We start from the raw sequence: 288,358 nt of genomic DNA, 5'->3' as shown, positions 1-288,358 counted from the left end.
AATGTAGGTCCCTTGCAGTTAGAATCAGGTGAATTTATAATGGGGAACCAATAAATGGCAGACCAATTGAACAAATACTTTGGTTCTGTCTTCACGAAAGAAGACACAAATAACCTTCCGGAAATAGTAGGGGATCGAGGGTATAGCAAGAAGTAGGAACTGAAGGAAATTATTATTAGTCAGGACATTGTGTTGGGGAAATTGATGGGATTGAAGGCCGATAAATCTCCAGGGCCTGATAGGCTGCATCCCAGAGTACTTAAGGAAATGACCCGAGAAATAGTGGCTGCATTGGTGATTATTTTCCAACAGTATATCGACTCTGGATCAGTTCCTATGGACTGGAGGGTAGCTAATGTAACACCACTTTTTAAAAAAGGAAGGAGAGAGAAAATGGGGAATTATGGACCGGTTAGCCTGACATCAGTAATGGGGAAAATGTTGGAATCAATTATTAAAGAAGAAATAGCAGCGCATTTGGAAAGCAGTGACAGGATCGGTCCATGTCAGCATGGATTTATGAAAGGGAAATCATGCTTGACAAATCTTCTAGAATTTTTTGAGGATGTAACTAGTAGAGTGGACAAGGGAGAACCAGTGGATGTGGTGTACTTGGACTTTCAAAAGGCTTTTGACAAGGTCCCACATAAGAGATTAGTGTGCAAAATTAAAGCACATGGTATTGGGGGTAATGTATAGACGTGGATAGAGAACTGGTTGGCAGACAGGAAGCAGAGAGTTGGGATGAACAGGTCCTTTTCAGAATAGCAGGCAGTGACTCGTGGCGTGTCGCAGGGCTCAGTGCTGGGACCCCAGCTCTTTACAATATACATTAATGATTTGGATGAAGGAACTGAGTGTAATATCTCCAAGTTTGCAGATGACACTAAACAGGGTGGCGGTGTGAGCTGTGAGGAGGCTGCAGAGTGACTTGGACAGGTTAGATGAATGGGCAAATGCATGGCAGATGCAGTATAATGTGGATAAATGTGAGGTTATTCACTTTGGTGGCAAAAACATGGAGGCAGAATATTATTTGAACGGTGGCAGATAGGAAAAGGGGAGGTGCAACGAGACCTGGGAGTCATGGTACATCAGTCATTGAAGGTTGGCATGCAGGTACAGCAGTCGGTGAAGAAATAATGGCACGTTGGCCTTCATAGCTAGGGGATTTGAGTATAGGAGCAGGGAGGTCTTGCTGCAGCTGTACAGGGCCTTGGTGAGGCCTCACCTGGAATATTGTGTTCAGTTTTGGTCTCCTAACCTGAGGAAGGACGTTCTTGCTATTGAGGGAGTGCAGCGAAAGGTTCATCAGACTGATTCCCGGGATGGCAGGACTAATATATGAGGAGAGACTGGATCGACTGGGTCTGTATTCACTGGAGTTTAGAAGGATGAGAGGAGATCTCATAGAAACATATAAAATTCTGACAGGACTGGACAGGTTAGATGTGGGAAGAATGTTCCCGATGTTGGGTGAGTCCACAACCAGGGGTCACAGCCTAAGGATAAGGGGTAAGCCATTTCGGACTGAGATGAGGAGAAACTTCTTCACTCAGAGTTGTTAACCTGTGAATTTCCCTGCCGCAGAGAGTTGTTGATGCCAGTTCGTTCGATATATTCAAGGTGGAGTTGGATATGGCCCTTTTGGCTAAAGGGATCAAGTGGTATGGAGAGAAAGCAGGAAGGGGGATACTGAGGTGAATGATCAGCTATGATCTTATTGAATGGTGGTGCAGGCTTGAAGGGCCAAATGGCCTACACCTGCACCTATTTTCTATGTTTCTGTTTCTATGTGTCTCGTCGCCAGTTGTTATATATGAATAAAGACTCTGACTGGATTCTGTGAGCTCAAAGTAAAGTGTGACCTTCATCTTTTATTTGCAGGTCTCCAGAGTGCCTCTCCAGCCTGTGAGGCCTCCTTAAGTACCTGTGCTCCCAAGGGATTGTGGGATCCCTTGGGACTCCAGGGGTTGAGCCCTCTTGTACAAGGTAACAAGTTCACATACATAACAATTAGTATGCAGGTACAGGAATCTTGCCTTTATTGCAAAGGGGATGGAGTATAAAAGCAGGGAAGTCTTGCTGCAGTTATACAGGGTATTGTTGAGGCCACACCTGGAATACTGTGCACAGTTTTGGTTTCCACATTTACGAAAGAATATACTTGCTTTGGAAGCAGTTCAGAGAAGGTTCACTTGGTTGATTCTGGAGATGAGGAGGTTGACTTATGAGGAAAGGTTGTGTAGGCTGGGCCTCTACTTATTGGAATTCAAAAGAATTATATTATTATTCTTATAAGATTATGAGGGGGCTTGACAAGATGGATGCAGAGATGATGTTTCCACTGATAGGGGAGACTAGAACTAGGGGGCATAGAATAAGGGGCTGCCCATTTAAAACTGAGATGAGGAGGAATTTCTTCTCTCAGAATCTGTGGAATTTGCTACCTCAGAGAGCTGTGGAAGCCGGGACATTGAATAAATTTAAGACAGTTTCTGAACTGATAAGGGATTAAGGGGTTTTGGGGAGCGGGCAGGGCAGTGGACCTGAGTCCATGATCGGATCAGCTATGATAATATTAAATTGCGGAGCAGGCTTGAGGGGTCGTAAGGTCTACTCCTGCTCCTATTTCTTATGTTTTTACATTCTTCAGTATTATATCCAGCCCGTCAGTTCAACCACTTTCGTAATGATTTGTTGTTTTTCCAAACGACCGAGTTCCTCTTTTAGCATTTGTTTAATCGATGTTGGCACCCGTCTGGGTGGCATTACAGCTGGTGTCGCTGATTCATTAAGTTCAAGGTGAACTGACCCTGGCATGTGTCCAAATCACTTAAACACATCCAGATACACATTGTTGACATCAATTTTTGATGCTAGCGAGACGTTTGCCTTGTTCGTAGTTTGCGATTCGTGTGGTTTATTTACCTTCGCCGTATTCTGATGATGCACTTTTATCAGTTGTAGCTGTTGAGCAGTATGTGAGCCAATCATTAGTGCACTTTGGCCCTCAATGATCATAAAGGGCACAACATACTTTTGCTTCTTCTTTGTATTTTCCAGTGGCACGTTACAAAACCCTAATACTGTAATGGTTGCATGGATCTCATGCAGTGACAATATTGTCTTTGGTTCTTTTATCTTTAGGTAAGTATCTAGGAGGTAGCACATTGCATGTGGCCCCACAATCTATTTGCATTTTTGCATTTGACCTTTACTGGAAAAGGTAGCCATAATCTTGTTCAGATACTTTGTATCAGCTTTGTCCTTGATTGTGCGATCAACTTTACCAAGCATCTTTACAATCATGACTTCAAAATCAGAATTATAACTCTCTTCATATAGTTTATGAACTTTTGATTTGCCCTTATATTTCGAGTCATGTGTAGACTTCTGCCTCGATCCACTCTGTCTGCACTTTTGAGAAAAGCGATTTAGTTTGCCGCAACTTGTGCAGGTCTTGCCATGTGCTGGGCATTTACTTTTTGACAGCTCATATCTTTTGCCACAATATCTGCAATTGTTCGTGAACTCTTATACAGCTCCCTATACCTCCGAGCTAGAGGTACTATACATTGTATCGATACCTCTTAGCTAGAGGGCGCTATACATGATCTCGTTACACCTTCAACCAACGTCCCTTCAACCATTGTCTGCCCCACCTGTAACAGAGATTGTAGGTCCCGCATCGGACTCATCAGTCACCTGAGAACTCATTTTTAGTGTGGAAGCAAGTCATCGTCGACTCTGAGGGACTGCCTAAGAAGAAGATATTTAGGTCTGCAACTATAGCTCCCAGCATCACCATGCCTGCCACTTTGCCGATTAAGGTAGGCTTGTGTCTCCTCGTCCATTCCTCCAGTAAGGAGAAATATACACAGGACTGGAGCTAAGTGAACGTGGTGGACACTGAACCATTTACATTCTCTTGCCCTTCAGTTTGCATTCCAAAAGGTAAGCCAAGACCGAGCAGTTGGAAAACTTTGAAATGCAGCTGATGAGTGTCGAAAGAGAGGAGGTCATTTTCAACTTAACGCTGCAGGGTGAAACTGCTATTGCAGCTCATGGACCCATTATATAAACTGACAGATTTTCCTCTCCATTTCAATGGAAAGTAAAATTAGGTGGTTTGTAAATGAACGTCCAATCTGCAAAGCAAGTTTTACGCTGCAGTTTAAGTTGAAAATTAACCCCAGCTGCTCTGAGCATTCCTCACCGTACAACGTCACCCTGCTGTAACTAGGATCTGCAGCTTCATCATCAACATATCAACTGCTCTAAATTGAAGTTCCTTAGGCTATGGCCGTATTGTGCTTGGTCAGTGACCAACTTTTGCAAAGCACTATTGGTCTTCTACCCATGGGTTTATTCCAGCGTTGGACTTGGTGCTACTGGGGTGCTAAGTATATTTATTTCCTGATTACATTGCCCAGAGTCCTGAATTCATCTACTCTTTCATCTCCTCAAATTATTAGTTTCCCTTTTGCTCGCGATTTTGCTTTTTCACCCGAGAGGTGAGTATCCATTTGCCTGCCTCAAAGCATCTTTCCTCTTGCTGCCCTGAAAATTATGCCTAAAACCTTCCCTGGGGAAAATGCTTACTGTTCTGATCATATCCACACCTTCCTTGCATTGTTGTTATTAACTTTATATTGTTAACTTTGAATTAATTTTTTTTGTTTTATTTATATTTTTGCTCATTCTTTTCTGACATCTTGCTGTTCTATCATTCAAAAATTGAAAAAAAAAATAAAAAGAATTGTCAGAAATGCCTTCAAGCCATCAAGCAATATTCCAACAATTTTCCAAGACAATGTGTCATTGTATTTGGATATGAAATAGTAAAAAGCAAGTATTTAAAATATAGTTGTTAGAGTGGAATCATTCTCAAATAAAAAATTGAATGTATTAGAATATAGGGAGAGGAGTCGACCACTTGGCTCATTGAACCTGCCTTGCTTTTTCATTGATAAATGCAGCTCTATCTCTTTAGTCCTAATTTGCTCTTTTTCCCCCATGTACCATTATAATTTTATTCTCCGACTATCTCTTTTATACACCTCAATTAATTCTGCCCTCTATGGATTTTATGAAGCAGTGCATTCCACATTCTCACAGCCCTTTGGGTGAATATGTTTTTACTTAACTGGCTTAGTTCTAATTTTAAAATTATGTCTCCTTTTCTGAATTCCACTGCAAGAGACAAGAACCTTCCCAATTTCCCACATTTACCCAGTCTCTCATCAGAGTTCAATCCCTTAATCCCAGATATCATCACTGAACTCCTTGCAAGACCACTATATCCTTTATAATAAGGGCAGAAGAGGATTGATTTTATATTTAAACCAATGGTGGACTTTTGTTTAAATTCAAATAAAAATATGATTCTAAGCAAGCTCTCGTTTCCCACATTACAACAGTGACGACATTTAAAAAGTACTTAATTGGCTGTAACATGCTTTGGGACGTCCTAAGTTCGTGAAAGGTGCTACATAACTGCAAGTCTTTCTTTTTTCTTTAATAATATGCTTTCTGGAGTAGTCTCCCCAGAGATTCTGTTCAACATATTCAAGTTTAAAATGCAAAACTGAGTGCAACAAAAAGGTATGCAAATGTGTTAAATGCGGTCAAAATAAGGTTACATTATTACACATCAATGGATACCATTTATTTCTCTCCACCACTGAAGTCCAATGCTGTGTTTAGAGTGTTGTGTAGTGCCGCAGATCATATGAATTTAAATATCTTCCAATGGTTCTATTACGCCATTATTATGCTGGATCACCAGGCATTAGTAGCTGCACATGACAATACCATTAAAGTAGTCATGCCCTAGTTAGGATCACTTTGCTTAAAAAATAAACAAATATTATATGAATAGTATAAGTGGCATTCAGGACTTCTCTCCAGCTTGAAATGCAGGAGGCCCGTGAAGCTGTTCCTATAAAGGCATTTTCTTAGCAGAAAATAGAGACAGCTGTAAAGACAGAAAGCCTCCAAAGTTCTCACTGACACCAGCGACATAAGAAGTAAGTACTTGCAAAAATAAAAAGAATAGTTATTTTGATGAACAAATCAAAGGGGGATTTGCTTTCTTTATACTGGTGTGTGATGGAGATCCCACACTAGGGGGATGGATTAAAATCAGTCACAGCATTTTCACAGAGCAGCTGAAATAAAAACCGACATGCCAGTCCTCATGCTCTTGCACTACAAAGAAACATAATGAGGTATTTTTCTGGCTTTACGCTACTAGCAAGGAGCATTACCCTCCAGAAGCTTCATAATGGAAATCTGAGTACAGACCATGTATGATTTTCCAATTATTAATTTAAATTGTCAGAAACTCATGCACAACATACATCTGAATTTCCAAGATGTGTTTGCAACAGGCAAGGTTCAAAAACTGCTCCTATAGGATACAAACGTTATCATAGATTCATAGAATCATCGAAGTTTACAGCACGGAAGGAGGCCATTTGGGCCCATCGTGTCTGTGCTGGCCAACAAGAGGCAATCTAGCCTAATCCCACTTTCTAGCTCTAGGTCCGTAACCCTGCAGGTTACGGCACTTCAGGTGCACATCTAACTACTTTTTAAATGTGGTAAGGGTTTCTGCCTCTACCACCCTATCAGGCAGTGAGTTCCAGACCCCCACCACCTTCTGTGTGAAGAAATTTCCCTTCAAATCCCATCTAAATCTTCTACCAATTACTTTAAATTTCTGCATCCTGGTTGTTGACCTAACTGCTAAGGAAAATAGGCTCTTTCTGTCCACTATGTCTAGGCCCCTCAACCTCCTCTAATCCAAGGAAAATTAACCCAATCTATCCAATCTGTCCTCATAGCTAAGATTCTCGACTCCCGACAACATCCTCATAAATCTCCTCTATACCCTCTCCAATTCAATCACGTCCTTCCTGTAATGCGGTGACCAGAACTGCACGCAGTACTCTAGCTGTGGCCTAACCAGTGTTTTATACAGTTCAAGTATAACCTCACCCCCCCAAGCTTGTATTCTCTGCCTCAGCTAATAAAGGCAAGCATTCCGTATGCCTTCTTAACCACCTTATCTACCTGGCCTGGCTCCTTCAGGGATTTGTGGACCTGCACTCCAAGGTCCCTTTGTTTCTCTACACTTCTCAGTGTCCTACAATTTAATGTGTATTCCCTGTCTTTGTTAACCATCACCAAATGCATTACCTCACACTTCTCCAGATGAAATTCCATTTGCCACTGTTCTGTCCACCTGACCAGTACATTGATATCTTCCTGCAGTCCACAGCTTTCTTCTTCATTATCAACCACACAGCCAATTTTAGTATAATCTGCAAACTTCTTAATCATACCCCTATATTCAAGTCTAGATTATTGATGTATACCACAAAAAGCAAGGGACTGAGTACTGAGCCCTACGGAACCCCACTGGAAACATCCTTCCAGTCACAAAAACACCCATCAACGATTATTCTTTGCTTCCTGTCTCTGAGCCAATTTTGGACCCAACTTGCCATGTCGCCCTGGATCCCCTGGGCTTTTACTTTCATGACCAGCCTATCATGTGGGACCTTATCAAAAGGTTTGCTAAATTCCATATGCACTACATCATATGCACTGTGCTCATCGACTCTCCTGGTTACCTCCTCAAAAAATTCAATCAAGTTAGTCAGACACGACCTTCCCTTAACAAATCCATGCTGACTGTCCTTGATTAATCCTTGTCTTTCCAAATCAAGAATTGTCCTGTCCCTCAGGATCTTTTCTAATAATTTTCCCAACACTGAGGTTAGACTAACTGGCTTGTAATTACTCGGTCTATCCCTTTCTCCCTTTAAACAAAGGTACCACATTAGCAGTCCACCAGTCCTCTGGCACCACACCTGCAGCCAGAGAGGATTGGAAAATCATGGTCAAGCTTCTGCTATTTCCTCTTTTGCTTCGCTTAACAGCCTGGGATACATTTCATCCGGGACTAGGGACTTAACTACTTTCAAAGCTGCTAAACCCCTTAATACCTCCTCTCTCACTATGTTTATTTCATTTAATATTTCACACACCTCCTCCTCGATAACAGTGTCTGCATCGTCCCTCTGTTTTGTGAAAACAAATGCAATGTATTCATTAAGAATCATACCCACATCTTCTGCCTCCACACACATAGTCTCTAATAGGTCCTACCCTTTCTTTAGTTATCCTCTTGCTCCTAATATATTGATAAAACATCTTTGGGATTTAGTTGATTTTACTTGCCAAGAATTTTCCATGCTCTCTCTTTGTTTTCCTAATAACCTTTTCAATTTAACCCTGGACTTTCTATACTCCGCTAGATATTCTGCAGTATTTAGCCCTCGGTATCTGACATAAGCCTCCCTTTTTTTCTTTATCCTACTCTGAATTTATAATATTAAGGCTGTGGTTTTGTGAGTGGAGGGAGGGGAAATGGGATGGGGATAGGAGAAGTTTTGGTCCACCCAGCATGCTCTAGAGTTTTCTCCCACTGCTAGCATGATTGACAGGCTTGTCTCCCTGTTGGGTGGGGAACACTCTGGAGGAGGCTACAGGCCAGGAACAGATAGGGAGCCTGCAGCTGGGTTAGTGATCATGTGGACAGGGTGTCCAGATCTTCGGGGGGGAGGGGGGGGGAGTGGTCAGCAATCCCGGGAGGGTCCGACCAAGAGGGGGCAGAGTTATCGCTAATACCAGGATGGGCGGATTTTGGGGGGTGGGTGTGGTTGTTGATCCTCGGGAAGTACGATCCTGATTGTGGGAGTGGTCGCCGATTTGGGTGGGGAGGGTCTGATTGCGGAGGGTGTGGGATGGGTTCTGATGGCAGGCAGGGAAGCAGGTTACCGTGGTGGGCCTGGAGGAAGCACACCTGCTCACTGCTGGTAGGGGAGGGCGGATCTCTCCATGGCAGCTGCATATTTTTCTGTGGCTGCCAACAGAATGTGAGGTGTTTGCCAATTCGTGTAATTTAATTTCTCTTCCTCCTTTTCACCAACTTGAGATGGTCATCCTTTGTAAAGTCCTCCATTATCTAACAGTACCAGTCAGAGACAGTGAAACCTGCGTGGTGAGTTTTTACAACCTTCCAAAATCAATTAGCTTTGTAAGATCATTTGCGCTTCTAAAACCTTGTTCAAAATTCCATGCATTTGTTTCTGTTAAAAATGTCACTGCACAAGAGCCAAATGAGTATAATAAAAGCTAAATTATATATACTGTCACAACATCAGAAAGGAGATTCCAAGTACAAAGAAAGCATACATAAGAACATGAGAACATAAGAAATAGGAGCAGGAGAGCTGCTATTTGAACCCTCGAGCCTGCTCCGCCATTTAATAAGATCATAGCTGATGATAAAGGCGTCGCTCTGTCAAGCCCGTGTGGTGGCTGATGTACAACAGTCACCACACGTTAAAAAAATCCACACACAGGCAACTTCCACCCCTAGAGTTCAGGACTGGAATATCGGATCCTCCATTGAAACAGCTGTGAACTCATCCCTTTTGGTGTGGAAGCAAGTCATCCTCGCTCGAGGGACCGCATATGATGACGATGAGCTGATCTGATTATGGACTCAGCTCCACTTCCTTGCCTATTCCCCCTTAACCCTTTATCCCCTTATCACTCAAAAATTTGTCTCTCTCTGCCTTATAATATTCAATGACTCAGCATCCATTGCTCTCTTGTGGCAGAGAATTCCACAGATTTACAACCCTATGAGGGAAGAAATTCCTCCTCATTTCAGTTTTAAATGACGGCCCCTTATTCTGAGCATATGCCCCCTAGTTTTAGTTTCCCCTATGAGTAGAAATTTTCTCTCTGCATCCATCTTGTCGAGCCCCCTCATTTTCTTATATATTTCAATAAGATCACCTCTCATTCTTCTGAACTCCAATGAGTATAGACCCAACCTTCTAAACCTATCTTCATAAGTCAACCCCCTCATCTCCGGAATCAACCTAGTGCTCCTTCTTTGAACAGCTTCCAATGGAAGTATATCCTTTCTTAAATAGGGGGACCAAAACTGAACGCAGTATTCTAGGTGTGGTCTCACCAATACCCTGTACAGTTGCAGCAAGACTTCTCTGCTTTTATACTCTATCCCCCTTGCAATAAAGGCCACCATTCCATTTGCCTTCCTGATTACTTGCTGGACCTGCATGCAAACTTTTTGTGTTTCATACACAAGGATACCCAGGTCTCTCTGCACTGCAACACGTTGCAATTTTTCTCCATTTAAATTATAATTTGCTTTTCTATTTTTTCAGCCAAAGTGGATAACCTCACATTTTCCCACATTTTCTCCATCTGTCAAATTTTTGCCGACTCACAGCCTGTCTCTATCCCTTTGCAGATTTTTTGTATCCTCCGCACAATTTGCTTTCCCACCCATTTTTGTATCATCAGCAAACTTGGCTGCATTATATTCAAAAAGGAGTTAGATGAGGTCCTTACTACTAGGGGGATCAAGGGGTATGGCGAGAAAGCAGGAATGGGGTACTGAAGTTGAATGTTCAGCCATGAACTCATTGAATGGCGGTGCAGGCTAGAAGGGCCGAATGGCCTACTCCTGCACCTATTTTCTATGTTTCTATGTTTCTATTACACTTGGTCCCTTCATCCAAGTCATTAATATAGATTGTAAATAGTTGAGGCACCAGCACCAATTCCTGCAGCATCCCACAAGTTACTGTTTGCCAACCGGAATATGACGTGTTTATCCTGACTCTCTGTTTTCTGTTAGTTAGCCAATCCTCTATCCAGGCTAATATATTACCCCCAGCCCCGTAAACTTTTATCTTGTTCAGTAACCTTTTATGTGACACCTTATCGAATGCCTTCTGGAAATCTAAGTGTACCACATCCATTGGTTCCCCCTTACCCACCCGACTTGTTACATCCTCAAAGAACTCAAGTAAATTTGTCAAACACGATTTTCCTTTTATAAAACCATGCTGACTCTGCTTGACTGCATTATGCTTTTCTAAATGTCCTGCTACTACTTCCTTAAAAATGGACTCCAGCATTTTCCCAATGACAGAGGTTAGGCTAACTGGTCTATAATTTCCTGCTTTCTGTCTGCCTCCTTTTTTAAATTGGAGTGTTACATTTGCGGTTTGCCAATCCGCTGGGACCGCCCCAGAATCCAGGGAATTTTGGTAGATTGCAATGAGTGCATCCACTATCTCTGCAGCCACTTATTTTAAGACCCTAGGATGCAAGTGAAGGGTGCAAAATTCACAAGAACCGCCGCCCCCCCCCCCCCCACCCAACCAATCGCAGTGTTTGGGCTCATTCGAAAGGAAATTTAATTTGGAACTATCGACCAGAAAGTTTGAAATCCTAAAGTGCTTATGGAAGAAACTATGAACTTTAATCGAATTTTGAACTTTTACAAGACAAATTCAAGGCTGTGGGCGGACCTAAAAGGACTGACAGGAGACAACCTGATTAGTGAGACTACCTGGGTGTGAGGACTAAAGTAACCTGTCCTAAGAAATGAGTATTCGAGAATCCTTCTCCACAAGAGAGATTAACATTACAAATGACCCAGAGATAGCTAACCAACAACTTGAAGCTGAAAAACCATTTCAGCATATACATCACAAAGAAGCCCAATCTAGTTTGTATGCGAAAAACTAAGCACAAAAGGACATTGCAATTACCACACTAATATTTCCACCAGGAAACAGTTTTCAAACATCAACCGACCCAAAACATATCAACTTTTAACGAGCCCACCAAAATATTACAAAGAAGAGCCAAGCCCGCCAAATTTAAACAAAGAATTCTGAACTGATTTCACACCAAAATTCAAACCACTCAAACCGTATAACTGCCCCCCTCTTTTAACAGAGGGAATGCCATATTGCTCGTGCTATACTATGACTATGTCATCAAGACAAGGAGAGAAAACAATGCAACAGTTGGAAACTAACTTCTCCAGTCTCGAGGTCCTGAAGTCCTGAAGGAAGGAAGAACATCACCATCGTGGCAGCAACCGACCGCAACCAATGTGGTATCAACGGAAAACCACCGCGATCGACCAAACTCGAAACAAAACTCTAACGGGAAAAAAACCGAAGAGTCAAAAATTTTCCACTCTATAATCTGATCCTGACCTACCAGCAGGTAAAACATTCCCTAAAAGACTGTAGAGTTCTATTTCGAACCAAAACAAATGGGTACTTACCCCACAGATCCAAAACACGCCTTACCGCATCAGCGGACTCAACCCAACTGAAGATTGCGCAGCAGAAAGTCTTCGCCGACGTTCGGGATAAGGCAAGCAGACCCTACTGCATCCAGCAAACCCTGAAACTGTGATCTACTGTTAACTGTCAAAAGGATTGGTAAGCATAGTCCCTGTCTGCCCTAGAGTCTAACCTAGCTAGAATTAGGTATTGGGAGGTGGGAGGTGTAATTCTACTGTAATGTGTAATGTGCTGTTCTCTATTAGAGTCATTATAAGCCACTGTAACCCCTCTGAATTGGTAAGATATTGTTCTTTATTAAGTTTTGAATAAGTTTTGACATTGTACTTTCTTACTTGAGTAATTCTAAGTTTGTATTTTCTTGACTGCAATAAAAATCAAAGTTCTTTTGCATCAAACCAGTGTCCTTTGCACTTGTCACATGCCCAAAATAAATCCAGAGTTTAGAATCCAAGGTAGTGGGAGCGATTCGAACCACTCAAGTTGGTCAGAGATGAACCTGACCCCTCATAGAGATCTCCCCTTACAAAATGGCGATCGCGGCAGGACTCTGGTACAAGGGGTGTGATGTGGAGAGTGCTGGTTTGGGATAAAGAACCAAAATAGAAGAGAGGATTTCCTCCTATGTGTATAAGAAGGTCATAAGAACATAAGAAATTAAGAATTAGGAATAGGAGTAGGCCATCTAGCCCCTCGAGCCTGCTCCGCCATTCAAAAAGATCATGGCTGGTCTGACCATGGACTCAGCTCCACTTACCCGCCCGCTCCCCATAACCCTTAATTCCCTTATTGGTTAAAAATCTATCTATATGTGTTTTGAATACATTCAATGAGCTCGCCTCAACTGCTTCCTTGGGCAGAGAATTCCACAGATTCACAACCCTCTGGGAGAAGAAATTCCTTCTCAACTTGGTTTTAAATTGGCTCGCCCATATTTTGAAGCTGTGCCCCCTCGTTCTAGTCTCCCCGACCAGTGGAAACAACCTCTCTGCCTCTATCTTGTTTATCCCTTTCATTATTTTAAATGTTTCTATAAGATCACCCCTCATCCTTCTGAACTCCAACGAGTAAAGACCCAGTCTACTCAATCTATCATCATAAGGTAACCCCCTCATCTCCAGAATCAGCCGAGTGAATCATCTCTGTACCCCCTCCAAGGCTAGTATATCCTTCCTTAAGTAAGGTGACCAAAACTGCACGCAGTAATCCAGGTGCAGCCTCACCAATACCCTGTACAGTTGCAGCAGGACCTCCCTGCTTTTGTATTCCATCCCTCTTACAATGAAGGCCAACATTCCATTCGCCTTCCTGATTACCTGCTTCACTTGCAAACTATCCTTCTGTCATTCATGCACAAGGACCAATTGTGGAGCAGTGGAGGCGTGTCCTGCTCAGTTGGAGCTGTGAGCAGTGAGGAGAGCAGCTAGCAACCTGTGCTCCTGCCTGGAGAGCCCTGAGACCAGCCCAGGAAGAGAAGGAAGGAAGGGGCTTCACCACCAACTTTCACCCAGAGGGAGAGGAGGAGAACAGAAAAATTTCCAACATTTTTTACCATTCTGCAAAGAGTTGGAGAGAGGGGGAAAAGACCAAAACAACATCCAGTGTGGAAGGAAGGAGACTCTACAATTCTACAGGTGGGTGTGGGTGCATTTCCCAAACAGACTTTGTTGTATCGGTGGGGGGAGGAAAGAAGACCACTGAGGGCCGGAACATCACGGGGGGTGTGTGTGTGTGTGGAAGTGTGCGTGGGGGCCTTGCTTACAACTAGGCCCCCCCCACAATTGGAACCCCCCCCACCCCCCACATTTGCCTAGCCTGGGATAGCTGGAGCTACCAGGCTGAAGATTTTTTAATCACCCAATTAACATCGTTAGGAGTGTGTGCCTGGTGGCTCTAGCTGCCCCAGGTGAAGACGTCTTCTCCCCCCCCTGAAGACCAACCCAAAGACTTTGTGTTTTGCCATCTGGGGATTGCACCCACCCACAGCTGCGAGGGGAGACCTGCCCTCGCAGTTCCCCCCCCGCCTTCCCACCCCCCTCTCTCTTTCTCTGTTACTCTGTTTCTCCCCTCTCTCTCTGAGGCCCCTTTCTCCTAATTTAAAAAAAAAACAATTGAGACAACTGAGCAGAGGGAGCAAGGCCCCTCCCCAATTGCCAACTAGGGGAGTGGTGCCTCGTTAAGGGCTCCTCTGCTCAGTTAAATATACAAGGCCAATAAAGACCATTAAGGCCTGTGACTTTGGGGTGGGTGTAGCCCTTAAAGGGACCCCATGATGGCGACCCCATCCACGCCAGTGGCAGGGCCAGCAAAGACGTATGCGCAGGTGGCAACCGCTTTCACGGCACCTCCTGCGCCACCCGCTGCCCTGCCACCTTTTCAACTTATAACCAGGAAACACGGGGTCAAGAGCTACACTCACCCCACAATGAGCATTGAGGAGTGCGTGCGGGCGATGGCTGGGGTAGTCGGCCCCTCGGCCATTGTCGCGGCCTCCAAGATGTCTGGGAAGGCTGTTTTCTTCCTGGGGTCGGAGCGGGCGGTGTCCCTGGCCCTTGAAAAGGGGCTCACGGTGGGCGGGACGTTCCTGCCGGTGGACCCTCTCGAGGCCACCGCGCAGAGGGTCATCGTGTCAAACATCCCGCCCTTTGTTTCCGCTGAGCTCCTCCTCCCTCACCTACACCAACTGGGGGAGGTAAGGTCGGGGATCAACCCCATACCGCTCGGCCTCAGGGAGAACAGCCTGCGCCACGTGTTCTCCTTCCGCCGCCAGCTCTTTGTCCGGCTGGCGCGGGAGGACATGACAGAAGGGCACTTTAATGTGGTGCACGAGGGGACTGCCTACCGCGTCTTCTGGACGTCGGACGGCGTGCAGTGCCATGCCTGCAGGGAGGTGGGGCACATTCGCAAGAACTGCCCCGCCTCCAATGCCGCCAAACCACCGAAGGCGGCCAAGGCTGGTGCCGCCGCCACCCCTCCCCCTAGTTGCGTCCGCGTGCCGGGAGCCATAGGTGCGCGGGCATCGTCGGAGGCCTTTGTTTTCAGGGCCTCCGGCGGGGGGGAGGGAGAGCGTCCGAATGGAAAGAGGGCGCGGAACAAGGAGAAACATCTAGAGTCGGGTCCCCTCGGTGCGCCAGACAATTTGTTTACCGTGCTCGGCCCAACCCAGTCACCGGCGAGCGCGGGGTGCCCCGAGCCCGTGCCCGAGCCCTTGAACAACACCACAGAGGGGCCCGGGCGCGGGCAAGAAAAGGAAAAGGGGGGGGCGGAGCGGGAGGCCTCGGCAGACATGGGGGTCTCCCTGCCTCCGCGCGCCCCCAGGAACAAAAGGAGGCACGGCTCCGATGAGGCGGAGGGGGAACAACATCCCTCCGCGGAGGAGTCGGTGCCCGCCGCATGTCCCGCGTCCCCAACCAGCGCCCCCAAGCTGCGCTGTAGGCGAGAGGAGTCTGTCCCCGGGGAGAGTGAGACAGTCGAGGCTGCCCAGCCTCTGCCTCCTGGGGATGGAGTGGAAGATCTGCCTGTCGAGGGGGGCGTGGGAACCGCGGAGGAATGCATTGCCGCCGGGCCGGGCGTCCCGGGGACTGAGGCGGGCGGGGCCGAAAAGGCCGAACCTGAGCCCGCCCAGCTATTAATCAACTTCCCCCGGGAGTCGCTCGACCCGGCAGAAACACAAATTATTGATTTTAATGAAACTGTAGATGCTGGGCCGGGGGGTGGCAGCGGGGAGGGGGAGGAACACCCACCCTCGCCTCTTGCTGTGGAGCTGGAGCACTTGGAGAGCCTGGGGATTTCCTATGGCTGGGTCTCTCCTTGTTCCCCGGTTCCTGGGGCGGAGGGGGAACCCCTTCCGCTGTCATTTCCCGACCCAGCACCATTTTTAAAAGAGCCCAGTGGGGACTCCTCTGCCGACGATCCTGGGGGTGGGATCGGGGCAGTGCCAGGGCCGGTTGGAGCGGCCGGTTCATTTGCCGTACCTTGTGCGGTCGATGGGCCGGCTGCTGGCAGCCACCTCCCGGAGGAGGACGGGGACTCGGTGGGGGACGCGGGTGAAGACCTAGAGACCACCGCCAGCGAGGCGGTGGATCTGCTCGCGGCCGCCGCCGAGACCATCCTCATTCCTGCAAAGGAACTCCGGGACTTTTTGGCCCAGAGCCGGGGTCGCTGCAACCAAGCCCGACTGGCCCTGGAAAAATGGTCCGAGCCATAGCTGATCAAGGGGTCCGTCCGCGCCGCCGTCAAAACCTTGGCCGCGGGCGGGCCTTTGACAAAGGCGCAACACCTTGAGCTGCGTGAGCTCGAGGGACTCCTCGCTGGGCTGCGGAGGGAGCGGAGTTCAACAAAAGACTCCGCTCCCTCCCCCACAATAGGTTAAGGTAGAGGTTGCACTATGCTTTTGCCATGAAGATAACCATAGCCAGCCTCAACATCAACGGCGGCAGAGGGGCACGCCGTAGATTTGACAATTTTTCGCTCCTGCGGGAGGGGAAATATGCGGTGTGCTTCCTGCAAGAAACCCACACCGTTCCGGGAGACGAAGCCACGTGGCTCCTGGAATGGCAAGGAGAGGTCCGCATGAGCCACCTCACCGCCATTTCTAGTGGGGTGGCCATCTTGCTGGGCCCGCATTTTCAGCCGGAGATCTTGGGGGTCGAGGAGCCCGTGCCAGGCCGCTTGCTGCACGTAACGGTTCGCCTGGGGGACGTGCCGCTCCATCTCGTGAACGTGTACGCCCCTCAGCCCGGCCCGCAGCAGACGCGCTTCTTTGAAGAGGTGTCCGCTCTTCTTGGCTCCGTCGACGTCGGCGACTGCATTGTCCTCGGGGGGGATTTTAACTGCACCCTCGAGGCGAGGGACCGCTCCGGTGCCCCGCAGTGCATGACGGCGATGGAGAAGTTGAGGGACCTGGTCGGGTCCTTCGACTTGGTGGACATCTGGCGAAATCTCCACCCCGACTCCAGCGCCTTTACTTGGGTGAGGCCTGGAGTAGGATGGTCTAGAGTCGACCGCTTTTACGTGTCTCGGGCGTACGTTTCCTGCGTCCCGGCGGCCTCCATGCGGCCGGTGCCGTGTTCGGACCACCACCTGGTGTGGGCGGAGCTCGCTTCGCTCCGCGCGAGGACGGGGTCCGCGTACTGGCACTTTAACAACCGGCTGCTGGAGGACGTGCGGTTCCAGGACTCGTTCCGTCGATTCTGGTCCAACTGGAGAAGGAAGCAGGGGGGCTTCCCCTCCTTGAGGCTATGGTGGGACATGGGCAAGGCTCACGTCCGCGTCTTCTGTCAAGAGTACGCGAGGGGGTCGACCAAGAGGCGGGCGGCCAGAGTCGGGCGCCTAGAAAAAGAGGTGCTCGACCTGGAAGCCCGTCTCGGTCAAGTCGTCCAGGACCCGGCCCTGCGGACGGTTTACGAAGCGAAGAAGGCCGCGCTGAAGGACCTGCAGCTCGTCGGGTCCCGAGGCGCGTTCGTGAGGTCGCGGATCCGGTTCCTGCGGGATCTGGACCGCGGCTCCCCCTTCTTCTACTCGCTGGAAAAAAGGCAGAGTGTCCGTAAGCAGCTCTTGACACTGCTGGCCGATGACGGCTCTCTCGTCTCGGATCCGGAGGGCGTCAACAACAGGGCCCGTAAATATTACGGGGCTCTGTTCTCTCCGGATCCGTCCAGCGAGGAAGCGCGTAGAGTTTTGTGGGAGGACCTGCCGAAGGTCAGCCCGGAGGGCGCCGAAAATCTGGAAGCTCCGCTAAGCCTGGCGGAGCTGACCGGTGCCCTCGCCCGGCTCTCGAGGGGAAAATCCCCGGGGCTGGATGGGCTGACCGTGGAGTTCCACAGGGCGTTCTGGGACGTCCTGGGGAGCGACTACGCGCGGGTCCTGGGGGAAAGTCTGGCGACCGGGGAGATGCCCCTCTCTTGGCACAGGGCAGTCATCGTCCTGCTGCCTAAGAAGGGCGATCTCCGCCTCCTTAAGAACTGGCGTCCGGTCTCCCTCCTCAGCACGGACTACAAAATCTTCGCCAGGGCGATGTCTGCTCGCCTTGGTGCCGTGCTGGACCACATGATCCACCCCGACCAGTCCTACACGGTCCCGGGACGGACAATCCCCGATAACATCCATCTGGTCCGGGACCTCATCCATTGTTCCCAGGAGGCTGGTCTGTCGGTCGCCTTCCTATCCCTCGACCAAGAGAAGGCGTTCGACAGGGTGGATCACGACTATCTGCTCGGAACTCTGCGCGCTTTCGGGTTCGGGACGCATTTCGTCGCCCGGATCCGACTTTTGTACGCCGCCGCGGAGTGTCTGATTAAGGTTAACGGGTCCTTGACGGCGCCCCTTCGCTTTAGGAGAGGGGTGCGCCAGGGATGCCCCATGTCCGGCCAGTTATACGCCGTTTGCGTGGAGCCTTTCCTGCGCCTCCTGCGGACGAGGTTGACGGGACTGGCTCTGCAAGGGCCGGGCGTGGAGGTCGTCCTCTCGGCTTACGCCGATGACGTGCTCCTCACGATAGAGGATCCCGCTGATCTGCGGAGGATGCATGAGTGCCAGGAGATTTACTCGGCCGCGTCCTCCGCCAGGATCAACTGGGAGAAATGTTCCGGACTCCTGGTGGGTCAGTGGCGGGTGGACTCCCTGCCGGAGGAGCTCAGGCCTTTTGCCTGGAGCACGACCCATCTCCTCTATCTGGGAGTCTACCTTAGCCCCGACGAGGGAGCCTGGCCGGCGAACTGGCAGGAGCTGGAGGCCAAGGTCGGCGCTCGCCTAGGGCGCTGGACAGGACTGCTCCGAGTGCTGTCCTACAGGGGTCGAGCGCTAGTCATAAACCAGCTGGTGGCCGCAATGTTGTGGTACCGGCTGGTCACTTTGACCCCTCCCCCTGCGTTTGTCGCCAAGATACAGAAGAAGCTGGTGGACTTCTTCTGGAACAACAGGAAGCACTGGGTCTCTGCTGCGGTCTTGAGTCTCCCGCTTGAGGAGGGCGGTCAGTCGTTGGTGTGCGTCAGCGCCCAGCTCGCGACTTTCCGTCTTCAGACCCTGCAGAGATACCTTTACGTCGAGCCCCCTCCTAGGTGGTGTGCTCTGGCGAGGTATTTCTTTCGCCAGCAGCGCGACCTCAATTATGACACGCAGCTCCTGTTTGTGAACTTGGGGGGTGCCAGGACCGCCCTCCGGGAGCTGCCTGTCTTTTACAGGGAACTCATCAGGGTCTGGAACAAAGTCTCCACCAAGCGCAGCTCTCCGCCGGCTGGAGTGGCGGCCGTCCTGCAGGAACCGCTGCTCGGGAATCCGTACCTCCACGGCCGAGGTTTTATGTGGCGGTCGGAAGAGAGGGCTGTGGCTGGTGAGGTGACCAGGGTCAGGGACCTGCTCGATGGCGGAGGAGCGGGCTGGATGGCGCCAGACACGCTGGCGCGGCGCCTAAATTCTGCCAACGTCCGCCACGCGGCCGATGCCATCGAGTTGCTAAAAACAGCTCTGGGCCCTGACTCCGTTAGGTGCATCGAGGAGGCTCAAGCACGTGGGGAGATCCCGTCCGAACTGACCCCCGTCCGGACGGAATTCCTCATCGGCGCCAAACCCCGGAACCTCCCTCGGGGGCCGGCGCCTCACAACTTGAGCCGCCTCGGGGAAATCCCCTCCGTGCCTTTCAGTTCCGCGCGGAGGGGTTTCCTGTACGGGATGCTCCTGCACACCCTCAACTTTGCCATCCTCGCCGGCCGTCCGGACACGCCATGGCGTACCATCTTGCCGTCCGGAGGAGGCGGGTGACCCCGATGGAGGGCACTCTACGCAGGGGTCCTCCCACTATTCATCAGGGACTTGGCCTGGAGGGTGGTGCACGGAGCAGTGCCGTGCAACAAATTTTTAAGCCGGTTCACGGACTCCCAGGCCGCCTGCAATTTCTGCGGTCTGGAGGAGTCCGTGTTCCATGTTTTTATTGAGTGCACGAGGTTGCAGCCCCTGTTCCATTATTTGAAGGGGCTGCTCCTGAAATTCTGGCTGCACTTCAGTCCCACTCTCCTGTTCTTTGGGCACCCTGTGCGGAGGGGAGCGGGTAGGTCCGAAGGCCTCCTCGTAGGACTGCTCCTGGGCACGGCCAAGGCTGCCATCAGCCGGTCCAGGCAGCGGGCGGTCGAGGGGGTCGTTCAACCTGACTGCCTGCCTCTCTTCCGCTCTTACATCCGGTCCAGGGTGTCCTTGGAGATGGAGCACGCGGTGTCCACCGGTACGCTCGCGGCCTTCCGCGAGAGGTGGGCACCGGAGGGACTGGAGTGCATCATCACGCCCGGCAACCAAATTTTAATTTGATTTTACGTTTTTAAGTTTAATTTGTTTTAATTGCCGGTGCTTTTAGTGTCCCCCTTCCCTTTTATAGGGGGCACTGGGAAAAATTGTGATTTTAGTGCCCAAAAAAAAAAAAAAAGAAAAACACAAAAAAAAACAAAAAAAAGGGGGGGGAAAAAAAAAAGGGCCTTGTAAATGTCTGGAGTGTCACCCAGGTCGGGTGGCACCGTTTAGAAACATAGAAACATAGAAACATAGAAAATAGGTGCAGGAGCAGGCCATTCAGCCCTTCTAGCCTGCACCGCCATTCAATGAGTTCATGGCTGAACATGAAACTTCAGTACCCCCTTCCTGCTTTCTCGCCATAACCCTTGATCCCCCGAGTAGTAAGGACTTCATCTAACTCCCTTTTGAATATATTTAGTGAATTGGCCTCAACTACTTTCTGTGGTAGAGAATTCCACAGGTTCACCACTCTCTGGGTGAAGAAGTTTCTCCTCATCTCGGTCCTAAATGGCTTACCCCTTATCCTCAGACTGTGACCCCTGGTTCTGGACCTCCCCAACATTGGGAACATTCTTTCTGCATCTAACCTGTCTAAACCCGTCAGAATTTTAAACGTTTCTATGAGGTCCCCTCTCATTCTTCTGAACTCCAGTGAATACAAGCCCAATTGATCCAATCTTTCTTGATAGGTCAGTCCCGCCATCCCGGGAATCAGTCTGGTGAACCTTCGCTGCACTCCCTCAATAGCAAGAATGTCCTTCCTCAAGTTAGGAGACCAAAACTGTACACAATACTCCAGGTGTGGCCTCACCAAGGCCCTGTACAACTGTAGCAACACCTCCCTGCCCCTGTATTCAAATCCCCTCGCTATGAAGGCCAACATGCCATTTGCTTTCTTAACCGCCTGCTGTACCTGCATGCCAACCTTCAATGACTGATGTACCATGACACCCAGGTCTCGTTGCACCTTCCCTTTTCCTAATCTGTCACCATTCAGATAATAGTCTGTCTCTCTGTTTTTACCACCAAAGTGGATAACCTCACATTTATCCACATTATACTTCATCTGCCATGCATTTGCCCACTCACCTAACCTATCCAAGTCACTCTGCAGCCTAATAGCATCCTCCTCGCAGCTCACACTGCCACCCAACTTAGTATCATCCGCAAATTTGGAGATACTGCATTTAATCCCCTCGTCTAAATCATTAATGTACAATGTAAACAGCTGGGGCCCCAGCACAGAACCTTGCGGCACTCCACTAGTCACTGCCTGCCATTCTGAAAAGTACCCGTTTACTCCTACTCTTTGCTTCCTGTCTGACAACCAGTTCTCAATCCACGTCAGCACACTACCCCCAATCCCATGTGCTTTAACTTTGCACATTAATCTCTTGTGTGGGACCTTGTCGAAAGCCTTCTGAAAGTCCAAATATACCACATCAACTGGTTCTCCTTTGTCCACTTTACTGGAAACATCCTCAAAAAATGTTTTATGTTTTGCAGGTGAACTCCAAAAAGAGTTTCATGCACAAGGACCAATTGTGGAGCAGTGGAGGCGTGTCCTGCACAGTTGGAGCTGAGCTGCAGAGAGGAGAGCACCTACCAACTTGAGCTCCTGCCTGGAGAGCCCTGAGAACAGCCCAGGAAGAGGAGGAAGGAAGGGGCTTCACCACCAACTTTCACCCAGAGGGAGAGGAGGAGAAAAGAAAACTTTGAACATCTTTTTACCATTCTGCAAAGAGTTGGAGAGAGGGGGAAAAGACCAAAACAACATCCAGTGTGGAAGGAGGGAGACTCTACAATTCTACAGGTGGATGTGGGTGCATTTCCCAAACAGACTTTGTTATATCGGTGGGGGGAGGAAAGAAGACCACTGAGTGCCGGAACATCGCGGGGGGTGTGTGTGTGTGAAAAGTGTGTGTGGGGGCCTTGCTTGCAACTATGCCCCACACACATTTGACCCCCCCCCAATTGCCTAGCCTGGGATAGCTGGAGCTACCAGGCTCAAGAATTTCCTTAATCACCCTAATTAAACATCGTTGGGAGTGTGTGCCTGGTGGCTCTAGTTGCCCCAGGTGAAGACATCCTCTCCCCTCACCTGAAGACCACCCCAAAGACGTTGTGTTTTGCCATCTGGGGATTGCACCCACCCACAGCTGCGAGGGGAGACCTGCCCTCGCAGTTCCCCCCCCCTTCCCACCCCCCTCTCTCTTTCTCTGTTACTCTGTTTCTCCCCTCTCTCTCTGAGGCCCCTTTCTCCTAATTTAAAAAAAAACAATTGAGACAACTGAGCAGAGGGAGCAAGGCCCCTCCCCAATTGCCAACTAGGGGAGTGGTGCCTCGTTAAGGGCTCCTCTGCTCAGTTAAATATACAAGGCCAATAAAGACCATTGAGGCCTGTGACTTTGGGGTGGGTGTAGCCCTTAAAGGGACCCCGTGATGGCGACCCCATCCACGCCGGTGGCAGGGCCAGCGAAGACGTATTCGCAGGTGGCAACCGCTTCCACGGCACCTCCTGCGCCACCCGCTGCCCTGCCACCTTTTCAACTTATAACCAGGAAACACGGGGTCAAGAGCTACACTCACCCCACAATGAGCATTGAGGAGTGCGTGCGGGCGATGGCTGGGGTAGTCGGCCCCTCGGCCATTGTCGCGGCCTCCAAGATGTCTGGGAAGGCTGTTTTCTTCCTGGGGTCGGAGCGGGCGGTGTCCCTGGCCCTTGAAAAGGGGCTCACGGTGGGCGGGACGTTCCTGCCGGTGGACCCTCTCGAGGCCACCGCGCAGAGGGTCATCGTGTCAAACGTCCCGCCCTTTGTTTCCGCTGAGCTCCTCCTCCCTCACCTACACCAACTGGGGGAGGTAAGGTCGGGGATCAACCCCATACCGCTCGGCCTCAGGGAGAACAGCCTGCGCCACGTGTTCTCCTTCCGCCGCCAGCTCTTTGTCCGGCTGGCGCGGAAGGACATGACAGAAGGGCACTTTAATGTGGTGCACGAGGGGACTGCCTACCGCGTCTTCTGGACGTCGGACGGCGTGCGGTGCCATGCCTGCAGAGAGGTGGGGCACATTCGCAAGAACTGCCCCGCCTCCAAGGCCGCCAAACCACCGAAGGCGGCCAAGGCTGGCGCCGCCGCCACCCCTCCCCCTAGTTGCGTCCGCCTGCCGGGAGCCATAGGTGCGCGGGCATCGTCGGAGGCCTTTGTTTTCAGGGCCTCCGGCGGGGGGGAGGGAGAGCGTCCGAACGGAAAGAAGGCGCGGAACAAGGAGAAACATCTAGAGGCGGGTCCCCTCGGTGCGCCAGACAATTTGTTTACCGCGCTCGGCCCAACCCAGTCACCGGCGAGCGCGGGATGCCCTGAGCCCGTGCCCGAGCCCTTGAACAACACCGCAGAGGGGCCCGGGCGCGGGCAAGAAAAGAAAAAAGGGGGGGCGGAGCGGGAGGCCTCGGCAGACATGGAGGTCTCCCTGCCTCAGCGCACCTCCAGCAACAAAAGGAGGCGCCGCTCCGTTGAGGCGGAGGGGGAACAACATCCCTCCGCGGAGGAGTCGGTGCCCGCCGCGTGTCCCGCATCCACAACCAGTGCCCCCAAGCAGCGCCGTAGGCGGGAGGAGTCTGTCCCCGGGGAGGGTGAGACAGTCGAGGCTGCCCAGCCTCTGCCTCCCGGGAATGGCGTGGAAGATCTGCCTGTCGTGGGGGGCGTGGGGATCGTGGAGGAATGCATTGCCGCCGGGCCGGGCGCCCCGGGGACTGAGGCGGGCGGGGCCGAAAAGGCCGAACCTGAGCTCGCCCAGCCAATACCCAACTTCCCCCTGGAGTCGCTCGACCCGGCAGAAACCGAAACAAATGTTAATTATGACACTGTAGATGCTGGGCCGGGGGGTGGCAGCGGGGAGGGGGAGGAACACCCACCCTCGCCTCTTGCTGTGGAGCTGGAGCACTTGGAGAGCCTGGGGATTTCCTATGGCCGGGTCTCTCCTTGTTCCCCGGTTCCTGGGGCGGAGGGGGAACCCCTTCCGCTGTCATTTCCCGACCCAGCACCATTTTTAAAAGAGCCCGGTGGGGACTCCTCTGCCGACGATCCTGGGGGAGGGATCGGGGCAGAGCCAGGGCCGGTTGGAGCGGCCGGTTCATTTGCCGTACCTTGTGCGGTCGATGGGCCGGCTGCTGGCGGCCACCTCCCGGAGGAGGACGGGGACTCGGTGGGGGACGCGGGTGAAGACCTAGAGACCACCGCCAGCGAGGCGGTGGATCTGCTCGCGGCCGCCGCCGAGACCATCCTCATTCCTGCAAAGGAACTCCTGGACTTTTTGGCCCAGAGCCGGGGTCGCTGCGACCAAGCCCGACTGGCCCTGGAAAAATGGTCCGAGCCAGAGCTGATCAAGGGGTCCGTCCGCGCCGCCGTCAAAACCTTGGCCGCGGGCGGGCCCTTGACAAAGGCGCAACACCTTAAGCTGCGCGAGCTCGAGGGACTCCTCGCTGGGCTGCGGAGGGAGCGGAGTTCAACAAAAGACTCCGCTCCCCCCACCACAATAGGTTAAGGTAGAGGTTGCACTATGCTTTTGCCATGAAGATAACCATAGCCAGCCTCAACATCAACGGCGGCAGAGGGGCACGCCGTAGATTTGACAATTTTTCGCTCCTGCGGGAGGGGAAATATGCGGTGTGCTTCCTGCAAGAAACCCACACCGTTCCGGGAGACGAAGCCACGTGGCTCCTGGAATGGCAAGGAGAGGTCCGCATGAGCCACCTCACCGCCATTTCTAGTGGGGTGGCCATCTTGCTGGGCCCGCATTTTCAGCCGGAGATCTTGGGGGTCGAGGAGCCCGTGCCAGGCCGCTTGCTGCACGTAACGGTTCGCCTGGGGGACGTGCCGCTCCATCTCGTGAACGTGTACGCCCCTCAGCCCGGCCCGCAGCAAACGCGCTTCTTTGAAGAGGTGTCCGCTCTTCTTGGCTCCGTCAACGTCGGCGACTGCATTGTCCTCGGGGGGGATTTTAACTGCACCCTCGGGGCGAGGGACCGTTCCGGTGCCCCGCAGTGCATGGCGGCGATGGAGAAGTTGAGGGACCTGGTCGGGTCCTTCGACTTGGTGGACGTCTGGCGAAATCTCCACCCCGACTCCAGCGCCTTTACTTGGGTGAGGCCTGGAGTAGGATGGTCTAGAGTCGACCGCCTTTACGTGTCTCGGGCATACGTTTCCTACGTCCCGGCGGCCTCCATGCGGCCGGTGCCGTGTTCGGACCACCACCTGGTGTGGGCGGAGCTCGCTTCGCTCCGCGCGAGGACGGGGTCCGCGTACTGGCACTTTAACAACCGGCTGCTGGAGGACGTGCGGTTCCAGGACTCATTCCGTCGATTCTGGTCCGACTGGAGAAGGAAGCAGGGGGGCTTCCCCTCCTTGAGGCTATGGTGGGACGTGGGCAAGGCTCACGTCCGCGTCTTCTGTCAAGAGTACGCGAGGGGGTCGACCAAGAGGCGGGCGGCCAGAGTCGGGCGCCTAGAAAAAGAGGTGCTCGACCTGGAAGCCCGTCTCGGTCAAGTCGTCCAGGACCCGGCCCTGCGGACGGTGTACGAAGCGAAGAAGGCCGCGCTGAAGGACCTGCAGCTCGTCGGGTCCCGAGGCGCTTTCGTGAGGTCGCGGATCCGGTTCCTGCGGGATCTGGACCGCGGCACCCCCGTCTTCTACTCGCTGGAAAAAAGGCAGAGTGTCCGTCAGCAGCTCTTGACGCTCTTGGCCGACGACGGCTCTCTCGTCTCGGATCCGGAGGGCGTCAACAACAGGGCCCGTGAATATTACGGGGCTCTGTTCTCTCCGGATCCGTCCAGCGAGGAAGCGCGTAGAGTTTTGTGGGAGGACCTGCCGAAGGTCAGCCCGGAGGGCGCCGAAAATCTGGAAGCTCCGCTAAGCCTGGCGGAGCTGACCGGTGCCCTCGACCGGCTCTCGAGGGGAAAATCCCCGGGGCTGGACGGACTGACTGTGGAGTTCCACAGGGCGTTCTGGGACGTCCTAGGGAGCGACTACGCGCGGGTCCTGGGGGAAAGTCTGGCGACCGGGGAGATGCCCCTCTCTTGGCGCAGGGCAGTCATCGTCCTGCTGCCTAAGAAGGGCGATCTCCGCCTCCTTAAGAACTGGCGCCCGGTCTCCCTCCTCAGCACGGACTACAAAATCTTCGCCAGGGCGATGTCTGCTCGCCTTGGTGCCTTGCTGGACCACATGATCCACCCCGACCAGTCCTACACGGTCCCGGGCCGGACAATCCATGATAACATCCATCTGGTCCGGGACCTCATCCATTGTTCCCAGGAGGCTGGTCTGTCGGTCGCCTTCCTATCCCTCGACCAAGAGAAGGCGTTCGACAGGGTGGATCACGACTATCTGCTCGGAACTCTGCGCGCTTTCGGGTTCGGGACGCATTTCGTCGCCCGGATCCGACTTTTGTACGCCGCCGCAGAGTGTCTGATTAAGGTTAACGGGTCCTTGATGGCGCCCCTTCGCTTTAGGAGAGGGGTGCGCCAGGGATGCCCCATGTCCGGCCAGTTATACGCCGTTTGCGTGGAGCCTTTCCTGCGCCTCTTGCGGACGAGGTTGACGGGACTGGCTCTGCAAGGGCCGGGCGTGGAGGTCGTCCTCTCGGCTTACGCCGATGACGTGCTCCTCGTGGTAGAGGATCCCGCTGACCTGTGGAGGATGCGTGAGTGCCAGGAGATTTACTCGGCCGCGTCCTCCGCCAGGATCAACTGGGAGAAATGTTCCGGACTCCTGGTGGGTCAGTGGCGGGTGGACTCCCTGCCGGAGGAGCTCAGGCCTTTTGCCTGGAGCACGACCCATCTCCTCTATCTGGGAGTCTACCTTAGCCCCGACGAGGGAGCCTGGCCGGCGAACTGGCAGGAGCTGGAGGCCAAGGTCGCCGCTCGCCTAGGGCGCTGGACAGGACTGCTCCGAGTGCTGTCCTACAGGGGTCGAGCGCTAGTCATAAACCAGCTGTTGGCCGCAATGCTGTGGTACCGGCTGGTCACTTTGACCCCTCCCCCTGCGTTTGTCGCCAAGATACAAAAGAAGCTGGTGGACTTCTTCTGGAACAACAGGAAGCACTGGGTCTCTGCCGCGGTCTTGAGTCTCCCGCTTGAGGAGGGCGGTCAGTCGTTGGTGTGCGTCAGTGCCCAGCTCGCGACTTTCCGTCTTCAGACCCTGCAGAGATACCTTTACGTCGAGCCCCCTCCTAGGTGGTGCGCTCTGGCGAGGTATTTCTTCCGCCAGCAGCGCGACCTCAATTATGACACGCAGCTCCTGTTTGTGAACTTGGGGGGTGCCAGGACCGCCCTCCGGGAGCTGCCTGTCTTTTACAGGGAACTCATCAGGGTCTGGAACAAAGTCTCCACCAAGCGCAGCTCTCCGCCGGCTGGAGTGGCGGCCGTCCTGCAGGAACCGCTGCTCGGGAATCCGTACCTCCACGGCCGAGGTTTTATGTGGCGGTCGGAAGAGAGGGCTGTGGCTGGTGAGGTGACCAGGGTCAGGGACCTGCTCGATGGCGGAGGAGCGGGCTGGATGGCGCCAGACACGCTGGCGCGGCACCTAAATTCTGCCAACGTCCGCCACGCGGCCGATGCCATCGAGTCGCTAAAAACAGCTCTGGGCCCTGACTCCGTTAGGTACATCGAGGAGGCTCAAGCACGTGGGGAGATCCCGTCCGAACTGACCCCCGTCCGGACGGAATTCCTCATCGGCGCCAAACCCCGGAACCTCCCTCGGGGGCCGGCGCCTCACAACTTGAGCCGCCTCGGGGAAATCCCCTCCGTGCCTTTCAGTTCCGCGCGGAGGGGTTTCCTGTACGGGCTGCTCCTGCACACCCTCAACTTTGCCATCCTCGCCGGCCGTCCGGACACGCCATGGCGTACCATCTTGCCGTCCGGAGGAGGCGGGGGTCCCCGATGGAGGGCACTCTACGCAGGGGTCCTCCCACTATTCATCGGGGACTTGGCCTATAGGGTGGTGCACGGAGCAGTGCCGTGCAACAAATTTTTAAGCCGGTTCACGGACTCCCAGGCCGCCTGCAATTTCTGCGGTCTGGAGGAGTCCGTGTTCCATGTTTTTATTGAGTGCACGAGGTTGCAGCCCCTGTTCCATTATTTGAAGGGGCTGCTCCTGAAATTCTGGCTGCACTTCAGTCCCACTCTCCTGATCTTTGGGCACCCTGTGCGGAGGGGAGCGGGTAGGTCCGAAGGCCTCCTCGTAGGACTGCTCCTGGGCACGGCCAAGGGTGCCATCAGCCGGTCCAGGCAGCGGGCGGTCGAGGGGGTCGTTCAACCTGACTGCCTGCCTCTCTTCCGCTCTTACATCCGGTCCAGGGTGTCCTTGGAGATGGAGCACACGGTGTCCACCGGTACGCTCGCGGCCTTCCGCGAGAGGTCGGCACCGGAGGGACTGGAGTGCATCATCACGCCCGGCAACCAAATTTTAATTTGATTTTACGTTTTTAAGTTTAATTTGTTTTAATTGCCGGTGCTTTTAGTGTCCCCACTTCCCTTTTATAGGGGGCACTGGGGAAAATTGTGATTTTAGTGCCCAAAAAAAAACCAAAAAAAGAAAAACACAAAAAAAAAAGGGGGGAAAAAAAAGGGCCTTATAAATGTCTCGAGTGTCACCCAGGTCGGGTGGCACCATTTAATGTTTTATGTTTTGCAGGTGAACTCCAAAAGAGTTTCATGCACAAGGAACCAATCGTGGAGCAGTGGAGGCGTGTCCTGCTCAGTTGGAGCTGTGAGCAGTGAGGAGAGGAGCTACCAACCTTAGCTCCTGCCTGGAGAGCCCTGAGTGCAGCCCAGGAAGAGAAGGAAGGAAGGGGCTTCACCGCCAACTTTCACCCAGAGGGAGAGGAGGAAGCAGAAAACTTTGTACATCTTTTTACCATTCTGCAAAGAGTTGGAGAGAGGGGGAAAAACCAACAAACATCCAGTGTGGAAGGAGGGAGACTCTACCATTCAACAGGTGGGTGTTGGTGCAGTCCCAAAAGACTTTGTTGAATCGGTGGGGGGAGGAAAGAAGACCACTGAGGGCCGGAACATCGCGGGGGGTGTGTGTGTGTGGAAAGTGTGTGTGGGGGCCTTGCTTACAACTAGGCCCCACACACAACTGAACCCCACCCCCCCCCAATTGCCTAGCCTGGGATAGCTGGAGCTACCAGGCTGAAGATTTTCCTCAATCACCCTATTTAAACATCATTAGGAGTATGTGCCTGGTGGCTCGAGCTGCCCCAGGTGAAGACATCTTCTCCCCTCACCTGAAGACCACCCCAAAGACTTTGTGTTTTGCCATCTGGGGATTGCACCCACCCACAGCTGCGAGGGGAGACCTGCCCTCGCAGTTCCCCCCCCCTTCCCACCCCCCTCTCTCTTTCTCTGTTACTCTGTTTCTCCCCTCTCTCTCTGAAGCCCCTTTCTCCTAATTTAAAAAAAAAAACAATTGAGACAACTGAGCAGAGGGAGCAAGGCCCCTCCCCAATTGCCAACTAGGGGAGAGGTGCCTCGTTAAGGGCTCCTCTGCTCAGTTAATATACGAGGCCAATAAAGACCATTAAGGCCTGTGACTTTGGGGTGGGTGTCGCCCTTAAAGGGACCCTGTGATGGCGACCCCATCCACGCCGGTGGCAGGGCCAGCAAGGACATATGCGTAGGTGGCAACCGCTTCCACGGCACCTCCTGCGCCACCCGCTGCCCTGCCACCATTCAGATTAATCACCAAAAAACACGGGGTCAAGAGCTACACTCACCCCACAATGTCCATCGAGGAGTGCGTGCGGGCGATGGCTGGGGTAGTCGGCCCCTCGGCCATTGTCGCAGCCTCCAAGATGTCTGGGAAGGCCGTGTTCTTCCTGGGGTCGGAGCGGGCGGTGTCCCTGGCCCTTGAAAAGGGGCTCACGGTGGGCGGGACGTTCCTGCCGGTGGACCCTCTCGAGGCCACCGCGCAGAGGGTCATCGTGTCAAACGTCCGCTGAGCTCCTCCTCCCTCACCTACACCAACTGGGGGAGGTAAGGTCAGGGATCAACCCCATACCGCTCGGCCTCAGGGAGAACAGGCTGCGCCACGTGTTCTCCTTCCGCCGCCAGCTCTTTGTCCGGCTGGCGCGGGAGGACATGACGGAAGGGCACTTTAATGTGGTGCACGAGGGGACTGCCTACCGCGTCTTCTGGACGTCGGACGGCGTGCGTGCCATGCCTGCAGAGAGGTGGGGCACATTCGCAAGAACTGCCCCGCCTCCAAGGCCGCCAAACCACCGAAGGCGGCCAAGGCTGGCGCCGCCGCCACCCCTCACCCTAGTTGCGTCCGCGTGCCGGGAGCCAGAGGTGCGCGGGCATCGTCGGAGGCCTTTGTTGTTGGGGCCTCCGGCGGGGGGGAGGGAGAGCGTCCAAACGGAAGGAAGGCGCGGGACAAGGCAAAGCATCCAGAGGCGGGTCCCCTCGGTGCGCCAGACAATTTGTTTACCGCGCTCGGCCCAACCCAGTCACCGGCGAGCGCGGGGTGCCCCGAGCCCGTGCCCGAGCCCTTGAAAAACACCACAGAGGGGCCCGGGCGCGGGCAAGAAAAGGAAAAGGGGGGGGCGGAGCGGGAGGCCTCGGCAGACATGGAGGTCTCCCTGCCTCCGCGCGCCCCCAGGAAGAAAAGGAGGCGCGGCTCCGATGAGGCGGAGGGGGAACAACATCCCTCCGCGGAGGAGTCGGTGTCCGCCGCGTGTCCCGCGTCCCCAACCAGTGCCCCCAAGCTGCGCTGTAGGCGAGAGGAGTCTGTCCCCGGGGAGGGTGAGACAGTCGAGGCTGCCCAGCCTCTGCCTCCCGGGGATGGCGTGGAAGATCTGCCTGTCGTGGGGGGCGTGGGGATCGCGGAGGAATGCATTGCCGCCGGGCCGGGCGTCCCGGGGACTGAGGCGGGCGGGGCCGAAAAGGCCGAACCTGAGCCCGCCCAGCCAATACCCAACTTCCCCCGGGAGTCGCTCGACCCGGCAGAAAATGAAACATATGTCTATTATGACACTGTAGATGCTGGGCTGGGGGGTGGCAGCGGGGAGGGGGAGGAACACCCACCCTTGCCTCTTGCTGTGGAGCTGGAGCACTTGGAGAGCCTGGGGATTTCCTATGGCCGGGTCTCTCCTTGTTCCCCGGTTCCTGGGGTGGAGGGGGAACCCCTTCCGCTGTCATTTCCCGACCCAGCACCATTTTTAAAAGAGCCCAGTGGGGACTCCTCTGCCGACGATCCTGGGGGTGGGATCGGGGCAGTGCCAGGGCCGGTTGGAGCGGCCGGGTCATTTGCCGTACCTTGTGCGGTCGATGGGCCGGCTGCTGGCGGCCACCTCCCGGAGGAGGACGGGGACTCGGTGGGGGACGCGGGTGAAGACCTAGAGACCACCGCCAGCGAGGCGGTGGATCTGCTCGCGGCCGCCGCCGAGACCATCCTCATTCCTGAAAAGGAACTCCGGGACTTTTTGGCCCAGAGCCGGGGTCACTGCAACCAAGCCCGACTGGCCCTGGAAAAATGGTCCGAGCCAGAGCTGATCAAGGGGTCCGTACGCGCCGCCGTTAAAACCTTGGCCGCGGGCGGGCCCTTGACAAAGGCGCAACACCTTGAGCTGCGCGAGCTCGAGGGACTCCTCGCTGGGCTGCTGGGCGCGTTCGTGAGGTCGCAGATCCGGTTCCTGCGGGATCTGGACCGCGGCTCCCCCTTCTTCTACTCGCTGAAAAAAAGGCAGAGTGTCCGTAAGCAGCTCTTGACGCTGCTGGCCGACGACGGCTCTCTCGTCTCGGATCCGGAGGGCGTCAAAAACAGGGCCCGTGAATATTACGGGGCTCTGTTCTCTCCGGATCCGTCCAGCGAGGAAGTGCGTAGAGTTTTGTGGGAGGACCTGCCGAAAATCTGGAAGCTCCGCTAAGCCTGGCGGAGCTGACCGGTGCCCTCGACCGGCTCTCGAGGGGAAAATCCCCGGGGCTGGACGGGCTGACCGTGGAGTTCCGCAGGGCGTTCTGGGACGTCCTGGGGAGCGACTACGCGCGGGTCCTGGGGGAAAGTCTGGCGACCGGGGAGATGCCCCTCTCTTGGCGCAGGGCAGTCATTGTCCTGCTGCCTAAGAGGGGCGATCTCCGCCTCCTTAAGAACTGGCGCCCGGTCTCCCTCCTCAGCACGGACTACAAAATCTTCGCCAGGGCGATGTCTGCTCGCCTTGGTGCCGTGCTGGACCACATGATCCACCCCGACCAGTCCTACACGGTCCCGGGCCGGACAATCCACGATAGCATCCATCTGGTCCGGGACCTCATCCATTGTTCCCAGGAGGCTGGTCTGTCGGTCGCCTTCCTATCCCTCGACCAAGAGAAGGCGTTCGACAGGGTGGATCACGACTATCTGCTCGGAACTCTGCGCGCTTTCGGGTTCGGGACGCATTTCGTCGCCCGGATCCGACTTTTGTACGCCGCCGCGGAGTGTCTGATTAAGGTTAACGGGTCCTTGACGGCGCCCCTTCGCTTTAGGAGAGGGGTGCGCCAGGGATGCCCCATGTCCGGCCAGTTATACGCCGTTTGCGTGGAGCCTTTCCTGCGCCTCTTGCGGACGAGGTTGACGGGACTGGCTCAGCAAGGGCCGGGCGTGGAGGTCGTCCTCTCGGCTTATGCCGATGACGTGCTCCTCGCGGTAGAGGTTCCCGCTGACCTGCGGAGGATGCGTGAGTGCCAGGAGATTTACTCGGCCGCGTCCTCCGCCAGGATCAACTGGGAGAAATGTTCCGGACTCCTAGTGGTCAGTGGCGGGTGGACTCCCTGCCGGAGGAGCTCAGGCCTTTTGCCTGGAGCACAACCCATCTCCTCTATCTGGGAGTCTACCTTAGCCCCGACGAGGGAGCCTGGCCGGCGAACTGGCAGGAGCTGGAGGCCAAGGTCGCCGCTCGCCTAGGGCGCTGGACAGGACTGCTCCGAGTGCTGTCCTACAGAGGTCGAGCGCTAGTCATAAACCAGCTGGTGGCCGCAATGTTGTGGTACCGGCTGGTCACTTTGACCCCTCCCCCTGCGTTTGTCGCCAAGATACAGAAGAAGCTGGTGGACTTCTTCTGGAACAACAGGAAGCACTGGGTCTCTGCCGCGGTCTTGAGTCTCCCGCTTGAGGAGGGCGGTCAGTCGTTGGTGTGCGTCAGCGCCCAGCTCGCGACTTTCCGTCTTCAGACCCTGCAGAGATACCTTTACGTCGAGCCCCCTCCTAGGTGGTGCGCTCTGGCGAGGTATTTCTTCCGCCAGCAGCGCGACCTCAATTATGACACGCAGCTCCTGTTTGTGAACTTGGGGGGTGCCAGGACCGCCCTCCGGGAGCTGCCTGTCTTTTACAGGGAACTCATCAGGGTCTGGAACAAAGTCTGCACCAAGCGCAGCTCTCCGCCGGCTGGAGTGGCGGCCGTCCTGCAGGAACCGCTGCTCGGGAATCCGTACCTCCACGACCGAGGTTTTATGTGGCGGTCGGAAGAGAGGGCTGTGGCTGGTGAAGTGACCAGGGTCAGGGACCTGCTCGATGGCGGAGGAGCGGGCTGGATGGCGCCAGACACGCTGGCGCGGCGCCTAAACTCTGCCAACGTCCGCCACGCGGCCGATGCCATCGAGTCGCTAAAAACAGCTCTGGGCCCTGACTCCGTTAGGTGCATCGAGGAGGCTCAAGCACGTGGGGAGATCCCGTCCGAACTGACCCCCGTCCGGACGGAAATCCTCATCGGCGCCAAACCCCGGAACCTCCCTCGGGGGCCGCCGCCTCACAACTTGAGCTGCCTCGGGGAAATCCCCTCCGTGCCTTTCAGTTCCGCGCGGAGGGGTTTCCTGTACGGGCTGCTCCTGCACACCCTCAACTTTGCCATCCTCGCCGGCCGTCCGGACACGCCATGGCGTACCATCTTGCCGTCCGGAGGAGGCGGGGGTCCCCGATGGAGGGCACTCTACGCAGGGGTCCTCCCACTTTTCATCGGGGACTTGGCCTGGAGGGTGGTGCACGGAGCAGTGCCGTGCAACAAATTTTTAAGCCGGTTCATGGACTCCCAGGCCGCCTGCAATTTCTGCGGTCTGGAAGAGTCCGTGTTCCATGTTTTTATGGAATGCATAAGGTTGCAGCCCCTGTTTTATTATTTGAAGGGGCTGCTCCTGAAATTCTGGCTGCACTTCAGTCCCACTCTCCTGATCTTTGGGCACCCTGTGCAGAGGGGAGCGGGTAGGTCCGAAGGCCTCCTCGTAGGACTGCTCCTGGGCACGGCCAAGGGTGCCATCAGCCGGTCCAGGCAGCGGGCGGTCGAGGGGGTCGTTCAACCTGACTGCCTGCCTCTCTTCCGCTCTTACATCCGGTCCAGGGTGTCCTTGGAGATGGAGCACGCGGTGTCCACCGGTACGCTCGCGGCCTTCCGCGAGAGGTGGGCACCGGAGGGACTGGAGTGCATCATCACGCCCGGCAACCAAATTTTAATTTGATTTTACGTTTTAAAGTTTAACTTGTTTTAAATGCCGGTGCTTTTAGTGTCCCCTTCCCTTTTATAGGGGGCACTGGAAAATTGTGATTTTAGTGCCCAAAAAAAAAGAAGAAAAAAAAGAAAAACTCAAAAAAAAAAGGAAAAAAAGGGCCTTGTAAATGTCTGGTGTGTCACCCAGGTCGGGTGGCACGATTTAATGTTTTATGTTTTTGCAGGTGAACTCCAAAAAGAGTTTCATGCACAAGGACCCCCAGGTCCCTCTGTACCGCAGCATGTTGTAATTTCTCCCCATTCAAATAATATTCCCTTTCACTGTTTGTTTTTCCAAGGTGGATGACCTCACATTTTCCAACATTGTATTCCATCTGCCAAACCTTAGCCCATTCGCTTAACCTATCTAAATCTCTTTGCAGCCTCTCTGTGTCCCAGCAACCACCTATGGCAACAGTGACTACACCTGTGGCACTGGTGACTACACCGGTTCAGCAGCAGGAGGGGCAAATCAGTTGTGGGGCGGACAGGGATAGTGCACCACCACCACCTGTGGCACCGAGTTTCAGCTCGGCTTGGCCGCAGGGAGGAGAGGGAGACAAGCCAGAACAGGGAGAGCCAGAACCAGGGCCAATGTGCCCAGTCCGGTAGCAGAAGTTTGGCCCGCCCACCCTTGTCGGGGGTCCAGCGCCCTGGAAAGTCAATTTGTGGTCCCCCACACTCCCCTCCAGCTTAGGGCTATAATAAGCCACCAGGAAAAGCTAATTCCAAAGGGAAATCCCTCGGTTCACTTTAGGTGGAACAGACAGGGGATATTAATGGGTATGATGATGCAGAAATGGCAAAGATGCTTTTTCTATCCCTAGAGAGCAAACTGTACCAGTCCCTCTCTACTGAGAGCAAAAGAGGACGGAAAACACTTGCTGCCATCCAGAAGGATATTTTAGAAGCTATGGGCTGCAATGACGTGAGTCCCTTCTCCAGAGTAGAGAAAATGGTGCAGTTCACAGGGGAAACCCCACAGGCTTTCGCAGACCGACTGTGGCCTGTGTACCACAGCGCCTGTAGTGGGGACATGGACAGGGATAACTTAAGCTCGGACGAATTAGCACACTGGCTCTGAAGCCTAGTAGCTAACAATTTACCCTGAATAAGAACCAAGGCTGAGGCCTGATTCAACCCAAGAGATCCCCAAGCCACCAAACAGGGAGTGCTTAGGCAACTGACCTTAGCTTACAGAAATGGCAGAGCGACGGAAGATTTCCCACAAAAGGGAAGGGTTCACGAAATCCGACCTAGCCAGGATAAGAGGGAATGGCGCCACAAGAGTGGGCAACCCCTGCGATACAAAACGTACCTGCTTCGGGTGCGGAAAGAGTGGGCACTGGAGAAAGGATTGTAGAAATCCTTGGAAGAGTAGCGCAGGAAAGAGTTCTTCAGCCCCTGCCCAAAAGACCGAGACAGATAAGCCAGTCCCTCCTCACTGATTCGATACTTTTCTAACCGCACTCCGGACCATGTTAGATGGCCCTGGGAAGGTAGCCATCGCCACTGGTACTGAGATCCCATCTGCCCGCTCCCAACTAAAACCGTGACGAGGACAGGCGCATCCTGTCCACTTGTATGCCCTCTAGTTTGATGCGTGGGTGAGACCGACCGTACAGATGGATGTGGAAAAGGTGAAAGGGACTTACCTGCTGGCCACCGGTGGCTCAAGCACCCTTGTCTATGCAGCTAACCCCGCCACCTCACCTCTGTCTAACGGGGTCCCCTACAGCTTGATGGGTTTTACAGGCACTGAACAGACTGGCTCATTCTCCGTTCCGCTCTCCCTTCATTTAGGTACACTCCACACTAAGTGGACTTGTGTCCTGATGAAGTGGGAGCAGGAAAGGAGAGGGATCCTGGGGGCTGACTTCATCCTAGGCCACGGGATCCTAGTGGATTTAAGAAACCATTGTCTTTGGGGGTCAGTCTGTACGAGGCAGGAGAGTGAGGTGATGGTTATCCTGGGAAAACAGGGAAAAGGGACGGTGTTCACCATGAAATCAAAGGAGTGATACGACCTTGAATTGCTGGTCAGTAGCACCCCGATACAATATCAAGAATATGTGAGGAAAAACCTTGCAGCTTTTGCCACTCACAAACACGACTGTGGGAGAATAAATGAGGTCGAGGTTAGCAGAGATGGGGACCCCATGACCCGACCACAGAAACAGTACAACTTCCCCAGGGAGGTGGAGGCAAATGTGGAAACAGCCTTGGGTTCTTTGGTTAAGCAGGGGGTATTGAGACCAATATGAACACTCCATTGTGGCTGGTTAAGAAACCGGACAACTCCTGGAGAGCCACGGTGGACTATCGAGTACTCAACCGTAACATCCCCGCCTGTGCACCCACCGTTGCTGCTGTCGCCGACCTCATTGGAAGTATCCCAGCCTCCGCGACTACCTTCACGGTGCTGGATATTTCCAACGGGTTGTGGTCCATACCTTTAAGAAGGGAAGATCAGTACAAGTTTGCTTTTACCTTTAAAGGGCAGCAATATACTTGGAACTATCTCCCTCAGGGTTTACACAACAGCCCCAATATTTTCCACCAGTGTATGGCCAACTGTTTAAAGAGTTTCAGCAGACCCCAGCAGCTTGTACAGTATGTGGATGACCTGCTCCTGATCAGCGATGAGTGGGAGGAGCATGACCCACTGCTGGCTGAACTGCTGGAGCTGCTGAAAGAAGAGGGATTTAAAGTCAACCCCAAGAAGGCACAGATCGGCCTGAAGGAAGTAAAATTCTTGGGACTGGCTGTGCGCGCTGGGGAAAAAGCCATTGGCAAAGCTAGAAGGGAAGCAGTGCAGAAGTTACCCGCCCCCAACACAGTGACAGGAATAAGATCTTTTCTAGGGCTAACCGTGTACTGCAGAGATTTCATTGAAAATGATGCTGCCACCGCAGCCCCTCTGCTCCGACTCCTACACAAGGGAGTGGAGTGGGAATGGGACAAAGGTTGCGAGGCAGCATTTATCCAACCCAAGAAAGACCTGCAGACCGCGCCAGCTCTAGGGGCCATCGATGGGAGTAAAGAGTTTTTCCTGGAGGTAGCAGCCAGTGGGGACAGCCTGAGTGCAGTACTGCTCCAAGAGCGGCACGGCCGGCTGAGACCAGTGGTCTACTCCTCCAGGATTCTCATGGATGTGGAAAAGGGATACTCCAACTGTGAGTGGCACCTCCTAGCCACTCACTGGGCTGTGAAGAAATCACTGATATTCACACGGGGGTCCCCTATCACACTCCTTACCCACCATATGCCCATCCAAATGCTCCTGGACGGGAGAATTAAGGACGGGACAATGGGCAGTGGCCGCATTGCTCGCTGGACCCTGCTCCTCTCTTAAATGGACCGAAGGGTAAAGGGTCTCTGTGAGCCAAGAATCACAGCCAACATGATTTATCCAGGGACAGCCCACCGGTGTTCCATAGTAGGGGTATGGCAAATTGACATCGGCTTTCGAGCTGGGTTACATCCCACAGGCCGAGAGATCTATGTGGACGGTTCAAGCATGGTATCTGCGGGTGAATGACTCAGAGGCTGCAGAGTTTATGACCCCGAGGCAGGCATTGCCCTGGCGATTAAACTCCCCAGTACTATGAGCGCCCAGCATGCTGAACTGTCTGCGGTAGTGTAGGTAGTCACACACGCAAAGAATTCCCTACCCCATACACGATTTGCTCGGACAGTATGTTCACATGCAATTCGTGTACGGAGTACCTGGCTATCTGATGCCGCCACGGATACACATCCGCAGACGGGAGAACCCTGGCAATTAAGCCCCTACTGGAAAAAATCATGAAAGCTGTAGGGGAGGAAGGGAATATCTATATACATAAAGTGAAGGCACATTCCACCACTGAACCCCGTAGCGAGGGAAACCAGCAGGCTGACATGTTGACCAAGCAGGGGGCCCGCACGGGCAAGCTCTGAGATCCGTACAACCCAGGACCCATTGCAGCAGTCAGGGGCAGGATTGGGATGGCAGGGAAGGCAGTGATAGCTTTGCCCTCAGACATAAAAACGGTCCAGACCCAAGACCCCGTCCTCAAAACTGTCCTGAAAACGCTAGCTAAAAGGGAAAGGATAGAAGGCATGCTGTTCAATGGGGAGCAATGGGTAGTACCGCAACAACATCGGAGAGAATTCCTCCAGCTGGCCCATGAGGGTCCAGGAGCAGGACACCCCGGACCTGAGACCACTTGGCAACGAGTGGAACAGGCAGAGTGGTGGCCAGGACTCAGGGAAGACGTCCACGAGTTCTGTGCTAACTGTCTGGTGTGCGCGGCCAACAACCCCGACCCCCAGAAAAGAAAGGTGTCTATGGGACATATCAGGAGGGTAGAGGGACCCTGGCAGTCGATCCAAATCGATTACGTCGGGCCCAGGGAGGTTACAAGTACTGCCTCGTGTTAGTGGATATATTCACCAAATGGGTGGAAGCCTTCCCATGCCGAACAGCCACTGCCCTGGGAACAGCTAGGATCCTGGTCAGAGAAGTATTCTCTCGATGGGGACTACCACAATACGTGGAGTCCAACCAAGGGAGTCACTTCACCGGGCAGGTGATGCAGGATACCCTTAAGGTACTCGGCATCAAAGGAAAATGGCATGTCGCCCACAACCCGCAGTCATCCGGACCTGTGGGACGTTTAAACCTCACTATCAAAGAATGGCTGCGCAAAGAGACAGGGAATTCACCCAAAGTGTGGGTAGAGGTCCTACCACTAGTCCTCATGGGGATCTGGGCCAGCCAGTCAAAGAGCACGGGGTACTCCCCGTATGAGCTTATGACCAACAGAGCCATGCGAACCCCCACCCATGTGTTCAGCCCCGGGACTCACGGAAGGTCAGCTTAGAGAAGCGAACCGGGACAGCTTTGTCAGGAATCTGTTTGAACACCTTGAACAGATTCACTGGCAGGCTGCTAACAACATGGGAAAACAGCATCAGAACAACCGACTGCTGCTCGAGCCCCGCAAACACCATGGGGTCAAGTTTCGGCCTGAGTTGCTCCAATTTTTTTGGAGCAACTGGTTTAGAATGCAGTATCTTAGAAATTGCAATTCTCGGCATTTACTTTGCTCCAGTTCTAGTCAGTTAGAACAGTTTCATTTTGGAACAGATTTTTTTTTCAAAAGGGGGCGTGTCTGGCCACTTACGCCCGTTTTGAAAGTTTAGGCAGTGAAAACTTACTCCAAACTAACTTAGAATGGAGTAAGTCTAGATTTTTGTACCTTCATAAAAACCTTGCCTACACTTCAGAAATCAGGCGTAGATTACAAATCAGGCGTAGGGAACGACGGGGGGGGCGGAAGTGGGGGGGAAGTAGTTAAATTCTACAAGCATTCAACAGTCTTACTTATACAAATAAAGAGCCATTCTGAATAAAAAATTCTAAACAAAGCAAATACAAAATATTGAATATTCCTACCTGTGTGAAGCAGCAGCGGCCTTCGAGCTGCGGTGCTTCAGGCAGGCCTTCCATGTAGGAGACAGGGGCAGCGTCAGTGGCACGACGGCAGCTGAAGACACAGCAAGCAGCCTTCGAGCTGCGAGGGTAACTGAGGCTATTCGGCCATGGGATAGGGGCGGCGGCAGTGGCTGATGGCAGCCGAAGACACAGCAAGCAGCCTTCGAGCTACGAGGGAGGCTGAGACCATTCAGCCAGGGACAGGGCGAGGCAGCCAGGTAGCCAGTTTGAAACTTAAATTTGTAATTGCAGAATGGGTGCTGCATTGTCAACACCACGGATTATGCAATGATTCGCCAGCAATTCACTGCATAGGAGAGAATTGATTAGAGCTCACCGCACCAGGAACATCATAGCCCGTAGGCTGATGGGCAGGAGACCTCACCCATGTCTGCAATATCGAGCCAGGCGCTCGTACCTGGACATGAGCGAGGCTGATTATGTCAAAAGGCTGCGTTTCCGCAGATAAGTTGTTGTTGAGATCTGTGATATGCTGAGAGCAGATTTGCAGCCCAGAAGCAGAATGCCAACTGCCTTGTCTGTTGAAGTGAAGGTAACAGGTGCACTTGCCTTCTATGCCTCGGGATCGTTTCAGGCTACAACTGGAGATGTGTGCGCCATCTCTCAACGTGCAATACATGCCTGCGTTTACCAGGTCACGGCTGCACTGTATCCACGGAGGAATGACTTCATCAATTTCCCAATGACCGCACAAGCGATCCATGAGAGAGCTGTGGACTTCTCCAGGATTGCTGGCTTCCCAAAGGTACAGGGCTGCATTGATTGTACCCACATTGCCTTGCGAGCACCTGTGGAGGATTCCGAGCAGTACAGGAATAGAAAAGGTTTCCACTCCATCAATGTGCAGCTCGTGTGTGACGACAAGCAGCGCATCATGTCAGTCAATGCGAGATACCCTGGCAGCACCCATGATGCGTTCATCCTATGCGACAGCTTTCGATCTGACATGTTTGAGCAGCAACCAAAAGGGCAGAGCTGGCTACTGGGAGACAAAGGGTACGGCCTGACCACCTGACTCATGACGCCCCTACGTGTGACACGGACAGAAGCTGACCGTCAATACAACATGGCGCACATTGCGACACGCAGCATCATTGAGAGGACCATTGGCATATTGAAACAGCGTTTCCGATGCCTGGACCATTCCGGAGGCCACTTGCAATACTCTCCTCAGATTGTCGGTCACTTCACTGTTGTGTGCTGCATGCTCCATAACTTAGCCATCATGAGGCAGCAGGAGCTGGTAGTGGAACCAGAAGACCCACGTGAGGATCCAGTGCCTGATGATAGTAATTTGGAAGAGCAGGATGAGGATGATAATGATGATCAGGAAAGCATGCAAGTGCCTGATGCCGGAGCACGAGGTCGGAGGAGGGCCGTCCATCGTGCTCCTTTAACGATTGCTCGAGTCCTGCGCCAGCAGCTCATCCATGAACGCTTCAATTAGTGATGCCTGAGGGCTCTGCAACAACTGTTCCGAATGGACATGTTTATTCTTTGGAGTTGTTCCTACGTTGTGTTGTGTTAATGGAAGATGATTCAGTTTTAATGAAAAAATAGTTTATTGAAAAGTTAACGTCACTGTAATACAATATATGTTGTATCAAATTTTACTTTTTAATATGACTCTTGAAGAGCACTTAAAAACTTTAAGATCACTTATAAACTTGTAAAGTTACAGAACAATTTCAATGTGAAAAATCTTACACTCTTAAGATCACTTAAACTTCAAGATCACTTTTAGGTGCAAAATTAAATAAGTTGCAAAAAGTGAGAGCATTTACACTATAAGATCACTTAAAACCCTAAGATCACTTATAAGTTGTAAAGTTACAAAACTTACAAAACAATTTCAATTTGAAAAACGCTACCACAGCGACATCAAGAACAAGAACAAAAGCAGCAAAGAAAGGCTGCAACCATCTCTCATCCACATGTCAGTGAATGTTCACTTCTTCAAGGGGGTGTCATTTGATTGGCAGGGCTGTGTGCCCTTATTGCAGCAGCTATCTCCATGAGGGCCTGTGCCGACACTTGCATGCCCTCCCTGATGGCCTGTGCCACCACTTGCATGCCCTCTCTGACGGCCTGTGCCGTCGATTGCACTCCCTCGGACATTCCCTCCCTAAGTTCCCGTGTCATTACTGCTATTTCTCCCATCAGGAATGTCACCTCTTCACCCACTGCACTGACGCTACCGATGAGTGATCGGGTAAGCTCATTGGTCTCCATACCCAATGCCACAACCTGAGCCACATCTGTTGCACGCTGTATCTCAGGAGAGCGTGTCTCCAATCTCCTTCTCCTCTTCCTGGGTCTGCCTCGCGGCAACACTACACTGGGAGGCGCGGGCTGGGACGGTGGGACGCTCGGTGTTGCAGACGACAGTACTAGAGAGAGAGGCACGGGCTGGGACGGTGGGGTGCTCGGTGTTCCTGACAGCAGTACTAGAGAGAGAAGCGCGGGCTGAGACTGTGGGACGCTCGGTGTTCCAGACGGCAGTACGAGAGAGAGAGGCACGGGCTGGGACGGTGGAGCGCTCGGTGTTCCAGACAGCAGTACTAGAGAGAGAAGCGCAGGCTGGGACTGTGGGACGCTCGGTGTTGCAGATGGCAGTACTAGAGAGAGAGGCACGGGCTGGGACGGTGGGGCGCTCGGTGTTCCAGACGGCAGTACTAGAGAGAGAGGCACAGGCTGGGACGGTGGGACGCTCGGTGTTCCAGACAGCAGTACTAGAGCGAGAGGCACGGGCTGAGACGGTGGGGCGCTCGGTGTTCCAGACGGCAGTACTAGAGAGAGAGGCACGGGCTGGGACGGTGGGGCGCTCGGTGTTCCAGACAGCAGTACTAGAGAGAGAGGCACGGGCTGAGACGGTGGGACGCTCGGTGTTCCAGACGGCAGTACTAGAGAGAGAGGCACGGGCTGGGACGGTGGGGCGCTCGGTGTTCCAGACAGCAGTACTAGAGCGAGAGGCACGGGCTGGGACGGTGAGGCGCTCGGTGTTCCAGACGACAGTACTAGAGAGAGAGGCACGGGCTGGGACGGTGGGGCGCTCGGTGTTCCAGACAGCAGTACTAGAGAGAGAAGCGCGGGCTGAGACTGTGGGACGCTCGGTGTTCCAGACAGCAGTACTAGAGCGAGAGGCACAGGCTGGGATGGTGGGGCGCTCGGTGTTCCAGACGACAGTACTAGAGAGAGAGGCACGGGCTGGGACGGTGGGGCGCTCGGTGTTCCAGACAGCAGTACTAGAGAGAGAAGCCCGGGCTGAGACTGTGGGACGCTCGGTGTTCCAGACAGCAGTACTAGAGCGAGAGGCACGGGCTGGGATGGTGGGGCGCTCGGTGTTCCAGACGGCAGTACTAGAGCGAGAGGCACGGGCTGGGACGGTGGGGCGCTCGGTGTTCCAGACGGCAGTACTAGAGCGAGAGGCACGGGCTGGGACGGTGGGGCGCTCGGTGTTCCAGACGGCAGTACTAGAGCGAGAGGCACGGGCTGAGACTGTGGGACGCTCGGTGTTCCAGACAGCAGTACTAGAGTGAGAGGCACAGGCTGGGACGGTGGGACGCTCGGTGTTCCAGACAGCAGTACTAGAGCGAGAGGCGCGGGCTGGGACGGTGGGGCGCTCGGTGTTCCAGACGGCAGTACTAGAGTGAGAGGCACAGGCTGGGGCAGTGGGGCGCTCGGTGTTCCAGACGGCAGTACTAGAGCGAGAGGCACGGGCTGGGACGGTGGGACGCTCGGTGTTCCAGACGGCAGTACTAGAGCGAGAGGCACGGGCTGAGACTGTGGGGCGCTCGGTGTTCCAGACGGCAGTACTAGAGTGAGAGGCACAGGCTGGGGCAGTGGGGCGCTCGGTGTTCCAGACGGCAGTACTAGAGCGAGAGGCACGGGCTGGGACGGTGGGACGCTCGGTGTTCCAGACGGCAGTACTAGAGCGAGAGGCACGGGCTGGGACGGTGGGGCGCTCGGTGTTCCAGACGGCAGTACTAGAGCGAGAGGCACGGGCTGAGACTGTGGGACGCTCGGTGTTCTAGACAGCAGTACTAGAGCGAGAGGCACGGGCTGGGACGGTGGGGCGCTCGGTGTTCCAGACGGCAGTACTAGAGTGAGAGGCACAGGCTGGGGCAGTGGGGCGCTCGGTGTTCCAGACGGCAGTACTAGAGTGAGAGGCACAGGCTGGGACGGTGGGACGTTCGGTGTTCCAGACGGCAGTACTAGAGCGAGAGGCACGGGCTGGGACGGTGGGGCGCTCGGTGTTCCAGACGGCAGTACTAGAGCGAGAGGCACAGGCTGGGACGGTGGGACGCTCGGTGTTCCAGACGGCAGCACTACAGTGGGATGCGCGGGCTGGGATGGTGGGTGAATGGGTGTAAACTGCTCCATTATATCACCAGCACCACAGGGACCCACAACATCGGAATCAAAACCATGGAAGGTGGAACCAGAACCTATGTGAGTGGGAGGCGCAGGCTCGGACGGTGGTGCACTGGCTGTAAACTGCTGCATTACACCAGCAGCACCACTGGGACCCGCAACATCGGAATCAAAACCATGGAAGGTGGAACCAGAACCAATGCAAGGGGTTGAAACTCTGATGCCCCTTAATGGGGGCTCATAAACATTCATTTGGAAGCTCTCCCCTGTAGACAATTCAGTCACCGTCACCATCATCGAGTCTGGATCATCCACATCTGGTTGTACTGGTTCTTGTTCCGTATCGTCAGGATCTTCAGGGTTGGCAGCAGCATCATCATCATCATCATCATGTTCTGCAAAATATATCAGAACAGTCAAATGTTTAACAGCAAGGGAGGGGGCAGGATGGGTAGCATGAGTACTCTCACATAGCTGGCCAGGCAGCAGGTTGATTTGAAGGGCCACGATGCATTTTCAGGACTTACCCTCTTCCTCGCATACGGGCCCAGCTTGTGCTGTACTGATTGCTTTTTTCCATGTACGACTCATCTTAGCAGCTACCCTCTGTTCCAAGGGTCTCAGTGGATGCAGAATGGGCACGCCTTCTCCTGTTCGAGTAGCTTCCCTTTTGTTGTGGGCCAATTTCTTCTGCAAAGAGTAAAATATAACCTTTTATAGAGTATGTTTTTCTGCAGGGTGGGACGTACAGATAGTCACGTTACAATTATGATTACATTAAAAAATGAAAATATTACTTGCACTAACTACTTGACCAAGGTCGTGCCATTTCTTTTTACACTGGCTTCCAGATCTCATGGTATCCACCACTGCGCAGTAATCTTCGGTGACTTGGTTCAAGCGTTCCTTCATTTCTTTGGGTGGCACTTTTATGCGACCTCTATTGCTGGTATCTAGCTCCTGCCATCTCTGCTCAATGACGTTGACTAATATCTCCACTTCCTCATGCAAGAAATTCTTTGTTCTTGGTGGACGTTGTTCCATTGCTGTATTGAATTGACACTCTTATTTTTCAGAACACACAGTCCTTATTTTGCATGCACCTATGCAGCACTTGTTCTCGAAGTTTAGCAGTGAAAAGCAGCACTCACTGATTTCAGCAGGTGATTTCTTCAACAGTATTGCTAAAAGCACTCCTTCAGACACCAAAAAATCACAAATCAGCACTTTTCTTTAAGTTCCTTTAAAAATGGACGAGTGCCAATGTTTCTGGGCTACTGCGCGTGCGTGCACGCTCCAACACGCACGCGCAGGGCTGCCGGCACGACGTTCCCTCATTTGACTTAGCCCCGCCCCCCTCTAAAAGAATCAGTGTGCCTCTGTGGCTCCGCCTCCCGCTGCCGTCTGCGCGCCACGCCGAGCTTTCAGGTAGCAGCAAGGAGCCCGAGAATTACGAGGTACATTTTTGTTGCGCTTTTAGGTGTGAAAAACGGGTGTCCATGTCGGGGCTGCGCCGTTCTAGGCACGGCCCGAAACTTGACCCCCATGAGTGGGAGATAGGGGACCAGGTTATGGTAAGGAACTACGCTAGAGTAGGGGTCTTTGAGACACTGTACATGGGACCGTACCACATTGTCGACAAGACAAGCCCCATGGTCTATGCCATAAAATTGCCCCGCCGTGCAAAGTGGTTCCACGTAAACCAGTGCAAACTTTTCAACCCAGGGGCAGCAGCTAAACGCAAGGGACAGCCAAAAACTGTAAACCGCATTAAAGACAGGGACCCCCAGCCAGCAGCTGCCACAGGGGACGTGGCAGACCCACAGACTGTACCTAGAGGGGCGGTGGACTGTGTTACTGGAGGAGCTGTCCCCCCCAATCATTTGGGATTCGGACGCACCCCCAGCAGCCGGAGCCTGAAGAAGGACTCCCCGCACACAACGGCCAAAGACACCGTGGTCACCAGTGCTCCAATTTGAATGGTTCAGCCACTGGAAAGGGACCAGCCGCAAAAGGGCACCGAAGGTCAGAGACCAGCCCACGAGCAGGGACACCCAGTCAGTAGCCTCGGGCAGCGAGGGACCCCCAGAAGAGATAGCAGTGGAACAGCCACCAAGTGAGAGTCCCCAACCCATAGCCCTCAACCAGGCAGAGCCCCCAGGTGAAGAAACAAACCAGGCAGCCACCCCCAAAGGAGGGGCGTTCCCCCGATAGTGTGGGACTCAGACCCACGTCCGGTCAGGACACTCCGGGTCCGGCAGTGCAGACCGACCTATTACCTACCTCGCTGGACACCCAGCGGAAGAAGAAGAAAGATGGCAGGAATTAACCTGGCCACCTGGAGACGGGTGGCAGATGTACCTATATAGTGCAATGTGGATTTAAGAATGCTTGGTGAGTAAGTTAAGATTAGTGTAAAAATTATCAATGTAATAATAAATATATATGTATTAGTTAACTTTGGTAAGGAAAAGAATCTGCCTGTGCAGCTATTAAAAAAAGGCACATGCCGGGAAATATCGGGAGTAAAAAAAATCTACTGGTATTAAGGGAAGCACTGGTGAGATAATGAGTAAAACAGCTGTGAGATAAAAGTTAGAAGCAGACATCAGTCCACAAGGAACTGAATAAGACAACCAGTAATTAAAGGCTTTACCAAGTCTGAAAGGAAGAGAACCCAATTTGGAACTCAGTCACCTTTGTCAAGCCAAAGAGCTTTCTCAGGGCAAGACAATCTGTTTTATGTGTCTCTACAGGAAAGAGAGCAGCATGAGAAGGATCCTGTTCCTGCCAACCCTGAAAAGGATTAGCAGCGGTGACCGAGGAGACGTGGAAGAATCCCTCATTTACGGGTGCTCAGGTGAAAGGGTACTGATTGGAACCGCTGGGGGTGGCATCCCAGGCGTGGAAGAACTCGCCGTTTACGCCCACGAGGGAAGATGGCCAGGGTGGCTGGGATCTAACTCTACCCGCTACTCCAGCCAGGAAGGTTTTACCTACGGGGAGGCCTCACTTCCATGCCCCCGGATACGGATCATCGCTGCCCGGGTCAGTGTTACAGAGGGAAAACATGTATGTTTGACTTGCAAAGGAAACATTCCCCATGGAAGATGGTGGTGGCTCAGAAAACTCAGCAAAGACGCATGGGACCAGGAATCGGACTGGGAAAGACTCGGTAATGATATGTATCGCACCACCACGGGGACGCGGGGAGGAGTAAAAGTGTGTTGGGACAAATGGTGGGAATCCGAACAAGGAATTTACGTTTGCATGTGGGGCTCAGAGAGTATTTGTCCTGCCGGCATATCGATCGCCTTCGCCAGGCAATGGCAAGATGAAGGGGAAGGGATGGGGTGGGATTCTAACCTACACAGATGCGCGGTCCCATACTCCCCACTCCCAATTAACGCCACTGAACTAAGAGCACACATTAAGAAACCCCTGCCCACAACCCCGCCAATACGCACAGTAATAGAAAGGTGTCCTACCACCACCAAGGGACCTGGGAACAGATTAGTATTGGTAAAGACCGAAAAGGTGTTATACCAGGGGGTACATTATGCAGTAGCTTCAGTAATTTTAACATTTCCGAGGTACACCTACCTGCATGGTGCCCGAAGGAAACAGAGCTGCTAGACCAGGCCCCACTTAGAGACATGTTCAAGAAATTTTATGAGTTAGAATTTGGAAATGTAGACAAAGCAGACCTATACACCCTAAACGTTAGGGACACCATGGGCTCGGGGAGACCTAGAAGGGGAATCATAAATAACGTTTTCACGACCAACAATACGGCATCCTCTGTAATAAATAGCCTAGATGACATAGAACAGCAAGCACAGATAAACGGTTTAAAGACCCAATTGAGGAAAATTCTGAAACAAGAGAATACCGTAGTAGGTTCAGAACTACACGAGGACCAGGCTATGACTGTCTATTTAAAAGAAATAGTAGCTGAGCTGGAAAATCATGCACAGACAGTGAATGCACTCATACTGGAGGATCGGGATGCTTCGGACCAGGCTGCACAGAACGAGGTGTGCGTATTGTATGGGGCATGGTTGTTGGACAAGGGCCGCAACAACCTGGAGAATTTAAAACAAGGTGCAGCCCCATCTTGGATCAGGAACATGCACCTCGCAGCCCTCCATCTGTACGGTAATTCACTAAGCCTGTGCCAGCTCCACCTAGCCTCTGAAGCCGACCCTGTCCCAGTAGACAGTGGGAAATCTAACCACGCCATTTTGGGAATCGTACTAAGGATGCCGGTCATGGGTGGGGCAGCCCGACCCGCACCGGTATACCGGGTGGAGAACATTGGAGTTATTCAGGGAGGTGCACACATTCGTTTCGCAGCGGTCCCACCCTATGTCATAAAGTGGGAGCACGCTGTAATGGGTACTGACCTCTCTGGGTGCAGGAGCTGGTGTGCACATGTAATATTGTGTCCCCAGTACTTGATGCCCATTCAAAGTCACAGTGTGGGTTTAAAGCTGCTGGCGCACAGCCTATTAACTGTACCATGGAGTTAATGGCACAAGACCATGTCCCTCCACAGGTAGCATACATAGAGGGTGGGATATACTGTGTCACCACCAGTGCGCCCCACTACCAACATGGACACTTCTGGTGTCCGGTAAGTGACAGCAGTTTTTGCTTCAAACCTGAGGCATCAATTCAAGTGGCCCAGAAACGGATTGTCCCCATTCCTGAACCCTTCACTGTCCACCTCACTGTGAAGGAAAACATTACAAACCTGCAGGATTATGTTGTATATTTTGGCTATGCAATTCCCCCTCTACCCAAACATCTTACCGCTCTGCTAAAAGCTGTAATTATCTCACTAAACACTTCTATACTCTAGAACAGAAAACAATTCCACCTTGGTGGGACCTTTTCAGAAATATAGAAGACCCAGTCTGGATCCGAATCGCTTCCCATACTTTAGTTATCTCTCAACTCACGATTATTCTTTACTTATGGTGTCTCACTTGCCGAGTGAAACACAGAGGCCGTCAGGTCAGATGCCAAAGGGTGCTATACGCTCCTTGGCCAAACTTGGGAATCGCGCAGGGAGGGGTGACACCAAACTACCATGTTTAATTTGTGTTTAATTTTACCTGCTGCAAACCGCAAAATATCGAGTGCTGTAAGAGTGTTACTTAAAAATGTGTTTGACTATGGACCTTTATTTTACTGAACTTAAAATGTGTTTGACTATGGACCTTTGTGCTACTTGAGAATGTGTTTTGATTATGTGCTTTTATTTTATTTTACTTAAAGTTGTGTTTGACTGTATAGCGTTACTTTACTGAGAAAACCGAGTAAAGGAGAGGCACCCCCTCTATGCTATAACCTAATTGTAATGATTGTATTCGCCTGTAAATTGCATTTGATTTCAACGGGGGATGCAGGGTAATGTTTAGCTAGTATAAATGCAGGAAAGGTTGACTCTCGGGAGCAGGAATTTTGCTTACCTTGATTGACACTCAAGAGTGTGGAGTGTCAACAGGGGGGGACTGAAGGGTGCAAAATTCTCAAGAACCGCCCCCCCCCCCAGTGTTTGGGCTCATTGGAAAGGAAATTTAATTTGGAACTATCTACCAGAAAGTTTGAAATCCTAAAGTGCTTATGGAAGAAACTACGAACTTTAATCGAATTTTGGATTTGACAAGACAAACTCAAGGCTGTGGGCGGACCTACGGAACTAGCAGGAGACAGTCTAATTAAGTGAAGCTACCTGGGTGTGAGGACTAAGTTAACCAGTCTGGAGGGATGAGTATTCGAAAATCCTTCCCCCACAAGAGACATTAACATTACAAATGACCCTGAGATAGCTAACCATCAACTTGAAGCTGGAAAACCATTTTAGCATATACATCACAAAGAGGCCCAATCCAGCCTGTATGTGAAAAACTAAGTACAAAAGGACATTGTAATCACCAAATTAATATTTCCATCAGGAAGCAGTTTTCGAACATCAACCCACCCATAACATATCAACTTTTAATGAGCCTGCCAAAATATTACAAAGAAGAGCCAAGCCCGCCAAATTTAAACAACGAATTCTGAACTGATTTGGCACCAAGATTTGAACCACTCAAACCATATAACTGGCCCACTGTTTCAACGGAGGGCATGCCATATTGCTTGTGCTATACTACGACTATGTCATCAAGACAAGGAGAGAAACCATCGCGACAGTTGTAAACTAACTTCTCCAGCCTTGAAGTCCTGAAGTCCTGAGTGAAGGAAGAACATCACCATTGTGGCAGCAACTGACCAGAACCAACGTAGTAGCAACGGAAAACCACCGTGATTGACCAAACTCGAAACAAAACCCTAACGGGAAAAAAACGAAGAATCGAAAAGTTTCCACTCAACAATCTGATCCTGACTTACCAATGGGCAAAACATTACCTAAAAGACTGTAGAAACCTATTTCTAACCAAAGAATATGGGTACTTACCCCACAGATCCAAAACGCGCCTTAATGCATCAGCGGACTCAACCCAACTGAAGATTGCGCAGCAGAAAGTCTTCGCCGAAATTCGGGGTACGGCAAGCAGACCCTACTGCATCCAGTGAATCCTGAAACCGTGAACTACTGTTAACTGTCAAAAGGATTGGTAAGCATAGTCCCTGCCTGCCCTGGAGTCTAACCTAGCTAGAATTAGGTATTGGGAGGTGGGAGATGTAATTCTATTGTAGCTTCCTTTGAATGTAATGTGTTGTTCTCTATTAGTGTCATTATAAGCTATTGTAACCCCCTCTGAGGTATTGTTCTTTAATAAGTTTGAATAAGTTTTGACATTGTACTTACTTATTAGAGTAATTCAAAGTTTGTGTTTTCTTGACTGTAATAAAAATCAAAGTTATTTTGCATCAAACCAGTGTCCTTTGCACTTGTCACATCCCTCAAATAAATCCAGAGTTTGGAATCCAAGGGAGTGGGAACGATTGGAGCCGCTCAAGTTGGTCAGAGGTAAACCTGACCCCCTCATAGAGACCACCCCCTTACACAAGCCATCAGTTTCAGTGGATTTGTCCGCCATTAGTCCCATTGTTTTACCGAGTACTACTTCTTTAGTGATTGTGATTGTATTAAGTTCCTCCTCCCTATAGCCCCTTGGTTATTCACTCACAGTTATGGCTCCTATATTCTAAGTGCTGAAACTTTCTCCTACCAGTATTTATAGTGCATGGTATAAAGTAGGATTGCTGGTATTAATAACCATTTTGACCATTGCTTTGTATCCCCTAGTCCATTGCAGGAGGGGCGAGGGAAACATACATCATTCAAAATTGGCTTGAATGGTTGAATAGTAGCAGTTCAAAATTGGTCCAGAGGCATTATTGTTTCAATAATTTGAGATTCAGGACTTTAATTATTAACGTAATCATGTTGTTGAAGTAACTACCTTAATTTTAGATATTTTAAAAATCTAACAGCAAGGCTATCTTGAAGAGTTCACTTATCAGCCACCCACGGAAGCAAATGCTATTGAAACATAATCGCAGTATCCTGGAGATGACCATTGGCTCCTTTGTATCAAGAAGAACTTCCTAATATTAGTCCTAAAATTACATTATACTAGTTTGAGCCTGTGTCTCCTCATCCTACTGTCACAGTTTAATTTAAAATAGAGTTCGAGATGAAACTTCTCCATACCATTTCCTATCTTACTTTCCTTTATATGATTATCTCTCAGCTGCCTCCTGTCCATCCTTAAAAGCCAAGTCTTTCTTCATATCTTAGACCCCTGAAAGTTGGGATCAGCCTCATGGCTCTTCTATCCATTACCTGCAGCGCTTGAATATATCTCTTGTTTTTTGGTCCTGTTCAGCTTCATCCTTAGCTATTGCAACACGATTCATGGAGAATGTGTGTCACCTATTTCTCTTCCAATATGCAGTATTTGCAGCTCTTTCTGTCATTGTTTGGCCATCTCACAGATTTTGTGTAGCTCATTCCATAATTTCTGGGCTGCCTCCTTTGATTCCACTTCCACTCCTAGTTTGGTATTGCCTGAAAATCTGACCATTTTGCATTGAGTTTCTGAACCCAGTTCATTGATGTAAATTAAAAACATTTTTGGTCCCAGAATTAAGCCCTGGGCACACCACTCAGTACTTTCTGCCCACTCTGATATTATTCCTCTAAAGTTATTTCTTATCATCATAGAATCATAGAATCATAGAAATTTACAGCATGGAAGGAGGCCATTTTGGCTAATCATGTCCGCGCCGGCTGACAAAGGGCTCTCCAACTGAATCCCACTTTCCAGCTCTTGCTCCATAACCTTGCATGTTACAGCACTTCAGGTGCACATCCAAGTACTTTTTAAAAGTGCTAATGGTTTCTGCCTCTACCATCCTTTCAGCCAGTGAGTTCCAGACCCCCACCACTCTCTGGGTGAAAACATTTCCCCTCAAATCCCCTCTAAACCTTCTACCAATTACTTTAAATCTATGCCCCCCTGGTTGTTGATCCCTCTGCTAATGGATATAGGTCCTTCTACCCACTTTATCTAGGACAGTCATAATGTTATACACCTCAATAAGGTCTCCCCTCAGCCTCCTCTGTTCCAAAGAAAACAAACCCAGCCGATCCAATCTTTCCTCATAGCAAAAATTCTCCAGTCCAGGCAACATCCTCATAAATCTCCTCTGTACCCTCTCTAGTGCAAAGACATAATTCCTGAAATGTGGTGACCAAAACCACAAAAAGCAAGGGACCCAGCACTGAGCCCTGCGGAACCCCACTGGATACAACCTTCTAATCACAAAAACACCCATCGACCATTACCCTTTGCTTCCTGCCTCTAAGCCCATATTGGATCCAACTTGCCACTTTGCCTTGGATCCCTTGGGTTTTTACTTTCATGACCAATCTGTCATATGGGACCTTATCAAATGCCTTACTAAAATGCATATAAACTACATCAAAAACACTACCTTCATCGACCCTCCTTGTTGCCGCCTCAAAAAATTCAACCAAGTTAGTCAGACATGACCTTCCCTTAACAAATCCATGCTGACTGTCCTTGATTAACCCGTGTCTTTCTAAATGAAGATTTATACTCTGCCTCAGAATTTTCTCCAATAATTTCCCCATCACTGAGGTTAGGCTGACTGGCCTGTAATTACTCAGTCTCATCCTTTTTCCCTTTTTAAACAAAGTTACAACATTAGCAGTCCTTTGGCACCACACCTGTAGCCGGAGAAGATTGGAAAATTATGGTCATAGCCTCTGCTATTTCCTCTTTTGCTTCTCTTAACTGACTGGGATATATTTCATCTGGGCCTGTTTATTTATCCACTTTCAAAGCTGCCAAACACCTTAATACTTCCTCTCTCACTATGTTTATTTCATCTAATATTTCAGACTCCTCCTCCCTGATTGAAATGTCTGTATCACCCCACTCCTTTGTGAAAACAAAAGCAAAGTATTCATTAAGAACCATACCCATGTCTTCTGCTCCCACACACAGATTACTTTTAAGGTTTCTAATAGGCCCCACTCTTTCTTTAATTATCCTCTTGCTCCGAATGTATTTCTAAAACATCTTTGGGTTTCCTTGATTTTATTTGCCAAAATTTTCTCATGCTCTCTCTTTGCTTTCCTAATTTCCTTTTTAATTTCTGTACACTTTCTATACTCCTCTAGGATTTCTGCAGTATTGAGCCCTCGGTATCTGTCATACGCCTCCCTTTTTTTCTTTATACTACCCTCTATGCCCCTTGACATGCAAGGGGCTCTAGATTTGTGAGTCCCACCCTTTTTTTTAAGGGAACATACTTGCTCTGAACCTTCAGGATCTCCTCCTGAATGCCTCCCACTGCTCTGACATTGATTTACGTTCTAGTAGCTATTTCCAGTCCACCTTGGCTAAATCACATCTCAGCTTAGTAAAATTGACTTTCCCCCAATTGAGAACTTTTATTCCTGGTCTATCTTTGTCCTTTTCCATAACTACCCTTAATCTAACTGAATTATGGGGCTCAATTTTCTCCAAATCTGTTTTTAGCGTACTTGAAGAGTTACGCTCATTTTTGGGGTGCCCAAGTATGCCACAATAAAATCTTCCAAGTTTTCCCATTTGGATTTCTTCATTTTTGGCGCCACCTAGCCTGTCGTTTAGTTTTCGGGGTGGAGCCTTGATCTGCGCCAAAAAGATCGGGTTGCCACGGTAACCAGGAACACAATGCGGGCTGAGGCAGGAAAGTGAAACATACAGCTAGCTCGCTATCTGCAAAAGCACATTAAAATATATTGCAGCAACTTACCTCCATTAAATTATTAAAGTTCCCCCCACCCCCCACGGTTCCGGTCCCGATCCCTGCACCTATGCCAGGCCGAATGACTTCCCGGTCCCGATCCCCGCACCCATCCCAGGCCGAATGACCTCCTCCCCCCCGATCCCTGCACCTATCCTAGGCCGACTGGCCTCCCGGTCCCAATCCTCATACCTATTCCAAGCCGAATTGCCTCCTCCCTCACACCTAACTATCCCCGAAAGGCTTCCCCCTGCCCCTCTCCCACTCTCACTTATCTCACCTGCTGCTGCCATCCGGGCATTTATTGCGCTGATTTACTTACCCACGCCGATTTCCTTAACTCACCAGAAGGTTTTTCTACAGAAGCCACATACACTGGCCTAAGAAGAACTGGAGTAACCCTGAGCTGGCCAAACTTGTCTAACTGGCCAGAATTGGTGCGGGGGGCAGGTTACGTCCCTTTTGACTGAATAAAAAATGAACCGAAAAAAATCGTATCTAACTGAGTTATGCAGATGCAAATTGATTGGGGAAACTTGTATTTTTAAACTTAGGCCAAAAAAGCGGCCTGCGCCAAAAAAACAGCGCAAATCACCTGGTGAAATTGAGCCCATGGTCACTCACACCAACATGCTCTCCCACTGATACATCTTCCAGCTGTCCAGCTTAATTTCATAAAACTATGTCCAGAACCACCTGCACCCTTGTTGGGCTTGCCGCATACTGGCTAAAATAGTTCACCTGAATGCATTTTAGGAATTCAGCGCTCTTTATACCTTTCAAACTAATTCTATCCCTGCTAATATTAGGGTAGTTGAAATCCCCTACTGTTACTGCCCTATAGCTTTTTCACTTCTCATAAATTTACCTACATATTTGCTCTTCTATCTCCCTCTGATTTTTGGGGGTCTATATTACACTCTCAGAATTGTGATTGTCCCTTTTTTGTTCTTCAATTCAACCCATATGGCCTCATTTGATGATCCTTCCAACATATAATCCCTCATCATAGCTGTAATTGTTTCTTGAGGAATAAACGGGCAATTTTGCAAACCAACATTGCCTGTGGAGATCATGGGCTGGGGAATTGGGGCAGAAAAGTTGGAATCCTATCTCCCTGCAACTCACTTTGTTTTTGACCAGTTAAGTGATCATCTCATAATTCTCAATCTGTTGTCAAAATATTATTACAAAGGGATAAATTCTAAATTGGCACCTCAGAGTGAATGTAGGAATTCAGGCCTAACCTGTAACGTAAAAACGTCTTACATTTGCAACTGTGTCAGTCCAGGCTCAGTGGTAGCACTCTTGCTTCTGGTTTAGAAGGTTGTAAGTTCAAGTCCCACTTAGAGACTTAAACACAAAATCTAGGATGACTCTCCTGTGCAGTATTGAGGGCATGCTGCATTGTCCGAGATGCCATCTTTCAGATGAGATGTTAGATTTTTGGAGTCCAGTGGAATCAAGGGATATGGAGATCAGGCAGGAAAGTGGAGTTGCGGTTGATGATCAGCCATGATCTTATTGAATGGCGGAGCAGACTCGAGAGGGTGTATGGCCTGCTCCTGCTTCTATTTCTTATGTTCTTATGTAAACCGATGCCCTGCCTGCCTTCTCAGGTGGATGGAAAAAGATTCCATGGCCACTTTTGGAAGAAGAGTAGGAGAGTTATCTCCGGTGACCTGGTCCTAATATTTATCCCTCAAAAGAGATGACTTGGTCATTATCACATTGCTGTTTGTGGGACCTTGCTGTATGCAAATTGGCTGCCGTGTGTCCTACCTTACTACAGTGACTCAAAAGTATATCCTTGGCTGTAAAGCACTTTGGGACATCCTACGGCCGAGAAAGAGGTGATATAAATGCAAATTGTTCTTTTTTTTTTCCACTTTATCTTATTAAGTGATGGAATAAAATTTAAAATAACTTAACTTTAAAATTTAACTAACTTAAAATAAGACAATCTTCATCCTCGCTTTGTTGGGCTACTTGCAATAACACATAATTTTCAAATCCAATGAGGCAGTCAGAAAAGTAAAACCTGTCAGCAGAAAGTAACATAAATTGATGGTGAGATCATTATGACATGAAAGGATACAGGACAGATCAGATTGGGATCATCAGTGGAGCAATGCAAACTACAAGTCACTGCAAAGCAGTTGTCGTTGTAAATGTCAATCATGTTGAAATATATTTCACTACAAGGCCCATTTAAAAATAAAATTCCCTGTAAAGGCTTTATGCCCAAGGCCATGTTAAGCTGATAAGGCAGCGATCCCACGGCCTTCGCTGAAAAGCGGTACTATCAATCAAGCTACAATCCATTATGGAAAAAAATCACTGAATTTGGTTACATCCAATCAAATATAACACAGACTACAGCTGTTGCATTCTTCATCACAGATATGGAAGGGTTTCCTTACAAGTGGGACAGATATGATATTCCATATTTTTTTAATTTATTCCATTCATTTTTTGTATAATTTTTTTGTTTGAAGTATATAGCAGATTTAATTTTTGTGGCTGCTATTAAAGTCTGAAAGGTGCTTACATATACCTCATCAACTTGCAGTACTCGTTGGAGAGATTTTGGAAATCCCCTCCAGAGACATTTATGTTAAATAAATTTGAGCTGTTTCAGGTCCAAATACAACCTATAACTGGACACGGAGTTAATTAAAATGTTCAACTCAGTGATTCAGTGGCAGCTCTTTTAGTTGTAAAATATGATTTATAATGCATTCCATATTTCTCTCTGAAATCTGGGCATTGTAAAGGTCAGCATGGAAATCATTGATGACGTTCGTAACTAGTGCGTTGCTAAATAATACAACAAAATAATGATACATCATTTTAAATAATTCAAGCACAGCTCCACTCAAGTACAACCATTTTTGTTTTGCTCTTCTTTTAAGTCTCCCCCCCCTTCAGCACCTTTCACTGGCTGAGAAGGCTAGCAGATGACTTGTTCTATAGGTTCTTCTCTGAAGTAGGAATTCAGAATCAGTTGTTTATATCTTCTCATTATCACCCTTCACTTGAAGGTTCTGACCCTTGCATCGCACAGCTCCCCACAGATATGCATCTGTGAGTACCTCACCAGAGCGGGCACTCTGCATGGGGTGATTTTTACTTTGGGCATGGATCGGCCGCCTGTGATACAGCCTGTTATGTAATGATGTGTGTATCGTTCCAGTACCTTAAATGTATTGTAAGTACTATGCCACACCACAGAGGGCGCTGCAGTGGGAAACCCTGGTAGCACCTGTAACAAGGACTATATAAGGCTGACCACCACACCTGGGAGGCACTCTGGAGCTGAGCAATAAAGGACGAAGGTCACAGCAGTTAGACTAACACCAGACTGTGTGGAGTCAGTGATTTGTGTGCTACATTCACCACATTGGCAACGAGGAAGCGGACGAACTCCACGCAACCATGGCTACTCTGGGCTCGCTAAAGGATTTTACCGTGGGCAATGATTGGGAGGCCTTTACGGAAAGGCTCGAGTACTACTTCACAGCAAATGACCCGACGGAGGACACATACGCAATGAGAGAGAAGCGTAAGCCGATATTGCTCTCCAGTTGTGGAGATGAGGTTTACTGTCTCGTCAGGAATTTGCTGGCACCTGGGAGCGCCAGGGACAAGTCATACGAGGAGCTGACTGAACTCATTCATGACCAGTTGAAACCGAAGGAGAGCATCCTCACGGCCAGATACAAATTTTACCATCACTGCAGACCTGAGGGCCAGGATGTCACCAAATATGCTGCAGACCTCAGGAGACTCACGGTGCCGTGTGATTTTGGGGCACACCTTGACGAGGCTTTGCTGGACATTTTCATTATGGGGATTGGCCACGACGGCCTCCTTCGCAAGCTGCTGGCCACGGAACCCACAGTCACTCTGACAAAGGCCATCGTCATCAGCCGGACACATATGACCTCGACCTGCAGCACCAAGCAAATGATCCACACAGTCTCGAACCCGGCAGGCACTGTCCACAGGATAGCACCCACCATGGACAAAACTGCAGAACGTGGCTCTGCCCGGGGCAGAGAGCACAGACCTCGGGATCCTGGAGCTCAGAGTCCGCCGAGGGGGGCCAATCAAGCAGCACCATGCTGGCGCTGTGGAGGAAGCCATGGGGCTCACCGGTGCAGGTTTGCGGAGTACACGTGCAATACCTGCCACGTTAAAGGCCACCTTCAGCGTATGTGTAAAAGACACCTGACTCACCATGTGGCTGAGGAGATGGTGGATGATCCACTGTTCAGTGAGGAGCAGGTAGAAGAAGATGAGGTGTTGGGACTGTATACGTGCACCGACAATTCGCCCCCAGTGATAAGTGAAGTAAAAATCAATGGAGTCCCAGTGAGTATGGAAGTGGACACGGGCTCGGGTCCGTCGTTGATGAGTCGGAGAACTTTTGATAAACTGTGGATTAACCAGCTGCACGACCCAAGCTGGTCCTGGTCATAGCGAAGCTGCGTACCTACACCAGGGAACTAATACCTGTTCTTGGCAGATCAATGGTGCAGGTATCCCACCGGGATGAGACGCACGCTTTACCTTTGTGGGTCGTTGCAGGTAATGGGCCGACACTCCTCTGCCGGAGGTGGATGGGGAAGGTCCGTGGGAGCTGGGAAGACTGAATTCCTCCACAGGCTGCTGCTCCCCGGGGTGCTGCCGTGCCCCGGATCCCCAGAGAGCAGCGCCGACCGAGCTGGAGCTGCAGCCTCAATCCATCCACAGGCAAGCCCCAGGCCCGGGCCTCACACAGAGACCCTGCAGCCTTAATCCCCACAGGCAAGTCCCAGCCCCGGACCTCACACGGAGACCCTGCAGCCCCAGCCCCCACAGGCAAGTCCCAGGCCCGGACCTCACACAGAGACCCTGCAGCCCCAGCCCCCACAGGCAAGCAGCCCTGCACAGAGGGGCCTAAGGGGGGGTGGGGGTTGAGCCGGCGGTGCTGAGGGATCCAGGGGCCGGCGGTTCGGAAGGGCCCCGCAGAGGAAGAGGCCGTTGGGCGGGCCCCACCGAGGAGGACCAAGGTCAGCGGCCATGGCAGCCGCAGAGGAGGCTGCTATGGAGGCCGCAGGGGACGCGGCAAGTGCGGCCGCTGGAGAGGCCACGATGGCCGCAGGAGAGGCGGCAAGTCAGGTAGCAGCGGAGGGGAGCAGAGGCTGCGACGGCGGAGGGCATCCGGAGCGGCGGAGAAGAAGATGGCGGCGGCATCGTATCGGAGCTGCAGAGCATCAAAGATGGCAGCACCCAAGGAGAAGCCTCGTGGAATCCTCCTGCATCAAAGATGGTGCCTTAAAGAGGAAATGCACCTGGGAGTCTTAAAAGGACCTTACAAAGAGGTGGTCCCCACAAAGGACTTCTGTTTGGCAGAGCGAGTCTAAAATGTTAATGTGAGATAGTGAATTTATAATAAGAATTACCTTTTTTATGCTGAATGGCCACTGTATTTGTGTGAAATAATGGATGAAGTACAATTAATGATAACGGCTAACAAGGAAATCAAGGTTCCGCTACCAGTCAATAACCAGTTAATGTACCAGATAATATGTACCATACTAACGCATTGTCTATGCCCACCTGCCTTCCATTGGACAAGTGTGATGTTATGTAATGATGTGTGTATCGTTGTCCTGTGTCCAGGTGGGGGGGGCGGGGAAGGTGATGTTATGTAATGATGTGTGTATCGTCCCAGTACCTTAAATGTAATGTAAGTACTATGCCACACCACAGAGGGCGCTGCGGTGGAAAACCCTGGTAGCACTTGTAACAAGGACTATATAAGGCTGACCACCACACCTGGGAGGCACTCTGGAGCTGAACAATAAAGGACGAAGGTCACAGCAGTTAGACTTACATCAGACCATGTGGAGTCAGTGATTTGTGTGCTACATACACCAAACAGCCCATCTGAAAATCAGACGGAATGTGTAGCAGATGGCCATTGACAACCACCAGTTTCCCACCTAAACTAAGAATTACCTTCCACGTGTGAGCTTAGAGTGTGAGTGCCAGCAGGCTATTTTTCCTTAGGAGAGGGCCCTTGTAGATATGCCCAATTTTGTTCTCACCTGTTGTCCACAAAGAAACTTTGGGGGAATATTTGAAGTGAGGTTTTCAAGCTCTGCTATAATTAAAGGATTAAGAATGGGTCTCGGGACTTAAATGAGGCTTTTGCAGTGGTCAGCTTTTTAGGTGGCTTGATGGGCAGTCGAGATAATGTTAGAAATAACATGTTGACTGTCATGTATCTCACACTACTGTACATAAATGTATCTTACCATGTTATACATGACTGTAGCCAGAGATGACCTGTAACCACAAGCTTGCCTTACCACCAGTGGTACACTTGCAGGAGACACTGGAGACCTGTCCCAGACAGGCATATAAGGACAGGTCTCAGGCAAGTGAGGCATTCGAGAGCTGTGTATTAAAGGTGCAGGTCCTGAGTGACCTTGACTTCAGTATGTGTGATAGAGAGTTCAAGCTCTGCAGCCTGGCTGCAGTTTTGAGAAAACACAGACCATGTTGCATTAAGTCATCAATCAACTTGACATTTTAGGACCTTGGGTAGCGAGCCAATTAAAGGTTAACAGACTATCAATTAAGCCAATAAGGTCAAAGAAGGCGAGTTCTTTTCTGTAAGTTGAACCAGGTATAAATACAGCCATTTTGGCCATGTGGTCTCAGAAGGACAAAGGCCTGGCTTAAAGCCAAGAGCTTGTTGCTGCTGCCAGAATAAAGTTACATTAAAACTACAATCGGAGTTTGTATTTCAAAGGAAATTAAGAGATCTAACAATTTTGGCGTCATGAACAGGATCGCTGAGGAAAGAAACTGAATTTTGGACATCGGACCTACATACTGAGGTAAGGACTCCTCTTTATTAAAGTCCTCAGTCAAAAGTCTAAATTCACCTCTCCTTCTACGCGATTCCGAAAGCCTCCGGTTTGCGAACCCTCCTGTTGGTAGTCGGCTCGAGGTCCCATAGACGTCTAACTTCGGCGGTGTGTTAGTTAATTAATCACCGATCTGCTGATCGGCTGGAAAGCCTACGACTCGAGACCCCAGTATTATGGCAGCAGGAGATAAGAGCAAAGAATTGCCTACAACTGTTAAAGGCGGGCGGGCACCACCTGAGGTTTCGATAGATGAAATCCTCCAACAGTTGAAAGAATACATAGAGCAACAATTCAACTTATCTAAAACCTGTATTAAGATTGAACAAAAGTACGGAACCTCCAAAGGACAATGGTCCTTGGACGAGATTAAAAGGGTCTGGGGAATAACGACCTGTATGAAAAATAAAGAGCGAACTAGATGGTCGCTAGCCGTTATGGGACAGATCCGAAAGTGGAATGAAATTATAATGCATTCCCAACATGATCGAGAACTGACCAGTACAAAGGACCAATTGCAAGCTGTTTGTGCACAGCTGCGACAGAAAAGATTGGAACTTGAAAAGTCGGAAGCGGAAGTTAAAGATCTTAAAGGTGAAATTAAAGAATGGAAAAAATCATTAGGTCAAGAGACAGTAATAGGAAAAGGAAAATGTATCGGTCAATTCCCAGGGTACTCATGTTTGGATAAATTAAAAGCGCAAACCCGAAGACACGACCGAGGAATAGATATGGATTCTGGATCCTCTGACGATACAGGGTCGGAGGATGAAGAATTAGGGGTGTGCTTTGCCTCGTTTAAAAAAAGACGAGTTGTAGTCAAATCAGAAGAGACTGCGGATGAGGGCGGAACCAAAAAAACGAAGAAAAGGGTTTATGCAGAATACTTATTTCATGATCTGGCAGACCCAGAGAAAATTGATAAATGGTCCAAGGAGTTGCCCAATCCAAAGAAAGGGAGAGTGAAAACGTGGGACCAATTGGACCGCTTAAGAAATATATATCAACTTCATCCCTGGGATGGAGTGCAAACTTTGACCATAATGGTGCCAAAAACATAAGGAAGAAAATTGCACGACAAGATCGAAGAAGCTTTGGGGCAGGATGAGCAAGAATTAAATGCAGGATGGGAGGCGATTAAACACTGGCTGCAAACCTTCAGTCCAGCTAAGACAGACTGGGGAAAAATTGCAGCCTGCCAACAGAAAGGAACAGAGGAGGTCCTGGAATATGACGAGCGGTTTAGATGCACGTGGCTAGAACATTCGGGTATGAATAATACGGATGAGGAAATGGATGAACAAGTGTTTGGACCCCTGAAAGCAGCTTTCATGGCAGGTCTAAAGCCAGAACTGTCCAAAATGCTTAAGGTAGTGTTACCGGACTGGGAAGGTTGAGGAACTACCTTTGCAGCATCGGTGGATCGATGTAACCAATTAGATCGGGATATGGGAGCTAAAGTCCGAGCCCTGCAGGCTGTGGGATGGAAATCCCAGGATTCCGATAAAGAGTTATTGGGAAAATTACCCGGAAAATGTCATTATTGTGGGAAAGAAGGTCACTGGGCCAAGACGTGCAGGGCAAAACAGCAAGGTCATGGCCGGGGAAGAGGATGCAGCCAGGGATACAATTCAGCCAACAAACCAGGCTTGTCACAAGATAACAACCTCATAGAAGCATTTAAGCGACTGACAATACAACAACAGAAGGAGTTACTTGGGATAGCAAAAAACGATTCGAGCCCACCCTGGCCCCCCTCCTCGCACTAATACAACAAAGGGGAGATGGGCTATATATAACTGTGAGGGTGGGCGATAAGGATGTGGACTGTCTTTTAGATACAGGGGCGGAATTAACATGCTTACCCCTACAATATGGAGACTTTATGCCATTGGATGGTAGGGCACGTACAGCCTATGGAATTGGGGGCCAAAAAATGGAAATTAAAAGGACAGCACCGGTACTTACAGGGCTGGGTCCACATGAACTAACCACGCCGGTCTGGATAGGCCCAGTAGATCAACCCCTTTTGGGAATGGACGTTTTAATCCAAGTAGATTCATCGTTGCATTTTGAGAATGGTCGGGTGACATGGTCAATTAGAACTTTGAAGAAAGAAGAATTAAAGGAACACCCGATATGGGCTAAAGATAAGAACAATTATGGCCTACTCCAGATGGAGCCTGCATCATTTACTGGGACCAAGCTTCCATGTACTAAACAGTATCCCATCAGTTCAACAGCCATCGCGGGAATCTTACCGGTTATTCAGCAATTGGAGAAACAAGGGGTGCTTATTAAAACGCATAGCTCCACCAATAGCCCCATGTGGCCGGTACAGAAATCTAATGAGACTTGGCGTTTGACTGTCGATTATAGGAAAGCTAACCAGTGTATTGATCAAAAAGCTCCTTTGGTTGCAGATCCCTCCACCATTTTTAATGCCCTCAAACCAGAACATAAATATTTCTCGGTTATAGATATGGCCAACGGATTTTGGTCGGTGCCTCTGGCACCGGAGGTTCGACAGTGGTTTGCTTTCACGGTCCAAGGACAACAGTATACTTGGACCCGGTTACCGCAGGGTTTCCACAACAGCCCTACGGTATTCCACATGGCTTTACAAAGCCATTTGCGAGAATTACCTCCCCTGTCATCCACAGTCATCCAATATGTAGACGATATCCTGCTAGCTTCAAACACGGAAGGACAGCATGAACAAGATTTACGAGCTTTGCTGGACCACCTTTGGCTGAAAGGACATAAAGCCAGCATCGACAAAGCACAAATATCCCAAGAAGAGGTTGTATACCTGGGACAAAAGATTTCACAAGGAAAGAGAGAACTTACCCAGGATCGAACTGCAGCCATTCGGGCTGCTAAAAAACCCACCACTATTCAGGAACTAAGGTCTTTTTTGGGATTGTGTAACTTTAACAGAAATTGGATTGACTCCTTCACACAGCTTGTTCAGCCATTGAATTATATTTTAAAGAGGAAACATGCCTCTAAAGAAGCCATCACCCTCACTAAGGAACAGCAAGAGGCCTTCCTGAGTTTGAAAAAGGCTTTGTTATCGGCACCGGCTCTGGGAATCCCCGACAGTGGTAAGGCATTTACCCTGTTTGTCATTGAGAAAGAAGGATATATGACAGCTATACTGACACAAGAACATGGGGATCAGCAAAGACCTATTGGCTATTATTCGGCAAAACTGGATGCGGTAGCCCTTGGATGGGGAAGTTGCCTAAGGGCCATGGAAGCTACATGTCGAGCGGTAATGATCACTGCGGGTCTAGTCCTCGACCAAAAGCTGATTGTCAATTGTCCCCACATCGTACACGCTTTGCTGTCTTTGAAAAGAATGTCTCAGGTGACGGCAGCTAGATGGACCCGCTGGACAGCAGTTTTGGAAGTTCCTAATCTCCATATCGTCCGGGCCAGCCCGGTTAATCCCGCAACTATGCTCCCGATGTCAGAATCAAGGGAGCAAGAGCGGGGAGAATGTGAAGAGCATGACTGCGTGGAGATTTTAAAAGAAACAGAAGAAGCAGCCTTAGCAGCAGAGGAGCCTCTGCACAACCCAGACCTCATCCTGTTTACAGATGGTTCCTCCTTTGTTGACAATGGTACCAGAAAAGCAGGATGGGCAGTTACAACCTGAGTGGCAAAAGGATGTTTACCCTCAGGAATGTCAGCACAACAGGCTGAGTTACGGGCCCTGTCAGAAGCATGTCGAATAGCAGAAGGACAGACAGCTAATGTCTATACAGATTCGCCTTATGCTTTTGGAGTCGTTCACGGCTTTGGTATGTTATGGCGGAAAAGAGGATTCCTCACTGCTGCTGGTACACCTATCCGAAATGGAAAAGAAGTCCGAGACTTACTGGAGGTCATACAATTACTTCAGGAAGTGCCCATCCTGAAGTGTAAGGCCCATACCAAGTAAATTACCACAGAAGCACAGGGAAATACCCTAGCCGACCACGCAGCTAAAGATGCCGCCTCACAGGGCGTTCCTCCAGAAGAACCAACACAGATGTGCAGATTGAAAGCACTCAGGACTCTGACACGAGACCTTCAAACAATGCAAGGTGAGTGCTCCCGAGAGGAAAAATGGACATGGATCGAGGCAGGAATTAAGCTATGTGAAGATGGTGTCTGGAGACAAAGAGTTACTGACAAGCCAGTCGTGCCATAAGCGCTTATGCCTTTTTTAGCCCAACAGATCCACTCGTGGGGACACTTGGCCTCACAACAGATGATGGCACGGTTCCAGAAAAGCTGGTGGGGTCGGGGATTTAAAAAACAAGCCCAGCTGGTAGCAGACCGCTGTGTGGCCTGCCAGAAAAATAATTCTGGACCCATCACAGTAAGGCCCCAACTGAGGCCCCCTGCCCCTGTCGGACCATTCCAGCATCTGCAGGTTGATTATATATCTCTTCCTTCATGCCAAGGATACACTAACATTCTTGTCATGGTCGACAGATTCTCCAGATGGGTAGAAGCTGTCCCAACTAAAAGAGCCACAGTCAATCACACTGCAAAGGTCTTGTGTAAGGATTACATTCCCCGATGGGGAGTCCCGAGTAACATTGACTCAGGTCAGGGAACACACTTCACAGGTGCTGTCTGCCAAGAAGTCTGTAGGTTACTGAACATTATGTGGGATTTACACTGTCCTTATCATCCACAATCATCAGGACAAGTAGAGCGAATGAATCGAACTCTGAAACAACAGCTTGCCAAATATCACCAAGAGGGAACACCATGGCCCCAGGCATTACCAATAGTGCTATGTAGCATTAGAGCAACCCAAACAGAACTACAGGTCTAAGCCCATTTGAAATTATAACAGGAAGACCCATGTCGCTGCCAGGAACTATTGATTTAAGGAAAGCTGATGTTCACTTAATGAATGACACTTTGTTATCATACTGTCGGAACCTAACCAATGCTATTAGTTCTGTTTCCCGACAGGTATCGGCAGCTTGGGGTAATCCACCCGAAGAAGGACACGACATCATCCCGGGAGTCGAGGTGTATGTGAAAAAGTTGCATAAAGAACCTTTGGGTGCCAAGTGGGAGGGACCATATCAAGTGTTATTAACCACCCAGGCAGCTGTTAAAGTCCAAGGAAAGAAAGCCTGGATCCACGCTTCACACGTTAAACGAGCACCCGTAACTGAAGCTGAAATCTAATAAGAGCAATTACTTTTTGCCAAAATGTATAAATTTACTGTATTACTGATTGTCGGTATTCTAGGCATTTGCCTACTTCTTACTTGCTAACCCTCTGCACCAAAGGGAAATAGTAGGGTAGCAAGGGAATTACATGTAAATACCTTTTTATATATGTCATACATTTATGCCAAACAAGGTAACATTTCTAGTTGTTGCGTGTGCACTCACTATTCCTATGCACTCAAAGGGAGAGATTCCCTTGAGGCCAGTTCCCTTGAATATCTCAGAAATGGCTGAGTGGATAATTAATCAAAACAAAACAGGCAATGCGTTTCAGGATACGAAAAACTGGGCACGTAAATGGAAGTCAGCAGGTTACAATCTGACTACCTTTGAAGGGGGATACCAACCGTGCTACAATAATTCCAAACAGCCCCCATTTTTTGTTATCACTAATACAATGGGAATAGGAAGACCGGGGGAATCGGTCTGTCTGATTAGAAACATCAAAGGAGGCCAAAATATGGGGTATAGTAACTGCTCCCGGAATTATAATATAATCAAGCCATGGAACCATCCAAACTGGGCCGATGTGGGAATTTTTAACGTAACGGGGATTCTGAATAAAACAGATGGAAAAGCCTGGACAGGCCCCGGAGTGTTGCTGACAAAGAAACAGCTAACCTTCATTGCCTATAATGGCACCTATTGGGTGTATGGCCACAAAGCCTACCCTTGGCTGCCCCAAAATTGGACGGGATCCTGCTATTTAGCCTACATTGTGCCTTATATGTATCATATAAAGTCACTGTCGGAACATTTACACCGTCCTAAGAGAGCTATCACAGAAACAGAGAGGTTCTTTGCCATTCTGATCCCCAGGTATGGGACCGCCAGACTGGCAAGGGAATCCATTAACATGGCATCCGTTGTGGAAAGGGTAGCCAATGATACCTCAGAGGCGCTAGTTAAAATCAATGCAGAAATGGTAGCAATCCGCACATTAGCCCTACAGAATAGACTGGCCCTTGATTCCATCCTGGCTGAAAAGGGAGGTGCTTGTGCCGTACTCGGAACTGAGTATTGCACATATATCCCAGATAGCTCCGAAGAAATTACCCACTTAGCGGAGCATATCCAAAAGGAGGTAGAAAAACTTAAGCAACCCCCATCATTCACTTTGTGGAGCGGAGCCACTGAAGGGCTACGTTCAATAGGAACTTCATTGGTGGAAGGTTTAATTCTATTTGTTGTAATTGTTTTATTTTTCTATTGTTTGTTTATGTTGATTAAATTTTGTTGCAACCAGGCGGCTGCAGCTGCTGTCCCGCATGTGAGATACCTTGCAGGTCCCAGCAGACCATCTGTACGTGGCACAGGGGTATGTTATGCTTAAGGGGAGGTTGTTTACTGGTTGAATTAAGATATTGATTTGGATTAAATTGGAAAATGGTTAATTAACCTCCTAAAACCAGACTTCCATTGTGACCACGATGGAATTCAGGTTGACGTAAATTTGTGTGGAAGCTACTAGTCCGGACATGTGGCGAAACACATCATCAAATTTTAGAAGGAAACTCTATTAACATGTATGAAATTATTTTGTAGAATTTTTAACCAGTGATAGCTGATGTTTTATGATTCAGTTTGTGAAAGAATCAAAGGGGGGATTGATAGAGAATTCAAACTCTGCAGCCTGGCTGCAGTTTTGAGAAAACACAGACCACATTGCATTAAGTCATCAATCAACTTGACATTTTAGGACCTTGGGTAGCGAGCCAATTAAAGGTTTATCGGACTATCAATTGAGCCAATAAGGTCAAAGAAGGCAAGTTATTTTCTGTAAATTGAACCCGGTATAAGTACAGTCATTTTGGCCTTGTGGTCTCAGAAGGACAAAGGCTTGGCTTAAAGCCAAGAGCTTGTTGCTACTGCCAGAATAAAGTTACATTAAAACTACAATCGGAGTTCGTATTTCATTGGAAATTAAGAGATCTAACAATGTGCCTTGTGTGAATCTGTACTGCAGGGACAGGACTTTACAACGGCGACGAGTTACGGGATTACAGAATCCACAGAATGATGAACAACGGCTCAGATGAAAAATACAATGCTGGACTTTATAGAAAGGCTCCAGCAAAGCTTTGTAACCAAAGACTGGTTAGGTGACGACAAGGCAGACAAGAGAAGAGCCCATCTCTTGACCAGCTATAGCTCAAAAACATAGGCCTTAATGAAGGACCTGCTGGCACCTGAGAACCAGTAAGCATGTCGTTTGAAGAGTTGAGCACACTGGTAAGAGACCACCTGAAGCCAGCGAGCAGCCTACACATAGCCAGACACAGGTTCTACAACTGCAGACGCTGTGTGGGCCAGAGCATACCCGACTTCGTGGCGGAACTTTGGAAGTTGGCTCGTTTATGTGAGTTCTCCAATGAACTAAGGAGAGAAGTACTGAGAGACTTTTTTATTGAAGGAATAGGCCACGCAGGCATATTCCGAAAGCCCATAGAAACCAAGAACTTGACCTTAGAGGCAGCAGCACTGGTTGCACAGACATTATTGGCAGGAGAAGAAGAAACGAGGTTGATCTACACTGCGGGTATGACAACTAATGAAACATCGGAACAAGGGGTTCACAGCGTGAAACAAGCTGCTACCCCCACACACAGACAAAGGCCCTCAACAGCAGGCAGTGGTGCCAGAAGCCATCAAAGGCCACATGAATGGCCATTTACACCTCATCAACCCACAATGTGAGCAATCAACTACAAGCTGAAAGAAGCTCAAGAGAGATCAACCAGACGCAGCTCATTCTTTGGGAACAATGAAAGTGGTCTGTGCTGGAGATGTGGGGGAAGGCACTCATCAAGGGGGTGTCGATTTCAGCCTGCTGTTTGCAGAAACTGCGACTATACAGGGCATCTGGCCCGCATGTGCAGAAAAATGGCAGCTCGGCTGGTATATGAATCGGAAGGGTCGGAAAGCGGACCAGAAGACGGTGGGGACAGTACCCGGGACACCGATGTACAGCGGGTCAACACAATCAATGGCCACTGCTCCTACAACAAGATGCCTCCAATAATGATGAGGGTCCTACTCAACGGGATACCCGTCAATATGGAGCTGGATACGGGAGCGAGTCAATCTCTCATGAGCGCTCAACAATTTGAACAGCTGTGGCCGCACAAAAGAGACAGACCAAAACTCACAAGGGTCGACACCAAACTAAGGACCTATACCAAAGAAATCGTCCCAGTCCTCGGCAGCGCAATGCTCTCAGTCACTCACAAAGGGACAGTGAACCGATTTCCCCTGCTAATTGTCCCCGGAGATCTCCCAGCAGTGCTGGGAGAAGCTGGCTGGCAAAACTAAACTGGAAATGGGATGATTTTCATGCCATGTCGTCAGAGGAACGGACCTCCTGCTCAACAGTTCTAAGTCGATTTGAACATCTCTTTCAGCCAGGTGTGGGCACCTTCAAAGGGGCTAAAGTCAAATCTACATCACACAGGATGCTAGACCAGTCCATCACAAGGCTAGAGCTGTGCCCTATGTGATGAGCGAAAAGATTGAACATGAACTGGACAGGCTGCTGCGGGAAGGCATTATCTCATCCGTGGAATTTAGTGACTGGGCAAGTCCCATCGTCCCAGTCATGAAGCCTGATGGATCCGTACGAATCTGTGGGGACTACAAATCTACCATAAACAGAGTCTCCCTACAGGACCAATACCCGCTGCCCAGGGCAGAGGACTTATTTGCCACATTGGCTGGAGAAAAACTTTTCTCAAAACTAGATCTCACATCTGTGTATATGACGCAAGAATTGACTGATGAGTCCAAGCTACTCACCACCATCAACATACATCGAGGCCTTTTCATGTACAATCGATGCCCATTCGGCATCAGGTCGGCAATTGCTATATTCCAGCGCAACATGGAGAGTCTGCTCAAGTCCATCCCGGGGACGGTTGTATTTCAAGACGACATACTTATCACGGGCAGGGACACCGACTCCCATCTCCGCAATTTGGAGGAAGTACTAAAGCGGTTGGATCGGGTAGGCCCACGAGTCAAAAAATCCAAGTGCCTGTTTCTCGCACCTGAGGTTGAATTTTTGGGCAGAAGGATTGCCGCTGATGGAATCCGCCCAACAAAGTCCAAAACCGAAGCAATTCGCCTGGCACCCAGGCCCCGGAATGTCTCGGAACTGCACGCCTTTGTCGGGCTACTCAATTACCTTGGGAACTTTATGTAGAACTTAAGCACGCTGCTGGAGCCTCTCCATGTGCTACTCAGAAGGGGTGCGATTGGTTTTGGGGGGACGCCCAAGAACGCGCCTTCAATAAAGCATGCAACCTTTTGTGTTCCAACAGTGTTTTGGCTTTCTTTGATCCAGGTAAAAAGCTAGTTCTTACATGTGATGCATCAGCGTATAGGGTCGGGTGCGTTTTACAACATGTCAATAATGCGGGTAAATTACAATCCATAGCTTGTGCCTCCAGGTCACTTTCGCGGGCGGAGCGCAGGTACGGAATTGTGGAGAAGGAGACGCTCGCGTGTGTGTACGGTGTCAAAAAGATGCACCAATACCTTTTCGGAGCCAAGTTCGCATTAGAAACCAATCACAAGCCCCTCACATCCCTACTATCCGAAAGCAAGGCAATAAACGCCAACGCCTCGACGCGCATTCAACGGTGGGCACTCATGTTGGCGTTTTACGATTGCACCATAAGGCACAGATCAGGCACAGGCAACTGTGCCGACATGCTTAATACCCCTGGCGACCACAGAAGGGTCTACCGAACAGGACTGTGAGATAGTCATGGCAATCAATGCCTTTAAGTCCACAGGTTTGCCCATGACGGCTTGCCAAATCAGAATCTGGACGACCAGTGACCCCACGTTATCCCTTGTAAAAAGATCTGTACTAACCGATGACTGGGCAAAGACTCGCGATGCCTGCCCCGAGGAGATCAAACCTTTCCATAGGCGGAGGCATGAGCTGTTACTTCAAGCAGACTGCCTGATGTGGGGCAGCCGAGTAGTTATGCCTCTGCGAGGCAGAGAGGCATTTGTCCGGGAGCTCCACCGTGAGCACCTGGGGATCTTTCTCATGAAGACCATAGCCAGATCCCACGTCTGGTGGCTCTGCGTCCGACGGTGCACCATTTGTGCCCAACTCAGTAATGCCCCCAGGGAGGCCCCACTGAGCCCCTGACCCTGGTCCACCAAACCGTGGTCGCAGGTGCACGTAGACTATGCGGGCCCATTCATGGGCCAAATGTTCCTCATAGTTGTAGATGCATTTTCTAAGTGGATCGAATGCACCATTTTAAACTCGTGCACCACCTCCACCACTGTGGAGAGCCTTGGAACCATGTTCACAAAGAATGGCATTCCTGACATATTGCTCAGTGATAATGGTCCGTGCTTCACCAGCGCAGAATTCCAAGATTTTATAAGTGACCACGGCATAAATCATGTTAAGACGGCACCATTCAAGCCGGCCTCCAACGGCCAGGCGGAGTGAGCAGTGCAGATCATTCAACAAGGCATGCTCAAAATCCAAGGTCCCACGCTGCAGGGCCGCCTGTCGCGACTGCTGCTGGCATACAGATCTCGTCCACATTCATTGACTGGAGATCCCCCCGCGCAACTATTAATGAAATGGACCTTAAAGACAAGGCTCTCATTAATCCTCCCAGACATGCATGAAATCGTTGAGGCAAAGCGCCGTAAGCTAACCGAGTACCATGACCGAAATTCGAGGGGGAGGTGGAATGAGATAGGGGACAAAGTGTTTGTGCTAAACTATGGCAGGGGTCCCAAATGGCTTGCAGGGACAGTAACAGGCAAGGAAGGAAACAGGCTACTGATGGTACAAATGGACAATGGCCAAACCTGCCGGAGGCATGCAGACCAAGTCAAAAGTAGATTTACCAAGAACACTGCTAAACCAGTGGCAGACTACAACGTGGAACTCACACCACACCTGGTGGGCAGAGAGAGGGAACAACCTGAGGAAAGGGCAATCCCAACAGACAGCCCAGGCGAGATACCAATAATCATACTGAACGAAACAGACAGCCCAGGCGAGATACCAGAAATCACCCCGAAAGAACAACAGGCACCAAGGCAAACAACTGAACTACAACTAAGATGCTCCACGCGAGAGCGTAGACCACCTGAGAGACTGAACCTATAAAGACAATAAGACCTTGGGGGAGGGTGATGTCATGCATCTCACACTACTGTACATAACTGTATCTTACGATGCTATACATGACTGTAACCAGAGATGACCTGTAACCACAAGATTACCTTACCACCAGGGGTGCACTTGCAGGAGACACTGGATACCTGTCCCAGACAGGTATATAAGGACAGGTCTCAGGCAAGTGAGGCATTCGAGAGCTGTGTAATAAAGGTGCAGGTCCTGAGTGACTTAATGTCTTCCGGGGAGAAAGGTTTTCGAGTTTACACAATTCCCCAGACAATTTGTTTACCTTCGATACCCCAGACAACTTCAATACCAAAACTGGTTTCTTTTGAAGGATAGTTATTCTTTAGCTTTCAGCCCTTCCCACATGGACCCGATCTGCCTCGTCAAAATCCCAAATTCGATAGAAGCTCATAGTTTCTTCCATGTGCACTATAGGATCCCAAACTTTCTGGTTGACAGTTCCAAATTAAATTCCCTTTCCAATGAGTCCAAACACTGGGGGGTTTTTCCCACAAATTTTGCAATCCTACAGTATGCAGCGGGGGTGCAACTGTTAACACATTAGACATAGCCAGTATTTTTCAAGAGGTCCAAGACTTAGCCCAATGCCTGACAACCCTTTTACTAAGGGGAACCAGTCTGACTTCTCAGTTGTCAGAAACAGGGGACGAGGTTGCCAGACAAATGCTTCAAGTCGAGAAGATCCTAGAGCTCCATGACCAGACCATCAATAAGATTAGTGCGCGACTACATGCCTTAGCCCAAGAAACACATAAAGAACTCATACATGTAATGTATGGCACCTGGTTACTAGGGAACATCCGATATAAAGTAAACCAGATGAAACAGGGAAAAATACTCGATTGGATAAGTAATGAGCAGTTGTCCAAAAGGACTAAGGATGGTATTACCTTCTGCGATGTTCGCAAGACAACACAAGTGTTCTTGTCCCCAAGTAACTGTATTACCAGAGAAGTGAAATTTATAAGTATGGTCCTCCTAGCTATCCCATAGATAGAGGGTGCAGAAGCCGAATGTCTGTGGAGAGTACAGAACATAGGCAAGATACAAGGTTAATCCCGAATTTTATTTCACGATTTCCCCCGCTATGCAGTGACCAAGGGGTGCACATCGACGGCTGGACGCAATATTTGGATATGATAATATGTGCACACCCCATAGAAGGAGGGCAACGTATAGCATGCGGGTTCACTCAGGTGGTTAATTACATGTGGGAAATCAATCCCCTTAGTCAGGGAGGGACTGAGGTGGCAGCCCGGGATGATGGGACGTATTGCATATCTACCAAGGAAAATAAAATGGTAATGTCATATGTGCGATCCCACAATTGAATTTCTGCATTACGCCTAAAGCTGTGCTCAAATTAGTCCATCAATACCTATTCCCACAAAGAAAGGATCATGTAGAGAACATCACTTTAAACAACACGAGATAGGATGATGAAGTGAAATAATATGAGATACCAAGTTGGCAAAACATTCCCCGCCTCAAAGAACATTTGACACAATTGAAAAAGGACACTGAGGAAAGCATATGGCATTGTCATGAGATTTTGGAAGATATCATACAGAATTCGTAGGACATTGAGAAAACCCTGAAGGACACTCAATGGTGGGAACATGTATGGAATTGGGGAATGAATGAGAATATCCATCCATGGATTCGTACATTCTCTCACCTATTGATGGTCATACAGTTAGGGCTAGCTGTTGGATGGGGAATTGGGTTATGCGTGGCATGCAGAAAGAGGCAAAGGAAAAGGAAAGCAAAAGCATTAATTATGGAACAGCGAAAATTACTAGCCGAGCAGCCTGAATATTCTGAGACGTAGGTTACATTCCGAGTCCTCCAAACCACATGGTTGATCCGCACAGAACGGAACAGTGGACTCAGGAGAAAGCAGAATTAAGTTGGTAATGTTGGGCAGGGTAGCCAAGTACCAAAACGGGGGAGTGTAGTGGGGCGTTTGAGCTCTGCTATAATTAAAGGGTTAAGAATAGGTCTTGGGACTCAAATGATCTAATCAGCTTTTTCAGTGGTCAGCTTGTTAGGTGGCTTGATGGGCAGTCGAAATAATGTCAGAAATAACATGCTGACATGTATGCTGTGTGACTTGGAGATGGAACCACGGGGGCCTAGGGGGGCAGGAAAGCAGAACAATGGGGCAGAAGTGAAATGTTAACAGGATACCATCTGGCCTGAGCAATGGTCATAGTAGCGACACCAAATTGTGGTCACATCAGTAATGAAGGTGGTACCTTAATGTTACACAAGCCAGAATATAACATAGGCAAGTGATTATGTGACACGGAAGGGAAGTAACCAATCAGCAAATGTGCACTATGACTTTGGGCCAATTAAACGGTGTAGGGGGATGGTGCATGAGGCTGACATGCATCATTAAGTGTGTAAAAGAGTGCTTGGAACTTTGTATCATCGGAGTAGCCTGGCTACAGACAAAGAGCAGGCGGAATCCCCACCGGTGCAAATAAAGACGACTTGAATCTTCGCATCGAGATCTGGTATTGAGTGTTTATTTTAAATATCCCACAACAATTTTAAACTAAAAAAACTGTTATATATGTATACTTGCATTTACTCTGTACAGCCACCAGAGGGCTCATCCCCTGGAGTCCCAAGGTATCCCATAATCCCTTGGGAGCACAGGTATTTAAGGAGACTTCACAGGTTGGAGAGGCACTCTGGAGACCTGCAATAAAAGACTATGGTCATGCTTTACTGTGAGCTCACAGTGTTCAGTCTGACTCTCTCTCCATACACAACAACTGGCGATGCGATACAGATAGCAAACCCAAAGATGCAGAGAACAGTGAGCATGCTGGAGAAATTCTCGGAGGGAGATGATTGGGAAACTTTTGTGGAGCGACTCGACCGCTATTTCGTGGCCAACGAGCTAGATGGGGAAGAGAGCACTGCCTAACAAAGGGCGATCCTCCTCACCGTCTGTGGGGCACCAACGCGTGGCCTCATGAAGAATCTGCTTACTCCAGCGAAACCCACGGAGAAATCGTACGACGATTTATGCACACTGGTCCGAGAGCATTTGAACCCAAAGGAAAGCGTTCTGATGGCGAGGTACCGGTTCTACACCTACAAAAGGTCTGAAGGCTAGGAAGTGGCGAGTTATGTCACCGAGCTAAGAAGCCTTGCAGGACATCGTGAATTTGGAACACATGCTCAGAGACTTTCGTACTTGGCATTGGCCACGAAACCATACTTCGCAAACTTTGGACTGTAGAGACCCCAAACTTGAGTAAGGCCATAGCGATAGCCAGGCGTTCATTGCCACCAGTGACAATATGAAGCAAATCTCTCAACACACAAGTGCTGCTACAAGTACTGTGAACAGTGATGGCAGATGCAGTATAATGTGGATAAATGTGAGGTTATCCACTTTGGTGGCAAAAACACGAAGGCAGAATATTATCTGAATGGCGGCACGTTAGGAAAAGGGGAAGTGCAACGAGACCTGGGTGTCATGGATCATCAGTTATTTAATGTTTGAATGCAGGTACAACAAACGGTGAAGAAGGGAAATGGTATGTTGGCCTTCCTAGCTAGGGTTTTGCGTATAGGAGTAGGGAGGTCTTACTGCAGTTGTACAGGGCCTTAGTGAGGCCTCACCTGGAATATTGTGTTCAGTTTTGGTCTCATAATCTGAGGAAGGACGTTCTTGCTATTGAGGGAGTGCAGCAAAGGTTCACCAGACTAATTCCAGGGATGGCTGGACTGTCATATGAGGAGAGACTGGATCAACTGGGCCTTTATTTACTGGAGTTTAGAATGATGAAAGGGGATCTCATAAAAACGTGTAAGATTCTGACGGGACTGGACAGATTAGATATGGGAAGAATGTTCCCGATGTTGGGGTGGTCCAGACCAGGGGACATAGTCTTAGGATAAGGGGTGGGCCATTTAGGACTGAGATGAGGAGAAACTTTTTCACTCAGAGAGTTGTTAACCTGTGGAATTCCCTGCCACAGAGAGTTGTTGATGCCAGTTCATTGGATATATTCAAGAGGGAGTTAGACATGGCCCTTACCGCTAAGGGGATCAAGGGGTATGGAGAAAAAGCAGGAAAGGGGTACTGAGGGAATGATCAGTCATGATCTTTTTGAATGGCGGTGCAGGCTCGAAGGGCCGAATGGCCTACTCCTGCACCTATTTTCTATGTTTCTATGTTTCTATGTTGTTTTCGAATCATAACGTACAGGGCAGGTCACACATACCTGCAGTTAAACGTCCGCAGATGTCTCAGAGTCCACCATCAAGGGTGAGAATGCAACGTCATTAATACTGGTGCTATGGGGGTGATCATCATTTCCATTCATGCCAAGTACGTTTGCAAGGGCTGTGGAATAATAGGATACCTCCAACGAGTGTGCAGGTGAGCTGCAAAGCCTGTTAAACCTGGAAACCACCATTTTGCAGAGGAGGACAGATCCACGGAGGATCACAATGAACCAGACCCTCAGATCGAGGAGGCAGAGGTACATTGTATGTACACATTCACCATGAATTGTCCCCCGATAATGCTGAATGTTGACCTAAATGGACTCCCGGTGTCAATGGAGCTGGACACGGATGCGAGCCAGTCCATCATGGGCAAGAAGACATTCGAAAGATTGTGGTGCACCATGCCTCAAGGCCAGTCTTAACTCCAGTTCGCACGAAACTCAGAACTTACACGAATGAACTGATTCCTGTAATCGGCAGTGCTACCGTAAAGATCTCCTATGATGGAGTGGTGCACAAGCTACCACTCTGAGTGGTACTGGACGAAGGTCCCACGTTGCTCAGCAGGAGCTGGCTGGGAAAGATACGCTGGAACTGGGACAATGTTTGAGCGCTATCACTCGCTGACGACACTTCTTGTGCCCAGGTCTTAAACAAGTTCCCCTCGCTGTTCGAACCAGGCATCGGGAAATTCCAAGGAGCAAAAGTGCAGATTCACCTCATTCCGGGGGTGTGACCCATCCATCACAAGGCGAGAGCAGTACCGTACATGATGAGGCAAAGGGTAGAGATCGAGCTAGATCGGCTGAAAAGAGAGGACATCATTTCACTGATCGAGTTCAGCAATTGGGCCAGTTCCATTGACCCAGTCTTCAAGTGAGACGGCACCATCAGAATCTGTGGCGATTACAAAGTAACTATCAATTGTTTCTCCCTGCAGGACCAATACGCACTACCAAAGGCCGATGGCCTCTTTGCAACTCTGGCGGGAGGAAAGACGTTCATGAAGCTGGATCTGACTCCAGCCTACATGATGCAGGAAATGGAGGAATCATCGAAGGCCCTCACCTGCATCAACACGGTTATAACAGATGCCCGTTAGGAATCCAATCAGCGGCAGCGATATTCGAGAGAAACATGGAAAGCTTACTGAAGTCGGTCCCGCACACCGTGGTCTTCCAGGACGACATCTTGATCACAGGTCGGAACACAGTCGAACATCTGCAGCACATGGAGGAGGTTCTTAGTCGACTCAATGGCGTGGGGCTCAGGTTAAAATGATGTAAGTACATTTTCCTGGTGCCTGAAGTGGAGTTCCTGGGAAAGAGGATTGCGGCAGACGGCAGCAGGTCCACCAACGCGAAGACGGAGGCAATCGGGAACGCACCGAGACCACAGAATGTGACAGAGCTGCGATCGTTTCTGGGAGTCCTGAACTACTTTGGTAACTTCCTACCGGGTCTCAGCACACTGTTAGAACCACTGCATGTCTTACTATGAAAAGGGGATGAATGGGTTTGGGACAAAAGCCAAGAAAATGCCTTTGTAAAAGCGAGAAAATTGTTATACTCAAACAAATTGCTTGTGTTGTATGATCCATGTAAGCATTTGCTACTAACATGTGATGCGTCGTCATATGGTGTCGGGTGTGTATTGCAACAAGCTAAAGATTTTGGGAAACTGCAACTGGTTGCTTATGCATCCAGGAGTCTGTCTAAGGCTGAGAGAGCCTACAGCATGATTGAGAAAGAAGCGTTAGCGTGTGTCTATGGGGTAAAGAAAATGCATCAACACCTGTTTGGGCTAAAATTCGAATTCGAAACGGACCATAAGCCGAGAGTAAAGGGATAAATACCAATGCATTGGCCCACATCCAGAGATGTGCGCTCACATTGTCCACATACAAATACGCCATCCGAAAACTGTGCCGATGTTCTCAGTTGGCTGCCATTGCCCACCATGGCGGTGGGAATGGCGCAGCCTGCAGATCTAGCCATGGTTATGGAAGCATTTGAGAGTGTGCAATCACCCGTCACTGCCCGGCAGATCAAAACCTGGACAAGCCAGGCCCCCTTATTATCTCTAGTCAAAAGATGTGTGCTTCACGGGAGCTGGTCCAGTGTCCTAGTGGAAATGCAGGAAGAGATAAAGCCGTTCCAGCGGCGCAAAGATGAAATGTCTAAACAGGCAGATTGCCTTCTGTGGGGCAATCGAGTAGTGGTCCCCAAGAAGGGCAGAGACACCTTCATCACTGCCCTCCACAGTACCCACCCAGGCATCGTAATGGTGAAAGCGATAGCCAGATCCCACGTGTCGTGGCCCGATATCGATGCGGACTTCGAGTCCTGCGTTCACAGATGTAATACTTGCTCGCAGTTAAGCAATTCGCCCAGGGAGGTGCCGCTAAGACTATGGTATTGACCCTCCAAACTGTGGTCTAGGGTACACGTCGACTCTGCAGGCCTATTCATGGGTAAAATGTTCCTCGTGGTTGTAGACGCGTACTCCAAGTGGATTGAATGTGAGATAATGTCGTCTAGCACGTCCGCTGCCACTACTGAAAGTCTGCGGGCCATGTTTGCCACTCACGGCCTACCCGATGTCCTGGTGAGCGACAACGGGCCATGTTTTACCAGTGCTGAGTTCAAAGAATTCATGACCCGTAACGAGATCAAACATGTCACATCTGCCCCGTTTAAACCAGTGTCCAATGGTCAGACAGAGAGAGCAGTGCAAACCATCAAGCAAGGCTTGAAGAGGGTAACTGAAGGCTCACTACAGACTTGCCTATCTCAAGTCCTGCTTAGCTTCCACACGAGACCACACTCACTCACTGGGATCTCACCTGCTGAACTGCTCATGAAAAGAGCACTTAAGACAAGGCTCTCATTCGGTCACCCTGAAAATGAACACGTAGAGAGCATCCGGCTTCAAAAAAGTGCTTACCATGATAGCGCAAATGTGTCACGCAAGATTGAAATCAATGATCCAGTATTTGTATTAAATTATGGGCAAGGTCCCAAGTGGCAACCCGGCACTGTCGTGGCTAAAGAGGGGACCAGGGTTTTCGGGTCAAACTTTCAAATGGACTCATTCACCGGAAACACTTGGACCAAATCAAACTCAGATTCACGGACTATCCTGAGCAACCCACCTTGGACCCTACCTTTTTTGATCCACTAGCATACACACCAGTGGCAACCGGCACCACGGTTGACCACGAAGCAGAACCCAACATCCGCAGCAGCCCAGCGAGGGCCCAACAAATGATTCAGCAACACCATATTTCACACCGAGAAGATCAACCAGGGCAAGAAGGGCCCCAGATCGAGTCACATTGTAAATAGTTACACTATTGACTTTGGGGGGATGGGGGGAGTGTTGTTATATATGAATACTTGTATTTACTCTGTCTAGCTACCAGAGGGCTCATCCCCTGGAGTCCCAAGAGATCCCATAATCCCTTGGGAGCACAGGTATTTAAGGAGGCCTCACAGGTTGGAGAGGCACTCTGGAGACCTGCAATAAAAGACTGAGGTCACACTTTACTTTGAGCTCACAGTGTTCAGTCTGACTCTTTCTCTATACACAACAAGAACAAAGTGGGTTGGGGATGTAGGGGTAGTTAAAGTGTTAAAAATCTGAATCCCAATCTGAACACGCCTCCAATCCGCATAATTCCAGTTTTAACGGAGGTGGGGTGGGGGGCGGAAAGCCAATCCCCTGCCAGGAGGCGGTCCACCTATTTAAATATTATCATGCCAGAAGCTTCTGCTGAACCTGAATTTTGAATTTAACTTTATCTGGTCAGATTTTGCACAACTTTAGAAACCCGCCAGCTAAAGCAAGGTGAGGGCTACTGGATCTTGGAGACAAGTGCTTTACACTTACCTACTGAATCCAGCATCCCGATCTCACCCATCCTCCATGATCGGAGGCCCCCCCAGCTCTCCGATCCCCTCCCCACCCCCCCCAACCCCAGCCCTCTGATTCCCAGCCTTCTGATCCCCACCCCCAAGCCCTCCAATCCTCCCTCCCAGGTCTCCGATCCCCCATGAGGCTTCCCCCCTGCTCCTCTAACGCTCCCCATGTTGCTCCATGCCCCTGATCTCTTCAAACCCCACCGTCCTGTGATCTTGTTGAGCCCACCCCCCCGTTCCTCCTTCACCCCCCTGCGCTGCTCCCAGCCCCCCATTCTTCTTCGCACTGCCACTTACTCCTCCCCACCCCTCATGCTGCTCCTGCCTCGATCCTCTTCGCCTTCTCCCCCGATTCTTCGCTGGCCACCCCACCTCCCACCCAACCCCTCTCCCGGTCGTCCTCGCAACCCCCTCCCCATCCTTAGCGATCCCACCCCGTGCTGATGCAGGCCCACCCAGTGCTCCTCTGGCCACTCCCCCCGCTCCCCCCCACCCCCAAACCATCCCGGCCCTTACACCCTCACTCCCTCCCTCTTCTGTGCGGCTTAGTGCAGCAGGCCTACCTGCCCAAAACAGAAGCTTCCCGCACAAATTGGGAATTCAGCAGGGCCTGCGGAAAACCCGTTCTCACGGGTCACCTGACCGTATCGGAGCCCCCTCTCGCCACCCCGCCCCAACCCAACTTCCCCATTAAAATCCAGCCCTCGGAGCGAGCCCCTGGCTTGTATTCCCTTCTCTAGTCCAGGGGGCACTGAGGCCAATTACAGCAGCCCTACTACCAACTTAGCTGAGGTCAGCTGACTCTGCACCAAACGGGAAACAAACCTGAGATCTTATTGGTCTGCAAACAGAAAATGTTGGAGACACAGAACAATCGATCAACATCTGAAAGAGAAAGCTAGATGAATGTTTTGTTGAGGGTACTTCATCTGCTGGTCTGTTGCTCAGTGCACTTACCAACTGAGCCATCGGGGAGCTCAGAGACTATCAGCTGTCAATTAGAAAGCAAAGCGATAGTTCAACTACAGCAGCACAAATATGGCTCGGATTTTCCTCTGAGCACTGTCTCGCTCTCAGCTATCAAATATGACATGCATCATTTAAAAACAAAGTTTAAGAGTAATTAACTCCACATACTGAGATTGGAATCGATTTATAAAGTGCAAAGCTGAATTCCGAATCAAAGGAATTTTTTTCTGCACTAGTCTGCACAAATTCCAACTGTTCTTGTTTGTGGATTACCCAATTATATTTTGAAGTGACGAGCACGTCCTCTTTTGGATTTCATCCTTTAACATGTCCTGAGTTACTTCTGCTTGTGGCGGGCTCAATGTATGCAAAGACAGGATTAAAGCCTGACTAGAGAATACACTCATGTTTGTCATTGATTAAAATAAAATGCAAAACCAACTGTTCTTCATTGGAGATAGAATGGCAAAAAATGGTTATGGCTCATTTTCGGGCGTATAACCAATGCCGTCAGCCGTGCCGGGAGGACTGAAGCCAGTCCACAATTGGGCCTCTTTTACATTTTTTGGGCGAGCTGCCGGCAACTGTCGCACCTCCACAGGCAGCTCGGTGAATTTAGGGTCCTTTGTGTTATGTCTATAGTGTATTTATGAATGACTCCACAAGGCAATATGTTGTACTTGAACTGTAGTGACCTCGGTCCTTTATTCCAAACTCCCAGAGTGCTGTGCAAGCATGGTGTGCAGCCTTTTATACAGGGCCCTGCCACCAGGGCAGGAAACCCCCGGTCTCCACCAGTTGCACCCTCTAGTGGTGCCAGCATGCATGTATATGGTGTGAACCTCATTGATTATACATCAGATAAACAAGTCTCCATCTGATACAATCTCACAGTGACTACGCATGGAGTACATTCATAGTCAGCATATACAATATCACTCTCCCCCAAGTCCTTTGTGTCAATAACCTTTGCACTATATGCTCTGGCTTAGCTCTCCCCATACTTAAGTGTCATAGCCCTTGCACCTTGGCTGTGCTTTGGCTTGATCCTCTCCCTGTTAACCCCCAAGTCCTTTTGCCACAACGTTGGGTAGTGGTTATCAGATTGGATGGTTCAATTATGCGTTGGAGGTTCCAGTGGGTTATGAGTGTGATCCATATGTGTGTGTCCATGGCTACATACATCCATTTCCCACCCCCGACACCACACAGCGAGATCATGCAGCTGGCCCGTTACATTAACATACAGGATCAGATGCTGTGAAAACATTTTTTTCAGTTTGTATCGAGGCACCTAGGTTCCGTGACTTACATTTGTTACGTTTTACAGACGTGTGCCAGGATTGGGTAGATTGCATTCATGATTTAGTCATGGTCAGTACTGAGGTAGCAGTACAGGTATGCAAGGATGCTAGTTACAGAGCAACCGGACGGGGTCCTAGTCATCTGATGGCGGCACTGCACCCCCTGTTAGCAGGGTGGGCTTGATTCGCTCATCGAGCCAGGACTCAGGGCCTTTGCTGTTGCCTAGTGGTGGACTTGGCCACAGATGTGTGTGGCCTCTCTGTCTTCCTTTGAGGGCTGCAGAGTCTTCTGCCTGCTCTCTCATGGTGTTGGGAACCTGGTTGTTCTAGGTCCCGTTTGGGGAACTCGTTGAGTCTGACCTTTCGCTCCCGGACTGGGTCTGGGGGCTGCGCCGTCTCCACCCGGGTGGTGGGTAACGGCGGCCGACTGTGTGTATTGGCACCATTTTCGTTTCCATGTCCATGGCGAATGGTACCTCCGGGTGCCTGCAGCGTGGGATAGACCTGGGGCTGGGTATCAGGCTCTGTACATTTACCCTCCTAAATTCGCTCACTTGCTGCTCTAGGGGACACCCTATTCCCGACATCTCGCAACAACATTTGGTTCTTTGAATGAGGACTGGTAGCGAAATCTCACAATAACATTCTGTTCTTTATATTAGGACTGGTACTGACACCTCGCAACAACATTCTGTTCACAATGTTAATTGGTTTGTTACATTGATTGCCATGTATACAATGTCACTTTAATTACAGTTGGTTGCAGGTCTCCTTTAAGAGAACTCTGCTGACTTTAGTCCAACCAGATCCTTTGTTGGACCCTACGTGTTAGTCCCTCAGCGTTGCACCTCGTGATGTTGCCGCGGCCATCATTCTTATCAGCCACGCTGCTCCTCGCTGTAGCAGGAACGCCATCTTGCCTCGGTTGTTGAGGTCGATTGCCTTGATCCTTCTCTCCCGCAATTCTGCCACAAACGCTGGAAGGGTACCTGTGATTTCGTCTTCCTTCCCCAGGAGTTCTACCACTGGAGCAGGGAAGGTATTTTTAGATCGTTCTGGTCGGATCATGGCCACGCAGTCGTGATGGGGGGTCTGTGCCTCAGGTGCTGCGCTGTCCTGTTCTCTGATGCCTGGCCCAAGCGAAAGTGAGGTTTTTATCTGCCTCTGAGCACAGGGGCCATTGATTGCTGGAGTGAAGAGGCCTTCCCATTTCCACTGGATCGTCCCCATCCACATTCTTCTGAGTAGAATTGTTCCATCACCTGCAACAATCCACAGAGGTAACTTCTGCACCACGCCATTATGGATTATACTTACATCGGTGGGGAGGGCCATAATCAAGGGAATAATGGAGGCATGTGAAAAAGGAACGGCAGTGATCATGGGGGATTTCAACCTACATATCGATTGGTCAAATCAAATCGCATGGGGCAGCCTGGAGGAGGAATTCATAGAATGCATACGGGATTGTTTCTTAGAACAGTATGTTACAGAACCTAAAAGGGAGCAAGCTATCTTAGATCTGGTCCTGTGTAATGAGACAGGAATAATAAATGATCTCCTAGTAAAAGATCCTCTCAGAATGAGTGATCACAGAATGGTTGAATTTGTAATACAGATTGAGGGTGAGGAAGTAGTGTCTCAAATGAGCGTACTATGCTTAAACAAAGGGGACTACAGTGGGATGAGGGCAGAGTTGGCTAAAGTAGGCTGGAAACACAGACTAAACGATGGTACAATTGAGGAACAGTGGAGGACTTTTAAGGAGCTCTTTCATAGTGCTCAACAAAAATATATTCCAGTGAAAAAGAAGGGCAGTAAGAGAAGGGATAACCAGCCATGGATAACCAAGAAAATAAAGGAGAGTATCAAATTAAAAACCAATGCGCATAAGGTGGCCAAGGTTAGTGGGAAAATAGAAGAGTGGGAAAATTTTAAATGACAGCAAAGAATGACTAAGAAAGCAATAAAGAAAGGAAAGATAGATTACGAAGGTAAACTTGCGCAAAACATAAAAACGGATAGTAAAAGCTTTTACAGATATATAAAACGGAAAAGAGTGAGTAAAATAAATGTTGGTCCCTTTGAAGATGAGAAGGGGGATTTAATAATGGGAAATGTGGAAATGGCTGAGACCTTAAACAATTATTTTGCTTCGGTCTTCACAGTGGAAGACACAAAAACCATGCCAAAAATTGCTGGTCACAGGAATGTGGGAAGGGAGGACCTTGAGACAATCACTATCACTAGGGGGGTAGTGCTGTACAGGCTAATGGGGCTCAAGGTAGACAAGTCCCCTGGTCCTGATGAAATGCATCCCAGGGTATTAAAAGAGATGGCGGAAGTTATAGCAGATGCATTCGTTATAATCTACCAAAATTCTATGGACTCTGGGGAGGTACCAGCAGATTGGAAAGCAGCTAATGTAACGCCTCTGTTTAAAAAAGGGGGCAGACAAAAGGCAGGTAACTATCGGCCGGTTAGTTTAACATCTGTAGTGGGGAAAATGTTTGAAGCTATCATTAAGGAAGAAATAGTGGGACATCTAGATAGGAATAGTGCAATCAAGCAGACGCAGCATGGATTCATGAAGGGGAAATCATGTTTAACTAATTTACTGGAATTCTTTGAGGATATAACGAGCATGGTGGATAGAGGCGTACCGATGGATGTGGTGTATTAAGATTTCCAAAAGGCATTTGATAAGGTGCCACACAAATGGTTACTGCAGAAGATAAAGGTACGTGGAGTCAGAGGAAATGTATCAGCATGGATAGAGAGTCGGGATAAATGGGTCCTTTTCGGGTTGGAAATCGGTAGATGAGGGGATTAAATGTAGTATCTCCAAATTTGCGGATGACACTAAGTTGGGTGGCAGTGTGAGCTGCGAGGAGGATGCTGTGAGGCTGCAGAGCGACTTGGATAGGTTAGGTGAGTGGGCAAATGCATGGCAGATGAAGAATAATGTGGATAAATGTGAGGTTATCCACTTTGGTGGTAAAAACAGAGAGACAGACTATTATCTGAATGGTGACAGATTAGGAAAAGGGGAGGTGCAAAGAGCCCTGGGTGTCATGGTACATCAGTCATTGAAGGTTGGCATGCAGGTGCAGCAGGCGGTTAAGAAAGCAAATGGCATGTTAGCCTTCATAGCAAGGGGATTTGAGTACAGGGGCAGGGAGGTGTTGCTACAGTTGTACAGGGCATTGGTGAGGCCACACCTGGAGTATTGTGTTCAGTTTTGATCTCCTAACCTGAGGAAGGACATTCTTGCTATTGAGGGAGTGCAGCGAAGGTTCACCAGACTGATTCCCGGGATGGCGGGACTGACCTATCAAGAAAGACTGGATCAACTGGGCTTGTATTCACTGGAGTTCAGAAGAATGAGAGGGGACCTCATAGAAACATTTAAAATTCTGACAGGGTTAGACAGGTTAGATGCAGGAAGAATGTTCCCAATGTTGGGGAAGTCCAGAACCAGAGGTCACAGTCTAAGGATAAGGGGTAAGCCATTTAGGACCGAGATGCGGAGGAACTTCTTCACCCAGAGATTGGTGAACCTGTGGAATTCTCTACCACAGAAAGTTGTTGAGGTCAATTCACTAAATATATTCAAAAAGGAGTTAGATGAGGTCCTTACTACTAGGAGGATCAAGGGGTATGGCGAGAAAGCAGGAATGGGGTACTGAAGTTGAATGTTCAGCCATGAACTCATTGAATGGCGGTGCAGGCTAGAAGGGCCGAATGGCCTACTCCTGCACCTATTTTCTATGTTTCTATGTTTCTATGTTAGTAGTGTGCCACAGGGATCGGTGCTGGGACCACAACTGTTTACAATATACATAGATGACCTGGAAGAGGGGACAGAGTGTAGTGTAACAAAATTTGCAGATGACACAAAGATTAGTGGGAAAGCGGGTTGTGTAGAGGACACAGAGAGGCTGCAAAGAGATTTAGATAGGTTAAGCGAATGGGCTAAGGTTTGGCAGATGGAATACAATGTCGGAAAGTGTGAGGTCATCCACCTTGGAAAAAAAACAGTAAAAGGGACTATTATTTGAATGAGGAGAAATTACAACATGCTGCGGTGCAGAGGGACCTGGGGGTCCTTGTGTATGAATTCCAAAAAGTTAGTTTGCAGGTACAGCAGGTAATCAGGAAGGCGAATGGAATGTTGGCCTTCATTGCGAGAAGGATGGAATACAAAAGCAGGGATGTCCTTCTGCAACTATATAGGGTATTGGTGAGGCCACACCTGGAGTACTGCGTGCAGTTTTGGTCACCTTACTTAAGCAAGGATATACTAGCTTTGGAGGGGGTACAGAGACGATTCACTAGGCTGATTCCGGAGGTGAGGGGGTTACCTTATGATGATAGATTGAGTAGACTGGGTCTTTACTCGTTGGAGTTCAGAAGGATGAGGGGTGATATTATAGAAACATTTAAAATCATGAAAGGGATAGACAAGATAGAGGCAGAGAGGTTGTTTCCACTGGTCGGGGAAACTAGAACGAGGGGGCACAGCCTCAAAATACGGGGGAGCCAATTTAAAACTAAGCTGAGAAGGAATTTCTTCTCCCAGAGGGTTGTGAATCTGTGGAATTCTCTGCCCAAGGAAGCAATTGAGGCTAGCTCATTGAATGTATTCAAGTCACAGATAGATAGATTTTTAAGCAATAAGGGAATTAAGGGTTACGGGGAGCGGGCGGGTAAGTGGAGCTGAGTCCACGGCCAGATCAGCTCTGATCTTGTTAAATGGCGGAGCAGGCTCGAGGGGCAAGATGGCCTACTCCTGTTCCTAATTCTTATGTTCTTATGTTCTTATCCGCACTCCCAAGGACTGGGATCAGCTCCTTGGTGTAGGTGTGCAACCTTTCATGTACTGGAACCAGCTCGGGTCATTTTTTGTTCCACAGCCTCTCGTTGGCATCCTGGCTCATCACTGACTGGTTCGCTCCCGTGTCCACTTTCATGAAGACTGGAACGTCGTTTATCTCGACTTCCATCTTCACTGGAGGGCAATCGGTGGTGCAGGTATACACTCCATATATTTTTTCTTGGGGCTGAGCTGCCTCTCTGGCCAAATCATCATACTCCCCGCTGGATTCAAAGTCATCTACCGACTTCTTTGCTCGACAGTGAGTCATATTTCTCTTACACATGCGCTGAAGGTGGCCCTTCGTGTTGCAGGCTTTGCATACCTAGTCCGCAAACTGACACTGGTGAGCCCTATGATTTCCTCTGCAATGCCAGCATGGTGCTACACGATTACCACCCCTCAGTGGACTCTGAGTTCTGGAACCCTGGGCAGAGCCACATTCTACAGTCTTGCATGTGAAAGGCACCATTCTGAGTACAGTACTTGCCGGGTTTCAGTCCACAGGATGAATCATTTGCTTTGTGCTGCAGGTCGAGGTCATGAATGCCTGACTGATGGCTTTCTGCAGGTTGACTGTGTTGTTGGCGGATAATAGCTTGTGAAGGTGGCCCTCGTGGCCAATTCCTATAATGAAGATATCTCGCAATGCTTCGTTGAGGTACGTGCCAAAATCACATGGTGTCGCAAGTCTCCTGAGGCCGGCAGCATATTTTGCAATCTCCTGACCCTCAGGTCTGCAGTGCGTGTTGAATCTGTGCCTGGCTATGAGGTTGCTCCCCTTTGGTTTAAGTTGGTTGCCAATTAGTTCAGTCAGCTCATCGTATGTTTTATCCTTGGCCTTTGTGGGTGCTAGCAAGTCCCTGACAAGGTGGTAGACCTCGGGCCCACAACTGGTCAGCAGTATAGCCTTGCGCTTCTCCGCCAACGTGTCCGTGTCCCCTGCCAGGATGTTTGCCACAAAATATTGCTCGAGCCTTTCCGTGAAGGCATCCCAATCATCACCCTCTGCAAAGTATTTTAGTGTGCCAAAGGTAGCCATGATCGTGTGAATGTCCTTATTCTCATTGCCAGTTGTTATGTCTATAGTGTACTTATGAATGACTCCACAAGGCAATATGTTGTACTTGAACTGTAGTGACCTTGATCCTTTTTTCCATACTCCCAGAGTGCTGTGCAAGCATGGTGTGCCACCAGGGCAGGAAACCCTCGGTCTCCACCAGTTGTATCCTCGAGTGGTGCCAGCATGTATGTACACGGTGTGAACCTTATTGATTATATATCAGGTAAACAAATCTCCATCTTATACAATCTCACAGTGACTACACATAGAGTTCATCCATAGTCAGCATATACAACACTTTGGTTCACCAGTGGTGGCCCTAAGGCAAGTCCCAGGGTTGGAGGGTGGGGGTGTGGAGGGTGGAGTGGCAACGGAGGCAAGACCAATCGCAAGTACTGGGAATCAGATGGAGCAATTTCTACCTGAGGAGTTCAGAAAGAGACCAGACAGAAGAAATGTCCTTCTTTTCTTCCCTGAACCAATTGCTGATGTGTCTGATGAGCAACCCTCCAGCATGTTTTCCCAGAATGATCAGAAAACATTTCATCTTTTAAAAGAAAATTGGATAAATATTTCAAATGTAGGAAGAGACAGGGATATGGGAGCGTGTGTGGCAGTGGGATTAGTTTTGGAATACTCCAGCAAAGATCCAGTACAGACATGATGGGCCAAATGGCCTCCTTCTGTGCTGTCAACCTCTATGGCTTTATGTGTAAAATGTGAATCTGGTCCACAAAGTACTTTAGGACTGGACTCCATTGCATAATTGTGCAAACTTTACTAAAAATGCAAAATCATACTGGTTGTCTTCTGGTATTCCACCTGACAACCCAGTAATAAACCAATTTTAGAGTATTTTAGAGTTACCTGAGTATTGAACCTTGCGTTTATGAACCAGAGACTGGAATAATAACATATATAATCCATCAGTTTAGCCATTTGATTGTATGGGGAATGAATGCTTACTTCATTGATTAAAAGACGTGCATTTATATTGCATTTTATCACACATCCCTCATAAACGTCTCAAACATCTCATTTGATTGGAGCAGTCACTCCCTCCACCACCGGCGTACAGTGTCTGCAGTGTGTACCATCTATAAGATGCACTGCAGCAACTCGCCAAGGCTTCTTCGGCAGCACCTCCCAAACTCATGACTTCTACCACCTAGAAGGACAAGGGCCGCAGGCAGATGGGAACGCCATCACCTCCAAGTTCCTATCCAAGTTACACACCATCCTGACTTGGAAATATATCGCCATTCCTTCATTGTCGCTTGGTTAAAGTACTGGAACTCCCTCCCTAACAGCACTGTGTGACTACTTTCCCCACACAAACTGCAACAGTTCAAAAAGGCAGCTCACCACCACCTTCTCAAGGGCAATTCGGGATGGACAATAAATCTGGCCTTGCCAGCGATGTCCACGTGCCATGAACGAATTTTAAAAAACACTTCTCATATGATCAAATAATTTGTTATGCTGACTGCTGTTAAGTTGGCAAAGTTGGTTTATATTTTGCACAGAGCAAGATCACATAAAGAGCAATGGAATAAATAACCAGTTCATCTATAATTAACGATATTCATTGAAGAAGGAATCTTGTCAGGACACTGGAAGAAATTTCCGATCTTTTTAAAATAGGAAGAACATTGGAACAGGAGTAGACTATTCAATCTCTCAAGTCTGTTCCACCATTCAGTTAGATCATGATTGATCTGTACCTCAACTCCTTTTACCCGCCTTGGTTCCATAACCCTTAATACCCTTACCTGACAAAAATCTATCAATCTCAATTTTTAAATTTTCAATTGACTCAGCTTCAGCAGCATTTAGGGGAAATCGTTTCTTCAAATAGTGCATCATTAACATGCACTGGAACAGACAAGCGGGACCTTGGTTTAGCATCTTAACCGAAGGATGCGACCTCTAACAAGGCTGCACCCCTTCAGTACTGAAGTGCCTCCTGGATTATACGCTCAAATCTAGATTGAGGATTTAATCCAAATCTTTCTGCTCATAAAACACTATCAACAGAGGCAAATTGACACTGTTCCCTTTCTCTCAAGATAGGCACTAACAGAGTGTCTATTATGCTGCATATATGTTTGTTATGTTTTGAATATTATACATGTGCCTAATTGTCTACTGGATAACAAACCGTGACATCTCACGTCCACGGGCCAGTCTATATTCCATCAATGTTCAGGTCAATTCAATAGGGTTTACATTTATTTTCAAATTACTAAATGTATTTCTTCTCATCAGACAAAGTAGGACATTTCGTACCCGTTATAAATTGATTTAAAACTATAAAAGCTTTTGGGCATCCATCTCTAAGCAAATATAAATGCAGTATGTCAGAGTTGTGGCATTTCATTAAAAGCAACGTTATATTAATGTGACAGTGGGAGACATGTAGTAAACTAACTTCCTGCTGCTCTTGTCAAGAAGATTGAATTGAGGGGCTCAGTTTTCTGTAATTCATTTCAATTTTTTTTTAAATCACCGTTGCTTTAACTGTTATCTTCCAGTTTTCCACAACCTGTGTCTTTCTAAAATTGCTATCATTAATTTTTAACTTATCTTCTTCTGCCACAAGAAGGGAAAAAAAAGTCAGGGTTTCTTTCAGATACCTTAACCTGACTTTATTGGTGAAAATGACAGACGATGGGTGGTGTGTCTGCATACTAGACCAAGTTTCCGTTAAAACTGCAGGCATTTCATTATTTAGATAGTTATCTCCTTGACATGAATGTACTTACTATCAGTTTAACTGTGCTTTTTATTACATTTTCAGGTAAATATGAATTTTGAATGCATAATATGTTCCAAAATGTCTACTAGATTTATCAGAAAATAGTTTCTCATTTTCTTTTACAGAACCTCAGGTGGATACCTGTTTATCACTTCTTGTAAATTATAATAAAACCAATAATATATACCCATTTAGTACATCCCGCAGTAAATGTAACTGAAAATATTTTTTATTACTAAGGTGAATGAGTTGCATCTATGCCAATAGAATTCTTAAACTCCGTGTTACAAGGACATTATATTAGACTGAATATATTACAAGATTACAGCAAGAATTATTATTATACATTAAGCAGTGTGGAGCAGACATCTTTGAGGGAATGTCAGTCTTTACTTACGTTTAATTAGCTGCAGGCAGACACATCATATGATAATTGGCTGGCTGCGGAGCAATTATGGTGTGCGTTCAGGATTCAATAAAATAAATCTCTAACTCTAACTGTTCGGTATCAAGCACTGCACAGTTGTTGTATGAACAGTTCCTAAATTGGTCCCAAGAGATGGCAACAAAAGATAGCAGTGGGCTCGTACTAGAAGAGGCCCACTGCATCAGATCAGTAAAAATGCAATCGTCCCTGAGAAAATGGCTTTTTAAAAGTAGAAGGCCGCCCACAAATTGGACTGGTGCTATTCACAGAGTCATTTCACCTCTGGGCTTCAATAATAGTGTGGGACTGATGCCATCTCCTTCTCCTGTGTGGCTCTTATTGCTACCTCAGGGTATCATCTTATCATGTCATTAAATCAATATTTTCAGACTTTATTTTATTTGAAGATCTTCTGAGTCTTGCCCCAGATCTTCCTGCTTTAAATGTTGTAGCTGCAATATTGAAACAATTTTACTTTTGTAACCTAACGTGGTGAGAACTCTTTAGAGTAATTTACTTCAGTATTAGTTTATGCCAATTGATGATTACTAAGGCTTCACTCGAAACAAGAATGTTGGGGGGCTATTTTTAACCTAAGCTGCCCATCTGGAAATTGACGGGATCGGGTACAACACTGGTTTTACATCCCATACGATTTTACTGTCCATTGAAGTCAGTGGAGAGCAATAGTGGGATCAACTGTTAGTCTATGGTTCTCAACGGCACATTTCGAATAAGCATGTAACATTTGAGGATGGAGTAGATGGAACAGACTTTATTCATTATACAGCACAGGTGATCAATCTAACTATACACAGAGAGCAGCTTTCCGGTTTCTGCATCTTTCGAGCTCTCCAACAAATTTGAAAACCATGCTGCTTTATACACCATATTTTGCCTACACCAAAGGTACATGTCACAGATAAGACCTCATGATGTATCTGTTCCTGAATCCTTTGGAAACAGTCACAGTTGTTTACTTCACAGATATTTTCCTCAAACAAGACTTCCTGACGTGTCTGTTCTTAAATTCTTTGCGAGCTTATCTTCCTAAACATTCCTTCAATATTATAAGTTAATTGACCCTTCTGCCGATGTTGAAGGAGTGTTGAAGAAGAAATTGTCAAAGTTACAGATAAAAAACACTATGGGGCATAACTTACGGCCTCTCCGGGTGCTATGCACACACCCGAAGAGGCCCCGCAGGTTCTGGGTTTAGGCATACACTTTGACAGATCGCACGCATCCCTGTGAGAAGGGCCTTCACAGGCAGAGATTTGGGCTATTTGCCCAACTCCTGCCCAGCGAATATCGTTAAAACTCTTATACCTGGTAAAAAGCTAGAAAAAATACATTTTATGATTAATTTTTATATTAAAAACCCTGTCCATTAAGGTAAGTTTATTTATAATACTATTAAAACATACTAAAAAAATTCCCCCCCAAAAATTAAAAAAAAAACATTTAGTGGTGGAAATTAGGCCGTGCCTCTGTTGCGGTGTTAGTCCAGGTGGAGCGGGAAATGGTTTGCATCTCCGGCTGCAAAATTCACCAGCTGGGCCCTGGGTTTGGAACGCAGCGCTGTGGGAGGCGCTCCACACCTCTTTTAGGGCGCTAGGCCAGCTGAGCAACTGGCCTCGGAGCGTCCTGAGGGAGGCTTCCGTGGAAAAGAAAAATCCAAAAAAAAATCACCAAAAACATTCTCAATACATTACTGACGCCACATCAACATTAATCGCAAAAATAAACAAATAAAACACAATCCCAGGTCGACATGACTTCACTCACTGTGGCCGCTACAGCTCGGACCACCAGCTTTCACAGGTGGTCCCACTAGGACGCTACAGATCGGGCACAAACCAAATATCGAGCCGGTGTCGCAACCAGGGGCATTGCACACCAGCTTGCTGCTGAATGTCCCGGTGGGCACTGGAAGCTGGCCGGTCGCCCGGAAATGTTCCCACCGCCATAAACGCCCCTCCAGGATGTAAACAAAGGCGGCAACAAGCCGTAAATCCAGCTCTTTTAAGTTAATTCAATTTCAAGTAATTTTAATAAGTGAGGTGTTTTTTTTATTTATGTGTTTTTTTTTTATTTGTTTTTGGTGGTATTCCCATTGATAGTACAAACGGAGCTCACCATTAGTGTCAATGGGAATATTATATGTTCATTGGTGATCCAGGCCCACATGATCCAGGATGCGCGTACACTCCTGGGATGCATAGGCCTCTGCGCTGGGCTGCACATCTAGGCCTCAGAGCAGAAGCATTTGTTCCTCTGGGAACACCAGGTACTTTCGTAATTTTTTTTGTGGTCAAAGGTATTCTCCCACGGGAAGCCTCCGACCGTAATTTCTGGGCCTATATTAACACACAGGAAACTGAGCAAGAATGTAGAAGAGAACATATTACGCGTGTGCAATTTAGATGTCACGATGGGAAAGAGAATGTGTTGCAGAAAATTTCCACGGGGCAAATCCCTCTGTCACAATTCCCAGTGCTCTGGGACCTGAGGTAGTGGGGCCCCTCATCAATTGCCGGATGTGCGGGTAAGCAAGACTCCTGAGCATCATCATCATAGGCAGTCCCTCGGAATCGAGGAAGACTTGCTTCCACTCCAAAAGTGAGTTTTTGATGGCTGAACAGTCTGATATGAGAGCTGCAGACCCTGTTACAGGTGGGACAGACATTTGTTGAGGGAAGGGGTCGGTGGGGCTGGATTGCCGCGCGCTCCTTCCGCTGCCTGCGCTTGGCCTCTTCATGCTCTTTGCATTGGGATTCGAAGAGCTCGATGCCCTCCCGGATGTACTTTCTCCACCTCGGGCGGTCTTCGGCCAGAGTCTCCCAGGTGTCAGTGGTGATGTCGCACTTTACCAGGGAAGCTTTGAGGGTGTCCTTATAACGTTTCCGCTGTCCTCCTTTGGCTCGTTTACCATGAAGCATTTGCTTAGGGAGTCTCGTATCTCACATGCGAACTATGTGGTCTGCCCAGCAAAGCTGATCAAGTGTGATCAGTGCTTCAATACTGGGGATGTTAGCTTGGTCGAGGACATTGATATTGGTGCGCCTGTCCTCCCAGGGGATTTGCAGGATCTTGCGGAGACATCATTGGTGATATATCTCCAACGACTTGAGGTGCCTTCTATACATCGTCCATGCCTCAGATCCATATAGGAGGGCGGGTATTACTACAGCCCTGTAGAGCATGGTAGATTTGAGGGCCTGGTCTTCAAACACTCTTTTCCTTAGACGGCCGAAGGCTGCACTGGCGCATTGGAGGCAATGTTGAATATCCGCATCAAGGTCTGCCTTTGTTGATAAGAGGCTCCCGAGATATGGGAAATGGTCCACATTGTCCAGTGCTGCGTCATGGATCTTGATGATTGGAGGGCAGTGCTGAGCGGCGGTGCCAGGCTGGTGAAGGACCTTTGTCTTACGGATGTTAAGCGTAAGGCCCATGCTTTCATATGCCTCAGTGAATACATTGACTATATCCTGGAGTTCAGCCTCTGAATATGCGCAGACGCAGGTGTCGTCCGCATACTGCAGCTCAACGACAGAGGTTGGGGTGGTCTTGGACCTGGCCTGGAGGCGGCGTGGGTTAAACAGCTTCCCACTGGTTCTGTAGTTTAGTTCCACTCCAGCGGGGAGCTTGTTGATTGTGAGGTGGAGCATGGCGGTGAGGAAGATTTAGAAGAGGGTTGGAACGATGTCACAGCCCTGTTTGACCCCGGTTCGGACGTGGATTGGGTCTGTAATGGATCCGTTGGTAAGGATCACGGCCTGCATGTCATCGTGAAGCAGGCGAAGGATGTTGACAAACTTTTGGGGCATCTGAAACGGAAGAGGATACTCCATAGACCCTCATGGTTGACAATGTCAAAGGCCTTTGTAAGATCGAAAAAGGCCATGTATAAGGGCTGGTGCTGCTCCCTGCGTTTTTCCTGCAACTGTCGCGCTGCAAAGATCATGTCTGTTGTGCCTTGTCGGGGATGAAATCCGCATTGTGATTCCGGGAGGAGCTCTTCGGCCACAGGGAGAAGACGATTGATGAGAACTCTAGCGACAACTTTCCCAGTGGCTGATAGCAGGGAGATTCCCCTGGAGTTGCCGCAGTCAGACTTGTCCCCTTTTGTAAAAATGGTCACAATCACTGCATCTCTGAGATCTCCCGGCATGCTCTTCTCTCTCCAGATGAGAGAGATGAGGTCATGTATCCACACCATAAGCGCCTCTCCGCCATACTTTAGCGCCTCAGCAGGGATTCCATCTGCACCCGTGGCTTTGTTATTCTTGAGCTGTTTTATGACTTTGCCTACCTCGTGCAACGTTGGAGTTTCACTGAGTTGGTGGCGGGTCGCATGCTGCGGGATGGAGTTGAGAACACTCGAGTCAAAGACAGAGTCTCGATTGAGATGATCTTCAATGTGCTCCTTCCATCGGGCCCTGACAGCCTCGATGTCCTTGATGAGTGTTTCCCCGTTCTTGGCCAGGAGTGGGGTGGGGCCTTGGGAGTTTGGATGGTAGATGCTCCTGAGCACTGCCAGCTAAGAATACAAACCCTCTCCCAAATCCCATAATCGGGGTGGGTGACCCACACTTGTACAAGTGTGCTAGAGGTGCCCATTTGAGGAAATGCAGGTAAATTGGAGCAGCAGCTCTCCGATTTGGAGAGGCAGAAGCTCTCATCTGGCCAAAGAGATTTGTAAAATAAAACATTCCACAAAGGGAAATGATGGTCAGCAATGGGGGGTAATCAATTCCCTCTGGGATTAAATACCTTAGCTTTGCAATGTCATTGGGTCCTTAAATTGGCCCAGTATGGAACCTGTAATATAGAGCTCCCCCTAGTGGACTAATCCTCCACCTAGTGGACTACTGTAAATACAATAAAATCAACATGTGACAAAGTCACCTGACAAGTTCCTGTATTGCTATCTTGTGTGCAGTGTGTTTGTGATGTCGTAACGAATATAATACATTGGCAATGAGGATGGGATTTCTGTTTACCCTAGCTGAAATTTTTGTTGGTGGATGATTCAGCCAACCTTTGAGAGTTTCTTTGTTTTGCAGAACAGTTAAAAATCCAAGGTAAATTACAAGCACATTTGACTGATCTGACGAGTCCAGATGTCTGCGCTTATGGGAATAATAGAGCGCTTGGGTGAGTTTCATTGTGACCAAGAGTTGTCCGGAGCATATGTCGAGCGGCTAGATATATTTTCCACTGCAAATAGTATCGTCAAAGTCCCCGATGATGAAAACCGCAACCGGGTGGTGTTAGAAAGTGAACGGGCTATTTTCCTGACTGAAGCAGGCCTGAGGTGTATGAAACCCTGAAAAATGTGCTTGTTCCCGCCAAGCCAAAGGACAGCCCACTACAGACCTGAACCCCTGGAAATTGCTAAAATTTATCGTTTTGGAATGTAAAATCAATTAACTGGCGAAAGTATCAGTGAATACATTGTGGCTTTGGAAGAAGCCTGTGCGTGACTTATTTTAACGTGGAGTGGCTGTTGCACATCAGCTACCACATGGGCTTGGCAGAGGAAGGTCTTGGTCCAATGGAGAGGGGATCCAAGACAATTGGAGACCAGGCTTCGCTGCATGGGCCTAGTACACACACACACACACACACACACACACACTCTCACACACATACTCCTACTGTCTTCCTTCCTCATTCCCAAAGGTCCTCGCTCCCTGGGTTTCATAGGACGTAGTGTAGGCCTCCCGACCTCGCTGTTGGCCTGTGCTGCGTCTTCCCTGCACCTCGACCTTGCTGCTGGTCCATGCTGCGCCACTCCTGGGCCTCAACCTCGCTGCTGGGCTCAACTGAGCTGCTCCTCCTGACCTCACTCCTGGATCCCGACCTCACTCCTGGATCCCGACCTCGCTGCTGGGTCGAAATTTAAAAATGAAGTTTGGGACCTGGAACATTTGGACCCTGATGGACAACTGCAACAGTAACAGACCAGAATGCAATATTGCTTTCGTTGCCCAGGAACTCAGACGAAATGACATAGACATCGCCGCCCTAAGCGAGATCCGGCGGGCAGGGAGAGGCCAGCTCAATGGTTACACCTCCTTCTGGAAAGGTAAACCAGAAGATGAATGCCACCTCCATGGGGTCGGCTTCGGCATAAGAAATGAGCTAGTTGGCTGTCTCAGAGACTCCTCTTGCAGGATAAACTTAATAAAAAAAAAGGATTAAAGGGCCTTATGGCCCTTCAGCTCACCCTAGCACGAACCAGTGCACTGCGGTCATCAGTGCATACGCCCCAACACTGGAAGCTACAGACGAGACCAAGGAGGATTTCTACTCCAGCCTTGAGCAATCCCTGACCCGAGCCCCACCGGGCGACTTTACTGCCAGAGTTGGAAAGAACACAGACCACTAGGGAGGTGTGATTATCAGAGAGGAAGTAGGGAAAGCCAACACCAATAGTACCTCCTCCTGACGAAATACTTAGAACATGGACTTGTCATAACCAACACCTTCTTCTGTCAGAAAGACAAGTACAAAGCCTCATGGCAACATCCTCGCTCCAAGCACGGGTATCTGCTCGACTATGTCATCATCAAAGCGAGGGACCGCAAGAACGTGCACATCACCCGTGCCACGACAGGACCTGATGACTGCTGGATGGACCAACGCCTAATCTGCTCTGTCATTTCCATCAATGAAGCTGCAAAACAGCGGCGGCAACACAAACGTTACAGGAAAATCAATGCTGGAGCACTCAAAGACCCATTCAGCCAGCGTCCCACAACCAACCTGACGACTACCAGTGAACCGGAGATGCGCAGTGTCCACAGTGTCAAGTTTTCCCTCAAGGCCTCCATAATTAGCAGCTGTGAAGAGATGCTTGGTCACTCCACCAGGAAACATCAAGACTGGTTTGATGAGAACGACCAGGAGATCCAGGAGCTGATAAGCCGTAAGCACAAGGAATTCTTGAACTGGACACAGCAACACAACTCGAGAGCAAGAAAGCAACTCTACAGACGTCTGAAGGCGGAGGTACAACATAAAACTCATGACCTAAAGAACAGGTGGTGAGTGGAAAAAGCGCAGGAGATCCAGCAACTAGCTGACAATCATGACGTATAGGATTCTTTAGTGCAGTCAAGAACACCTATGGCCTAAGCACCCAAGGACCTACCCCATTGAGGGCCAGGAACGGAGAGGTACTCATCAAGGACAGAGAGGCCGTCAGTGCCCGCTTGAAGGACCACTTCAAAGATCTCCTTAACCAAGACTCTATCTTCGACGCGAGTGTCCTCGACTCCGTCCCGCAGCATGCTACCCGCCACCACCTCAGCACAACCCCAGCCGGGCATGAGGTTGAAAAGGCCATCCAACAAATAAAGAACAACAAGGCCTCAGGAGCAGATGGAATCCCTGCCAAAGCACTAAAGCATGGTGGAGAAGCACTATTGACGCGAATCCATGAACTAATTTCTCTTATTTGGAAGGAGGAGAGCATGTCAGGGGATGTCAGAGACGCTGTAATCATGACCATCTTCAAGAAAGGTGACAAGTATGATTGTGGTAACTACAGAGAAATCTGCGTGCTGTCGGCCACTGGGAAAGTCATTGCAAGAATCCTCCTCAATCATCTTTTCCCTGTGGCTGAAGAGCTCCTCCCAGAATCGCAATGCGGATTCCGTCCACTAAGGGGTACAATGGACATGATCTTCACCACGCGACAACTACAAGAGAAATGCAGGGAACAGCATCAACCCTTGTACATGGCCTTCTTTGAACTCACAAAGGCCTTTGACACTGTCAACCACGAGAGACTCTAGTGTGTACTCCTCAAATTCGGCTGTCCTCAAAACTTCGTCACAAACCTCCGCCAGCTTCCTGATGACATGTAAGCCGTGATCCTGACCAATGGATCCACCACAGACCCAATACGTGTGCGGACCAGGTTCAAACAAGGATGTGTCATCGCACCAACGATCTTCTCGATCTTCCTTGCTGCAATGCTCCATCTCACCCTCAACAAGCTCCCCACTGGAGTGAAGCTTATTTACAGAAAAATGGGAAACGTTCAACATCCGTCACCTCCAGTTCAGATCCAAGGTCGTCCTATCCTCTGTCATTGAATTACAATACGCAGATGACGCTTGCGTTTGCGCACACTCAGAGGTCAAACTCCAAACCATCGTCAACACCTTCACCGAAGCATACGAGAGTAAGGGCCTTGCACTAAACATCCGTAAGACAAAGATTCTCTACCTACCTTACCCCGCTATACAGTACATCTCCCCGATTATCAAGATCCAAGATAAGGCCTTGGACAACGTGGACCATTTTCCATATCTCGGGAGCCTACTGTCAACAAGGCAGACATCGATGACGAAGTCCAACACCGCATTTAGTGTGCCAGTGCAACCTTCGGTCACCTGAGGAAGAGAGTGTTTGAAGAGCAGGACGTCAAACCCGGCACAAAGCTCATGGTCTACAGAGCAGTAGTGATACCCGCCCTCCTATATGGTTCAGAGACATGGACTATGTACAGCAGACACCTCAAAGCACTGGAGAAGTATCACCAATGCTGCCTCCGCAAGATCCTGCAAATACATTGGCAGGATAGGCGCACCAACGTCAGTGTTGTCGCTCAGGCCAACACCCCCAGCATCGAAGAATTGATCACGTTCGAATTTAAGGAGCTAGGAGCTAAATTAAAAGTAGGACCTCAAAAGTAGCAATCTCAGGATTGCTACCAGTGCCACATGCTAGTCAGAGTAGGAATCGCAGGATAGCGCAGATGAATATGTGGCTTGAGCAGTGGTGCAGAAGGGAGGGATTCAAATTCTTGGGGCATTGGAAGCGGTTCTGGTGGAGGTGGGACCAGTACAAACCGGACGGTCTGCACCTGGGCAGGACCGGAACCAACGTCCTAGGGGGAGTGTTTGCTAGTGCTGTTGGGGAGGAGTTAAACTAATATGGCAGGGGGATGGGAACCAATGCAGGGAGACAGAGGGTAACAAAATGGAGACAGAAGCAAAAGACAGAAAGGAGATGAGTAAAAGTGGAGGGCAGAGAAACCCAAGGCAAAAATCCAAAAGGGCCAATGTACAGCAAAATTCTAAAGGGTCAAAGTGTAATAAAAAGGCAAGTCTGAAAGCTCGGTGCCTCAATGCGAGGAGTATTCAGAACCCAAGAGAGGGCTCTGAGCTAGTTAGAGTGGGTGAGAGCGCAGATGAACAGGATCCCAAGAAAGAATGCAAAAGGCAGGATGCAGCAGAGCAGAGTAGCACTGGGGTAAGTGTAAACCACAAGGTAATAGGAAGGGACAATATATAGATGAATATAAAGGGGCTGCAGGAGGGGTCAAAACTAAAAATCATGGTTTAAAAACTAGTATTAAAACACTCTACCTAAATGCATGCAACATTCGAAAGAAAGTAAATGAGTTGACGGCACAAATCATTACAAATGGGTATGATTTGGTGGCCATTACAGAAACGTGGTTGCAGGGTGGCCAAGACTGGGAATTAAACATATAGGGGTATCTGACGATTCGGAAAGATAGACAAGAAGGGAAAGGAGGTGGGGTAGCTTTGTTAATAAAGGATGATATCAGGGCAGTTGTGAGAGACGATATTGGCTCTAATGAAAGAAATGTTGAATCATTGTGGGTGGAGATTAGAGATAGTAAAGGGGTAAAGTCACTGGTGGGCGTAGTTTATAGGCCCCCAAATAATAACTTCACGGTGGGGCGGACAATAATCAAGGGAATAATAGAGGCATGTGAAAAAGGAATGGCAGTAATCATGGGGGATTTTAACCTACATATCGATTGGTCAAATCAAATCGCCTGGAGGAAGAATTCATAGAATGCATACGGGATTGTTTCTTAGAACAGAACCTACAAGGGAGCAAGCTATCTTAGATCTGGTCCTGTGTAATGAGACAGGAATAATAAACGATCTCCGAGCAAAAGATCCTCTCGGAATGAGTGATCACAGTATGGTTGAATTTGTAATACAGATTGAGGGTGAGAAAGTCGTGTCTCAAACGAGCGTACTATGCTTAAACAAAGGGGACTACAGTGGGATGAGGGCAGAGTTAGCTAAAGTAGACAGGGAACACAGACTAAATGGTGGCACAATTGAGGAACAGTGGAGGACTTTTAAGGAGCTCTTTCATCGTGCTCAACAAAAATATATTCCAGTGAAAAAGAAGGGTGGTAAGAGAATGGATAACCAGCTGTGGTTAACCAAGGAAATAAAGGAGAGTATCAAATTAAAAACCAATGCGTATAAGGTGGCCAAGGTTAGTGGGAAACTAGAAGTTTGGGAAAATTTTAAACGACAGCAAAGAATGACTAGGAAAGCAATAAAGAAAGAAAAGATAGTTTACGAAAGTAAACTTGCGCAAAACATAAAAACAGAAAGTAAAAGCTTTTACCGATATATAAAACGGAAGAGAGTAACTAAAGTAAATGTTGGTCCCTTAGAAGATAAGAAGGGGGATTTAATAATGGGAAATGTGAGACCTTAAACAATTATTTTCCTTTGGTCTTCACAGTGAAAGACACAAAAACCATGCCAAAAATTGCTGGTCACAGGAATGTGGGAAGGGAGGACCTTGAGACAATCACTATCACGAGGGAGGTAGTGCTGGACAGGCTAATGGGACTCAAGGTAGACAAGTCCCCTGGTCCTGATGAAATGCATCCCAGGGTATTAAAAGAGATGGCGGAAGTTATAGCAGATGCATTCGTTATAATCGACCAAAATTCTCTGGACTCTGGGGAGCTACCAGCGGATTGGAAAGTAGCTAATGTAACGCCTCTGTTTAAAAAAGGGGGCAGACAAAAGGCAGGTAACTATAGGCCGGTTAGTTTAACATCTGTAGTGGGGAAATGCTTGAAGTTATCATTAAGGAAGAAATAGCGGGACATCTCGGTAGGAATAGTGCAATCAAGCAGACGCAACATGGATTCATGAAGGGGAAATCATATTTATCTAATTTACTGGAATTCTTTGAGGATATAACGAGCATGGTGGATAGAGGTGTGTTGATGGATGTGGTGTATTTAGATTTCCAAAAGGCATTCGATAAGGTGCCACACAAAAGGTTACTGCAGAAGATAAAGGTACGCGGAGTCAGAGGAAATGTATTAGCATGGATAGAGAATTGGCTGGCTAACAGAAAGCAGAGAGTCGGTATAAATGGGTCCTTTTCAGGTTGGAAATCGGTGGTTAGTGGTGTGCCACAGGGATTGGTGCTGGGACCACAACTGTTTACAATATACATAGATGACCTGGAAGAGGGGACAGAGTGTAGTGTAACAAAATTTGCAGATGACACAAAGATTAGTGGGAAAGCGGGTTGTGTAGAGGACACAGAGAGGCTGCAAAGAGATTTAGATAGGTTAAGCGAATGGGCTAAGGTTTGGCAGATGGAATACAATGTCGGAAAATGTGAGGTCATCCACATTGGAAAAAAAACAGTAAAAGGGAATATTATTTGAATGGGGAGAAATTACAACATGCTGCGGTGCAGAGGGACCTGGGGGTCCTTGTGCATAAATTCCAAAAAGTTCGTTTGCAGGTGCAGCAGGTAATCAGGAAGGTGAATGGAATGTTGGCCTTCATTGCGAGAGGGATGGAGTACAAAAGCAGGGAGGTTCTGCTGCAACTGTACAGGGTATTGGTGAGGCCGCACCTGGAGTACTGCGTACAGTTTTGGTCACCTTACTTAAGGAAGGATATACTAGCTTTGGAGGGGTACAGAGATGATTCACTAGGCTGATTCCGGAGATGAGGGGGTTACCTTATGATAATGGATTGAGTAGACTGGGTCTTTACTCGCTGGAGTTGAGAAGGATGAGGGGTGATCTTACAGACACATAGAAACATTTAAATAATGAAAGGGATAGACAAGATAGAGGCAGAGAAGTTGTTTCCACTGGTCAGGGAGACTAGAACTAGGGGGTACAGCCTCAAAAATACGCGGGAGCGAATTTAAAACCGAGTTGAGAAGGAATTTCTTCTCCCAGAGGGTTGTGAATCTGTGGAATTCTCTGCCCAAGGAAGCAGTTGAGACTAGCTCATTGAATGTATTCAAATCACAGATAGATAGATTTTTAACCAATAAGGGAATTTAGGATTATGGGGAGCGGGTGGGTAAGTGGAGCTTAGTCCACAGCCAGATCAGCCATGATCTTTTTGAATGGCGGAGCAGGCTCGAGGTGCTAGATGGCCTACTCCTGTTCCTAATTCTTATGTTCTTATTATGTTCTTATGATCAGCTCTGATTGATGGGCCACATCGTTCGCTAGCCTGATACTAGACCCTACTCAGAGCTCCAACACGGAAACCGAGCCCCAGGTGGGCAGAGGAAATGCTTCATGGACACCCTTAAAGGCTCCTTGAAAAATGTAACATTCCCACCAATACCTGGGAATTCCTGGCCCAAGACCACTCAAAATGGAGAAGCATCTGAGAAGGCACCGAGCACTTCGAGTCTCTTGGCCGGGAGCACGCAGAAGTCAAGTGTAGACAGTGGAAGGAGCGCAAGACAACCCAAGCACCCCACCCATCCAACCCCCACCACCGTCTGCCCCACCTGTGACAGAGACTGTAGGTCCCACATTGGACTCATCAGTCACCTGAGAACCCATATTAGTGTCGAAGCAAGTCATCTTTGACGCCGAGGGATTGCCTAAGAAGAAGACGTTGTCGCTTTAAAGAAGCTATCTGTTCACTTTCATTTTGGAAACTTGCAGGACCGAGCATTGCGTGACCGCTTTGTTTGTGGGATGAAAAATGAAGCAATCTGAAGGAAACTGTTGACAACCCCTAACTTGACTTAATGATTTAGCTCGTCAGACGGATTTTGATGGATGTGGTCGACCAATACTCCTGAGAATTTCATGCCATTTCCAGTCGTCAGACAACTGAGGTGAATCGCCTGCAGATTAAAAGTAAAAGACAGTTGGGCTCCAAGGCCTCAGCAACTGGCCACAAGTTGTGCTATCAGTGCCGAGGACAACACATTTTTCAAAGTTGCCCACATATGAAGGCAGAGTGTTTCTTCTGCAAGACAACTGGGCATCTTGCAAAGGCATGCCAACTGAAGAATAAACCGATGTTCAATGCTCGAAGCAGAAATCACCAGACACTACATAGCATTGGAGAGAAACAACAGGATGAGGAGTTTCTGGAGATACACATCATCAGGAGTACAAGGGTATCTAACAGTGATTTGTGAAGTATTGTCATCCAAGTCGACGTTGCGGGACCCAGGAAATCAACATTGGTGCATCGATGAGCAGAATATCGGAATCGCTATATCTCGACAATTTGCGTGATTTCCCAAAGGAGAAATCCAAGATAGAACTGCGAGGCTACTCAGGAGAGCAAATCCCTGTGGAAGGACGTATCACCGTACTGGTGAATTAAAAAGATCAGTTTCAGAGCTTGCATCTCTTAGTAGTGGCAGGAGTCAAGCCTGCCTTAATAGGTGCAAATTGGTTAGGATCACTGAAGCTGGATTGAAATGAGATTTTTCGTGTGGAGATGAAATTTGCATCGAAAGATGATGTCATCAAGCAGTATCCGAAGGTGTTCCATGAAACAGGCAGTCCGATCCAAGACTTCAAGGCAAATGTCAGAGTGCAGAAGGATGTTAGACCAGTTTACTGCAAGTCACGTCCTGTACCATACACACTCAAGGAGGAAGTTGAGCAAGAACTGAAAAGACTAGAAACTGAGAACATTATCTCTAATGTAGGAGAAGTGTTCTATTTTTCATACATTGAAGAACTGCCAGTCACAGCTGAAGAGATTGGTAGAGCAACCAAGCATGACCCAGTTCTGTCAAAGGTGTATGATTAAAAAGCAAATGGCTGGCCAAACCAGGTATCATAGAAAGATATTCAACCATATTTTGTTCGTTGAAATTAATTATCAGTGGATAAAGATTGTATCATGAGGAATGCAACAGTAGTTATTCCAAATAAATTCAGGTCCGAATTATTAGGAGATCTTCATGAGCAGCACCTGGGAATGTGCTTGACCAAGAGTTTTGCACGCAGTTGCTTATGATGGCCAGGTCTAGATAAAGATTGTGAGCCGGATTTTTGAGAAGTTTACGGCCGGGTTTTCACTGCGATTTGACCCTCCGCAGCAAAAACTCGGTCGCATAGCTTAGGCGAGATCTTCAGCTCGTTGTTTGCGGCAGCAATTGGACGCAGCACCAGGGAGAGGTGCGCAGATGTGCAAAGCCGAGGATTGTGTTACCGTCGGACTTTTGGCTCTATCCCGACCCGTAGGCTATACCCAGAATACCGACAGGTCAAACCTGTTGGTGCAGCCCTGCCAGCAGCGGTAACAATGAAAACTTGCAAAAAAGGTAAGTTAAAGGTTTTATTTTTTAATTTTTTTTTCAGCGATTTGATAGTTAAATGTTTTTTGGAATTTTTATTTTCCTCCCAAGGCTTCTCTCGCAGAGCTCCCGGCCCCAGACTAAATTTGGCGAAACTCGCGTTTTTGTGCCGCGAATCCTCATAGAATGCCCCGCTTACCGATCGTAAAACCCGAAAGTTCAGCCTAAAAATGGTAGCGCAGTAAAAATGGTAAGTTTAATGTACTGCTACCATTTTCGCCGAAAAAAGCCATAAGCCAAAAATCCAGCCCATAGAGTACATCGTCAGTCAGTGTACAACATGTCAATCGGTAAGCAAGAAACCACCATCAGTACCATTACAGCCATGGAAATGGCCTCCCAGGGTGTGGCAAAGGTCACATATAGATTTTGCTGAGCTAGAAGGACAACCATTGTTCATTGTGATTGATAGCCATTCGAAGTGGGTAAAGGTGTTTTCAATGAGGAAAATAACAACAAGTAAAACACTAGACAATTTACGAAGATTATTTTCTTTATATGGCCTCTCAGACAAAATTGTATCTGATAATGGGCCGCAATTTTGTTCAGAAGAATTTTCACAGTTCATGAGCAGAAATTGTGTGAAACATACCAAGGTTCCACTGTACTACCCTGCTTCAAATGTTGCAGTAGTGTGCGTAGTACAAGTTTTAAAACATGCCCTTGTCAAGCAAATGTTGGATTCAAATCCAAAGAAATGGCAGTTGTTGTTAGATCACAAACTAGCAAATGTTCTAATTACTTATTGTAATACTCCCCACACACAACTACTGGTAGAACACGACAGCCATGAACCAGGTTCTCATTGTTAAAGTCAAACTTGGCACAGTCAGTAGAAGAGAAACAATCAAGACAGAAAGAGAATCATGATAGAGATAGAGTAAGAGAGAGAAGTGTGAAATTAAATCAGGAGGTGAGAGTGAAGAACCATCACCATAAATGGTTAAAGTGGTTACCAGGAAGTGTAATGAAGATATGTGGCCCTCGCACATATTTTGTCAAAATGTTTGATCATGGAAAGGTTAAGTTTGTTCACATTGATCATATTTTACTGACAGATGTGGAGGGAGTTGAAAGTTGGGATGATTCGATTATTTCTGATGAGTCAGATAGTCTTGTTACAAGTAGAGTACCAGTCACAAATCCTACATCAGATTTTCTAGAAATAAATCCAAGAGAAAGTCAGAATTTAAGTCTGAGTCCGAGTCAGGCAGGCAAACTGTCTGAAGTTGTAGAGAGTTCAAATGTAGATCATGAGTTGCCCTTGGAGAAAGATTCTCCAGAGGCTCAGCCTAGAATGAGTCTAAATTCAAATCCAGGTTTGGAAAGTTCTGTTCGAGAGTGAAGGTATCCTCTTTGAGACAGAAAGCCTGTGGTTAAGTTTGATTTGTATCTATGGCAAAATAAGTCCATGGGCTAGAACCTCCACTTTTTTTGCATGCTTAATGCTCAATTAATGCCCATTTTATGCACTGAAATTACATATAATCCCCATATATCGTCCATTTTAGTCACAAAATGGAAACTGACGGGCATTTTTAGGAAACTTATTGCCGAGTGTTGAGTATTACTTTCCCCATGTGCTTAACGCCAGGAAAAAATATTACAGCCCGCCCACTTTTTTAGGGCGGAATTATCAGAATGGGCAAAATCAACGCCCATATCGCCCAGAATTAACGCTGAGATTCAATAATATCGCCTGCCCACTTTTTTTTTGTCGTAAAGAACACAGCTAGCGAAACTAACGCCCAGGAGATCACCCACCGTCACTTTCACCACCTCGCACACATATCGCCCACAATATCGCTCGCCCAAAAAAACACCGAGAAAAAGTGGAACTGTTCTGAACAAACACCAGTGGTGTGGCTGGCATTTTTAAAATCCCACTCTTACGTAAGGAGCTAATATCTGAATGACTTGCCTGAAAGAGCGTTGATGTGAGAGACAACACTGACACACTGCTGTGTGTGTGCAGCTCAGACATCAATGGTGCCAGTTAAAGTTTACGTTGATTGATGTTAGGTTGTATTTAACCCTTTCATGTTAAGGCATCACCAGTGTGTAACGGTGCAGCTATCTGAAACAATGCACAACAAGGTTATGTTCAAAAACAAAGATTTGATACCAACTTTGGTCTGAAATCATAAGTATCACAGCCAATAACACCCAACCCCCGCCCACACCCCACTTTTTCCACCATTGACATCAATCAAATGTTCAACATGTCCAGCAATACAGAATACAAAGGCAAAGCAGGAGGATGGTCCCCTGCCCCCATACATTACAACAAATTGCATACACCCAGGTGGAGATGTAACACAGCCATCACCTGCGGACATGCACCTCACTTTCCTTCCCCCCCTCTCTTTCTTCTACCCACCTCTACCCCTTCCCCCCCTCGCTCCACTACGCCTGGCCGAGGAGCACCTTAGATGGTGCCTCGTTGGGGGGGATGAAGGCAGATGCGGTTGTTGCACACATACAGGAGCGGTGTGTGCCGAGGGGGCAACATTCTCTGAAGCAGAAGCAGGATTTGGTCCTTGCTCTCATCTGTCGTTCACAGTGGTGGTGCGGAACCTCGGGGTTGAGTGCTGTGCTCCGGGACCACTGGGAGGCCTGTAGCCGCAGTGTTCCTGGCTATCACACCCAGGGCCTCTGTCATCCGCGAAATGTACTCGTTCATGGTGGCCAGCTGTCGGGATATGGTCTCCAATGCTTCAATGAGCTGGTCACCAATATCTACAGTCCTCCTGGATAACTGGACCATCTCTCCGCTGTCATGTCGCGCTTGTGGAACAGACCTGCTGCGTCCACGAGATGTCCGCGAGGTCAGCACCTTCCTGGGGACAAATGGCATGCCCTGTGGCGAGGTGCTTGAGCCTGGTACCTCCAGAGTGGAGGCGGGAATGACCGGAGGACCACTAGATGGCCTTGGGGTGGAATGGCTTCTGAATCTTGGCAATGCAGGTTCCTCAAATTCCATGCTCTCATCCGTGGAGAACAGACCCAGTGGAGAGAATCAGAGCTCCTCAGCACCAGATGTTGGATCGTCTGAAGAGTCGGGCCCCATGCCCCCACCTTCTGGCCTCTGTGGTCTTGCCTTGGGACGCGCTGCTAGCTGAGCTGCAAAACACAAATGAGGTTAGTAGAGGAGAAGGGGGTGCTAGGATCACAAGTGAGTCCAGTGCTACACACAGCATATGCACGACAAAAGCACCACCGCTCTCAAAATGATCGCAGACATCACATTTCATGGCCATCAACACATTTGCATTCCAATGATTTTCATTAGGCCATAATTATTTCTATGAAAATTTTAGAAATCATCTATCATATATGATTGTTCGGATATGAGTGGGTGTGGCATCTATTGACTTTACATCATGCAATGGTGTAAGCTTTACTCACGTGGCATCACTTCAGCGTCTGCAGATGCATCCGTGGCTGTCCGGAGGGGTGCTTCCCCACGAGTGTGAACACCTGCTCCTCCATCTCAGTGATGTCGCTGGGGATGGTGGCCCCCTGACCCGCTCGCCTCTGCATGGATCTCATCGTCGATAGCTTCTTCTGTAAAACATGACAGGATGACATGGTATAAGATCATTGCCTGATAAAATTGCTCGGTACTGTCACAGAACCTGATGCAACACATAACTCACAGATGTAATCTTGATTATTATGAAAATTATCATTCTTTACCTAAAGACATACACCATGACCACATGCTTTGAGTAAAACATTCCCGGTAAAAGTGAAAGACCTCACATCTGATGATAGTCACTCATGACTGTTACAAATCAAATTATATAAATACATAAGTACATGTAAATCAATGTAATACTTACTTTTGCGGATCCCACAAGGTTGTTCCATCATTTGCGGCATTGGTTGCCCTCACGATCCTCGTTGGTCGCCGATGAGACCACCTCTGCTATCTCGATCCATATCCTCTGGTATGCAATCGGAGGAATAGCAGCCGCAGAAGGAGCAGCGGCGACCTATAAAGGCCCAGCGGGAGTCCGGGGTCGGCGGCAGTCAGGGAGCAGTGGCCGGAGGTGTAGCGAGCAGCTAGCTGCAGCTGGGTCAGAAGTAAGAAAGAAGTAAAAAGTAATCGAAGGGTGATGTCACAGCCAAGATGGTAAGTGATTGGCTGGTTGAGTGGTGAGTAGTTTTCTTTTTATTTATCTTTCTTCTTGTTCTTAGCAGTAAGAAACATTGTCATTGTTGCCAAATTAAGTAATCTAAGGGTTAAGTCATGGCAGGAGAGCCCAGACCCATGTCATGCTCCTCCTGTGCTATGTGGGAAGACAGGGACGCTTCCAGTGTCCCTGATGACTACATGTGCAGGAAGTGCAGTCAGCTGCAGCTCCTGACAGACCACATTGTGGCACTGGAGCTGCGCATGGATTTATTCTGGAGCATCTGCGATGCTGAGGATGTCATGAATAGCACGTTTAGTGAGTTGGTCACACCGCAGGTAAAGGTTACTCAGGCAGATAAGGAATGGGTGACCACCAGGAAGAGCAGTGGAAGGAAGGTAGTGCAGGGGTGCCCTGTGGGCATCTCTCTCCAAAACAGATACATCACCTTGGGTATTGTTGGGGGAGATGACTCATCAGGGGAAGACAGCAGCAACCAAGACCTTGGCACCAGGGGTGGCTCTGCTGTCCAAGAGGGCATGAAAAAGAGTGGGAGAGCTATAGTGATAGGGGATTCTATCGTAAGGGGAATAGACAGGCGTTTCTGCGGCCACAAACGAGATTCCAGGATGGTATGTTGCCTACCTGGTGCAAGGATCACGGATGTCTCAGAGCAGCTGCAGTGCATTCTGGAGGGGGAGGGTGAACAGCCAGCTGCTGTGGTACATATAAGTACCAATGATATAGGGAAAAAATGGGATGAGGTCCTATAAGCTGAGTTTAGGGAGCTAGGAGTTAAATTAAAAAGTAGGACCTGAAAGGTAGTAATCTCAGGATTGCTGCCAGTGCCACGTGCTAGTCAGAGTAGGAATGGCAGGATAGCTAAGATGAATACGTGGCTTGAGGAGTGGTGCGGGAGGGAGGGATTCAAATTCCTGGGACATTGGAACCGGTTCTGGGGGAGGTGGGCAGGACCAGAACCAATGTCCTCGGGGGAGTGTTTGCTCGTGCTATTGGGGAGGGGTTAAACTAATATGGCAGGGGGATAGGAACCTATGTAGGGAAACAGAGGGAAATAAAATGGGGGGCAGAAACAAAAGATAGAAAGAAGAAAAGTAAAAGTGGGGCGCAGAGAAACCCAAGGCAAAATTTAAAAAGGGCCTCAATACAGCAAAATTCTAAAGGGGCAAAGGGTGTTAATAAGACAAGCCTGAAGGCACTGTGCCTCAGTGTGAGGAGTATTCGTAATAAGATGGACAAATTAACTGCGCAGGCAGCTATTAATGAATATGATATAACTGGGATTACGGAGACATGGCTCCAGGGTGACTAAGGCTGGGAACTCAACAGCAAGGGGTATTCAACATTCAGGAAGGATAAGCAGAAAGGAAAAGGAGGTGGGGTAGCGTTGCTGGTTAAAGAGGAAATTAATGCAATAGTAAGGAAGGACATTAGCTTGGATGATGTGGAATCGGTATGGGTGGAGCTGTGGAATACCAAAGGGCAGAAAACGCTAGTGGGAGTTGTGTACAGACCACCAAACAGTAGTACTGAGGTTGGGGACAGCATCAAACAAGAAATTAGGGATGCGTGCAATAAAGGTACAGCAGTTATCATGGGTGACTTTAGTCTACATATAGATTGGGCTAACCAAACTAGCAGCAATACGGTGGAGGAGGATTTCCTGGAGAGTATTAAGGATGGTTTTCTTGACCAATATGTCGAGGTTGATGCTAGATAGGCAATGGCAGACATTTAAAGATCACATGGATGAACTTCAACAATTGTACATCCCTGTCTGGAGTAAAATAAAACGGCGAAGGTGGTTCAACCGTGGCTAACAAGGGAAATTAAGGAAAGTGTTAAATCCAAGGAAGAGGCATATAAATTGGCCAGAAAAAGCAGCAAATCTGAGGACTGGGAGAAATTTTGAATTCAACAGAGGAGGACAAAGGGTTTAATTAGGAGGGGGGAAATAGAGTATGAGAGGAAGCTTGTTGGAAACATAAAAACTGACTGTAAAAGCTTCTATAGATATGTGAAGAGAAAAAGATTAGTGAAGACAAACATAGGTCACTTGCAGTCAGAATCAGGTGAATTTATAATGGGGAACAAAGACATGGCAGACCAATTGAACAAATACTTTGGTTCTGTCTTCACGAAGGAAGACACATATAACCATCTAGAAATAGTAGGGGACTGAGGGTCTAGCGAGAAGGAGGAACTGAAGGAAATCCTTATTAGTCAGGAAATTGTGTTAGAGAAATTGATGGGATTGAATAACCGATAAATCCCCAGAGCCTGATAGTCTGCATCCCAGAGTACTTAAGGAAGTGTCCCGAGAAATACTGGATGCATTGGTGATCATTTTCCAACAGTCTATCAACTCTGGATCAGTTCCGATGGATTGGATGGTAGTTAATGTAACACCATTTTTTAAAAAAGGAGGGAGAGAGAAAATGGGGAATTATAAACCGGTCAGCCTGACATCAATAGTGGGGAAAATGTTGGAATCAATTATTAACGATGAAATAGCAGCGCATTTGGAAAGCAGTGACAGGATCGGTCCACGTCAGCATGGATTTATGAAAGGGAAATCATGCTTGACAAATCTTCTCGAATTTTTTGAGGATGTAACTAGTAGAGTGGACAAGGGAGAACCAGAGGATTTGGTGCATTTGGACTTTCAAAAGACTTTCGACAAGGTCCCACACAAGAGATTGGTGTGCAAAATTAATGCACATGGTTTGGGGAGTAATGTATTGACATGGATAGAAAAATGGTTGGCAGACAGGAAGCAGAGAGTAGGGATAAATGGGTCCTTCTCAGAATGGCAGGCAGTGACTAGTGGAGTGTCGTAGGGCTCAGTGCTGGGACCCCAGCTATTTACAAATACATCAATGATTTAGATGAAGGAATTGAGTGTAATATCTCCAAGTTTGCAGATGACACTCAGCTGGGTGGTGGTGTGAGCTGTGAGGAGGATGCTAAGAGGCTTCAGGGTGATTTGCACAGGTTAGGTGAGCGGGCAAATGCATGGCAGATGCAGTATAATGTGGATAAATGTGAGATTATCTATTTTGATGGTAAAAACATGAAGGCAGAATATTATCTGAATGGCTGCAGATTAGTAAAAGGAGAGGTGCAACGAGACCTGGGTGCCATGGTACATCAGTCATTGAAAGTTGGCATGCAGGTACAGCAGGCGGTGAAGAAGGCAAATGGTATGTTGGCCTTCATAGCTAGGGGATTTGTGTATAGGATCAGGGAGGTCTTAATGCAGTTGTACAGGGCCTTGGTGAGTCCACACCTTGAATATTGTGTTAGTTTTGGTCTCCTAATCTGAGGGAGTGCAGCGAAGGTTCACCAGACTGATTCCTTGAATGGCGGGAGTGACGTATGAGGAGAGACTGGATCGACTGGGCCTGTATTTACTGGAGTTTAGAAGATTGAGAGGGGATCTCATAGAAACATATACAATTTTGACGGGACTGGACAGGTTACAGAAGAACATAAGAAGATAAGAATTAGGAACAGGAGTAGGCTATCTAGCCCCTCGAGCCTGCTCCGCCATTCAATAAGATCATGGCTGATCTGGCCGTGGACTCAGCTCCACTTACCTGCCCACTCCCCGTAACCCTTAATTCCCTTATTGGTTAAAAATCTATCTATCTGTGACTTGAATACATTCAATGAACTAGCCTCAACTGCTTCCTTGGGCAGAGAATTCCACAGATTCACAACCCTCTGGGAGAAGAAATTCCTTCTCAACTCGGTTTTAAATTAGATCAGGAAGAATGTTCCCGATGTTGGGGAACTCCAGAACCAGGGATCACAGTCTAAGGATAAGTGGTAAGCCATTTAGGACTGAGATGAGGAGAAACTTCTTCACTCAGAGGGTTGTTAACGTCTGGAATTCTCTACCGCAGAGAATTGCTGATGCCAGTTCGTTAGATATATTCAAGTGGGAGTTAGATATCGTCCTGATGGCTAAAGGGATTAAGGGGTATGGAGAGAAAGCAGGAATGGGGTACTAAAGTTGCAAAAGTGATCAGTTATGATCTTATTGAATGGTGGTGCAGGCTCAAAGGGCTGAATGGCCTACTCCTGCACCTATTTTCTATGTTTGTATGTTTCTATGCCTTTGGGGTGGGTTTCCCACTCCCTCCCTGTGTTAAATCAGCCCAGCGTGACTCGACCCCCTGCAGGAGGAATGTATTTTCCTTGTCCGAGAACCTCCTGGCTCTTTTGCACCCTCCAATGTGCTTCACTCCCACCTCACTGCTCTCTCCAGCGTCAATCTCCACAGTGTGCTGCGATGCCTCCTCCTCTCCCTCCATTAAAGGCAAAATTCGGGCAAATATAGGGCTGGTAACAGCTAATTTTTGTTTGTCTACTTGCTTGAAGCTCTAAAGTCTCCCTCCTTCCTCCCAAAGCAGCCACACCACACCCACTCACGCCTTCAGTTCCTCTGAGCTCCCTCTCTTTCTGTCTCTTCTTCTGTGCATGTCATGGTGACCCTTGACCTCCTGAATCACGGGAATCAAGCGCTGCCATGCCGTTGCTAATGACGGCCACACTTTACAGCAGAAGGTAAAAAAAATTTAACACTGCCACCCATTTTATATATCTCACTGTAATGCCCATTTTCAAAAATGGAGACTAGGTGCTTTGAGAATGGGTGAGAAGCCTTCGATCTGAAAACCCTTTTTTAACACCCACGCCGGAAATATCGCCCATTACCACAAAAGTTGATGTTCTAGCCCCATATCTTTTGTTATGTATAACTATGCAAGTTATGTATGATGATTATTTGTTATGATTACTTCTTCATTAAGGAGGGAGAAGTGTAATATAGAGCTCCACCTAGTAGACTACTGCTCCACCTAGTGGGCTATTGTGGTACTGCAACTACTCCTGTAAATACAATAAAAGCATCATGTGACAAGGTCACCTGACAAGTTCCTGTGGAGCCATCATGTGTGCAGTGTGTTTGTGATGTCATAAAGAATATATTATAGAACCCAAACCTGCTCACTGACTCAGCGGTTGCCATGCCTGCTAAGAGTGACAAGTTGAATGAAATTCCAGTGATTTCTGGGCTGTAGGTGGGCAGCAGAAGACTCACTGGCTCCCACTTTGGAATTTCTGCCAAAGGGCAAGATTGAAAGAAACTCATTACCTTTGACATGGAATTGTACAGCACAGAAGGAGGCCATTCGGCCCATCATGTCTGTGTCGAGTCTTTGAAAGAGCTGTCCAATTGGTCCTACTCCCCTACTCCTTCCCTATAACACTGTCATTTGTTTCTTTTCAAGCATATATCCAATAAACCTGTAATTTGAGTTATGCTGGTTAAAAATGAATCCAGGACAAACTTCTTCACACAAAGATTTGAGAGTTTTTGGACGACATTGCCCAGAAAGTCATAGATGCAAAATCAATTGAGGTGATTAAAGGCAAAATAGAAAGAAAGAGAGAATTGCTTTCATATAGCACCTTGCACGACCTCAGGATGTCCCACAGCACATTACAGCCAATGAAGTGAATTAGATCCTTACAATGTAATCAGTTATGAATTGCTTAATTGCATTGCCTACATCAACAGGACATGCAGCCTTTTAATTTTTTTTCCCTGAAGGACACCAAGCACTTTGGCTTGCTGATATTGAGGCTAAGTGTCACAGCAAAGTTCCTCCCCACTCTCAGGCAGGCATCCAAGTTACACCAAAAAGTGGCACAGGCATTTACCCAAGCTAAGCTAAATAGTTGCATTTCTGACAGGGCCACCCTCTTCAATTTGGGCTAGTGGAAATTCTGTTCCATTCCCCATCTGCTCCCCCCTCCTCCACCTCCCCTGTCCACGCCTCCATCCCAAAGCCTCCCTAGGAATTTCAGGGCCACAGTATCCAAATGGAAAATATGTTCCTGTACTCGTTGTTCTCTACCCTGCTGTTCTTTTCATGGAGCAAGGAGAATTCGGTTGTCTACGAAACACCTCCAAATACCACCACTCACCTGACGACAGCCGTCACCTTCCACATTTGTACTGACAAATTCCAACACAAATACATAGGAACAGGAGTAGGCCATTAAGCCCCTTGAGCCTGTGCCACCATTCAATGAGATCCTAACTCCATCGAATTGCCTTGGTCTAAATCCCTTAATTCCCTTGGCAAGCAAAAATCTCAGTTTAAAAAGATTAATTCAACTAGCATCTATTGCTTTGTGTGGGAGAGAGTACACACAAGGAGGGAAGATCACATAGATGTTGAGAAGTAATCACAGGGTGAAGAGGTAGCAGAAGTAGCAGCTAATTTGGCCTCATTTGTCACACGCTGGAGATTATTAGTGTGCTGAGTACGTCTCCTAAGTTACAAGAGGATACAGACCTTACTGCACTTGCTTTCCAATGGAGGCTGCTAGGAAACAGGTTCTGTGCAGAATGGTCACTTACTTCTCTTTGCAAAAGCATTGGAAAATGATACGGTAACATTAACCTAATGGTTGCCTGCACTGCAGTCTGCTATTGACAACCCCAGTATCATCTGCATTGGGGCAGTCGGGCTGGTTGGAAGCACTTCTCATATGGTGATTCAAGCTCATGACCATATCCTTTTATTACCCTTTCTTTCAACCACCTATCAAAACTATTCTTAAATGTTGACATGGTTTCTAATTCAATTATTAACTCCGATAGTACATGCCACAGCCTCCCAACCTACTGTGCTTGAAAAGATTTTGCCTGCTCTCTGTTCAAATGTCTTCCGAATTAATTAATCTTACATCTCTCTCCGTGTTCTATACTACTCAGTCACTGTTTCTATCTGCTCTGTCCTGTTCTTTCATAATTTTGAACCCCTTTACCATATAATTCCTTAATCTCCTCTATTCTAATGAAAAGAGCCTTGATTTTTGAATTGTCGACAGTTTCCTTTTGTGTATTAGTGCATTGCCAGAATCATTATACAATAGTTGATTCTGTGCTTTATGAAGACATTACATAAGGGACATAGGCTGCTATTTTACAGACCTTGTATAATTTTCCCTATACATTTCTAGGCAAATTGTGTATGCTAATGAGGCCTGATTTAACCAGATTTATGCAATGTATAAATAGATGTGCTGCAATCCTCAATTACTGACAAAAATGGAAGAGATACATCTATTTGACTGATCACAGAGGCAAAGCAGAGAATGAAGGCAGGTGGATACTTGTGCTAAGTTTAAATCTACTCTGAATTACCATGTATAAAATGGTAGCTTTGTTGGGTTGAAGCACTGCTGCTCCAATTGTGGCCTATTGCACCTCCACAATTTTAATCACTCCTCCATTGCCAGCTGTGTCTTTGGCTATCTAGGCCCTAAGCTCTGGAATTCCCTCCCTAAACCTCTCCGCCTCTCTACCTCTCTCTCCTCCTTTAAGATGCTCCTTGAAACTTACCTCTTTGACCAAGCTTATCTAAATCTGTTAGAGTGTGCACTTAAGAAGATATCTATTAAGTGTATTTAGAAACTTTCGTTACACACTATCCCATTACACACTAATTAAAAAAAGAGGACGGAATAGGTGAGCAAAAACACTTTGGTGGGATATGTATCTTGGCTGCTCAGTAAATAATTGTTTAGGAATTGACAAAACTTGGAGCTTCAATCAATAAAAAAGAAAGACTTCCATTTATAGAAAGCCTCATCATATTTCCCTGAAATGTCTCAAAGCTGTTTATATATATATATATAGATCACTTAGGGAAGAATTTTAACACGGAGTGGGTTTCAGATGGGCTGGAGGAGTATGAAATGAACCCACTGACATCAATTTTAGGCACAGAGATTTTCAACTCCTGGGCCTCATTAACATTTGATTGGCAAGCATTCCAACCAATCATGTGGGGAGATGGTCAGCTCCAGGAGCATTCCCACCAAGACCTGGATCCAGTGCAGGAAATGGTTCAATGGCCTAGCAAGAGCAGCAAAGGTGAGTATTTCTCTTCATTCCACCATCTCTCTCAATAATACCTGGCAACAGTCCTTCCCAACCCTCTCAATAATTCCTTCTTCTGTATCACATCCTTCACCATCCATCACACGGACACAGTAAGCCCACCTTGAATTCTCATTGCAAACGCACCCTCACCTTTTCCTTCACATCAACCACCAACTACATTCTGGACTCAAATTGTAGTCATTGCAGAATCAAGAACTCTTGTCTTGGTTCCTTCCCCAAATCACACTTCATCCACTTGTTTCCCATTCAACACCTCCTCATCCTGCTTGCATCTTGTTTCTCCTCCCTCTCAGCATACACAGTCCAAGCAGAAGCCCCACACATCTGCACTCTCCTTTTCAGTAGCGATACACTAACTCGCACCCTCTTTGTTCTGCAGGAGAAAATGGAGCCTAACATAACTGAGAGGAGTATGACCAGGGGAGGTACACCCAGCATCATGCTCCTGTCCAAGGTAGAGCAAGTAGTTCTCAAATCTGTGGCCTTTAAAGAGTGGTGCACATTGGAGATGACAAGGCTGGGTGCTGAGGCACTTGGGGGAAGCTACCAGGAGCTTCATGAAGATTCTATTGACATCTTGCAGTTCAGCTTGCCTGGCCAAGTGGTGGAAGCAGATTCAATAATAACATTCAAAAGAGAATTGGATAAATACTTGAAGAGAAGACAGTTGCAGGGCTAGGGACAAGAAAGAGCGGGGGACTGGGATTAATTGGATAGCTCTACCAAAGAACCGGCACAGGCACGATGGGCCAAATGTCCTCCTTCTGTGCAGTTTCATTCTATGATTCCAAGTGCGTTGGGTTAAGATTGTTCCCTCAGACATTTATTCACGTCAAACAATTCTCTAGCTTCCTGTGTAAATATTAATTTACTTGCCCTTGAAATACTTTAGTTTGAGAATGTATACAACATCAAGCATTTATCCCAAAATTATGGCAAGGCTTTGACATTTTGTAATATTCTGCCTGGCACCCATTTCAGGCACAAAGTTATAGCAATTTTGAAATGGTGCTATTAATGGATGAAGTGGCTTGAACAGAATGATTCTCCCCAGTTACTATTATCTGCAAGGCTTCTGAATTACAAAGGCCAATGCAGTTTTGTCGGTTAGAATTGTCCTGTTAGTGACAATGTGACTGGCTGATTCTCACTTGATTACCCTTTGTCAAAGTCTGGCTATTACGAGTCTAATTGGAGTTCTGGTGCAATTAGTACAAGTTTGTATTGCTTTCACTGAATTAAACACATCCATAATGTAATAATGCCCAATAGCCAATTAAACCAATTATTTTTGGAACCACATTAGACTAATCCAACCTGCAATTTCACACATCAAATATTCTTATAGTTTCTGTTACTTTGAGCCACAATAAAGTAGTTTTCAATGCAACTGAGTAGATTTTATATCTCGTGTGTGGAATGTTCAGTCTAATTGCAGAAGCTCTACAGAGGCAGAGAAGGGTAGAAGGCTCTGGAGGATAAGTTACCCTTTTCAGAGTTTTACAGGCCAATAATCAACTACTTAGCATTGACAGAACAGCAGTGCCTGGTTCTGATTCCTATTAGTTTCAGCGGGGACATGCTCTGACATATGCCGTCAGGATGGATATATGGGAACCAGTGGATTTGGATTTCCAGAAGGTATAAGATAAGGTGCCACATAAAAGGTTACTGCACAAGATAAAAGTTCACGGGGTTGGGTAGTAATATATTAGCATGGATAGATGTTTGGCTAACTAACAGAAAACAGAGAGTCGGGATAAATGGGTCATTTTCCGGCAGGCAAACGGTAACTAGTGGGCTGCTGCATGCATTGGTGCTGGGTCCTCAACTATTTACAATCTATATTAATGATTTGGATGAAGGGACCGAGTGTAATGTAGCCAAGTTTGCTGATGATACAAAGATGGGTGGGAAAGCAAGTTATGAGAAGGACACAAAAAACAGATAAGGAGGAATTTCTTCTCTCAGAGGGTTGTAAATCTGTGGAATTCGCTGCTGTGGAAGCTGAGTCATTGAATAAATTTAAGACAGAGATAGACAGTTTCTTAACCGATAAGGGAATGAGGTTATGGGGAGCAGGCAGGGAAGTGGACCCGAATCCATGATCGGATCAGCGATGATCGTATTAAATGGTGGAGCAGGCTCGGGAGGGCTTATGGCCTACTCCTGATCCTATTTCTCATGTTCTTATGTTCAAAAAATTCTGCAAAGGGATATAGACAGACTGAGTGGGCAAAAATTTGGCAGATGGAGTATAATGTGGGAAAGTGTGAGGTTATCCACTTTGGCAGAAAAAAAAAATATTATTTAAATGGACAGAAATTACAAAGTGCTGCAGTACAGAGGGACCTGGTGGTCCTTGTGCATGAAACACAAAAAGTTAGTATGCAGGTATAGCAAGTAATCAGGAAGGCAAATGGAAAGCTGGTCTTCATTGCAAAGGGAATGGCGTATAAAAGCAGAGAAGTCCTGCTATAACTGTGCAGGGTATTGGTAAAGCCACACCAAGAGTACTACATACCGTTTTGGTCTCCATATTGAAGGAAATATATCCTTGCATTGGAGGCAGTTCAGAGAAGGTTCAATAGGTCGATTCCTGAGTTGAAGGGGTTGAGTTATGAAGAAAGGTTGTGCAGGTTGGGCCTATATTCATTGGAGTTCAGAAGAATGAGAGGTGATCTTATTGAAATATATAAGATACTGAGAGGACTTGACATGGTAGATGCAGAGAGGATGTTTCCACTCATGAAGGAATGTAGAACTACAGGACACAGGGCCCAAATTTGGCCCCCTCATTTTTTCGGCGCACCCATGTGAGATGCGTCGACTTCCTACGATCCAAACGGTGCCAAAAAGATGTCGCGGGATTCTGGACCCTCTGCTGACTCTCCGAGGCTTGGAACGGCGTGGCGAGTCCATTGGGGGGCGGAGCTAGGGCCCTTTGCCTGAAAGAGTGCCGGCAGATGTCCGCATGCGCAGTAGAGCGTTCGCGCATGCGCAGTAGCTCCTCCCAATGCGTCCCACCCCTCTCCCGGCCCAAGTGGCCTGTCTTCCCGCACTGAGGGCTACAAGAAACAGGTTGGTGCGCGGAGTCTTTTTATCGGGGGGGAGGGGGCGAAGAGTTTTGATCGGGGGGGTGAAAGAGGAGCGTTTTGATGGGTGAGGGGAGGAGGAGAGTTTGATCTGGGGGGTGAGGAGAGAGGAGAGTTTTGATGGGGGGGAGAAGAGAGGAAAATGTTGATGGGGGGGGCGGGTGCGGGGGGAATGGTATGATAACTGTGTAGCCAGTAATTTTAATGAGCTTACTCAAGACTTCCCTTAACCCTGTTGATGAAAATACTTTCCTACGAGCAGGAAGTACTTCTATTTTTTATTTGGATATTTTGAAAAAATTCTGTAAGTTTGTTTAGCCTCTTTACTTCTTTTATTTTTGTAGTCTAAGCTTCCATGCATGCTTCTGATGTATAGTACATTAACTTTGCGAACTTTGTCAGTCCTGTATAACTGTTTCATCCTATTCACATTCTTTGGTCAAGTCATTAAGTACCTACCTGCCCTGATTTCTTAACTCCCCGCAATGATTTTCTGTGCGGCCACAAGTGGTCACATACGCTGGCCTGAGTTAGTTTGGAGTAACTATTAGCTGTCCAAACTGGCTTAAATGGCCAAAACAGGTGTAGTGACTGGTAATGCCCCCTTTTGAAAAAAAAACTAAACTAAAAAAAAATCCTAACTAACTCACTTACACTGGTGCAAATTAAATGTGCAGAATAGGGATTTTTAAGATACTCCAGAAAAATCAAGTTGCTCCAAAAAAAATGGAGCAACTCCCGGGTAAATTTGGGCCCATAGTCTCAGAATAAGGGGCTGCCCATTTAGAACTGAGATGAGGAGGAATTTCTTCTCTCAGAGGTTTGTAAATCTGTAGAATTCTCTGCCCCAGAAAGCTGTGGAGGCTGGGTCATTAAATATATTTAAGGCAGAGATAGACACACTTTTGAGCGATAAGGGAATAAAGGGTTATAGGGAGCGGGCAGGGAAGTGAAGCTGAGTCCATGATCAGATCAGCCATGATCTTATTATTTGGCGGAGCAGACTCGAGGGGCCAAATCTCCTTCTCCTGCTCTTATTTCTTATGTTTTTACCACCAACACCCCCGCCTGCCCAATATTCATCTGTAAGTATTCCTTCACTCATAAGATTGCATGCACTCATCCCACAAAATGCTTTGCAGGAATGTAATTGCTTGTTGTACGCCCCTTATACAACATCCATTATGCTCTACATGCCGCCACTAGAATTTTACTGTATATCACAGGCATAAGAAGGAATTCTCTGCTAACACTGCCTGTTGGCTCTCGCATGCAGCTGAGTTGGGAATTGCAAAATTGCAGATGGTCAAAAATCTTTTAAATCCTGATAGCTGAATGCAAAGCCCCAGCAACGGAGCAGGATCTCGCAAAATGTACTCCTAAAGATAATTCTATTGTGGTTGTTGGTGCCCAGAGGTTTCAAGATGTCTATATTATAAAGAAAGAACATGCATTTATACATCTCCTTTTAATGACGTCTGGACATTCCAAAGCACTTTACAGCTAAGGAAGTATTTTTGAAGTGTAGTCACTGTGGTAATGTAGGAGATGCAGCAGTTAATTTGTGCACAGCAAGCTCCCATGAAAAGTCATGAATAAATGACCAAATCATCTGTACTAGATGCTGGTTGAGGGATAAATGTTGGCCAGGACACCTGTAAAACTCCCCTGCTCTTCTGTACCGTGGAATATTTTACATTCACCTGAGAGGGCAGATGGGGCTTTGGTTTAATGACTCTCTTAGTACTACACTAAAGTGTTTGTGATTTTGAACCCACGACTTTCTGACTAGAGGCGTGAGTGCTACAACTGAGCATACGCTGACACCTTATCTTACAGATGTTATCCTAATCACTTGTAAGAGCCAGGTATAAACGTGAATGATCTCCATTGAAATCCTTGACACAGGGTTCAAGAAGCAATCTGTACACAAATATGTATCAGATTTTCTATCATCACCATCGCTCCACTATTGTGTTGGGAAAAGACCTGATAAGTCCAGGATTTGACATAAAAAAATATGTCAGTAGTGAGTGAATTTACAGTTTTGTGTTCAAAGCTGTACATTGTTTCATTGGTATGTGGGTATCACATCAGCAGTTTTCTTACAAAAGCCTTTGTTACTGAATCTTTTTTTTTCACCATGTTTAAGATGGTTACCAAAATTCTTTAAGGTTTATAAAAATTGCTAGTTGAGACAATTTAATTTAGTAACAATTCTATCAACAGCCATGTGTGATTAAAGAGGCAGGAGTTACGATAGTGTGAGGAATATTATGAAGTAGTCATTTCAATTTTTTTTCTTATTATTTAACAATCATTTGCTTATTTTCATTTGTTTTGATGGTCTGTCTCAAAAGAGGTGAGTTTTGGAGTAACGCTTTGTTAAAGTCATTCACCAGGAATTTCTGCCGACTGCTCCCAATCAGCCACCTAAATTCTGGTGGAAACCTTACTAATGTGCATATCCGGGTGTTCCACCGAAGTTACGGTGGCTGATTCTACCCCCACAGTAACCTCTCCAATTAAAAGATCGGTCCAGGTCATAAAAATCATACTTAACAGCCAACAGCGTTTTATGCTGAAAGTCAACATTTTCCTTAGCGCCTTGGGACATTTCACTATGTTAAAGGCACTATATAAATACAAGTTGTTGTTGCAATCCTCTTGGCGCGCCAGTGTTCACTGTCCGAGATCAGTGTTTTTACACAGCATCTATCATTCCTCAATTCTCTAAAATATTTCTGTGCATATGTGTGGGGTTTCAGACACATTGTCGACTTCAAGCAGTTGTGCGCATGTGTGGAGTTTTTGTGATTGAACGCACGCGTGGAGTTAAGGATGAAATGCCTGTACAGCTGCTGCATGGAAATTCAAGGCTTCAAGTTTTCGTACTGATAATGAGGTCCCCTTTTAGTCACCATCTTTCGAGGATGAAAAGCCAAGTCTTTTCAGGCTTTTCTCATAACTCCATTACCTGACAGCCTCATAGTTCTTCTCTGCATCCACCTCCAATGTCTCACTTGTACGTTGGCAACCAGACCTGGGCACAGTACAGACCAGAGTACTGTCTGCTGTGAGCATAACATGTCTGACTCATTCTGAACTGTTTTGACTATGGAGCTCAGCATTCTATTTGCTTTGCCTCAACAATTGGCCATGTTCAACAGGGAGTGTAGCACAACCTCCCTCCCCCCCACCCCCCCAATGCCTTTCAACTTCACCCACAGCTATTTCATGGAGAACATATGTTTTAGTCTTTGTGCAACATGTTACACTTATCTATTTTAAAGTTAATGGTGCTGATTGCCATGTCGGCCAGCATAGGTCACATGGTGCAACCCTGCATGATGCTGAACTGGCTGTATTTGTGTGATCAGCTGAGTTGCATGCCTTGGGAAGCGGCAGGCATTATTCATGCCTCCTACTTGGCACGCATCCATCAGAAGTTGTAAATTCAGGTGCTGCTGTACCTACAGGTCTTACAAGATTGCAGCAACATAAAAGGGATTTTCTGCAAGCAGCTGTTTAAAGGGACTTTTTGTTGTGCAGTCTTGTTCTGGAATTACAGGAAAAAACGTCCCTGAGTAGCTTGTTGGCAGCAACAGAGTGCACCATCTCAAGACTGACGAAGCCTTGCCACAGCAAGAGCAACTCAAGAGGGAAGTCTCTGACCATTTTTCTGGTCAATTACGTGACACTAACTGAAACTGGCAAGGTGTTCTCTATTTGAAAATCTACTCCAATATGTCACTGGTCAACCACTTAGCTACTTTATAGGTTTTACCCTTATTTGGTAAGGCAGTCCAGTATCGAGAACATTGCTGCAATGGATCCAATTCGGCAGTGTGAAGTTGAAATTTGCATTCAAGGTTGATGTACGTGTCAAGATGTCCATCCTAGCTGGATCGTGGAGTGAGGTAGGAACTGAAAACTGCCTCTTGACTTTTTGCATAAGAGTGTCTCTTGTGGTTCACTACAGAGCAGCATTAGTGATGTGCATGGTAATGTCCAAGGCTTGTCGAGTCCCATATTCTGATGGAAAAGGATAGAATCAATGCAAACTTGGGGTGGAAGAGAAAATTAAAAGTCGTAACAAATTAAAAGAATTTAGTTCCTTCCTTTTATGGCAGTGTCAGTGTCCTTTTTTGAGTCAAGAATATTGAAAATATTTCTTACATTTTCAAACATCTGCTAAGCAAACTCATTATAAATAGAAGGTTACTTCAACAAGCTGTAGGTGGATTTAATACCTTAGAGGCTACTCCCAGCTGTTTATGCCAGGCAATGTACTTGCCCTCTGCCAGAAACCTAATGTTCGGTCAGTTTAGCCTCAGCCTAGTGTACAATTACCTGCTAGCTTATCCACTACCAGCTTAGACCATGAATATTTGATTAATCACGATAGGTTGCTCAGATCTGGAAGCCATCGCAACAGAGTGAATCTTTCTCTCTCTGTATGCAATGCTCCAAATACCTTCCAATATACATAGGTAAAATAATGTTTTATTGACATTTACCATCAACAAAGTTACAGCTCCATGATTTGTTATAAAGTAACACTGCAGATTAGCATGGTTGGCAAACAGATCTTTTATATTTTAAGGAAACCTGAAAAATTCATTGCATTTACTCTTCCATGATACTTCTCCTCAGGTTCATTTTTTAAGCAAAATTATCTAAATACATTTTATACAAATAGCCCCTTTAATTTTTCAGACTGCTGTTGCCCTTGTACTGGTACTCTTGCCCCATTCACCAGTTACATAGTGCTGTTGCAAATAAATGTTGTGCTTGTAATATTACAACGGGTCCAATTTTCATACGGTGTGCACATCAGGTAGTCAGTGGGCACGGAGATCCCATTGCCCGCCCAATGGCACTAGTGTGAGGCTGAACCATTTTCATGGTTGGGCCTCACTTGAATGGGGAGGGCGAGCTGTCATTGCTGGCAGTCAGCGTGCTGATTAGGGAGGGGAATGGGATATCCGGCAGCTCCTCTGTGGAGCTGATCTGGAAGTAAGCATTGAAAGAGGAAAGGGGATTGTATCAATTCAAGTACCGATCAGTCTGTGGGAGAAGATTCGTGGCCTTGAACATCTGCATTGAGGGTGGAGGGGAATTGTCCCGGTCTCTTGCGGTAATGTTGGTGGAAGACCAGCAGAATTCAGGCTCCTCTTGGCACCACAAAAATTAATGACCCAGGTGTTTGTGGGGCATACGGGAGGGGCCTCCAGTGGTCCCTTTAAGAACCACTGATTTGGTTAGTCTACATCTAATACCATTCATACTCTGCTCATTTATACCTGAAAAATGTGTTGGAGTCTTACAACTAGTGCAGGGACCACAATTTCAATATTTTAATAAGGCTCCCGCCTGATTCGGGCAGGCCTTATATGATGGCAGCGATCATTCCCCCTTCCTCCTTGGTACCAGGGTGAGAAGGTATAGGAGATGGCACAGGGCTACATTCTGTCTGTCCCCATCCAGAATTAATGTCCATTTAATTAACCATTGGAAATGATGATTGGCGTTCAATACATCTGCAAATATATTGAAATAACATTCAAATTCATAGCAATTTTGGGGGCATGGAATGCCAATTGTTTTATAAAACTTGATTTCGAAAATAAATAACTTTCTCCTTTCCTCCCCAAACCTCTTTTCTCTGTTATTTACTTGATGAGAATTGTTTGGATTTGTTTTCCATCTGTGGAGAATTTTCAGTATTTACAACAACAACAACAACTTGTATTTATATAGCACCTTTAACATAATGAAACGTCCCAAGGCGCTTCACAGGAGTACGATGTGATAAACATTTGACACCGAGCCGCATAAGTGGAAATTAGCGCAGGTGACCAAAAGCTTGGTCAAAGAGGTATGTTTTAAGGAGCGTCTTGAAGGAGGAAAGAGAGGCAGAGAGGCGGAGTGGTTTAGGCAGGGAGTTTCAGAGCTTGGGGCCTGGGCAACTGACAGCATGGCCACCAATAGTTGTGTGATTATAATCAGGGATGATCAGCACCACAGATTACACTAGATGCAAGTACTTTGTTTATTTTTTCATTCTACCTTCCCAAAACATTCCTTCATGTTCACGCTAAGAACAGATACCTTTGCCTCACCTTTGCTTCCCATGGTGGACCTGTAGTATTTTCTGTTCGTCTTGAGGTAGTGCTGCAGTGGAGAGGTTCACGCAGCGTGGAGGCTCCGACCTGAGGGAGAACCACCAGCGGCAGGTCGGGGCCATAAATGGAGCGGAGGTGCAGTGGCCCCCGCGGGAGCAGTGTGGAGGCTACTTCAGGGAGCAGTGCGAGCTGGTGCAGGGGGTGACGGCAGCGAAGAGTGATATCATCAAGGTCCAGGTCAGTGATTGGAGCATGGGCAGGTACAACAGGGGTGGCGAGAGACTGTGGAGGGATGTGATTGGGGCCCAGGAGATGCGTGAGTTCGGGGCCAGGGGCACAGGGGCAGCATAGGCCAGCCCACACTGCAATATGAGTGCACACTGGGTCCATGCAGCAGAGTAGGTCTCCAGTCGTCTTGGATAACCCTTGCCACTGGACTAAGACCTAGCTCTGTCAAGCCCGTGTGGTGGCTGGTATGCAACGGCCACCACACGTTAAAATAATCCATGCACAGGCATCTTCTACCCTTCAGGATGTATTTCATGATCTGGAATATTAGGTCCTTCATTGAAACACCTGTGAACTCATCCTTTTTTGGCGTGGAAGCAAGTCATCCTTGTTTTGAGGGACTGCCTATGATGATGGAGAGGTTTATCTCACCACTGAACCTCCAACAACTGTTCCCTTGAACAGATGCTCATTTACCATGCTTCAACATGGCTGGCTGACTCCGACTGCAATGTCTGAGCTCAGCTTTAAAGTATCTCATAACTATCCCCCTCTGGGCTGACACAAACATCAGCTCCCCCCTCACCGGCACCAAAAAACCTAATCCCAAATAATTGCCAAGAATCGACTTGGGAGTTCTCCTGGTCAGACTCTGTAACTTTTGGCGGAATATCAGCAGAAGCCCTATAAACATTTTTAACCGTTTTTTCTGCCGATCTTCCAATGAAGTAATGGTCACCAGTGGGGAGAAACCTCGAGGAAATATTATTAACCAAATATTATTAATTACTCGATAATATTAAATCACTTTTTTTGGCATTCTTGCCTCACAATTGTTATTTAAAAAATGTTCTGGCTGTCTATCATGTGACATCAGTTGTCAAGGTAAACTATGTGTATCATCATTCCACAGGAGCAGGGTGAAAACTGTAATCCCCTGACACATTTGCCTCTCACACGAAATCTTTCAACAAGCGATGGAAATTCCCAATATTCAAGGCCCCGGAGAAATTTTCAATTCTGGTTCTGAAGTAGAATTGAAATCCCAGGTCACAGAGAATGGCTCAATTCTGTGCAAAGAAAATTATTTGCTGGTATTCCCAATGCTAGCTAACTAATCTGATCAGTAAACGACATGATTTGTTTCAGAACTGTACCATTTTTGCAAAGTGCGTGGGCTGGATTTTCAGCTATTTTGCACCTCGTTTCATTTTCCGGCGGGGCGATAAATCGTGTTTCTGGACATGAAACGGGGCATCCAGGATTTAGCACCTGGCTGGAAGTTTGGCCAATAGCTTTGTGCCGGCACAAAAACTTACCACCACGCCCTCCGTTTTGAATGTGATGATGACGTCAATCGTCGTGCAAGGCTGAAAGCACCCTGGATGGAGCTTTCAGCCATAACGCCTCATTTAACACCCGCTCCAGAAAACGCCTGAAAAAAATCAGGTGGTCCCAGGGTGCGGCAGGCAGTATTGGCAGCATTTTTAAATGGAGGGATGAGCATCCTATATCGCAGGTCATATTGACTACAACGCTTGTGCACATAACATTGCGTGAAGCTCCAATTTGCAAATTTCACTTTTATCTGCCATTACAATGCCCTTTTGATTTCAGTGAGAGAATTTGATGGGGGCATTACTACATCACAGCATATCATGCTTCATACTATTGCCAGGTGGCCTCAAGCTTGAAGAAGGGCTTTTGGCCATGTCAGCCAATGGATGAGGTGAAGCCAAAGCCATCCGGGGAGAAGGCCTCATCCCCCATGGGTTTACAGGCACCATCGCTCATACCTCCAGCTCACTGAGGAGCAGTGTATGAGAAACATAGAAACATAGAAAATAGATGCAAGAGCAGGCCATTCGGCCCTTCGAGCCATTCAATATGATCATGTCTGATCATGCAACCTCAGTACCCCACCCCTGCCTTCTCTCCATATCTCTGATCCCTTTAGCCGTAAGGACCGCATCTAACTCCCTTTAGAATATGTCCAGCGAACTGGGCTCCACAACTTTCTGTGGCAGAGAATTCCACAGGTTCACAACTCTCTGAGTGAAAAAGTTTCTCCTGAACTCGGCTCTATATGGCTTAACCTTTATCCTTAAACTGTGTCCCCTGATCCTGGACTTCCCCAACATTGGGACCATTCTTCTTGCATCTAACCTGTCCAGTCCCATCAGAATTTTATACGTTTCTATGAGATCACCTCTCATTCTTCTAAATTCCAGTGAGTATAAGCCTAGCCGATCCAATCTTTCCTCATATGTCAGTCCTGCCATGCCGGGAATCAGTCTGGTGAACTTTCACTGCACTCCCTCAATAGCAAGCACCTCCTTCCTCAGATTAGGAGACCAAAACTGCACACAATACTCAAGGTGTGGTCTCACCAAAGCGCTGTACAACTGCAGCAAGACCTCCCTGCTCCGATACTCAAATCTCCTCACTATGAAGTCCAGCATGCCATTTGCTTTCTTTACTGCCTGCTGTACCTGCATGCCTACCTTCAATGACTGATGTACCATGACACCCAGGTCTCGTTGCACCTCCCCTTTTACTAATCTGTCACCATTCAGATAATAACCTGCCTTCCTGTTTTTGCCACCAAAGTGGATAACCTCACATTTATCCACATAATACTGCATCTGCCATGTATTTGCCCATTCACCTAACCTGTCCAAGTCCCCCTGCAGCCTCTTAACATCCTCCTCGCAGCTCAACCTGCCACCCAGCTTAGTATCATCTGCAAACTTGAAGATATTACATTCAATTTCTTCGTCTATATCATTAATGTATATTGTAAATAGCTGAGGTCCCAGCACTGAACCCTGCGGCACCCCACTAGTCACTGCCTGCCATTCTGAAAAGGACCCATTTATTCCCACTCTTTGCTTCCTGTCTGTCAACCATTTCTCTATCCACGTCTATGCATTACCCCCAATATCATGTGCTTTAATTTTCACACCAATCTCTTGTGTGGGACCTTGTCAAAAGCCTTTTGAAAGTCCAAATACACCACATCCACTGGTTCTCCCTTGTCCACTCTACTAGTTACATCCTCAAAAAATTCCAGAAGATTTGTCAAGCATGATTTCCCTTTCATAAATCCATGCTGACTTGGACCGATCCTGTCACTGCTTTCCAAATGCGCTGCTATTACATCTTTAATAATTGATTCCAGCATTTTCCAGACCACCGATGTCAGGCTAACCGGTCTATAATTCCCTGTTTTCTCTCTCCCTCCTTTTTTAAAAAGTGGGGTTACATTAGCTACCCTCCAGTCCATAGTAACTGATCCTGAGAAGGCTGCACTTCCGAGAGGAAATGCTGACAGAGATATGCCAGCTCCTGCAGGCAGACCAATCAACAGGTTTCCAAATTCATTGTAGTGCGCTGCATGCTGCACAACTTGGCCACCATGAGGGACCAGGCATTGCCAGTGGGGATTGCAGGCCCACCTCAGGAGGAGGAGGACAATGACAAGGAGCCTGGCGAGACCCCCATTGGATAGCCGCACAATCCACGGGAGAGGCTGCGTGGAGATGCTGCCGGACCAAGAGTCACACGTCGCCAGCTCGTAATGAACCAGCTCTCCTAAATGGAGGAAACTGAGGAATGGAGCTAATACTGGACACTTCCTTTCGGAAGCTCAGCCTTCTCACCCACTGCTCCTCAGGGAGCTGGAGGTATGAATGTTGGTGCCTGTAAATCCATCAAGGGTGAGGCCTCCTTCCCGATGTTTCAGCCACTCCTCATCCGTTGACCGACATGGCCAAGAATCCTTCTTCTAGCTTGACGCCGCTGGCAATAGCATGGAGCATGAAAGGCTGGCAAACTAGTAATGTCCCCATTACATTTTCACACTGAAATTGTAAGGGCATTGTAATGGCAGATAAAGGCACTTCTCCGGTGAACATTGGAATGATCCACAAGGCACCTTTGGCAAATGATGATTCATATTTTTTACTGCAACAAAGTCACAAGAACTTCCCTGCCCCCCACCCCCCCCACCAAAATAAAACTATACAATATACAATGTTATGTTGCAGGGCACTAAACAACAATGAAACTTCATTACCGCCGCAAGTTTCGGCTCGGGTGTACAAAGTCCGTTGTGCAAAGCCTGAGTTAACGCCAACGTTCCTCCAACTTACATTTTTACTGAAACTTGCAGTCGAGGGAACTAACTATTTTCAGGCACTATTTTTAACCCCCCGCCACAATTACCGCCCCGAAATCGCAAAAGCCGAAAATCCAGCGTCTTATGTCATACATGTTAGCCGAGAATTTCTTTTGGGATTTGTCCAGACTCCCATCATAACTCCAGTTGGTTTGCCAGCAGAACTGTAGGGACTTGGTTTGCCAGGCCCTCACCATTTTCAGGATTTCCTTGACAGTCATCACTTACAAACTCAACGATTTAGGGGCCCGGGTTGAAACTGGATGTGAGGACTCCCTTTACTGGGAGTTTTCACTTCCCTGGCCCAATTGGGACCCGGTGTAGGACCACAGACTGTTATGTTGAGTGGGATGAAGCTGCCAGATAGGCGGATGTTGGCCCCAACAGGGGTGGGGGGGATGTGCAGGTGGAGGATCAGGCCAGAGAGGTGACATGGAGCCCTGAATATTGGCAAATTATTTTCCTTTTAATCAGTATCAGGCCTCGTACATGGAGTGGAGGTCCATAAAATCTTGGGGGGAAGCCTGAGAAATGCCCCCTCCCCCCTCCAAAGACAGTCAGGTTTTTTCAGTTGCATAAGGTAGGCAGGCATTGGAGACGCACCCATAGTGGCACATGTGCTACTGGCCCAAAGCAGATTAGGCTCTCTCCTACTGACCCTGCCAACTCCAGCAGGGCAACATATTCCTGGCCTAACCACCTATATCGAGACCTGGGGATGGTAGGGATCACAATCTGTAGCTGTAATTGGTAGATGTATACCCTGACTTATATAGGAAAGAAAATAGTGACTGAAAACAGTGTGACGTATGAGTGTGGCTGTCTTTTTTTATGGTAGTTTTTAATTGCAGATTGCTGGGCTGCAATGATTTTATGATGGACAGGATGGTTGTTCAATGTTGATTGGTAGCGAATGGAAGTGGTTCATAGAATTTTATTACAGCACAGAAACCGACCATTCTGCACATCTGTTCCATTGATGGGTTTATGCTGCACACAGGCCTCCTCCCACTCTACTTCATCTAACCCTATCAGCCTAGCCTTCTACCTTTCTCCCTCATATACTTGTCGAGCTTCCGCTTAAATGCTATTTGCCTCAACTACTCCATGTGGTGACAAGTTCCACATTCTCACCACTCTGTGGCTAAAGTAGTTTCTCCTGAATTCCTTATTGGATTTATTTATGACTATCTTATATTTATGACCCTCGTATTTGGACTCCCCTAGGTTCTAGATAGCTTTGCATTTAGTTACTACAAGCTTTCAACCAATGAACTTAATGGACAACTGTGATTTTGCGTGCAGTACTAACCCTTAAGGTGACTGTCACTTTTGAGGTGTGATGCTCTGTAGACATGTGCAACATTTTAGATTTTTATATATAGTGATCTCCCATGCCTTTTTTTAATTCATTCCTGGGATATGGGCACGTTGGCAAAGCCAGCATTTATTGCTCATCCCAAGTTGGAGTGGTTTTATTCGATGGACAGGATGGTTGCTCATATAATTTTCTTAACACACAGTAACGGGCCATACTGCAGACCCGGTCTATGCTTATATGCTTCACACGAGCCTCCTCCCACTTTATTTCAGCCATTGTTCTAATGACACCACTACCGGTAAATAAAAAAAGTATTGTTTCCCCCAGATACCAATGACATCTGTGTTGTTGTTACATAAATAAACAAGCTCTTGTATATTGCTGGATTTATTGTTTTCTAACCAGCACTACCACATAATGTTTAAAAGTTCATGCTTTCTGTGCTCTGATTTTTTAATACAAGAAATAATCAAAACTTCCTTTAAAGTGGATTCACTGGTTCTAATAATTTCTCTATATGTTAGTGCTATCAGTTCTCTGCCCCGTTCCTTTCACACATTGGAGTGGGGGTAGGAGGCAGGATGTGCAAACAAAAAGTCCTGGAACACTCTGCAAATGGCTAGTCCCACTGTCAATTATCAAAATTAAACATCCACCATTCCTTGTGCTCTATAATGTGACGATGATCATTTGACTTCGGCGGGAATTTTTTCCCCCACAGTGTGATTACACAGAGTGCCACATATTCTGATAGTTGCAGTCTGGTACCTGATGAGTCTCTTCATTCAAGGGGTTAGATTTTCAGCTATTTTACACCTCAATTAGTGCCCCGGTGGGGCATTAAATGCACTTTCTGGGCGGGATGCTGGGTGTCCAGGATTTAGTGCCCAGTCAGAAGATTTGGCTATTGGTCTGCGTTGGCGCAAAAACTTACCGCACGCTCTCCGTTTTAAGCGTGATTATGATGTTAATCGTCGTGCAAGGCTGTGCTAGCACCCCGGATGAAACGCCTCATTTAACGCCCGCCCCAGGAAAGGCCTGAAAAAAACAGGCATTCCCAGGGTGCAGCAGGTGCTGCTGGCGGCTTCTTTAATTGGAGGCTGGAGGATCTTATATTGCAGTTGTCAGTGACGGTTACGGTTGCGCACAGAACGCTGCGTGAGGCTCGGAGTTGTGCCATGACACTTGGCTTACAAGGTCAGTGAGAGATTTTAATGGGAGCAGTATTAGTTCGTCAGCGTATCACGCTGCTTGCTATTGGCAGGTGGCTTAAAGCTGAAAGAACGGTTCTTGGCCATGTTGACCCACAGATTTGAAAAGGTCGCAGACGTTTGGGGAGGAAAATGCTACAATGAGCCATTAGCAACAACTTGTACCTGGCCTTAATGGCTCTGATCCAAACTCTAGCAGCCGCTTTCCTTCAACCCCCTCCCACGGCTGCTGCTCCGACTCAATGAGACCTCAGTGTCTACAGCAAGGCTGCTAGAGGGCTGCTGTGTTGGGGGGCCAGACAAAGCAGACTGCTGCTGAGGATGCCCTGGACGAGGTCTTGAGCTGGAAGGCCCGGCTGTGGAATGCTGCGCCTCATCATCAGCGGTAGCAGTCTCTGGTGGCTGGGGTGTCAACCGTGTATGGTGCATGGTTGGCGACTGAGCGGTGGGAGACAGAATGCTGTCATCCTGGGAAAGGACAGTGTTATATATGTGAACTTGTATTTACTCTGTACAGCCACCAGAGAGCTCATCCCCTGGAGTCCCAAAGGATCCCATAATCCCTTGGGAGCACAGGTATTTAAGGAGGCCTCACAGCTTGGAGTGGCACTCTGGAGACTTGCAATAAAAGACTACCGTCACACTTTACTTTGAGCCTTTACGCCCTCACCTGCATCAACACGCACAAAGGTCTTTTTGTTTATAACAGATGCCCATTTGGAATCCGATCAGCGGTGACGATATTCCAGAGAAACATGGAAAGCTTACTGAAGTCGGTTCCCCACTCCGTGGTCTTCCACGATGACACCTTGGTCACAGGTCGGAACACAGTCGAGCATCTGTAGCACATGGAGGAGGTTCTTAGTCGACTCAACCGTGTGGGGCTCAGGTTAAAACGCTCGATGTGCATTTTCCTGGTGCCTGAAGTGGAGTTCTTGGGAAGGAGGTTTGCGGTGGACGGCATCAGGCCCATGAATGTGAAGACGGAGACACTCGAGAACGCACCGAGGCCACGGAATGTGACGGAGCTGTGGTAGTTTCTGGGACTCCCGAACGACTTTGGCAACTTCTTACCAGGTCTCAGCGCACTGTTAGAACCACTGCATGTCTTACTATGAAAAGGGGATGAATGGGTTTGGGGAAAAAGCCAAGAAAATGCCTTTGTAAAAGCGAGAAAGTTGTTATGCTCAAACAAATTGCTTGTGTTGTATGATCCATGTAAGCATTTGGTACTAGCATGTGATGCGTCGTCATATGGCGTCGGGTGTGTACTGCATCAAGCTAATGATTCTGGGAAACTGCAACCGGTTGCTTATGCATCCAGGAGTCTGTCCAAGGCTGAGAGAGCCTGCAGCATGATTGAGAAAGAAGCGTTAGCATGTGTCTATGGGGAAAGAAAATGCATCAATATCTGTTTGGGCTAAAATTTGAATTGGAAACTGACCATAAGCCATCTGTATCCCTGTTTTCCAAGAGTAAAGGGATAAATACCAATGCATCAGCCTGCATCCAGAGATGGGCGCTTACGTTGTCCGCATAAAACTACGCAATCCGCCACAGGCCAGGCCAGGCACAGAAAACTGTGCCGATGCTCTCAGTAGGCTGCCATTGCCCACCACTGGGATGGAAATGGCACACCCCGCAGATCTAGCCATGGTTATGGAAGCATTGGAGAGTGAGCAATTACCCATCACTGCCCAGCAGATCCAAAACCTGGACAAGCCAGGACCCCTTATTATCTCTAGTCAAAAGCTGTGTGCTTCACGAGAGCTGGTCTAGTGTCCCAGTGGAAATGCAGGAAGAGATTAAGCTGTTCCAGTGGCGCAAAGATGAAATGTCAACACAAGCAGACTGCCTTCTGTGGGGCAATCGAGTAGTGGTCCCCAAGAAGGGCAGAGACACTTCATCAATGACCTCCACAGTACCCACCCAGGCATCGTAATGATAAAAGTGATAGCCAGATCCCACGTGTGGTGGCCCGATAGCGATGCAGACTTAAGAGTCCTGCGTTCACAGATGTAATACATGCTTGCAGTTAAGCAATGTACCCAGGGAGGCACCACTAAGTTTATTGTCTTGGCCCTCCAAACCGTGGTCTAGGGTACACGTCGACTATGCAGGCCCGTTCTTGGGTAAAATGTTCCTTGTGGTTGTAGACACGTATTTCAAATGGATTGAATGTGTGATAATGTCGGCAAGCACGTCCGCTGCCACAACTGAAAACCTGTGGGCCATGTTCGCCACTCACGGCTTACCCGATGTCCTGGTGAGCGACAATGGGCCATGTTTTTCCAGTGCTGAGTTCAAAGAGTTTATGACCGACAACAGGATCAAGCATCTCACATCTGCCCCATTCAAATCAGCGTCCAATGGTCAGGCAGAGAGAGCAGTGCAAACCATCAAGCAAGGCTTGAAGAGGGTAACTGAAGGCTCGCTGCAGACTCGCCTATCCCAAGTCCTGCTTAGCTACCGCACGAGACCCCACTCACTCTCTGGGATCCCACCTGCTGAACTGCACATGAAAAGAGCACTTAAGACAAGGCTCTCGTTAGTTCACCCTGATCTACATGAACAGGGAGAGAGCAGGCGGCTTCAACAAAGTGCATACCATGATAGCGCAAATGTGTCACGCGAGATTGAAATCAATGATCCTGTATTTGTATTGAATTATGGATAAGGTCCCAAGTGGCTTCCCGGCACTGTCGTGGCCAAAGAGGGGAGCAGGGTGTTTCGGGTCAAACTTTCAAATGGACTCATTCACCGGAAACACTTGAAACAAATCAAACTCAGATTTATGGACTATCCTGAGCAACCCACCTTGGACCCTATCTTTTTTGATCCCCCAACATATACACCGGTGGCAACTGGCACCATGGTTGACTATGAAGCAGAACCCATCATCCACAGCAGCTCAGCAGGATCCAACATACCAGACAGCCCAACAAGGCCAGCTGCACAGCAGCCCAGCGAGGGCCCAACAAATGATTCAACAATACCAGCTTTCACACCGAGACAATCAATCAGGGCAAGAAGGGCCCCAGATCGACTCACATTGTAAATAGTTACGATATTGACTTTGGGCAGGGGGAGTGTTGTTATATATGTGAACTTGTATTCACTCTGTACAGCCACCAGAGGGCCCATCCTCTGGAGTCCCAAGGGATCCCATAATCCCTTGTGAGCACAGGTATTTAAGGAGGCCTCACAGCTTGGAGTGGCACTCTGGAGACTTGCAATAAAAGACTACCGTCACACTTTACTTTGAGCTCACAGTGTTCAGTCTGACTCTTTCTCCATACATGACAGACAGCATCTTCCATTTCCTGGGAGCCACTCATTCTCCGATGAGGCTGGGACTGAACATCCCAAACACAATGTGTCACCACACCTTGCTGGCCTGCTCCAGCATTGTCCCTTCCCCGTTGTGCAGTGGTGAAAGCAGAGAGTATGGCAGAAGACATCGACTGCATCACTTGACCAACCTAAAGCAGAGCTTGTGCCTGCGATGTGCCCAAGTCTGCAATATGATCAAGGGCATGCGCCATACTCACTGGAATGCCACTGTCACTGCTCGAAGCCACCAGCCTCTGTGTGTGGACAATGATGGCCTCGCTGGACTCCCGAGTCACGCTCACAATCTGTGATGCTGCCTCTGCAACAGTTGCAGTAAGTTTGTCAATGCTCCCTGGGATCCATCCCAATGCATCCATCAGCTCACGGTGCTTTCCTGTGGTTTCCCTGGACATTTCCACCATTTCCAGTTCCATGTCTGCCTGTCGTTGAGCAGACCGACTTTGCCAACTCACCCTCCGGAGAGCTGGCCTGCGAGATTCCCCTCTGGCACTGTGTTATACGCGACTGGGGCCAGGAGCCTCCGATTCCACAAACCCTGGGAAATTGGCCTCGTCCCCAGATGTCGTTAGCTCATTGAGGTGTTCCGGCAGAACACTCTCTTCCCCTCCCTCATCGTCTCCCCCATGGCTAGATGTAGATGGCTTCCTGGAAGGATGTTGCGCTTCTGGCTGGTCATCTACAAGCAGCAAACAACAGATGTGTGCTTAGCAGCAGGGGAGGGGGCAGAGTGATAGGACAAAGGTGGCATTGCATATGTTCATTTGAAGGCCTGTCGCCACTTCATTATATGTCTCAATGCAGTCTCATCATTCACTCTATACATTTACATACCCTCAGTACCCGAAGCGGGTTCAGCATCGCCCCCGGCAACTGTCTGAGCTGGTACACCAATGAGGGCTGACACCGGTTCCTCGGCAGTATTTAGTGCAAGAGTTCGGGTGGCCCGCCACCTGTTCACAGCTACTCCTTTCTGTTATGGGAGTGCTTAAACTGCAAAGAGAAAAATAGGATGAGTTTAGGAAGAGTTTATCTGCTGTTGTGGCACATATGCCTGTCTTTGTACAATATGTGAAACTGTGTGAATGTTTGAGTGGCTTCCATGCAATCAGTTTGGATGTTGCATGTGCTTCGTGAGGAATAGTTATGAGGTCAGAGGGATGTAACATGGGGGCTGTAGGTGATCTTTCTGAAAGGCCTAACAGCAGTGGGCATGCATTGTGTGGAGGGATGTAAATGATTGAGTTTGTGTGCATCAGATGATTAGAGGCCAAAGGGTCCAGAATAAGCCTTCATCATTGTCATGCATTGTGAAAGTCACCCCACAGACTCTTGAGAGGGACCATATGCATTAAAAACTTCACATAGTGTGTGAGATTCATATTAGAAGTCATGGAAGCATACATAAATGCAAATGGTACTCACTCTGACTCATCTGGTAAGGTCGTTGAACTTTTTACGACACTGTGTGGCAGTTCTGGCCACAGTGATTGAAACAGAAATCTACAAGCTAACTCCCTCCACAGTCTTTTAAAAACAGATGGGAGTGGTCTGGATTCCCCCAGCAAGATGGAGTGAGGACCACTTCCTCCCCATTGCATTCACTAAGGCCTCACTCGCCTCATTGGTGACATGCTGTCTTCCCTCCCGCTCCTCCATCTCTGCAGAAGTGGCTGAATTGGTGGCTTTATGCGCATGTGCGCTGGAAGCTGCCACGCCCTGCATTAGCGTTTGCGACCGGGGGAAAAAAAATAACTCTGCATGTGCAAAACGGCTGCCTCCTTTAATGACACAAGTTTTGGTTCGGATGCACAAACCGCATTGTGCAACGCTTGACTTAACGCCAACACTCCTCCAACTTACTTTTTCACCGAAACTTGCAGTCAGAGGCACAAACTATTTTCTTGCACTAACTTTAACGCTCCACCACGATTAACGCCCCAAATCTACTAGGATTTACTCGGATGCTGCCTGGAATGGAGTATCTTAGTTCTGAGGACAAATTGGATAGACTGGGTTTGTTCTTATTGGAACAGAGGAGGTTGAGAGGAGACCTCATTGAGGTATACGAAATATTGAGGGGCCTGGACATAGTGGATAGTAAGGGTCTATTTCCATTGGTGGAGGGGTCTATTGCGAGGGGCGTAGTTTTAAGGTGGTTGGTGGAAGGTTTAGAGGGGATTTGAGGGGGGTCTTCTTTACGCAGAGGGTTGTGGGAATCTGGAACTCGCTGCCTGGAAGAGTGGTGGATGCAGAAACCCTTTACCACTTTTAAGAGATGGTTGGATGGTCACTTGAAGTGCAGAAACCTGCAGGGTTATGGACCTAGAGCTCGTAATTGGGATTAGACCTTTTGTTGGACGGAGCAGATATAATGGTAAGTACTGCATGGAATAGAATATGGCCAGGGTGATCTCTTGGACTAGTTTCGGTCGCCTGGATGGGTCAGAGAGGAATTTTGCCAGATTTTTTCTCCCTAAATTGGTCTGGGTTTTTATCTGTTTTTTCCCTCTCCCAGGAGATCACATGGTTCCGGTTGGAGTGGAGTGTAGAATGTTTCAGTATAAGGGGCGTCGCAGTTGTGTGAGGCAGACTGGTTGGGCTGGGTGCTCTTTGCCTTTCCGTCATTATTCATCGGTATATATGTAACCTTTAGGGCTGCTGACCAAGGGCTGTGCGGCTCTTTGTCAGCCAGCGTGGACACGATGGACCGAAATGGCCTCCTTCTGCGCTATAAATTTCTATGTTTCTTTCTATTTTTCTAAATCCAAAAAGCCCAAAATCCAGCCAAAGGAGCAGATAACAGATGCCATGATAGTTGTAGGGCAGTAATAGCTGGGGTCCCACAAACTCAAACCCATGGCACCTGAAACAGGAGTAAGCATCAAGAGGGAAACATTATTTGATATTAAAAACACAGAGAAGACATGAATAAGTTTCACAAATTTGTTGGTTATTACGTATATTTGATGTGTTTATTTTGTTAGAAACTTTTTGGTACTTTTGAGGACCTCGTCCTCACCAACCTACCTATCACAGATGCATCTGTCCATGACAGCATTGGTAGGAGCGACCACCACACAGTCTTTGTGGAGGCAAAATCCCATTTTCACACCGAGGACACCTTCCATCGTAATGTGTGGCACTACCAATGTGTTAAATGAGATAGATTCAGAACAGATCTAGCAGCTCAAAGCTGGGCATCCATGAGGCGCTGGGGGCCATTAGCAGCAGCAGAATTGTATTCCACCACAATCTGTAACCCCATGGCCCAGCATATCCCTCACTCTACCATTACCATTAAGCCAGGGGACCAACCCTGGTTCAATGAGGAGTGCAGAAGAGCATTTACAATGCAGCATCTGGTATACCTGAAAATGAGGTGCCAACCTGGTGAAGCTGCAACGCAAGACTACATGCATGTTAAACTGCAAAAGCAGAATGCTATAAGCAGAGCTAAACAACACCACAACCAACGGATCAGATCAGAGCTCTGCAACATCCAGTTGTAAATGGTGGTTGACAATTAAAGAACTAACGAGATGAAGAGGCTCCATGAACATACTTATCCTCAACAATGGCAGAGCCCAGGACAAGAGTGTAAAAGACAAGGCTGAAACATTCACAACCAACCTCAGCCAGAAGTTGCAAGTGGATGATCCATCTCGGCCTCCTCCTGAGGTCCCCATCATCACAGATGCCAGTCTTCAGCCAATTTGGTTCATTTTACATGATATCATGAAAAGGCTGAGTGCACTGGATACAGCAAAGGCTTTGGGCCCCAACAAAATCCCGGTTGTCATGCTGAAGACTTGTGCTCCAGAATTAGCTGTGCCTCTAGCAAAGCTGTTCCAGTACAGCTACAACGCTGGTATCTACTCAACAAAATGGAAAATTGCCCGGGTGTGCCCTGTCCACAAAAATCAGGACAAATCTAATCTACCTACCGCCCCATCAGTCTACTCTCAACCATCAGCAAAGTGATGGAAGGTGTCGGCGATAGTGCTATCAAGCAGCACTTACTCACCAATAACCTGCTCACCGATGCCCAGTTTGGGTTCTACCAACACCACTCAACTCTACACTTCATTACCGCCTCGGTCCAAACATGGACAAAAGAGCTGAATTCCAGAGGTAAGGTGAGAGTGACTGCACTTGACATCAAGGCAGAATTTGACTGAGTATGGCACCGAGGAGCCCTAATAAAATTGAAGTCAATGGAGATCAGAGGGAAATCTCTCCACTGGCTGGTGTCATACCTAGCATAAAGGAAGATGGTTGTAGTTGTTGGATGAAAATCATCTCAGCTCCAGGACTTCGCCGCAGGAGTTTCTCATGGCAGTGTTCTAGGCCCACCTATTTTTAGCTGCTTCATCAATGACCTTCCCTCCATCATAAGGTCAGAAAAAGGGATGTTTGCTGATAACTGCACAGTTGTTCAGTACCATTTGCAATTTCTCAGATAATGAAGCAGTCCATGCTTGCATGCAGCAAGACCTGTACAACATTCAGCCTTGGGCTGATAGATGGCAAGTAACATTTCTGTCAGAAATGCCTGCTAATCACCATCTCTAACAAGGAGGATTCTAACCACCCCAGCTTGACATTCAATGGGGATCACCATTGACCAGAAACGTAACTGGACCAGCCATATAAATACTATGGCTACAGGCGCAGGTCAGAGGCTGGGTATTGTGTGGTAAGTGACTCACGTCCTGATTCCCAAAGCCTTTTCACTGCCTACAAGGCAAAAGTTAGGAGTGTAATGGAATACTCTCCACTTGCCTGCATGAGTGCAGATCCAACAACACTGAAGAAGCTTACCACCATCCAGGTCAAAGTAGTCTGCTTGATCATTACCCCATCCACCACCTTAAACATTCACTCCCTCCACCACCGGTGCACCATGGCTGCAGTGTGTACCATCTACAAGCTGCACTGTAGCAACTCACCAAGGCTTTTTCAACATGCGACTTCTACCACCTAGAAAGACAAGGGTAACAGGCGCATGGGAACACCACCACCTCCAGGTTTCCCTCCAAGTCACATACCATTCTGACTTGGAAACATATCGCTATTTCTTTATCGTCGCTGGGTCAAAATCCTGGAACTCCCTCTCCACCAGCGCTGTGGAAGTACCTTCACCAAATGGACTGCAGCAGTTCAAGAAGGCAGCTCACCACCACCTTTGCAAATGCATTAGGATGAACAATAAATGCAGCGACGCTCACATCCAGTGAATTAATAAATTTAATAAATGTTCTCGGGTAGCCAATAACGTTACATAGCAGCCAATGGGATTTTCAAAAAATACTTGGTTTTCTTTCCCCTCCTTATTAGTTTTATTGACAGCCATTTGCTGACAATTAATTCTTAAATGGTAGTCATTTTTCATTGTTGCTGGTTGTTCATGACTGGTAGCTTTCTCCCATTTGCTGCTTTATTGGTTATCTCCTTACTTGTGTATGACATTTGAGCTAATTAGGTGCAAGTGTGACATGTATGTTGCATATGGAAGTGTGGTACTTTTAAGTGTGATGCTTGAAGTATGACCTTTGAAATGTAATGGTCGGTGCTAGGCATGAGTCTTGGATATCTAACCTAGAAGATTTAGTTGTTGGCAAAATACAGTTCAATATACTGCACATTTTTGTTACTCGCTAGGATTTTATCAGAAATCCCTGCAGTTTGGCCAAAATCTTCAGTGGATTTCTATCAATCCTACAGATCAATACAGTTTAGTAAATACCCTCTGTGTGCCAATTTGTAGGCCCTCAATTTGAGTTTACAGCAAAATCTCAGCTATTGGATTCAGGTTGTAGAAATGATAAATCTTGCTATACATTTGAAAGAATGGACGTAAAATACTTTACCGTTACCCACACATCTTTTTAAGCAATTTAGGGGGAAAAAAGAATTCATTCAATTTAATTTTGAAATTAACATACACGTCAGCTTTCTGACTTGATTTTGCAAAAATATTTACCTTGTACTTAACAAAAAAGAAAAAATAAAGTCACTGTTAAAATGAGGGGCATATTTTTACTGTCTGGGGCATATTTTAATGCAGCTTAGTGCAAGATTTGAGGGCAGATTGTTCATAGAAAAGATGTGATCTATCGCTGGGTGGGAATGGGAATAGGGAATGGACATTAAATGATTCCCGTCCATTTTTATATCCAGACAATTTTCCATGTCATTTTAGGTGTTGATATTGGGTATAGAAATATGACCTGAGTGAAAAATAAATGGGAAACTTCGTAAAAAGTGTCATCCCAACGGATTTATTAGTGGTATAATTGACAGAACAGATAAACTATGATTGGTGTAAGGCTATAGTGTATAGGAAAGAACTTTAATAGCAAATTGAAGGAAGTATTATTGAATCTATACAAACAATTAGATTATACTTTGGGCACTTTATGTGGCTCTGGTCTCCATACTGATGGGTGAACATAGTTATTCTGGAGGGGCTGCAGTAAAGAGTGAATGGAACTACTGTGACAAATTGAAGGACTCCACATTATTCTCTTCAGGCAAAAGAGGATTAAAAGGGAAGTAGACAATAAAAGTCTTTAAAATGGTGAAAGGAATTGATAATATGAACATTAGTGGATTCTTTGTTCTGGATGTACAGCATAGCAAAAAAAGGACATGATGTGAGCAAGATATGGAACAAAGGGCTCAACAAAGAAATTAGATATATTTTCTTCTCAGCACACAAAACAGAATAAATGAGCAATCAAACAGGGAAGAGTTATTTTAAAGAGAGCAGACAGTTGCTTTGGTTTCTTTTGTAAGATGAGGGAGAAAAGTATTGGCTACTGTAGGAACAGGCAAACCAAGAGCCTAGAGTTTAGAAGGAAATTAAAAGCAGCATTATAGAAGATAGAATGATCAAATATATCAGTGATGCTTGACCTAGTCACCTAGATTATAGAAGACTGGGAACATAGGGACATAGGAATGGGAGTAGGTTTCCTTAAAGGAACCATGTCCAACTTTAATTTGACATTTGTGCATTGAAATGCTGCAAACCCTGACAATGACTGCACAGAGGTACAGGGCTGCGCCCAGGCTCCCCCATGACTTGCTCCATATACTTCCGATGGACAGGAGAGATCTTCCCAGGAAACAAGCAGGGATGTCACCTGGGTGCACCGTCCCAAACCTTTCAATTATCTCATTAAATCATGAAACGTTAGTACAAAGCCACACTCACCTTCATCCTGCTGTGCCTCTCATCGCATCCCCATCACTCTGCCCTACCCTACTCCTGCACATCCTTACTCACACCAACTTACCTTGCACCTCCTCCCATCCCTCACTCTCTATCTATATTATCACATCCCCATCTAACTAGCCACCCCTCACACTCACCCTCATCCTAGTGCAATCATACCAACTAACAACACACAAGGGTAGCCACTTGAGTGTTTTATACAATATTCATTTAAATTTTCTGTTAATGTGCTGTCAAACATTGAAACCTTTATATTCAACACTTTGTGTTCTTGGACAGATTTGTGTACACCTTTGGAACTGGTTTAGTGAGTTGTCGTGAATGGTGAGACACAACAGTACCCCCTGCAATGGCGGTGAATGTGAAAGGAATGACTTGAACATTGTAGGGATGCTTTATGGTGTTGGCGTGGAGTGGTGCCAACCTGGTGCATCAGCTGGTAGCCAAGGTGTACAGCAGTAAGTGAAGTAAATCTGGCTGTGATGAGGCCATCCCTTGCTTCACAGGCAGCAATGTAACTGTGTACTGATGTCCTGTGTCCTGTGCAGCATCAGGTGATTGTAGAGAAGGTTGGTGATGTTGTTGATGCTGCTGGTGTGCCTGATGCTGCTATTGGGGATGATTGTGGTTGGATACTGAGGTGAGACAGTATAAAGGGCACCCATGTTGATAAAAAAGATGACAAGTGAAGTACAGATGATGGAAGCGTTCTGTCAATGGTGAAAGAGTTCTTCCAAAGAGGTGATACTGGATGGAGAGTGGAAAGTGGAAAACCTGCAGAATCTGTGCTGGAAATTGATTAAGAAACAAATAGTGGTTGAGGAAAGTGATGATCTGTCAGATGGGAGTCTCGTCGCCGAGAAAACATGCAGAAAACAAGTGCAGGCAGCGGAAGAAACATGCGGCAAACCAGACTCCCCACCCTTCCTTTCCTTCAACGACTGTCTGCCCCACCTGTGACAGAGACTGTAATTCCCATATTGGACTGTTCAGTCACCTAAGAACTACTTTTAGAGTAGAAGCAAGTCTTCCTTGATTTCGAGGGACTGCCTATGATGATGATGGGAGCTTTTACTGTATGTTTGAAGCTGTCAAGGAATCAGCTAGTGCAATGGCCACTGAACTCCCACCTCAGGTTGACAGTGGTGGTCCCCGAACAGCATGGTTCCAATGGCCATGAAGTTAAAATGAAAGGTAAGTAAGTTAAGAAAGCCTGTTAATAATCTGTCAACAAGTTAATAATGAGTTTAATTGGGTCACCCGTCGCTGCCTGTTGGGTCTGCTCAGCGCTGACAGAAAAGAACATTTTCCTACCCAACCCATCACTGATCCACCCACTGACACCCCCGGATCATTCTAGCCATTGTGACTGAACATCTTGAACACTTTCAGCTGATCAGAGAGAGCCAGCATGGATTTGTGAAAGGTAGGTCATGCCTGACGAACCTGATTGAATTTTTGGAAGAGGTGACTAAAGTAGTGGACAGGGGAATGTCTATGGATGTTCCAGAAATATTGATAAAGTCCCTCATAAGAGACTTTAAACTAAGGTTAAAGCCTTTAGGATTGAAGGCAAATTATTGGCCTGGTTAGGAAATTGAGTGAGCAGCAGGACACAGGCAGTAGGGATAATGGGCTAATACTCTAATTGGCAAAATGTGACTAATGGTGTCCCGCAGGGATCTGTGTTGGGACCTCAGATATTCATTGTATTTATTAATGACTTAGATAATGGGCTAGAAAGCCACATATCAAAATTTGCTGCTAACACAAACAAAGGCAGCATTGTAGGCTGTGTAGATGAAAGCATAAAATTACAAAGAGATATCGATAGATTAAGTGAATGGACAAAACTATGGCAAATGGCTTTCAATGTATGTGAATGTGAGATCATCCACCTTGGACCTAATAAGGATAGAACAGGGTACTTTACAAATGGTGAAAAGCTAAAAACAGTGGAGGTCCAAATGACTAGAAATTGCGTATCACTCAATTTGAGGTGAAAACTTGAATTATTGCAAAAGTGTCGTCGTCGAAAATGATTTTCTGCTCCCAGGAACTTCAGCTTCAGCCACTCCAAGAGAGAAGTGGAGCACTAAAGCAAGTGTTATCACGTCCCTTCGAGCGCTATCGTGTGTGAGAGGAGCGATGTTCAGTGCAGTGCTGCCGGCATTAGCAGCTCCTTCCCTCGCTTAAAGGGAAGGGCCAGTGAAGGGTTGAAACATTTTTATTGCTCTCTCTGTGGGGTCACGTGACCTGTGCAACTTGTATTACAGCCTCAAGCACCCTAAGAGAGTGGACGGCTGAGGAATCGCGCAGAAATCAGCAGTGAAAAGCAATCAGAAGGCATCAGATTGAGGAGAGAAATAATGTTTGCCTTACCTGACCACCAGTGCCTTTAAATATCGCTCCACAAGCAGCCAGCCAAGGAGACACATCTCCTGTGGCTGCCGTTGTTGGTGCCCAGCAATGTAGCAGGGGGGGGGAATGAATTTCACACCTGGGGCAGAAACGGGGCACTGTGCACTGGATGATGCCATGATCTACAGGGTGCAAGAAAGCGAAGCGGTAAGTGTTATCGCCCGTCAAGATGTCATATTGATGCGGGCGGGAGTCGGTGCCAGAACGGGGATGGACTGCTGGCTGGAGGATGGTCTGTCCCCGATGGTGAGTATGAAGATCTGAAAAAAAGATGAGTAAACACTTTATAATTTTTATCTTTACAGGGACTAGCTGGATGGGTTCTCCTGAAGGTCTTCCAATGTTTTTTTTTGACGCTTTTCGTTTTCAGGTCTTCGACCCTCCATGGGCCTGACTCCATCCTCGGTGGCACTTGGGCGGCAAGCGGCTTTGCCGCCGAGATTGGGAGCTCCCGCCCAGATTGACAGCATAAGTCCCTCTTTTGCTGCCCACCGATCTTAGAAGGATCTTTTTGATGAAAACCCCACCCAAAGTACCGTTAGGTATCTCGGTGGGCCTTTGGGCGGCACTTTGGCAGGCGGAGGTCTTCACCAATTTCAGCCCATAGAGTAGATCGAGAAAAATGATTTCTGCTGATTGGGGACTCTATCGGCTAGATTTTACACTTTTGTGCAGATCGCTCAAAAATGGGCGGTATTTCCGGCGTGGGCGGTAAAAATGGGTTTTCAGATCGCCGGCCTGTTGCCCATTTTCAAAGCCCCTAGTCTCCATTTTAAAAATTGGGCGTTACCATGAGCGATCTGAAATGGCCGTTTGTGTTAAATCTCTCTGACCTTCTGCCGTAAATTGTCGCCGTCCTTAGCAACGGCATGGCAATGCTTGTATCCCGTGATTTAGGGGTCATCATTACATGTGCAGAAGAGGAGACAGAGAGAGAGGGAGCAGAGAGGGACTGAAAGCATGCGTGAATGTGGTGTGTGCTTGTTTGGCTGTTGTGGGAGGCACGAGGGAGATTCATCAGCAGAAAAAAGCCTACTAAGCACCAATAACATAGTTGGCACCGAGTTGTTGTCCAAGAAATAATATAGAACATGGAAAGGATGGAGGAGGCCCTGCAGCTGTAAGCCAGGAACACTGATGGCAGAGCACTCCCAGTGGTGCCGTACCCCCATTGCCAACAACACACGAGAGCCAGGAGCAACATCTTGTTTCTCGCTCAGAGAACGTTCCCACCTCGGGATCGTCCTCTCCCGTATCCATCCAAGCAGCGTTTCGGTCGTTATTCCCCCCCCCACCGCCACCCCACTAATGAAGCAGCGCGTGAGGAACTCCTCCTCGGCTAAGCAGCTTGGAGTCGGGAGGGGAAGGGGTAGGGTTGGGGATGATAAGTGGGGAGGGGGCAAGTGTTGGTTTTTACAGATATACTTACGATTTCAGAAAAATGATCGGTTTAAATGTTTTTTATTTAACAAAACCTTGTGCATTGGCTCAGAAAGCTGCACCGTTACACACTGGTGACTCCTTAACATCAAAGGGTACAATGACACTTAACTTCAATCAAATTGCACTTCAACTGTTACCAAGATGATGCACACTATTGATGTCTGACCTGCACACTCAGCAGTGTATCAGCCTTGTAAATACCACCAACGTTCTTTCAGGCAAAGCACTCATTTATGAGCTCCTAACATAAGAGTCTTGCAGCTATGATGCCACCACAGGCCCTTCCCTGTGGTCTACAGGGGGGCAGGGGCATTGCTTCAGCATCAGCCTGATTGTGTGGCCCGAGGTCAGCGTCCTCGTCCTCGTCCTCCTCTTCCTCTCTCTCCTGAGGTGGACCATCACACCCTTCTGGCAATTCTTGTCCCCTCCTGATAGCCAAGTTGTGCAGCATGAAGCACACCGCCACAAATTGAGCTACCTGCTCAGGGTGGTATTGGAGCTTATCTTCTGAGTGGTCCAGGCATCTAAAGTGCTGCTTAAGCACTCCAATGGTTTTCTCGATGATATTGGGAGTGGCTCTGTGGCTTTCATTGTAGCGCTTCTCAGCTTCGGTGTGGGTGTCACACAGGGGGGTCATCAGCCAGGTGGCGAGGCCATATCCTTTGTCACCAAGCATCCAGCAATGACTTTGTGGCTGATTGTTAAACAAGTCAGATACAGTGCTCTCATGCAGGATGTGAGCATCATGGCTGCTGCCCGGAAATTTAGCATTCACTGCCATAATAATTTGCTGGCGGTCGACAACGAGTTGCACATTCAGGGAGTGGAATCCCTTGTGGTTCCTGAATACCTCTGCATCCTGAAAAGGTGCCCACATTATGATGTGCGTACAGTGTAGTGCTCCCTGCACCTTAGGGAAGTTAGCAATTTGGTAGAATTCTTAATCCCTCTAAGTCTGAGCCTCCCTGGTCATAGGGATGCTGATAAAGTCCATCCTGCATGCGTACAGGGCTTCTGTGACCTGTCTAATGCAGCAATGTGTGGCATGCTGAGACCTACTGCAAATGTCTCCAGCTGAAGGCTGAAAAGAACCCGACACGTAGAACAATAGCGCCGCAGTGACTTTGACCTCGATGGACAGTGCAGTCTTGATGGTGTCCATACCCCTGTGAGTCATTCTGGTTAGTTCCACTTTTTCGCAGCATTTTTTTCGGCGAGCGATATTGTGGGTGAGATGTGTGTGAGGTGGCGAAATTAAGGATGGGTGCTATACTAGGCGTTAATTTCGGCAAATGTGATCTTTACGACAAAAAACAGTGGGCGGTCGGTATTATTAAATCTCGGCGTTAATTACATGCCTAAAGTAACGCTGGGTGATATTATGGGCGTTGGGATCGCCCATTCTGATGAAGTGGGCGGGAGGTATTATTTTTTCTCGACGTAACGCACATGCGGAAAGTAATGATCACTTATAAGTCACCAAGAAATGGGTGGCAGTTTCCATTTTGTGGCTAAATGGGCGATATCTGGACGTTACACGTAATTTCTGTGTTAAAATGGATGTTAAGTGGGCGTTATGCATGCAAAAATAATGGAAAATCTAGTCCTATGACTCGGGGTCGTAGTCTAAAAATTGGAGCCATACCTGCCAGGAGTGAAATTAGGAAATACTTTTGCACACAAATGGTGGTAACAAATGGCAATTGATGATAAATCAATTGTTAATTTTAAATTTGAGATTGATAGATTTTTGTTAACCAAAAGTATTAAGGGATATGGGGCACAGGTGGAAAAATGGAGACAGATCGCAGATCGGCTATCATCTCATTGAATGGCAGAACAGGCTCAAGGGGCTGAATGGCCTACTCCTGTTCCTATGGGCCCAATTTTGGCCATAAATTGCATCAATTTTTTTGGAGTAAGTTGTTTTTTCTGGCTTAAGTTTAAAAAATGCCATTTTCCCCCAAAATTTGCTCCAGAATAAGTCAGTTTGGTATGATTTTTTTTTTTCAGTTTTTTTTTCAAAAGCGGATGTTCCCAGACACATACGCCAGTTTTGGCCATTTATGTCACTTTGGCCAGCTAAAACTTACTCCAAATCAACTTAGGTCAGCGTTTGTAGCCAGCTCTGAAAAACCTTGCAGGCAGTTAAGAAATCGGCGCAGGTTAGTACATTTAAAGCACCAAGCTTACAAAGTACTAAACAAAGCACAAATATAAGCATTCAATAACAAATAAAAAATAGAAGGAAGCTGAGGACCTGCACCAAGACTTACAAAGCACTAAACAAACCACAAAAAGTAATAAGCAGTCAATCAATAACAAATAAAAAATAGAAGTCCTACCTTTATGCCAGAATCAAGCTTTTTTTTTTTAAAGTCCCACCCCCCATCAAAACACTCTTTTTCCCCCCCGACAAAACACACTTTCTCACCCCCCCGCCATTAAAACACTCTTTCTCCCCCCGAAACACTCTTTCTCCCCCACCGCCCCAAACATTCTTTTTGCCCCCCTCCCACAAAACTCAACTCCTCCCCCCCACCCCACCCTCCCCACCCGCCCCCAATCAAAACTCTCAAGCACAACCATCAATGAATAAAAAATAAAACTGAAGTCCGACCTCGGCCCGGGAACTCAGCGGGCCGGCCAGCCTGTGTGGGAGATCACTCGGCCGGGGATAGGGTGCGGTGAGATTGGGGGCATCCCTTCGGCCTGGGATAGGGGCTGCGAGCATCGGGGATTCAGAAGAGTGGCCAGCATGGGGCGACTTTTTTCCAGCGCCGTTTCCGGCACGTGCTGGGAGGGCAGGAGCATGCGCACAGACTTCACTGCGCATGCGCACAGGTGCCGGCACTGTTTTCGGCGCTGGCCTGTTGCTCCGCCCCACTTCACAATGCACGCCACGCTAGGACTCCGGGGATTCAGAAGAGTGGCCAGCATGGGGCGACTTTTTTCCAGCGCCGTTTCCGGCACGCAAAGTCGGCGCACTTAAGGTAAGTGCAACGAAAAAAGGAGTTGGGCAAAATTAAGCCCTAACACTGACCCCTGGGCAAACCACTTCTAATCCTTCTCCAGTCGAAGCAACATCCATTAATACACTGTTTCCCGTCTGTCAATCAGCTGCATATCTAATGCCTCTACTTTGCCCCATATATCATATGCCTGAATTTATCTAAAAAGCCCCGTGCAAGACATCTTATCTAACCACTTCTGTAAACACTTAGAGGGAGAAATTCACCCTGTTTCGCTCATTTTTCAGACATAAAATAGGACGAAACCCGAGGTGGATCTGTAGCCGAAAATGGGGTGCTATTTTGGATCGGCAGATGTTAGTTGTCCAAGTGACCAGCCTGAAACAGCCATTAGACCCATGAAATATGGTAATCAGCGGCCTGATGCTATTTTAGGAGCCCCAATGTCAAATTCTTCAGGAGCTAGGCAGAACATGAGCCGAGCCTATTCCACTCAATTTCTCCATGATGGCCTAACCATCGGTTCTAAAGGGAGCAATGGAGGGCGCCAAAGAATAGGTAAATTTTCTGGTTTCCAATTAGCTTAATGAGTGCTCCTCTTAGCTCCACAACAATACTGTGGGTAACTGCTAGCCCCTGCTCACTCTTTCCTCATTCAACTGCTTCCCCCCACCCCCCCTCCCAGACTTACCATGCCAGCTGGCTCAAAGTTCGAGCCATACAATTTTCGGAAGGTCCAGACCTGCAAGGTGCATCTGGACACCCAATTGGTGTCCTCAGCTTGCCAGTATTATGGAGATGAAGTCTGAGGCCCAATTTGAGTCAAGCCTCAGGCTTCCATATTTGGCCACACGCAAACACTCAATTTCTCCTCCATGTCCACTACATCTATTGCATTTCTTTTATCTATGCAATCAGTCATTTCTTATTAAAAAACATGAAATTTATCAAATACGATTTGGTTTTACCAAATACATGTTTGTTATCCTTGATTAACCCAGGAGTGTGATGGTATACGCTCTACTTGCCTGGATAGGTTCAGCTCCAACAACACTCAAGAACCTCAACAACATCCAGCATAAAGCAACCCACTTGATTGGTACCCAATCCACCACCTTTAAAATTTACTCCCTCCACCACCGGTGCACCGTGGCTACAGTGTGCACCATGTACAAGATGCACTGCAGTAACTCTCCAAGGCTTCTTCAGCAGTACCTCCCAAAACTGCAACCTCTACCACCTAGAAGGCCAAGGGCAGCAGGCGCATGGGAGCACCATCACCTGCAAGTTCCCCTCCAAGTTACACACCATCCTGACTTGGAAATACATTGCCATTTCTTCATCGTCGTCTGGTCAAAATCCTGGAACTCCCTCCCTAACAGCTCTGTGGGAGTACCTTTACCACAAGGATGGCAGCAGTTCAAGGAGGTGGCTCACCATCATCTTCTCAAGGGCAATTAGGGATGGGCAATACATGCTGGTCTTGCAATGCCCACATCCCAGAATGAATAAAAAAAAGTCTAAATACTCACTAGTTTTATCCTCGATCATGGATTGTAAGAGTTTGGCCACAAGTGACCTGCAGTTACCTAAGTCATCTTCCTCTTCTTTCTTCAACAGAGTTGTTACATTGGCTACTCTCCAGTCCACAGCACTATCTGCATATCTAAGGAGGTGTGGATGACAGTGGTCAGAGATTCTGCCAGCTCCTACTTCCTTTTATTTGAAGATTCCTCAATGCTGATATTTTGTCCTACTTTATCCTAACATTACTGCACAGTTAATTTGAGCAAAAAAGCACTTTTTTATCGCATTGAACTTTTCCCCTTTCCAGTCCAGTAATCCTATCTTTAACTGTTCATTATTCTTTTCTATTTTCACATTGAACCTAATTCTCAATTGTTCTCCTACTCTCCCAATAGTCATTTGATCCATTTTATTTCCCAGAACCAAATCAATAAATGATTCTTTTCCTTGTTAGACTATGAAGCAGTTTTGTATGCACAGTAAAATGTATTCCCCATTTTGACATTACTTTTATCCCAGTCTATCTTGTAATATTTTAAATTATCTATTATTATTACCCTGCTCATTTATATCTCTCTAAATGGCCCATAAGTCTCACACTCTGTTTTATCTCCAATGTTTGATGGTCTGCAATGGACACGGAAGATTGTATCATTTATTTTCCTTCTGCTCAACTCTATCCATACATTCTAGTGCTATGATAGAATTCTTTCTTAATATTGCTGGCCAACCTCTTTTCTCCCTTGAGAAGGTGGTGGTGAGCCACCTTCTTGAACTGCTGCAGTCCCTGGGGTGACGGTACTCCCACAGTGCTATCAGGGAGGGAGTTCCAGGATTTTGACCTAGCAACGATGAAGTGTTCTGTCTCATCTGAAAATTTTATAACCAGGAAGATTAAATTTCCAGTCCTGTACAAACCTGATTCACAGCTGCTTTGGCTATTATATTATACCCTACCATAGTTATTACCTCTCCAGTTTTACTTTGAATGCATTGTGCAGTCACATACATGATACGAAATCCTGACTTCCAATTCTTGGAGCAGTGACCTTAATTACGGTTCCTAGTATTCTCATTTAACTTTGATATACAAGTCCGCTTTAAAAAAATGTTTTTTATTCGTTCACGGGATGTGGGCGTCACTGGCAAGGTCAGCATTTATTGCTCACCCCTAATTGCCCTCGAGAAGGTGGTGGTGAACCGCCTTCTTGAACCGCTGCAGTCCTTGTGGTGAAGGTACTCCCACAGTGCTGTTAGGGAGGGAGTTCCAGGTTTTGACCCAGCGATGATGAAGCGTTTTATCTTTCACTACCTTAAAGTCTTTTTCTTAGTCTTTTGTCATCAACTATTTCAACTAAGCATACTGTTTCTATCCCAACAGCTTTATTACTCTTGCTTTCCCTAGTCCCAAGCCTAGACTTTCTCCCACAACACTAGTTTAAGATCTCTATACAAAGTGCTGCCATTTTTGAAATTTGATGTGGGCAACACTTGCCCATCCCTTGTTGCCCTGAGGGTATTTGTATGTATCTGTCGTCAGACTGGGTAGAGGGTGGCAGGTTCCCTTCGCTGAAGGACATTATTGAACCAGTTTGGTTTTTACAATAGGAAAGCATTGTAACAGGCATGCGATTCAACAACAACAACTTATTTAATTTATATTGCACCTTTAACATAATAAAACATCCCAAGGCACTTCACAGCAGTGTTAAAGACAAAACAGATACATTTGATCCAGAGAAAGATATTTTGAATAATAACATATTGTGACATTTGAGCTGCAACATTCATTTGTGTGCATCAGGGAAATATATGGGGCAGTTGAAAGGGATGGTTGTGTTAAGTGGATTGTTTTGCAAATATAATTGATGGTGATTGTTTTTTCCCAGATGGAGGGAGCACCAGTTTATATGAGACCGATCAAGAAATGGCATCCTATGGGCAGAAGAAAACGCAGAAGACTGTTTTAGGCAGGAGCTCAATGCAAGCAGTCCCAATAGAAATGGTCAAAAAAGGGTCAGAGAATAAAGCTTCTGTAATGCACCATGAACTGGTGTTCACGGCATGCAAGCAACATGAAATTTTGCCTTGATGTTTCTGAAGAATGAAAAGAAGCTAAACTTTCATTGCTGCATTGAAGGGCATGGAGGAGAACAAGATAGCGATTCAGTCATTGTTCTGTGAAAGGACTGGAGGCAGTGTGCACTAGTGGCTTGCAATCCGAAGGATGAATGTAAAGTGGAATTATCAGCAAACCAGAGGATAGGATTGAATGATGAGTAGAGGTGGCTGCTGATATAAAAAAAGAACAGATAACTAAAATTAAAGTCAGAAAAGAATTTGAGAGCTATTGTACCAAGGTGACGTCAACATAATCCAAGAAACTATAGGGGCTAAATTGTGAGGTACCCTGGCAAGGCTTCAGATGCAGTGGGCAGCAGATTGAAAAATCACTAAAACATTGCCTGCTATTTTCTACCAGGGCACCCACAATTTTCAGATAAGCCACTGCTGCATTAGGTCCTGCTAATGGCACAGTATTTTGGGAAACCTGAGCCAGTCTCGGACAATTTGGCAATAAACCACTCCCATTATCACTTTGGAAAAGGATATTGGAGTAGCATTGTGAGAGAGAGTTAATCAGTAACCGAATGGACTCAAATTGCAATGTGACTGAGCCCCTGTGATTAAAGATACTGCGACTTTCCAATTCAAAAGCTGTTCTTCGGTCTGCTATTAATTTACCACATCTAATGTAGGAAGTCAATGGGTACCATCTGACATGAAAGACCGTGTGGCGTTGCAAGGTGACATTCAGAGCCTATGTGCTTGGATGTAGCTGCAGCTGCATTAAACTCAGTGTAGAATGGGACTGCAGTGCAGTGATGTGCTGGGGGGTATTCAGGTGTGGAATGCAGTATAAAAAAAAAATGAAATGTTTTTCGTGCTACTTCTGAGTCCATCTCTCATTTAATCCTCACTCTAATGTAACCCAGCACCAAAGGTTGCACTGCCTGAGGGTTTCTGTGTTATCGGTTTAAAGAGCGCACTCAGCAGGGTGGAAAGCAAACAAAGGTCGAAATCAGCAATAGAAGCAACTATAAATTGGACACCGTCCAGAGAGATGGGAACAGCAGTCAGAAGGGATTGGAAAACCAAATAAAAACAAGTTTGAGTCTCCAAATCTCACTCTCCTCTATGCCCTTTGATGGAGCAATTATTTTGTTTTCTTTTGATTCTGCAAAGACGCAGAGGGTGCTGAAAATCACAGGGTTCCTCTGGTTTTCCCTGTAATTCTGCCGGTTCCCATTGCTATCGAAGCTCTTTTGTCTTCCGGCCCCAGTTGGTGTCCATTTTATTTTCCCTTTAAAGTGCACTGGAACGTTATCAAAATGTGAGAAGCACTATATAAATGCAAGCTCCCCTTCTCTCCAGCATTGGCAGTCTTCAACCACCTAAGTGCTGAAAGTAGCTCCCTAAACTCCTCCACCTCTCCACCTCCTCCATAAAACTCATCTCTTTGACCAAGCTTTTGGTCATCCCATCTAACATCTCCTACATTGGCTTGGTGCCTCTACGCTGAAGACAATAAACGCATGTTTTTGTTTGGTATAGACGTATTTGTAGTTTTGATAGTGTGGTCATCAATGCTCTAACATTTTCCCAGATTTTTCCTGTTAATTTCCAATTATGCCTTTTTTTAATAAATTGGGATAAATGGGTCATTTTCTGGTTGGCAAACAGTGGCGAGTGGGGTGCGGCAGGGATTGGTGCTGGGTCCTCAACTATTTACAATCTATATTAATGACTTGGATGGAGGGACCGAGTGTAATGTAGCCAAGTTAGCTGATGATACAAAGATGGGTAGGAAAGCAAATTGTGAAGAGGACACAAAAAATCTGCAAAGTGATATGGACAGGCTAAGTGAGTGGGCAAACATTTAGCAGATGGAGTATAATGTGGGAAAATGTGAAGTTATCCACTTTGGCAGGAAAAAATAGAAAAATAAATTATAATTTAAATGGAGAAAAATTGCAAAGTGCTGCAGTATAGAAGGACCTGGGGGTCCTTGTGCATGAAACACAAAAAGTAAGTATGCAGGTACAACAAGTAATATGGAAGGCAAATGGAATATTGGCCTTTATTGCAAGGGGGTAGAGTATAACAGCAGAGAAGACTTGCTACAACTGTACAGGGTATTGGTGAGACCACACCTAGAGTACTATGTACAGTTTTGATCTCCTTATTTAAGGAAGGATATACTTGCATTGGCGGCTGTTCAGAGAAGGTTGATTTCGGAGATGAGGGGGTTGACTTATGAAGATAGGTTGAGTAGGTTGGAGTTCAGAAGAATGAGAGGTGATCTTATTGCAACATATAAGATAATGAGGGGGCTTGATAAGGTGGATGCAGAGAGGATATTTCCACTCATAGGTGAAACTAAAAGTAGGAGACATAGTCTGGGAATAAGGGGCCGCCCATTTAAAACTGAGATGAGGAGGAATTTCTTCTCTCAGAATGTTGTAAATCTATGGAATTCTCTGCCCCAAAGAGCTGTGGAGGCTGGGTCATTGAATATACTTAAGGCAAAGGTAGACAGATTTTTGAGTGATAAGGGAATAAAGGGTTATGGGGAGCAGGCAGGGAAGTGGAGCTGAGTCCATGATCAGATCAGCCATGATCTTATTGAATGGCGGAGCAGGCTCAAGGGGCCAAATGGCCTACTCCTGCTCTTATTTCTTATGGTCTTCTGTTATTTTGTCCTCCTATTTCTTTCCTTCATCCCCTTGGTTCTCAGTGCATTGAGTTCAAAACTCATCATCATACTTACTTACTCTTATTCATTCTTGCGAGGGTTCAAAACTGTTTAATAGCCTAACTAGTTAGACAAATGGTTACAAGTGTATATTCTATACAAAGGTGCATTCGACGAGAATATACTGTTCTATTAATGTGCCTGTTAATGTGTTTTAATGTACATTCATGTAATGTTCCTTTTTCCTGATAATTTAATGCCAAAGCATTTAAACCTGACTACTTTGAATCAGTGCATTATCTAACCACCATTTCTTGATTTATCTTGTCTAACATAGAAACATAAAAAATAGGTGCAGGAGTAGGCCATTCGGCCCTTCGAGCCTGCACCGCCATTCAATAAGATCATGGCTGATCATTCACCTCAGTACCCCTTTCTTGCTTTCTCTCTTCATCGGAGAGGCGGAGTGGGATGTTGGCTTGATATAGAACACTGACGTTGGTATGTCTATCCTCCCAGGGGATTTGCAAGATCTTGTGGAGAGAGTGTTGGTGGTATTTCTCCAGCAATTTGAGGTATCTACTGTATATGGTCCATGTCTCTGAGCTATACATGTCTGGATAATAATGCATTGCGCATTACATGGTATAATACCCCAACTGTAAATCCACAGTGCACAGAACTACAGAACATGGAGGTGTTGCCAGAATCCCAACATAGCTTACAGTGATATCTTACAGCCAGCCCGCATACCTCTTCCTTCCACTGGGGAACCATGAAGGAGTAGTGGGGCACTGGAGGTCGCACAGATCATTCAAACTAGGAGGACTGGTGTGAGCATCGGAAGTGTTGTTTGAGGATGTCAAAAGTATGCTTTACCAGTAAAATCTATCTCTTAACTGCTTGATACAGCACAGTCCATACTGATTGGCCTCGAAATTCAATTGTGTAGCACCTGTTTAGTTGGGCTCCTCCTAAGCCTTCAATATGATGGGCAGAAAGTGCATGCTCATTACTAGCTAGAAATGTGCCACCCGCCATATTGGTGAAAGCAAAAAAACAGGCATCCAGGGTCCATGCTTGAACTAGCCATTATCCCTTTGCATATTCAAATTTTTATTTCATTGACTTCAACGCTAACACCCATTTTACACTATTGTACAATGTCAAAGTCTATCCCCAGGAGTGCAACACAAGAATTCTGGGAGCTGCTGCCAGTCCTGGCTCACTCCCCTCTGGTTTGTCTCCCCCACACCTCTCAGGACCTACCTGAGGGCTGGCATTGGAACTGACAGAAATTTCTAAGCCCCTGGCTAGTGAGCTGCGTCAGGATATCGGAACATAGAAGCAGGAGTAGGCCATATAGCCCCCCCAAGCCGGCTTCTTCTGGACTTGCCTTGCTGCCAGTAACCTTCTCTTGGTGCCAGTGGGTGGTCTCCGTGGTGCCTGATCTAAATATTGTCCCGCCGGCCGGCTGCCGCTTTCAGCTCTAAATGGACAAGCAGCTGACCAGCGACATTTAAATGAGGCCCGGCAGTTAAAATCTGCCAGGCCTCCGACAAAACAATCCTGTGCAGGTTTGCCGTCCAATCTCACCAGCTTTCCACCTGGAGTTCCTTATAACTCAGAAATGTGTGTTGGGACGGGTGGAGTGAATGGATTTTGACTTTGAGCAATAGTGTAAAATGGGCGATAGTGAATTTGCAGCCCATTTTACATCTCACCCGATTCTTATTTTCTTTTGACTGTAACGGAAATAATTTGGGAGAGATGTAAAACGGGCGGCCGATTCACTATCACCCATTGTATACTATTGTAAAAAGTCAACATTATCCTCCTGGTTTCTACTGGTTCCTAAGCTTAACCAGCATTTCATAAGTCTATTCATCCCCAATACAATTTACTCATAAAAAAATCAACCCCAGCAACACCGGCGTTTTAAGTTCCAAATCATATCCTGTACATGTGGAATTTGTCCAAGCAACATGATGTCAGCTCATAAATAAAAACAGAAAAGGCCAAAAACACTCAGCTTGTCAGGCAGCATCTGTGGAGAGAGGGAGATGGGGCTGACTGTCATGTATGTACATTCTGTTTGTAGTCAACAGATGGCGTCATTGTTGGAGGCCACTGAGCAGCACGCACATGGTGCTGCTCAGGTATATAAGGCCAGCTATTTTGAGAGTCAGGCACTTTGAGCCGAAATAAAGCAGAGCCAAGGTTGTAGCTTGCTTAGTTAAACAATACTCAGTTTGATCCTTTATTGAATACATAACATTTGGCAACGAGAATACAAGAAACTTTGTTTGCAAAATGAGCACGATTGAATTTTTAGACCGATTCATGGAGGGAGAAGATTGGGCAGATTTTGTGAGCCGTTTGAACCAGTACTTCGTGGCCAGCAAAATGAAGGGGGTCGACGATGCAGATCGGCACCGGGCCGTGTTCCTCACTGTGTGCGGTTCAAAGATCTACAGTCTGATAAAGATTCTACTCATGCCTAGTGATCCAACAGAGAAAACGTTCGAGGAGTTGTGTTCATTGGTACGGGAGCACCTCAAGCCAGACGATGGCATCATCATCTCGAGATACAGGTTTTATACACATGTTCGATCGGAGGGCCAGAGCACGGCGGAATTTGTCACTGACCTCCGACATCTAGCGGGACCGTGCAAGTTCAGGATGGTGTTGGTGGATATGCTGTGGGACTTCTTTATTATCAGCATCAACCATGAGGTGATCCTGCACAAACTTCTGGCAGTGGAGGAGTTGGAATTAAAAAGGGCCATCCAGATCACTTAATCATGTATGACGACAGACAGAAGTCTAAAGCAAATTGCGGTGAAGAACCGAATGCGATTGATTCAGCGTTCGGCAGAGCGGCACATGGCAGGGTCTATCTAGCTGCGTTCGCAAAACCTGTGGCTGCCCAAAGTCCGCCAACGGGAATGTATCCGACTTCTCCGTGTTGGTGTTACGGGGGACATCATCGGCACCAGCAGCAAGTGTCCGCAGATGAGCAAGCGAGCTGTGACACACAACGTGGAGGATGAGAGTCAGACTAGAGCGGATCGTGATACGCAACCCAAGATGCTAGAGGAGGAAGTATATGGACTGTATTCCTTCATAACCAAGAGTAAACCAATTTTGATTAATGTGAAGTTTAACGGGATACCGGCAACGATGGAACTGATCACGGGGGCGAGTCAATCGATCATGAATGAGAGGGCATTTAATAAGCTGTGAGATACGACGACTGTGAAGCCCATGCTGAGCCCTGTTAACGCCAAGCTACGCATGTGCACCAAAGAATTGATAAAGGTGATTGGTAGTGATTAGCAAATTAATGTGTCATATAACGGTGAGGTTTACGAGTTACCACTGTGGATTGTTCCAGACAATGGCCCAACGCTGCTCGGCAGGAGCTGGTTGGAGAAAATCAGATGCGATTGGAACAGCATAAACGCATTGGCATCGGAGGAAGATACATGTGCCCAAGTATTGAGCAAGTTCCCCGCTGTTCGAACCGGGTATCGGCAACTTCATGGGAGCCTAGGTGCAGATCCACGTGGACTCAGATGCAAGACCCGTCCATCATGAAGCTCGGGCAATGCCGTACATGATGAGGGAGCAGGTCAAAATTGAACGGGACTCCAGCATGAAGGGATCATATCACCGGTCGAATTTTATGAAAGGCCAGCCCAATGGTTTCTGTGCTGAAAAGTGATAGTGCAGTCAGAATCTGTGGAGACTACAAGGCTACGATCAACAGGGTTTTGAAACAAGATCAGTACCTGTTACCGAAGGCTGATGACTTGTTTGTGATGCTAGCCGAAGGGAAGTCATTCACAAAACTGGACATGACGTCGGCCTACGTGACACTGGAGTTGGTTGAGACATCGAAGAGACTTACGTGCATTAACATAGAAACATAGAAAATAGGTGCAGGAAAAGGCCATTTGGCCCTTCGAGCCTGCACCACGATTCAATCAGATCATAGCTGATCATTCATCTCAGTACCCATAATACGCACGAAGGACTATTTATTTACCACAGTTGCTCTTTCGAAATTCGCTCAGCTGTAGCAATATTCCAGAGGAAGAAGGAAAGTCTACTGAAGTCCATTCCCAGAACCGTCATGTTCCAAGATGACATCCTGATCACTGGTCAAGGAACATCTGAACAACCTGGAAGAGGTTGTACTTCTCGAAGTGCATCTTCATGGCACCGGAAGGCGAATTCCTCAGCAGGAAAATCACCACTGATGGCATCAAACCTACTGACATGAAAACCAAGGCCATTAAGAATGCACCCAAGCCACAGAATGTGACGGAGCTGCATTTGTCCCTTGGTCTACTCAACTACTTTGGTAACTTCCTACCTAAATTGAGCACCTTACTAGAACCACTGCACATGCTATTGAGAAAAGGCGACAACTGGGTGTGGGGCGCATCGCAAGCCAGAGCTTTTGAGAAAGCCACCAATCTGCTTTGCTCGAACAAGCTACTGGTACATTATAACCCATGTAAACATTTAGTTTTGGCCTGTGACGCATCGTCATATGGAATTGGTTGCGTACTCCAACAAGCCAATGAGTCCGGGAAACTTCAACCTGTCGCGTATGCATCCAAACGTTTGCCTGAAGCGGAAAGAGCCGACAGCATGGTACAAAAAGATGCAGTAGTGTGTGTGTACGGTGCTAAAAAGATGCATCAATACATGTTCGGTCTGAGGTTCGAATTAGAGACTGATCACAAGCTGCTCATTTCATTGTTTTCCGAGAGCAAAGGTATCAATACCAACGCTTCATCTCGCATCCAAAGGTAGGCGCTGACATTATCTACCTATGATTATGTCATTCGCCACAGACCTGGCACAGAGAATTGTGCCGATGCTTTGAGCCGGTTGCCGTTGCCTACACTGGAGGTGGAAATGCCACAACCGGCGGATCTAATGTTAATCATGGATGCTTTTGGGAGTGAAGGAACCCTTGTCACGGCTCAACAAGTTAAGATCTGGACCAGCCAGGACCCAATTTTATCGATGGTAAAGTGTTGCATCCTCAAAGGGGATTACTCTGCCTACCCAAGCAAACCGTACATTTGTCGCAAGGATGAGCTGTCTATTTAAGCAGATTGCATATTGTGGGGCAATCGCGTTGTAATGCCCAAGAAAGGTAGAGAGAAGTTCGAGCGTGAGTTACACAGCACACATCCTGGTATAGTGATGATGAAGGCCATTGCCAGGTCCCATGTGTGGTGGCCAGGAATTGATTCTGAGCTGGAAGCATACGTGCATCAGTGCAACACTTGCATGCAGCTCAGCAAAGCACCAGTGGAATCGCTGCTGAGTCTGTGTTCATGGCCATTCAAACCTTGGTCTAGGATCCATGTAGATTTTGCAGGTCCCTTCCTGGGAAAGATGTTTTTAGTATGGTGGACACTTATTCGAAGTGCATAGAATGCATAATCATGTCATCCAGTACGTCCACGACAACCATAGAGAATCTCAATGTCATGTTCGCGACACATGGTCTGCCTGACATTGTGGTGAGCAACAATGGGTCGTGCTTCACCAGTCAGGGGCTTCAGGAATTTGTGAAAATTAACGGCATAAAACATGTAAGGTCAGCACCGTTCAAGTCTGCATCCAACGGGCAAGCTGAACTTGCAGTACAAGTTATCAAGCAAAGCATGAGGAGAGTAACCCAAGGGTCACTGCAGACCCGCTTGTCCTGCAAAATGCTGAGTTACAGGACAAGACCCCACACACTCACAGGGGTCTCGCCTGCTGAACTCATGATGAAAAGAGATCTTAAGACCAAGTTATCTCTGGTACACCCGGATTTAAATAATCATGTTGCATAGAGAAGACAAAGTCAACAAGGGTACCACAATCGCGCAACTGTGTCACGCGAGATTTCTGTTAATGATCCTGTATATGTGTTGAACTATGGTCAGAGTCCCAAATAGATCGCTGGTAATGTCATGGCTGAGTATTCGTTATTAAGCTCAAGAATTAGCAAACTTGCAGGAAATACATGGATCAGACAAAGCTGAGGCACACAGACAAGCCAGAACAGTCAGACGAAGAAACCATCGATGACCAACCAACCTACCAGCAGTCTTCAGAGAACTCAAGAGTCATCAGTGAACTCCGAATTTCCATCATGGATCTGTTCAATAAAAATGGACTTGCAATTCCTGACATGGCCACTGCCACCCCCAACAAGTCAGTCATCCATCCATCAGCCACAACAGACCCCGCACACTCACCCAAGGCTGGAATCAAAGTGAGACGGTCATCCCGGGAGTGCAAAGCACTGGACCATCTCAATATGTGAAAGACTGTGATAAGATCTCAGAGGTGGGTATTGTCATGTATGTACATTCTGTTTGTAGCCACTAGATGGTGTCATTGTTGGAGGCCACTGAGCAGCACACACATGGTGCTGCTCAGGTATAAAAGGCCAGCTACTTTGGGCCTAAATAAAGCAGAAGCAAGCGTGTACCTTGCTTAGTTATTTAGTATTCAGTTTGATCTTTTATTGTATATATAACACTAACGTTTCAGGTTGATGACCTGCCGTCAGAATCCATATTTGCTCTCAAGTTTGTAGCTGTGCCACACTAATTATTGAATTGACCCAAGGCTTGCAATAGTTTCTCTGAAATGAGCATACGAGAGAGATTGACAGAGGTATCCCAGCTCTGCTTTTTACTATTATTTATTCTCAGTAATTCAAAATATAGCCAGAATAATTCATGAAGATTGGGAAATGAAACATATAAAAAGGAGACAGAATTAAGTTCTAATAATAAGCCTACTAATAATTCCTTTTTTGTGTATTAACAATATACTCTATGAAAGAAAGAACGTGCATTTACATAAGAACGTAAGAAATAGGAGCAGGAGTAGGCCATCCGGCCCCTCGAGCCTGCTCCGCCATATTATAGAATCATAGAAATTTACAGCATGGAAGGAGGCCATTTTGGCCCATCATGTCGACCAAGAGCTATCCAGCCTAATCTCACTTTCCAGCTCTTGGTTCATAGCCCTGTAGGTTACGGCACTCTAAGAGCACATCCAAGTACTTTTAAAATGTGGTGAGGCTTTCTGCCTCTACCATCCTTTCAGGCAGTGAATTCCAGACCCCAACCACACTCTGGATAAATACATTTTCCCTCATATCTCCTGTATACCTCCCCTCAATTACTTTAAATATATGTAACGTCTTTCATCATAGCCAACTTTTGAAGTGTTTTCATTTTTGTAATGTAGGGAAATGTGACAGCCAATTTTCACACATCAAGGTCCCACAAAAAGCAATAAGAGAAATAATCAGATAATCTTGACTTTGATGGTGTTGGTTGAGGGATAATTGTTGGCCAGAACACTGGGAGAATTCCACTGCTCTTCTTTGCAAAGTGCTATGTGATCTTTTGTATCCACCTGAGGGGGAAGACATGGCTCGGTTTGATGTCTCATCAGAAAGACAGCACTTCTGACAATGCAGCACCCCCTCATTACTGCACTGAGGTGTCAGCTGAGATTATGCGCTCAAATCTCTGGAGTGGGCCGTGAAACCATGACCTTGTGTCTAAGAAGCGAGTCAGTGCTTTGTCACTGTTGGTCATTTTTCCACTTCTTCCTGTGGTTCCTGTTATGGGAACACCTCACATCTACAGAACAAAAAAATATGCTTGTAATGTCATGGGTTCTTTACTTAAGAATTCATAGCAACACATTGCTATTAAAAACGAGTTGGTTTACTAAAAAAGGTTTAACAATCACATTACACATTACAGTTCATCCACTCGGCTCACAACTGCATGCCTCATTGTGGATGACCTAGACCCAACTGACTGGGGTTTTATTGAGTCCTGTGAACATCACGTGAATGGCTAAGACACTCACAGTGTAACAGCTCTACCAACATGTGAGCATACTCACAGGTGCATACATTACAATGTTCATACACAAGATAATGAAAATCCCTGTAATACAACTTGTACATTAAGGCGATCCAACAAGTCAGGCGATCGATAACATTGCGCTTAGTCCGTGGCAGTGTTTATAATCGTCTCTCACTGACCTTGTCTTTCCCGCAACATAATCGGATGAAAAGTTCCTGAGTTTACCAGTTAACTGCGTAATTTTTGAGATTGAATGAGTAAAGAACAAAACTGTGCATATTAGAAAAATATAGGCCCTTAATTTGCTCAGTCCTTTTACTGCTGTAACATTGTTAAAAATGGACGGGAACACTGCTTATGTCCTTGAGTGGAGCTTTTGCTGCACTTCCGGCAAAATTACCGCGCTGCAGCGGCAGGAAGTCTGAGGAAATTCAGGGCCACAATGTTCAGATAGTAAGGAGTTAACTGTCATAATGTAACCTTGAGGTTTAGTTGACTTTTATGAAATCACTCGAGCTTCAAACTCTCACAGCTTATGAGATTGTCTGAGAGCATCTGATTACAACTGCCTTGTAATTCCTTTTTGCCAAGTACCTTCTCTATAAACAGTATTAATTATAATTTGATATGGCGCACTATCATTCCTCTCAAATCCCTTGGAGCCGATTTCTCACCTAGTGGTCTTTAAGGCTGTTTGGACAGGTGCTTCTGCAAAAATGCTTTCAATTGCCCCTCACACGGGAATGTGGCATATTCCAACAAATAGAAGCTTATTAAACCACCCACACCAAATTAAGACACCCAATTGTTGCACAGCAGCACTGATACTCACAACTGATCATCTTAACCAACATAAATCAAGCTCTTGACCTCTATAAGGTGCCTCGGGGCAGAAATCCGTCTCGGGCGGTCGCACTAAACGTGCATATTGCATCGGTCGCATGTTATACACTACGCCCGATGCTCAGATCTATTAAAGTCAGTGGCCCCGGTTTTCATGAGCTGCAAGGCATGCCCATTTGCCGCCAAAAGGACCGCCAATGGCTGCCGAGAGACCGAGCGATACTTTCACTGAAAGATTCCTCTAAAAGAGGTGGCAGTACTGCCCGGCAGCAAAATAACGGCCTACGCCATCAATCTGGGTGGCAGCCGGCGGGAGCTCTCAATCTCGGCGGCAAATGAGCTTGCCACACAAGTGCCTGTGAGGATGGAGTCGGGCCCAGGGAGGGGGGAACTCTGAAAAGTAAAAAAAACATTAACAAAAAAAAAACACCGGAACACCTTCATGGGACCCCATCCAGGTAATTCGCTGTAAAAATATGTTTTTAAGATGTTCACTAATCTTTTCTTTCAAGTCGTCATACCTAACGTCGGGATAAGAACAGCTTCCATGCAGCGGTCCTTCCCCTGCTGGCACTGACTCCAGCCCGCACTAATCTGCCATCTCGGCGGGCGGGAGGCCACTTATGTGACTTGGCTCCCGGCTGTCCTCCCCGCCCGCCTACTCCAGCCCAAGTGAAAACTGGGAGAGAGAGAGGAAAACGGCAGCAGAACTCAGCGGCGGTAAGGCCACCAATATTGGGGCCAATGGAACTAAATATCGGACGAGGCATATAACGGCCGACTGTTTAGATACCGCCCAATTTGCGATACTGCCCAAGCCGAATTTCTAGCCCATGGCATGTTGGTGGTAATTCTGATTTCCTGATCAGAAAAGAAGTATCGGTAGCTTGCTAAACCACCATGGAGGTGGCCTTCATTATTGTTCAGGCAAGGAGGGTGGGGATATTTCTCACAAGACTTTACTTGTCAATCCCTACTCCTGGAGAGAGAACATAGCAAGATAGTGGAGCTCGACATCTGCGTTAAATTTCTTTACCCAGAGAGTGGCAAGAATGTGAAACTCGCTACCACAGGGAGTGGTTGAAGCCAATAGTATCGCTGCATCTAAATGGTGGTCAGATAGGCGAGAAGGGAATAGAGGGTTATGCTGATAGAGTTAGATGAGGAAAGACAGGAAGAGGCTCAATTGGAGCATAAACACCGTCATGGACTGGTTGGGCCGAATGGCCTGTTTCTGTGTAATGAATTCTATGTAATCCTATGTAATTAAAGGGGATGGTTTGGTGATGTGAAAAAAGACAAAAGAAAAGATAAACTGGGGTGAAATTCATTGGATAGAATGGAAAATCAGGTGGGGTGTGTAACGGGGGTCCAATCTACTACTGCCTATTTTGCGCCACTGCCGAAGTTGAGCGTGAGCAACAACATTCAACTGCACCACCTAAATGATCACTTGGGTAGGGCAATAGGCCACTGCAACTGAAAGAACTCTCCAAACCGTGAGAAAATGATTAGGTTCTACATAAACATTAAAAAATTGAGGAAAAAAAGGAAATGCTGAGGGCTAAAACTTGACAAATTCTCGGCAGGCACCTGCACTACTAAAGGCACATCTGAGGTGTTAACTACCCCGGTGAGCCAGATAATGTAGCCTTGGTGCTATGGAGATGGGGAAAGGATGTTGGCCCCTCTCTCTGGCTTGGAAATGTTCAGTTGTGATAATATTTGTTTTTAAACATTGCTCCTTCTCAGGGGTCCAGGCCTCAATCCTAGCCTAGACCTCCAGGTGGACTCCATTTCTGCCATTGAGCGCCACCTTCGTTTGATATAACAACGAACCGCCCGTCCTCTGGGAGGTCAAGGAAGCAAGAACTCCCCAACCTATGGATCCCCTGCTCCCAGCCCTACATCCCTCTGTTGCTGCTTGCCTCGTAGTGGTTGAATGAAGAGTCCACACTTCACAATGCTTGTGGGAACACTGGCGTTTGGTCACACCCCAGTGTATTCAAGTCCTGGTCTAGTTTTCTGCCTTTTCAGGGCACTCCCGTCTGAGTTAGGGTAGGATCGTGCCAGAAGTGCTGAATATTTTCAGCCTCTATCTGATTTACATGGCACATAGCAGGACCAATTTTTCCCCCTATCTCTGCAGCCACTTCTTTTAAGACCCTAGGATATAAGCCATCAGGTCCAGGGGGCTTGTCCACCTTTAGTCCCATTATTTTACTGATTACTACTTCTTCAGTGACAGTGATTGTGCTAATTTCCTCCTTTCCTATAGCCCCTTCTGTGCTTCTATTCTACAGTAATAGTGTTGCCTTCACTTGCTGCATCTTACTCCAAATCTTTCTCCAGATTCTCACATAGTTGACTCACGTTCACATATTTCCTGATGTATTGCCACAAGTTTTTATGTCATTTTCCTAGTCCAACAAGATCCCCCAGTGTCTCTATTAAGCAGTCAATAAGCATGAGGTGGGCTTTACAGGTTTGTCAGTGAGTCATTACACAGAAATATTGCACATTCTATCGATGAATTCATATTTCTTTCCTCTTTTACATCAATGGCTCAGTTGATAGTTAAGTGTTGAAAAGCTATTATTATAGGGGCAATGCTTTTAGTTTTCTATCATTGTAACATTGAATTGCATGAAATTGCATGTTGTGTAATTGTGTGCACCCACACAAAAATCTATGTAAATGTGAACTTGATCCATCTTTTGAAACATAAAAGGAAAATACAGCCCATGATCTCAGAATCTTGTTAAATTGTAGAAATTGTTTGGGGCCGAAATTGGCCTCCTGTTAGCACCTCCAGGGGGCGCTAATGGGGTGTAAATCAGTTTTCACCTGGTCGATCGGTCCCAGCAAAATTGGCCTCCGTTTTTTTGAGCAGCTGTCACACCCCTGCCGATAGCGCCATGCTCAGGTGTGCCCAGCGATGATGGCGTCATAGCGGAGCACACCGCCTCATTACTGCCGCCCTCCAAAATTTGGCCTCTCCCCCTCAGGTACCACTTGGCGCTGACAATGACGACGTCAGTTCTCGAGTTGCAGGCGGAAGGTAGCTGGAGAATCACTATTTAATCATGCCATCCTGTCGAAAACTATTCTGTCGGCCATTATTATTTCCAGCTTGATGACAGATACGCAGAGTGCCTGTTGCAAGGTTTTCACATCAAGGACTGTTCTGGCTCTTAAGCTGTCATGTATGTACATGCTGTTTGTAGCCACCAGATAGTGTCATTGTTGGAGGCCACTTAGCAGCACGCACATGGTGCTGCTCTGGTATAAAAGGCCAGCCATTTTGTGAGTCTGGCACTTTGGGCCGTAATAAAGCAGAGCCAAGGTTGTACCTTGTTCAGTTAAACAGTACTCAGTTTGTACCTTTATTGCATACATAACATTTGGCGATGAGAAGAAAAGAACCTTTGTTTGCAAGATGAGCACGATTGGATTTTTAAAGCGATTCGTGGAGGGAGAAGATTGGGAAGACTTTGTGAGCTGTTTGAATCAGTACTTCATGGCCAACAAAATGAAGGGGGTTGGCGAAGCAGATCAGCGCCGGGCCGTGTTCCTCACTGTGCAGTTCAAAAATCTATAGTCTGATAAAGAATCTACTCATGCTTAATGATCCAACAGAGAAAACGTATGAGGAGTTGTGTACGTTGGTACGGGAGCACCTCAAGCCAGACCATAGCATCATCATCTTGAGGTACAGATTTTAAACACACATTCGATCGGAGGGCCAGAGCGTGGCGGAATTCGTTGCCGACCTGAGACGTCTAGCGGGACCGTGCAACTTCGGGACGGTGTTGGCAGACATGCTGCGGGACTTCTTCATTATCGGTATCAACCACGAGCAAACTTCTGGCGGTGGAGGAGTTGAATTTAAAAAGGGCTATCCAGATAGCTCAATCATGTCTGACTACAGACAGGAGTTTAAAGCAAATATCGGTGAAGAACCTAACCTCGGAAAGTATGCAAATGCGATTGATTAGGCGTTCGGCAGAGCGGCACCTGGCAGGGCCTATCCGGCTGCGATGCCGATGTAAGCAATATAGTTGCAAAGGCTGTCTGAGAGTGGGGAATCTCCAGCGCAAGTGTCTGCAGATGAGCAAGCGAGCTGCCACACACCACATGGAGGATGAGAGTCAGACTAGCGCGGATCTGGATACGCAATCCCAGATGCCAGAGGAGGAACTGTATGGACTGTACTCTTTCATAACCAAGGTAAACCAATTTTATTAACGTGAAATTTAACGGGATACCAGTATTGATGGAACTGGACACAGGGGCGAGTCAATTGATCATGAATGAGAGGGCATTTAATAAGCTGTGGAATACTAAGACTGTGAGGCCCACACTGAGCTCTGTTAACACCAAGCTGTACACGTACACCAAAGAACTGATAAAGTTGATTGGCAGTGCACAAATTAATATGGCGTATAACGGTGCAGTTTACGAGTTACTGCTGTGTATTGTTCCAGGCAATGGCCCAACGCTGCTCGGCAGGAGCTGGTTGAAGCAAATCAGATGTAATTCGAATGACATAAAGGCATTGTCGTCAGAGGAGGATACATGTGCCCAAGTTTTGAGCAAATTCCCCTCGCTGTTCGAACCAGGTATTGGCAACTTCACGGGAGCCAAGGTGCAGATCGACGTGGACTCAGATGCAAGATCCGTCCATCATAAAGCTCGAGCAGTGCCGTAGGTGATGAGGGAGAAGGTTGAAATTGAACTGGGCAGACTCCAGCGTGAAGGGATCATAATGAATGGGTGAGCCCCATTGTTTCTGTGCTGAAAAGTGATGACACAGTCAGAATCTGTGGAGACTACAAGGCTACGATCAACAGAGTTTCGAAACAAGATCAATACCTGTTACCGAAGGCTGATGACTTGTTTGCGACGCTAACCGGAGGGAAGTCGTTCACAAAACTGGACTTGACATCGGCCTATATGATGCAGGAGTTGGTCGAGACTTCGAAGAGACTTATGTGCATTAACATGCTCAAAGGACTGTTTATTTACTACAGCTGCCCGTTTGGAATTCGCTCGGCTGCAGCAATATTCCAGTGGAATATGGAAAGTCTACTGAAGTCTGTTCCCAGAACCGTCGTGTTCTAAGATTACATCCTGATCACCGATCGTGACTCCAAGGAACATCTGAACAACCTGGAAGATGTTCTACTGCATTTGGACAGAGTGGGACTCAGACGTAAACGCTCGAAGTGCGTCTTCATGGCACCGGAGTTCGAATTCCTCGGGAGGAAAATCACCACTGATGGCATCAGACCTACTGACGTGAAAACCAAACCCATCAAGAATGCACCCAAGCATCAGAATGTGACGGAGCTGCGTTCATTTCTCGGTCTACTCAACTACTTTGGTAACTTCCTACCTAAATTGAACACCTTACTTGAATCACTGCACATGCTATTGAGAAAAGGCAACAACTGGGTGTGGGGCGCATTGCAAGACAGAGCTTTCGAGAAAGCCACCAATCTGCTTTGCTCGAACAAGCTGCTGGTACATTATGAACCATGGAAACGTTTAGTTTTCGCCTGTGACGCATCGTCATATGGAATTGGTTGCGTGTTACAGCAAGCCAATGAGTCGGGGAAGTTTCAACCTGTCGCGTATACATCCAAAAGTTTGTCTAAAGCAGAAAGAGCCTACAGCATGGTAGAAAAAGAAGCTTTAGATTGTGTGTACAGTGTTAAAAAGATGCATCAATACCTGTTCAGTCTGAGGTTCGAATTAGAGACCGATTACAAGCTGCTCATTTCGTTGTTTTCTGAGAGCAAAGGAATCAATACCAACGCTTCATCCTGCATCCAAAGGTGGGCGCTGGCATTATCTGCCTATGATTATGTCATTCGCCACAGACCTGGCACAAAGAATTGTGCTGATGCTTTGAACCAGTTGCCGTTGCCCACACCGGAGGTGGAAGTGCCACAACCGGCAGACTTAATGGTAATCATGGACGCTTTTGAGATTGAAGGTACCCCTGTCATGGCTCAACAAGTTAAGACCTGGACCAATCAGGACCCGATATTATTAGTGATAAAGGGTTGCATCCTCAAAGGGGATTGGTCTGCCATACCTAAGCAAATGTGCGAGGTGGCCAAACCGTACATTCGTTGCAAGGACGAACTATCTATTCAAGCAGGTTGCTTATTGTGGTGCAATCGTGCTGTAATGCCTAAGAAAGGGAGAGAGAAGTTTGTGCGTGAGTTACACAGCACACATCCTGGTATAGTGATGATGAAGGCCATTGCCAGTTCCCATGTATGGTGGCCAGGAATTGATTCTGAGCTGGAAGCATGCGTGCATCAGTGTAACACCTGCATGCAGCTCAGCAAAGCACCAGCAGAATCACCGCTGAGTCTGTGGTCATGGCCATCCAAACCTTAGTCCAGGATCCATGTAGATTTTGCAGGTCCCTTCTTGAGCAAGATGTTTTTAGTGGTGGTGGATGCTTATTCGAAGTGGATAGAATGCATAATCATGTCATCCAGTACGTCCACGACAACCATAGAAAATCTCAATGTCATGTTCGCGACACATGGTCTGCCTGACACAGTGGTGAGCGACAATGGCTCATGCTTCGCCAGTCAGGAGCTTCAGGAATTTGTGAAACTTAATGGCATAAAACATGTAAGGTCAGCACTGTTCAAGCCTGTGTTCAATGGGCAAGCAGAACATGCAGTACAAATTATCAAGCAAAGCATGAGGAGAGTAACCCAAGGGTCGCTGCAGATCCGCTTGTCTTGCATACTGCTGAGTTACAGGACAAGACCCCACACACTCACAGTGGTCTCGCCTGCTGAGCTTATGATGAAAAGAGGTCTTAAGACCAAGTTATCTCTGGTACACCCGGATTTAAGTAATCATGTTGAATACAGAAGACAGAGTCAACAAGGGTACCACGATCGCACAACTATGTCACGCGAGATTTCTGTGAATGATCCTGTATATGTGTTGAATTATGGTCAGTATCCCAAATGGATCGTGGTATGGTCATGGCCAAGGAGGGCAAAAGAGTATTTGTTATTAAGCTCAAGAATGGGCAAACTTGCAGGAAACACATGGATCAAACAAAGCTGAGGCACATAGACAAGCCAGAGCAGTCAGACGAAGAAACTGTCGACGACCAACCAACCTACCAGCAGCCATCAGTGTACTCAAAAGTCATCAGTGAACCTGGAATTTCCAATAAAATTGGACTTGCAATTCTTGACATGGCCACTGCCACCTCCAACAAGTCAGTCATCCAGCCACCAGTCACAACAGACTCCGAACATTCACCCAAGGCCGGAATCGAACTGAGATGGTCAACCCGGGAGAGTAAAGCACCGGACCATCTCAACCTGTGAAAGACTGTGATAAGATCTCAGAGCGGGGTATTGTCATGTATGTACATGCTGTTTGTAGCCACCAGATGGTGTCATTGTTGGAGGCCACTGAGCAGCACGCACATGGTGCTGCTCTGGTATAAAAGTCCAGCCATTTTGTGAGTCAGGCAGTTTGGGCTGTAATAAAGCAGAACCAACGTTGTACCTTGTTCAGTTGAACAGTACTCAGTTTGTACCTTTATTGCACACATAACGTAAGCATTACTTTGTTTAATTCAGGGCAGATTGACTCTGCAACATTTATCTCATTTCATGGGGGCTGTGTTGGCACTCGACCTGCTGCGACATCACCGTCGGTGGTTATTTAGGTGGAGAACAATGCGGAGACAAAGGCAGAGAGAATGGCAGAGACAGCAAGATGGTGAAAGACAAAGAGAGAGAGAGGAAGAAAGGCACAGAGAGAGAGAGCGAAAGACAAAGAGAGAGAGGGAGAAAGGCAGAAAGAGAGAGACGGAGAAAGACAAAGAGAGAGAGAGAGGGAGAAAGACAAAGAGAGAGAGAGGGAGAAAGACAAAGAGAAAGATAAAGAGAGAGAGGAAAAAGACAGGTATAAGGACAGCAAGATGTGACCAGAGGGAGAAAGAGCAATAGGACTGGCAATAGGAGACCTTACCCTCCCAGAATATTCCGGCAGCAATTTTCCTACATCAATTCCACTGAGGAACAATGGTGTTCGAAGACTGCACTTCAGCAAGTTCGAGATCACAGAGCTCTGCCATCTCCTACAACCAGACTTCGAGCCTCAGACCAGGGTGAGGACTGCTCTCTCAGTGGCATTCAAGGTAACCATCGCACTCAATTTCTACGCCAATGGATCCATCCAGTGTGCAACAGGAGACATTTCCAAAATCTCCCACTTTGCCGTCCATTACCCCATCTGCGAGGTCACAGATGCTCTATACAGAAGGAGAAGGGAGTACATTTCCTTCCCCGTGAGCAGAGAGAAGCAGCACAAGCGTGCATGTGGACTCGACAGGATAGTGAGGTTCCCCATGGTGCAAGGCATCATTGACTGCACACACGTCACTTTGAGGGCACCGCATTACAATCCTGAGATCTTCCTTAACCGCAAAGGCTTCCACTCACTGAATGTGCAGTTGGTGTGTGACCACGCATGCCGCATCCTCACCGTCAATGCTCGCTATCCTCGCAGCAGTCACAATGCCTTCATGCTGCGCCGGACGGGTGTGCCAGGTCTCTTACAGCCACAATGTCAAGCCTGCAGCTGGCTGCTCAGAGACAAGGGCTATCCGCTCTCAACCTGGCTCATAACACCACTCATGGCCAGCACTCATATAATGAAAGCCATGCTGCCACCAGGAACATCATTGAGCAGACCATCAAACAATGGTTCTGCTGCCTTGACTGCTTGGGAGAAGTCCTCCAGTACTCGACTGAGCGGGTGTCCCTATTTGCCATCATCTGCTCCATGCTGCACAACCTGGCCATCATGAGGGCACAGCCATTGCCACCAGGCATAGCCTCGCCACCTCAGGAGGAAGAGGAGGACCAGGACCAGGAGGAATAGCAGCAGGAGCAGGAGGAGGAGCAACAGCAGGAGGACGAGGAGGAGCAGGAGCAGCAACAGCCACGATGGAGGAGGCAGCGACTCCATTGTGATCCTGCAAGGGAGATCCGCGACCATCTCATCAGAGCTCGTTTCCACTGATTTCCATCCAACTTCCTGGTTCCTCTGGACATTTCCATCACCACATCAATTTGCCCTTCCTTAGCAAAGCTCCAAAACTGAGACAACAGCAAATATTAAACATTCCAATCAAAATTTATAAAACAACAATAAAATGTCTAAATGTGTATTTATTCATCACTCTTGTCCATTTCCTTATATCTCCTCTTTCATTGACCTATTCTACAACTCCTCCGCAGGGCGTCCCCTGTGATTGCAGCATGTCTGGTGGAAGACCGCTGTGTGTCAGGGCCAGACACTACAGATGGCCTTGCAGGATGTCCTGGATCAGCTCTGGGCCTGGAAGGCTCGGTTGTGGACTTAGCACCTCAGGCTGGGTGGTGGCAGTCTGGGCTGGCTGGGTGACAGGAAGTGACAAGTGCAATGGGGGAGTGGCAGTGGTGGGATCAGGTGTCATCCTGAGAGAGGACAGCAGGTTCCTGCTCCACTGACCCATTGCCACTCCCCTCGGGCAGCAGCTCAGCATCCCCACAAATCTGCTGCAGGACATATTGCTGGGCTGCTGCGACACTGTGAGATCTCCAGAGATGACTGTGGTGGATCCAGTGGTGATGGCAGCAGTCAGAGCTTGCGTGACATGCAGCTGAGACTCCATGACATCACCAAGACATTGTGTGGCATCAAGCTGAGACTGCAGGGGAGCAGTCTGAGCTTCCATGCGAGCAACCATTGACTCCATTGCAGCACTAAGATGTTGCATTGCTCCTGCCTGTGCCACAATGGAAGCTGTCACATCGCCCATGACACACGGCATGAGGTCTGGATCTATACGGTCTTTCTGGGAGTCCACCATCGTCTGCATACTGGCATTGATGGGCTCCATGGTGTGCGCAGAGTTCTGTACAAATCGGGAGGACAGACTCCTCCACTACTTACCACTACTAACAGTTCCTTAGGCACCCTTGCCATTGCACCTATCATGCTGGAGTGCATGGCCATCACCCTTTGTGTGAACGACTCCCCATCGAGGTCCGCATCTGAGCCCTGAGAACTCGGGTGCGAACTCGCTCTCCCGAGAGTTGGCTCCCGAGGATCCCTTTGTCCTTGAATGTGCTGCAGACTGCTAGGCACTGGTGCATCACCCAGTGCAGTACCCGCTTCTATCCTAAACTCTAAGGGCTACATAGTGCTAGTACCTGAGCGGTGCCTGCGGGCGAGAGAAGCAGTGATGCACTGCTCGGCTCCTCCTCCTCCCCCTCCTCATCCTTGTCCCCATCTTCTTCTCCCTCGTGACTCAGTTGGGGGGGGTCAGGGAAAGGCTGCTCATCTGCTGCATGGTTATCTGAAAGCGTAAATGGCACATGAGTTGTGTTAAGGTGAGGGCAGGGGGGCAGGACTGGAGTGAGGAAGGCAGACAATATGAGGAGCTGGAAAGTGATAAGGCCTTCTGGTTTAATGGAGAATTGGGATGAGAAGAGGGGATAAAGATACCATTGTTGCCCCCAGCGGGCTTGAAGTCTCCGTCGGCCATGGCGCCCACCACCTGTGGGCCAATGAACCACCGCACTCGCTCCTCCAGGTCAGTCATCTGGTGCAGTTCAGTTTCCCCCTCTCCAGTCCGCTGCTGCTCCCTTCCATGATATGCCATCTTGGTCTGCAAAATAAAGGACTGTATGAGTAAGGTTCCAGTTATGTATGTGGAAGATATGCCTGCCATGGTAGAATAGCTGTGAAAGTGGGCAAGGCGTGAAATAAGGATGTGCCTGTGAGTAGGTACAGATGCTTGATGGTTGCCTGTCAGGTTAAGTGCTGATTTGCAGAGTGTGCAAAGACAGAGGCTCAGAGGCTGGTATGTAAGAGTTGCGAACTCACCTTGACCACCTGACTGAGGTCATTGAATTTCTTCCAGCACTGTGCTGGCCGACAGCTCGGCGGCTACCTCTGCCCTTATGACCCTAATACCCTGCGGCGTTGGCCTTCTCCCAGATGAACGGAACAGTGGATTGTTCCTTCTCTCCACTGGCCCCACCAATGTCTCCAATATCAGATCATTGAACCAAGTGACCCTTGTAAGAGGATTTGGAGCAACTTCCTTCCAGCTCTCCGTAAAGTCCAGCAATGATGAAAATGACCAGTTGCTGCCTGAAACGACAACTCAATTTAAGAACTGGAATGAGCAGGAGGCTGATTATTGCTGAATGAAAGTCACCTGAACTTGGCTGCAACTCTGGTAATAGCGCTGCAACAGCACCCCACTGAGGCCATCAGCTCCTCAGATACCGCCGGGCGCTAACTCTTCAAAAAGTTAAAACTTAACGCCCCAAAAGGGGAACTATTGAATTTCGACCCTCTGTATTTTCCTCCTGTGAATTATATGAACCCCCAATTGTCTTCCAATCACTCCCTCCTTGCCTACCTTTAGTTATATTTCAATTCATCAAAGTTGAGGAAGTCAGCACTGGGGAATGGGACATTTTTTCCACTTTTGGCATCCGATATCAAGTGTCAAATCCCCCAAGTCAGTTATAATACTGGCCAGATTTGGGTAAGGTACGTTCTATTCTGCCTATTCCCAGAACAGGACTCCCTGTAGCATTTCCACTTCTTTCAACCTACCACAAACTTCTCCAGTGGCCTGTCTGAGACTGTCAATTTCTACCCAAATCAATATCGAATTGTGGATTTAAGCCCACTCAAAATTGGATTGAAGTTCCTTAAACTTAGTTCACTGAGGATTTCATAGAAAATAGCTCTCTGAGTTTGGCTCCTGCACTTTTCATTCATCTTTGATATTAACAATAAACTTCATTCCTGTCTACCATAAATTAGTGTTGTAAAGAAAATAAATGCTTATTATGTGATTTGAAGTAAATGGAAAGTGAATCAAATGATGCTGGCTGGATTGAAACCGATAAGAGACGGATATTAATGTCAAATAAATGTATTATTTTGACACGGAGACAGCTTAAAATATTAACTGGTATACTGTACTATCCTGTAATATTAGAATCAATGCATCCAAACGAATATTTTTTTCACACAGTTACAAAAATTTATGTTACGCAATGAGATATGAGGCAAAAACTAGACCGTAAACACAGAGGGATAGAAACTCGGGGATGGGGCAAAATTGCCCCTTTTTTAAGGCACGTTGCCACCTCCAAGAGACGGTAATGGGGCGGGTAGGCCTTTCCGACTGGGGGCAGATGGATGGTGCGATTTGTCCGCAATTGCCCTGGACCAGGGTCGGCTGAAACAGGTTTCTGTACCACCCTGTGTTTCCACCCCGCCCGGCAATCCAACCTATTGTCAGCCGTGCACCAACCCATTACCAATTGGTGGTGACCCCTGTTCCACACCACAGGGGAAATTGCTCCGTGGTAAAATGGCCACCACTGGTCGGTGCCCCCGACAGTTTCGTGAGTCCGGAAGTTGCCAGTGGCTGCGTGATGCATTCGCCCTTAAAGGGGACGCCGCACGCTGTGGCCACCATTTTGTTTCAATTGTCTACAGACTCTGGAGTCGGCCCAACCATAGCAGCCGCTGGTTCAGCCGGGATGCCAATGGACAGCCCAGCACTTCTTCTTGGGTGCCAGGCAGCTGGCCAAGCCAAAGCCCTTCCTGGTGACCCAGTGACCACCAAGGAGGCCTCGCTAGGCCTCGCAGCATCCCTCCCCTGTAAGTGAAGAGGAGGGACATTGCTACGTGTCAGCGCGACGCAGCACGTTATCACCGCACACCATGCCGCTCCTGATGCAAACCCACCCCTACACCACCTTAAACAGTGCCCCAAAGCGCCGGGAGGTGTTAAAAAGTTAAAAAGCAGAATCACCCACCTCATACCTCCGCCTTCCACAGGGCGGTCATAATTCAAATAATTCGTCCCATCCTCTGCCATCGAACTACAGTACGCGGACGACGTTTACGTCTGCGCACATACAGAGGCTGAACTCCAAGCCATCATCAACATCTTCACCAAGGCATACAAAAACATGGACCTTACGCTAAACATCCGTAAGACAAAGGTCCTCCACCAACCTGACCCCGCCACAGAGCACTGCCCCCCAGTCATCAAAATCCACAGCATGGCCTTGGACAACGTGGACCATTTTCCATACCTCGGGAGCCTACTATCAGCGAGGGCAGTTATTGATGACGAGGTCCAACACTGCCTGAGGAAGAGAGTGTTTGAAGACCAAGATCAAGACATCTGGCACCAAGCTTATGGTCTACAGGGCAGTAATGATACCTACCCTCCTATATGGCTCAGAGATGTGGACTATATACAGCAGACATCTCAAGGCACTGGAGAAGTACCACTAGCGCTGCCTCCGCAAGATCTTTCACATCCACTTGGAGGATAGACGCACCAACGTCGGCGTTCTCACTCAGGCCAACAACCCCAGCATCAAAGCACTGACCACACTCGACCAGCTCCGTTGGATGAGCCACATCGTCCGCATGCCCGACATGAGACTCCCTAAGCAAGCGCTCTACTCGGATCTCCTACATGGCAAGCGAGCCCCAGGTGGGCAGAGGTAAAGTTTCAATGACACCATCAAAGCCTCCTTGATAAAGTCTACATCCCCACCGGTGCCTGGGAATCCCTGGCCAAAGACTGCCCAAAATGGAGGAAGAGCATCCGGGAGGGCGCTGAGCACCTCGAGTCGCGTCGCCGAGAGCATGCAGAAATCAAGTGTAGACAGCGGAAGGAGCGTGCGGCAAACTAGGCTCCCCACCCACCCTCTCCTCCAACCACTGTCTGTCCCACCTGTGACAGAGACTGTAATTCCCATATCGGACTGTACAGCCACCTGAGAACTCACCTCATACATACCAGTCTCTGAACCGTTGTCTGTGCATCTGCACAAAGCACCATTCCTTGAATTTGTAATACAGATTGAGGGTGAGGAAGTAGTGTCTCAAACGAGCATACTATGCTTAAACAAAGGGCACTACAGTGGGATGAGGGCAGAGTTAGCTAAAGTAGACTGGGAACATAGACTAAACGGTGGCACAATTGAGGAACAGTGGAGGACTTTTAAGGAGCTCTTTCATAGTGCTCAACAAAAATATATTCCAGTGAAAAAGAAGGGTGGGAAGAGAAGTGATAACCAGCCGTGGATAACCAAGGAAATAAAGGAGAGTATCAAATTAAAAACCAATGCGTATAAGGTGGCCAAGGTTAGTGGGAAACCAGAAGATTGGGAAAATTTTAAATGACAGCAAAGTATGAATAAGAAAGCAATAAAGAAAGGAAAGATAGATTATGAAAGCAAACTTGCGCAAAACATAAAAACAGATAGTAAAAGCTTTTACCGATATATAAAAAGGAAAAGAGTGACTAAAGTAAATGTTGGTCCTTTAGAAGATGAGAAGGGGGATTTAGTAATGGGAAATGTGGAAATGGCTGAGACCTTAAACAATTATTTTGCTTCGGTCTTCACAGTGGAAGACACAAAAACCATGCCAAAAATTGCTGGTCACAGGAATGTGGGAAGGGAGGACCTTGAGACAATCACTATCACAAGGGAGGTAGTGCTGGACAGGCTAATGGGACTCAAGGTAGACAAGTCCCCTGGTCCTGATGAAATGCATCCCAGGGTATTAAAAGAGATGACGGAAGTTATAGCAGATGCATTCGTTATAATCTACCAAAATTCTCTGGACTTTGGGGAGGTACCAGTGGATTGGAAAGCAGCTAATGTAACGCCTCTGTTTACAAAAGGGGGCAGACAAAAGACAGGTAACTATAGGTCGGTTAGTTTAACATCTGTAGTGGGGAAAATGCTTGAAGCTATCTTTAAGGAAGAAATAGCGGGACATCTAGATAGGAATAATGCAATCAAGCAGACGCAACATGGATTCATGAAGGGGAAATCATGTTTAACTAATTTACTAGAATTCTTTGAGGATATAACGAGCATGGTGGATAGAGGTGTACCGATGGATGTGGTGTATTTAGATTTCCAAAAGGCATTCGATAAGGTGCCACACAAAAGGTTACTGCAGAAGATGAAGGTGCACGGAGTCAGCGGAAATGTATTAGCATGGATAGAGAATTGGCTGGCTAACAGAAAGCAGAGAGTCGGGATGAATGGGTCCTTTTCGGGTTGGAAATCGGTGGTTAGTGGTGTGCCACAGGGATCGGTGCTGAGACCACAACTGTTTACAATATACATAGATGACCTGGAGGAGGGGACAGAGTGTAGTGTAACAAAATTAGCAGATGACACAAAGATTAGTGGGGAAGCGGGTTGTGTAGAGGACACAGAGAGGCTGCAAAGAGATTTAGATAGGTTAAGCGAATGGGCTAAGGTTTGGTAGACGGAATACAATGTCGGAAAATATGAGGTCATCCACCTTGGAAAATAAAACAGTAAAAGGGAATATTATTTGAATGGGGCGAAATTACAACATGCTGCGGTGCAGAGGGACCTGAGGGTCCTTGTGCATGAATCCCAAAAAGTTAGTTTGCAGGTTCAGCAGGCAATCAGGAAGGCGAATGGAATGTTGACCTTCATTGCAAGAGGGATGGAGTACAAAAGCAGGGAGGTCCTGCTGGAACTGTACAGCGTATTGGTGAGGCCACACCTGGAGTACTGCGTGCAGTTTTGGTCACCTTACTTAAGGAAGGATATACTGGCCTGGAGGGGGTGCAGAGACGATTCACTCGGCTGATTCTGGAGATCAACGGGTTACCTTATGATGATAGATTGAGTAGACTGGGTCTTTACTCGTTGGAGTTCAGAAGGATAAGGGGTGATCTTATAGAAACATTTAAAATAATGAAAAGGATAGACAAGATAGAGGAGAGAGGTTGTTTCCACTAGTCGGGGAGACTAGAACGAGGGGGCACAGCCTCAAAATACGGGGGAGCCAATTTAAAACCGAGTTGAGAAGGAATTTCTTCTCCCAGAGGGTTGTGAATCTGTGGAATTCTCTGCCCAAGGAAGCAGTTGAGGCTAGCTCATTGAATGTATTCAAGTCACAGATAGATAGATTTTTAACCAATAAGGGAATTAAGGGTTATGGGGAGCGGGCGGCTAAGTGGAGCTGAGTCCACGGCCAGATCAGCCATGATCTTGTTAAATGGCGGAGCAGGCTCGAGGGGCTAGATGGCCTACTCCTGTTTCTAACTCTTATGTTCTTATGTTCCTCCACTACTCACCCACCAATCATGTTCAGCTACTGAAACTCACATCCTCCTCTCATGCCTTGCCTACATTCACAGCTATTCAATGATGGCAGGCATATCTCCCACAGACATAGCTGTGGCCTTACTGACACAAATTCCTTCCTTTTGCAGGCCAAGATGGCACACAATTGGAGGGAGCAATAGAAGACAGGCACAGGTGAACCTCAGCTCCAGCAGCTGTCTGACTGAGGAGCGAATGCTGTGGCTCACTGGCCCACAGGTGGTGGGTGCCATGGCCGTCGGTGCCATTGAAATTACTGGGGGCAACAATGGTATCTTCATCCCCTCTCCATTTCTTATTCCACTTCTCCCTCACACAAGAAGGCTTTATCACTTTCCAGCTGCTGATACTACCTGCATTCCTTGCTCCATTCCTGTGCCGCACCCCACGTGACCCCCCGCCCCCCCGCCAACCCTCCCACCTGCCCTCACCTTAACGGAGTCGTGGGCCATTTATACATTCAGCTCATCAGCAAACTGGTGACCAGCCTCTATCTCAGCCCACCGATGATAGTGACGATGGAGAAGAGCAGGAGGACCCAAGCTGGCACAGGATGAATTCATCGTGGCTGCTGCCAGGATAGCAGGCGCTGAATTTGAGGATTTGGCATGTGTTGTTGCACACCAACTGCACATTCAGTGAGTAGTAGCCTTTACGGTTACGGAATAGCTCAGGATTGTTATGCGGTGGGTACAGTCCATGGCACCCTGCACCTTGGAGAAGCCTGCTATCCTGGCAAAGCCACGTGCACGCTGGTACCTTTAAATAGCGCTCCTCCAGCCAACTCCCGACAGAAACACGACAGCTAAAGCTGCCGTTGTCAGCGCCAGGCAGTAAAACAGGGGGCAAGAGCAAATTTATCTTCCGGGGCGGCATCACCGGCGCAGCTGGGGGACGCTAGCGTCACCGCAAAACCCCCACCCAATTTAGCGGGAGGTGTTGTCCTCGCCACGCCCGGGCGAAAACTCATTTGCACCCGCGCTAACAGGAGGTGCAAATGCCCAATTTCGCCCTCAGATTGTCAACACAGATTTCAAAATGAAAAGTCATGTTTGACCAACCTTAAAGAAGTAACAGAAAGAGTAGACAAGGGTAATGTAATAGATGTAATATATTTGGATTTTCAAAAGGCCTTGATAAGGTACCACATAGCAGACTCATGAATAATATCAGAGCATGTGGAGTCAGGGGACAAGTGCAGAATGGTTAGCCAACTGGCGATAAAACAGATAACAGAGTAGGGGTTAAAGGTCGTAACTCAGACTGGCGGAAAGTGGGATGTGGTTTTCCATAAGGATCAGTGCTGTATCAACTGCTGTTCACGATTTAGATAAATAATTTGGACTCGAGAATTGGAACTGCAATTTCAAAATTTGCTGATAACAAATTGAGTTTTGAAGTTAATACTCAGAAAGATGATGACAAAAATAATAATGAAGATATTAATAAACTTTCAGAATGGGTGTGTAAATGAAAAATAAATTTCAATATAGACAAGTGTGAGCTGGTGCACTTAACTAGGAGGAAAAAGGAGGCTACATACTCATTCGTAAATAAGGGTTTATATGTGTTGGAGGAACAAAGGGATCTAATCACAAATCATTAAAAGTAGTAAAGCAAGTTGACAAGGCAATGGGGTTCAATTCTAGAGGGAGAGAATTAAAAAGCAGGGAAGTTATGTTAAACCTGTATAGAACCTTGGTTAGACCACACAGTAATGTGTAAAATTCTAGTCTTCATGTTACAAAAAGATATAGAGGCACTGGAGCAGGTGCAAAAAATATTTACTGGAATGATACCACAAGTGAGAGATTATACTTATCAGGAAAAACTGAATGAGCTGGGGCTCTTTTCTCTCGAAAAAGAAGGCTTAGAAGTGACCGAATAGAGGTGTTTAAAATTATGAAAAAGGTTTGATAGGGTAGGCACAGAGAAGATGCTTCAACTTGTAGGAGAATCCAAAACCAGGAGCCATAAACATAAGATAGTCACTGATAAATTCAATAAATAATTCAGGAGCAACTTCTTTACCCAGATAATGGTTAGAATGAGGAACTTGCGACCACGGAGAGCAGTTGCAGCAAATAGCATAAATGCTGTCGAAAGGGAAGCTAGATAAGCAGGTGAGGTAGAAAGGAATAGAAAGATATGCAGAAAGGTTTAGATGAAGTGGAATGGGAGGAGGCTCACGCAGAACATAAAGAATGGCACTAAGCAGTTGGCTTAATGGCCTGGTTCTGTGCTGTAAATTCTATGTAACGGGTGCATTAAGTGCCCTGAAGACGCTTGAAAGACATCCAACCCGATACTGGGTCGGTGTATTTTTCAGGTGTCCCTGACGGCTGCCCACATCAGGCGTTAGGCCCCTTACATCTGTTTTACTCACCAGCTGTTCAATTGGATTGCAATGAGCAGAGCAAGTGCCAGGATTGCTCTGCTCGGGATTCTTAAGTGATCGCTGCGGCCTGTGCAGTAAAAGCGCAAACCACTGCTGTGGAGCCAGGAGTCTCCCTGATGTCACAGCACTCACGATCGGCTCACACCCCTATTGCCGCTCCACCTGCTCTGCTCCTGGGACTTACTTCAGGGCCGCTGCCAGCAAGAGAAGGGAACGCCACAGCGAGTACCCAGGCAATGTGCTAATGAAGGTCATTGCTCGGTCACATGTATGGTGGCCGGGAATTGACTCAGACCTGGAACACTGTGTTCGCAGGTGCACGACGTGCGCCTAGTTGGGCAATGCCCCCAGCTGGGCAATGCCCCCAGGGAGGCACAACTCAGCCCGTGGCCCTGGCCCACCAGGCCATGGTCACGTATTCACGTAGACTACGTGGGTCCGTTCATGGGAAAATTGTTCCTCATTGTTGTTGATACGTACTCGAAATGGATCGAGTCCATCATATTGAATTCGTGCACGACATCCACCACTGTGGAGAGTCTGCGTGCGGTCTTTGCGACCCACGGCTTGCCGGACATCCTGGTTAGCGACAACGGCCCGTGTTTCACTAGCTATGAATTCCGGGAGTTCATGTCGGGTAATAGCATCAAACATGTCAGGACAGCGCCGTTCAAGCCAGCTTCCAATGGCCAGGTGGAACGTAAGGTTCAAATCATAAAACAAGGCATGCTCCGGATTCAAGGACCCTCCCTACAATGCCGCCTATCGCGCCTCCTGCTGGCCTGTAGGTCCCGACCGCACTCGCTCACTGGGGTCCCGCCCGCAGAGCTACTAATGAAACGAACACTTAAAACTCAGCTGTCACTCATTCATCCAGTCCTGTCAGACATTGTTGAGGGCAAGCAACAGTCCCAAAATGAATGTCATGACCATAACTCAAAGTGGAGATGTATAGAAATCGATGACCCTGTGTTTGTTCTTAATCACGCCTTGGGGCCCAAGTGGCTTGAGGGTACTATAATTGGCAAAGAAAGGAATAGGGTCATAGTGGTCAGACTCAACAATGGACAGATATTCCGCAAGCATCTGGACCAAGTTAAAAAAAAGGTTCAGCTTGGCACTAAGGAACCTGAGGAAGATCATGAGATGCCGCCCACACCACTGCCAGCGAATGAGCAACAAGAACTTTCAGCAGCATGCACAGTCCCGGCGGCCAGCCCGGACAAGACGGAATTACCATCGGTAACAGAGATGCATGCCAAGGCTCAACAACTAGAGCTCCAACTGCGGCGTTCCACGAGAGAGCATCGACCGCCCAAAAGACTTTGACCCCATAAGACGTTGGGGGGGGGGGGGGGAAGTGATGTCATGTATGTAAACTTCATGTAACTGTAACCTTCATGTAACAACACTGCATACTGTATACACCTAAGAAATGCACACCTTGACCACTGGGGGTGAACTTGTGGGAGACACTCCTCATCTGGTCATCCAGGTATATAAAGGGAGGTCCCACGCAGGGTCATCATTTCTTGATTCTGTGAAAAAAGGTTAGGGTCACAGAGTGACCTGGTCTGCAGAATGTGCCTCATGTGAATTTATAGTAGTGTGTAAGAACATAACAACATGTAACTTATACTGTCCAAGAGGCTCTCATTCTGCAAACAACTAATCTGCCATCGGTTTTATCTATATTTATTGCGCTTATGTTTTGATAGATTTGATAAAGTCTGGAATGTTTGCTGTGTAGTCCACCATAGCCACTGGAAGTGCAAACTGCATCATGTGATATTTAGTATAAAGTTGAGATTTGAACCATTACATAGGTCCGGAGCTCTTTGCAATAAGTAGCTCATTAATCATAATGGATCATTATATTCTAGAATTGCAATTATTATCTCAATGGAGTTCTGATTGTGGAGACATAAAAACTAAGGCAAGATATGTCCATATAAAAATCAAATATAATTAGAGCAGTGAATCATTTGAAATAATGTCGATGCTGTATGATTTTTGTTAAAACAATAAAAAAAGCAAAGTAATTGCATATATTTTATATCCTGGTATGATCACTATAATAAAGTGTGAAGTAGTGATAGATGAATACTGCACATGAAACATTTACAATGCTCACCTCTAACTCTTCTATGATCACTATCCACTTCTGAAAAAGACTAAGCACTAAGCGCCCGAAATTGATGCACTCACCGCCTACTGCCACCCACTGCCGCCCTCTGCTGCCGACATTCCTCCTCGGGTTCTGCCCAGTGCCAGTTTCGATCTGGTCTGGAGCGGGCTGGAGTGGAGAGCCACCAGGAACCGCCCCCCGAGTGGTGTAAGTGGATTCCTGCCCGGCAAAATGCCAGATTGATGCGGGCGGAAGTCAGCGGGAATTGGCGCCAGAATGGGGGTGGACCGCTGCGAGGAGGCTGTCTGTCCCCGATGCTATGTGTGAAGGTGAGTAAACATTTTTTTCTTTACAGGGACTTACCTGTATGGGGTTCCCTGAAAGTGTTCCGATGTGGGTTTTTTAATGCTTTTTTTTTTACAGGTCTTCGAAACTCCGTGGGCCCGACTACATCCTCAGCGGCACTTGAGCAGCAAGTGCCTTTGCCTTCGAGATTGGGACCTCACGCCGGCTGCCGCCCAGATTGGCAGCATAAGTCCCTCATCTGCCACCCGCCACCCTTTGAAGCATCTTTTTGATGAAATCCCTGCCCAAAGAACTGTCAGCGGTCCTTTGGGCGGCACTTTGGTGGGCCGGGACTTCCACCAAATTTGGGCCCTAACCGTTACGCTGGATGGTTCTTCAGAAGCACCTCAAAGATAGCATGCTATGCTTTAGATGGTAATGCATAAAAGAGCCAGCATCATCTGATTGGTCACAGCTAACAAGGTGTCACCAGCTGTTTCTGCAGGCCCTGGCATACCTAACTCAAAAGGACCATAGGAATCTGGGTCAGCAGAGAGGAAGCTATAGAGCTGTGACTTTAATTGAGTGAGGGGGGTTGGATGCTGGCCTGTCATTTGCCTTCAGACTCCTGCCAGAACCCGAGGATTCTTTTCCTATCACTTTTCAATCCCTTGCTTCTTCAGCCTTGGCACTGGGTGGGGAAAGGTTCTTTTTTAAAGCTCTTCAAAAGCTGGCTGAATTTTTGTTAACCTATTTTGACACTATCCTTTAATTATCCCCATCTCTTTACATTTCACTTTGACACAATATTCCTCTTCCAACACTCATATCATCCCGGGAGCAAACTGAATCTGCATCTCCAAGTTTGCAGATGACACTAAGCTGGGTGGCAGTGTCAGCTGTGAGGAGGATGCTAAGAGGTTGCAGGGTGATTTGGACAGGTTAGGTGAGTGGGTAAATGCATGGCAGATGTAGTATAACGTAGATAAATGTGAGGTTATCCACTTTGGTGGCAAAAACAGGAAGGCAGAATATTATCTGAATGGTGACAGATTAGAAAATGGGGAGGTTCAACGAGACTAGGTTGTCATGATACATCAGTCATTGAAAGTTGGCATGCAGGTTCAGCAGGCGGTGAAGAAAGCAAATGGCATGTTGGCTTTCATAGCGAGAGGATTTCAGTATACGAGAAGGGAGGTCTTACTGCAGTTGTACAGGGCCTTGGTGACGCCACACCTTGAATATTGTGTACAGTTTTGGTCTGCTAAACTGAGGAAGGACATTCTTGCTATTGAGGGAGTGCAGCGAAGGTTCATCAGACTGGTTCCCGGGATGGCAGGACTGATATATGAAATAAGACTGGATCGACTAGGCTTATATTCACTGGAATTTAGAAGAACGAGAGGGGATCTCATAGAAACATATAACATTCTGAATGGGATTGGACAGGATGGATGCAGGAAGAATGTTCCTGATGTTGGTGTGGTCCAGATCCAGGGGTCACTGTCTAAGGATGATGGGAAAGCCATTTACGACCGAGATGAGGAGAAACTTCTTCACTCCGAGAATTGTGAACCTGTGGAATTCTCTACCACAGAAAGTTGTTGGGGGCCAGTTCATTAGATATATTCAAAAGGGAGTTAGATGTGGCCCTCACAGCTAAAGGGATCAAGGGGTATGGAGAGAAAGCATGAAAAGAAACATAGAAACATAGAAAATAGGTGCAGGAGTAGGCCATTCGGCTCTTCGAGCCTGCACCGCCATTCAATGAGTTCATGGCTGAACATGCAACTTCAGTACCCCATTCCTGCTTTCGCGCCAAAGCCCTTGAACCCCCTAGTAGTAAGGACTACATTTAACTCCTTTTTGAATATATTTAGTAAATTGGCCTCAACAACTTTCTGTGGTAGAGAATTCCACAGGTTCACCATTCTCTGGGTGAAGAAGTTTCTCCTCATCTCGGTCCTAAATGGCTTACCCTTTATCCTTAGACTGTGACCCCTGGTTTTGGACTTCCCCAACATTGGGAACATTCTTCCTGCATCTAACCTGTCTAAACCCGTCAGAATTTGAAACATTTCTATGAGATCCCCTCTCATTCTTCTGAACTCCAGTGAATACAAGCCCAGTTGATCCAGTCTTTCTTGATATGTCAGTCCCGCCATCCTGGGAATCAGTCTGGTGAACCTTCGCTGCACTCCCTCAATAGCAAGAATGTCCTTCCTCAAGTTAGGAGACCATAACTGTACACAATACTCCAGGTGTGGCCTCACCAAGGCCCTGTACAACTGTAGCAACACCTCCCTGCCCCTATACTCAAATCCCCTCGCAATGAAGGCCAACATGCCATTTGCTTTCTTAACCGCCTGCTGTACCTGCATGCCAACCTTCAATGACTGATGTACCATGACACCCAGGTCTCGTTGCACCTCCGCTTTTCCTAATCTGTCACCATTCAGATAATAGTCTGTCTCTCTGTTTTTACCACCAAAGTGCATAACCTCACATTTATCCACATTATACTTCATCTGCCATGCATTTGCCCATTCACCTAACCTATCCAAGTCACTCTGCAGCCTCATAGCATCCTCCTCGCAGCTCACACTGCCACCCAACTTCGTGTCATCCACAAATTTGGAGATACTACATTTAATCCTCTCGTCTAAATCATTAATGTACAATGTAAACAGCTGGGGCCCCAGCACAGAACCTTGCGGTACCCCACTAGTCACTGCCTGCCATTCTGAAAAGTACCCATTTACTCCTACTCTTTGCTTCCTGTCTGCCAACCAGTTCTCAATCCATGTCAGCACACTACCCCCAATATCATGTGCTTTAACTTTGCACATTAATCTCTTGTGTGGGACCTTGTCGAAAGCCTTCTGAAAGTCCAAATATACCACATCAACTGGTTCTCCCTTGTCCACTCTACTGGAAACATCCTCAAAAAATTCCAGAAGATTTGTCAAGCATGATTTCACTTTCACAAATCCATGCTGTCTTGGACCTATCATGTCACCTCTTTCCAAATGCGCTGCTATGACATCCTTAATAATTGATTCCATCATTTTACCCACTGATATCAGGCTGACCGGTCTATAATTCCCTGTTTTCTCTCTCCCTCCTTTTTTAAAAAGTGGGGTTACATTGGCTACCCTCCACTCGATAGGAACTGATCCAGAATCTATGGAATGTTGGAAAATGACTGTCAATGCATCCGCTATTTCCAAGGCCACCTCCTTAAGTACTCTGGGATGCAGTCTATCAGGCCCTGGGGATTTATCAGCCTTCAATCCCATCAATTTCCCCAACACAATTTCCCGACTAATAAGGATTTCCCTCAGTTCCTCCTTCTTACTAGACCCTCTGACCCCTTTTATAGGGTACTGGGGTACTGAAGTTGCATGATCAGTCATGATCATATTGAATGGTGGTGCAGTTTGACCTTGTTCTTTTGGCTGAATTTGCATCATTTCTGAACTATTTAAAATTGACTTCAAGAAGGTGAAGGCCAGTCCTCCTAGTTCTACATCGGAAACATCTGCCCCTACCACACCACAAATGCCGTTGAAATCCTAATGCACATCTTCCCATCTCGACTTACATAAGAACCAAAGAATTAGGAGCAGGAGCGGGCCATCAGGCCCTTCAAGGATCTTCGACCTCAACTCCACTTTTTCATCTGAACTCCATATCCCTTGATTGAACTGGAGTCCAGAAATCTATCTATCTCAGTCTTGAATATACTCAATGACGCAGCATCCACAGCCCTTTGGGGTAGAGAATTCCAAAGATTCACAACCCTTTGAGTGAAGAAATTCCTCCTCAGTCTTAAAAGGTGAACCCCTTTTCCTGAGACTGTGACCCCTAGTTCTAGACTCTCCAGCCAGGAGAAGCAGCCTTTCAGCATCTCTATTAATTCCCCATAGCATCTGAGATATTTCAATATCACCTCTCATTCTTCTAAACTCCAGAGAGTATAGGCCCAATCTACTCAATCTCTCCTTATAGGAGAACCTTCTCATCCTAGGGATCAATCTAGTGAACCTTTGTTGCACTGCTTTTAAAGCATGTATGTCATTTCTCAAATAAGGTAAAAACTGTGCACAGTACTCCAGCTGCAGTCTGACTTAACTATTCCAATGTTCTTCTTGCGAACCTTCTGAATCTCATGGTATAACTCATTCAAAACTCTGTTGCCTGCATCCTCTCTCAAACTAAGTCCTCCTTTATTATATCTATCCTTACTGACCTCCACCAGCTCCCCTTTCCTCAATGCATTGAATTCAAAATCCTTGTCTACTTGTACAAGACCCTCTAAGGCTTCAGCTCTCCCTACCCCTCCTCCAGTCCTGTGTGCTAGCATGTGCTTTCTGCTCTTCTGACCCTGACCTCCTTTAATTCCACAACCTCAGTTCTACTTTTGGTCACAGAACCATCTTGGCCAAAACACTTTGGAATGCCCTGCCTAAACCCATTCAGCCTTGCTAACTGTCTCAAAAGCCTCTTCAGTCCCACCTCTCTGCTTATGCCTTCAGTCACCTTCCCCTAACTCTTCTCCCTTCACCGCTCACTGCACCTCAGGGTATTTTATTACATTAAAGGTGCCATCTCAATGCAAGTATAAAACTAGGTGGTTCGAACGTCGCAACATGGAGCAATGAGAGCAACTCCTCACCTCCTCAGCTTGTTAGCAAAAAACAAGAGTTTGAATATTTGATTGAAGGGCAGTTTGTTTATGCCTAAAATAATACAGATTTACGTTAAACTGTTGATTTTAAAAGTATTCGTTACTACTGAAATTACAAAGCCTAGCTCCATGAGCAGTTTTTGAAAGGCCATTATTTCTTGATGGGCCATTAAAGAATAGACTGCCATGAAAATGTCTTGCACTTCATAGATTTTTTTTTTGCTCAATTGATTTTCAATGCAATTCATTTGAACAAAATGCTCGACTCAAGCTTAAATGCACTAACAGCAACATCGTTTAAAAAAATAATTCACAGAGTTTTGGCAACGAATGCTATTATTTTGTATTTGCATAAGTGACGAGTTTTGTTTTTCTAACGTGCTACATAGTATATTCACCAGGATAATAGTAATTAGCTGTCAATAAGTGAATTCGTACTGCATTACTTTTGCTGTCAGACCTTTTAGTGATGAACTATACATTTAGCTCAATTATCCTTAGGTAAATGAAGGAAAGCAGGGCTGGGGGGAAGGTGGGGTGAAAGGAAATGGGAAGAGGGTGACTAATATGATTAGGAATCTTCGCTCCTGTGGCGTGTAAATTCTGTGATGGACTGGTTGGGCGAATAGCCTGTATCCGTATGGCAATTTCTATGTAGTTCTTTGAGGGAACCTTTATCCACTGCACACTAAGAATCCATTACCAAGACAAGTCACCAATAAATAAAACTCATACAAAACTTCCATCAGTCATTCCAAAAAAAAAACAATGGGTTTATTATAGGAAACGGACTTAATTTCTGTTAGTACATTCATCAGAGGTTTTAACAATTACTAACAAATCAATTCCCAGGGACATAAATTTGTAAGTGTTGTTAAGTATCCTGAATTATGTGTCATAAATCAATGCTAACATTTGTGTGGGTTTTCAAATTTAATTTCATGCTCTGTCTATATAACAGACAGCAGGGCTCTTGCAATCACTACATCACCTACAATGAACGCACCACAAATTAGGCTGTGGATCATTTATGCTGGATACCGACCTTAAGTTGTAATTTTTTCTTCTGCCATTTTTGGGGACAAGACCTCCACCCGCCCTAAACAATGGCTACTGATGTGGTAAGGGGCGGGCCCAGTCGTTCCTGCACCCCTGGCTCACAAAGGGACCCAGGCAAACCAGGCTGCCAACCAACAAATGTGAGCTTCACTTCTTGAAGGTACAGGGTGGGATTATGGCCCGGATCCCTGAGGGGGAAAAAAATGATTATATATTTTGTTAAAAAGCTGTTAATCTGGTCCCTTTTACAAAATGAGGCCAATGGAGGCACTTGTGATGACATTATCGCCGGGGTTGTGCGCCCCAAAACTTGACGGAGGATGGACAATTTTATGGCCTGAGGGAGCTGTCGGTTGGCCTAATTGCGCCCCTGGGAGTGCAGCCATCTGTCTTTTATATTCTAATCAAGGGACTTCCCCCTGACCCCGTGAACTTTGTCAGAATAAACAGCGGAGGACCTGGGTGGATGTGGCCCAGAACTAATCCGCCCCCGCCTCTGCCCCCGCCACTGCAGATTGTCGGCCCCACGCAGTGCAGTGATTCTGCTTTTTAATGGCATTTGATTTCTACCTTTTTACATGTAGATATACTAGGCTAGATTTTCTCCTACCCATCAGTGTGGCCTTGTTAAATTTTTCTTGGTCAGCATTATTTTTAAATTGCCAGCAGTCTACAGGGGTAATTTGGACTTTGGGTGATCGTGCAAAACGGGCGATATCGATTCAGCCGCCCGTATTAGATCCTGCCCAATTTTAACTAAACAATCTTCCAAAAACAGGGGCCTCATTTTAATATTAAAATCAATGCTGTGCTCCCTACAGGTTGGTGCATGGACTGCCTAAGAAAATCTCAGGACAAATTTATCGGTGCCCCCAGTGAACACATAAATTGGATGTGTGCTGTTGCACTACTGAATGTGTCATTATTGTGTGTGTTTCAAGCCTGATTTGCTAAATTTAGACTGCAATCTGTGTTGTAGGTTTTGGCTGAGGGCGAGGAGCCAGGGCACCTCCCTTGCTCTTTCTCCAAATTGTACCATGGGATCATTAGTATCGACCTGACCAGGCAGATAGCACTGGGATTAACATCTCAGCCAAAGAACATCGGGCTGGATTTTCATTGTGATTGCGCTCAGTTAGCAGCCCAGAGGTGCGGTCATGGGTCGCAAAATGCTTAGCGCCCGGCCAGCTTCCAGAGCCTGGTTTTGCGGCAGCGTTGAGCAGTACTGCCCGGGAGCATCACGCCGGTCGGTGTGCAAACCCTCGGTTTCAACAGCAATGCAATATTTGCTTTGAGCAACACCCGTAGCGCCCCATAGTGAAACCGCCGGTCAAAGCTGTCCTGGGGCGCTAAGGGAAGGAATGATTGAAAAAGATAAGTGAAATTGATATTTCTTTGTGTTTTTTTTTGCAGTTCACCCTTATTTGGGGGGGAATACTTTATCAGGAATGTTTTTTGTGATTTTTCTCCCGACTTTTTATTTTGCAGGGAGGCCTCTCTTAGGGTGCTCCGAAGCTGGCTCTTTAGCAACAGACTTTCAGATGCTCACCCGGCCTGGCGCCCTAAGAGTGTTGTGGAATACTTCCCTTAGTGCTCCACTCCACTCTCAGGGTGCAGCAAGCCAGTTTTCTGGCTGCTGTCGCAAACCATTTTCCTACGCAACATTTACCGACCCACTGCCATGGCGTTCTAAGAAGCCCCCAATCGAAAATGCAGCCCATCACTGTGGACTCAAATCTTGGTGTGAGCTTGATTCTACAACCTTCTGACTCAGAGGTGATAGTGCCAAAGACTGAGCCAAGCTGATGCTTGAGTATCATTACTTTATATAACGCACGGAGTTTACAGCACAAAAACTGGACATTCAGTCCGATGCCAGAGTTTATGCTCCACATGAGCCTCCTCCCACTCGATTCACCCTGTCAACATATCCTTCTATTCTTTTCTCCCTCATGTACTTATTTAACTTCCTCTTAATGTGTCTATGCTATATGTCTTAACTACTTCGTGGGGTAGCTAGTTTGACATGCCCTCTGAGTAAAGCAGTTTCTCTTGAATTCCCCATTAGATTCATTAGTGAAATATATATGTATATAAATGTATATGTATGTATGACCCCTAGTGTATATATATATATATATATAAAAAATATATATATATATATATCTATATGACTCCTAGTTTTGGACTCTCCACATTTATTTCATGAAGTTAATGTGCTCAATTTTACCCATGCCCATTTTCTGTCGTATTGGCAGAGTTACGCCCGTTTTTCTCGGCCGGAAATGCACTGGAAATAATTTGCCAAAGTTTCCCCAATCTATAATTCAAATTTGTCGCCGCACAGCGTGTCCAGTTGTCTTGGGGGGTGGAGCCTGCTGTCTGCGGCAAAAAAATGCCACACCTTCTGCGTTGCGCGGAATAAAATATTTACGTATCTGACGTTGTTGCAATGGACGCGCATACGCAGTACAGCTCCGAGGTGGCGATCGCCCATTTTTAAAGAGCCAGTTGTGTGTGTGAGAAGGAATGCTGTGTGAGAGCATTGGAAAAATTGGAGCTGCAGCAGTACAAGACGCAACGCGGTGCAAGGACCAATAATTTCTTACCGGATGAAATGGAGGCACTCGTTACTGTGATTGAGAACAGATGGCAGGAGCTGGATTCCAGCAGAGATCACATAAAAGTTCCACCCAAAGAAATGAAGAAACGCTGGAAGTAAGTTGCAGGAGATTACTGTGCAATGGTGACCACCACGAGATCGAGGCCAGTGTAAAAAGAAATGGCAGGACCTTGGTCAAGTAGTTAGTGTAAGTAATATTTTCATTTGTTCAATGCAATTGCAGTTGTAAATGTGACCAGCTGTATATGTCCCACCCAACAGAAAGACACCGGGGCTGAATTCACTGTTGCTGAAGGGCAGGCGACAGATAAAATCGATCGGCCACCACGGTCAGATGATTTTCCCTCCCCGAGCCATATTCAGCTCGGGGGGGGATTTGAGCAGTGTTCACTTCTGCCGGAAACGGTGCGGTGAAGCCAGAGTAAAGAAGTTTTGTGCGGTAAGGGAAGCAGCGGCCGGGCCTCTGGAAAATGGACACCGCCTGGATTTCGGCTATAAAAAGGTAGGAGTTCTTCAGGCAGTGCCCCCGCTAGGCATTCAAGTCAGTGCTCGAATGCAACACCGCTGGAGTGTTGCTGGGATCGGGGCCCTTTGGCAGGAAAATAGTTCAATTAAGTTTTGAGTTGAATTTAAAGTGTAATACGTTGTAGTGATTGCTTTTGCTGCATTAAACCTGCTGACTGTTTAGTGGACACCTGTAGACCTCATTGTGAGCTGCAGAGACCTGCTTGGCGGGGTTCACCCTGAAGATGGGCTCAGTGTTGGTAGGGCGACACCTCGTATACCTAGTCAGACACAGGGCGGCACGCAGGAGAAGGTGTCGCCGTCAGCACCGTGCAGAGAGGCAGCGGGCAAGGGAGGCAGCAGCCATGGCTACACAACAGAGACAAGGGTCTGCGGATGTGCGCAGACCTACAGCTAGAGAGGGTGGCCAGGAGAGAGATGGCTTCAGGAGGAGGATGAGGGATGCTGACACCCCTCTCCAAATACTGGGAGAGGAGCCTTTCCAGCAAGAGCATCTAGAGGAGCCCGAGAATGAGGAGGACCAGGGAGATGGCCAGCAGGCAGCTGCCAGGGGAAGTGGCCAACGCAGAAATGGCGAAGGAGGCTCTACCCTCAAAGGGTCGACAGACCTCAGATCTTCTTCCTCCAGCTCACTGATGAGCAATGCCTGCGAAGGCTACGATTTCGGAAAGAAGTACTCCGGGAGCTCTGCACTGTCCTGCGAGAAGACCTGCAGCCTCAAACAAGGCTCAGGACTGCTCTCACCTTGGAGACGAAGATCACCATCACCTTGAATTTTAATGCCACAGGGTCGTTCCAGTCTGCCACTGCAGACATTGAAAACATCTCCCAATTCTTGGCACATCGGTGTCCGACATGTTACAGATGCACTGTACAGGAGAAGGGTCCAGTACATCTCCTTCTCGATGACGAGGAAGAAACAGATGGAGCGGCAGGCTGGATTTTCCCGAATGGCAGGCTTCCCAAGGGTGCAGGGTGCCATTGACTGCACACACGTTGGGCTGAGGGCGCCACATCATCACCCCGAGATCTTTGTCAACCGCAAAGGTTTCCGGTCGCTGAATGTCCAACTCGTGTGTGACCACCAGCGTTGGATCCTGGCAGTTGATGCGAGGTACCCAGGCAGCAGCCATGATTCATTCATTCCGCAGCAAACCATTGTGCCCACCGTCTTCACCGGCCCGAATCAAGATTGCGGTTGGCTGCTTGGGGATAAGGGCTAACCCCTGTCCACTCGGCTGCTCACTCCACTGCGGAACCCCAGGACAGTGCCAGAGCATGCATACAGTGACGCTCATTGTGCCACCAGGTGCATCATCGAGCAGTGTATAGGTATCCTCAAGCAGAGGTTCTGGTGCCTGGTCCACTCTGGTGGCACCTTGCAGTACTCTCCTCAATGGGTCGCCATAATCATTGTGGTCTGCTGCATGCTGCACAACCTGGCCATCGTGAGGGGACAGCCACTGGAGGTCGAGCCAGCAGTACCACCTGAGGAGGAGTAGGAGGAGGCGCATCAGGAGGAGGAGAAGGATCCCTGTCACCCCAGAGCTAGTAGGCGTCGTCCCCATCGCAACCCTGGAAGGGAAGTGCAACTGCATCTCAGCTGCTCACTTCAGAAAATCCCATCCACACATGACCCTTCAGCTGCAACTTTCAATGGCCATCGCAATGAGTGCCTTAACGCAGAATTGCCCACTCCCAGATGAAACATCTGCCCAGATATATGTGCCGAAAATAAAGATTTATCCAATTATCCAAATCACTGCAAAAATAGACCATAAAGAACAATATAATAATACTGTTATCATTTTTTACCCCTGTTCATAGAAACATAAAAAATAGGTGCAGGAGTAGGCCATTCGGCCCTTCGAGCCTGCACCACTATTCAATAAGATCATGGCTGATCATTCCCTCAGTACCCCTTTCCTGCTTTCTTTCCATAATCCTTGATCCCTTTAGCCGTATGGGCCATATCTAACTCCCTCTTGAATCTATCCAATGAATTGGCATCAACAACTCTCTGCGACAGTGAATTCCATAGGTTAACAACTCTCTGAGTGAAGAAGTTTCTCCTCATCTGAGTCCTAAATGGCCTACACCTTATCCGAAGACTGTGTCCCCTGGTTCTGAACTTCCCAACATCGAGAACATTCTTCCTGCATCTAACCTGTCCAGTCCTGTCAAAATCTTATATGTTTCTATGAGATCCCCTCTCATCCTTCTAAACTCTCGTGTATAACGGCCCAGTTGATCCAATCTCTCCTCATATGTCAGTCCAGCCATCCCAGGAATCAGTCTGGTGAACCTTCGCTGCACTCCCTCAGTAGCAAGAACGTCCTTCCTCAGATTAGGAGACCAAAACTGAACACGATATTCTATATGAGGCCTCACCAAGGCCCTGTCCAATTGTAGTAAGACCTCCCTGCTCCTATACTCAAATCCCCTAGCTATGAAGGCCAACATACCATTTGCCTTCTTCACCGCCTGCTGTACCTGCATGCCAACTTTCAATGACTGATGAACCATGACACCCAGGTCTCGTTGCACCTCCCCTTTTCCTAATCTGCCGCCATTCAGATAATATTCTGCCTCTGTGTTTTTGCCACCAAAGTGGATAACCTCACATTTATCCACATTATACTGCATCTGCCAAGCATTTGCCCACTCACCTAACCTGTCCAAGTCACCCTGCAGCCTCCTAGCATCCTCCTCACAGCTCACACCGCCACCCAGTTTAGTGTCATCTGCAAACTTGGAAATATTACACTCAATTCCTTCATCTAAATCATCAATGTATATTGTAAAGAGCTGGGGTCCCAGCACTGAGCCCTGCGGCACCCCAGGAGTCACTGTCTGCCATTCTGAAAAGAACCCGTTTATGTCTCTGCTTCCTGTCTGCCAACCAGTTCTCTATCCATGTCAGTACCTTAGCCCCAATACCATGTGCTTTGATTTTGCACACCAATCTCTTGTGTGGGATCTTGTCAAATGCCTTTTGAAAGTCCAAATACACCACATCCACTGGTTCTCCCTTGTCCACTCAACTAGTTACATCCTCAAAAAATTCCAGAAGATTTGTCAAGCATGATTTCCCTTTAATAAATCCATGCTGACTTGGACCGATCCTTTCACTGCTTTCCAAATGCGCTGCTATTTCATCTCACTATAACACCGGTTACGTGTGACTACCCTAACACTATGCCTAACTGTCATCCCTGTGGCTGCATCATGGATCCGGGAAGGCTGCTATGGTTGTTGTTTGGGACCTACAACTGTCCTTCTAGGACGCCCACAGAACAGAGAAACATAGAAACATAGAAAATAGGTGCAGGAGTAGGCCATTTGGCCCTTTGAGCCTGCACTGCATTCAATGAGTTCATGGCTGAACATGCAACTTCAGTACCCCATTCCTGCTTTCTCACCATACCCCTTGATCCCCCTAGTAGTAAGGACTACATCTAACTCCTTTTTGAATATATTTAGTGAATTGGGCTCAACAACTTTCTGTGGTAGAGAATTCCACAGGTTCACCACTCTCTGGGTGAAGAAGTTTCTCCTCATCGCGGTCCTAAATGGCTTACCCCTTATCCTTAGACTGTGTCCCCTGGTTCTGGACTTCCCCAACATTGGGAACATTCTTCCTGCATCTAACCTGTCTAAACCCGTCAAAATTTTAAACGTTTCTATGAGATCCCCTCTCACTCTTCTGAACTCCAGTGAATACAAGCCCAGTTGAACACCTCTGAGCTTGGAAGGGCCGGGTGCAGACTGGCCAGCACGCTGCTGGGAGGGTGCGTCCTCACATATATGGAGATACCTGACACCTCCCCTGCAATCCCCCTCCATGCATTATGTACTGCTTATCTATCAGGTCTCCCCATGTCAGAAAACAGTATTCTTCTTTTGCTCTCCACACCGTCCATCAGTTTCCAGCTCCATATCACTGAACGTGTTGGCTCTCCTTGCACCTCTTACACCAGCCATCCTTCCAAACTCCTTCCCCCCTCAGGGCCTTGCTGCAAACCCTGCCCTTTAAAAAGGCCAGGGAGCAGCTGGCTCTTGAGAAACCCTTACCTGCATGCTGAATTTCTCAGTGGTGATAATGCTCAAATTCAAACAGCCACACCGCTGAAAAATTCACTTTGGAAGGGTTCATTAGTGCCAGAAACAATTTGTTCTTTTTGGAGCTGAATATAGGATGGTCCAGCCACGAAACAATTTTGGTGCTAATGGCCACGAAAAGGTGGGAGAGCACTAGCTTTCCAGCGGTACTGAATTTCAGGGCCACCCTCTCTAAAAAGTTAAGTTTTCATCTTTGCAGTGGAAAGTGGCACATAACAAATGAGAAAGAACCCGAACAGGAGCAGGCACAGCAAATATGCATCACTGACACCCTTGGAAGAAAAGGTCGCTGCTTTGATGGGTCCTGCCTGGAGAAGAGCAACCACCACAGCACAAGTTGGGCCCACACTCGAAGGAGAGGGTAAGTCTGGCAAATTCCACAGTTTGGCTTTCCTAAATGTTAAGTACTGCGCGGGCTGGACATGTTTCGGTTCCTGGGCTGTCTCCGTCAGCTACGTTTCGGTTGATGCAATGTGCTATCATTCATCGTGGTTCATCAAATCAGCCTGCTGCCTGGCCTGTGTGAGCCTACTCATGACAACCTGCCCCCTCCTCTGATGCTAACCATTTGTCTGTGTTCTGTTATATTTTGCAGAACTTGAGGCCGACCCTGATGATGCAGAAGAAAATTCAGACGAGGACCAGCTTGAACAGAAGAACATCTTCCAATCCCACCCTCCAGACCAAAAACATATGGGTGAGGCAGACGGGAAGGGGATGGCCTCACCAAGGCCCTGTACAACTGCAGTAAGACCTCCCTGCTCTATACCCAAATCCTCTCGCTATGAAGGCCAACATGCCATTTGCCTTCATCACCGCCTGCTGTACCTGCATTCCAACTTTCAATGACTGATGTACCATGACACCCAGGTCTCGTTGCACCTCCCCTTTTCCTAATCTGTCACCATTCAGATAATATTCTGCCTTCCTGTTTTTACCACCAAAATGGATAACCTCACATTTATCTGCATTATACTGTATCTGCCATGCATTTGCCCACTCACCGAACCTGTCCAAATCACCCTGCAGCCTCTTAGCATCCTCTTCACAGCTCACACTGCCATCTGCAAACTTGGAGATATTACATTCAATTCCTTTGTCTAAATCATTAATGTAGGAGGAAAACATTTTGGCCAAACTGCGAAAAATTATAAAAATCGCCGCAGACATGAGGGAACATTTCCTATGACGTCAAAAAAAACTGGCCTAGAAAAATCGTAACCAAGTCAGTTGTCCCGGTGCAGATCGCAGGGGTAAACTTTGAAAAGAATAAATGCATCAAAAAACCGGTGCGCGCCAAAAAAACGGCGTAAATTACCGGGGAAAATTCAGCCCATAATTCCATTTAGAACGACAATTTTAGCTTGTAGCAGTCTGGTATCTCTTCTAAGTAGTTATTCTTCATATGCGAGCCGAGATAGTGACTGCTGGCAGGCTATTTGTTTATGGGGGCCATTACAGCTAACCTAAATGCTGTTCTCGCCCAACATCCACATGTGTGCACTTTCCAGGTGGTGGTCATTGGATAACAGTCAGGAGAGGGAACACTGGCTGATTTTTACCTTACCTAGCCCAGAAGTACTGAGGCTAAGTTTAGTGCGCCAGCTGAGATCAACTGACGCAGCACACAATTGAATGTGGGATGTATGGCTTAGTCTGCACGGAACATTGCTTTTCGCCATTACATCACCAAGGGACTTCAAGCCATCCTTTTAGATCAACACGACATCTGAAATTGTCACAGTGTGGCCCAGGCAGAACCAAATCAAGAGGATGCAAAATCAAGATGTGAGACCAATGGCACAAATAGACTAGAATCGGATTTTCAAGGCAAATTTATTTTGAAAATCCAGCAGAATCCCTGATTAAAGCTACTTTTAATTATGTTTGGATTTGACCACATAGACATAGCAGATTGAAAATAAGAATAGTGATGATTGCTTAAAATTAACAGATGATGACACTGGTTGGAATTGCGTGCCTGAAAGTAGAGTAAATAATAACTTGTGATCTATTCGGCTTTAGCATGTCCTCTCCATGCATTCATTATCAGCCTAAGGGACTGAATTTTCGCCACCAATCTGCGTCCTTTTTTTGGCCTACACTGTTTTTTTTGGAGCACACTAAAATCTGCAAGTTTCACCAAAGTTTCTGTGCTATTCTAAAGTAGGTACATCCGATATTTAAAATTCCCGATTTTTTGATGTCACTGGGGGCAGAACCTGCCGGGTGCTCCATTTCTGGTGGTGTGAGCTGTGAGGAGGATGCTAAGAGGCTGCAGGGTGACTTGGACAGGTTAGGTGAGTGGGCAAATGCATGGCAGATGCAGTATAATATGGATAAATATATGAGGTTATTTATTTTGGGGGCAAAAACACGAAGGCAGAATATTATCTGAATGGCGGCAGATTAGGAAAAGGGGAGGTGCAACGAGACCTGGGTGTCATGGTTCATCAGTCATTGAAAGTTGGCATGCAGGTACAGCAGGCGGTGAAGAAGGAAAATGGTATGTTGGCATTCATAGCTGAGGGATTTGAATATATGAGCAGGGAGGTCTTACTGCAGTTGTACAGGGCCTTAGTAAGGGACCTGGAATATTGTGTTCAGTTTTGGTCTCCTAATCTGAGGAAGGACGTTCTTGCTATTGAGGGAGTGCAGCGAAGGTTCACCAGACTGATTCCAGGGATGGCTGGGCTGTCATATGAGGAGAGACTGGGTCAACTGGGCCTTTATTCACTGGAGTTTAGAAAGATGAGAGGGGATCTCATAGAAACGTATAAGATTCTGACGAAACAGGACAGGTTAGATGCAGGAAGAATGTTCCCGATGTTGAGGAAGTTCAGAACCAGGGGACATAGTCTTAGGATAAGGGGTAGGACTGAGATGAGGAGAAACTTCTTCACTCAGAGAGTTGTTAACCTATGGAATTCACTGTCGCAGAGAGTTGTTGATGCCAGTTCATTGGATAGATTCAAGAGGGAGTTAAATATGGCCCTTACAGCTAAGACGATCAAGGGGTATGGAGAGAAAGCAGGAAAGGGGTACTGAGGGAATGATCAGCCATGATCTTATTGAATGGTGGTGCAGGCTCGAAGTGCCAAATGGCGTACTCCTGCATCTATTTTCTATGTTTCTATGTTTCTACGTTTAAGCAAGTTTGGCCAAGTACGATTTTTTTCTAAAAGGGTGCACTGCACCCTTCTGAAAAACCTTACCTGAACTTAAGGAAATTAGCGCAGAGAAGAGAAAATCGGTGCAGAGAAGATGCCATTGTTTCAGTGGAGCTGAAGACACTGCACGGGGAGGGGGGCGGCAGGGCTTTTGGCCCAGGATGGCAGTGGCGTCAGCTTCAGTTTCCAACCCGGCCTCAACCCTTGGTCAGTTTCAGTTTCCAGCCTCAGCCCTTAGTCAATTTCAGTTTCCAGCCTTAGCCCTTCAGAGTGTCCCTCATTACCCTGGCAACATCAGCTTTTGGCGCCGGCCTTAAGCTCTATCCACATTAAAAATCGGACTTATCTCTTCAACTGCACCAAAAATCGCCCATGTGGAAAATTGAGCCCAAAGTGTCAAGAATATTAAAAGAAAGATTTGCATTTGTTTAGCGGCTTTCAAGACCTCAGGACTTCCCAATGAAGTACTTTTGAAGTGTAGCTACTGTTATAATATAGGAAATGCGGCAGCCAATTTTGCACAAGTAAGCTCCCACAAACAGAAATGTGATAATGACTATATAATCTGTTTTTGTTACATTGATTGAAGGATAAATATTGACCAGGGCACCAGGGATAACTCCCTTGTTCTTCTTTGAAATAATGCCACGGGATCTCTTACGTCCACTTGAGAGGGCAGAATGAACGTCTCATCTGAAAGATGGCACCTCTGACAGTGCAGCATTTCCTCAGTACTGCACTGGAGTGCCAGCCTGGATTTTGCGCTCAATTCTCTGGAGTGGGACTTGAACCCACAACCTTCTGACTGAGAGATGAGAATGTTACCCATTGAGTCAGTCAACAAAGAACTCACTTTTAGAGTGGAAGCAAGTTTTCCTCAATTTCGAGGGACTGCCTATGATGATGATGGTGATGACCCACTAAGAAGAACATTTTTTTCTAATTGTTACTACAGTGCTAAATTCATTTTTTGCCACTCATCTTCATTTTTGATGGTGTTGACTGAAGGGTGAGTATTGGCCTGGAAAATAGGAACATAGGAACATGGGAACAGGGGAATAGGAGTAGGCCATTGAACCCCTCGAACCTGTTCTGCCATTCAATGAGATCATGGCTGATCTGTGACCTAACTCCATATACCCGATGTTGGCCCATATAAGAACATAAGAACATAAGAAATAGGATCAGGAGTAGGCCATACGGCTCCTCGTGCCTGCTCTGCCATTTAATACGATCAATCTCAGATTTAAAATTAACGATTGATCTAGCATCAGTTGCCATTTGCGGAAGAGAGTTCCAAACTTCTACCACCCTATGTGTGTAGAAATGTTTCCTAATTTCACTCCTGAATGGTCTGGCTCTAATTTTTAGATTATTCCCCCTAGTCCAAGATTCTCCAACCAGCGGAAATAATTTCTCTCCATCCTATCTGTACCCGTTAATATCTTGAAAACTTCGATCAGATCACTCCTTGATCTTTGAAATTCTAGGGAATACAACCAAAATTTGTGTAATCTCTTCTCGTAACTTAACCCTTGGAGTCTGGGTATAATTCTGATAAACCTATGCTGCACTCCCTCCAAGACAAATAAATCCTTCCTGAGGCGTGGTGCCCAGAACTGCTCACAGTACTCCAGGTGTGGTCGAACCAGGGTTCTGTACAGCAGCAGCAATACTTCTATCACCTTGTATTCTAGTCCTCAAGATACAAAGGCCAGCATTCCGTTAGGCTTTTTAATTATTTTCTGTACCTGTTCATGACATATTAATGAACTATGTACCCATACACCCACATCTGTTTGGACCTCCATTATCTTTACCATTTAGAAAGTACCCTGCTCTATCCCTTTTAGGTCCAAAGTGGATGACCTCACATTTGCCTACATTGATATCCATTTAACGCAGTTTTGCCCATTCACTAAATCTATGGATATCCCTTTGTAATTTTATGCTTTCATCTACACTGCCTGCAATGCCACCTATCTTTGTGTCATCGGCAAATTTAGATGTATGGCTTTCTATGTCATCATCGAATTCATTAATAATTACTGTGAATAGTTGAAGCCCCAACACAGATCCCTGCGGATCAGGCGAGCATATATTGTCCGCCCCTAATTGCCCTTGAGAAGAACCGCTGTTCTTTTTTCGTAGTTTGGTACAACAGAGGGCAGTAAAGATTCAACCACATTGTTGTGGGTCTGGAGTCACATCTAGGCCAGACCAGGTAAAGGACATTAATGAACCAGATGGGTTTTTACGACACACTGGTAGTTTCATGGTCACCATTACTGATGCTAGCTTTTTTTATGATTCCAGATTTATTTATTTAACTGAATTTAAATTCCTCTGCTGTTGTAGTGAGATTTGAACTCGGGCCTCTGGATTACTAGTTCAGTAAGATAACCACTATGTTACCGTTCCCAATTGCAGCAGAGGCCATGTCAACTTTTCAGAATAGGTTTGACAGGTGACCAAATTAAAGAGGGTTATGGGAACAGGGCAGGTAAATGAGATTAGAACTAGTGCTTGTGTAGAAGATAAACACCAGCACCGACTGGTTGGGCTGAACAGCCTGTTTCTGTGTTGTAAATTCTATGTAATTCCATTCCATGTAATTCCACTCATTTCTGGGCAGAGAGGAGCAATTCAGGTGACATAATCCTAGTTTATATTAATCCTAATGAAAAGGATTAAAATAAAGCTTATGGGTTCTTTAAAAATGAATTAAATTCCCATTTATCATTCAGTGGAATGTGCAATTTATTCTCTATCTGAAGACCTTCCTTGCTCCTTCCTGGTTTGTCATTCATGTGCTATCAAACCTTTCCTGCAATAATCCCAACGATAAGATATTTACTGTATCAAACAGCAAATTGGAGTTTTAACGGTTTAGATATGCAGATCTATAGGATTCTATTGAATGAACAGATTTTTTAAAACATGTGCTACCTAGTTGAACGATTAGAATACAGAAGACTGGTCAATCAACTTGGAGTTGCAAATTTAGTTTTAGCTGGTGTTTGTGTTTGTACATCTCCCAGAGAATGGATCTCAAAGAGGTCATCAATGAGAAAAGGAAAAATTCAAACTGGGAAGAAGGGGCTCTTGACCCCATGTCCTTTTTGGCTGCTTGATCAAAGCATGATATTGATTGATTGTATCCATCAATCCTCAGAGGTCACTTTAACCTTCTGGCGGCAATGCAAAACGAGCGATATTTGATCGGCCGCATACATAAGCATTAGGAGCAGGAGTAGGCCATTTGGCTGCTGCAGCCTGCTCCGCCATTCAATAAGATCATGGCTGATCTGTTATACACATCTCCTGATTTACCTTTCCATGAAGTCAATGGAAAGCAAAATCGAACGAGATCCAATATTGCCTCTTTTATACTATCACCAGAAAGTAAAATACCCTCCATTAAGTCTTCGTAATGAAAAAATATGTTAGCATTGATTGTTTTATTGCGGAACATGTATCATGAAACGCATGACTCCCTTAAAGGATGTAGCACTGTTAAATTGTTGCATGGACCAGCCAATGGTGTAGAAATTCGATGGTGATGTGCCTGTCTTTCATGTGTTAAATGGGTGCTTAAGCCTCCAATATGGTGGGCTGGAAATGCACTGCCCACCATATTGGTATAGGCCTAAAATAGGCATTGATGGCTCATGCTTGAACAAGCATTAGAATCTTGGCATATGCAAATAAAGGGCCTAATGCCTGTCTGAGACTCCCTGTGCAAAATTGCAAGAGGGATGGAGTATAAAAGTAGTGTAGAAGTGTAGAAGTCCTGCTACAACTGTGTATTGGTGAGACCACACCTGGAGTACTGCGTAAAGATTTGGTCTCTGTTATATTTTCAGTAACTCACAGGAACACACACAGCCTTAAGATGGCAGAACAATTCGGAACTCACCAGAATCAGGTGACTTGTTCCCTTTATTATAAAAAGCACTGGCTGCAGTGCAACAGGAGTCCACAGGTGGAGCTATATATATTACATTTCTCCCTCCTTAATGAAGAAGTAGTTATAACAAAATAATCATCATACATAACTTGCATGGTTATACATAACATAAAATATGGACTTATTTTGCCATATTTACAAATCAAGCTTAACCACTTGTTTTCTGTTTTGAAGAGGATAATTTCACTCTCGAACAGAACCTTCCAAACATGGTGCTGAATTTAAACTCATTCGAGGCTGATCCTGAGGAACATTTTCCTCCAAGGGTTACCCTTGATTTCCATTTGAACTCTCTCTAACTTCAGACTGTTTGTCTGCCTGACTCGGAGTCTGACTTAAATTCTGACTTCCTCTTGGATTTGTTTCCAGAACTTTGGATGTGGGATATGCTACTGGTGTATCAAAACTATCTGATGAGTCAGAAATAATTGAATCATTCCCACCTTCAACTACTTTCACGTCTGTAGGTAAAATATGATCAATGTGAATAAACCTAACCTGTCCATGATCAAATATCTTGACCAAATATGTGCGAGGACCACATATCTTCACCACTCTTTCTGGTAACCACTTTAACCATTTATGGTGATGGTTCTTCACTCTCATCTTCTGATTTAATTTCACACTTCTCTCTTTTACTCTACCTCTATCATGATTCTCTTTCTGTCTTAATTGTGTCTCTTCTGTGCCAAGTTTGGTTTTAACAACGCAAATCTGGTTTGTGGCTGTAACTTGAGCAGCAACTCTGCTGGTGTTCTATCAATAGTTGTGTGAGGAGTATAACAATACGTAATTAGAAAATTAGCCAAATTGTGGTCCAATGACAACTGTTGTTTCTTTGGAATTGGATCCAACATCTGTTTGATGAGGGCACATTTTACAATTTGTACAGTGCGCTCTGCTGCACCATTTTGAAGCAGGATGGTATGGTGGAACCTTGATATGTTTCACCCCATTTTTGCTCGTGAACTGTGCAAATTCTTCTATCCCAGAAACAATTTCTTCTGGGAGGCCAAATGAAGAAAACAATCTTTGTAAAATGTCTAATGTTTTACTTGTTATTTTCCACATTGGAAACACCTTGACCCACTTCGAATGGCTATCAATCACAATAAACAATTGTTGTCCTTCTAGCTCAGCAAAATCGATATGTAGGCTTTGCCACACTCTGGGAGACCATTTCCATGGCTGTAATGGTACTGATGGTGGGTTCTTGCTTACCGATTGACATGTCGTACACTGACTGACAATGTACTCAAGACCTGGCCACCATAAGTAACTGCGTGCAAAACTCTTGGTCAAGTACATTCCCAGGTGCTGGTCATGGAGGTCTCCTAATAATTTGGACCTGAATTTATTTGGTATAACTACTCTTGCACCCCACGTGATACAATCTTTATCGACTGATAATTCATTCCTACAAATGAAGAATGGATGAATATCTTTGTCTGTTACCTGGTTTGGCCAGCCATTTGCAATATAATCATACATGTTTGACATCACTGGGTCACGTTTGGTTGCTCTAGCAATCTCTTCAGCTGTGACTGACAGTTCATCAATGTTTGAAAAATAGAATACTTCTTCCCTATTGGGTATAACTTGTGATGGGGAAGGCAATCTAGACATAGCATCAGCATTACTGTGATCAGCTGATCATCTGTATTCAATATCATATGTATATGCTGACAAAATCAAAGCCCAGCTCTGCATTCAGGCTGCAGCTAATGTTGGAACTGTGGATTTTGAATGGAGGATTGCTGTTAGGGGCTTATGGTCCATAACGATGGTAAACTTAGAACCATACAAGTATTTGTGGAACTTCTTGACCCCAAAAATTAATGCTAAAGCTTCCCTTTCGAATTGCACATAAATACACTTACTGGCACTGAGAGCAAAAGCAATTGGTCTCTCCCCCCCACTACGTAATACATGAGAAATCACTGCCCCAACTCCATATGGAGAGGCGGCATCACATGCTAGCTTAATCACCTTAGATAGGTCATAGTGAACTAACATGGTGCTCTCTATCAATTTGCTTTTACACTCCTTGAATGCTGCATCGAATTCTTTTGACCACTTCCAATGGACCTGTTTTTTGAATTGTTCATTCAGTGGATGTAATACTTTTGCCAAATTTGGTAGGAACTTCCCATAATAGTTCAAAAGACCCAAAAATGATCGAAGTTTAGTGGCATTCTTGGGAGTGGGTGCATTTCTGATTGCATCCAGCTTTCCCTTGTTGGATGGATACCATCTTTGTCTACTCTGTACCCTAAGTACTCCACTGAGTTTTTAAATAACTCACACTTGCGAGCAGACACTCATACTCTGTGCTTCTCTAGCCGTTTGAGGATTTCATTCAATATGTTATTATGAATTTGCCTATTTGGTGCTGAAATAGTGTGTCATCTAAATAACATACTACCCCTTTAATACCTTGCAAAATCTGGTTCATCACCCCTTGGAATATGGCAGGGGCGGAAGACACTTCAAATGGTAGCCTATTAAATTGATATAGGCCTAGACGAGTATTTATAGTCAAGCATGACATGGACTCCTCTTCTAGTTCAAGCTATAATTCGGCATTCGTAAGATCCAACTTTGAGAAGATCTGATCACCTGTCAGTGAACAAATCTTCTACATTTGGCAATGTATTGGAGACATTACCCTCTGGAACCTGGTTTATGGTAACATTATAATCACCACACAATCTTACCTTACCATCGGACTTAGGTACAACAACAATGGGTGTAGCCCAATTACATTGATCTATCTTAGAAATAATGTTCTCAGTCTCTAGTCTTTGAAGTTCTTGCTCAACTTTCTCCTTGAGTGCATATGGTACGGAACGTGGCTTGCAGTAAACCGATCTAGCGTCCTTCTGTACCCTGAGACTCGCCTTGAAGCCTTGGATCAGACTGCCTTTTTCACAGAACACCTTCGGATAATTCTTGATGACATCATCCTTTGATGCAAATCTCATTTCAACACGAAAAATCTCACTTCAATCCAGCTTCAGTGATCCAAACCAATTTCTTCCTGGTAAGGCAGACTTGTCCCCGACTACTACTAACAGAGGCAAGCTCTGAAATTGATCCTTGTATTTTACAGGTACGGTGATACGACCTACCACAGGAATGTTCTTTCCTGAGTAGCCTCTCAGCTCTTTCTTGGATTTCTCCAATGGGAAATCACGCAATATGTCAAGGTATAGCGACTCCGGTACTACTGTCTTGGTTCCTGCAACATCTATGTGGATTATGATATTTTTTGAATCGCTGTTAGTTAACCTCATGCTCCTGACGATGTGTAGCTCTAAAATCTCCTCGTCTTGTTGTTTTTCTTCCATGCTATGTTGTCTCTGGGGATTTCTACTCATCAGTTGGCATACCTTTGCAAGATGCCCAGTTTTCCTGCAGATGAAACACTCTGCTTTCACAAATGGACAACTTTGAGCAATGTGTTGTCCCAGACACTAATAGCAGGACTTAATGCTCTGTTACCATTGCCAATTTTTGAGACTTTGGGGCCCAACTGCCTTTTACTTTTAACCTGCAGGCGATTCACCTCGGTTGTCTGACAACTGAAAATAGTATGAAATTCTCGGGAATATTGGTCGGCCATGTTCATTGACATAGCTGTCTGACAAGCGAAATCAAAAGTCAAGTTAGAAGTTGTCAATAACCTTCTTCTGACCGCATCACTTTTCATCCCACAAACAAAGCGGTCACGCAATGCTCGGTCCTGAAAGTTTCCGAAATTACAGTGAATAGATAGCTTTTTTAATGCTACAACGTACTCACTGATATTTTCTTCGGTTAACTGATCTCGTATTCTGAAACAATAACTTTCAGCAATATCCAGGGGCTCAGGGCTATAGTGCTGTTAGTTAAACATAGAAAATAGGTGCAGGAGTTGGCCATTTGATCCTTTGAGCCTGCACCACCATTAAATATGATCATGGCTGATCATTCACCTCAGTACCCCTTTCCTGCTTTCTCTCCATACCTTTTGATCCCTTTAGCCGTAAGGTCCATATCGAACACCCCCTTGAATATATCCAATGAACTGGCATCAACAACACTTTGCAGTAGGGAATTCCATAGGTTAACAACTCTCTGAGTGAAGAAGTTTCTCCTCATCTCAGTCCTAAATGGCTTACCCCTTATCCTTAGACTATGTCCCCTGGTTCTGGACTTCCCCAACGTCGGGAACATTCTTCCTGCATCTAACCTGTCCAGTCCTGTCAGAATTTTATATGTTTCTATGAGATCCCCTCTCATCCTTCTAAACTCCAGTGAATACAGGCCCAGTCAATCCAGTCACCTCATATGTTAGTCCTGCCATCCCGGGAATCAGTCTGGTGAACCTTTGCTGCACTCCCTCAATAGCAAGAACGTCCTTCCTCAGATTAGGAGACCAAAACTGAACACAATATTCCAGGTGAGGCCTCACTAAGTCCCTGTACAACTGCAGTAAGACTTCACTGCTCTTATACTTAAATCCCCTAGCTATGAAGGCCAAAATACCATTTGCCTTCTTCACCGGCTGCTGAACCTGCATGCTAACTTTCAATGACTGATGAACCATGACACCCAGGTCTCGCTGCACCTCCACTTTTCCTAATCTGCCGCCATTCAGATAATATTCTGCCTTTGTGTTTTTGCCACTAAAGTGGATAACCTCACATTTATCCACATTATACTGCATCTGCCACACGTTTGCCCACTCATCTAGCCTATCCAAGTCACCCGGCAACCTTTTAGCGTCCTCCTCACAGCTCACCCTGCCACCCAGCTTAGTGTCATCTGCAAGTTTGATTACACTCAATTCCCTCATCCAAATCATTAATGTATATTGTAAATAGCTGGAGACCCAGCACTGAGCCCTGCGGTACCCCACTAGTCGCTGCCTGCCATTCTGAAAAGGATCCGTTAATCCCGACTCTCTGCTTCCTGTCTGCCAACCAGTTCTTTATCCACGCCAGTAAATTACCCCCAATACCATGTGCTTTAATTTTGCACACCAATCTCTTGTGTGGGACCTTGTGAAAAGCCTTTTGAAAGTCCAAATACAGCACATCCACTGGTTCTCCCTTGTCCACTCTACCAGTTACATCCTCAAAAAATTTGAGAAGATTTGTCTGGCAGGATTTCCCTTTCATAAATCCATGCTGACTTGGGCCAATCCCATCACTGCTTTCCAAATGTGCTGCTATTTAATCTTTAATAATTGATTCCAACATTTTCCCCACTACTGATGTCAGGCTAACTGGTCTAAAATTACCTGTTTTCTCTCTCCCTCCTTTCTAAAAAAGTGGTGTAACATTAGCTACCCTCCAGTCCATAGGAACCGATCCAGAGTCGATAGACTGTTGGAAAATGATCACCAATGCATCCACTATTTCTAGGGCTACTTCCTTAAGTACTCTGGGATGCAGACTATCAGGCCCCGGGGATTTATAGGGCTTCAATCCCATCAATTTCCCTAATACCATTTCCTGCCTAATAAGGATTTCCTTCAGTTCCTCCTTCTCACTAGACCCTCAGTCCCCTAGTATTTCCGGAAGGTTATTTGTGTCTTCCTTCGTGAAGACAGAACCAAAGTATTTGTTCAACTGGCCTGCCATTTCTTTGTTCCCCATTATAAATTCACCTGAATCTGACTGCAAGGGTCCTACGTTTGTTTTCACTAATCTTTTTCTTTTCACATCTCTTAAGAGTTGCGTCCTTTGGCTTGACAGGCACAAGCACATTTTTCAAAGTTTCATACACCTTGGGCCCTGCTTCAGTTAAGAAAATAGCCCTTTGTTGTTCCAACACCACCGGGTTATGGTTTTCATCATTGGGGACTTCAATGATATTATTTACGGTGAAAAATATTTCTAGCCTCTCCACAAACGCTCTGAAACTTTCAAAGTCACGTTGAAACTCCCCCAAATGCTCTATTATTCCCAGAGGCACAGCCATCTGGACTCTGGCAGTTCAAGCAAGTGTGCTTGTAATTTATCTTGGATTTGTCGATGTTAATCAAAACAGAGAAGCTCTGAAAGTCTCTCTGTCGGTTGGCTGAATCTCCACCAAAAAAAATTTCATTTTTTTTCCCGAGAAACTCATCTTCATCGCCATTGTTATATTTTCAGTAACTCACAGAAAAACACACAGCCTTAAGATGGCAGAACGATCGGAACTCACCAGAGTCAGGTAACCTATTCCCTTTATTGTAAACAGCACTGCCTGCAGTGCCACAGTAGTCCACAAGTGGAGCTATATATATTACAGTATCCTCATTTAAGGAGGGATATACTTACATTGGAGGCAGTTCAGAGAAGAGTCATGAGGTTAATTCCTGAGATGAGGGGTTGTCATGTGATGAAAGATTGAGCAGGTTGGGCCTTTACTTATTGGAGTTTAGAAGAATGTAAGGTGATCTTATTGAAACATATAAGATTCTGAGGGAGCTTGATAGGGTACATGCAGAGAGGATGTTTCCCCTCGTGGGGGAATCTAGAACTAGGGGGCATAGTTTTAGGATAAGGGGCCGCCCATTTAAAACAGAAATAAGGAAGAATTTCTTCTCTCAGAAGGTTGTGAATCTTTGGAATTCTCTACCCAGAGAGCTGTGGAGGCTGGGTCATTGAATATATGTAAGTTGGAGATAGACAGATTTGTGAGCAATAAGGTAGCAAAGGTTTATGGGGAGCGGGTAGGGAAGTGGAGCTGAGTTCATGATCAGATCAGCCACAATCTTATTGAATGGCAGAGCAGGCTCGAGGGGCCAAATTGGCCTACTTCTGCTCCTATTTCTTATGTTCTTATGTTATTATTGGGAAAGCTCGGTCTAAATGCAGCCTAACCAGCGGTCCTTAAAGGTCGCCACCAAAAAGGTAATTTTTTAAATATATGTGGAGCTGGGAAGTGCAGGAGTGCTCCTCCTGGCTCCACATTCAAATCTTGGACCGCCGTCAGCGACCGCACTCCATTATCATCATCATAAGCAGTCCTTCGATATCGAGCAAGACTTGCTTCCACTCTAAATGTGAGTTCTCAGGTGACTCTACAGTCCAATATGGGAATTACAGTCTCTGTCACAGGTGGGACAGACAGTGGTTGAAGGAAAGGGTGGGTGGGGAGTCTGGTTTGCCACACGCTCCTTCCGCTGCCTGCACTTGAATTCGCTGAGCAGCTCTCGGTGGCGAGACTCGAGCTGCTCAGCGCCCTCCCGGATGTTCTTCCTCCACTTAGGGTGGTCCTGGGCCAGGGATTCCCAGGTGTCGGTGGTGATGTTGCACTTTATCAAGGAGACTTTGAGTGTGTCCTTGAAATGTTTGCTCTGCCCACCTGCGGCTCGCTTGCCATGTAGGAGTTCCGAGTAGAGCGCTTGCTTTGGGATTCACGTGTCGGGCATGCGAACGATGTGGCCTGCCTAACAGAGCTGGTCGAGAGTGGTCAGTGCCTCGATGCTGAGGATGTTGGCCTGATTAAGAACACTGACATTGGTGTGTCTATCCTGCCAGTGGATTTGCAGGATCTTGTGGAGGCAGTACACCATCCCACCAATCGCAACCTCGAACCCACCCAATCGTCACCGCCAACCCCCCTCCCGCTCACACCACTTTCGATTGGCCCTACTTGCTCAGTCATCCCTCTCCCATTCATTTTATCACCACCCCTCCCCCGCCACCCCGGCCCCCACCCCGCCCCTTTCAGCACATACCCAAGAGCTTGTTTGCGGGCGAGTTGCTTTAGGTCGCCCAACAGCTGTCAGTAGCTCAGGGTTTCATTTAAATGAGGTCGGAGGCCCAATATTGGTTGTGTCTTGGACATAATCGCTCAGGCACAAGGATCAATATTACATACCCCTACGACTAGTAGGTTTTATAATTATTAGAACAGAAGAAGAAAGCATGACCAAGGCCCTGATCGTGGAACAAATAGAATGCTTAAATGTACAAGCACGCTGAATATTACATGAGGGTTCAGGCAGCTCTGCTTTATATCAGTTGCACCAGGAATTATTTAATTTACATAAATACTATCTGGACATGCATATTGTTTGTATCCTCTCCTGGCATCTTTTTTTAAAATTAATGCTAGTTGCTTTTTGATGAAGGTTTTGCAACTCTTATGGTGTTCTACATTATCTGCAGGAAACCTTGTTGGTTTTAATTTTATAGGGCCCGAATTTGATGAAGGCCTCCACCCGCCCAAGTGCCGCACAAAGGACCACCGATGGCCGCCGAGGTCCATGACGCTACTTTGAGCGGGGTTTTCATCGGAGAGGTCCCTCGAAGGTCGGCGGGCGGTAAATGAGTGACGTATGCCACCAATCTGGGCAGCAGCCGGCGGGAGCTCTCATTCTCAGTGGCAAAGGCTCTTGCCGCCCAAGTGCTGCCGAGGATGGAGTCGAGCACGGAGGGTCGAAGAGCTGAAAAGCAAAAGCATAAAAACATTTTTTTAAAACCATATGAAGACCTTCAGGGGACCCCATTGAGGTAAGTTCCTGTAAAGAAAAAAATGACAAAAATTGTACGAACTTTTTTTTCCCCCATCTTTCTACCTACCGTCGGGGACAGACCAGCCTCCAGCCAGCGGTCCATCCCCGTTCTGCCGCTGACTCCCGCCTGCATCAATATGGCATCTCGGCGGGTGGGAGGTCAATTGCGCGACTCAGCCGTCCGCTGACGTTGGCAGGCGCTTCCCGGCGGCTCTCCCCTCCTGCCCGCTCCAGCCCGCTCCAGCCCGCTCCAGGCCACGTCGAAAGTGGCACTGGGCGGTTCGACAAGAGGAATGTGAGCGGTATTGGGCGGCACGCAGCGGCAGTGGGTGGTAAGTTCCTCAATTCCGGGCCGATAGTCTTTTCAAAGTTTGAAAATTTAGCGCCACACACAAACGATTCTGAACTTGTGCTAAATTGGGCTTTAGCGCCCCTGGAAGGAAGGGGTGTGGTAAGTGAGGCACTAATTATGTCAGTGGGGCGCTGCAGGGGTGCTAATTACAGAGTGCTACTCACTTTCAGTTGAGTTGTATTCAGCAATTATCCTTCAATCCTTCACACTGGTTCTTGCCAGTTCCTTAAGGGAAGGTAATATCCAGCTTTAGCTGCTTATTTTCAGCATTGCTGCACTTGAGTCACAGCTCTGAGCAACTTTGAGAACTTTTGGGGTCAGCTGGTGCAAATCCTGGTGCAAGAGAGAGGACCACACGGTTGAAAAATATGGCATTGGAGACATTGGTGGGGGCAGTAGAGAGAAGGAGGGAATCGCTGTTCCCAGCTTCTGGAAGCAGACTATCGCCACAGGTATTCAGGGCGATGTGGATAGAAGTGATTGAGCAGCTGTCGGTCAGCACTGTGGTAGACAGAACCCTGCCACAGGGCCGCAAGAACGTCAACGACTTCAGTCGGGTGGTCAAGGTGAGCACTTGCTTCCACACCTCCTACATATCAGCCTCTCAACCTCTGTCTGTGCACACTGAGCAAATCACCACACCCCCACCATTCAACCACCAAACATGTGCAGCTACTCAAACTCGCATCCTCATCTCACACCTTGCCTACATTCATAGCTATTCAACCACGGCAGACATATCTGCCACATACGTAGCTGGACTCTTACTCACACAGGTTCCTTTCTTTTGCAGGCCAAGATGGCGCATAATATGAGGGAGCAGCAGAGGACCGGAGGGGGTGAAACTCAACTGCAGGAGCTGAGTGACCTGGAGGAGCGAATGTTGCGGCTCATTGGCCCGCAGGTGGTGGGCGCCATGACCAGCGGAGACGTCGACCCCACTGGGGCAACAACGGTATCTTTATCCCCTCTCCTTTTCTCATCCCACTTCCCCATCAAACCAGAAGGTTTTATCACTTTTCATCTTGCCATTGTCTGCCTTCCTTGCCATTTTCCTGCCCCCCTGCCCTCCTTAACACGGGTTTTGTGCCATTTATGTTTTCAGATAATCAGCCAGCAGAGGACCAGCTTGTACCTGAACGCCGCCAGCACAGTCAGGAGGGAGAGGAGGAGGCGGGACACTGCATCATTGCATCTCTCTTCCGCAGGCACCAGCTCAGATACTGGCACTACATGGTCCTTAGAGGTTAGGTTAGTAAATGGGTTTGCACTGGGTGATGCACTGGGACCTAACGGGCTGCAGCAAGGTCAAGAGGAAAGAGAACCTCTGGAGCCAGCTCCCTGGAGGGAAATTCCGCGCGCAAGTTCTGTTGCATAGGACTCAGATGAGGACCTCAATGGGTAGGCGTACACAAGAAGGGTGATGGCCATGCAATCTGACATTATAGGTGCAATGGCAAGGGTGCCCGGAGAGTTTCTTGGTAAAGAGCATGGAGGAGGCAGCCTCCAACATTGCACAGAGCGCTGCGCACACCATGGAGCCCATCATTTCATTCTGCTGAGGATGGTGGACTCCCAAAGAGACCATGCGGATCCAGACCTCATGACGCATGTCATGGGCGATGTGGCAGGCTCTATTGCAGCAGCAGAAGAAGCAATGCAACGTCTTGTTGCTGTAATGCAGAGCATGGTTGGTGCCATCGAGTCTCAGACTGCTCTCATGCACCCTTAGCTGGATGCACCGCGTACTCTGACTGTTGCCATCGCCGCTGGGTCCACCACATTCCATCGGGGATCTCACGGTATCACAGTAGCCCATCAATAAGTGCCCCAAGGGAGTGTCAGTGGGTCAGTGGAGCAGGAACCTGCTGTCATCTCTCAGGATGACAGCATTCCTGAGCACACCACATCCCACTCCCCCATTGCACTTGTCGCTGCCTGTCATCCAACCAGCTCACCCTGCCACCACCCAGCCTGAGGTTGAGCAGTCTACAGCCGGGACTTCCAGGCCCAGAGCTGGTCGAGGGCATCCTGCAAGGCCATCTGCAGTCTCTGACCCTGAAACACAGCGGCCTTCCATCAGCCGTGCCGCAGCCACAGGGGACGCACTGTGGAGGAGTTGCAGAATAGTTAAAGCAAAGAGGGAATATAAGGAAATGCACAAGGCTGATTCATAAACACATTTGTTCTTTTTGATACTGTTAATTGTTATTACATGAATTTTAATTGGAATGTTTCATCTTCGCTGATGTCTCTCATTTTAATTTTAGGGCTTTGTTAATGAAAGGGTAAATTAAGGTGGTGATGGGGATGTCCAGAGGAACCAGGAATTGGGCTGGAATTCATTGGAACCGAAGTTTGATGAGATGGTCGCCCAAGAAAAACCCATTTGCGGCCTGTTAGTGCCTCCCGCGGACACTAACAGAAGGTGCAAATACCCGAATTTCACGCCCTGTGACTCCAAATACCAAAGTTTGCATTAACAAGCTCTGTGAGAGAAAAAATGGACATCAGGAAAGCATAGTTGGTTTGTTACACTACAATGTGACTAAGCTGCTAAGTCATCCCTCCCAGGGCTAGAACGTCAATGCACTAGCGCCATCTGTTAGCACTCGTGCGGGATGATACCGAAGTGGTAAGGAGGTATTGCCAAGGCACAGTGATTTTAGAGGCGCTCGAAAACTTGATTATGTTTTTAGCTGCGGCGCTAATACTTCGCGCTAGGCAGTGTAGCGCCATTGAGACCATGACGTGCAATGAGTGTGCAATGCCCCGCTAGCGCCCCGATCTCAATATTGATTTTCTTCATTTCACTTGCCACTTGCCGCTAATCACATCAGGACAGCAAGCGTTCAGATATGGGATTGGTGCTACTGCCATGATATTTAAAGCGATGAGCAACCGGGTCATTAGAAGTTCAGATTGAAGGCTTCCTTTTCAGATGATGTTTTGACTGCTTTCACAGTGTGCACATCATTGCTTTGTTGCTGATCTTACAGTTTTCTCAGAACATTTGGACCTGCTAGTTTGACTCAGTCATGGATGCTGTCCTGAAAAAGTACCTTGCCATCAGCCAACCATTTTGAGGTGGCGGTTGCAGAGACAGATAATGCCAAATGGGCCCAGAGACAGGAGGTGGGCCCGCAGACGTTGCAACAGGAGGCTTTACCCTCCCAGGGTTTTCCGGGAGCAGTTCTCTGACATTCATTTGTCAGAGGAGCAGTGCCTTAGAAGGCTACGCTTCTTCAAGAAGATGTTCACAGGGCTGTGCCACCTGTGCCAACCTCATACCAGGAGGAGGATTTCACTCTCTGTGGCAGTTAAGGTCACAGTAGCTCTCAATTTCTACGCTGGGTGGCTCCTTCCAGGCTACAGCAGGGGACATAGCAAACAATTCCCAGTTCGCCATCCATTGGTGCATCCTGGATGTAACAAACGCTCTGTACAACAGGAGTAGGGATTGCATCTCATTCAGCATGACCAGAGAGAAGCAGCAGGAACATTCATGTGGATTTGCAAGGATAGCAGGCTTCCCCATGGTTCAGGGCTCTATTGATTGCACCCACATAGCATTGTTGGCACCATCACAACTCATAGGTGTTCCGTAACCGCAAAGGCTACTGCTCTCTGAATGTACAGTTGGTGTGTGACCACAGGCAGCTCACTCTTGCTGTGAATGCCCGCTATCCTGGCAGAACCCACGATTCATTCATTCTGCAACAGACCACTGTCCCAGCACTATTCCAACCACCACATGGAGCTCGCGGCTGGCTGCTTGGGGTCAAGGGTTATGCACTCGCCACCTGGTTGGTGACACTCCTCCACAACCCCAACACTCTTGCTCAGCACGCATAGAATGAGAGCCATGCCGCTACCAGTAAACTCATCGAACAGACTATCGGGCTGCTGAAACAACGGTTCCACTGCCTTAACTGCTATGAAGGAGCCCTGCAGTACTCCCCTGCTCGAGGCTCCCTTTACATCAATGTGTGCTGCATGCTGTATAACCTGGCCATTCAGAGGGCCCAGCCATTGCCACCAGGGATTGCAGGTCCACCTCAGGAGAACAAAGAGGGAGCAGGAGGAGTAAGAGGAGGATGAGGAGGACAAGGGGGAGGATGAGGAGGATGAGGAGGAGGCGGAGGAGGATGAGGATGATGATGAGGAGGAGGAAGAGGCGGAGTAGGAGGAGGATGATGAGGAGGAGGAGAATGAGGAGGATGAAGAGGAGGAAGTGGATGAGGTGGATGAAGAGAAGGAGGAGGAGCAGCAGCAACGGAGGAGGGAGAGTGCCAATGTTGCTTCTGCAAGAGCCATTATGCAGAGGTTCCACAAAACATGGTGATTGCGCAGCTCCAACAAATGTCTATGTACACATTGCAGTCTCTAGCACCCTGCACATGGCAAAAGAAAAACACCACAAAAACTGAACTTTAAAATGACCCATTTATTGCAATCCCCAACATCAACTATAACTACCCACAACCAACAACATCAACAACAATATATTTACAAAGAACTGTATGGTATTCAAAAATAAGAAAGCAGAACCAGCATCAAGAATATATTTACAAATTACTGTGCTGACGATGTCAGCAAAACTGCCTTACTGTCCATTATTTAAATATTTTCCTCCCGGGTCTTTCTCCCCCATCCCGCCCTACTGCTCTTCCTGAATGGGCTCCGGTGCCTGCAGCAAGGCTGGTTGGAGGCTGCTAAGTCTGCAACACAGAGATTGCAGATGGCCTACCAGGAAGTTCTCGACCAGCTCGGTCCTGAAAGGCCCGGCTTCAGACTGCAGCACCTCAGCATGGGTGACAGCAGTTTCGGATGGCTGGCATGCAGACAACGGCAGGTGCAATGGGTGAAATGGCAGTGGTGGAAGCCGGAATGCTGTCATCCTGAGAGAGGACAGCACTTTCCATTTCTACCGACACAATGCCACTCCCCCTGGGCTGCGCCTCAGCATCTGGAGCAATCTGCTGGAGAACAGATTGCTGGCCTTCTGCGGCACCGTGAGATCCCCATTGGACTGTGGGGAACCCAGAAATGATGTCAGTGCTTGGGTGGCATCAATCTGAGTCTACACGAGAGCAGACTGAGTGCGCATGAGAGCAGACTGAGATTGGATGCCACCAACCACTGACTCCATTACAGCACTAAGCCATTAAGTGGCTTCGGCCTGTGATGAAATAGTTGCTGCCACCTCACCCACGACACGCATCATTGAGGTCCGGGTCCCCATCATCTCTCTGAGAGTGTAACATGCTTTGCAAACTGCCAAGTAAAAAATCCTGAGGGACAGGATAAATCTTCATTTAGAAATACATGGATTAATCAAGGACAGTCAGCATGGATTTGTCAACGGAAGATCGTGTCTGACTAACTTGATTGAATTTTTTATGAGGTAACCAGAAGGGTCGATGAGGGCAGTGCGTATGATGTAGTGTATATGGATTTTAGGAAAGCTTTTGATAAGGTCCCGCATGGCAGACTGGTCACGAAAGTGGGATCCAGGGCAATGTAGCAAGTTGGATCCAAAATTGTCTGGGAGGCAGGGAGCAAAGGGTAATTGTTGAAGGGTGTTTTTGTGAATGGAAGGCTGTATCCTGTGGGTTTTCACAGGGCTCAGTGCTGGGTCCCTTGCTTTTTGTGGTATATATCAATGACCTGGACTTAAATGTTGGGGTTATGATTAAGAAGTTTGCAGATGACACAAAAATAGACTGTGTGGTTGATAATGAAGAAGAAAGCTGCGGACTGCAGGAAGAGATCAATGTAATTTGACACTGTCAATCATGAGGAATGTTTGTCGCCATCTTCCGCCTGCTCCACGACGACATACAAGTCGTGATCCTGACCAAGGGATCCATCACAGACCCAATCCACGTCCGGACCAGGGTCAAGTAGGGCTGCGTCATTGGCCCAACCCTCTTCTCGATCTTCCTCGCTGCCATGCTCCACCTCACACTCAACAAGCTCCCTGCTAGTGTGGAACTAAAATACAGAACCAGTGGGAACCTGTTCAACCTTTCTCATCTCCAGGCCAGATCCAAGACCGTGCCAACCTCTGTCGTCGAACTACAGTATGCAGACAACGCTTGCGTCTACGCACATTCAGAGACTGAACTCCAAGTCATCGTCAACATTTTCACTGAGGCATACGAAAGCATGGGCCTTACACTAAACATCCGTAAGAGAAAGGTCCTTCACCAACCTGACCCCGCCGCACAGCACTGCCCCCCCAGTCATCCAAGATCTAAGGCGCAGCCCTGGACAACGTGGACCACTTTCCATACCTCGGAAGCCTATTATCAGCAAGGGCAGACTTCGATGACGAGGTTCAACACCATCTCCAGTGTGCCTGAGGAAGAGAGTGTTCGAAGATTAGGTCCTCAAATCTGGTAACAAGCTTATGGTCTACAGGGCTGTAGTGATATCCACCCTCCTGTATGGCTCAGAGACGTGGACCATATACCCCTCAAATTGATGGAGAAATACCACCAACGATGACTCCGCAAGATCCTGCAAATCCCCTGGGAGGACAGGTGCACCAACATTAGCGTCTTCGACCAGGCCAACATCCCCAGCATTGAAGCACTGACCACACTTGACCAGTTCCGTTGGGCAGGCCACATTGTTCGCATGTCTGATACAAGACTCCCAAAGCAAGTGCTCAACTCGAAATTCCTACATGGCAAGCGAGCCCCAGGTGGGCAGAGGAAATGTTTCAAGGACTCCCTCAAAGCCTCCCTGATAAAATGCAACATTCCCACCGACAACTGGGAGTCCCTGGCCAAAGACCGCTCTAAGTGGAGAAAGAGCATCCAGGAGGGCGCTGAGCACTTCGAGTCTCGTCGCCGAGAGCATGCAGAAAACAAGAGCAGGCAGCGGAAGGAGCGTGCGGCAAACCAGTCTTCCCACCCACCCTTTCCTTCAACAACTGTCTGTCCCACCTGTGACAGAGACTGTAATTACCATATTGGACTGTTCAGTCACCTGAGAACTCACTTTTAGAATGGATGCAAGTCTTCCTCGATTTTGAGGGACTGCCTATGATGATGATGACTGGTCAGGTGGGCACAACAGTGGCAAATGGCATTCAAGCCAGATAAGTGTGAAGTAATGCATTTGGGGAGGTCTAACAAGGCAAGGGAATACACATTGAATGGTATGACACTGAAAAGTGTAGAGGAACAAAGGGCCCTGGAGTGCAGGTCCACAGATCCTTGAAGGTAGCAGGCCAGGTAGATAAGGTGGTTAAGAAGGCATATGGAATACTTGCCTTTATTAATCAAGGCATGAAATACAAGAGCAAGGAGGTTATGCTTGAACTGTATAAAATGTTAGGCTGCAGATGGAGTACTGTGTGCAGTTCTGGTCATCACATTACATGAAAGGTTTAATTGCACTGGAAAGGTGCAGAGGAGATTAACAAGAATGTTGCCTGGACTGGAGAATTTTGGCTATGAGGAAAGATTGGAGATGCTGGGTCTGTTTTTGTTGAAACAGAGGAGGCTGAGGGAAGACCTGATTGAGGTGTATAAAATTATGACGGGCCTGGATAGAGTGGATAGGAAGGACCTGTTTCCTTGGCAGAGGAGTCAGCAACCAGGGGGCATAGATTTAAAGTAATTGGGGGGAAGTTTCGAGGAGATATAAGGAGAAATTTCTTCACCCAGAGGGTGGTGGGGGTTTGGAACTCACTGCCTGAAAGGGTGGTCGAGGCAGGAACCCTCACCATATTTGCTGGATGTGCACTTAAAGTGCCATAACCTACAGGGCTACGGACCAAGAACTGGAAAGTGGGATTAGGCTGGATAGCTCTTGGTCGGCCGGCGCGGACACGATGGGCCAAAAAGGCCTCCTTCCGTGTTGTAAATTTCTATGATTCTATGATACTAAGGTACTACTTAAATGCAAGTTAATGTTGTTGTTAGTGGGTCATTAATTACACAGTTAAACAGGGCAGGCATTGGCCATTTATTGCTGAGAGAAACTTCACCTCCAAAGAGAGTAAATGACTTCATTAAAAGGTACCTAACTTCCAGAAAAGGAATAGTCAGAGCAGAGTAGTGTGGTGCATAAAGAGGTAGAAAAAAAACCCAAGAGCAATGGCAATGAGAAAGGGGTAGACCAAAGGAAGAAGATATTGTACATCCTCTGTGTGGGGGACTTCAATGTCCATCACCATGAGTGGCTCGGTAGCACCACTTCTGACCAAGCTGCCTGAGTCCTGAAGGATATAGCTGCCAGACTGGGCTTGCAGCAGGTGGTGAGACAACCAACACTGGAGAAAATCCTACCTGACCTTGTCCTCGCCAATCTATCTGTCCATGATAGTATTGTTAGGAGTGACCACCGAACAGTCCTTGTGGAGATGAAGTCCCGTTCTTACAAAGAGCACATCCATTGCCACAGTGTTAAATGGAACAGTTTCAGATCAGATATAGCAGCTCAAAACTGGGCATTCATGAGGCACTGTGGGCCATCAGCAGCAGCAGAAGAATAGTATTCCACCATAATCTGTAAACTCATGGCCCAGCATATACCTCACTCTACCATTACCATCAAGCAAGGCAACCAAGTCTGGTTCAATGAGGAGAGCATGCCAGGAGCAGCACCAGGTATACCTGAAAAAGTGGTGCCAAACTGTGAAGCTACACACAGGACTACATGCATGTTAAACAGTGGAAGCAGCATGCTATACACAGGGCCTGGCAATCCCACAACCAACGGATCAGATCAAAGCTCTGCAGACCTGCCTCATTGAGTCGTTAATGGTGGTGGACAATCCAATAACTAACAGGAGGAGGAGGCTTCATGAACATCCCAATTCTCAATGCTGGTGGAGACCAGCGCGTGAGTGCAAAAGACAAGGCTGAAGCGTTCACAATCATCTTCAGCCAGAAGTGCCGAGTGGATGATCCGTATCGGCCACTTCCTGAGGTCCCACCCATCAAAGATGCCAGTCTTCAACCAATTCGATTCACGCCACATGATATCAAGAAACAGCTGTGCGCACTGGATACAGCAAGGTGAATGGGCCCAGAAAACATCTGGCTGTTCTACTGACGATGTGGGGGCCGGAATTCAGCCTCTCAAAAAGGCCTCTTACTGCCAGAAAGCGGCGACCAAGCAGCGAAGTCGAGTGACCGCTGATTTGCGGTTGAGTGGCCACTGCCAGCGAATTTGTAACTTGGGGGGTTTTGCAGCAGTGTCCACTTTCACCCCACTGCCCCCCCAGGTCCGCTGCGGTATTGTGGATGCTGTCTTAAAGATGTCATCAGAGCGCACACCGCTGCCTCTCCGCCCTGGAAGCTATATTCACTATAAAAAAATCCAACCTGCTGCCTGACAGTGTCCCCGACAGCTTTTTGTGTCGGAGCAGTACGTCGGCCGGCTCAACACCGTCAGTGGAGGTGAAAGCAGTGTTGGGTGAATCACCATTTTTTGGGACCAAACCTTTTTGGATTTGTGAAACCTTTCTCACTTGCACTTATGCCATCGGCAGTGATTACTAGTGGCCTGGGGGCTCAATCTGTACTCCACAGAACCCTCATAGTTAAGGTCAGCCTGGAAATCGGTGCGGTTCCAGCCTGCAAGACCATCAGCAGGCTGGGGCCAGTGGAGTGAGCAGCATGCGGTGGCAGACCACTGCAGGGAGCAGCGCGTGCTGCTGCAGGAGGGTGATGGCTGCGATGCCAGGTCTCTGATTGCTGTGCGGGCAGGCACAGCAGGAGGGGCGAAGGAACGGCAAGAGTTCAAAGAGGGAAGTGACCGGGGGCACAGGAGAGGTGTGAGTTTGGGGTCCTGGAGAGGCGAGGGTTCAGGGGCAGCATGGTCCGACCCACACTGCGATATGTGCGCGCGCTAGGTCCGTGCAGCAGAGCTGGTCTCCAGTCGTCTTGGGTAATCCTTGCCATTGGGTGAAGACCTAGCTCTGTCAAGCCCGTGTTGTGGCTGGTGAGCAACGGTCACCACACGTTAAAAAAATCCACGCACAGGCATCTTCCACCCTTCAAGATGTCGTTCGGGATTTGGCATATTAGGTCCTTCATTGAAACATCTGTGAACTCATCCCTTTTGGCGTGGAAGCAAGTCATCCTCGCTTTGAGGGACTGCCTATGATGATGATGATGATGATAGTGAGGGTTGAGCCTGCAGATAGCAGAGGAACGCCTTGTGCACATTGTGCGCGGCAGGGAGGCATGCAGGAGATGACATCACCAGTGGGTCCAGAGGCAGCAGGCAAGGGAGGCAGTAGGCATGGCTGCCCACCGTAGAGAAGGGCCTGGAGATGGCCACAGACCTCCAGACAGAGAAGTTGGCCAGGAAGGAGCTGGCATGAGGAGCAGGGTCAGGTACACTGACCCACCGCACCAGATAGTGGGCGATGAGGCAGATGCTTGCCAGCAGCAGCCTGCAGATTCTGAGGAGCATCAAGAGGATGAGGGAGAAGGCAATCAGCCAGCTGCCATAGGAGAGGCCCAGCATAGAGTTGGGGGAAGATGGCCCTACCATGCAAGGGTGCACCGCCATCAGTTTTCCTACACGGAGCTCTCAGATGAGCAATGTCTGCGAAGGCTCCAATTTAGGAAGGACACGCTCAGGGAGCTGTGCAATCTCCTGCGCCCAGATCTGCCGCCTCAGACAAGGCTGAGGACAGCTCCTAGCATAGAAACCAAACTGACCATTGCACTCATCTTTTATGCAACTGGCTCATTCTAATCTGCAACTGCAGACATATCTAACACATCTCTCAGTTCTCTGCCGCTCGCTCCGGCAAGTCACAGATGCTCTCTACAAGAGAAGACTGCAATACATTTCTTTCCTGATGAGCAGGGAGAAGTAGATCGAGTGGCAAACAGGATTTGTGCGGATTGCGGGGTTCCCCAGGGTGCAGGGCACCAGGTCGCACTGAGGGCAACACAAACCCACACGGAGATGTTTATCAACAGAAAGGGATTCCACTCCCTCAACGTATAGCTGGTGTGCGACCATCAGTGCAGGATCATGGCAGTGCACGTCAGTCAGCAGCCACGATTCCTTCATCCTGCGCCAGAGCAGTGTGCCCGCCGTGTTCTCAGGCCCAAACCAAGATTGTGGATGACTGCTTGGTGACAAGGGATATCCCCTGTGCACTTGGCTGCTGACTCCCCTTCGCAACCCCAAGACTGCTGCCGCACATGCTTACAGCAACTCTCATTCAGCAATCAGGTGCAGAATTGAGCATTGCATCGGAATCCTTAAGCAGAGGTTCCGTTGCCTGCATCGCTCTGGTGGAGTGTTGCAGTACTCGCCTGAGCCCGTCTCCCTATTCGTGGTCGTCTGCTGCATGCTTCACAACCTGGCAATCATGAGGGGCACAACCATTGGAGCACGAGCCTGCAGTAGCACCTCAGGAAGAGGAGGAGGAGGAAGAGAAAGAGGAAGAGGAGGACCAGGATGCGCATTGCCAGCCACCCAGGAGGCGTTTTCGCCATCCCAACCCTGCAAGGGAAGTGCAGACCCGTCTCAGCACTGCTCGTTTCCGATGAGCTAATGCCCACATCATCCTTCATTTTTGCTTTTCCATGGCCATCCCAATGAGTCTTTTCATACATCATTGCCCACCGTCAAATGACAAATGCCAGATATAGGACCACAAAATAAAGATTTATTGCATAATAAAGAAAGGTGCAAAAAGCATACACAAAATCATTTCTCGCCCTTGTGCATCTCCTTGTCACCCCTCATGCAAAACTATTCTGCTACTACGCCAAAGTGCCTCCCCTGTGGCTGTCTCATGGCTCTGGGAAGGCTGCTATATTTCCTGTGTAGAGCTATAGATGTCCGCCTTTGATCAACTCTGGGCCTGGAAAGGCGGGCTGGAGATTGGGCACCACCCTCCTCGGAGGGTTCAGTCGGCCTTGGCTCTGGTGACTCCATGCTTGGAGGCAAGGGCAGAATGACAGGTCTGAGGTCAGGAATGGTGTGATCCTGAAAGAGCACGTCATCAGGATCCTGGTCTGAGGAACCTGCGTCACTCGCCGGGGTCAGCACAGCACCACCGGCACCAATCTGAGGGATCTCAGGTCGGTGCTGTGGCGCAACACAGGAAGGTCCCCCGTGGCCCGTGGTGGACCCAGCCAAGAAGGCAACACTGAGGTATTGGGTGGCATCCAGCTGAGATTGCATGAGAGCAGCCACAGTCTAAAAGCTGACAGCAGCAAGACGCCCCGTGGCCTGCTGCCCAGAGAGCATAAGAGCATTCTGAGCTTCCGGGGCCACGGCTATCCTCTCCAAAGCAGCACTGATGCGCTCGTTCACTTGCACCTGTGCCATGTAATGGCAGATGCCACATCACCAATGAGTCGTGGCTTAACAGCTGAATCCGCACGGTCTCTCTGGGAGTCCACCATCGCATGCACACTGGCAATGATGGGCTCCATGGTGTACACAGAGCTGTCGATAATGCGGGAGGCCGACTCCTCCATGTTCCTTACCACTTCCAATAGCCTGTCCGGCACCCTTGCCATTGCCACCAACATCCGAGAACGCATGGCCACTACCCTTCTTTCATAAGCCCCAACATCGATGGACTCGTCTAAGTCCTCTTCAGCAGAACTCGGCGTATGCACTCGCCCCCTGGAGAGATGGCACCCGAGACTCTCTATGCCCGTCACCATGCTGCAGCCCGCTAGGCCCCGGTGCAACACCCAGTGCAGACCCCTCTGCCATGTCTACTAGATCCGTCCGCATACTCCCAATACCTGAGCTGGCGCGTGTGATTGTAGAAAGCAGTGATGCGGTGCTGACAGCATTGTCTCCCTTTTCCACTGCCTCACCTGATATGGTGCCAACAGATGGAGTGGGCCCCAGGCTCTCATCCAGGCTCCCAATGTCCTCTATGGTGTCAGGATTGCCATGGCTGTTATTGCCCTCTTGGCAGTCCTCCAGGGCTCGCCTCTCAGTCTCAACTTCATCCTCTTCCTGGCCTCAGCTGCCACTGCCCTCAAGGCTATCATCCTGCCTTGCCCTCCCACTCACACCAGCGCTACGACCCACGCCTTGGCGCTCCCTAGCATAAATGGCACAAGAGCTGCCATGAGAGGGATGTAGCAAATTGATGCATGGAGGCTGCAACCAGCACACTTTCAGAAAGAAAGGCACAATAGGCACTCGTGCTTGCAGGGAGAGAAAGCATTAAAGGAGGACCTTCACTTACCCATCGCAGGATCGGCAGTACCGGAGGCCACAGGGAAGGCAGCATGTCTGCCTACTAATGCCTGGACCCTCTCTTCCAAAGGTTCTCCTTTGCTTCATTCAGTTGTGTGCAACCTTGGCCTGCAAATCAAAGAATGTTTGCTGAGTAGCAGTGTCATGAGGCATCAAAAATACAAACATAGAAACATAGAAATTAACAGTGCAGAAGGAGGCCATTTCGGCCCAGCGTGTTCACGCCGGCCGACAAAGAGTCACATGGCCCTTGGTCAGCAGCCCTGAAGGTTACATATAAATCAATGAACCAATGACGGAAAAGCAAAGAGCACCCAGCCAAACCAGTCCGCCTCACACAACTGCGACACCCCTTATACTGAAACATTCTACACTCCACCCCAACCGGAGCCATGTGACCTCCTGGGACAGGCAAAAACCAGATAAAAACGCAGGCCAATTGAGGGAGAAAAAAATCTAGGAAAATTCCTCTCCGACCCATCCAGGCAATTGAAACTAATCCAGGAGATCACCCTGGCCGTATTCAATTTCCTGCAGTACTTACCATTAATATTGCGTCAGCAACAAAAGGTCATCCAATCTAATCCCAATTACTAGCTCTAGCTCCGTGACCATGCAAGTTACGGCACTTTAAGTGCCCATCCAACCATCTCTTAAAAGTGGTGAGGGTTTCTGCATCCACCACTCTTCCAGGCAGCGAGTTCCAGATCCCCACAACCCTCTGTGTAAAGAAGCCCCCCGCAAATCCCCTCTAAACCTTCTTCCACCCACCTTAAAACTATGCCCCTTTGTAATAGACCGCTCCACCAATGGAAATAGACCCTTACTATTCACTATGTCCAGGCCCCTGAATATTTTGTACACCTCAATGAGGTCTCCTCTCAACCTCCTCTGTTCCAATGAGAACAAACCCAGCCTATCCAATCTGTTCTCATAACTATGATTCTCCATTCCAGGCAGCATCCTAGTAAATCTCCTCTGCACCCTGTCTAGTGCAATCACATCCTTCCTATAATACGGCAACCAGAACTGCAAGCAGTATTCCAGCTGTGGCCTAATCAAAATATTATACAATTTAAGCATAACCTCCCTGCTCTTATATTCTATGCCTTGGCCAATAAAGGCAAGCATTACGTATGCCTTCTTAACCACCTTATTCACCTGGCCTGCTACTTTCAGAGAAATTAATGCACAAATAAGTAGGCAAATTGCTGTGAAGTCCAAAAACCATAGGGTAGTAATAGTAGGGGATTTTAACCATCCAAATATTGATTGGGACAAATTTAGTGTGAAGGGTATAGAGGGTGCGGAATTATTGAAATGCATTCAAGAGAACTTTTTTAGTCAGTATATAGCAAGCCCAACACAAGAGGGGGCGGTCTTGGATTTAGTTTTGGGGAATGAAACTGGGCAGGTTGAAGGGGTATTAGTGGGAGAGCACTTGGGTGCCAGTGACCATAATTCAGTTGGTTATGGATAAGGACAAGAATAGGCCTGGAATAAAAGTTCTGAATTGGGGAAAAGCTAATTTTGCTAAGTTAAGGAGTGATTTGGCCATGGTGGACTGGAAACAACTACTTATGGGCAAATCAGTGTCGGAACAGTGGGAGGCATTCAAGGAGGAGTTCCGGAAGGCTCAGGCCAAAAATGTGCCCTTAAAGAAAAAGTCTGGGAAAAATAATTTGAGAGCCCACTGGATGTCTCGGGACTTACAGGGGAGGATTAAAAAAGAAAGGGACTGTTATGTCATATACCAACAGCTAAATACTATAGAATCTTTAGAGGAATATAAGAAGTTAAGAGGTAAAATTAAAAAGGATATTAGGAACGCTAAGAGAGCGCATGAGAAATTCTTGGCCAGTAAAATTAAGGAAAACCTAAGATGTTCTATAAATAAGTTAAGAGTAAGTGGGTAACTAAAGAAAAGGTAGGGCCTTTTAGAGACCATGAGAGAAATCTTTGTGTGGAGGCGGAAGATTTGGTTGGTTTCTTAATGAATACTTTGCATCTGTTTTCACAGAGGAAAGGGTTAATGCAGATACTGCTATCGAGGAGGAGTGTGATATTCTGGATGAAATAAATATAGTGAGAGAGGAAGTATAAAGCAGTTTAGCAGCTTTGAAAGGAGATAAGTTCCCATGCCCGGATGAAGTGCAAGCCAGGCTGTTGAGCGAAGTAAAAGAGGAAATAGCAGAAGCCTTGACCATCATTTTCCAGTCCTCTTTGGATCTGGACATGGTGCCAGAGGATTGGAGGACTGCAAATGTAGTACCCTTGTTTAAGAAGGGAAAAAGGGATAGGCCGAGTAATTACAGGCCTGTCAGCCTAACCTCAGTGGTGGGAAAATTATTGGAAAAAATCCTGAAAGACGGGATAAATCTGCATTTGGAAAGGCAAGCATTAATTCGGGACAGTCAGCACGGATTTGTTAAGGGAAAATCGTGTTTGATGAACCTGATTGAATTTTTTGAAGAGGTAACCAAGAGCATCAATGAAAGTAGTGCATACAATGTATTATATATGGACTTTAGCAAGGCTTTTGATAAGGTCCCAGATGGTAGACTGGTCATGAAGGTTAAAGCCCATGGGATCCAGGGCAAAGTGGCAAGCTGGATCCAAAATTGGCTTGGAGGCAGGAAGCAAAGGGTAATGATTGATGGATGTTTTTGTGACTGGAAGGATGTTTTCAGTGGGGTCCCGCAGGGCTCATTACTGGGTCCCTTGCTTTCTGTGGTATATATCAACGATTTAGATTTGAATATAGGGAGTATGATTAAGAAGTTTGTAGACGACATTAAAATTGGCTGTGTGGTTAATAATGAAGAGGAAAGTCATGGGCTGCAGGAGAATATCAATCTACTGGTCAGGTGGGAGAGCAGTGGCAAATGGAATTTGGCCGCCCGCCTCTTGGTCGACCCCCCGCATACTCTTGACAGAAGACGCGGACGTGAGCCTTGCCCACATCCCACCATAGCCTCAAGGAGGGGAAGCCCCCCTGCTTCCTTCTCCAGTCGGCCCAGAATCGACGGAACGAGTCCTGGAAACGCACGTCCTCCAGCAGCTGGTTGTTAAAGTGCCAGTACGCGGACCCCGTCCTCGCGTGGAGCGAATCGAGCTCCGCCCACACCAGGTGGTGGTCCGAAAATGGCACCGGCCGCATGGAGGCCGCCGGGACGCAGGAAACGTATGCCCGAGACACATAAAGGCGGTCAATTCTGGACCATCCTACTCCAGGCCTCACTCAAGTAAAGACGCTGGAGTCGGGGTGGAGATTTCGCCAGACATCCACCAAGTCGAAGGACCCGACCAGATCCCTCAACTTCTCGATCGCCGTCATGCTCTGCGGGGCACCGGAGCGGTCCCTCGCCTCGAGGGTGCAGTTAAAATCCCCCCCGAGGACAATGCAGTCGCCGACGTCGAGGAAGCCAAGAAGAGCGGACACTTCTTCAAAGAAGCGCGTTTGCTGCGGGCCGGGCTGAGGGGCGTACACGTTCACGAGATGGAGCGGCACGTCCCCCAGGCGAACCGTGACGTGCAGCAAGCGGCCTGGCACGGGCTCCTCGACCCCCAAGATCTCCGGCTGAAAATGCGGGCCCAGCAAGATGTCCACCCCACTAGAAGTGGCGGTGAGGTGGCTCATGCGGACCTCTCCTTGCCATTCCAGGAGCCACGTGGCTTCGTCTCCCGGAACGGTGTGGGTTTCTTGCAGGAAGCACACCGCATATTTCCCCTCCCGCAGGAGCGAAAAATTGTCAAATCTACGGCGTGCCCCTCTGCCGCCGTTGATGTTGAGGCTGGCTATGGTTATCTTCATGGCAAAAGCATAGTGCAACCTCTACCTAACCTATTGTGGGGGGGGAGTGGAGTCGTTTTTTGACCTCCGCTCCTTCAGCAGCCCAGCGAGGAACCTTTTGAGCTGGCGCAGCTCAAGGCTTTGCGCCTTTTGTAAGGGCCCGCCCGCGGCCATGGTTTTAGCGGCGGCGCAGACGGCCGCGATGAGCAGCCCCGGCTCGGACCACTTTTCCAGGGCCAGATGGGCTCGGTTGCGGCGACCCTGGCTCTGGGCCAAAAAGTCCCGGAGTTCCTTTACGAGAATGAGGAGGGACTCAGACTCGGGCGCGAGGAGACCACCGTCTCACTGGTGATGGAATCGAGATCTTCTCCCGCGTCCCCCACCGAGTCCCCGTCTCCCTCCGGGAGGTCGCCGCCAGCAGCCGGCCCGTCGACCGCACGAGGTATGGCAAACGGCCCGGCCGCTCCATCCAGCCCTGGCTCTGCCCAGATTACACCCCCAGGATCATCGGCAGAGGAGTCCCCACTGGGCTCTTTTAAAAGCGGTGCTGGGTCGGGAAGTGACAGCGGAAGGGGTACCTCCTACGCCCCAGGAACCGGGGAACACGGAGAGACCCGGTTTAGTAAATTCTCCAGGTCTACCCAGTCCCCCAGCTCCAAAGTAGGGGGCGAGGGTTATTGTTCTTCTCCCTCCCCGCCGCCACCCCCCGGCCCAGCGTGTGGATGTTTGTTAAAATTTTTTTAATTTTCATTTTCTGCCGATTCAAGCAAGTCCCAGGGGATGTTGGCTAATAGCTGGGCGGGCTCAGGTTCGGCCTTTTTGGCCCCGCCCGCCTCAGTCCCCGGGATGCTCGACCCGGCGGCAACGCATTCCTCCACTGGCCCCGCGCCCCCCACGACAGGCAGATCTTCCACGCCATCCCCGGCAGGCAGAGGCTGGGCAGCCTCGACTGCCCCACCCTCCCCGGGGACAGATTCCTCTTGCCTATGGCGCAGTTTGGAGGCGCTGGTGGGGGACGCGGGACATGCTGCGGGCACGGACTCCTCCGCGGAGGGATGTTGTTCCCCCTCCGCCTCATTGGAGCGGCGCCTCCTTTTGTTCCTGGGGGTGCGCGGAGGCAGGGAGACCTCCATGTCTGCCGCGGCCTCCCGCTGCACCCCCCAGTTTTTCTTATCTTGCCTGCGCCCGAGGCCCTCTGTGGTATTGGTCAAGGGCTCGGGCACGGGCTCAGGGTACCCTGCGCTCGCCGATGACTGGGTTGAGCTGAGCGCGGTGATCAAACTGTCTGGCGCACTGAGGGGACCCACCTCGAGATGTTTCGCCTTCCTCCGCGCCTTCTTTCCGATCAGACGCTCTCCCTCCCCCCCGCCGGAGGCTGTGAAAACAAAGGCCCCCGATGATGCCCGCGCACCCACAGCTCCCGGCACGCGGACGCTACTAGGGAGAGGGGTGGCGGCGGCACCAGCCTTGGCCGCGCTCGGTGGTTTGGCGGCCTTGGAGGCGGGGCAGTTCTTACGAACATGCCCCACCTCCCTACAGGCATGGCACCGCACACCGTCCGACGTCCAGAAGACCCGGTAGGCAGTCCCCTCATGCATCACATTAAAACTACCCTCTGTCATCTCCTCCCGCGCCAGCCGGACAAAGAGCTGGCGGCGGAAGGAGAAGACATGGCGCAGGCTGTTCTCCCTGAGGCCGAGCGTTATGGGGTTGATCCCTGACCTTACCTCCCCCAGTTTGTGTAGGTGAGGGAGAAGGAGCCCAACGGGAACAAAGGGCGGGACGTTGGAAAGGATGACTTTCTGCACGGTGGCCTCGAGAGGGTCCACCGGCAGGAACGTCCCGCCCACCCGTGAGCTCCTTTTCAAGGGCCAGGGACACCGCCCGCTCCGACCCCAGGAAGAATACAGCCTTCCCAGACATCTTGGAGGCTGCGACAATGGCCGAGGGGCCGACTACCCCAGCCATCGCCCGCACGCACTCCTCAATGCTCATTGTGGGGTGAGTGTAGCACGTGACCCTGAGTTTTTTTGTTATAAGTCTGAATGGTGGCAGGTCAGCAGGAGGCGCAGGAGGCGCTGTGGATCTGGATGCTGCCTGCGCGTATGTCTTAGCTGGCCTTGCCACCGGCGTGGATGGGGTCGCCATCTCAGGGTCCCTTTAAGGGCTACACCCATCCCAAAGTCACAGGCCTTAATGTCCTTAAATTCACCTCGTTTAAGTGTATGAGCAGAGGAGCTCTCAATGAGGCACACCTCTCCCCTAGTTGACAATTGGGGAGGGGCCTTGCTCCCTCTGCTCAGTTGTCTTAATTGTTTTTTCCAATTAGGAGGAAAGGGCTCTCAGAGAGAGAGGGGAGAGACAGAGAGAGAGAGTGAAAGAGAATGGGGGTGGGAAAGAGGGAAGCTGTGAGGGCAGGTCTCCCCACACAGCGATGGGTGGGTGTTTTTCTGGGGTGCACTCCCCAGATGATGGAAAAACAAAACACAGTCTTATAGGATGGTCTTCGGGTGGGGGAGAAGATGTCTTCACCTGGGGCAGCTGGAGCCACCCAGGCACACACTCCCAACGATGTTAAATAGGGTGATTAATGATTCTTCAGCCAGGTAGCTCCAGCTATCCCAGGCTAGGCAATGGGGGAGGGATGCTTCAGTGGTGTGTGGGGCCAAGCTGTAAGCAAGACCCCCACACACACTTCCACACACACACACCCCCCCCCGCGATGTTCCGCGCCTCGAAGAAATCTGCTTTTCTCCCCCCACCAATAAAACAATGTCTTTAGGGGAATGCACCAACACCCACCTGTAGAATGTTGTAGAATCTCCCTCCTTCCACACTGGATAGTTGTTGTTCTTTTTGCCCCTCTCTCCAACTCTCAATAGAAGTAATGAAGTTGTTGAATTTTCTGCACTCCTCGTCTCCCTCTGGATGGATTGTAATGAAGTAAGCCCTTTCCTCCTCTTCCTGGGCTGTTTCACAGGTCTCACAAAGGCCTTCCAGGCAGGAGCAACAGCAGCAAGCTCCTTCTCTCACAGCAGCACAACTCCAAGTGAATCGGCATCGCCTCCAACAGCTCCACCATTGGTCCACAGAACTCTTTTGGGAGGAAACGAAAACATTAAATCGTGGCCCCCCGATCTGGGGGACGCACCAAACATTTACAAGGCACTTTTTTTGTTTTTTTTCGTATTTTTTTTAATGTTTATTTAAAGTTTTTTTTTGGGCACTAAAATCATATTATTTCTCCAAGTGCCCCCTATAAAAGGGGAGGGGGACACTAAAAACACCGATACTTAAAACAAATTAAACTTTAAAACATAAAATCAAATTAAAATTTCGTTGCCGGGCGTGATGATGCACTCCAGTCCCTCCGGTGCCCACACTCTCGTGGAAGGCCGCGAGCGTACCGGTGGACACCGCGTGCTCCATCTCCAAGGACACCCTGGCGTGGATGTACGCACGGAAGAGAGGCAGGCAGTCAGGTTGAACGACCCCCTCGACCGCCCGTTGCCTGGACCGGCTGATGGAACCCTTGGCCGTGCCCAGGAGCAGTCCTACGAGGAGGCCCTCGGACGTACCCGCTCCCTTCTGCAAAGGGTGCCCAAAGATCAGGAGTGTGGGACTGAAGTGCAGCCAGAATTTCAGGAGCAGCCGCTTTAAATAATAAAACAGGGGCTGCAACCTTGTGCATTCGATAAAAACATGGAACACGGACTCTTCCAGACCGCAGAAATTGCAGGCGGCCTGGGAGCCCGTGAACCGGCTTAAAAATTTATTGCACAGCACTGCTCCGTGCACCACCCTCCAGGCCATGTCCCCGATAAATAGTGGGAGGACTCCCGCATAGAGTGCCCTCCATCAGGGACCCCCGCCTCCTCCGGACGGCAAGATGGTACGCCATGGCATGTCCGGACGGCAGGCAAGGATGGCAAAATTGAGGGTGTGCAGGAGCAGCCCGTACAGGAAACCCCTCCGCGCGGAACTGAAAGGCACGGAGGGGATTTCCCCGAGGCGGCTCAAGTTGTGAGGCGCCGGCTCCCGAGGGAGGTTCCGGGGTTTGGCGCCGATGAGGAATTCCGTACGGACGGGGGTCACTTCGGACGGGATCTCCCCACGTGCTTGAGCCTCCTCGATGCACCTAACGGAGTCAGGGTCCAGAGCTGTTTTTAGCGACTCGATGGCATCGGCCGCGCGGCAGACGTCGGCCGTATTTAGGCGCCGTGCCAGCGTATCTGGCGCCATCCAGCCCGCTCCTCCGCCATCGAGCAGGTCCCTGACCCTAGTCACCTCACCAGCCACAGCCCTCTCGTCCGACTGCCACCTAAATCCTCGGTCGTGGAGGTACGGATTCCCGAGCAGCAGCTTCTGCAGGACAGCCGCCACTCCAGCCGGTGGAGAGCTGCGCTTGATGGAGACTTTGTTCCAGACCCTGGTGAGTTCCTTGTAAAAGACAGGCAGCTCCTGGAAGGCGGTCCTGATGCCCCCATGCTCACTAACAGGAGCTGCATGTCGTAGTTGAGGCCGTGCTGCTGGCGGAAGAAATACGTCGCCAGAGCACGCCACCTAGGAGGGGGCTCGACGTAAAGATATCTCTGCAGGGTCTGAAGACGGAAAGTCGCGAGCTGAGTGGTGACACACACCAACGACTGACCGCCCTCCCCAAGCGGGAGCCTCAAGACCGCGGCAGAGACCCAGTGCTTCCTGTTGTTCCAGAAGAAGTCCACCAGCTTCTTCTGTATCTTGGTGACAAACGCAGGGGGAGGGGTCAAAGTGACCAGCCAGTACCACAGCATGGCGGCCACCAGCTGGTTTATGACTATCGCTCGACCCCTGTAGGACAGCACTCGGAGCAGTCCTGTCCAGCGCCCTAGGCGAGCGGCGACCTTGGCCTCCAGCTCTTGCCAGTTCGCCGGCCAGGCTTCCTCGTCGGGGCTAAGGTAGACTCCCAGATAGAGGAGATGGGTCGTGCTCCAGGCAAAAGGCCTGAGCTCCTCCGGCAGGGAGTCCACCCGCCACTGACCCACCAGGAGTCCGGAACATTTCTCCCAGTTGATCCTGGTGGAGGATGCGGCCGAGTAAATCTCCTGACACTCACGCATCCTCCGCAGGTCAGCGGGATCCTCTACCGCGAGGAGCACGTCTTTGGCGCAAGCTGAGAGGACGACCTCCACGCCCGGCACTTGCAGAGCCAGTCCCGCAAACCTCGTCCGCAGGAGGCGCAGGAAAGGCTCCACGCAGATGGCATATAACTGGCCGGACATGGGGCATCCCTGGCGCACCCCTCTCCTAAAGCGAAGGGGCGCCATCAAGGACCCGTTAACCTTAATCAGACACTCCGCGGCGGCGTACAAAAGTCGGATCCGGGCGACGAAATGCATCCCGAACCCGAAAGTGCGCAGAGTCCCAAACAGGTTGTCGTGATCCACCCTGTCGAACGCCTTCTCTTGGTCGAGGGATAGGAAGGCGACCGACAGACCAGCCTCCTGGGAATGATGGATGAGGTCCCAGACCACATGGATGTTATCGTGGATTGTCCGACCCGGGACCGTGTAGGACTGGTCGGGGTGGATCATGTGGTCCAGCACGGCGCCAAGGCGAGCAGCCATCGCCCTGGCGAAGATTTTGTAGTCCGTGCTGAGGAGGGAGACCGGGCGCCAGTTCTTAAGGAGGCGGAGATCGCCCTTCTTAGGCAGCAGGACGATGACTGCCCTGCGCCAAGAGAGGGGCATCTCCCCGGTCGCCAGACTTTCCCCCAGGACCTGCGCATAGTCGCCCCCCAGGACGTCCCAGAATGCCCTGTGGAACTCCACGGTCAGCCAGTCCAGCCCCGGGGCTTTTCCCATCGAGAACCGGTCGAGGGCACCGGTCAGCTCCGCCAGGCTTAGCGGAGCTTCCAGATTTTCGGCGCCCTCTGGGCTGACCTTCGGCAGGTCCTCCCACAAAACTCTACGCGATTCCTCGCTGGACGGCTCCGGAGAGAACAGAGACCCGTAATATTCACAGGCCCTGTTGTTGACGCCCTCCGGATCCGAGACGAGAGAGCCGTCCTCGGCCAGCAGCGTCAAGAGCTGCTTACGGACACTCTGCCTTTTTTCCAGCGAGTAGAAGAAGGGGGAGCCGCAGTCCAGATCCTGCAGGATCCGGATCCGTGACTTCACGAACGCGCCCCGGGACCCGACGAGCTGCAGGTCCTTCAGCGCGGCCTTCTTCGCTTCGTACACCGTCCGCAGGGCTGGGTCCTCGACGACTTGACCGAGACGGGCCTCCAGGTCGAGCACCTCTTTTTCTAGGCGCCCGACTCTGGCCGCCCGCCTCTTGGTCGACCCCCTCGCGTACTCTTGACAGAAGACGCGGACGTGAGCCTTGCCCACATCCCACCATAGCCTCAAGGAGGGGAAGCCCTCCTGCTTCCTTCTCCAGTCGGACCAGAAACGACGGAACGAATCAAGATCTTCTCCCGAGTCCCCCACCGAGTCCCCATCCCCCTCCGGGAGATCGCCGCCAGCAGCCGGCCCGTCGACCGCACGAGGTACGACAAACGGTCCGGCCGCTCCTGGCTCTGCCCCGATCCCACCACCAGGATCGTCGGCAGAGGAGTCCCCACTGGGCTCTTTTAATAGTGGTGCTTGGTCAGGAAGCGACAGCGGAAGGGGTTCCTCCTCCACCCCAGGAACCGGGGAACGCGGAGAGACCTGGCCAAAGTAATTTGTCAGGTCCTCCAAGTACCTCAGCTCCAAAGTAGGGGGCGAGGGTTGGTGGTCTTCCCCCTCCCCGCCGCCACCCCCCGGCCCAGCATATACAGAATCGTCCGACGTCCAGAAGATGCGGTAGGCAGTCCCCTCATGCACCACATTAAATGATCCCTCCGACGTCTCCTCCCGCGCCAGCTGGACAAAAATCTGGCGGCGGAAGGAGAACACGTGGCGCAGGCTGTTCTCCCTGAGGCCGAGCGGTATGGGATTAATCCCCGACCTTACCTCCCCCAGTTGGTGTAGGTGAGGGAGGAGGAGCTCAGCGGGAACAAAGGGCGTGACGTTAGAAAGGATGACCCTCTGCGCGGTGGCCTCGAGAGGGTCCACCGGCAGGAACGCCCCGTCCAGCGTGAGCCCCTTTTCAAGGGCCAGGGACACCGCCCGCTCCGACCCCAGGAAGAATACAGCCTTCCCAGACATCTTGGAGTCTGCGACAATGGCCGAGGAGCCGACTACCCCAGCCATCGCCCACACGCACTCCTCGATGCTCATTGTGGGGTGAGTGTAGCTCTTTACCCCGTGCTTTTTTGTTACAAGTCTGAACGGTGGCAGGGCAGCAGGAGGCGCAGGAGGCGCCGTGGATGTGGACGCCGCCTGCGAGTACGTCTTTGCTGACCCCGCCATCACGGGGTTCCTTTAAGGGCTACACCCACCCCAAAGTCACAGGCCTTAATGTTCTTAATTGGCCTCGTTTAAGTGTCTGAGCAGAGGAGCTCTCAATGAGGCACACCTCTCCCCTAGTTGACAATTGGGGAGGGGCCTTGCTCCCTCTGCTTAGTTGTCTTAATTGTTTTTTTTTCCAAATTAGAAGGAAAGGGTTCTCAGAGAGAGAGGGGAGAGACAGAGAGAGAGGGGAGAGACAGAGAGAGAGAGAAAAAGAGTGGGGGTGGAAAAGAGGGAAGCTGCGAGGACAGGTCTCCCCTCACAGCGATGGGTGGGTGTTTCTTGGGGTGCACGCCCCAGATGGCAAAAAAAAAGCACAGTCTTTGTAGATGGTCTTCGGGTGGGGGGAGAAGATGTCTTCACCTGGGGTAGCTGGAGCCACCCAGGCACACACTCCCAATGATGTTAAGTAGGGTAATTAATGACTCTTCAGCCAGGTAGCTCCAGCTATCCCAGGCTAGGCAATGGGGGAGGGGTGCTTCAGTGATGTGTGGGGCCTAGCTGTAAGCAAGACCCCCACACACACACAACCCCAGCGATGTTCCGGCCCTCGAGTTATCTTCTTTCCTCCCCCACCGATACAAAAAAGTATTTCGGGGAATGCACCAAAACACACCCACCTGTCGAAGATTGTGAAAATGGCTCCCCCTCCTTCCACACTGGATGGTGTTTTCTCAGGTTGTTGTTCTTTTCCCCCTCTCTCCAACTCTCTGTAGTAGTAATAATTGATAAATTTTCTGCTCTCCTCTTCTCCCCCTGGACGTTGAATTGTAGTAAGCCAGCCCCTTCCTCCTCTTCCTCGGCTGGTCTAAGGGTTCACTCTAGGCCTTTCAGGCAGGAGCAAAGCAGGTAGCTCCTTCTCTCACAGCAACAAAGCTCCAACTGAATAGGCCACGCCTCCAAAGCTCCACCATTGGTCCACAGATCCCTGAAAGTAGCAGGCCAGGTGGATAAGGTGGTTAAGAAGGCATATGGAATGCTTGCCTTTATTGGCTGAGGCATAGAATATAAAAGCAGGGAGGTTATGCTTAAATTGTATAATACTTTGGTTCGGCTACAGCTGAGTACTGCGTGCAGTTCTGTTCGCCGTATTGTAGGAAGGACATGATTGCACTAGAAAGAGTGTAGAGGAGATTTACGAGGATGGGCCTGGAATAGAGAATCTTAGTTATGAGGACAGATTGGATAGGCTGGATTTGTTCTCATTGGAATAGAGGAGGTTGAGAGGAGACCTCATTGAGGCCTACAAAATATTGAGGGGCCTGGACATAGTGGATAGCAAGGGTTTATTTCCATTGTTGGAGGGGTCTATTATGAGAGGGCATAGTTTTAAGGTGGTTGATGGAACGTTGGAGGGGATTTGACGGGGGGGGCTTCTTTATGCAGAGGGTTGTTGGGGATCTGGAACTCGCTGCCTGGAATAGTGGTGGATGCAGAAACCCTCACCATGTTTAAGAGATGGTTGGATGCGCACTTAAAGTTCAGTAACCTGCAGGTTTACAGACCTGGAGCTGGTAATTGGGATTAGACTGGATGAACTTTTGTTTTGTTGGACGGTGCAGATATAATGGTAAGTATTGTGGAGAATTGAATACGGCCAGGGTGATCTTCTGGACTAGTTTCGATCTCCTGGATGTGTCGGAGAGGAATTTTCCCAATTTTTCTCTCTAAATTGGCCTGGGTTTCTATCTGGTTTTTGCCTCTCCCAAGAGATCACATGGCTCCGGTTGGGGTAGAGTATAAAATGTTTCAATATAAGGAGTGTCGCAGTTGTGTGAGGTGGACTGGTTGGGCTGGGTGCTCTTTGCCTTTCCGTCATTGTTCATAGGTTTATATGTAACCTTTAGGGCTGCTGACCAAGGGCCGTGCGGCTCTTTGTCGGCTGGCGCAGACACGATGGGCCGAAATGGCTTCCTTCTGCGCTTTAAATTTCTATGTTTCTATGTTTCTAAGTGTGTGTCCCTGACATGCAGCTGTAACTGCGACATGAAAAGGTGCCTCCATTGCGAGAACACACACACATATATATATATATCGAGGCCTCAGCAGTGAAATGCTGCTTCAGTGACTGTACAGTGAAGGTGGGAGATGAGAGAAGGCTGAAGGAGAGGCTCTCAGATGGAAGATCAGCAGTTGGTGGAACAGGTACTCACTTTCATCAATCGAATGATGTTGTTCATCCTTTCTCGGTATTGCGTGGCGATCCGATCATGAATGGAGGTCCCTGAGACCTCCACAGCAATTTCTCCACGCATTTGTAAACACTTCTTGAGTCGGTCTGCCTGCATCAGGGTACACGACTCATTTCCTTCCCTCCACAGCCTACATGAGTGTTTCGAGCTCGGCATCTCCTTGCTACAGTTGCACCAGCCATGGCCGTCACTGAAAGGCTTTCCCTCCTCAGGGCCTAGCTGCAAACCCCGGCCTTTAAGGAGGCCAGGGACCAGCTGGCTCGTGAACACCAAATTACCAGGAAGCGAATTTCCCCGTTCATAGTCCGCTCCCCGTTCCCCACCCACACTGCTGCAAACTGCCGATTCCTGCGAGACAATACTGATGGCTGGCATTTTTTTTCAAAAATCACTGAATTTCAATCGAATAGCCACTGCAACTATTGTGGCAGTAATGGTGCTCAAAGAACCGTAGGTGCACCCCATTTCGGGCGAACCTGAATTTCTACGCCTTGTGCTCCAGAACTAGCCGCACCTCTAGCCAAGCTGTTCCAGTACAGCTGCAACACTGGCTTCTACCCAACAATGTGGAAAATTCCCCAGGTTTGTCCTGCCCACAACAAGCAGGACCAAATCCAATCCAGCCAATTACCGCCCCATCAGCCAACTCCCAATCATCAGTAAAGTGATTGCAGATATTGATGAAAGTGCTATCAAGCGGCACTTACTTACCAATAACCTGCTCACCAATGCTCAGTTTTGGTTCTGCCAGGAGAACTTGGCTCCAGATCTCATTCCAGCCTTGATCCAAAAATGGACAAAAGAGCTTAATTCCAGAGGTGAGGTGAGAGGGACTGCACTTGACATCAAGGCAGCATTTGACTGAGTTTGGCATCAAGGAAGACACATAAAATTGAAGTCAATGGGAATCAGGGGAAAACTCTCCACTGGTTGGAGTCATACCTTGCACAAAGGAAGATGGTTTTGAACATAACATAAGAACATAAAATAAGAATTAGGAACAGGAGTAGGCCATCTCGCCCCTCGGGCCTGCTCCGCCATTCAACAAGATCATGGCTGATCTGGCCGTGGACTCAGCTCCACTTACCCGCCCGCTCCCCGTAACCCTTAATTCCCTTATTGGTTAAAAATCTATCTATCTGTGATTTGAATACATTTAATGAGCTAGCCTCAATTGTTTCCTTGGGCAGAGAATTCCACAGATTCAAAACCCTCTGGGAGAAGAAATTCCTTCTCAACTCAGTTTTAAATTGGCTCCCCCGTATTTTGAGGCTGTGCCCCTAGTTCTAGTCTCCCTGACCAGTGGAAACAACCTCTCTGCCTCTATCTTGTCGATCCCTTTCATTATTTTAAATGTTTCTGTAAGATCACCCCTCATCCTTCTGAACTTCAATGGGTAAAGACCCAGTCTACTCAATTTATCATCATACGGTAACCCTCTCATCTCCGGAATCAGCCGAGTGAATCGTCTCTGTACCCCCTCTAAAGCTAGTATATCCTTCCTTAAGTAAGGTGACCAAAACTGCGGTCTCACTAATAACTATACAGTTGCAGCAGGACCTCCCTGCTTTTGTACTCCATCCCTCTCGCAATGAAGGCCAACATTCCATTCGCCTTCCTGATTACCTGCTGAACCTGCAAGCTAACTTTTTGGGATTCATGCACAAGGACCCCCAGGTCCCTCTGCACCGCAGCATGTTGTAATCACTTCCCATTCAAATAATATTCTCTTTTACTGTTTTTTTTTCCAAGGTGGATGACCTCACATTTTCCGATATTGTATTCCATCTGCCAAACCTTAGCCCATTCGCTTAGCCTATCTAAATCTCTTTGCAGCCTCTCTGTGTCCTCTACACAACCCACTTTTCCACTAATCTTTGTGTTATCTGAAAATTTTGTTACACTGCACTCTGTTCCCTCTTCAAGTTCATCTATGTATATTGTAAACAGTTGTGGTCGCAGCACCGATCCCTGTGGCATACCACTAACCACCGATTTCCAACCCGAAAAAGACCTATTTATCCCGACTCTCTGCTTTCTGTTAGCTAGCCAATTCTCGATCCATGCTAATACATTTCCGCGTACCTTTATCTTCTGCAGTAACCTTTTGTGTGGCACCTTACTGAATGACTTTTTGAAATCTAAATACACCACATCCACCGGTACACCTCTATCCACCATGCTCGTTATATCCTCAAAGAATTCCAGTAAATTAGTTAAACATGATTTCCCCTTCATGAATCCATGTTGCGTCTGCTTGATTGCACTATTCCTATCTAGATGTCCCGCTATTTCTTCCTTAATGATAGCTTCAAGCATTTTCCCGACTACAGATGTTAAACTAACCAGCCTATAGTTATCTGCCTTTTGTCTGCCCCCTTTTTTAAACAGAGGCATTGCATTAGCTGCTTTCCAATCCGCTGGTACCTCCCCAGAGTCCAGAGAATTTTGGTAGATTATAACGAATGCATCTGCTATAACTTCCACCATCTCTTTTAATACCCTGGGATGCATTTCATCAGGACCAGGGGAGCTTGTCTACCTTGAGTCCCATTAGCCTATCCAGCACTACCCCCCTAGTGACAGTGATTATCTCAAGGTTCTCCCTTCCCACATTCCCGTGACCAGCAATTTTTGGCATGGTTTTTGTGCCTTCCACTGTGAAGACCAAAGCAAAATAATTGTTTAAGGACTCAGCCATTTCCACATTTCCCAGTATTAAATCCCCCTTCTCATCTTCTCAGGGACCAACATTAACTTTCGTCACACTTTTCCGTTTTATATATCGGTAAAAGCTTTTACTATCTGGTTTTGGTTGGAGGTCAATCATCACAGCCTCAAGACATCGCTGCAGGAGTTTCTCAGGCCAGTATCCTAGGCCCAACCATCTTCAGCTGCTTCATCAATGACCTTCCCTCCATCATAAGGCCAGAAGTGGGGATATCCGCTGATGATTGCACAGTGTTCAGTTCGATTTGCAATTCCTCAACTAATGAAGTAGTCTGTGCCCACATAAAGCAAGACCTGGACAACATCCAGGCTTGAGCTGATAAGTGGCAAGTAACATTCGTGCCACACAAGTGCCAGGCATTGAATATCTCCAACAAGAGAGATTCTTACAATCTCCCTTAACATTCCATGGCATTACCGTCATCCAGTAACCCACCATCAACATCCTCGGGGGTTGCCATTGACCAAGAGCCGATTAGAGGCTGGGTATTCTGCGACGAGTGATTCACCTCCTGACTCCCGAGTCCTTTTCAATCATTTACAAGGCACAAGTCAGGAGTGTGATGGAATACTCTCCACTTGCCTGGATGAATGCAACTCCAACACTCAAGAAAAAACATAGAAACATAGAAAATAGGTGCGGGAGTAGGCCATTCGGCCCTTCTAGCCTGCACCGCCATTCAATGAGTTCATGGCTGAACATGCAACTTTAGTACCCCATTCCTGCTTTCTCACCATACCCCTTGATTCCCCTAGTAGTAAGGACTTCATCTAACTCCTTTTTGAATATATTTAGTGAATTGGCCTCAACAACTTTCTGTGATAGAGAATTCCACAGGTTCACCACTCTCTGGGTGAAGAAATTCCTCCTCATCTTGGTCCTAAATGGCTTACCCCTTATCCTTAGACTGTGTCCCCTGGTTCTGGACTTCCCCAACATTGGGAACATTCTTCCTGCATCTAACCTGTCTAACCCCGTCAGAATTTTAAACGTTTCTATGAGGTCCCCTCTCATTCTTCTGAACTCCAGTGAATACAAGCCCAGTTGATCCAGTCTTTCTTGATAGGTCAGTCACGCCATCCCGGGAATCAGTCTGGTGAACCTTCGCTGCACTCCCTCAATAGCAAGAATGTCCTTCCTCAGGTTAGGAGACCAAAACTGTACACAATACTCCAGGTGTGGCCTCACCAAGGCCCTGTACAACTGTAGCAACACCTCCCTGCCCCTGTACTCAAATCCCCTCACTATGAAGGCCAACATGCCATTTGCTTTCTTAACCGCCTGCTGTACCTGCATGCCAACTTTCAATGACTGATGTACCATGACACCCAGGTCTCGTTGCACCTCCCCTTTTCCTAATCTGTCTCTCTGTTTTTACCACCAAAGTGGATAACCTCACATTTATCCACATTATACTTCATCTGCCATGCATTTGCCCACTCACCTAACCTATCCAAGTCACTCTGCAGCCTCATAGCATCCTCCTCGCAGCTCACACTGCCACCCAACTTAGTGTCATCCGCAAGTTTGGAGATACTACATTTAATCTCCTTGTCTAAATCATTAATGTACAGTGTAAACAGCTGGGGCCCCAGCACAGAACCTTGCGGTACCCCACTAGTCACTGCCTGCCATTCTGAAAAGTCCCCATTTACTCCTACTCTTTGCTTCCTGTCTGCCAACCAGTTCTCAATCCATGTCAGCACACTACCCCCAATCCCATGTGCTTTAACTTTGCACATTAATCTCTTGTGTGGGACCTTGTCGAAGGCCTTCTGAAAGTCCAAATATACCACATCAACTGGTTCTCCCTTGTCCACTCAACTGGAAACATCCTCAAAAAATTGCAGAAGATTTGTCAAGCATGATTTCCCTTTCACTCATCCATGCTGCCTTGTACCTATCATATTACCTCTTTCCAAATGCACTGCTATGACATCCTTAATAATTGATTCCATCATTTTACCCACTACCGATGTCAGGCTGACCGGTCGATAATTCCCTGTTATCTCTCTCCCTCCTTTTTTAAAAAGTGGGGTTACATTGGCTACCCTCCACTCCATAGGAACTGATCCAGAGTCAATGGAATGTTGGAAAATGACTGTCAATGCATCCACTATTTCCAAGGCCACCTCCTTAAGTACTCTGGGATGCAGTCCATCAGGCCCTGGGGATTTATCGGCCTTCAATCCCATCAATTTCCCCAACACAATTTCCCGACTAATAAGGATTTCCCTCAGTTCCTCCTCCTTACTAGACCCTCCGATCCCTTTTATATCCGGAAGGTTGTTTGTGTCCTCCTCAGTGAATACCGAACCAAAGTACTTGTTCAATTGGTCCGCCATTTCTTTGTTCCCCGTTATGACTTCCCCTGATTCTGACTGCAGGGGACCTACGTTTGTCTTTACTAACCTTTTTCTCTTTACATATCTATAGAAACTTTTGCAATCCGTCTTAATGTTCCCTGCAAGCTTCTTCTCGTACTCCATTTTCCCTGCCCTAATCAAACCCTTTGTCCTCCTCTGCTGAGTTCTAAATTTCTCCCAGTCCCCGGGTTCGCTGCTATTTCTGGCCAATTTGTATGCCACTTCCTTGGCTTTAATACTATCCCTGATTTCCCTTGATAGCCACGGTTGAGCCAGCTTCCCTTTTTTATTTTTACGCCAGACAGGAATGTACAATTGTTGTAGTTCATCCATGCGGTCTCTAAATGTCTGCCATTGCCCATCCACAGTCAACCCCTTCATTATCATTCGCCAATCTATCCTAGCCAATTTACGCCTCATACCTTCAAAGTTACCCTTCTTTAAGTTCTGGACCATGGTCTCTGAATTAACTGTTTCATTCTCCATCCTAATGCAGAATTCCACCATATTATGGTCACTCTTCCCCAAGGGGTCTCGCACAATGAGATTGCTAATTAATCCTCTCTCATTACACAACACCAAGCTCAACACCATCCAGGTCAAAGCAGTCCACTTGATTGGCACCCCATCTACCACCTTAATCATTCACTCCATCCACCACCGATGCAAAGTGGCTGCAGTCTGTACCATCTACAAGATGCACTGCAGAAACTTGCCAAGTCTTCTTCGACAGCATCTCCAAAACATGGGACCTCTACCATCTAGATGGACAAAGGCAGCAGGTGCATGGGAGCACCATCACCTCCAAGCTCCCCTTCAAGTTACACACCATCCTGCCTTGGAAATATATTACTGTTTCTTTAATGTCGCTGAGTCAAAATCCTCAGACTCCCTAGCTAACAGCACTGTGGGAGTATCTTCATCACGTGGACTGCAGTGATTCAAGAAGGCGGCTCACCACCACCTTCAATAGGGCAATAAGGGATGGGCAGTAAATGTTGGCTTTGCCAGCGACGCCTATATCTTGTGAATGAATAAATTACAAAAAAGCTAAATCAGATCAAGAAGGCCCTTCTGTTCATTCAATTCCATCAATTTAGAATACCAACTCTATCATTTTCCCCTTCCAGCATCCATTTATTTCTTAAATAAGCCCAGTATCTTGGCCTGAACCACCATCCTGACAGCCCATTTCAGTTGTTTATCACCCTCTATGTGATCTCATCGCCGAGAGCATGCAGGAACCAGCGCAGGCAGCAAAAAGAGGGTGCGGCAAACCAGTCCCACTCACCCTTTCCCTCAGCGACTATCTGTCACCTACAGGGACTGTGGTTCTCATATTGGACTGTTCAGCCACCTAAGGACTCATTTTTAGAGTGGAAGCAAATCTTCCTCGATTCCGAGGGACTGCATATGACGATATGAAGCAAGAACATCCATCCTAAATTTGGCCTCGCAGCCCTGAATCTACACTCTTTTCTCACTCTGCCCTCATGTATCGGAAAGTACCATTTTAGCTTTACTTTCTGTATCCTGTTAAATACTTTATTATACCTGTATTAGGTCGCCTCTGAAATTTCTCTGCTTGAAGCTGAAAAGCTGTCACTTCTCAGTTATTCCTCTCAGTGATTCCCTTACAAACAAGGGATCAGCCTTGTTATTCTCCTCTGAGAACAAAACAAAAAAATTCCAAAGACAGACAATAGTAAGTAACTGTTGATGAATGGGTAGCTGGAAGCAGCTCAGTGAATGCCGAGTAATCTTTACATAGTACTTTTTACAATGCATGTAAAACACTGCTGGTAAAGATAATATGGGTGTTGTAAGTAATTGGAAAGGAAGACTTAAGCCTATTCGATCACACTGCAGTCAGTATCTTTACACGAGTAATGAACTGGCACAGGCATGATGAACTGAATGGCAATAAAATATTCTTCTATGTATGAGTCCATGGCCAGATCAGCCATGATCTTGTTGAGTGGTGGAGCAGGCTCGAGGGGCTAGATGCCTACTCCTGTTCCTAATTCTTACGTATCACTCTTTTCATGTCCATGTATATCTTCCTGGCCACAACATACAGCAATATGTCATTTGGTAGACATGCAACTGCTGCTAATGACTTGCTGACTATTTGTCCTAATTTTTGAAAATGTGAACACAACTAGATAGACCTCACGTTCCCCACCCCTGGTAATCACACAGTTCCAAGGTCTCTGCTCCCATCCACGCTGTCTCCAAGATTCTTTCCCTGTGCTTTCTTTTTGTGCTCCTCCTTATGCTTTTAAGATCCTCCTTTCTATGGATCTCAGGTGTCTCTTGGATGTCTCAATGTCTCAAAACCTAATATCAGCTGCTCCCCTCTCCTTGCTCAATCCCTACACACCTTAATTGCATCTACTGCTTCTGGTGGTCCTCCATTGCTAATATTTCTGTATCATTGTTGAGCAGGGCAGGAGTGTTTTGGCATCATTCTCAACGACACGTCAATGGCACTCAGATATCAAGATATACTCACTATCATATTGTGTCTGTAAGGTGGTTCAGGGTGGCAGGTTCACCTCTGACCTACTTGAGCGGTTCAAATCGCTCCCACTCCCTTGGGTTCTAGGACTCTGGATTTATTTGGGGGGGGGTGATAAAGTGCAAAGGACAACTGGTTTGATGCAAAAGAACTTTGATTTTATTAGTCAAGAAAGTACAATGTCAAACTTATAAGCACTCTAATAAAGAACAATACATTACACATTCAAAGGGGGTGACAGTAAAAATGACACCTCCCACCTCCCAGTACCTAATCCTGGCTAGGTTAGACTCCAGGGCAGCCAGGGACTATGCTTCCCAATCCTTTCTGGTCAGGTAGTTCGCGATTTCGGGGTTCGTTGAATTCTGTAGGTTCTGCTTGCCGTACCCCGATTATCAAAGGAGACTTCTTATTGCGTAATCTTCAGTTGGGTTGAGTCCACTGATGAGGTGGCACGTTTTGGATTTGTGGGGTAAGTACCCATTTTCTTTCATTAGAAGTAGGTTTTTACAGTTCTTTAGGTAATGTTTTACCCGTTGGTAGCTCAGGAACAACTTGTAGAGTGGAAACTTTTGATTCTTTGGTTGCTTTCTGTTGGAGTTTTGTTTTGATTTTGGCCGATCGCGGTGGTTTTGGTGGTGCCATGTTGGCTGTGGTCGGTTGCTGCCGCGATGGTGATGTTCTACCTTCCTTTTGGACTTCAGGACTTCGAGGCTGAAAAAATTGGTTTTCAACTGTTGCGTTGGTTTCTCTTCCTTCTTGACGGCATAGTCGCAGTATGGCATACCCTTTGTTAAAATAGGGGCCAGTTATACCATTTCAGTTGTCCTAATCGTCACACCAGAGTTCTTTGTTTAAATTTGGCGGGCTTGACATTTATTTGTAATATTTTGGCGAGCTCGTTAAAAGTTAATATGTCTTGGGTGGGTTGCTCTTCTAAATCTGTTTGCTGATGGAAATAATAGCTTGGTAATCGCAATGTCCTTTTTTGATTAGTTTTTGCATACAAGCTGGAGTGGGCCCTTTGTTTTTATTCATGCTGAAGATGGCTTTTCTCAGATCAGTTTGATGGCTAGCCATCTCTGAGTTATTGTTGTAATGTTAATGTCTCTTGTGGAGAAAGGTTTTCGAATATCCATTTCTCCAGACAATTTACTTAAGTCCCAACACCCAGACAGTTCCAATAATCAAGTTGGCTCCTTTAGTTCCTTAGATCATCTCGCAGACCTGAATTTGTCTTGTAAAAGTCAAAAATTCGATTAAAGTTAATAGTTTCTTCCATAAGCACTTTAGGATTTCAAACTTTCCCGTAGATAGTCACAAATTAAATTTCCTTTCCAATGAGTCCAAACACTGGCGGGGGGGGGGTTCCCGTGAATTTTAACGTTTTTTTAGCCAAGACTGAAGCATTTTAATGGCCTCGTCGCTGGTAAAAGTGATGACTTGCTTATTACTAAGGCATAAAGACCGTAAAGTGCCACGTTTGATTCCATTAGTGTACACTGAGTTACCTCATCTTGGCTATGTGGTGCTGCTATAGTTGGCCTCAGTTCCTTTAGATCAGGAAGTGGAAAAATCAGCCAATGTTCCTGTTGTTGGCCAATGTTGGCACTCATTATTGGAACATGCACTTGTGTGAATTTTGGGTGAGAACAGGTTTAGGCTCAGCTGTAACATACTGCAAGATCACACAGCTTGCAGATAATCACTGTCTGGGATCACACGTTGGCAAGTTATTAAATGACTGCAACATGTAACTGTACCTGAAAGACCTTCAGGATGGAAAGGGGGAAGATGTGAAAAGCGAGGCTGTCAGGGACTGTTAGAGAGTTGAATGGACAGAGGGTTTTTAAGGCCTGTAAGGAGCAAATTGGACATGCAGGGAGGACAGGCAGGAAATCAGAATAGGTAACGAGATGCTAATTCAACATGTGAAAGAGCAGATAGATAGCAGTCTGAATTTTCTGTCAACTGGGTACCGGTCACATGTGAAACCCATTACCATATTATAGAACGAAGCAACTGAGAAGTCTACATATGTAGAATTTCTGATAGAATTGGAATGCACAACTTTTTCTCACATTAATGACAACACCCATTTACCTAAGTGAGGACTACTTAGGTGCAGGTTGATGGATCCAAGGCTTGGTAACCCCAATTATGTGCAAAAGGTTCTTCTGGGAATTAACTGTGCAGTTTACCAGTACAGCTAATTAGTAAGCTTCCCAATAACTTTATCTGTTAGGACTTTGGCTCGCAGAGTTATCCGCAGCTGAGCGGAGAAGGTTCCAATGATAGGTCTACCCCTCCGGGTTCCATTAATGAGCCAGACTTGCTGGTTAACCAAGAGAACCCTGCGGAACAGCAGACCTGACTGGTGTACGTATTGAATTATCAAGCCTGCCACGGAAGGTTGACCTAGTTCTGAACTTCCATTATGGCTATTTTATCTTGAAGCCACTTCAACCCTAAAGAGACACCACTTACCTCTCTCTCCCCAAGGAGGGTAGTTAGTTGTTTGGAAATGACAAATGGAGGTTTGAGCCCTCGCTGGGAGGACAGCAGATACCACAAGATCCTCACAAATGGCAAGGTAGACACCAGAACTGACCATAAAATGTGAGATTTATTCCTTCTGACCACAATATGGTCACAGATCATGCCACCAGTCATATTTACAGAGTGTAAGCAACATCTGCAACTCAGTGATGGTTGCACAGAGCCCTGGATATATGAGAGCATGTTCCAATGTGCATCCTCCATGTCACTCCGAGTTTCCTCACTAACTGTATGATGGGCAGCTGCCTTCAATCTGGTGGAAAGCCCTACATAGGACAGCTTGGGGCCGAAATTCAAGGTCCGGATAAGGCCCGTTACCACTGGTTTGCGGCGGCCATGCGGCGGAATCCAATGGTTGACAATTTCTGGTAGAATGGCCGCCGCAAGCTAAATTAAGCAGGGTTTATTTTATGCCGGTCTCCACTTCCTCCTCGCCACTGCCAAGTGGCTGTAAGTGTGGTATCAGTGCACGCACCACTGGGAGCCCCCACCTCCATCCATATTCAGGCCGAAAAATGGAATCCCCGCCAAGCGGTGCCCCCGAAAGCTTTCTCTGTTGGTGCACCTTCTATTCTCACTGCGAGCCCTGGCTGTGCAGCAGCCATTAAAGGTGAGGGCCCACTGCCGCAGCTGCCATTTTTTTTTATTTGCCAGCCGACTTCAATGTCGGCCGGACTATTGTGCCCCCGGTTTTGGCCAGGCAACAAACAGGTAGCCTGGTACCCTCTCTTTGGTGCCAGGCCACTGACCCGGCCAAAACCCTCCCTGGTGGCCCGATTATCTCCCCTTTAAAGCAGGAGAGATACGTGGTGACGCAGGCTCGTAATATTGTCACCACCGCTCCGCTGCTGAGTGACAGCGGCGGAGAATCCATCCCGCCTCCACTTCCACATCTTACCAGCACTTACCGCAGCACTTCCACCACTTTTATGACCGACCTCCCGGCTGCTTAAAAAATAAGACAAAGACCTGAATATCAATCAAGAGTCGACCTCATCCTAGCCGGCAGTGAAAACACTTCAAAAATCGTAAGTGCGCTGGCTTTCTGGCGGGCCTGAATTTTGGCCCCCTTGTGTTGTGCAAATAACCTTAATGTTTCAGTCCTACATATTGCCAGCTGTTTCAGCCAGGTCCTCCAGTGAGGAGTGTTGCCAAAAGAGGCATGTATGCTGTGCATTTGACTATCCTTCCAGGGTACTCAGAGACTGGTCAGTTGCTGTAGGTCAGAGCCCTCTCTCCCTATAGCTGCTTCCACTTTGTTCCATCAATCTGCCTCACAATTTGGTTTGTATTTTTGCACATGAGCTGGATGAAGACTCCCTCTTGCATGCCTGGGAGTTCTGAACCATAAAGAAGACCCATTTAATGCATCTTAAGCACCATAAGCTTAGATTGTATCTGGTATCATTGAAAAAAGGTGAAAAGGACCAAAGTGTCTTTTATCCTTTCTCTTGAATGACCAGACTGAAGTTTACATCCACCTTTACTTCCAGTTACCAATATGAATCAACAATTTGGAATAGATGCCCCCTGTATTTTTCACACAATACCTTTGAAATACATTTGGATCACCATGTCCACCAGTTAGCTCATCATTCAAACTGGAGAATAGAACAGACTAGAGCCCAGGTGAACACAGCAATAATATTTATTTCCAAAAGGAGTGCTAGAATACTTTCAGAAATAGCTGGAGCAGACCTTTCAAGTCAATCCCTGATGATGCTATCCAACACATCGTTGATGAAGACATCAAAAAGGATGGATGAGAGTGGGACACCTTGCTGCCCTCCTCCATTGAGATAAAATGGTAGCTTTTAGCTTTTACCCCCCTTGACAGAAAAGTGGTGGTAGCAGACTGGCTGCCCATTATACACCCCATACGATTCTCCTCTCCAGTGAAACCACTGTCATCAGTTTTCTGCCTGCAGCTGAAAGTTTGAATCTACTCCAAGTAGTCTCATTTACGCTTGCACGGATCTTGATTCTGGAATAGGCCTCCTGGTTAAAATCCAAGATTTGACCACATAGCTTTCAAATTTTCTATGAACGCTATAGAACACACTATATCTATTTACGTTGGCTATTATAAACTAACCCATGAGTAGCTAATGATTTTAGTACCTATACATGGAAACATTGATTACAGAGGCCATTCATCCATGACAGATTATCTAAAGGGAGGAATCATGTCATGAATTCTTCAGTAATTTATTGTCTAAAATATTCTCGATTCACTGAAGTGATATATGCATTTCTAAGGGTTAGAAGCTAATAAACAAAAGTTGAAATGTTAATGATAAATGTTAATAAGATTGTCACTGATAAATCCAATAAGGAATTCTGGAGAAGCTTCTTTACCCAGTGGGTGCTAACAATGCTCGCACGGAGCATAAACACCGGCATAGACCAGTTGGGCCAAGTGGCCTGTTTCTGTGCTGTAAATTCTATATAATTCTATGTAACAGATATGTTCCGATTGATTTCAGTTGTGATATTAACCTTTTGCGACCTTTTGATACACAACAGAGCACTGTAATATATCCAAATGAGGGCCTGGTGACAAAACATTTAAGCAGCAGCAAAAAATGCAATACACTACAATTGCAGATGTGCCAGATAGCATCAGCAAATCAGTAGCTGTTTGCATTGTACTTGGATGGGAGAGTTGACTGGCATCTCCCCACTGTATAACCTGGTACAACTTTGCCAGTGCCAGTGTTATCCACAAAGGAAACGGGAGATAAAAATCCATCCTGGCAGCAAAATTGGAGTCTGCGCTTGCACAATGCAGAGATGATATTTACACAAGCTCATCATCATAGGCAGTCCCTCGAAATTGAGGGAGACTTGCTTCCACTCTAAAAGTGAGTTCTCAGGTGACTGTACAGTCCAGTACGAGAATTGCAGCCTCTGTCACAGGTGGACAGACAGTCGTTGAAGGAAAGGATGGTTGGGTGTCTGGTTTGCTGCACGTTTCTTCCGCTGCCTGCACTTGTTTTCTGCATGCTCTTGATGACTAGACTCAAGGTGCTCAGCTCCCTCCCAGATAATCTTCCTCCACTTAGGGTGGCCTTTGGCCAGGGACTCCCAGGTGTCAATGGGGATGTTGCACTTTATCAAGGAGGCTTTGAGGGTGTCCTTGAAATGTTTACTCTGCCTACCTGGGGCTCACTTGCTGTGTAGGAGTTAGAAACATAGAAACATAGAAAATAGGTGCAGGAGTAGGCCATTCGGCCCTTCAAGCCTGCACCACCTTTCAATAAGATAATGGCTGATCATTCACCTCAGTACCCCTTTCCTGCTTTCTCTCCATACCCCTTGATCCCTTTAGCCGTAAGGGCCGTATCTAACTTCCTCTTGAATATATCCAATGAATTGGCATCAACAACTCTCTGCGGTAGGGAATTCCACAGGTTAACAACTCTCTGAGTGAAGAAGTTTCTCCTCATCTCAGTCCTAAATGGCTTACCCCTTATCCTTCCGAGTAGAGTACTTGCTTTGGGAGTCTAGTGTCGGGCATGCGGACAATGTGACCCATCCAACGGAACTTGTCAAGTGCAGTCGAGAACACTGACATTGGTGTGTCTATCCTCCCAGGGATTTTGCAGGATTTTGGAGAGACATCGATGGTAGTATTTCTCCAGCGAGTTGAGGTGTCTACTCTGTATGGTCCACATTTCTGAGCCATACAGGAGGGTGGGTATCACTACAGCCTTGTAAACCATAAGCTTGGTGCAAGATTTGAGGGCCTGATTTTCGAACACTCTCTTCCTCAGGTGACCGAAGGCTGCGTTGGCACACTGGAGGCAGTGTTGAACTTTGTCGTCGATGTCTGCCCTTGCTAATAATAGGCTCCCGTGGTATGGAAAGTGGTCCACGTTGTCCAAGGCTGCATCGTGGATTTTGATGACTGGGGGTCAGTGCTGTGTGGCAGGGTCAGCTTGGTGGAGGAGTTTTGCCTTATGGCTTTTGTGTAAGGCCCATGCTTTCATATGCCTCGGTAAAGATGTTGACGATGGCTTGGAGTTCAGCCTCTGAATGTGCGCAGACGCAGGCGTCGTCCGCGTACTGTAGTTCGACGACAGAGGATGAGATGGTTTTGGATCTAGCCTGGAGGCGACAAAGGTTGATCAGGTTCCCACTGGTTCTATAGTTTAATTCCACTCCAGCGAGGAACTTGTTGAACGTGAGGTGAAGCACTGCAGCGAGGAAGATCGAGGAGAGGGTTGGCGTGATGATGCAGCCCTCAAGCTAAGCCACATTTAGATGCTGATGCTACCAAAATAGATTGTATTTGGCATCTATCTGTCCAATCTATTAACCATTCTATATCCTGCTGAAATTACTTATAACAATCTTTTCACAGTGAGTCATACTCCCTATTTTTGTGCAAAATGCAAATTTTGATGTTGTGCACTTTATACCCATGCCCAGATCATTTATATATATTAGTGGACGAGAAATGGCCCCAAAACTAACCCCTGTTTATATCCCTTCGGTTTAACAAAGAATCAATTAGCCACTGCCCTGGTTTTCTGTACTTTAGTTCACTTTCTATCTGTACTGCCACATTTCCTATAATCACATTGCCAGATATGGGACTTTATCCAAAATCCCACATGTGTCAACTAATCAAATACCTTTTGAAAATCCATATACACAACATCCACTACATTTCCATTATCAATACCTCTGTTGAATTTGTTAGACGTTACTTGTCTTTTATAAATCCATGCAGGCTGTCCTTTATTAATCCATGTCTTTCGAAGTGAATATTAATTGTATCCTGTAGTATGGTTCCTAGAAACTACCCACAACTGATATTAGGCTAACTGGTCTATACAACAACAACTCCTATTTGAACAGCACCTTTAATGTAGAAAACTATCTCAAAGCGCTTCACAAAGGTATAGTCAAAAAAAGTGCTGAGTCAAAGAGGGAGCTATTCAGTGTGGTGACCAAAAGTTTGATCAAAAGTGGGTTTTAAGGAGGCTCTTAATGGAGGAGATAGATGTGTGGAGGCAGAGGGGTTTGGGGAAGGGGTTTCCAGATCGAGGGGCCTGAACAGCTGAAGGCTGAAGGTATGGCCACCAGTGGTCGAGCAAAGGGTGGGTAGGGAGGGTAAGGGGTGATGCACAAGAAGCCAGAGTTAGAGAGATGGAGAGTTCGGGTCGGTGGGGATAGTTATGGGGATGGTTACAAAGATTAAGCGGAGCAAAGCCATGAAGGGATTTAAATACAACGATGAGAATGTTTTCTTGTTTATCACATTCTTCCCTCTTGAATTAGTAATCCGTCTGTCCATTTTGATAACTTTCATATCTAAGGATATTTGAAAGGTTGTGGATGGTGGACAGACTGTGCCTTTTCCTCTCTAACTTCCCTGAGTGTTCTGGGGTAAATATCATCACGGCCCAATGCCTTTTCCAGTTGGTGTTGCACCAACTGTTTCAGTATTGCTTATTTATTTCTAGTTAATTTCTCCATCTCCATCTCCATCTCTTCCTTGCGTCTTCTTTAATTTCCATGAAATAAGGGACAGCAAGACTGACAACTGTAAAATAGTAAATGACATAGATACAGAAAACTCACTTTGAATATCAGTCAGATCAGCAGAACTAGAGTACATAAATTTAATTTAAAGACAAGTAAATTTAACACAGACCATTAAAAAACAAATAGCCTGGAGATTCCACAGGAGGTCTCCTGATCTACTATAACTTCAGTGAGCGATTGGTAGAACACCCAGAGAAACTCTGTAAATCGCCATGTCAACCCTTTATGCTGATCCCTTGCCGAAATTATAACCAGATATTGAGAGAATGCCCCCATGGAATTTCAGGGCCAAAAGCATTATTCAAAGTGTACCAAACAAATGTTCGACCAGATAAAGCAGTGGAATCAAAAGGGAGTTCAAGATGCAGTTGGATATTAGGCTAGGTGAGTTCCTCCCATCAGGCCCGAGTTAAAATTGCAATTGGGGTCCAATGAAGTCAATCTGCAAGTTTAAAGAGGAAGCCCACCACCATCAGGCAGGTGCCTTTACAGAATCATAGAATGATACAGTATAGAAGGAGGCCATTCGGCCCATTAACCTCACTCCCCTGCTATTTCCCCGTAGCCCTGCAAATTTTTTCCCTTCGCATATTTACCCAATTCCCTGTTGAATGCTACTATTGAATTTGCTTCAACCCCCTTTCAGGCAGGGCATTCCAGATCACAACTTGCTGCATAAAAATAAACCTCATGTCCCCTCTGGCTTTTTTGCCTATCACCTTAAATCTGTGTCTGGTTACTGACCCTCTGCCACTCTATTCACTCTATCAATACCATTTATGATTTTGAACACCTCTATCAAATCTCCTCTTAACCCTCTCTGCTCTAAGGAGAACAACCACAACTTCTCCAGTCTCTCCACATAGCATCTCCCTCATCCCTGGTACCATTCTTGTAAATATTTTCTGTTCCCTCTCTAAGGCCTTGATAGTCTTCCGAAAGTGTGGTGCCCAGAATTGAACACAGCTGAGGCCTTGAACATTGCCTTATAAAGGTTTAGCATAACTTGCTTGCTTTTGTACTCTGCGGGTCGAATTTCACCTTCGCCCGAAACGGCGCGGACTTACCATTTGCATGCGATGGCCTATCCAGAGAAATTCAGCACCTCAAACTTTTTTTAAAGCGGGACGGAAGTGGCTTCATCTTGGGGGCGGATGTGAGGATGGAGCACAGTGGCCGTCACTAGCGGGGCGGGTGCCAGGCTGCCTGTTGGCTGAACCCAGGGCATAATTGGCAGCCCGACCAAAAAAATAAAATGGCAGCTCTGGCAGTGCCACCTCCCCTTTAGGGGCGGCCACACCCCCAACCAACAAGGAGTGCACCGACACAAAAAGCTGTCGGGGGCACCGCGCGATAGCCGGGAGACAGGTGGATTTCCCTCCCGGGGCGGCTCCGTTGCGATGCATGCTCTGATGATGTCTTTAAGACGCATCTGCAGGAGCGGGGCGGATCGTCACACCGCAGCAAAGAGCCCCACGGTGAATTTAACGAGCATCGGTCAGGCCACCGCAAGTCAGCAGCCATTCAGCACTGCCCCATGGACGCTGCTTTCAGGCGGCCAGAGGCCTTATTGGGAGGCTGAATTTTGGCCGCTATGCCTCTATTAATAAAACCAATTTTCCCGACTATCTTCAAAGATTTATTTACATACACCCCTCTGTTCTTGCGCTCACTTTAAAAGTGTACTATTTACAGAAGACCAGGTTAAAATGGTGTGACCCAGGCAGGATATTGGTGGGTAAGTCACCTGGCCGACTTTAACTGCCAACTGCTCAGTTCCCGCCTGGTGGATAGGGTTACAGTCGGCCCTTTGCTCGTTATCAGCAGCAGCCAGACAAGTAAGCATGTCCATGGCACTGAAAGGGTTTTCGTAAAAGAAACATTGGAAAGGTTTTTCAAACAGAAGCATGAAAAACAACTTTAAAAAAAACGTTATATTGTGGCTTGGAACCAATTAATAGTCTCAAGCATTTTCAGCACTTAAGCTGGTATAAGGCTACTGCATTTTATGTTTCGGTTTCCCTGTTAAAAAAAAACTAATTATCTCTAATTGTTTTTTTTGATTGAACTAATAGAACCACCTAAAACTTTATTGCACAGGGATCTTCAAGAGTAACATGAGAATTGAATGGATAACTATCCATGCCCAGAAAGCAGTCAAGACATCATCATCATCACAGGCAGTCCCTCAAAACGAGGATGACTTGCTTCCACACCAAAAAGGGATGAATTCACAGGTGTTTCAATGAAGGGCCTAATATTCCAGATCCTGAACTACATCTTGAAGGGGGGAAGATGCCTGTGCGTGGATTTTTTTAATGTGTGGTGGCCATTGCACACCAGCCACCACATGGGCTTGACAGAGCTAGGTCTTGGTCCAGTGGCAAGGATTAACCAGGACCACTGGAGACCAGTTCTGCTGCACGGACCTAGTGCGTACACATATCACAGTGTGGGCAGGTCCGTGCTGCCCCTAGCCCTTGTCTCTTCTGGGCCCTGAACTCACTCCTCTCCTGGCACCCGATCACATCCTTCTATGAACTCTTGCCACTCCTCTGCTCCAATCTCACCGCTCCTGCTGTATCTGCCTGCACTGCAATCAGCGACCTGTATCTTGGTGACATCAAATCCAGTTTCCCTCTTCGCAGCCGTCGCCCTCCTGCAACAGCACACACTGCTCCCTGCAGTGGCAGCCTCCACATGTTGTTCTCTCTAATGGTCCTGGCCTGCTGATGGTCTTGCAGACCGGAACCATGCTGATTTCTGGACATACCGTTAGTGGGACTCCATAATCCAATGAATTATCAGAAACATCTGGTTACTGGTCACTGATTAATGTGTATGTACACATATTCCACAGGTTCACAATTCTCTGAATGAAGAAATTTTTCCTCATCTCAGTCCTAAGTGGCTTATCCCTTATCCTTAGACTGTGACCCCTGGTTCTGGACTTCCCCAACATCGGGAACATTCTTCCTGCATCTAACCTATCCAATCCCGTCAGAATTTTATATGTTTCTATGAGATCCCCTCTCATTCTTCTAAATTCCAGTGAATATAAGCCTAGTCGATCCAGTCTTTCTTGATATGTCAGTCCTGCCATCCTGGGAATCAGTCTGGTGAACCTTCGCTGCACTCCCTCAATAGCAAGAATGTCCTTCCACAGATTAGGAGACCAAAACTGCACACAATATTCAAGGTGTGGCCTCACCAAGGCCCTGTACAACTGCACTCAAATCCTCTCGCTATGAAGGCCAACATACCATTTGCCTTCTTCACCGCCTGCTGTAGCTGCATGCCAACTTTCAATGACTGCTGTACCATGACACCCAGGTCTCATTGCACCTTCCCTTTTCCAAATCTGTCACCATTCAGATAATAATCTGCCTTCCTGTTTTTGCCACCAAGGTGGATAACCTCACCTTTATCTACATTATACTGCATCTGCCATGTATTTGCCCATTCACCTAACCTGTCTAAATCACTCTGCAGCCACTTAGCATCCTCTTCACAACTCACACTGCCACCTAGCTTAGTGTCATCTGCAAACTTGGAAATATTACATTCAATTCCTTTGTCTAAATCATTAATGTATATTGTAAATAGCTGGGGTCCCAGCTGAAACTTGCGGTACCCCACTAGTCACTGCCTGCCATTGTGAAAAGGACCCATTTATTCCCACTCTTTGCTTCCTGTCTGCCAACCAGTTCTTTATCCACGTCAAGTCATTACCCCCAATACCATGTGCTTTGATTTTGCACGCTAATCTCTTGTGTGGGACCTTGTCAAAAGCTTTTTGAAAGTCCAAATACACCACATCCACTGGTTCTCCCTTGTCCATTCTGCTAGTTACATCCTCAAAAAATTCTGGAAGATTTGTCAAGCATGATTTCCCTTTCATAAATGAATGCTGACTTGGACCGATCCTGTCACTGCTTTCCAAATTGCTGCTATTACATCTTTAACAATTGATTCCAGCAGTTTCCCCACTACTGAAGTCAGGCTAACTTGTCTATAATTCCCTGTTTTCTCTTTCCCTGCTTTTTTAAAAAGTGGTATTACATTAGCTACATTCTGATCCATAGGAACTGATCTAAAGTCGATAGACTTTTGGAAAATGACCACCTATGCATCCACTATTTCTAGGGTCACTTCCTTAAATACTCTGGCATGCAGACTATCAGGCCCTGGGGATTGATCAGCCTTCAATCCCATCAATTTCCCTAACACTATTTCCTGACTAATAAGGATTTCCTTCAGTTCCTCCTTCTTACTAGACCCTCTGACCCCTATTATTTACAGGAGGTTACTCGTGTCTTCCTTAGTGAAGACAGAACCAAAGTATTTGTTCAATTGGTCTGCCCTTTTCTTGTTCCCCATTATGAATTCACCTGATTCTGACTGCAAGGGACCTACATTAGTCTTCACTAATCTTTTTCTCTTCACATATCTATAGAAGCTTTTCCAGTCAGTTTTTATGTTTCCTGCAAGCTTACTTTCATATTCTATTTTCCCCCTCCTAATTAAACCCTTAGTCCTCTGCTGGATTCTAAATTTCTCCCAGTGCTCAGTTTTGGTGCTTTTTCTGGTCAATTTATATGCCTCTTCCTTGGATTTAACACTATCCCTAATTTTCCTAGTTAGCCATGGTTGAGCCACCTTCCCTTTTTTATTTTTATACCAGACAGGGATGGGAACCTGAGAACAAATTCAATAGGGAAGGAAGTAAAGCTGAAATTGGATAGCAGGAATGTAGAAAGTGAATCTGTAAGGCAGAGGAGACAAGGGTTAGCAAGTAGCAATCGAGGAGGTCTTCCTGTGCTAAATGGTATATACTTTAAGGCAAGGAGTATAGCGAATAAGGCGGATGAGCTAAGAGCACAGATAGACACTTGGGAGTATGATATGAGAGCCATTACAGAGACAAGGCTGAAAGAGGGGTAGGAGTTGGCAGCTCAATATTCCTGGTTCCGGGTTTTTTAAGCAAGGCAGAGAGGGGGTAAAAAGGGGAGGGTTCACAGTATTGATTAAAGAAACTATTACAGCTGTGAGGAGGGATGATATGTTAGAGGGATCATCAAATGAGGCCACATGGGTCGAATTGAAAAATAAAAAAGGGGCGATCACACTGCTGAGCATGTATTATAGACCCTCAAGCAGTGGGAGGGATATAGAAGAGCAAGTATATCAGCAAATTTATGTGAAGTCCAAAAACCATAAGGCAGTAATAGTAGAGGATTTAAACTATCCTAATATTGATTGGAACACATGTTCTGTGAAGTGTATAGAGGGTGCAGAATTCTTAAAATGCATTCAAGAGAACTTTTTTAGTCAGTATGTAACAAGCCCAACATGAGAGGGGGCAGTTTTGGATTTAGTTTTGGGGAATGAAGCTGGGCAGGTGGAAGGGGTATCAGTGAGAGAGCGCTTGGGTGCCAATGACTATACTTCAGTCAGATTTAAGGTAGTTATGGATAAGGACAAGCGTAGACCAGGAATAAAAGTCCCAAATTGGGGAAAAGCTAACTTTGCTAAGTTGAGAAGTGATTTGGCCACAGTGGACTGGAAACAGCTATTTGTAGGTAAATCAGTATCAGAACAGTGGGAGCCATTCAAGGAGGAGATCTGGAGGGCTCAGGATAAACATGTGCCCTTAAAGAAAAAAGTTGGGAATAACAATTCTAGAGCCCCCTGAATGTCGAGGAACTTACAAACTTACAGGGGAGGATAAAGAAAAAAAGGGAAGCTTATGTCATATAGCGATGGCTATATACTGTAGAATCTTTGGAGAACTAGAAAGTTCAGATGTAAAATTAAAAAGGATATTAGGAATGCTAAGAGAGAGAAATTGAAATATTCTTGGCAAGTAAAATTAATGAAAACCCAAAGGTGTTCTATAAATATATTAAGAGCTAGAGGATAACTAAAGAAAGGGTAGGGCCTATTAGAGACCATGAAGGTAATCTTTGTGTGGAGGCAGAACATGTTGGTATGGTTGTTAATGAATACTTTGCGTCTGTTTTCACAAAGGAAAGGAACAATGCAGATACTGCTATCGAGGAGGCGTGTGAAATTCTGGATGAAATAAACATAGTGAGAGAGGAGGCATTTAGGGGTTTAGCAGCTTTTGGGGAGGGCTAATAAGGAAAGGGTATACACCTTAAACGGTAGGCCACTAAGAAGTGTAGATGAACAAAGGGACCTTGGAGTGCATATCCACAGATCCCTGAAAGTAGCAGGCCAGGTGGATAAGGTGGTTAAGAAGGCATACGGAATGCTTGCCTTTATTGGCTGAAGCATAGAATACAAGAGCAGGGAGGTTATGCTTAAATTGTACAATACTGTGGTTAGGCCACAGCTGGAATACTGCGTGCAGTTCTGATCACCGTATTATAGGAAGGACGTGATTGCACTAGAGAGGGTGCAGAGTAAATTTACTAGAATGCTGCCTGGAATAGAGAATCTTAGCTGTGAGAACAGATTGGATAGGCTGGGTTTGTTCTCATTGGAACAAAGGATGCTGAGAGGAGACCTCATTGAGGTGTATAAAGTTTTCAGGAATGTGGATATAGTGCATATTAAGGGCCTATTTCCCTTGGTGGAGAGGTCTATTACGAGGGGGCATAGCTTTAAGGTGGTTGGTAGAAGGTTCAGAGGGGATTTGAGGGGAAGCTTCTTTACGCAGAGGGTTGTGGGAGTCTAGAACTCACTGCCTGGAAGGGTGGTGGATGCAGAAACCCTCACCACATGTAAAAGGTGCGTGGATGGGCACTTGAAGTGCCGTAACCTGCAACGTTACGGACCTAGAGCTGGTGAGTGGGTTTAGACTGGATAACCTCTTTTTGGCTGGCGCAGATACGATGTTAAGTACTGCAGAGAATCGAATATGGCCAGGGTGATCTCTTGGACTAGTTTTCATCGCCTGGATGGGTCAGATAGGAATTTTCCCAGATTTTTTTCCCCATTTGGCCTGAGTTTTTATCTATTTTTTTGCCTCTCCCATGAGATCACATGGCTCCGGTTGGGGTGGAGTGTAGAATGTTTTGGTGCAAGAGGTGTCACAGTTGTGTGGGGTGGACTGGTTTGGCTGGATGCTCTTTACCTTTGCGCTATTGTTCATTGTTGATTGGTTTACAGGTAACCCTCATGGCTGCTGACCGAGGGCCGTGTGGCTCTTTGTCAGCTGGTGCGGACACGATGGACCAAAATGGCCTCCTACTGAGCTGTAAATTTCTATGTTTCTATGTTTCTTCTATAAGGAAAGAGTCATGACAGCTGCCAGGGAATCTGGCACATTTATGCATGATGATCTTCCTATGGTTGAGAGCAGCTGCACATTGAGGGTATGGAAGCCCTTGTGGTTCACAAATACTCCAGGGTGATGATATGGTGCCCTGACCGCCACCTTGCACCATGGGAAGTCAGCCAGAACAGCAACGCCCAGCGCCCACTCAGGAACACTAGCTTCATCAGTGGCAAAATTGATACAAGTGTGTAACTTCTCAAACAGTGCACTGGTGACCTTTGTGAAGCATCTGTGGGTGACTGACTGCGAGATGCCACAAATGTCTGCTGGAGATCTCTGAACGGAGCCTGACATAAAGAAATAGAGGGTGCAGGTGATTTTGACAGCCACTGGGAGGTGGGAGGTGTGTCCACCCACTCTTCTGGGCTGCAGCAAGCTGCAAATATCTGCGATGTCCTGGTACGATAGCCTGAGCCCCCTGTGGCACTGCTGCTCAAACATGCTGAGGCAACTCATCCTTTGCCTGAATACTCTGTGTTGGGGGTATTGCCTCTAGTGTGGTGCAGCCCTGCGCTGATGCCCTCTGTCCTGTGCAGCATCAGGTCATTGAGGGGAAGGTTGGTGGTGTTGTTGGTGCTGCTGGTATTGGGGCTCATCGTGTTCCAATTTCAAGGACCAAGATGAGACAGTATAAACAACATCCATGTTGATGTAATAGATGGCAGGTTAATTAGATAGAGAAGAATTTTAGCAATGGTGTGATAGGTTGTACCAATGAGGTGACATAGAAACATAGAAACATAGAAACAAAGGAATTTACAGCGCAGAAGGAGGCCATTTCGACCCATCATGTCCGCGCCGGCCGACAAAGAGCTGCACGGCCCTTGGTCAGCAGCCCTAAAGGTTACATATAAACCTATGAACAATGACGGAAAGACAAAGAGCACCCAGCCCAACCAGTCCGCCTCACACAACTGTGACATCCCTTATACTGAAACCCAGAGTACTTAAGGAGGTGGCCTTGGAAATAGTGGATGCATTGACAGTCATTTTCCAACATTCAATAGACTCTGGATCAGTTCCTATGGAGTGGAGGGTAGCCAATGTAACCCCACTTTTTAAAAAAGGAGGGAGAGAGAAAACAGGGAATTATAGACCGGTCAGCCTGACCTCAGTAGTGGGTAAAATGATGGAATCAATTATTAAGGATGTCATAGCAGCGCATTTGGAAAAAGGTGACATGATAGGTCCAAGTCAGCATGGATTTGTGAATAGGAAATCATGCTTGACAAATCTTCTGGAATTTTTTGAGGATGTTTCCAGTAGAGTGGGCAAGGGAGAACCAGTTGATGTGGTGTATTTGGACTTTCAGAAGGCTTTCGACAAGATCCCACACAAGAGATCAATGTGCAAAGTTAAAGCACATGGGATTGGGGGTAGTGTGCTGACGTGGATTGAGAACTGGCTGGCAGACAGCAAGCAAAGAGTAGGAGTAAACGGGTACTTTTCAGAATAACAGGCAGTGACTAGTGGGGTACCGCAAGGTTCTGCGCTGGGGTCCCAGCTGTTTACATTGTACATTAATGATTTAGACAAGGGGATTAAATGTAGTATCTCCAAATTTGCGGATGACACTAAGTTGGGTGGCAGTGTGAGCTGCGAGGAGATTGCTATGAGGCTGCAGAGTGACTTGGATAGGTTAGGTGAGTGGGCAAATGCATGGCAGATGAAATATAATGTGGATAAATGTGAAGTTATCCACTTTGGTGGTAAAAACAGAGAGACAGACTATTATCTGAATGGTGACAGATTAAGAAAAGGGGAGGTGCAACGAGACCTGGGTGTCATGGTACATCAGTTATTGAAGTTTGGCATGCAGGTACAGTAGACGGTTAAGAAAGCAAATGGTATGTTGGCCTTCATAGCGAGGGGATTTGAGTACAGGGGCAGGGAGGTGTTACTACAGTTGTACAGGGCCTTGGTGAGGCCACACCTGAAGTATTGTGTACAGTTTTGGTCTTCTAACTTGTGGAAGGACATTCTTGCTATTGAGGGAGTGCAGGAAAGGTTCACCAGACTTATTCCCGGGATGGCGGGACTGACATATCAAGAAAGATTGGATCAACTGGGCTTGTATTCACTGGAGTTCAGAAGAATGAGAGGGGATCTCGTAGAAACATTTAAAATTCTGACGGGTTTAGACAGGTTAGATGCAGGAAGAATGTTCCCAATGTTGGGGAAGTCCAGAACCAGGGGTCACAGTCTAAGGATAAGGGGTAAGCCATTTAGGACCGAGATGAGGAGAAACGTCTTCACCCAGAGAGCGGTGAACCTGTGGAATTCTCTACCACAGAAAGTTGTTGAGGCCAATTCACTAAATATATTCAAAAAGGAGTTAAATATAGTCCTTACTACTAGGAGGATCAAGGGGTATGGCGAGAAAGCAGGAATGAGGTACTGAAGTTGCATGTTCAGCCATGAACTCATTGAACGGCGGTGCAGGCTCGAAGGGCCGAATGGCCTACTCCCGCACCTATTTCCTATGTTTTTATACGCCACCCCCACCGGAGCCATGTGATCTCCTAGGAGAGGTAAAAACCAGATAAAAACCCAGGCCAATTTAGACAGAAAAAATCTGGGAAAATTCCTATCCGACCCATCCAGGCGATCGACATTAGCCCAGGAGATCACCCTGGCCGTATTCTATTCCCTGCAGTATTTAACATTATACTTGCGCCATCCAACAAAAGGTCATCCAATCTAATCCCAATTACCAGCTCTAGGTTCCTAACCCTGCAGGTTACTACACTTTAAGTGCCCATCCCACCATCTCTTAAAAGTGGTGAGGGTTTCTGCATCCACCAAAGTAGTTCCTGAATTTGCAGAAAACACTTGCAACCTCTAGAAAGCTAAATCTGTGCTGACAATGCAGTCAGCAACAGCATCTGCCTTAGGAAGGTGGTAAGGTGTCAGCTGTCAGTATTTATGAAGCTTTCAATGAGCTGGTTCAGGAGGACGATGACTTGGAAAAGGGCGACTGGATTGGACATCACCATAATCCAGATCGCTGATTGGAGCATAGGCAGGTACAGCAGGAGAGGCAGCAAGCAGCAGAGGAGTGACGAGGTCAGGATGAAGTAGCGGCAAGAAATTGTAGAGCAACGTGATTGGGGCCCAGAAGAGGCGAGGGCCCAGGAACAGCATGAGCCAGCCCACACTGCGATTTTTTTGCGCACTAGGTCCGTATAGCAGAGCTGGTCTCCAGTCGTCTTGGTTAATCTTGCCACTGGACCAAGACCTAGCTCTGTCAAGCCCACGTGGTGACTGATGTGTAACGGCCACCTCACATTAAAAAATATAGGCACAGGCACATGGTAGCTTCCATCCTTCAAGATGTAGTTCAGGACTTGGAATATCAGGTCCCTCATTGTAACACCTCTGAACTTTTTGGTGTGGAAGCAAGTCATCCTTGATACAAGGGACTGCCTAAGAAGAAGAGAAGAACAGTAATGAGTTCCATCAATGGCCACTGAACTTCCGCCTCAGGTTCACAGACGTGGTTCCCGAGCTGTGTGGAATTGGAAAGATAGGGTTAAAAAGACACTTAAGGGTCTGACGAGTACCTAATAATGATCTAAATTAGCTTGGCTGCCTTTGCAGTGCGGGTGCGTCCACACTGGCAAACACACCTGAGTGAAAGGTGCGAGAAGACGTGTTCCCAATCCGTTCCGATTTATGTCAACTTTCACCTCACCCACCTCCAATCCCGCCTGCACGGACACAAGAGAATTCCAGACAAATAATCCAGTCACTGCCATTTCTGTTTGTCTAGTTCACTAATGTTGTCACTTCTTAATCTATCTGGGTAATCACGGTACATCAACAAGCAACAATTTGTGTAAGGTAACCTTTGTGGAATGAATTTAATTATTACTTCTTAATCGGGTCTGACAGAAAAGTTATCAAGAGTTCAGATTCACCAAGGTTGACAGTAAATTCGATTAGTATTTTGTTAGTACAAGGCTGTGCCTTAGCTAAGCGCACAGTTTCTGCAATTACCCATCCTTGTAGCTTCTCTGAGAAAGGCAAGGTAAATCTAAAATATGGTGTTAGCCATGATAACAGACAAATATTTAAAGCGTTTATATCATATTCCTTTATCCTTTTTAATTGAATGGGTTAATGCTTGTATTAAAATAGAAGTCAGGATTGTCCTGGGAACACGTTAAGTGTTTATTTACTAATAACAATAGTCTCATTCAGTGCTCATTCATTAACATAAAATGGACACTCACCCAAATGTAATTCATTTTGAATCTTTTGCAGTTATATCAGAGGGGGCTTTCATCCCACCATTCTGGGTTGGATTCAAACCAGTTTGTGAGATGAAAGAGTAGTGTTTTGTGTTACCTGCCTGTCACCTACCAGTTCATTCCTTCAGAAAGAAAATTGGGGGGTGGGAGTGAGTGAAATCTTAACTTCCCTTGACAACGTTTAGCTTTCACATGTGAATATCTTGCATTTCATGAAAGCATGATAGTTTTATCAACAGCAAATCTTTTGTTGGGCTATTTGTCTTGTGTGGGTGAGGAATTGCGCTTTTATGGACCACATGATGACATTTAACTACTGAGAGATTTTGCTAGTTCTCTTGGTCTTTCTTTCTTTCTCCTTCCGTCTCCAGCTCTTCTGTCAAATGATGCTGCAGCACATATTTTATAAGGGTTGCTTACCTTCCTTTACAACCATTACCTGGGGCAAGTAGCAGGCTTTTTATGAAGTAAAATAGTGTTTTGTTTTGTGATCATTATCTGGCCTCCTGGTGGCATCATCTGTGTTAATAACTGGGCCAGCGTTAGTCTGTAAATGACAGAGCTCATTCATATCAACCAATATTGTGATGAACTCAGCATTTTCTCATATTATTGATAGAATGTTGCAGGAGGAAAGATAATCTTTTATTTAACTTCTTTCAGTTAAATATTTATGATTATCATCTTAGAACTTCCATTGTGTTGTTGCGCTGCAAGTTAATGGATAGATCTTTACAGCATGGTACGAAGAAGGTTTGGTACACAAGGATGAAGTCATATTTATTCAGGTCCCCGTGCTGCATATTAAAACAATAGGAATCCAGTTATTATGAAAACCAATCTTTTATCTTTATCCTTCCAAAGGCAAGGGCAAATACAAGCTTTGCCTCAAAGCTTGAAAATATTAATCTTACTGCAGTATTGTATAGATCATTATAGAGCTATGAGATGGTGCTTGATGCATCACTATTTTTCTTTTTGAACTGCCTACCAAAGCCAAGGTCAAACATAAAATCAAAACAGAGCAGCTTTTATCTGATAGGAGTGGCACATTCTGAAGCTGCTTTAAAAAATAATTTAAAATCCATGTTCGGGGAAGGAATACACCGTGAGCTGTAGTTCCCCCACAAATTACTGCCAGAACCTACTTCCATCTCTTATTATTTTGAACAGTGGGAATATGGAAGATCACAAAGAAAACACAATAAACAGAATACCAAGTGCTCAGCAAAGGAAAAATACACACACAGAAAATGGTCTGGTTTACAAAAGGAAACAGAAGCCTTACATTTTGTGCTCCATCTTGTTATAATACAGCGCCCCCTCCCCACAACGTCTTATGTTTTTTTTTAATTTTGCTCTTTTTTTTTCTCTTTGTCTCTAATGGCAGCTGGTTATTACTCTGCCATTCGGATTAACCTTTTTCTAACTTCTGTCATTACCATTTCAATTCGACCCATCATCCCTTTTGTCTCTCTAATCTCTCCTGCCTTCCGCCCTATCACAGACCTTCCCTTTTGTTCTTTCCTCACCTCCCCCTTAAGAATGTGCTCTTTTCGAACATTTGGCAGTTCTGATGAAGGGTCATCAACCCGAATCGTTAACTCTGTTTCTCTCTCCACAAATGTTGCCTGACCCACTGAGATTTCCAGCATTCTCTGTTTTTATTTCAGATTCCAGCATCTGCAGTATTTTGCTTTTGTTTTTGTTATAATACCAAACCTTCTGATTTAGGTCTCCACACCCACTTTCATTGGCGTCTCAAAGCACTTTATTAAATTGTATGCAGATATAAATAAGGCACTGGACTAATATCGGAAGTGTGTGGCCAATAACATTGTGCTTTGCCTTCATGAATTCTGAGAGAAGTACTGCAGCTACACAGCAATATTCAAATGGAAAGTTTCACAGCTTTCAGCAGGCTCTTGAGGCTGATTGCAATTGCTTGATTTTGAAGAGTAGTGTCAGGGTAAGGAGCTCACTGATTGCTGTACGGGAGTGAGTGAGTCAGGCTGGCTGCTACATGAGTCTAAAATAATGCAATATCAAGGCAGATGTCTCAGGGAAAGCAGTCAGTTTCTGTGACCCTCCCTGTGCTGGTCCACCATGTTATCCTAACAGGAATTAATTAAAATACATTCACAGGATGTGGGCATCACTGGCAAGGCCAGTATTTATTGCCCATCCCTAATTGCCTTTGAGAAGGTGGTGGTGAGCTGTCTTCTTGAATTGCTGCAGGGAAGTCTTGCTACAGCTATACAGGGTATTGGTGAGGCCACACCTGGAATACTGCGTCCAGTCTTGGTTTCCATATTTAAGAAAGGCTACACTTGCTTTGGAGGCAGTTCAGAGAAGGTTACTAGGTTGATTCCGGGGATGAGAGGGTTGACTTATAAGGAAAGGTTGAGTAGGTTGGGCCTCTACTCATTGGAGTTCAGAAGAATGAGAGGTGATCTTATCGAAACGTATAAGATTATGAGCGGGCTTGAGGGGATGCAGAGAGGATGTTTCCACTGATGGGGGAGACTAGAACTAGAGGGCATGATCTTAGAATAAGGGGTACCGCCCATTTTAAACAGAGATGAGGAGAAATTTCTTCTCTCAGAGGGTTGTAAATCTGTGGAATTTGCTGCCTCAGAGAACTGTGGAAGCTGGGACATTGAATAAATTTAAGACAGAAATAGACAGTTTCTTGAGCGAAAAAGGGATAAGGGGTTATGGGGAGCAGGCGGGGAAATGGAGCTGAGTCCATGATCAGATCAGCCTTGATCTTATTGAATGACGGAGGAGGCTCAAGCGGCCGTATGGCCTACTCCTGTTCCTATTTCTTATGTTCTTATTTGGTGCTGTTAGGGAGGGAGTGCCAAGATTTTGACCCAGCCATGCTGAAGGAACACTAATATATTTCCAAGGCAGGATGGTGTGTGAGCAGGTTATCGGTGAATAAGTGCCATTTGATAGCACGGTCAACGACCCCTTCCATCACTTTGCTTAATACCAATTTCTTGACAAGATTCCTCTTTTAATGAATACCATTAATTATAGCACAAAAGCTACAGATACCAGAAATTGGAAATGAAAGCAGAGAAACCCAACAGGTCAGGCAGCATCTGTGGAGAGAGGAAGGTAGGGTTAATGTTTCAGGTCAATGACCTTTCATGTTGTCCTGCACTGCAGTTGGCCTTGAACCTTCAAAAGCTGACTTTGCTTGGAAAAAATGAAGTGAAGGGCAGAAAATGTCTAAGCACAGAAAGTAGCATTTCTCTGAAATGAAACTTTTCACATTTGTAATATTAAACAATGACAAGAAGCCCTTGTAAGAACTCAATGAAAGAATCTGTGGAAGAGAATATTATCATTGTCAAAAAAAGATCAATGGATATTCATAAGTATACAGCACTGCAGAGGGCTATCACAATAAATGATCTATAAAGTGATTGCTAAATTGAAATTGCAACACAGCAGAACCAGAAGAAATAATGCAGCAAGAAATCCAATATTTAAAATGACCAGAGGAAATGTTTGCGTAATTGTTTGGTTTGCGTATGATGCCAATGGTTGGATTTTCCTTGCAGCGCCTGCCCAAAGTCGCTAGTTGAGAATGAGTGTAAATGATGTCGATGAGCCCAACCACCGCTGCCACGTCGCCCTGATCTGGATGTTCCTCCCCTTGGCCACTCCCTCTTGGAACTGCTCCTTCAGCACCGACAAAAGGGTGGGGGCGGGGGGGGCGGGGAGCAGGAGGCAGGGAAATCACGATCCACAACAGACTTTCCTGGGGTCTGTACCTCTACTTTGGCAGCTGCATCCCTGCAGTTATGGAGCAGCCCTTGTGGAGGCCTCCTCACCCTTCAATTTGGGCCCAGCACTTACCGGCTGAAGGCTTTGGTCTTGGCCAAGACTTTCTGTCGGAGCTTTGATGCAGCCTCCTTGGCTCTTCTTCCCCTTTCAATGATACTCCTGCCTCCTCTGGTGCTGCCATGGCATTTCTGCTGCAGCACTGTCAGGATTCTCCTCTTTGCAATGGTGGGATATGTCTTGGTGGCAAGAATCCCATCTGGAGCACACTGTGCATAATCATCAGCATCGGAGCTCCTGTGCATAGTAAATGTTTCCTGATCCATAGAAATGGTTTTGGGTCTCTGTTTGGGGTGGAATCAGGACCGCATACCACAACTTCACCTTGACGAAAAGGACTTCATGCAAGCTAATGAAGCGGCATGCTATAGACAAGGCTAAGCGATCCCACAACCAACAGATCAGATTAATGCTCTGTATTCCTGCCACATCCAGTCGGGAATGGTGGTGGACTATTAAACAACTAACGGGAGGAGGAGGCTCCATGATTATCCCCATCTTCAAAGGTGACAGAGCCGAGCACATGAATGCAAAGGACAAGGTTGAACCGTTTGCAACCATCGACAGCCAGAAGTGCCAGGTGGATGATCCATATCAACCTCCTCCTGAGGTTCCCACCATCACAGAATCGAGTCTTCAGCCAACCCGATTCACTCTACATGATATCAAGAAACAGCTGAGCACACTGGATACTGCAAAGGCTATGGGCCCCGACAATATCCCGGCTGTCGTACTGAATATTTGTGCTCCAGAAGTAGCCACGCATCTAGCTATGCTGTTCCAGTACAACTACAATACTGGCATCTACCTGACAATGTGGAAAATTGCCCGGGTATGTCCTGTCCACAAAAAGCAAGACAAATTCTGTGAAATATGTGGACTTGTATTTACTCTGTACAGCCACCAGAGGGCTCATCCCCTGGAGTCCCAAGGGATCCCATAATCTCTTGGGAGCACAGATATTTAAGGAGGCTTCACAGGTTGGAGAGGCACTCTGGAGACCTGCAATAAAAGACTAAGGTCACACTTTACTTTGAGCTCACAGTGTTCAGTCTGACTCTCTCTCCATACACAACAACTGGCAACAAGATACAGATAGCGAACCCAAAGATGCAGAGAGCAGTGGGCATCCTGGAGAAATTTTCAGAGGGAGAAGATTGGGAAACTTTTGTGGAGCGACTCGCCCAATACTTCGTGGCCAACGAGCTAGATGGGGAAGAGAGCACTGCCAAACGAAGGGCGATCCTCCTCACCATCTATGAGGCACCAACGTATAGCCTCATGAAGAATCTTTTCACTCCAGCGAAACCCACGAAGAAATTGTACGACGATTTGTGCATACTGGTCCGAGAGCACTTGACCCCGAAGGAAAGCTTTCAGATGGCGAGGTATCGGTTCTACACCTACAAAATGGGTGAATGCCAGAAAGTGGCGAGTTATGTCGCTGAGCAAAGACGCCTTGCAGGACATTGCGAATTTGAACGATATTTGGAGCACATGCTCAGAGACTTTTTCGTACTTGGCATTGGCCACGGAACCATACTTCACAAACTTTTGACTGTAGAGACCCCAACCTTGAGTAAGGCCATAGCGATAGACCAGGCATTCATTGCCATCAGTGACAATATGAAGCAAATTTCTCAGCACATAAGTGCTGCTACAAGTACTGTGAACAAAGTGATGTTGTTTTCGAATCGTAACATACAGGGCAGGTCACACATACCTGCAGCTGCACGTCCGCAGATGACTCAGAGTCCACCATCAAAGGTGATGAATACAAGGCTATTAACACCTTGTTGGCGCTGTGGGGGTAATCATAATTTCCATTCAAGCCGATTCGAAGAGTACGTTTGCAAGGGCTGTAGAACAATGGGACACCTGTAACGAGTGTGCAGGCGAGCTGCTAAGCCTGTTAAACCTGCAAACAACCATGTTGCAGAGAAGGACAGATCCACAGAGGATCACGACGAATCAGAGCCTCAGATAGAGGAGGCAGAGGTACATGGACTGCACACATTCACCACGAATTGTCACCCGATAATGCTAAATGTTAAACTAAATGGACTCCCAGTGTCAATGGAACTGGACATGGCGCGAACCAGTCCATCATGGGCAAAATTACTTTTGAAAGGTTGTGGTGCAACAAGGCCTCAAGGCCAGTCTTAACTCCAGTTCGCAAAAAACTAAGAACTTATACGAAAGAACTGATTCCTGTAATAGGCAGTGCTACCATAAAGGTCTCCTACAATGGAGCGGTGCATAAGCTACCACTCTGGTTGGTACCGAGCGATGGTCCCATGCTACTCGGCAGGAGCTGGCTGGGAAAGATCCGATGGAACTGGGACGACGTCCGAGTGCTATCGCCCGCTGATGACACTTCGTGTGCCCAGGTCTTAAACAAATTTCCTTCGCTGTTTAAACCAGGCATCGGGAAATTCCAAGAAGCAAAAGTGCAGATCCACCTAATTCCGGGGGCGCGACCCATCCATCACAAGGCAAGAGCAGTACCATACATGATGAGGGAAATGGTAGAGATTGAGCTAGACTGGCTGCAAAGAAAGGGCATCATTTCACCGATTGAGTTCAGCGAAGGGCCAGTCCTAATGACCCAGTCCTCAAGGGAGACGGCACCGTCAGAATCTGTGGCGATTACTAAGTCACTATCAATCGTTTCTCCCTGCAGGACCAATACCCACTACCAAAGGCCGACGACCTCTTTGCAACGCTGGCGGGACGAAAAATGTTCATGAAGCTGGATCTGACTTCAGCCTACATGATGCAGGAACTGGAGGAATCATCGAAGGCCCTCACCTGCATCAACACGCACAAGGGTCTTTTTGTTTATAACAGATGCCTGTTTGGAATCCAATCAGCGGCGGCGATATTCCAGAGAAACATGAAAAGTTTACTGAAATCGGTCCCTTATACCGTGGTCTTCCAGGACGATATCTTCGTCACAGGTCGGAACACAGTCGAGCACCTGCAGAACCTGGAGGAGGTTCGTTGTCGACTCAACTGCATGGGGCTCAGGTTAAAACACTCAAAGTGAATTTTCCTGGTGCCTGAAGTGGAGTTCTTGGGAGGATTGGAAGGAGGATTGTGGCAGACGGCATCAGGCCCACCAACGTGAAGGCGGAGGCAATCGAGAATGCACCGAGGCCACAGAACATGATGGAGCTGCGGTAATTTCTGGGACTCTTGAACTACTTTGGTAATTTCTTACCGGGTCTCAGCATACGATAGAACCACTACATGTCTTACTACGAAAAGGGGGCGAATGGGTTTGGGACAAAAGCCAAGAAAATGCCTTTATAAAAGCGAGAAAATTGTTATGCTCAAACAAATTGCTTGTGTTGTATGATCCATGTACCGTATATACTCGCGTATCCTGCGATCTCGCGTATCATGCGACCCCTAAATTTTCGTCCCCAAAACATGATTTTACCATATATCTCATGTATCATGCGAGTCACTTTTTTGAGATCGAATACAGACCTTAACATGAAACATCGAGTGGATTCTGCTGTGAAAGCTGTTCGCGAATCGAACACCGATACAGCAATCGTTCCAGCTGGCTTGACTAGCGTCGTTCAGCCACAGCCTCTACTGTGTTTGGGAGTTGTGGGTGGCGGAGGTCGGGTCGCCGGGGGGGTGGGGGGGTGTGAAGAGGAGGTCGGGTTGGGTCACCGGGGGGAAGCGGAGGTCGGGTTGCCGGATGGGGGGGGAGTTGGGGGAGCGGAGGTCGGGTCGCCGGGGTAGGGAGAGCTGGGGTCAGGTCAGATCCGGTCCGGTCTCTTTCCTCCCCCCCCCGACCTCCGCGACTCTCTCTCCCCCCCCGACCTCCGCGACTCTCTCTCATCCCCCCCGATACAGTACAAGCGACAATAGAGGCTGCAATCCAGCCCAGGAGATACCTGCCGAGATTCAGCGTGGATACGGTCTGCTTAACAGACTAACAGCCTAATCTTGGCCAGCACTTCACACCCACAAATTTTGTATCTCGCGTGTCATGCGACCCCCCAAATTTAGGTTACAATTTAGGTCTTCAAAAGTCGCATGATACGCGAGTATATACGGTAAGTGTTTGGTACGAGCATGTGATGCGTCATCATATGGCGACAGGTGTGTATTGCAATAAGCTAATGATTTTGGGAAACTGCAACCAGTTGCTTATGCATCCAGGAGTCTGTCTAAGGCTGAGAGAGCCTACAGCATGATTGAGAAAGTAGCGTTAGCGGTGTCTATGGGGTAAAGAAAATGCATCAATACCTGTTTGGGCTAAAATTCGAATTGGAAACTGACCATAAGCCACTTATATCCCTGCTTTCAGAGCGTAAAGGGATAAATACAAATGCATCAGCCCACATCCAGAGATGGGCGCTCACGTTGTCCGCATACTACTACGCCATCCGCCACAGGCCAGGCACAGTAAACTGCGCTGATGCTCTCAATAGGCTGCCATTGCCCACCACGGGGGTAGAAATGGCACAGCCCGTAGATCTAGCCATGGTTATGGAAGCATTTGAGAGTGAGCAATCACCCATCACTGCCTGGCAGATCAAAACCTGGACAAGCCAGGGCCCCTTATTATCTCGAGTCAAAAGCTGTGTGCTTCTCGGGAGCTGGTCCAGTGTCCCAGTGGAAATGCAGGAAGAGATAAAGTCGTTCCAGTGGCGCAAAGATGAAATGTCTATACAGGCAGACTGCCTTCTGTGGGGCAATCGAGTAGTGGTCTCCAAGAAGGGCAGAGACACCTTCATCAATGACCTCCACAGTACCCACCCAGGCATCGTAATAATGAAAGCGATAGCCAGATCCCATGTGTGGTGGCCCTGTATCAATGCGGACTTAGAGTCCTGCGTTCACAGATGTAATACATGCTCGCAATTAAGCAATGCACCCAGGGAGACACCACTAAATTTATGGTCTTGGCCCTCCAAACCATGGTCTTGGGAACACTTCGAATATGCAGGCCCGTTCTTGGGTAAAATGTTCCTTGTGGTTGTAGACGCATACTCCAAGTGGATTGAATGTGAGATAATGTCGGCAAGCACGTCCGCTGCCACCACTGAAAGCCTGCAGGCCATGTTTGCCACACACGGTCTACCCGATGTCCTAGTGAGCGACAATGGGCCAGGTTTTACCAGTGCTGAGTTCAAAGAATTCATGACCCATAATGGGATCAAAGATGTCACATCTACCCCATTTAAACCAATGTCCAATGGTCAGGCAGAGAGAGCAGTGCAAACCATCAAGCAAAGCTTGAAGAGGGTAACTGAAGGCTCACTGCAGACTCGCCTATCCCGAGTCCTGCTTAGCTACTGCACGAGACCCCACTCACTCATTGGGATCTCAACTGCTGAACTGCTCATGAAAAGAATACTTAAGACAAGGCTCTCATTAGTTCACCCTGATCTACATTGACAGGTAGAGAGCAGGTGGCTTCAACAAAGTGCAAACCATGATAGCGCAAATTTATCATGCGAGATTGAAATCAATGATCCTGTATTTGTATTAAATTATGGACAAGATGCGAAGTGGCTTCCCAGCACTGTCGTGGCCAAAAAGTGAAGCAGGGTGTTTCGGGTCAAACTTTCAAATGGACTCATTCACCGGAAACACTTAGACCAAATCAAACGCAGATTCACGGACTACCCTGAGCAGCCCACCTTGGACCCTACCTTTTTTGATCCCCCAACATACACACCAGTGGCAACCGGCACCACGGTTGACCACAAAGCAGAACCCATCATCCACAGCAGCCTGGCAATATACATTAACAATTTAGATGAAGGAATTGAGTGTAATATCTCCAAGTTTGCGGATGAGACTAAACTGGGTGGTGGTGTGAGCTGTGAGGAGTATGCTAAAAGGCTGCAGGGTGACTTGGACAGGTTAGGTGAGTGGGCAAATGCATGGTAGATGCAGTATAATGTGGATAAATGTGAAGTTATCCATTTTGGAGGCAAAAACACGAAGGCAGAATATTATCTGGATGGCAGCAGATTAGGAAAAGGGGGGGTGCAACAAGACCTGGGTGTCATGGTTCATCAATCACTGAAAGTGGGCATGCAGGTACAGCAGGCAGTGAAGAAGGCAAATGGTATGTTGGCCTTCATAGCTAGGGGATTTGAGTATAGGAGCAGGGAGGTCTTACTGCACTTATACAGGGTCTTAGTGAGGCCTCACCTGGAATATTGTGTTCAATTTTGGTCTCCTAATCTGAGGAAGGATGTTCTTGCTATTGAGGGAGTGCAGCGAAGGTTTACCAGACTGATTCCTGGGATGGCAGGACTGACATATGAAGAAAGACTGGATCGACTTGGCTTATATTCACTGGAATTTAGAAGAATGAGAGGGGATCTCATAGAAACATATAAAATTCTGAAGGGATTGGACAGGTTAGATGCAGGAAAAATGTTCTTGATGTTGGGGAAGTCCAGAAACAGGGGTCACAGTCTAAGAATAAGGGGTAAGCCATTTACGACCAAGATGAGGAGAAACTGCTTCACTCCGGAATTTTGAAACTGTGGAATTCTCTACCACAGAAAGTTGTTGAGGCCAGTTCGTTAGATATATTCAAAAGGGAGTTTGATGTGGCCCTTACGGCTAAAGGGATCAAGGGGTATGGAGAGAAAGCAGGAATGGGGTACTGAAGTTGCATGATCAGCCATGATCATATTGAATGGTGTTGCAGGCTTGAAGGGCCGAATGGTCTACTTCTGCACCTATTTTCTATATCTCTATGTTTCTATCTAAATGAATGATTCCTAAATCAAGATAACATTGGAACATTAAAGTGATGACATCTGCAACGTGCTCCCCAACGTTTTTCAAATCCTGGGATGAAAACTATCTGATCCTGGCGATTTATCATTCTTTAGTACCATTATATTTTTCATGACCGTCATTTTTCTTACATTAATTCCTCATCTCTGATTCTTCATCTCTGATTCAATATTAGTTTCCTTGGGATGTCTGGCATGCTATCCTCTTCCTTTACTGTAAGTGCTGACACAAAGTAATTCAACATTGACAATATCACCAATATCAGTTTTCAAAAGGTCAACATTGCTCCAGACCATTCTCTTTTTCCTAATACAATTGTAAAAAAAAATAGTGTTGATTTTGATATCCCTTGCAAGTTTATTTTCACATTCCCTTTTTGTAGCTCTTATTATCTGTTTTGTGACATTTTGCTGCTCTTTGTATCTTTCACATTCGACGTTATTGCATTTTTGTGTGCCTTTTCTTTTAGTTTTATGCTGTCCCGTACCTCTTTAATCATCCATGGATGTTTTTTTGGCAAGTAAAGCTCTTGCCCCTCAGGGGTATAAATTAGTTCTGAATCACGTTAAATTCTTTTTGAACACCTTCCACTGATCTTCTATCATTTTTCCCGTTAACAGATTTACCCAGTTTACTGTTTCAACCCATTGAATTCTGGAATATGGGCCCAAGTTTCCACATGATTCGCGCCTGATTTTTAGGAGCAACTGGTGGAGAACGGACTATTTTAGAAATCGCAATTCTCCACATTTTTTTTTCTGCAGTTCTAGTCAGGTAGAACAGTTCTAGTTTAGAACAGAATTTTTTCTTCAAAAGGGGGCGTGTCCGGCCACTGACGCCTGATTTGAAAGTTTCCACAGTGAAAATGTACTCCAAACTAAAGTAGAATGGAGCCAGTGAAGATTTTTGTCGAACTGAAAAAACCTGTTCCACACATTAAAAAATCAGGCGCAGGTTACAAATTAGACGTCCAGAACGAGGTGGGGGGGGGGGAAGGGAACTCATTAAATTCGACAATAAATCCTTATTTATACTTCTACAAATATTATACAAATAAATCCAACCTGAATAAACATTTATAAGCCAAGAAAAGATTAAATGAACCATCTTCCTACCTGTGTGAAAGTGCTTCAGACAGGAAGAATTCTGCAGCCGTTCGTGTCGCTGAGCGGGAGGGGGAGAGAGAGAGAGAGAGAGAGAGAGGGAGAGAGAGAGAGGGGGGTGAGGGAGGGAGAGAGAGGGGGGGGAGGGAGGGAGAGAGAGAGAGGGGGAGGGAGGGAGAGAGAGAGAGGGGGAGGGAGGGAGAGAGAGAGGGGGGGAGGGAGAGAGAGAGAGAGAGCGGGGTGTGGGGGGGGGAGAGAGAGGGTGGGGGAGAGAGAAGCGGGGGAGAGAGTGGGGGGTGGGGAAGGGAGAGGTCAGGTCGGATCGGATCCAGTCCGGGAGTCGGGAGTCGGGTCCAGTGGAGGGGGGCGGCGGGTCGGGTCGGGGAACAGGAGCGCGGGTCGGGTCGGGTCAGTTGGGGGGGTGGGGGAGCGGGTGTCGGGTCTCGGGTCGGGGCGGGGGGGGGGAGCGGGTGTCGGGTCTGGTCGGCGGGGGGGGGGGGCGGGTGTCGGGTCGGGTCTGGTCGACGGGGGGCGGGGGGAGCGGGTGTCGGGTCGGGTCTGGTCGGCGGGGGGGGTGGGGGGGAGCGGGTGTCGGGTCGGGTCTGGTCGGCGGGGGGGGTGGGGGGGAGCGGGTGTCGGGTTTGGTCGGCGGGGGTGGGGGGGAGCGGTTGTCGGGTCGGGTCTGGTCGGCGGGGGGGGTGGGGGGGAGCGGGTGTCGGGTCGGGTCTGGTCGGCGGGGGGGGGGAGCGGGTGTCGGGTCGGGTCTGGTCGGCGGGGGGGGTGGGGGGGAGCGGGTGTCGGGTCGGGTCTGGTCGGCGGGGGGGGGGGGAGCGGGTGTCGGGTCGGGTCTGGTCGGCGGGGGGGGTGGGGGGGAGCGGGTGTCGGGTCGGGTCTGGTCGGCGGGGGGGGGGAGCGGGTGTCGGGTCGGGTCTGGTCGGCGGGGGGGGTGGGGGGGAGCGGGTGTCGGGTCGGGTCTGGTCGGCGGGGGGGGGGGGAGCGGGTGTCGGGTCGGGTCTGGTCGGCGGGGGGGGTGGGGGGGAGCGGGTGTCGGGTCGGGTCTGGTCGGCGGCGGGGGGGGGGAGCGGGTGTCGGGTCGGGTCTGGTCGGCGGCGGGTGGGGGGGAGCGGGTGTCGGGTCGGGTCTGGTCGGCGGGGGGGGGGGGAGCGGGTGTCGGGTCGGGTCTGGTCGGCGGGGGGGGTGGGGGGGAGCGGGTGTCGGGTCGGGTCTGGTCGGCGGGGGGGTGCGGGGAGCGGGTGTCGGGTCTGGTCAGGCGGGGAGCAGGAGCTGACCGTGGGAGGAGCCTTATTCACGCAGCCCCAGTGAGGCCATTCAGCCAGGGCTAGGGGCTGCGTGCTTCGGGCCCCTCCCTCACAGTTCGGCGCCTGAGCTACTGCACTTGCGTGCCGACTGCAGCGCGCATGTGCAGAGGTCCCGGCACTGTTTTCAGCGCAGGGACCTGGCTCCGCCCCCCCCCACAGCTCGTGCTGGCTGCGCCGAAGGCCAGAGGACCTGTAAGTAGGTGGAGAATAACAAGGATTTTTTTAGGCGCCGTTTTAGGCGCGAAAAATGGGCGCCCATTTTTTTTCTTTTGGAAACTTGGGCCCCTAGAATCTAAATCTAGAATGTTAGGATGGGATTTTCATGGGAAGATGGACTGGGGACTGGGGGGCAAAACACGCAGGCCCTGTCGATTTAATGGTAGAGCCAGATTTGCAATTGAATCCTAAGTTTCCCGCCCGCAGCCAGCCAGATGGAAAGGCTGGGTTGCTGCAGGCGGATCGGCCTGTTGCATTAGGGCACACCGAGTAGGGAGGGAGGAATCGGGTGGGGGCCTGTGCCGGCCTCTGGGGGCCCGGGAGGGTGGTGGTGGTGGTGGTGAGGTGAAGAAGATTAGGGGTGTCGGGTGATCAGGGGGGTGGGGTGAGGATGATTGTGGCTGGCCACCAGACGATCGTGGCCGCCCTCACGATTATGGTGGGGGGGGTGGAAGAGGTGTGGGGAGGCATGGATTCAGATCGCTGGGGGTGGTGGGTTCGACAGAGCACCTGGATCCAGGAGCTAGGTATAAAGGCACTTACCTCCTGGCTACAGCAGTCCTCGCCTTGCTGTAACAGCCGGGTTTTACGACATGTTTAAAACCCGATCAGGTAAAGCCATAAACAAAATGGTGATTAAAGGAAAGGCTTCCAGCTAAATTATAATATTTAAATTGAAGTCTCACCTCCTGGCACTGGGTTGGCTGCTGGAATGTATGTATGCCTGGGTTTACCTGCCACCAGGCAGAGCGACCGTCGGAGGTCATTGGGCCACAGACACACACGTGCAGCCCTTGTATATAAAGAAAGCCTCCATGTTTAATCCTCACTTTGAGAGCCAATAAATAGAGTCAGGTCACACCTGATTGAGTTCATAGTACTAAGCCTATTGAGTTATTGCATATGCAACATTTGGCGACAAGGCACAATACGAACTTACTCACACAAAAAAAAAATGAGCACCGTTAGAATCCTGGAGCGGTTCATGGAGGGAGAAGACTGGGAGGATTTTACAGATCGCCTCAACCAGTACTTCGTGGCCAAAAAGATGGATGAAGATGCTGATGCAGTTAGGCACAGGGTGGTTTTCCTCACGCTTTGTAGTCCAAAAATCTATGGCCTCATAAAGAATCTGCTCTCACATGCACGTCCAGCGGAAAAGACCTATGAGGAATTGTGTGCCCTGATTCGGAATCATCTTAAACCTAAAGAAGACATCATTATCTCGAGATATAATTTACTGTGTGCAACCCGGGCTGTACCTGTCCTCGGTCAGTTAGAGGGACTTTACTGTTTGTGACCCAGACTGTACCTGTCCTGGGTCAGTTAGAGGGAATTTACTGTGTAAATCAGGCTATACGTGCACTGGGTCAATTAGATGGAATTTAGTGTGTGCAGCCCGGGCTGTACCTGTCCTGGGTCAGTTAGAGGGACCGTCGAGGAGCGGCCACATGAGCAGCCAGCGGCAGTCGGAGAGGCCCAGAAAAGGGCGCGACCATGACGGAGCGGCGACAGGAACAACCAGCGGGAGTCGGAGAGGCCCATAAAAGGGCGCGACCGTCGAGGAGCGGCCATAGGAACAGCCAGCGTGCGTTCGAGGAGCAGCTGGTGCAGGTGTAGGCACAGAAGATAAACAAATAAGTAAAAAGAAATCGAAGTGTGATGTCATAGCCAAGAGGGTAACTGATTGGTTGGTGGATTGGTGAGTATTTGATCTTTTTCTTCTTTTCTCATCAGTAGGAAACCTTTTGCATTGTTGCCAAATTAATTTAATCTAAGCGTTAAGTCACGGCAGGAGAGCGCAGACCCATGTCATGTGGGTAATCAGGGACGCGACCAGTGTTCCTGACTACTATGTGTGCAGGAAGTGTGTCCAACTGCAGCTCTTGACAGACCACATTGCGTCACTCTGGAGCATCCACAATGCTGAGGATGTGGTGAATAGCATGTTTAGTGAGTTGGTCACACCGCAGGTAAAGGTTACTCAGGCATATAGGGAATGGGTGACCATCAGGCAGAGCAGTGGAAGGAAGGTAGTGCAGGGGCCCCCTGCGGTCATCTCCCTCCAAAACAGATACACCATTTTAGGTACTGTTGGGGGGATGACTAATCAGGGGAAGGCAGCAGCAACCAAGTTCATGGATGGCTCTGCTGCACAGAAGGGCAGGAAAAAGCATGGGAGAGCTATCGTGGTAGGAGATTCTATTGTAAGGGGAACAAATAGGTGTTTCTGTGGCCGCAAACGAGACTCCAGGATGGTATGTTGCCTCCCTGGCGCAAGGGTCAAAGATGTCTAAGAGCAGCTGCAGCACATTCTGGAGGGGGAGTGGGAACAGCCAGCTGTCGTGGTGCATATAGGTACCAACAAAATATGTAAAAAATGGAATGAGGTCCTACAAACTGCATTTAGGGAACTAGGAGTTAAATTCAAAAGTAGGATCTCAAAGGTAGTAATCTCAGGATTTCTGCCAGTGCCATGTGCTAGTTAGAGTAGGAATTGAAGAATAGTTCAGATGAATACATGGTTTGAGGAATGGTGAAGGAGGAGGGATTCAAATTCCTGGGGCATTGGAACCAGTTCTTGGGGAGGTGGGACCAGTAGAAACCAGACGATCTGCACCTGGGCAGGACTGGACCCTATGTTCTAGGCGGGGTGTTTGCTCGTGCTGTTGGGGAGGAGTTAAACTAATATGGCAGGGGGATGGGAACCTAGGCAGGGAGGCAGAGGGAAGTAAAAAGGGGGTAGAAGTCAAAGGTAGGAAGGAGAAAAGCAAGAGTGGA

Source organism: Pristiophorus japonicus, chromosome 7, assembly GCF_044704955.1.
Source record: "Pristiophorus japonicus isolate sPriJap1 chromosome 7, sPriJap1.hap1, whole genome shotgun sequence".
In the NCBI taxonomy this organism is placed as follows: domain Eukaryota; kingdom Metazoa; phylum Chordata; class Chondrichthyes; family Pristiophoridae; genus Pristiophorus; species Pristiophorus japonicus.
The sequence above is the reverse complement of the archived record's forward strand: the minus strand, read 5'-3'. Positions refer to the sequence as shown.